The 288,358-nt window shown below is 38.1% G+C and overlaps 3 long non-coding RNA genes and 4 pseudogenes across 3 annotated transcripts; 4 read left to right on the top strand and 3 right to left on the bottom strand.

Moving 5' to 3' along the window:
• Positions 1–19,217: 19,217 nt before the first annotated feature.
• LOC117029940 (tRNA pseudouridine(38/39) synthase-like) lies at positions 19,218–19,961 on the top strand (annotated as a pseudogene).
• Positions 19,962–32,903: 12,942 nt separating this feature from the next.
• LOC117030515 (uncharacterized) lies at positions 32,904–33,041 on the top strand (annotated as a pseudogene).
• Positions 33,042–73,526: 40,485 nt separating this feature from the next.
• Positions 73,527–88,508, bottom strand: LOC117031324 (uncharacterized). Its single transcript, XR_004424508.1, has 4 exons — positions 88,387–88,508; positions 87,993–88,064; positions 87,694–87,892; positions 73,527–73,629 (listed from the first exon to the last, which is right to left on the bottom strand). It is a non-coding gene; the product is annotated as an uncharacterized LOC117031324 (long non-coding RNA).
• An 18,221-nt stretch (positions 88,509–106,729) lies between these two features.
• Positions 106,730–111,033, bottom strand: LOC117028310 (uncharacterized). The gene is made up of 3 exons (XR_004424109.1): positions 110,813–111,033; positions 109,343–109,391; positions 106,730–106,833 (listed from the first exon to the last, which is right to left on the bottom strand). It is a non-coding gene; the product is annotated as an uncharacterized LOC117028310 (long non-coding RNA).
• Positions 111,034–113,268: 2,235 nt separating this feature from the next.
• Positions 113,269–174,871, bottom strand: LOC117021305 (uncharacterized). Its single transcript, XR_004422867.1, has 3 exons — positions 174,819–174,871; positions 113,396–113,475; positions 113,269–113,308 (listed from the first exon to the last, which is right to left on the bottom strand). It is a non-coding gene; the product is annotated as an uncharacterized LOC117021305 (long non-coding RNA).
• On the top strand, positions 126,642–127,096 carry LOC117020599 (calmodulin-alpha-like; annotated as a pseudogene).
• A 49,240-nt stretch (positions 174,872–224,111) lies between the features above and the next one.
• LOC117030531 (uncharacterized) lies at positions 224,112–224,222 on the top strand (annotated as a pseudogene).
• The last annotated feature ends 64,136 nt before the right edge of the window (positions 224,223–288,358 follow it).

Below are 288,358 nucleotides of genomic sequence, written 5' to 3'. Positions count from 1 at the left end.
CACAATCCCCAAATATCCCACATGTTCCTCACTTGGAAGCTCTCCAAATCCTATCCCTTTGGGTTTTTATGGAGGTTTCATTGCATAGGCATGTTTGATTACATCATTGGCCATTGGGGTTTGATTTCAACCTCCAGTGCCTCTTTTCTCCCTGGAAATCTGGGGTTGGGACTGAAAATTCCACCCCTCTATTCAAAGTTGGTTCCCCTGGCAACCAGCCCCGATCCCTACGCGCTTTCCAAAAGTCACCTCATTAACATAAGCCCAGTTGTGCTGGAAAGGGGCTTCATAGGAACAGACACACATTTTACTTTTATGGCTCTGAAGCAATTTCGGGACCTGAGGACAAGAAACCAAATATTATAATAAAAGATCCTCCCACAGCTCTGACTGCTCAAGAATTCCAAGGGTTTTGGGAGCTGTGAGCCAGGGCCTGTGGACAAAGACCAAATATATATGAGAAATGTATTTTGATCATTGAATGACCAAATATATATTTCTTATACATCACAGTATTGCAAACACCAATTGATGTTCCAAAAAGCTAGAATTTTTGAGGGGTATACTTTTGGGTGTGCTCACTAATCTATGGAAATAAAACACAAAATTTAGTCTCAGATGATTGTTTAATAAAATATGCTGAGTCTGTTTAGTTCCTAAACTCTTCTAGAGTCAAGAATGTTTTTGCCAAGCCAACTGGAATCCTTTAGATAAGAATGCGAAAGGAACAAAGTCAGGCTGCATACAAGGAGGAGATGACACTTTACATAAACCCAAGTTTTGTGTGCACTGCTGTTTGCAAAACTTCAAGTGTATATGCAGAGAGACAAAAAAAAAATGCTTACCACATTATATGGTGAGAGTCAAGACACAATACTTAAGAACGTGCCCCTATATGAAAAGAGCTCATTTAGGGTTTTAATTTTCATTATTCTTTAAATTGAAAACCTGGTATATAGCTCTGCAAAGAACTAACCCACATTTTAGGCTGCACATACATGGGACAAATAATAGGATGCGTCAACTATCACTTAGAAGCATTCTGTTAATGAAGAGAGTGAACCTGTGAAAAGTTTGTAATTTGCAGACCTGTGGATTTCCTAACTACCTTTTAACTGAATATTGCTGCATGATGTCAGTGTCTAGGTTTAGTTTTGTAATTGGACTGACACCAAGTACGACTACTTAGCCTTGAAGTAGTGAGAAAAGACTAGGGTGCGGGCTTTACATCATAAGTGAGGCATTTGCACCGAGCAAAGACCAAAGCATGTCATGGAATGTCGTACAAATTAAGAGTTGAAAGGGGCTTGAAAATAGAGAAGTGGTGGGATGAATTGAAATAGCACACGATCCTTGGTATTTTGGATAATTACAAAGCCCCAAGATGTGGACCAAGGCAGTCATTATCATATGCATGTTTTGTGCAGTCTTCATGTTTCCATAGATATTATGATTTTGTTGTCATTTAAGAATAAATGTTATTTTGTTTTCTAGTACTATGAGAGCTGTGAGAACAAGTTTGTACCTAATTTCATGTTTGTACAGACATACCTCAGAGACAGTGCAGGTTCGGTTTCAGACCACCCCAGTACAGCAAATAATGCAGTAAGGCGAGTGACTTGAATTTTTTGGTTTCCCAGTGCATATAAAAGTTATGTTTACACTATACCGTAGTTTAAGTGTGCAGTAGAATTATATATGTACATACTTAAATATAAAAATACATTATTGCTAAAAAAAAAATGCTAACCATCATGTGAGCCTTCAGCGTGTTGTAATCTTTTTGCTGGAGGAGGGAGGTTCCTGCCTCAGTGTGGATGGCTGCTGACTGATCAGGGCGGTGACTGAAAGTTGGGGTGGTTGTAATTTCTTAAAATCAGGTAACAGTGAAGTTTGCCGTAGCAATCGTCCTCTCACAGACGATTTCCCCGTGCTAGGCAATACTGTGTGATAACATTTTCCCCACAGTAGAACTTTCAACATTGGAGTCAATTCTCTCAAACTCTGCTGCAGCTTTATTAACTACGTAAATGTAATATTCAAAATCCTTTGTCGTTATTTCAACAGTCTTCACAGCATCTTCACCAGGAGAAGATTCTATCTCAAGAAACCACTTTCTTTGCTCATCCACAAGAAGGAACTCGTCATCCATCAAAATTGTATCTTGAGATTGCAGCAATTCAGTCACATCTTCAGACTCCATTTCTCATACTAGTTTTCTTGCTATTTCCGCTCCATCTGCAGTTACTTCCTCTACTGAAGTCTTGACCCCTCAAAGTCATCCATGAGGGTTGGAATCACCTTCAAGTGTCTCTTAATATTTTGAACTTGTCCCATGAATCACAAATGTTCTTAATGGCATCTAGAATGGTGACTCCTTTCCAGAAGGTTTTCGATTTACTTTGCCCAGATCCATCAGAGGAGTCCCTGTCTATGGCAGCTACAGCCTTACAAAATCTATTTCTGAAATAGTAAGACTTGAAACTCGAAATTACTCCTTGATCTGCAGATGGATGCTGCGTTAGCCGGCATGAAAACAATATTAATCTCGTTGTCCATCTCCGTCAGAGCTCTTGGATGACCAGCTGCACTGTCAATCAGCAGTCATATTTTGAAAGGAATCTTTTTTTTCTGAGCAGTAGGTCTCAACCGTGGGCTTCAAATATTCAGTAAACCATGTTGTAAACAGATGTGCTGTCATCCGGGCTTTGTCGTTTCCATTTATAGAGCTGAGGCAGAGTAGATTTAGCAACATTCTTAAGGGCTCTGGGATTTTCAGAATGGTGAATGATCACTGACTGCAACTTAAAGTAACCAGCTCTATGAGCCCCTAACGAGAGCGTCAGATTGTCCTTTGAAGCTGTGAAGCCAGGCGTTGACTTCTCTAGCTATGAGGTTCCTAGATGGCGTCTTCTTCCAGAATAAGGCTGTCTCGTCCAAATGGAAAATCTGTTGTTTAGTACAGCCACGTTCATTAAATATCTTAGCTAGATCTTCCGGATAACTTGCTGCAGCTTGTACGTCAGCACTTGCTGTTTCACCTTGTAATTTTATGTTTTCAAGATGGCTTTTTTGGTTTCCGTAAACCTCTTGAACCAGCTTGTTGCTTCTAACTTTTCTTCTGCAGCTTCCTCACCTCTCAGCCTTCATAGAATTGAAGAGAGTTAGGGCCTTGCTCTGGATGAGGCTTTGGCTTAAGGGGATGTGGTAGCTGGTCTGATCCTCTCTCCAGAACCCTCCCTAAAACTTTCTTCTTATCAGCAATAAGGCTGCCTCAGTTTCTGATCCTCTCTGTGTTCACTGCAGTAGCACTTTTAATTTCCTTCAAGAACTTCTTCTTTGCATTCATAAGTAGACCGGCACAAGAGGCCTAGCTTTTGGCCTATCTCGGCTTTCAACATACCTTCCTCACTAAGCTTAATCATTTCTAGCTTTTTGATTTAACAGGCCACACTCTTCCTTTCACTTGAACCCTTAGAGGTCATTGTTGGATTAATTGGCATCATTTCAATATTGTTGTGTCTCAGGAAATAGGGAGGCCTGAGGAGAGGAAGGAAGATGGAGGAAGTGCTGTGCTGGTCAGTGGGGCAGTCAGAACACACATGACAGTTTATCGATTAAGTTCGCTGTCTTATATGGGTGCAGTTTGTGGCACCCCAGCACAATTACAATAGTAACATCAAAGATCGTTGATCATAGATCACCATAATAAACATCATAATGATGGAAACATTTGAAATATTGCAAAAATTCTGAACATGTCACACAGAAACACAATGTGAGCCTATGTTGTTGGAAAAATGGTGCCAATAGACTTGCTCGAGGCAGGGTTGCCACAGACTTTCAATTTGTGAGAAATACAACATCTACAATGTCTGTGAAGTGCAATAAAGTGAAGTACATTTCAGTGATATCCTCCTGTACACATTTAAGTAACATTATAATAAAAATAATTGAAGGCAGCACTGAGGATCTGACCTACTCTAAAGTAATTGATTACTGTTTTCTAAATAAAAGATGGTGAATGATATAAATCCTGTAACTCTATGGTCCTCAAGTGGGAGAATCTGGAAATGTGTGGAAACACGTTGTCCCAAGGACTGGGGGCTGCTACGATCAACTATTGTGATTTAGAGCACAGTGGCTGAATGTCCGGAAAGTGCTCAAAATAGAGTTGAAAACAAAGAATTTTCTTGGCAAAAATGTCAGTAGTGCTTCTGAGATTAACTCCCACCCCATTTTGGCGACTATATTGTTAGAGATACATTTTGGACCAGCTCTAGCAAGTGCACTTGGGCCGTGTGATCCGTACATGTTGATAAAGTTCATTTGTAATCGGGATCCCCAAAATGGAGGCCGCCCCAGTGGCCTGGCCCATGTCACAAATATAAACCTAAGTCAGCCTACACTTTCAGGAAACACCTGTCAAGGAATCCTAACATACGCCAATCACAGTCCTCCAACTCAGCTTTAGCTAGCTCACCTTACCCTGGAAAATGGGACCTGCTAGCCATAAAAAGAAATTCCCAACCTCCTAGCCCATCCTGCTCTGATCTCTCGGTGTCTCTTCTAACGCTCTATAAAACTCAATCTTGCCCCAAATCCCTCGGCAACGGTGTTTACAGCTTGTGAGGCACTTTCCTCCCCTAATCTGTTGATTGATTTTCCTTGACTAAAGGACATCAAATTTGTTACTAAATTGTATTATTTGTGCTGTTTGACAATATGGGTGCTAATCTATCTCCTCGCTTTAATATTCTCCCATACCCTTTTCCTCTTCACTCACAATCATTTATTTATACCCACCCTCATTACATAAAGGATCTGAGTATATTGGGGTGTGTGTGTGTGCACAGACCTGATTGACTAAGCAATTGTCTAAATTGGAATACAATTATTTGGTATATCTCTATAACTGTTATTTCATTCTCTTCTATAGATGTTAGGGTCTATATTTGTACATAAATGTTCTAATCTATTTTGTCTAAATATAGACAAATATAAAAATGTCTAGATTATGACTTTGCAATCCTTCATAGCACATACTTTTTGAGGGGGTTTATTCCCATGCAATCCAGATTTCTTAATCTTTCTTTGCCTCAATTTTGTCACCTATAAAATGGGGAAAGGGCACATAACTCATAGGTTTGTTGTGACGATTAAATGAGAAATAAGTGAGTATATAGTTTAGGTCAGTGACTACCACATAGTAAGTGGTTACTAAGATTTATTAAGTTGGTACAAAAGTAATTGCAGTTTAAAAGGTTAAAAATAATTGCAAAAACCGCAGTTACTTTTGCACCAACCTGATAGCTATATCTAGTTATATGTATTTTTCCCAAAGAATACATTCGGATTTCTGATAGTCCCATTAGAAAAATGACTGACATTTTAGAAACGAACAGGAACATAGAGCTGTTGCTACGGCAGAGCAAAGTGAAGCACAGAATGGAGCGTCACGGTGTCCAGTATTAGATAGAGTGAGTACTCTAGTGAATCTTTTCCTGTTCACTTGAGTGTTTTCCCACTTTCCCAGGCCTCCACCCTGAGGTTGGTGAAAGCTAAGGAATGGGTTGACAGTAGAGCTAATGACCTTGTCTTTAAGATTATCATTTAAGATTATTTAAAAATGTAAATGAATTGAGAAGAAGGGGATGATAAGAGACCATTTATTTCTAACAACATTTAGAAATAAAACCACATTTCACAAATATGGAAATAAACCACATTTTTTTCAAAATCAACATACAAATGTATTCTCTGTAATACTTAAATATCCACTATAATGTGAAGAGTAGCATATCAATTGCAAGAACATATTTTGATCATCTATCCTACTCGGGCAGTTTTGGCCAAGAAAATATGTTTTATTTAGATCTTGAAAGGGCATGCCTCCTTCTCCCCCAGAAATGTATTGAAAGGAGTTACCAATAATCTCTAAAGAAGAATAATTATGTTCTTGCTTTAATATGCTGCTTAGCTCATTAAGCCATACTTTAATTTACCTTTAGGTTTTTAAAAGGCTGCCATCGTCAAAGTAGACAAAATCTTTTTAGGTTTTATAAATTCCCTATGGAAAAGTGTTTTCCCTTGAAATTGCCTTTTATTTTTTTCATACACTAACCAGAGTAGCCAGGATACTTTCAGCTCTGTCACTGAATTTCTTTTGCGTCGGAGCTTCCCTAAGTCATGCTGCCTGGCTTATTATCTTTGTTTCGCCACTGTCATTAAGAAATGTCATCTTTTTAGGTTAATCAGTGCCCTTCAAAAAGATTTACTGTTACTCCTTCTACAGTGTTTCTCCTTTGATGGGGAGGAAGATAAGATAAAGGCAGGAAAAACAGTGAAGTTCCCTATACAAAGGAATACCTTAGCTTTTTTTCTCCTTTCATTTTCCTCTGCGATGTATTTACCGTTTGCATTTCTGGAAAACCTTTTTCATTGCATGATGCATAAACATGAAGAACTTGTAGTGATATCCACGCTGGTTGCGGTTGGTTTGCTCTTTATGCTTATATTTCCTTGCCCTTGGCAAGAAATAAGAGGGATTTTGCAGTTTTCTTCACTGCCTTTTTATGAGTGTAAAAAAAAGTATTTGCTCTTAATATTTTTCATAGATCTTTTAGTAATGCAGTTGTCAAAACCTTCTCTCTCTAGGTTGTTGATTTTATGGTCACAACCAGAGGTGGGCAATTTCACTCACTTGATAGCATATTAGGATTAAACCCAAAGGGATATTTGTATGTTTCCCAATGTGCATTGTACACCAAATAAAGCAGAATGGATGCAAGCCTTGATTGATTCCTGGTGTTTCCTTGTGGGGGAGGAAAGATTTTTGCTCTTTTATAGTTCTTGGTTGAGACACTTCCTGTAAGAAAGGACAAATTAATAGGAGAAAAACAAATTTAATTCATAAGTATGGAAACCCCAGATAGATGAGGTTCCCTGACAGTCTATTGAGGTGTATATGCCATGTTGAGCTAAGGAGAGGGGGTAAGGGTCAGGGAGAGGCTTCAAAGGGGAGGAAGGCAATTCACAAGGAGATGGGAAGAGCAAATGTTGGGTAACCAAATGCTTGTCTTGCCCTTCAGAGACAAAGGAACACAGAGAGGAATGTGACAGGCCTTGCTAAGTTTCCCCGGTTATGGTTATTACACCTAGATCATACTCTCTGTAGTTACCTCTGGTGATAGTTCACTTCCTGGAATAGGCCCCATAGCTAAATTCTTTTAGACTGTTAAGGGGGAGGTAAAGAAAAACTTTGAGTCTGCTATTTCTTACAAATAATCAGCCTAAAATAATCCTGGTGCCCTAGAGATATATTTTGGGGTGGCTCCCCTACACCACCAAAGCTTCTGTTGAAGCTGCTTGAGTTCAAAAAAGATCTAGGCACAGAGGCTGTCATCTGCTATTGCCCACAGTACAAGCAGCCCAAAGCAAATGCCAAAACATTTTATTGGATTCTTTTTCTCAATTTGTTATTGCATCTGGTCTCATTCACTGACGTCAGCTGGATATCAGCTGATACAGACAGATAGAGGGAGGTGATTGAAACATACAGATTCTGAATGGCAAAGTGGGAGGCTATCTGAAAGCATTTTAAGTGTTTCTATTTGTTTCCAGAAGTTTAATGAACACAAAAGGCAGCACGGATTGACATAAAGCATGCTCCAGTGTGGGCTGCCAAGGACTACTTACCTCTCTCTTTTATTAGTACCAAGTGGCAGAACCACCAGAGATACAATGTCCATCTTTCCAAGAAGGTGAACTATAAAGATCTGAGCACTTTCTGTGCTATGCCAAAAAAAAGTATACACATTTTAAGAAAGGAAGAAACTGTATTAAAATTGTAATCCTCAATATATACCGATAACAAAAGATGAATACAAGTCACGTTTGGCTTCTGCAATGACAAGAGGGGCTCAAAGTGGTTACCATCAGTGTCCAGACACTTCCAATTACGGTGAACTACTGCTTGAGCAATGTTGACCAAAGTATCCACCTGTATACATTTTTTTGGCAGCCCTCGTATTTCCTTTGCACTGTATTGAAATCTGTTGGGGTCCTCCTCTTTGTTTATGGAATCAGAATTCACTGGCACTCACTGTTCTTCAAACTCTGCAATTCACCCATCTCAGACTAGGGCATACCCAGGAGAGACAGATGTTGAGTAATCTCTAAAACATAAAGAGTCAAGAATATATCATGGTCACGCTATAGACGATATAATTATGAATGTATACTGGGGGAGTTAGAAGTGATATAAAAGAACTGAAGCCTTGGAGAAGATGGGAATAGTGATCCTTTAGCTGCAGGGATGAAGTGGCTATCCAGTGGTTATATTCTGGGTGACTCAAAGTGTTGTGGTCTGGACTCCATGTGGAAATTCTCCAGGGGCATTTAGCATGTTTTTGCATTCTTTCATTCTAATTTTATTCAGATACTTCTGTGGTTAGGAGGGGACTGTACTGAATAAATTCATATACTCTTGGAAAGCTTAGAGAAAGAGATTGAAGACTAGGCTAACCATATCCCATTCTTAAGGTTACTTATAAAATGCATTGAGTGAGCCCGAAAAACACAACAAACCATTGTATAAATAGTGATGGCAGAACAATAGCCACCACATTCTCAGCTCAATGAGAGAAAGGTTCAAATCTCTATGATGTTGTATATTAATGTTAAGTACAAGCGATATAGGAGATTTTTGAGTGAGTGCCAGGATAGTGTCTCGTGAGACCAAAGAATGGAAACACGGACCAAGGAGAAGCAAAGAGTTTTAAGAAAAGAGGATAGTTTATTGAAAGCAAAGCGTCAGAGCGTCCGAACGGGAGGGGGTCCTGAATGGGGGTGCCCAGTGACTGAGGCAAAAGTTCTTACTTTGATACCTTCCCTTGCCTGTTTGGGGAAGGGGACTGGCGCCTCCTAATGGAATTTGTCTACCAGGTTTGTTCTGTTAGCCCATCCTGAAGGGATTAACAAAACAATCCATTCCCATCTATGTCAGATCTGTTCCGTTTGTCAGGCCAAAAGGAATTTTATGATTAACTCCAAGATGCTGTTACATTTTGTCCTGGAGCGAAGGAGTGATTTCAAAACCTGAAGTTTCAGAATGTCTGTCTTTTGTTTATTCCACTAGGGACCTCCCTGTCTACCTAACAGCATACTAACTAACCTGTCTCACAAAGCTACGACTTCAACTCTGACATTTTACTGGCTTTTTAGAGTCACACAAAGTAAGAAAATAAAATGATCTGTCTCTAACAAGGACTAAGTTTCTAATCTATCTCAGAAATGTATAGTAGGAAGGTGCATGGTACTACTGTGTTTTCCCGAAAATAAGACCTAGCTGGACCATCAGCTCTAATGTGTCTTTTGGAGCAAAAATTAGTATAAGACCCAGTATTATATTATATTATATTATATTATATTATATTATATTATATTATATTATATTATATTATATTATATTATATTATATTATATTATATTATATTATATTATATTATATTATATTATATTTGACCCGGCCTTATATTATTATAGTAAAATAAGACCGGATCTTATATTAATTTTTGCTCCAAAAGACGCATTAGACCTGATGGTCCGGCTAGGTCTTATTTTCGGAGAAAAATGATAGCCGTGCCATGATTGCAACACATGTCTGCTTTAGGTCAAAGCTCATTAGTCAACACTGTCTTCTTCTCAAGCAAACTTTTAGAGAATATACACAGGGCACCCACTGCAGTGTTAGGTATTTGAGATGCTGCAGAGGTCTTGCAGTGAGCACCATGTAAACTTGGCAAGCTTCCCTAACAATATCTCCAGAGATAAGACATGGTCCTCAGCCTCTAAAGCAGAAAAGGAGAGGGTCATTCAAAACTAAAATCAAAAGATGTGAAGAGAATCACAATAGGTGACAATACCAACATTTCACCTTCATGAGAGAGGATCAGGAGTTTTTAATGAGAAGTTTGCAAGGTTGACAGTAGAAAAATGTAAGGAGTCCGTATCCCATATGTACATGGTAGGCAGAATTTTGGCCTCCCGTGACCTTCTTCCTCTTTTCTCTCCCGTGAATATATTCCATTGTATGCCAAAATGGACTTTGCAGATGTAATTAAGGTTCTTATCAGTGACTTTAAAATAGCCAGATTATCCTGGATTATCTGGCTAGGCCCAATATAATCATATGAGCTTACTTTTGGATTTCCATTGCGTTTACTGTATCTTCTTTTTCTCGTTGATTACATGAGCTGTATAGATGAGTCATGCATAAATAGTTATCTCATTTGTCTATTCAAAGAACCAGCTTTTGTTAACTTTCTCTTATTTTCTATCTCATTTATTTTGCCCCTAATTGTATTTTACTACTTCTTCTTTTCAGATTTACTTTGTTGACTTTTAAAGCTTAGTTGAATGATATTTTTTCCGCATAGTCTAATAAGCACATTGAAATCTATAAGCTTCTCTGTAAGTTGTGCTTTAGATGTATTCCATAATTTTGACAGATACTACTTCCATTATTCTTAAGCTCAAAGGATCTAATCATTTACATTAGAATTTATTATTTAACATTTGGTTTATGTAGTTTTTTCCTCAAGACATACACGATTTTTATCACTCCTTTATTATATTCTAAGATTTTTGTTGTTGTATTGCTACATAAAATAATGATTTTATGATGTTCAAGGATGTTGGGAGACATAAATTTAGACAGGGCACAGTAGGAATGGCTTATCTCTGCTTCACAATGTTTGGGGCTTCAGATTGGAAGAATTGCGTGACTGGCTGCTAGGCTGCAATGTATTGAAGGCTGGGCTTAGCTGAGACAGTAGAACCTCCACATGGACTCTTCATTTGACCTAGGCATCTCACAGGATGACAGCTGGGTCCCAGAAGGGAGCATCCAGAGAGCGAGTGTGTTCTACAAGAACCTAGATGGAATCTGTTTGACTTTTTTCTGACCTAGACTCAGAAGATATATGGAGGGACATCACATGTGACATCGTAGTCACTCTGTTGGTTGAAGCCATCCCAGCCGGCCCAGATTCAAGAAAAGGAGGAAAAGGTCACCTGTGGTCATGTTTGAAAACTGCCTCAATTGCACCATGTTCAAAGAACATGTTTCTGTGTGATGTTCTTACGGGGTATATGTACCTCGTAAATTTCCCCATATCTTTATTTTCATTTCATATTTTTGTTTTATCTTTTTTTTTTTATTAAGGATGTTGGGGAACAGTGTGTTTCTCCAAGTCCCATCAGCTCCAAGTCACTGTCCTTCAGTCTGGTTGTGGAGGGTGCAGCTCAGCTCCAAGTCCAGTTGCTGTTTTCAATCTTTAGTTGCAGGGGCACAGCCCACCGTCCCATGCGGGAATTGAACCGGCAACCTTGTTGTTGAGAGCTCGCGCTCTAACCACCTGAGCCATCAGGCTGCCCATCTCGCAGCTCAGTGGCAGCTCGTTGTCTTCAGTCTAGTTGTGGAGGGCGCAGCTCACTGGCCCATGTGGGAATCGAAGCAGCAACTCTGTTGTTCAGAGCTCGCGCTCTAACCAACTGAGCCTCCTCTGGCCGCTCCTGCTTTATCTTTTTAAAAGCAGGATACTGTTGGGATTTTTGTTCATTTGTTCAATATTAGAGACCCTTGTCTTGATTGTCCCACATTATTGCAGCCAGTACAGATCCATGTGTCCAGGCTTGAACACTCTGAGTTGTGCTTCTATCTGTTTCATTGCTTGTCCCGCATGTATGCTGTTTTGTAAAGGTTCTGCCTGCTGTGAGACTCGTGCTGGGATAGTAGTTATACATCTAGGTTTGTATGTGCAGTCGGGGAGTGCCTCCCAGTTCCATGCTGAATTTACGCCACCTTAGTCACATCTCTGCCGTGTGGCCTTGTGGCTCTCCAGGACAATGTGGAGGAAATTGATGGGTACAAATAGAATCTTCTACCCCAGCTTACCTTCCCCCCAACCCCCGCCTTGGTCATTTACCCTCTCTAATTTCAATTACTTTTTTCCCCTCCATGCTGGGATCCGAACACTTTCTATGTATGTCTCTGAAAGGGTTTCTCACACATTTATTTCAGCTGTGGAATGTAGGATTGTGTTCTGTCAATACCTTGACTTCTCCTGTGTTGCTTCTTTGGTCGGGTTTGGAGAGGAAGCCCATGCTGGTTTAACTTCTTGTCTCAAAATTCTTGGTTTCATAAAAGTAAAGACATCTGATGTTTTAAAAGCATATATGCTTTAAAAACATATGTATGTGTATATATGTATATATATATATATATATATATATATATATATATATACACATACATGCACACACACATATTTACGTGTGTGTGTGTGTGTGTGTGTGTGTGTGTGTGTGTTTTGAAAGCATATATACCAGGGGTGCCAAAAATGTGTGTACAAGTCAACACTTTGGTCAACGTTGCTCAAGCAGTAGTTCGCCATAATCAGAAGTGTCTGGACACTGATGGTAACCACTTTGAGCACCTCTTGTCATTGCAGAAGTCAAACATGACTTGTATTCTTCTTTTGCTATTGGCATATATTGAGCATTACAATTTTAATTGTTTTTCCCTTTCTTAAAATGTGTATACATTTTTTTGGCACCTCTGGTATATATAAAATGGTATATTATGCATTTTTCTTTAGCTTAGCAAATCTAGTCATTATAAATGAGGGCAAATCTCTCGTGCACAGCACTTTATGGATTTTCCAGCATATGCATTATGGCAATGCTCAGAACAACAGTATGATATAGTTATGAGTAAACTGAGAAGTTAAGTGACATGTCTATAAATGCAGCTGATAAGAAATGTAGATGGAGCTCAAGTTCAGATCTTCTAACGCCCCAAATTTCTTTCTACTATATCTTCTCAATGCTAAGTTTCAAAACACTTACCTGAATGGCAGAAACAGAGCCACAGATAGAGTGCATGCTGAGTGAAGAGTTTTACATTATTTAATGTAAATATAACTATTGTGAGTGATAGAAAAGAGCAGCCTTAAATGATGAATTGACTGTTAGGTTTAGAAAACCAATGACAAAATAAACATCCATCTGGTGTGCATGCTTGTTTTTTAAATTTAGATTTGTTGATAAATTTTATTTTGATTCAATTTCAAATTTATGGACAGTTGCAAGTATAATACGATGAAATTCCTTTATTCTTTAACATATTCACCAATACTTTGTCACATTGTTTTTCCCCCGGTCTCTCTCCCTCTTTTTCAATTCACTCACTCTGTCTATCTAGCTATCTGTCTATCTATCTATCTATCTATCTATCTATCTATCTATCTATCTATCTATCATCTATCTAGTGGTCTAGCTAGCTAGCTATACTTCCCCCCTAAAGCATTTAAGAGTAAGGTACACATATTATGAATCTTTACCCTAAATACCTCAGGAGGTTTATTCCTAGAACAATAAACCACAGAAAAGTTACCAAAATCAGGAAATTTAACATTGGTATAATATGATTCTCTAATTTGGGGATCAGAAAACCTTAGCCCTCAGGTCAAATATGGACCACTGTTTCTTGCTGTGAATAAAGTTTTACTGGAACAAAATCACATTTTATTTATGACTGTTTTTGAGCTATAGCAACACAGCTGAGTGTTTGCTAGCGAGACTATATGACATACCGGCCTACCATATTTATCATTTGATCCTTACAGGAAAAGTTTCCTGATTCTTCCTCTAAATCAAAACCTGTATTCAAATTTGACCGTGTCCAACTAATAACCTTTACAGTTATATTTCCTCATTCAGGACCCACTTGAAATCACTCATTGCATTTAGTTGTTACATTTATTTATTTATTAATCTACTTCAATCTGCAACAGTTCCTCATCCTTTCTTTGTATTTAATGACAATGAATTTTTTTGAAGAGTGAAGCCCACTTACAAGTATTTCATACAATGTCTCTTGATAGGAGTTTATCTGATATTTCCTCCATATATTCAGGTTATACATTTTTGACTGGAATAACACTGAAAAGATGCTGTGTTCTTCTCAGTACATCCTATCTGTAGGGGCACGATGTCAGTTTCTCCCTTTGTTACTGACCTTCATTTTAATCACTTAGTTAAGTTGGTGTTTGCTAACTTCTTCCAACGTGAAGTTACTATTTTGTCTTCGATATTAATAGATAACTTGTTGGTAGATAAACTGACTATATAAATATCTTGTTCAGAATAAAATGATCACTATGATGGTTTAAAAATAGTGATTTTCTAAAGTCAGGAGAAGTATTAAAGGCCAGGACCCACTGGAAGCCAGGATGCCTTTTTGAGTGTGAATAATGGATGCGGTACTGGAAACATTTGGCTGACAGCATATTTATGGACTAAAGTACTACATGAATGTTCAGAATAAGTTCTGGATAATAATTCTTTCAGAAAATGCAGTATAGAGATTGAAATGCAGTACTATCAGATGAATAAGAGACTTCCATCAATTGAAAATGTTTCAATATAAGGCACGACTGTCTACATGCCAGAAAGAAGTAGACTACAACATACAGGTTGGAGTAACAGTTGTTTTGCAGGAGCTGTCCACAGCCCAACATGTCAGTGATTATGCGGGACTGTGGAAAGCAAGTGTGCTGGGCTGAGCTGACAGTCTCCATGCCCTTGGTTAGGGGCAATCACTTAGACTGCTACTTTCAAAATGATTTTTTTCAAGTAGTGGGAGCTGACACACCAAATGTGTGAAACTTCTAATTCCACTCAAAATAAAGTCAAAATGAATGTCACATCGTGGTCCTCAAAGTCAGACTTTGTTCAGGAAGTAATTAGAAGACAGATGATTAGGGGAGCAAGAAACAGAACATTTTCTTCCAAGTGTTATTGACTTAGCATTGATTGATGTTTTAGTTCTGTCCGCTCCCTGATAATAAAAAAAAAAGAGGATGAGTTGAAGGACTAATTTTGAGTACACTCATTTTCAATTTCCATTCAATATTGGCTTGAAATAAAGCAAATAGTCAAAGGACAATGGTAAAGACAAAAAGGGTAGCAGATGTTTTCCTAGATGGTACCACAGGGATTTCCTCATAGAGCACGAAAGAAGTAGTAGGAAAGAAATCTCACAACGTCGTTTATGTGGTTGGAGCGTCAGTCTCCAGGTCTCCCCGTTTAGGTATTTAGATAAAACATTGCAAATAGTCTTGTGAATACTGGCTTTTAGGCAATAGTATGTGTAGTTTTATGATCATTTATTTCTAAAATATGTGGGGAAGGTATAATTTTGGAACAGTAATCATGGTCGAACAAGTTGACCTCTGTTATAGTATCCTAAAAGGCACTGAATAGTCACATTCTCCTTATAATGTACAAATACAAGCCCCCAAAGAGAACAAGGATTAAGTGAAAGGAACAAATTACACTAGTGTTGAACCTCACCATGTTTTGGCGTGCACATATGAAGGTAAGTGCTGATGTTTGCTGAGTTTTTCTGCGTATTCAACTGAATCCCATGTGAACTGATTTATAAATCTGTATATTCAACTGTAGGTTCTTTTCTACTTGCAGAAGAAAAATGTTTGGGATACCATTGGTCACAGAAATCTTCATGTAGCTTCTTTGGAAAGTTGTTGATTCTTGAAGGATATGGATCATTAGTTTCATAATTCTCCAAGGAATTTGATAGGAAGTTAATTTCAAGTGGCAAAATTTCCAAATTATTTTAAGACTGGAAATATTTTCCCCCTTTTGATCACTGACAGTTTCCTTTTGAAAATTCAATTATAAGTTCATTGAAAATAGTTATGAGAACTTACTATGGATCAGAAGTTTTTCTGGAACCTGGGTAAAGCCACCTAAAGACACACAAAATTCTGACAATTAAGTTTGCAAACTTGTTGCAACGGTTGTACTCTCCCTCTGATATCAAAAAAAAGGTTAGTACAATCTTTTTTTCATATCAGAGGGATTATTCATTATGAATTTGTACCAACTGGACTAACAGTTAACCGAGTTTACTATTTGGAAGTGTTGAAAAGGCTGCGTGAAAAAGTTAGACGACCTGAACTTTTCACCAACAATTTGTGGCTCTTGCATCACGACAATGCACCAGCTCACGTGGCACTGTCTGGGAGAGAGTTTTTAGCCAGTAAACAAATAACTGTATTGGAACACCCTCCGTATTTACCTGACCTGGCCCCCAGTGACTTCTTTCTTTACCCGAAGATAAAGGAAATATTGAAAGGAAGCCATGTTGATGACATTCAGGACATCAAGGGTAATACGACAACAGCTCTGATGGCCATTCCAGAAAAAGAGTTCCAAAATTGCTTTGAAGGGTGGACTAGGCACTGGCATTGGTGCATAGCTTCCCAAGGGGAGCACTTCAAAGGTGACCATAGTGATAATATTCAGCAATGAGGTATGTAGCACTTTTTCTAGCATGAGTTCACAAACTTAATTGTCAGACCTCGTAGTGTATGTACTGGGAGTATTCATTCGGGAGCAGTTTCAGGGTTACATAGTCTGAAGTGAGAAGTAAAGAAAAAATGAAGGTTTTAAAACTAATTCAGCAATTCATTATTCTCTATGCAACTTAAGATTTCCACTAAATAGTTACTTATGATCACAGTGTAAAAGAAATAATCTTGCTGTGGAAAAAAATAGTTAAGCATCCAAACCACAGATGTTAATACAGTGTAAACAGTTTATGAAGACTCAGGGTATTGTATATTGCAATTTATCTTGATTTGTAGCAGTATGATATAATTAGGAACTGTGTCCCAGCCAGAATTTTCCATGGTACAAAGGGAAACACAGGATGTGCTTTAGATAACTTAAAACTATGGTGGTTTGGAGGATAGAATCTGTAGACACATTGCCTGAATTCCAGTCCTGGCTCTGCCGTCTACTTTTTGTGTGATCTTGGGTAAATATGAGAAAATGTAACACTTCTGTGCAGTTTCTCCAATCAATAAGATTATTGGGAAGATTAAATAAATATATGTAAAAAATTTGGGGTGGCCAGTTAGCCCTAGTTGGTTAGAGCGTGGTGCTAATAACACCAAGGTTGCCGGTTCGATCCCCACATGGGCCACTGTGAGCTGTGCCCTCCTTAAAAATACAAAGAAAGAGAGAAAAAAAAATTATAAGAGTGGCATATAGTAAACACTTAATAAATATTAGTTAGTATTATTATTAAATGCAGGCAAACTGCATAATTAGAAAATCCATAGTCCAAAGACGTTTCACCACTGAAGAATGAATGAAAACAATCTGAAGATGCAATTCAAAAAGTTAAAAATGCAAACAAAAGGAACTGTGAGAAATGAAGTATTAAATTTAGCAACATAAATTATTGGATTGAAAATGTAGATTAAAATTAATCCAAGCATTCGTATGTTGAAAAGATCATTGAAATGGATAATTTAGTAAAATCTAATTAGGAATCAGAGATAACACAAGATATGCTATCAGAAATTTAAAAAGAAATGAAATTGTGCATAGTAATAGTGATTTTTTTTTCGTCAGTTATCACAGTCTTGTCATTTACCTCTGGACAAAATAGGTTCTTTGTCTGCCGTCCAAAACCAAGTGAAATATTCTAAGTCATGTAATTGAAACATGGCTTCCTCGTATTTCTCTGATGGAATGACAATGTGAGAAGCTGACTGATGCTCAGGAAGTAGTGAATGAGAAGGCAGAGATGATAGAGTAGGAAACAACGGTCAGATGCCTAGGAAGTGTTGCGGTCCTTAGTAATGTGACATTATTTGAAACACAAACTTGGACTTGGCAACCTTAGCGAATTTCTGCTTCCTAACTTATTCTTATGTACTTCCTGTGTGTCCTCCCTTAATTCTGAATACATATTACTTTTCAAAATGCCAGTCTGGCTCAGCTAGATTAAGAGAAAAAAATAGGGTCGGGCCAGCGACTTAAAGGAGTGATATCGCACTTCCGTGAACTAGTTATGATGGCAGCTTAAAGAACTCTGAGGGTTGAGGGGAAATCCATGGGACCTTGGAGAACTGTTTCCTTTTAGTTAGGAAAGTATTTGATAGTCATGTCTGTAGTATAATTGTTTCCAGCACCCAGAAAAGTGCTTATTGATTAGGAATTAGCACCTGGTGGGTGCTGATTACATGTTTGCTGAGTGACTGAGGCCATTTTTATATAGGCAGGCTAGGTGATTATTCTATCTTATCCTGATACGGTCCTGTGATGGACATGACCTTATGGCAGAAATGAGGCAAAGTTGTTTCCAAGTGTTTGTTGCTTTTTCGCAAGGTTTCCCTACTCAGTCATTAAATATGCCTGTGCTCAGCAAGAACTTGTCTTTTGCCCTTGGTGATATTCTCAAGGCACCTATGTGCAAACAGAATCATCAGTGATCGAATAGAACTTTATTTACCAAACACACTGCATCAGAGAAGACTGCAACTATAGCAACTAGTGACATGTTGTGTCTTCCTGGGATGTTTCAGGCAGCAATAATGACAACACTAATAGCTCTCAGTTACTAGTGTATCCACCAGGATCCAAAGTAGTAATTTCAAACCGAGTGTGACACTATAAGGACTTTGCAGGCCATACTGATATTTCCATTAATGGCGCACGATTCCATGTGCATTCAGGCCGGTAACATAGCCTATTCCTAAGACTACTGGGCATGATTTCCTGCCAAAAATTAAAATGTGCATTTGCAGGTGATACACATATGTGAGAAGCATCTACTGCTGGTCGATGGGATGGAATCTGTCCCCCACACAACACCTATAACAAGGATAGCTATCGTGGGGGTATAGGGTCAGGAACACTGAGGTACCCACCCCTGAAGACCAGGTTTACAGAGCCAACCTGAGACTGGGTTGGACTAGGAGAATAGAGAAGTCTCTCTCCATATTGCTAACCTATCAGTGAATAACAAGTAAGAGCATTCACCACTAGGTGACTGGCAAAATCATGGGGAGAGACTCCCAGTAGAGAGCAGACATATAGGGATAACCAAAAGCTAAGGACAGAGGACAAACATTGAGAAAACCTCTTCAGCAACCCTAAGCACTCAATGTCAGCACAAAGTAATGTGCACTGTTGGTGGGAATGTAAAATGGTGCAACCACTATGGAAAATGGTAGGCAGGTTCCTCAAAAAATTAAAAATAGAATTACTATGTGATCCAGCAACCCTACTTCTAGGTATATACACAAAAGAATTGTAAGCAGGAACTTGTTAAAATGAATGTAGCCAACGGAGTGATTAATTTGTATGGACTATTCTGTCTGCTTAAGTACAACTAGCAGGCCAGAGCCTGGTGGGGTGAGAAGGCAAGAACCTGCAGTGGTGTCAGTTTGAAGTGATTGGCTAGGGATTCCTTTATCATCAAGCCCACTGTATGATGGTTATCTCATTTCTGATTGGTCAAGGAATGGAGAAGCCAGAGATTATCGATAAGCTGCGGAACATAGAGAAAAATCCCCAGAAACCTCAATACAATACGGCTGTAGAATTTCCTGTAGTCTTGTATGACTTTAAGTTTGAAAATATCAAGTGGATCTATGGGAGGTTCAGGAGTGCAGTGTTATCCACCTACAACTATAGGCTGAAGATGCAAGCTCACATGCTGTATCCTATGCTACAAGGACTAAACTCTGTGGTACCCTGAGGGACAAGAGCAAAGATGGATGGAGTGATAGAATGTAGAAATATTAAGCCTTCTATCATAAAGCCAGTCAGTGCCTTTGTGGTAGGAGTGCAAATGCACATATATAAGTGTCTAATAGATCATCCTAAATGTCAAGGATAGGAATCCCGATCCAGCATTTTATAAGTAGGGTTGCACTGAGCACCCACAGTTATTCCATGAGGAGGGAACAAAAGCCAAAAGGACTGTAATGACACACTAGAGGAAGAAAATACACTTTTTGGAGTAACCAACAAAGAGCCTCTGTGTTGATACAGAGATTAAAAGCCTCATTTAACTATAGAAAGCTCATCAGGATCCAGGAGGCAACAACCAGCTAGTGGTAGGTAGGTAGAAAGGAAATACAGAAACAAAACAAAACAAAACAAAAACATTACTGCAAAAAATCCTAGAAATTCAGATAACCATCTCTTAAAAAAAAAAAAAGACCATAAAGTCATAGTAAGAAAGTTCTTGTTGCCTTTCCCTATCCAAAAAGATTAAGAGATAGAAGAAGCAAAAAAAAAAAAGTGGAGATGTATTTATGTACATGTGGAAACCTGTGCCTTGTGTTCCAATTCATTTTAATGCCTGATTCTGAGTTAAAAAAAAAAACAACACAAAAAACAACCGAGGGGGCTACAGACATGAATAGAAATTTTAATGAAGAGGCTATACAGATGGCAGATGAGCACATAAAAAGATATTCAACAATATTAACCATCAGGGAAATGCAAATGAAAACTTCAATCAGATGACACTACACATTCACCAGAATGACTTAAATAATTTTTTAAACGACAACACCAAATGCTGGTGAGAATGCAGAGTAACTGTATCACTCATAGATTGCTGGTGGGAATATAAAATTACACAGCTACTTGAGAAAGAAGTATGGTGGTTTCTTACAAAACTAAGCGTGCTGTTACCACGTGACTCAGCAATAGCACTCTTGGACACTTATCCCAGAGAAATGGAAACTTGAAGTTCACAGAAAAACCTATACAGGGATAATCATATCAGCCTTATTTGTAATAGTCCAAAAATCAAAACAACCGAAATGCCCTTCAATAAATGGTTAAACAAACTACGGTATATCCACACCATGGACTATTACGCAGCAATAAAGAAGAAAAAAATCTTGATACACACATCTTGAATGGATCTGAAGGGCTTTGTGCTGAACGTAAAATGCCAACAACAAAAGGTTATATATTGAATGATTCCATTTATGTAACATTTTTTTTAATGGCAAAATTATAGAGATGGAGAACAAATTACTGGATCCCAGGGATCGGTGAGGGAGGGAGGCAGCTGTGGTTATAAAAGAGTTGCATGAGGGGTTCCCTGTGATGGAACTTTTCTGTATCTTGACTGCAGTGGTAGTCATAGGAAACTACACAGGTGATAAATTTGCCTAAAACCAAACACACACAAATACACAAACTCGTGCATGTAAAACTGGAGAAATCCGAAAAACGTAAATTGAACATATTTCACTTTCCTGATTGTGCTACTGTACTATAAGAAATGCAAGATGTTACCACTGGGGGAAACTAGGTGAAGGGTATGAGGTATCTTTCTGTTTCTTACAACTGCAGGTACATTTACAATGATCTTAATGTTTTTTAAAATGAAATTGGAGCAACTTTGAGTTATTTAAATGCTACTAAACTCAACGCAATAACAATCATAATATTAAAAAATGTAATATTGATGTGTGCAAGAACATCGATGACCCAAGATAATCATGCTGAGTGAAAGAAGCTGGATAAAAATGAGTACATACTAATTCCATTTATATAAAATGCTAGAAAATGTAACCTAATCTATAGAGACAGCAATCAAATCAGGGATTATCTGAGGATGGAGGTGCAGAGAGGGGCAGGACGGAGCGATTGCCAAGGGGCAAGAGGAAACTTCGGGGGTGATGGGTATATTCACTCTTATAATTGTAGTGATGGTTTAGCAAGTGTATACATAAGACGACACTCATCAAAGTGTCACTTTCAGCATGTGCAATTTATATGAGTGTACTGTATCAATTACACTTCAGTAACACCACTTCAAATGATGTTGTCTTCAGAGGAAAGAGAACAACTTTGGAAAGAATGAAGATGAAAGGTATTTGGAGAGGACACTGTGCTGTTTTAGAATTCTCTGTAGGCAAATCTCTCCTTTATTGCCTGCACTAAAGGCAGACAGCTCCCACTGCTCCACCCTGAGTTTCTTAAATGGGCTAATCAGTGTTGGGTTTATGGCTTCTCATCACCATTATTTAAGTCCTTAGGGTACTTTCAGTAACTTTTAGGAGGGTGAGATTTGGGGGTCCTTCTGAGGACCTTTAGTTGGTGACATCATAGGATGAAGTGTAACAAATACCATAATGAGGTAAGTGGCCCGGAAGTGATTTGTCTTTTTTGTGATGGTACTGCCACCCGTACACCTCCCTTCATATAGGTTCTGGCAATCTACACCCCAAGCCACTGCCCCCTCCCCACCAGCCCAAACGCCAAGCCCTTTTCCATCTTGCTTGTGGCTTCTAGTGTTAAGGAGGAAGTTTGTTTTTGGTGTTTAGTCCCTCCCAGTTCTTATCCCCACTGTCTGATTAACTGTGATTCTGCTGGTGTAGCCCCCAACCCTGCAATAGCCCATGTCCCTCCCTTCTCACCCCCCTGCCTCTTCCCTTCCTTCCTTTTATCATGAAAGAACTCACAGAAACACCAATTTTCGTAACAGCTCGATTTTAATTACCATTAGGGTATGCTGTTGGAAAATTCAATGTTTACACAGTTGACCATTTCTCAGCCACCAGACCTTGAGGACTGCAGAGAGTTCTGAGGTCTGTGTCCTTGCTCTGAAGTTACTGGATGCCCTGGAGGTCCCTTGAAGTCAAGGACTTCTTCATCTTCTTTTTGTTCTGCACTGGCTTATTTCGATTCAGTGTCTCGTTCAGCCTGCGATCCTGAGTGAAGAGTGTTGTTCCTCTAGATTTCTTAGCCTTTCTTATAGGTTTGGTAGTTTTTTTGGAGCCTTTTTGAGTAGAACTCATTTGAAGGGATCCTTTTACATTTGGAGTTGTCATCTGTACCTGGAAGGACATCACAGTGAGGCCTAAGGGGCACAGGTTTAGGGGAAGATGACATATTGATGGAAAGGGGGGCTTCAGGAGAATGGATCAGGGCTGAGGAGGGATTTTGTGCCAGGTGAGGAAAGGGTAAGATTCTTGGTGGTGGTGGTGGGTATTAATGAAGAAAGGAGTGGTTTGGATAGAGTCATCTTACCTTGCAAACACTTCTGGTCCTGGGTTGATTGGGAGCCTTCATCTTCTTCCCTTTGGTACTTGAGGTTGGTTGTTCCATGTCTCTCTGAGGCTGTGGTTTTTTCTTGGTCACTTTAGCCATTCTAAGCTTTTCAGTAGACTGCCACAGATCTGCTGACTGACCTGTATATATACCCACCAATCCCCATGACCAGCCAATGGTGGCTAAGAGGGGCTTAGACATCACAAAGCACTACTTATGACACCTCTGTGAGTGGGAAGGGTTGCTGGGGAAGCCAAGATGTATCTTACACATTTGAAAGTACCATTCCTGATACCTCAGTGGGGGTGTGGGTGGGGCGGTGATGAATAGGCAAGAGATGGTTTGGTTAGAGAAAAGGGTTTTCTGTTTGTTTGTTTTAAACACCCTCAAAAGAATCTTCTCCAGCTGAACTTCCACCCCTTCTCATATCGCCGTGTTCAATTGTGGTGGTACACATGGTAGAGAATGAACCTTTCCTCCAAGCTATTCTTCAAGGCTACCCCTACTCAATGGTTTATTCTGATTTCTCCACCCTTAATTATTATCTAGTGTTTTGTATATCTTACCTAAAATCCCTCCAAAGGCAATACGGCTGAATTTAAATATCAGTGGAGATGAGAATCATCTTACAAACTAACAAAAAGACTGCTCCCATAAATAAACATCTCCCTACCTGTAGCATCTGGCATTAAAGACTACTGATTTGGATTAAATTATTTTCTGCCAGCTCTGCGACTTACAAGCAGGGATTAGAATTAACTGCCCACTCAGGAAGGTTGCTTCTGTCTATACTTTTATTCTATGCTTGGACTCGAGGCATATTATCGTCATTGAGTTCAGCAAGGTTCTTTCTCTTACACTTTATTTATTTTTCTTTCATTCTTCCTGGAGTCCAACACTCATTTCCTTCCCACCATTAGGCACCTACTCTGATGTTTTTGAATTCTGTCCTGGTATATGTTTATACTGTTGTGAAATATATAGCCTTTGTTAAATATGTGTGTTTGAATGTCTAACATTCTTCCATCATAAGATGCTCGGTGAAGAGGTTCACATCTCAAGGAACCGAATCCTACCAACAACCACACTGTGAAGTAGGAAGTGAATCTTTCCCAATTGAGACTAATGATGATGTCTTGTAAGAGACCCCGAGCACCAGCCAATGTACACACAGATTCTTGACCTATAGAAACTGAGATAATAGTGTTACCGAACTCAAGGGTTTTATTTTGCCTGCGCGCATCAAAGCCCAAGGAGACATGAACAGGAGTTTGCAGCAAAGAAAGTAGAGGTTTATTTAAAGAAATGGCACTGAGCCCAGAGACACAGCTCATAAGACCTGACTCCCCGATGGTGTGTAGGTTACAGATTCTATAGGGCAAAACCACAAGACACCATGGGTTAGTTGTCGGGGTATCGTGCTGGGAGCTAATTGGTTGGAGGTGAGGGAAGGGTAATGAATCATTTCTTCAGGTCTTGAAGACAGTTCTGAGGTCTTTTCTGGAGTCCTCTGTCTGGTCTCTTGGGAAAGTAGCCAGGGGGCTTTCCTGATGTAGGTGATGTTGGATCTGCCGGCAGTTTCTGGGTGCGGGCTGGGATTGTATCTCATGAAGCCAAAGAATGGAAACACCGACCAGGGAGAGGCAAAAAGTTTTAACAAGAGGATAGTTTATTAGAGGCAGGAGAAGAGGTTGCGGCTCCTGAGCGGGAGGGGGTCCCGAATGGGGGGTGCCCCATGACTGAGGCAAAAGCTCTTACTTTTATACCTTCCCTTGCCTGCTTGGGGAAGGGGAGCTCTTTGGAGAAGGGAACTGTTTGAAGAAGGGAACTGACACCTTCTAATGAAATTCGTCCACCAGGTTTGTTCTACTTGCCCATCCTAAAGGAATTAGCAAAGTAACCCACTCTTATCTATCTATCAGATCTGCTCTGTTTATCAGGCCAAAAGGAATTTTATGATTAACCTCAAGGCCTTGTTACATTATGTCCTGGAGCAAAGGAGTGATTTCAAAACCTGAAGTTTTAGGATATGACTGTCTTTATTTATTCCATCAGGGACCTACCTATCTACCTAGCAATCATACTCACTAACCTGTCTGAATCCCCCCTCTGAAGATGAAACCCTAACTGCTGTTAGGGAATAGGGGCGACGACCGCTCTGGCTACTTCAGGCTGAGGAGGGACATAGAGACCAGCAGCTAGGGCTCGTCCAGAGGTCTATCTAAGGGTCCCCGGTAGATGAGCAGATCCAGATGAGGAATTTGTTGCTTTGGAGGCCGTCGTAGCCAGCTAGTGAGTGGTCCACAAGCAGAGAGACACCGTAGGCAGCAGCAAGAGATGATTCCTGTAATAATGAATAACAGAAATATGAGAAAGGCTTCTTTAAGTCCTGTTAAGCTAGGAAGCCAGGAAGTAAGGAAGGATACATCTAAACCGAAGACTCCTGTTTTTAGTTTAATATTGGAAATCTTTAATTAACTGTGAACTATCAGAGAGACTGAAACAGCATAACCCTTCCAACTTTTTATATTCTTGATTGTGTTTGAGAAGTAAATAATCGATGGCAGCTTTGTTTGAGAACTGTTATTCTGTCCTGTCCTAACTTTTGTCTTATGGCATGGATAGCCTGTGAGGTGGCGTTTTAGGGTTTTTGTCATTGAGTAAGCTCTTTGATTATCTAGCCTTTTGTATGTCCTTTTCTATAAAAGAACTCTCATCAGTGAAGAGCGTCTAATCTGGGTTGTCTAGGGGTATTTTTTGTACATCTGTTTTAGCAGTATAGGCTTGTATTAAAACTTATTGGCAGTTAACTCTTCCTCTGTCTCTGGGAGGAAGGTGGTAAGATTAGGGTGGAGCAGGTCCCTACTTGAATGACAGGACCTTTTAAGAGGGCCTGATGCTGTAGGAGGCGACTATCAGTGAGCCTGTGACTCTTAGTAGCATTTAAAAAGCCCTTGAATGTGGTGTGGGGCAAAAAAATGAAAACAGTTAATTCTTGTCCCATTTGTGAGCTTGGTGGCTTTGGGAACTAAGATGGCAGCCGCAGCTATGGCCCGGAGGCAAGCTGGTCAGCCACGTGCTAAGATGTCTAGTGTCTTACGTAAATCGTTTTCGAGTCCTTTTTAAGTTTAATTTATTTTACATTTTCTTTAAGGTATAGACCAATGATAAGAAACAGGCTGAGTAAAATGAGCCCAAATCTGGGGGCTGTCTTTATCTTTACAACCAAAGCAGTTTTCAGAGGAAAAATGTCCAGAATGAGCAGTTGAGACAGAATACATGGCTTCTATATCAATTAGGAAATTAATAGACTTACCTGTCACGTCAGGGTCACCCACAGTTTTACCCCCTGTGATGAGAACAGCTTGGGAGCCACTGGGAACTTCAGGCCCAACAGTGACAACAGCCATTTTTGGGGAGGGAGCTGATCTTTGCTCCCTTCAGAACAAGGGGTACTCTCTCCTGTAGTGCCCTTTAGTGTGCATAGGGGCACGACTGTTTTAGAGGATTAGGAATCCAGTGATCTGGGCTTGTATATCCAGAGTAGGCTCTTTTATCTGGCGCTTTCTCTGTGGGGCGTTTGGGGTGTCCTGAGGTGGCTTCAGCCCTGGGTTGTCTATAACTGTGGCCAAAAGTCTGGCCTGTCTCTGGTCTTATGCTCTGGTCTCACTGTTCCTTTATTCCTCGTTCTTCTGTCTTGGCTGTCAAAGACATTTAAACAAATTCCTGGCCTTTTTTAGGATCTGAGCCTCTTAATCAGGGATGTAACAGTGGGTCAGAACCATTAGAATTCCCTGCCAGTTAGGGAAAAACATTAGACTAAGTTTCCTTATGTTGGCCTATAGCTGATACTGAGGAGAGCACATGAACTGTAGCAGTTTTACAATATAAAAGTTTACTTAACTATTAGCAAAACTTAGTTTTAGATTTAATTTCTGAGTAACCAAGGACCTGATTGAGAAAATACAAAACATAGAAAATTATTCTGGTGACATATATACTGACAACCAAAAGTAAGCAAGTAGCACTTCCACTGGCAAATCTAGGAATATATTTGGCAACCTTTAAAAGCATAGGCTTTACTAATAAAATATAAGATATATTTATTAACAGACCTGAATTTCTTTCTTAACATTTGTGTGACAAGAAGTTAGAAATAGATGAACTTATGATGTACCTAATGATTAACACCTCAGTATTTTGTTACTTTGAAATACCTAGATATTTAATCTAAGCTATATTTTTGACAAATTCAGTGACAGAGATATCTTCACTTTAGTATTCTGGGGCTCCAATCTAAAGGCTATTTCCCTTATAATGAATCTCACTGTGGGTGGTCGCTGTAGGACTTAGAACAGTGGAGTAAGGGGTCTGGCTTAAGAATTAGCTCTTTGGTTTTTAAAAGTGCCACTATTTTCTTCAGTTACCTCAGTCTCAGGCATTCCTGTTTATAGGTGGATTAGGAGATGGGTGTTTGTTGAAGTGTCCTCCTCAGGAGCGAAGGATCCTGCTGGATTTCTTTTGGAGGAGTCTCTTCAGGAGGGGTCTCCCTAGGGAGAGTCTCCTTAAAAGGGGTCTCCCTAGAAGGAGTCCCCTTAGGAGGAGTCCCCTTAAAAAGGGACTCATTAGGGTAAGGGAGGCAAGAGACCACAGCCAAAAGAGCCGGGTCAACTTTACACTTCTTGCAGAGATCTGGGTTGTCCCTCAGGGCAAAAACAGCCTGAACATATGGAACTTCTGACCGTGTGCCCTCCTTTCTGCAAAACAGGTCTTGTTGCGTGATAGTATTATAATTACTACTTCCCTCAGAAGGCCAAGTGTCCCCATCTTCCAACCTCTGAACAAAAGAAAATCAGGCACTGTTTTTCTTTTTAGGCCAAACCTCTGAACAAAAGAAAATCAGGCGCTGTTTCTTCCAAGTCTGAGGGTCAAATTTGTCCCAATATTTCAAGATGCCATTCAGGGGGTGTAGGCGCGTGAGGGCTGATTGCCCATCGGAAAGGGAGGAAGAAGAGAAAGGCGTCCCTTTGCAATTCATCCCCCACAATCTGCTCTGAGGCGTCCCCCAGACGCGTGGGCCATGGACACCACGCAACCGGTTCCGAGGCGGGTGGGGAGACACGGTGTGCCAGGATTATTGGCGCTTACCTGGGCGGCCTGGCCCGTGCCTCCGGGTGGGCGCCTACCCTGGCCCCGCCTGAATGTTTGGCGTTGGCCCACAGGCGGATAAAGGCTGTGGCCTATATTGAGATGCTTTAAAGGAGTGGGGTGTATACTGTGACTCTGGGCATCACAGACATTGATGTCACGATTAATATAATAGTGGCCTTCTAAATAAAGATATTTAAGGACAGAGTACATACTCAAGGCTTGTAGGGAAGCTTGGGCAGAAAGGCAAGGGGGGATGTTTTGATTGCCAACGGGTAAGAGAGTACCAAAAGAGAAAACGGAAGCCCCAAAAGGCTTCAGATAAAGTTTCCTCCTTAAGTTAAAGTGAGTCTGGAATATATTGGTCCTCCTTAAAAACTTTGCCTGGCGGTGGCTGAGGTGGCCTGGCGGGTGGTGCTCCGGAGGAGCTGTGCTTTTGCTGCCTTTCCCTTTCTGGGCTGTTGCTGCAGCCCTGCTGTGCTGGGGGCGGAGCCAGGCAGCAGAGATGCTGCTTGTGGTCCCCAGAGTACAGTGAGATCACGGAAGAACGACATGATTTGAGAGGGAATGTTAAATGCCAGTAAATCTTATCCTGGGTGACAAGAGATGTCCTATAGAGGCAGAGGTTCATGTTCTTACCTTAAGATGTCTTGTCTTGAGGTCGGCAGGGAGTGTTCAGAAGGTCCCACAGGGAAGAGACCCTAGACCAGCCTCTGAAAAGCTGAGGAGAGACAGCCACAGGATGAAAGAACAGCAAAGACAAAGGAATCATCTTGCTGGCACCCTTACGGGCAGTCGGACTGAGGGAAGACTCATGGAGCCTTTGGGACACACCGTAGAGTGTCAGAGTCCCGCAAATGCTGCCAAGGGCCATTCATCTCAACTGCACGACATCTTTGGGCTTCACTTCCCCCGAGAGAGAAAGCAAGAGAGAAGGCAGTTAGACTGTGGCTGACATTCCTTTGGCTCAGTGCTGGAGGGGATCGACCAGGGCCCTCCTGCAAGACCTGCCCTCACAGTCTTGAGAGTAGCAGCCACTCTTTTCGCATTTAAATGGCTGACTGAGGCCTGCTGTTTCCATGATAGAATAAAGAAGACAAAAAGATGAAAGCCCAGAGTGGGCAAGTAAAAAGGCACAGATAATATTTACCTCTCCTTCAATCTCGGACAAGCCCCCAAATGATGTAGGTGATGTTGGATCTGCCAGCAGTTTCTGAGTGTGAGCCGGGATAGTGTCTTGTGAAGGTGAAGCTGAAGAATGGAAACACGGACCAGGGAGAGGCAAAAAGTTTTAAAGAGAGGATAGTTTATTAGAGGCAGGAGAAGAGGTTGCAGCTCCCGAGAGGGAGGGGGTCCCGAATGGGGGGTGCCCCATGACTGAGGCAACAGCTCTTACTTTTATACCTTCCCTTGTCTGCTTGGGGAAGGGGAGCTCTTTGGAGAAGGAAACTTGTTTGAAGAAGGGAACTGGCGCCTTCTAATGAAATTCGTCCACCAGGTTGGTTCTGCTTGCCCATCCTACAGGAAGTAGCAAAGTAACCCACTCTTTATCTATCAGATCTGCTCCGTTTGTCAGGCCAAAATGAATTTTATGGTTAACCTCAAGGCCTTGTTACATTATGTCCTGGAGCAAAGGAGTGATTTCAAAACCTGAAGTTTTAGGATATGACTGTCTTTGTTTATTTCACCAGGGACCGACCTATCTACCTAGCAATTATACTAACTCACCTGTCTCAGTTCCACCTTAGGGCTCAGGAATTGAAACATAACTTAGGTCAAGGTGTTATCTTCAGCCTTCCAGAGGTCCGGACAGTATGACCATTAATCAGGTCTGGGCTACTGTCTTCTGTGGTTTCAGGGGTTGCTGCTTATCCAGGGGAAAAGGGTATATAGAGAAAGAAGGATACAATTTCTAGAACTGTTACCATCCCAAATAGGATCTGGCTGCTTGTATGCTAGTCCAAAAATCAGGAGACAAGGGTGGCGAAAAGAAAAGCAGGTTTATTCCAAAAAGCCAGCATTAAGGGGAGACAGCGGACTCCTTGTGACAAAGATTGCCTTCCCGTTCTTAATACCACCAAAAGGCTTTATAGGTAAGCAAGAAGAGGCAGAAGAAAGGAAAGGAGAAGTTGGTCAGGCAATTCCTGGAAATAGGCGCTTTCCAGAGGCTGGGTTGTTTCAGGGATAGAAGTGGTTCTTAAGCAGATGTAAAAACTTCTTTCCAGTCAGTATCCTGGAGGTTTCCTTGAAGAAACAGGCCATTGAGCCTGGTATGCGTAAGGTCTGCAGTAAACAGAACCATTGAGACTGGTCTGGAGCAAACAGAACCACTGAAACTGGTATGCATAGTAAACGTACGGTAAATAGAGTCACTAAGGTTTGGCAGGAGGGGAGGGAAGCGAAGAAAAAAGCTTTCAGAAAGTCCCAGGCTAAACTACACTGTTAAATGGAATTACTCTAGAGGTTTAATCTCAAAATGAAGATACAGTGTCACCATTACAACAATAAGTTGAAAGTAAGTAAAATAAAACATTTCCAATGAAGGCATCACTGCGGAACACTATTTTAATAACTATATCGTTCTCTCAGATAACATGTTAATTCAACCAACTACAATATCATCACTGTACTTTTCCTTCAGGTGTTATTCTGATTCCTCAAAGTAAGAACACTGTTAAAATGGACATGGGGACTTGGGGTAGAATTCCATCATTCTTGAGATTAGATTTCCTATCTCAGCAGTGACTCTGGCCCATGAAATTGATGGAGAAACTGACCTATAATGGTTCCCTGCCACGTAGAACTGACCTAAGATGGTGACCCGAGCAAAGAGAGAAGTCCCCAGCCTAAGCCCCAGCCCACTTCTGCATAACCCCCTCCAAGCCACACCCCGAGCCAATCACCAGAGGACACCTACCCCTTCCCCGACTCAAGGAAGTCCCCAACCCATAAAAACCTGCTCAAAACCTTGCCAGGGGCTCAGTCTTTTGGGAAGGATCCCGCTGACCCCGCTTTCGTAATAAAGCTGACTCTCCGCTTGGGTTCTTTCCGGTCCTGGTATCCGTAACAAAATCAGAAGCTTGTTTCAGGCTGTCTTTGAGCATTATATTTAGGAAGGTCATTGCTTATTTCCACAATGACTAAAACTTGTTAATCAGTGCCAATTCCATCTGTATTACAAAGCAATAAAACGGATTCTAAATGCAAATTCAAAGGAAGCCAAATAAAGCATAGAAAGGTTCTTGGACAGGAATTACCATCGCTCTTTCACAGATAAAATACAAATATCTTGCTATACTTCTGTGAGTTTTGCTTAAAATTTTTTTTTCTAACAGTTACTACCAATAATTTGTATGAATGAATGGTCTTTTGTTTTATAACGTTTGCAATCATGATTCACAACTGAGCACTTAGTAGGCACCCAAATAATTTGTTGTGTACAGAAAAGAATTACTTTGTGACATGAGTTACTTCCCAGAGATTTTATGATAAGGTAACCCAGTAAAATAATATGTTCTGAAAACCAGTGAACAATAAGATGGCTACATAGATGGAATATTTAGAAATGTTGATCTTTACCTAACTCAGTATTTATAATTAGGTCTTTCTGGAACCTGAACTAACCTTTCAGATCCCAGAAGAACTTCTAACAGTGAAATTTTAAATGCTTTTATATATATTTTTTTTGGGAGGGAGGGGAACAGGACTTTTATTGGGGAACAGTGTGTACTTCCAGGACTTTTTTCCAAGTCAACTTTTTGTCCTTTCAATCTTAGTTGTGGAGGGTGCCGTTCAGCTTCAAGTTGTTGTCCTTTCAGTCTTAGTTGTGGAGGGTGCAGCTCAGCTCCAGGTCCAGTTGCTGTTGCTAGTTGCAGGGGGCGCAGCCCACCATCCCTCGCGGGACTCGAGGAATTGAACGGACAACCTTGTGGTTGAGAGCCCACTGGCCCATGTGGGAATCGAACCGTCAGCCTTCAGAGTTAGGAGCATGGAGCTCTAACCGCCTGAGCCACAGGGCTGGCCCCTAACAGTGAAATTTTAATGAGTGAAATATCTTTTTTGCATACAGTGCCAAGAAATAGTCAAATAATGACATGATGAAATGATTAATATTTCTTATTACTGGGGGGAAAAATATGTACTCTCCCTGGTAAAGCAATTTTAGGATGTGACAAATTAGTGTTACTGACTATAAACCTAACTGGCAAAAATAATTTATTAGTTTCAGGTGTACAAAACAATGTAACAGTTAGACATTTACACCCCCACAAAGTGATAACGCCCCCAATCTACTACCCTTCTGACCCTCTGACATCGAATATAATTGTTACAATTCCATTGACTCTATTCCCTATGCTGCACTCCACATCCTGTGGAGTTATAGTTGACATACAATATTATTCAGCTTCAGGTGTACACTGCAGTGGTCAGGCATCTCCACCGTCCATGAAGTGGTCTCCCTAATAAGACAAGTGCCAATCTGACCCCCTAGAAAATCTTTACAACATTATTGATTATATTCCTCAAACTGTCTTTCATATCCGCGTGGCAACATTGTGGCTACCAATTGTGCTTTCTAATCCCCTTGTCTTTTCCCCCACCCCCACCTCACTCCCACCTAGCAATCCTCAGGTTTTTTTCTTCCCCCTACATCTCTGAGTCTATTTCTGTTTTGTTTGTTCATCTATTCTGTTATTTAGATTCCACATATAAGTGAGATCATATAGTATTTGTCTTTCTCCATCTGACTTATTTCACTTAGCGTAATATTCTCTAGGTCCATCCATATTGCTTCTCGGCCTTTTGGCTAAGATCAAGTGTAGCAAAAATAATTTTAAAAAATACTTTTTAAAAAAGTTAATGAAAATGTTTTTCTCTACAGTTAATAATACTGTACTTGCACATTTTACTTTTATTGATTGTATTTTACTTTTATTGGTTTTATTGATTGTATCAAAATTTAAAAATTTCCAGCTTGTGTTGATGGGGCCAGATTGTCAGAGCTTTGCTCCTGTATTATAAACAACCATTTATAGTGAACTCCCCTTTATTATGTTTTGTAATGAGGACCGAGTGAGATTTATAGAATACATTTAATAGTTTTATATCTCTTTGGTCAAGTAGTCTGGTTTTCTTTTTTGCAATTTAATATGTGAAAATTGCTATTTTATAATTGTGAAGAAATCCATTAGACTGTATTTTCCAAAATTATCTTAGAGTAGTGTATAGTAATCCTTTAATTTTAAAATTTCTTTTATATGTATTTTATATGTTGGGGTATTTTATACTCTTGCTTGAATTTTTCTCTCTTGATGACAGTTATTAAAGTGTGTGTGTATGTGTATGTTCCGTTCCCTCTGCCTCTCTCCCTCTTCCCCTGCATTTCTTTGAACATGACAAATATATTTGAATGAAATCCATGAGGTAGATACTGGGGGTTAAAATGGGACGTGAAGAGAAAGCTATGTAATAGAAGATTATTAAATGTTGCATTATAAACCACTACCACATTTCAGTGCTTAAGCAATGAAATGTTACTTTTATATAAAAACTTAAATAGAAAAAGATGTTTTTCTAAATCACTTTCCACATGTGGGATATTAGCAAGCCCGTCAGCCTGTACAAATCCTAAAATTCCCCACTATGGAACTGTGATAAGTAGAAACTAATCTTATCTCCCTGACTATAGTAACGCTAGAGTGTTTTGAAATTTTCTTTCCCCACTGTAGTCTCTGTTTCTTTCAGTATTTTTTTTTTTTTACTTTGTGTCTGTTATTCATTTTCCTGGCTTGAAGTTTTTCTCATATGTCTGGTAATCCTTGACCGTATGCTCATGATTAACGATACGGGAATAAAATGATGTTTAGAAGTTCTGAGTGTGTGCGTCTGACTGGTCAACTTTGAATTTTACTGTAAAATTATCAGGATCAGATGCTATTTTTTTTTTTTTTATTTATTAAGGGATACCACATTTTTGTGTCATTCATTTTTGTCTGATCAAATTTCACTGAGAAGAGTTTTCTAGTCTCCTGTCTGGATGGTAAAGATATGGCTGGCTGCCAGAGACTTGGGCGGAACACTCAATAAGAATTACAAGAGAGCCGGGAATTCTCAGCATTCGATGTTATTTAGTTAACTTCCCTGTTGTTCAGTACACATGCCCTCAACTGTGTCTTCTATTTCCAGAAAATAAACCTCCAGGTATGTGCTGGAGTGGGAGGTGTAGACTGCATCAGGGGATCTAGAAAGCTAAAAGTTCTCCAACAGCTTTTATACTACTTCTTATTTTAGCCTCTCCCTTTCACGCCCAAATCCATAAGTACCTGGGGCTAATACTTCCTGAATCTTTGAGAATTCTGTAAGGTAAATCTGGTTGACTCTCAGGTTTTCCTAAGGCCTGCTTGAGATTCCGTTTTCTTAGTTCTGCTAAGTCAATTATCACTGGTTCATTTGTTTTCCAACTTCCAAAATGTTGTTGCTGTTTTATTCTCTCCTTGTGGATCCTAGTGGAGTTTTCAGAGGAAGAGAAATTAGATGTATACCCTTGTATTCAATGTACCATCTTATTATCTTCTGCCTCTAGAGTAGGACACCAGGGATTTATACATTTAGGAAACCCAGAAAACTTCATGGCAGCGATTCAAATACATAAACATGATTTAATTTGGAAATGAGATCTATCTGAATTACTGAAGGAATTAAATCAAAATATATACACAAAAAAAGAAAGTAAACAGTTTTTTCTATTGCTCCCTGTTTGTCATTTAGCCTTTAATGAAATTGTGAAGCTCAAGAACATTTATTTTATATAGACTTTTTTTTTCTGATGTCAAGGAAAGTGTTTTGTCTCCTATTCATTAGATCTGTAAATTGATTAGAAACCTGTAGTCCCCCTCTGGCAATAGGTTTGTCACTTCAGAGGATTCCAAGTGAGGCAGGTATGATGATTACTTGGCATTAGTGGCCTACAGGATAAGGAGCCCATATGTACAGTATCAAAAGGAAATTGTGTTCTGTTGCAATGAAATGAGATGGAAAATGCATTCTGAACTGTAAAGGAGTAATGAGAAAGTTTTTGCCATTAGTGTGCTCGTTTTTTTTCCAGTACATCACTGCTGTTGGAAAGTTGGTAGTATTTAGGTATCAAAATGATATTTCAACCTGTCATATGCTCTGAATGAATTACATTTAACACAACATTAGAAATTAGTAACATGACTTGCCAGCATCCCTAAAGTCTATAACAGATGTGTTGTGGCTGTGTGCAGGGCAGAGTTTTAGAAGGAATTGAAGTTGTAAAAATAGGAGCTGAAATTACAGTTCCTAATCGGAAAGAGCTTAAAATATAAATCAGGTCCTGGAGGCATAGCCAAAGGATCTATATTCATATACCGGAGGTGCCAAAAAAATGTGTACAGGTGGACGCTTTGTCAACGTTGCTCAAGCAGTAGTTCGCCATGATCAGAAGTGTCTGGACGCTGATGGTAACCACTTTGAGCACCTCTTGTAATTGCAGAAGTCAAACGTGACTTGTATTCGTCTTTTGTTATCGGTATATATTGAGTATTACAATTTTAATACAGTTTTTTCCTTTCTTAAAAAGGGCATACATTTTTTGGCGCCCTCTGTATATATACAACTAACTACAACACAAGTGTCCAAATCTCTAGAAATTGCAAGACCAATGCCCTGTGATATCCCTGAAGAGGAAACTATGAGAATATGATTGAAGGCTGGAGAAATGAGGAAAGGTTTCATAGAAGTGACATGAAAACGGGAATAGGATAATCAGGAAGTATACTGAAGGCTAACTGAATCTGAAATTCTAGACACTGTATCAGGGAAATGTCACCTATCAGGGCATACCTAACCTATCTTTGTCATTGCAAATCTGGGACCAAAGTCTGATCTCCAAGAAATTGGTCTATAGGGCGACACAAATAGAAGAATTCTGAGAATTGACTGGATATTAGGCCTCATCTGAGGCAAAAGAAAATTCTAGTGAGGGCTTTTATTGTTTGTGGCAACATTTTCTCATCTTTAATTGAAAGCATTAATATGTTTTTCTTCTGGCAAAGACCATTTGTCTTCAAGATGAAGATTTTATTATTCAAAACACATTTTAGTGAACTTTGTGGAACTAAAATGAAATACTGGACATGCAAACCTCATTAAAGGCAGAGTATAATCTTTACCACCAAATGTCATCATTCATACAAAACCTCACTTTAATTGTTCCTCAGTACGCTCTTATAATTCAGCTAAAAGGTGAGATTTTAATATAGATATTAGCAGCATCATTACTTATGAATCAAGTAGAAAAGGAATTCTGCTTTGACTCACTTCTCAGACTTGCAAACTTTTTAGCATCTCTTAATTATGGCAGAGCAAATCTGAAAGCATATATGCACAATTCATGCTAAAAATTCTAACATCTATCACAGTGACTACTCTATTTATTTGCTGAGAATAGATTTTCCAATAATGAGAATATTTCCCTCCCATTCCCCTCCAATGATGGCAACAGTTGACAGTAGCAGAAACCAATCTGCAGTCTTGGTAATAGCATTTAAAGAAATATGGAAACTCACTGGAAGCATTTTTTAATAAAATCAAATTATTTTCCGTATACTATTTAGAGTTGGGCAGAATATTTTTTTTTATAGTGAGCGTAATTTTTTTTAGTTAAGGTTTATTGGGGTGACAATTACTAGTAAAGTTACATAGGTTTCAGGTGTACAATTCTGTAATACATCTTCTATGTATCACATTGTGTGTTCACCACCCAGAGTCAGTTCTCCTTCCATCACCACATATTTGAACCCCCTTACCCTCATCTCCCACCCCCCAACCCCCTTACCCTCTGGTAACCACTAAACTGTTGTCTGTGTCTATCAGTTTTTGTTTCTTCATTTGTTTGTCTTGTTCCTTTGTTGCTTTCAGTTTTATATACCACATATCAGTGAAATCATATGGTTCTCAACTTTTTCTGTCTGATTTATTTCGCTTAGCATAATAACCTCAACATCCATCCATGTTGTCGCAAATGGCATTATTTCATCTTTTCTTATGGCAGAATACTATTCCATTGTGTATATATACTACATATTTGTCCAATCATCTATTGAGGGACACGTTGGTTGTTTCCATGTCTTGGCCACCGTAAATAAAGCTGCAATGAACATTGAAGCACATAACATCTTTACGGGTAAATGTTTTCAGGTTTTCGGGGTAGATACCCAGGAGAGGGATTGCTGGGTCATATGGTAATTCTATTCTTAAATTTTTTTTTATTCTTAATTTTTTGAGGAACCTCCACACTGCCTTCCATAACGGCTGCACCAATCTGCATTCCCACCAACAGTGTATGAGGGTTCCTTTTTCTCCACAGCCTCTCCAACACTTGTTACTATTTGTCTTGTTGATGACAGCCATTCTGACTGGGGTGAGGTGATATCTCATTGTGGTTTGTATTTGCATTTCTCTGATGATTAGTGATGTTGAGCATTTTTTCATATGTCTATGGGCCATTCATATGTCCTCTTTGGAGAAATGTCTATTAAGGTCCTCGGAGAGTTGGGCAGAATGTTTAAGGTGATTCATTCAATACTTAGCCATTTTTTGTTGAATAAACAACCTCTGTGAAGGGAAGTGACTTTACCAAGGTCATCTTGTTTAGTTGCCTTTTATTTCCAAATTTTAATACAGTGATCTGTCTTGCCATCCAGATTTGAGTCCTCCTTCTCAAATCTACTCTGCCACCTCCATTCCAAAATATGTTGATTCCACATGAGAAATATACTTCAAATTCAGCGCCTCATAGCCTTTCCCTGTTAACTGCTCCATCAGCTCTTGTTATACACTCTTGATGGATCCCTTTCAGCTACCAGGAAGAGTCAACATTTAAAAAAATAAAATACAAAGATCTTATTAACTCCATCTCAACTATCTAATCTTGTCTTTAGCCATGCATCACCCAAGCCAACTACATATCCAACTCTCTAACAACATGTGGCTCTCTCTCTTCCTCAAACATGCAAGTCTTACTCTCAGAACTTACCGTTCTTTTTATCCAGAAGGCCTTTACTTTTGCTTTCCTTACTGAATGTCTGTTCCATATTTCCAGATGCTGCTCAAATGTCATTTCTTCTGCAAAATCTTCTCTACCACCCAGGATAACAAAGCCCGGCCTCCTCTGTGTTCTCACAGCATTGTGCACAAAGTTGTACCATAAGCCTTTGCTTTTGTCGCAATATTCTTGAAGGCGGGGGACATGTATTACTCAACTTTGTATTCCTCGTGTCTACTACCGTGTTTCCCCGAAAATAAGACCTAGCCAGACCATCAGCTCTAATGCGTTTTTTGGAGCAAAAATTAATATATTATACCCGGTATTATATTATATTATATTATATTATATTATATTATATTATATATTATATTATGTTATATTATATTATACCCGGTCTTATAGTAAAATAAGACCGGGTCTTATATTAATTTTTGCTCCAAAAGACACATTAGAGCTGATGGTCCGCCTAGGTCTTATTTTCGGGGAAACACGGTACCATGATGGGAACATAGAAGCTTTGATACTTGCAGAACGAGTTGTTTAATGAATTAATTACAATCAAGTCTGGTTGTAAAGGTCAATGTATATGGATATATTAATAAGTGGGAGGTACTTCCACAAAGAGATAGCTCTCTGTTGTCATTCCCATTGATGTTATAAAGTCTGACACAATTGGATTAACAGGGACCAGGAGAATTAGGTGTTCAGGATGCAGCTTTGGAGGGCATCCCTCCACTTAACACTGTCTTTCATAGAGAGTTGCCAATTGACATTAACTGGCCAATGGAGTAATAGAAGAAGTGTCTTTCCAGTAAAATGAGTTTTGGTGTACAAGGCATACCGGTGTCAACAAACGGCAAACCTACTGCGTTATTCCATACTTTACCTTTGGCTAATATAAGAAAGATTTGGGAGTCTTCTGGACTCACTTGGGGCCGCTTGTCTCAGTCTTTTACTCCAGGGCTATTAAGGGTGAAAACCCCATTCTCAAGGTGTGCTTTCTGATCTTTTAAACATTTCCCTGTCATATTGTGCAGGGAGTTGTGGGAGGGCAACATTTCAAACTCAGGATTATCTGTAGGTCTTGCCACCTGTCACTTTACTCAACATTCTTCTGGAAGCTATTAATGAGAGTGACATGTTTGAAATTTGAAACATTTCTGAATTATAGTGCAGGCCCATTTCAATCTCATAGCGTGTACCTGGAAAATCTCACTCTAAAGACAATAGCCAGATCCTTTTTTATATCCTTTTTTATTTGAGGAGCCCTCCTCTGTCAGTAAGTTTTTCCAGTTGATAGAGCCAAATCTGCAAACAGAAAATCCTTGGGGCTTATGTGTTTAACTAGAACTGCTGTGTTCACCCATTTGATGCAGCTCCCCTATTCTGGAAAACAGCATTTACCTCTCCCCAGTCTCCAAAATCTTTGCTCTGATTGGCTTTGGACCCAGAGGAGTCCTGGAAAGCTGGCTAGCCTTTTCCTGTTCTGTGGCTCCTGCAATGTGCTTGTTTCTCCTACAGTTCCCAGGCCCTTCATCGTGTGTCTCTGTAACCTTGAGCATGATGGATTCATGGGGAAAGGAAGAGGATCTCAAGATCTTCCAAATCATTTTTTGGTTGACTTTATGATATACCAAGTCCTAAATAGAAAGTCGTGATGTTGTCAATTTGACAAGGAAAAGTAAATTTTGCTTCAGTCTGGATGTCAGTGAATAAGGAATTACTTTCTTTTGCCTTTCAAATGCCTTATAGAAAACAAAAAGCAATTTGTTTTTGTAACATTTAGACTCTAAATAGGACACCAAAGTCTTCTTTAATGTGTAAATACCATGGTTTTGTTAAATTGCAGTGCTTTATGAAGGAAAGCCTCTTAATTCATCTATCAAACAGGTTATTTTTTTCACTTCTATTTCTATCATCATCTTGGGGTTAAGGATCCAGAAATAAAATTCCCTTACAGATTTTGTTAATTTCCTGAGCACATATCAAGATATGGCATTAGTCAGAATTTATAGATACATAGGCTATAAAACATTTTCAAAGAAGAGAAAGGTTTTTCTTAAAATAGAGCACTTTAATTGAGAGATTTGCATTGATTTTAATAACTGAAAAATGTTGATGCTCAATTGAAAATATTAGTAAAGAAATTTGTACTGTTTACCTGTTACATTAAGATTGATAGTAACAAAGTAAATCTTTGGAAGGAAGTGGTTTGTGTATTTTAATAAATGGTACACAGTTATACCCATACTGGAGAATACAAAATTTCTGTAATAAAATGTCACAGGTATAATTGTGGCAATATTGGACCATTCATTTTACCATTTGTTACATTTTACTTAATTTCTTTTTATTAATTTAAAATACAATGTATTTATTCATGAGTATATAGCTATCCAGAAACAATTTTTTATCAATTATGTATGACAGACCATTCAAATTTGTTCTCATCTCATATAACATTTAGTGATGCGAGAAACATTTCTTCTATTATAGAATAATGAAATCATATCTAGACCTTATAACATAAAGAAGAATGAGACTGAGGCATGCTGACTTCCTCACTAATATTATACTTGAAAGAAGATTGTGCACAACTTGACATGTGTAACAAATAAGCATTTTGGGGGGTGGCGGTTAGCTCAGTTGGTTAGAGCGTGGTGCTAATAACACCAAAGTTGCCAGTTCAATCCCCGCATGGGCCACTGTGAGCTGCGACCTCCTTAAAAAAATAAAATTAAGAAAAGAAATAAGCATTTTGGATCCAAAACATATTGATTAAAAAAAAATCAAAGAGAATGTGAGTTTTCTGAACGTTTGAAAATGATGCTCATAACTTTAAAAATAGAAGGCAGAATGACCCTGAAAATGTCAGATTTTCCCACTTTATTTGTGTTGCTGGAAATGTACCTGAGAAATTCTTAGTGTCCGTTAAATGCGCGAACTATTTAAATCTAAAAAAGACAATTCTAGGACTCCGATGGAAATATTTACATGTACATTAAAGGGTTGTGCACAAATATATATGTGTGTGTATCTGTGTTCATGCAAAAACATGTACGCGCATGTGGCTTAGGTCTACACACAGGAGAATTCAAATTTACATGGGTAATAACTATTCCTTTCATTTAGGTAATGCTTTATATATGGTCCCAAACACATTCTTATTTATTTTCTTATTGGGAACCCAGGAATTGGTAATATCTATGACTTTTTAAAGCAAAATAAGTTTATATTCTATTACATTCATGTGAAGTTATTTATTTAAAGAAAGGGAGCTGGTTCGGCAGACCCAAAGAAATAATGCACATGCAACTGGCTTTGTAACTCTCCACGTGGGTCGGTGTGAGGGAGGTTGGAAAAGGATGCAACATTGGGATAGGCCAAAAGCAGGACCTTGGGATCACCCTCTTCTTTACCAGACATTTTCCCTTATTTGTAAAGAAATTTCCCATCTGCTTGTTCAGTTTTACAAATTATTACCCCCCATGTACCCCTTTCAAAGACAGCATGACCTGTATTTGTTCTGAATGATTCTGTACATTAAATGTGAAATGGTGTCACTTAATTTAATTTTATTTCATTTGTTATCTATCTCCAACTGATTAAAGGAAAAAAAAAAACATCCAGGGCATGGGTTAAATTTGGACATTTATGCTTGATACAATATTCAATATGCCAGTAGCTGAAGTAGTTTTTTTTCCCCCTGATCTCAGAACACTGCTGTGCATCCTTCCATCTTTTCTAAATACCTTATTGAAAAGAAACTCTTGCCAAAACACACAACCACCAACTTCCCTCTAATTAGCCCTTAAGGAATTGTTTTTAACGTCTTAATTTCCAGGACACAGATGGAAGCTTAAGTTCTGTTTATGAAAGACTTGGGCTTCTTTTTTAAGTTTTTTTCTTTTTATTTTATTTGCTGACAAATGGAAGAACCCACTGTATTTTCTTCAAGGATAATTTTCCAAAGGCAGAGGAGAGGTAAGAAAGCAATTGAGCTCTTTCATGAATCGGGATTGTAAGATGCAAACACAAAACATTAAGTCCTGCCTCAGGAAATAAGGGCATGATTATGCATGAGCGCAGAGCAGTCAGAAATGCATGCATACATGCACATATGAGCACATATGTTAACACCAGTGGTGAATAGACGAGAGGAAGGAAAAAGAACAGTGCTAGAGAGAAGGAAGTGGCTCAGTAACATAGTGCTGATAAGGAACCGAGCACCAAGGGGGAGCTGCTGAATTGGAGGATTTGGGCAGAGCACTTGCTTTTTCCGAGGCAGAAAAAAAGAGTGAAACCAGTTATGAGATCTGGATGCCAACTTCAGGCCAGACCTCAGATATGACAAGTGATTGTGAATGGTCTATCCCATAAACAGTCTCTCTTTATTCCTTGCCATGCCACAATTTTATGTTGGATAGCAACAGAAGCAACTAAAAAATTATATTTACCATTCTCCTTTGCAAGTAGAGTTTGTCACGTGACCATTCTGGCCAATGAGACGTAAGTAAAAACCACCGCGTAGGGTTTTTGAACAAAACTGTCAAAGGGGCCTGAGTCTGCTGGCACACAGGTTTTTGCCCTTCCCCGCTCTCTTTCTTCCTTCTTTCTTCTTGAAAGAAAAACAAGATGGCTGGAGCTGCAGTGACTGTAAATGAGATCATGAGCTGACCTTCTGGATGGAAGACAGACTGTGGGAAGCAGAAAAGAAAAGACAGACGCAGCCTAGAACACTGATGAATTCACAGAGCGACTGCACAAGCCTCAGACTGCCTACTTGCAGACTCTGACAAAAGAAAGATAACATCTCATTGGTTTAATCCACTGTCTTTCAGTTTTCTGTTATTAGCAACTGAATGCAACGGCCCAACTCATTCAGAGGGGCTCTATAGAGAGGATGTTTGAGCCAGATAAGGCTTGCGTGGTGAGGGGCTCTTCGATTTCTGAAAATGTAGAGCTCTGAAATGGTCCCTCTGCTTCTAGTAAAAACCATTAAGTAACACCTATCAGTATTCAGGAAGGCAGGCGAATCTCTCACTGGACATATACCAGGAGAAAGTCAACAACTGCCATATCCAACAGCAAGACTTCCCAGATAAAATGACCATGTATACAGGCCAGCGACCTTTGCTGCTCATCATTTCCCAGGACAACACAATTTCCTTCAACCTATATTTACTAGACTAGTTTCCAAATGGATGAAATTGATGTGGAGTGAACTGTTGCAGGATTTCTCGGAACAGTAGCACAGAGAAATGATGGCAAAGCAGGAATCAAAATTAACTCAGAGCTGGTTAGTCCTCAGATGAACTTTCCCGCTGGCATTGGTTGGTTCTAGGCCCTAGTCATCTCTGCAGCCTAAATTTCATCCATTTGACCCCCTCCTTTCGGCCCTCCCCCACATACTTTTGTCTCTAGCCACTTATAACTACATGTAACTAATCAATACGTCATGCTAGTTGTCAGTCTAACTTTTCACACGTGCTTGTTTCTCTGCTTTCCTGCTCTTTCCCTCCTTGTCCCCTCTTCCATATAACTCATATTTGTCCTTCAGGACTCACCTTTTATTCTGCATCCTCCTAAAAGCCTTTTGATTCTCTCCTTCCCACCCTAACTTCACATGTAATGGACTATGTGTCTTCATTTTCTTCCTGGGATCGTGAACTACGTAGGATCCATTTTTGACTCCTAAGCCTTAATGCAATACGTCGTACTTAGTACTCATTAAATATTTGCTGAGTGAATGGATGTCATAAATTATTTAAAAATGTTTTCAATATTTTCCTACATCCACAATGCTTCTCTAGCATTGAAGTTAAGTATAATATGTCCTCAGGGTAATTTGCTGACATAAAGCCAGGAACTAACCAAGCTTCGCCATAATGCTAGATTAACTCTAAGTGATTTCAAGTTGAACACGCAGAGAGAAATAACTTAATGTGAAACTTTCTTCTACATTTTAATATTTATGGCAAATTATTCTGGTGGTTTATAAACTCCTCCTCTTATGTTTCATGCATGTTTCTGTATTTCAGACCAAGCAGGCTTTATGTGTGAACTAATTTAGGATTAGGGATTGAAGGATGATGCCATAGTTAAAAAGAGTTGGGCAGACATATATTTATTCATTTATCGTGCATTAAGGAGGCTGGCCGTCTTGTGGGAAACTGGCAAGTTCAGTGTAACACCCTGGGGGAATGAAGGAGGAGTACCTGACATTAACCCACAAGCATCTGTGGTGGATCTAACTAAGCGATCACAGCATTCTTTCATACATATCCTATGTGTTCCCCCAGAATCTTTCCTAACATAAATCTTCAATCAATCATTAACAATTAGAGTCAACCTGTAGAATAAAAGTTCCTTGTTATGTCTGAGGTAGATAAGGGATTAAGGGGTTTGGGCATCAAGAGAATTATTAACCTGTACATATGAATGATATATCTATATCTTGGCACATTGAAGAGTGTAAGAATGAACTGTAATGAGACAAGGTGGACCACAGATTGATCCTGAGAGATATAATAGATAGGCTTATCTGTGTCAGCTAGAGGTATCTATTTTCAGACTTGGGTATGCCTCAGAACCACTAGAAGGTCTTGTTAAACCACAGATTGCTGTTACATCCCCAGAGTTTTTGAGTCAGTTGGTCTGAGGTGAAACCTAAGAATTTGCTTGTCTAACAGATTCCCAGTCATTGATGATTCTGCTCCTACAGGGAACACACTTTGAGAATCACTACCCTAGGCATTTGAATGAAGGTGATTCTAGTCCATATCTGGAAAAGGTTTAGAAGACTGCAGAAAAAAATAAATATCCCCCGAGGATAAACTTTGTGCTAGGTCTAAGGACAATATAAAGAAAGAGATTGCCACGGGGATACGAAAGACAGTGTGGGGAATATAATCAATATTCAAAATCAATAAAGATTTTGTAGGGTGTCAGATGGGCACTTGTCTTATTAGGGAGACCACCCCACGTCATGGAGGGTGTAGATGCCTGACCACTGCAGTGTACACCTGAAGCTGAATAGTACTGAATGTGAACTATAATTTAATATATATATAGTCATGGGATATGGAGTACAGCATAGGGAATAGAGTCAGTGGAAATGTAACAGCCATATATGATGTCAGAGGGGTAGTAGATTGGGGGAGAGGGTTATCACTTTGTGAGGGGTGTAAGTGTCTAACTATTACATTGTTTTGTACACCTGAAACTAAAAAAAAAAGAAAAGAAAAAAAGAAAAACAAGAAAGGCACACCCCTTTTCTCAAAGAATGAACAGTGTCCTTAGACATCTAAACAGGCTCTACCTGGGTGATCTCATTCCCACTAGCCTACCGCTATTTCTGCACTGAATATTGACAAATATGTATTTCTACGTTTATTAACCCTCCTGAAAATCAGACTCATGTGTTGAAATGCTCACTGACTTTATCATCTTGATGTCCAATATATATCTTCCACACCAGAGGTGGCAAATAGATTTATCTCCAGTGACAACTAAAATTAATAGTAGCTGTGCTGAACTGAAAATGTTTCTGAAGACAGGACCAGGTTCAAGGTGGGGGAAAAAAAAAGAAAACATTGATTAATTTGTCAGAAGCATAAGAGCATTTGGTATTGCCATCTGAGTAGGAAACTGTAAATGTCTCTGGATCCAAACTATTTCCTCCTCTTCTTTTTCTTCTATTAGTGAATTAAGTGAAGAGGTTGGAAGGTGCCTTTTGTTCCCTTTAGAGATAAAACGACAGCAAGTATAACCCTGGGCAAACAAATCTGCTCTTATATAATTATTTAATATAAATTACCTTGCTTTAGAATTTGTTGTTCAAATATTTGAGTATTTTCTATATATAATTCTGTAATTTCTTTCTAGTTTAATTTTGTTCTAACCAGAGAAACTTTATATTATTCAGTTCTTCTAAATTTGTTAATGTTTGTTTTAGGTCCAATGAATGGCTTAAAGATTTTCTTTTTTTTTTTTCCAACAATTTGACGTGTCTTGATGATGTTGATTTTGGTAGTTATCTTTCTTGGACACATGGTTTGTTTGTTTTTCACTAATTTTGGAAAATTCTCAGCCATTTTCCCTTCATATATTCTGCCGCATACTATTTTTTTTTCTCTGTGATACCAGCTACGCATATCTCAGAACATTTGATATTGTCCCATAGTTTTGGGGTACGTTTTTGTGCCCCTCCCCCCATGCACACGTACTCTTTTTTTCTTCTGTGTGTTTACTCTTTGGTAATTTTTATTGACCTATCTTCAAGTTTATTAATTCTTTCCTTAGCTTCCAGTCTACTGATTAGCCTGACAAAAGAGTTTTTCATTTATCGTACTATGTTTTTTTTCATTTCCACTTGATCATTTCTCATGGTTTCCTTATTTCTATTGAAATTTTCCTTATGATCATGCATATAGCTCACCTTTTCAGCTAGTGACTTTAACAGGCTAATCAAAGTTTATGTTTAAACTTCCCAGTCTGATAGATCCAACAACTAAATTGTATCTGAGTCTGGTTCTGTTGATTGTTGGGTGGATTGATAGTGTTTTTGCTTCTTTGCGTGTCTCATAAATTTTGGTTAAATGCTGTGCATCATGTTCCGGACAGTAGGAACTAGGGTTTATGATATGTCTGCCCAGAAATTGAGGTGCCTCTCTTTTGCTGGGTCTTCAGTGTGGAGACGAGACTACCTGTTTACTAAGTAGTTGATCTGAGTTGGGCTGTATCATTTCTATCATTTCTTTCCGTGCACCATAGTCTTCAAATTCCTCTAGTGTTACTTTGTATTTAGGGTACAAGCTGGTTTTCCAGAAGGTTTTCCTCATGTCTGCTCCTCCTTCAGCTTACGTCTTTCCCTTTTGCCTGTGCCTCAAAGAAAATCTCATTTGCCCCTGTCTCAGGAGAAGGTTGTTACTTGTTACTCAAAGCTCACTACCCTGGTGATAAAGGGTTGAGGGTGGTTTTTTTGTTCTGACTCAGCTTTGCTTTCAGGGAGGCTCTGTGTCTCCATTGGTTCATTGTGGGGCCTTCTCATTGGTCCTGTTCCTTCTCCCACCAGTAGGGTGTCCTCATTGTTGTGGGACAAGAGTGTGTTCCTGTCCTCCTCTTAGATATGGAGAGATTTTTGATCCTTTCTTCCAGCTGTAATTGGTCTTCATCTGTGCCTGAGGGTAACAAGGTTTGTTGTCATTCCTTTAGTGAATTATGACTTTTGTTCCACAGGGGCAATAGAGGAGGATGATTCCTATGGAGCTTCATAACTGCTGTCTCCTTTTCCCTGGCCTGCTCCACAGGGATTTCTCATCCTCTGCCCTGTCTCCAGTCTTTCTCTCGAGAAATCTGAGAGAAGAATTTGCAAGTGGCTGTGAACCCCCGTTATGTGTGTGATTCCCATGGGTTCTATACTCTCACATTAGGTCTCTTAAGGTCAAAGTAAAAGTCATAGATATTACATTTTTTGCTAATGTACTCATTGTTTTAGCTGTATCCTAAAATGTGATAAGCTTTGTTTCATGACAGTTCACCTCATACTATTTTCTACTTTCTCTGTGACTCTTTTGACCTATGTTTGTTTAGAATTATGCTATTTAATTTCCAGATATTTGGGATTTTCTAGATATCGTATTGTAATTGATTTCTACTTCAACTCTATTGTGGTCAGAGAGCACACCGTATCATTTCAAACCTTCACATTTTTAAGACTCAATATCATTTTGGTCAGAGACTGTGTTCTACATATTGTTGATACTTTGACATTTATTAGTTTGCTTCATGTCCCAGGATATGCTCTGTCTTGGTGAATGATACATGACCACATGAGAAGAACATACATTCTGCTTTTGTTGAGTGTACTGTCCTATAATGTAAAATAGTTGTGTTGCTGATAGTTTTGTTATAATCTTATATATACTTGTTGATTTTGTTCTCTATTTTTTAATAAATTGCTAACTAAGCTAGGTTTTTTAAATCTCCAACTATGGGGTTTTTTTTAATGTCTTTATTTAGTTCTGTCATTTTTTGCTTCATGTATTTTGAAATTCTGTCCTTAGTTGCACAGTGATTTAGTATTATAATGTGTTCTTCATGAATAGATCTCTTTTATCTTTTTTTAATGTCCAAACCTGTAGAGAATTGTTCCCCCCACAAAGGATGCTTTTTCTTTTTCAAGGTTTTTATTGAGGAAGGGGAACTTGGGGAACAGTGTGTACTTCCAGGACTTCCCCCCCCCCAGTCATGTTGTTGTCCTTTTAGTCTTAGTTGTGGAGGGCGCAGCTCAGCTCCAGGTCCAGTTGCCAGTTGCTAGTTGCAGGGGGCGCAGCCCACCATCCCTTGCGGGAGTCGAATTGGCAACCTTGTGGTTGAGAGGATGCGCTCCAACCAACTAAGCCATCTGGGAGGCAGCTCAGCTCAAGGTGCCGTGTTGAATCTTAGTTACAGGGGGTGGAGCCCACCATCCCTTGCGGGACTCGAGGAGTTGAACTGGCAGCCTTGTGGTTGAGAGCCCACTGGCCCATGTGGGAATCGAACCGGCAGCCTTCGGAGTTAGGAGCATGGAGCTCCAACCACCTGAGCCACCAGGCCGGCCCATGAATGGATCTTTTTTATCACTGTGAAATGTTCCTCAATATCTAGAAATAATCTTTAACTTAAATTCTACTTTGTTATTAACATAGCCATAGCATCTTTCTTATATTTAGGATTTGCATGGTATAACTATACCCTCTTACTTTCAACTTGTCAGTGCATTTAAATATATTGAGTATTCTTGTAGTTTAATTGGCTAGATCTTTTTTTTAATCAAGTCTGAGAACTTCTGCAATTTTATTGGACTAAGTCCATTTATATTTACTAAAATTACTGAAGTGCTTTGATGTAAATTATGCCATTTATTGGTACTTTTTTCTATTTATACGTTTTTTTTTTGTTCCTTGCTTTCTGCCTTCTTTTGATGAACCAGTTATTCTTTAACATTGTGTTTTATCTACTCTGAGAACTTTTTAGGCATTCCTCTTTGTGTCGTTTTATTGGTTCTAAAAATTTCAGCATGTATTTTTAAGTTAGCATAGTTTATCTTCAAAAAATATATCACTTCTGGAACAACAAAACTAATTTAAGGTAATGTAATGCCATTTACCTCACTTCCTATCTTTTGTGCGTTTGTTTTATATTTAACTTCTACATGTACTATGAAATTCACAGTACATTGTTTACATTTTTGCTTTAAACAGTTAACATTGTATATATATGACATTTTAAGGTGTTTTATATTTACATACACGTGCGCAGTCGGACAATTACATTCGCGAACTTAATTGTCCAACCATGTATGTGTGTGTGTATACACAAAGAGACAGAGGGTACCAAAAATAGTACACACATTTTAAGAAAAGAAAACTTTATTAAAATTCTAATACTCAGTCAACCAGTTGTCTCAGTTGTTGGGTGGTAGTGCTCATAATACCAAGGTCGCCGATTGGATTCCCACATGGGACAGTGAGCTGCGCCCTCTACAACTGGTTTGAAAACAACGACTAGACCTGGAGCTGAGCTGTGCCCCCCCAACAATGAGATTGGGAAAAAAAAAAAAGGCTTGACATGTAACTGATGGGTCCTGGAAAAAAACACGGTTCCCCAACATTCCCCAAAAATGTTTTTAAAAATTGTAATAATATATATCGATAACAAAAGATGAATACAAGTTACATTTGACTTCTGCAATGACAAGAGGTGCTCAAAGTGGTTACCATCAGCATCCAGACACTTCTGATTATGGTGAACTACTGCTTGAGCAATGTTGACCAAAGTGTCCACATGTGTACATTTTTTGGGCAAAAAATGTACATATTTTAACAGATATTATCCATGTATTACTTTTTGAAGTTGAAATGAATTACGGTAGCGACGTGTAGTATGACGTTCACTCAAAAGTTGGCTTTAATCAAATGAATGCTAGCATCATTGACTGTGTTACAATTTTAATTCAGTTTTGTCCTTTCTTAAAATATGTATACATTTTTTGACACCGTGTGTGTGTGTGTGTGTTTATAATTTGGTATTGCTTCTTTGTCCTTCCTCAGAATCAAGTTCCACTTAACATCACTTTCCTTTAACCTGAAAATTATTTTTAATCATTTCTTGAGCTATTAGTCTGCTCAGAATGAACTATTTGAGATTTTTGTCCTTCTGAAGATGTATTTTCTTTGCCTTCACTTACGAAGCATATATTTGCTGGAGAGAGTGTAGGTTAAGTTTATTTTCTCTGTACTTTAAATATATATACCCACTGTCCTCTGTCCTCCATTGTTTCTGCTGAAAAGTCAACTGTCATTTTGTATCCCTGCTCCTATAGTGTATCCATTTTCTCTGGCTGCTCTTAAAGAGTTGCTGCTTGTTACTCATTGTCAGTAGTTTATCCTTTGGGGAAAATCTTGCCCATGTCAATAAGGATAGAAAAGAAAAGCTAGGATTGGAATGTAGCGATAAACTGTCATTCCCATACTCTGTGATGATAGTGGGGGCCTTTTACCTATGTGATGACAGGGTCTTCTAAGGATGACTAGTCTTTCCCTTCACACAAGGTCCACTTTCTCTGAGAGGATTCCATAGCTGAGAGCAGTATGCCTTCTCCCACATTGCCCAGTAGATTTCACTATCCCCAGCCCTTATACACACGCACATCTGCCCTCATTCTGGCCACGAAAGAGGCCCTTTCTTGCCCTTTTTAATCAGGGTCCTACAGTGAGAATTTGAAAGCTCAAACATCAATCTGCAACCTACACCATCATAGGGTTAATTCTATCAGAAGACCAACCACAGATCACACTCAGAAACCAGGACAGGAATACGTTTCTATGGTGCATTTTAAAAACTGATTGTTGGAAATAACCAATTTTGATGCACCTACTCTTTCCAACTTCACATTTATTTTGGAACAACACAGGCACAGACTTTACTCCCGCAGTAAACCCATGCTTACCTGAGTAGCACTAACTCCGTGACCTGGCACACCTCTGGAAGGCTCCAATTAGCCTTAAGCCCACAGCTGCATTTTAGCACTGCTGCCAGCATCTGCCTGCTGGTCTGAGGGGGAGCAGCCCACTCATGATTGCCTGGCACCCTGTGCTTGAGACTCTAGAACTAAACTCATTTTGTCTTTCATCTTCCTTTATGAAGGTTGCAGAGCGCAAGATGTTGACCTCTGATTTGAGGGAAGTCAAAAATAGAACGCTCTCATTGGAAAGCATCTGAGGACAAAATAAACAACAAAAATATGTACAACAGTAGACTCGTCTTTTGATTGCAAGGGCCAGAGGGCCTGTCACATTCTAATCGACATACTCTCAAATTAGATGTCTTTGCTGGATTATATAACTGCATTAATTCATCACTTCATCTTAAAATGAGTTTATTTTTGGGGAAAGATTCATGAAGGGATTAAATAGAAGTGACAACAAAACTAAGCAAAGTTCACAGTCTCTATTGCAATGCTCAAAACCAGGTCAAACGGTCAAATATCATGTGTTTCAATACAATGTACAGGCTGCCTTAATGGACCAGAGTGGGTTTTTTTTGTTGTTGTTTTTTTTGAAAAATTAACTTCCTGTGTTTGGCTAAATGTCCATATTTTCTTTTGTCTTCTTGAAGATTTAGGAGGAAGTAAACAAGAATTAGGGTCCTTAGCACATTTTATGTGTGACAGGAGCCATTCTCTACCTATGGCTCAGTCTGGAAAAGTCAGGAACGAAGAAATTAAAAAGGGTTTATGAGAAATTCTTTTATCATCCCTCTTGGACATTATCACCAAATGCATCTTCCTTAAATTCCTGTTAAGGCAAGGTGTTGTTTTTTCCCCACTCACCGGGCAAGGTGGGAATGACTGAAATTAAGAGCAAGGGACATACGTCCAGCTTCGAGTATACGGGAAGGAAACTGGTCAAGGATTTTGGTAAAGGCATGAAAGGATTATCATTCCGTTAGAGTTGTAATTTAAGCAGAACTTCAAATTGGCCCACGTTTGTGGTGGAGCTGGTAGAGACTGTTGAGGGGCGCTCTCCTACAGCCCTAGGAGCAGAAAAATTCTCATGAAAGTTTGGCAACAATAAGCTCTGCTGCCATAATCCTCTGTGTGCACTTAAGTCAATAACAAAAATGCAGTGAATAGTCAAGAGATTATACTTTTTGCTACTCTTATTTGAGGTACATCTGACTTAAGGTACCTGCATTTTTCATCAGTGCTTGTGGACATCATATGTTTTAATACTAACAGAATGCTATCAGAAACCTATTATGGAGCTGAGAATGGTTGCCCTCTTAGTTGCAGAATTCTAAAAGAGGTAACGCCACTTGTGATGTTTCACCATCTCAATTAAAAATGCTCCGGTCAGCAGTATATATTTCTCATTGGAAAAATGGCTTGGAAATAGATTTTCAGTAAATATTTCAGAGTTAGGAGCAAAGCTTACTGTAAATGTGTGAATTTAAAATTGGGACGATCAGCCAATTATTCTTTAGCTTTGTAATTACTAGTCCTTCCACTTAGAGTTAAGCATTAAAAGATTATAACCTCGCCTTCCACATAGAACTACAGATGGTTTTATGAACCTATCGAAATGGAAAATCATTAGTAGGGCAAAAATAAGTAAAACAAAGTTAAAATATTTTTGGAGCAATCATTTGAGTTTAGAATGTCCAATATAGACAAAAGGGACTTCAAAAGTTGAAGAAAATTGGTCTCATGAAATTTGCCTCAAATGTTTGGCTACCTTTCAGAAAAATAAAGCTGCTTTGAACTGGCCTTTAGCTTAATTAAACATGATCAGTTGCTATAAATAGGTGAACTTTTAACATTTTTCTTCAACATGGAAATTTATAAATTAATATTTAGTGTGGTTATTTTGAAATTTTAAACATTCAAATGAATACAAATTCTCTTAAAATTCTGTTATCCCTGAATGGGGGACAAAGAGCTTAACTCCAATTTCAGTGTAAAAGCAGGTTTAAAAAAATCAACATCTCATAGGAACACTTTCTAAATTAAAACCTGAAAGTCTCTTTGAAAATATAAAAACCTCACATTCTAAATATGACTCGGTCTCATTCTTATTCTGTGCCATGAATCAAGGCTTTATCTACAAATGCAAGTAGAAATGAGTTTGTGATTTTGAGATGGTTTAAAGATGAATGAAATCCAGGATAAGGTTAAAAAATAGGACGATATTTTAGGTTTTAAAATTTGAGGTCAAGTAGTCGTTTTTTGAGTTAAATCCAAATTCCATTCAGGGGTGCCTTCCAAGCTGCCTCCCACATTCCAGTTACAATCAATTCATTGCTTTCTGTTCTATGAAGCAATTCCTCCTGGTGTTTTCCTAGGACAAAACATCCTTTCAGTGTACGGAGGCCTTGTCAGGAAGCACTCCCAAATTAACCCGTTTCTCCCATTCATATCTTTCTCCTGGGATGACTCAATCTGCTTCAAAATGGTTTCCCGTAACAAAGATTTACTTGGTGCCAATTCTGTGCAAAGCTTTTATAACTAAATTGTGAGATCACAAAAATAATCCTGTCTCTCCATTATATCTTAATGCCACATCCTCCATAAAGCTTTCTCTGTTCATTTACGTGGAATTACGACCTGCATGTCTTTTTTCATTCTCATAGTTACTTTGCACCTCTTGCTCATGTATATTTAATTATTCTGTGTGTTGCGGTTATTGGTTTGCATGTGTGGCCCATGTGTTTCTGGGTTTATGTTTAAATGCAATCAAAATAACAACAGTAAGCTATATTTTGCTGGTTTGTTCTTTTTTTTTGTTTTAACCTACTAATTCCAAATCCAGACTTCTACAAAAATCTTGCCCTCAATTATATCTGACAGTAGCAGTGGAGTAGTTCATGGGTCCTTATAAATGAGACCTCTGCTCCTATATGATAGCTGTCATGTGACTTCCTCTTTCTCTCTGGCTTTTCTCCCATCAATCACCACTGTTGCTGATATGTTAGAAGCTGCTGCATGTTTTCCAGAGCCCTCAATATTTTTGTGTTCTTGTGTTAATAACTTCTTTAATTTCTTCTTGTAGCGTCCTCTAACTTAGAGCTCAGAAATCAATTTACTGAAATAGGGTAGAGAATCAGAATCGAGAAAAGCATTCTGCTACCTTCCATACCTAACACACAGACAACCTAACATCATTGTAGGACGTCTGACTATTAAGTTCACAAACTTGTTGCAACAATGTTGCTAATCTCTTTTGATATCAGAGGGATTATTCATTGAGAATTTGTACCAACTGGACAAACAGTAACCAAGTTTACTATGTGGAAGTGCTGAAAAGGTTGCGTGAAAAAGTTACATGACCTGAACTTTTCACGAACAATTTATGGCTCTTGCATCACGACAATGCACCAGCTCACACGGCACTGTCTGTGAGGGAGTTTTTAGCCAGTAAACACATAACTGTATTGGAACACCCTCCCTACTCACCTGATCTGGCCCCCAATGACTTCTTTCTCTACCGGAAGATAAAGGAAATATTGAAAGGAAGACATTTGGATGACATTCAGGACATCAAGGGTAATACAATGACAGCTCTGATGGCCATTCCAGAAAAAGAGTTCCAAAATTGCTTTGAAGGGTGGACTAGGCGCTGGCGTGGGTGCATAGCTTCCCAAGGGGTGTACTTTGAAGGTGACCATAGTGATATTCAGCAATGAGATACGTAGCACTTTCTCTAGGACGAGTTCCCAAACTTAATTGTCTGACCTCGTAGGTTTAAGAGTTCTCAGGGTCTTCATTCCAGAAAGAGTTGATCTAAGCAAAACCAGCAGGAGTGTATCCTCTAGAGCCATCTGGAATTAATTTTTCAGACATATCTAAAGGCTATTGACAGCCACTAAGTGTCAAAAGTTCTCTGGAGCAACCCAAGCTGTTGAAGAAGAAGCCCTAGAACTTGGACTCTCACTTTAGAACACAAAAGAAGGCTTTGCAGAAGGTTTAAAAGAAACTGTTAGCCAAAGGGGATCGGATTCTGTATTTCTCAAGAGGCATAGCACATTAATTAATGTCATCAAAATAGTGTTTTTCATATCTCAGTCGGGTTTGTGTCCATGGTAAGCAAAAATAGACAAAGCTGAAAACGCAAAGGCTCTCCAGTCTTCCTCTTAATGCAGTATTCAAAACCCTATATAGTCTGACTCCTTCCTGCCTCTCTGACTTGATCTCTAGAAACCCTCCTCACTCACGCCACTCCGTATACGGTGGCTTTCTTGTTAATCATTGAAAGCACCAAGGCCTTTCCCAATCTAAGAAAGTTGTTCTTGCTTTTCCTTCTGCCTGGAAAGTACTCCCCTTCTAACTCACACCACTTAGATTTTTGCATGGCTGACTCCTCCATAATTTAGGTCTCTGTTCAAACATTACCTCACTGGAAAGTGGTACCATTTAATCACTCAATGTTCAGTAGCTATCTAATAATTTTCTATTATATTGCCATCTTCTCTTTCTCTGTATAGTATGTTGCTATTCAATATTTTCCTTAGTTAGTTGCTTATTTACTTGTTTGTTGTCATCCTTCCCTATTAGAATGTGAGCTCTGTGAGAGAAGGGACTTTGTGTAGGGGAGCAAAACTTTCCCCTTCTTCCCTTCTAGGTTCTTTAGCTGGCCTAATAACTAAATTGACATAAGACAGATTAACAAGAGGAAAAAAACTAATTTTGCACATATAGCAGCTCATAAAAATATGAAACTCAATGAAGTGATCAAAGCAAACAGCTTTAATACTTTTTAGACAAAGAAACAATTATTTGTGAAGACTTGACAAAACAAAGGCGTTTGGGCTGAGATAGCAAATTAATGAAGAAGAAACAAAGTTTGTTTATGCAGCCTTCTAGGCCTTGAAATCCCTATTTCTCCAGATTGGGATACCTTCTACTCTCCAGGTATAGAGAGCATACATGGGAGATTTATTTCCTGCTTTCAGGGGGACAAAGGAAGGTCAGAGTGTCCTTCTTATACCAGCTGTTTCTCAAATAGCTTTAATTCAAAATAACCAATATGCCAAAGTGGCATATTCTGGAATGGCCTGCCCTGAATCCCATCATCTGTCTGCCAGGACTCCTTTCTGATGTATCCCTCGATATCTAAAATAAGGCTTGGTACACAGTAGTATCCCAATATATGTTTATTACGTGGAGAATGGAAAGACATTCTCCACACAAATAATAAAACCAATGAATACATCATGAAAAATAGGCTGAGAAATACTGGGGTCTGAGATAAGGAAATCGGTTGGTAAGATGGAGACTAGAAGGAAGCTACACTAGGTACAGGCGTCAGTCAAGTGAACTAAGGAATGAGAAGGAGCCAGCCAAGTGAAATGTGGTAGAAAGTTTTTGACATTTTTACATTTACTTTTTCTATATTTTTAACTTTTTGTTTTTTAATATAGAGTCACAAGAATTTGCTAAGATAGTACAGAGATATCCTGTGTACGCATCATCCAGTTTTCCCTAATGGTTACATGGGGAGCCTATAACTAAGTAGAAATCATCTGTTTCATCATCACAAAAGGTCTCTCTTTATGTTTGTTTCAGTCACTTTGATTTCCTACAGTTGTGTGTTGTGGTGATTTAGGGTAAAGTCAGTACAAAATTAATGCCCATAAAGGACTGTTTGTAGAGAATATATCTACACATCCCTTATTTAACTACTTCCAATAAGGCAGGATTTGCCAGGGGGTTTTGGAAGAAAGTTATCCCCTTGGGTCAGACAAATTGTGGCCTCAGTAATGTACAAAATGTTCAATATAGTTTGGGTGAAATAATTCTATGGTTCACATTCAATTCTTGCAGCTCTAAAATCAGCAGAGTCTTTTTCCACTCTGAGGTCAGATGCAAATTGTTTCTCCTCTGTGCAAAACGAGAAGATTTTCTAATACCTAAACTTGAAAGTGTGCTAAGACAATTCCATTTGGGGTACTAGCTTCTGCCTTCACATCTCCTGGGGTTTTTTTCCCCCATCGATTTTATTATTATTCTTTTTCTACAATAGTCTCATTTGGGGGGGTGAATTCAAAAAGACTGGCTAAACCTGATTTTTCTTTTTCGATCTACACTTATGCCTCATTACCATTGTTCTTCTCACTAAAGATGCTTGTAATTCTACTCCTAGGGACTAAAATTGGCAAAGGAGCAGTTTCCATAGACAGTTCCTTACCTGACAATTCTCACTGATCGTCACACCACACGGGCTTTGTCACGAGAGAAAATGTAAGCAAGTTCCTCCCACACAATGCTTCTGAAGCTCTGGGCAGCTGCTCTAGTTCAAAGACTCTAACAAACATCATGAAATTATGTCACCAAAAGCAATTCAATTGCCAGTGGACCAGCTGCCGTTTTGTGTAGACAGATTTATCAGAGGATTGAATGCTGAGAATAACCTCAAGTATGGGACACTGTAATTATGAATTCCAAATGGAAGAATTCACAACTAAAGATATCACCACAACAGAATGCATCTGAATGTGTGTCCTCTGCTCCCCTAGGAATAAATCTCACTATAACCCAAATAGGCAACTTATCTGCAGTGTCAGCATTTAAAACATTGCATTTGAGTAGACTAGATTTTCCCTAAATTCAAATTTAGGGGAACACACACAAACATTCACACATTCGCTTTTAGAATCTGAGGAGAGAAGCAAAACGCATATACGTAAAAAATTCTCATCATAAAGATTCAAAAGTCACTGCTCAGACCATTTTATATCCTATAGGACACATTATAAGCGTTGTCAAATTCTGTGTATCGGTGAGATTTCTAGCGGTCATTCGAAAGGCTGCATTAAATAGGGATCAGGACACAAAACATTAGCGGTGATATGTCATCGAAGTTCCACTGGAAAGCTCTAATGTTCTACTGCATTTTGGGGAGAATTAACAACCTTTCTATTTGACATTAAAAATTCATCAGATCTCACAGTTAAATAGGAATCATTTGATCACTTAAAGCTGTCTGCACCATATGACACTGCATTTTATAATCATCTAAGAACAGTAAGAGGCTCTCATTGAAACTCAAGCCATATATTTCAGCTGTGTTTTGTTCTCTTTATTTGTTGGTATATTCTCTTGCAGAGCTTTTTCTTTTCCAGTTCCTTTTTACACAAATATCCACCAATATTCCGTTATTAGCTATATCCTTTCTTCTGTTCTCATCTTTGGGCAATTTCATCCACTGTTGTGTTTTAAGTAGCATATATGAGGTTGGACAATTAAATTCGTAAACTTTCCACCGTGTGAGGGCACAGTGATGATTCCCAAATATTCATTTCTAGCCATGTTCATTCTGAATTTCTAGATCCAAACACTCAACTGTCAGCTTCACTTTTTATTCATAAATCTAGCAATCATCAAAATTTGTCTCCAAACTCTAATTTATCTCCCCAGCCACCTTAACTACTTCCAATTATAAAGCTCCTAGTGCCATAAATAATGTTATGATAAAAGTAGGTCATAAATGTCTCATCCTCCACTCTACATATACACGCAGTTAGTAAACAAATCCTTTTGGGTTCTTTGGATCTGCTCCTCTTTTTTTTTTTTTTTTCTTTCAGCCACTTCTGAAATTCAGAGTCTACTCCTTTCTGGCATATTGCAATAGCCACCTAAATTTCTACTTCTAGTCTCTGTCTATGCCATCATTCTTTACACTGCTTTTTGACTTATGTTTAATATTTTTATTTTACTTTTGATTACAGTTGATATTCAATATTTTATATTAGTTTCAGGTGTACAGCATAGTGGTTAGACATTTATATAATTTATGAAGTGATCTCCCTGATACGTGTAGTATCCACTTGGCATTACACGTAGTTATTACAATATTATTGACTATATTCCCTATTCTTTACTTCACATCCCCTTGACTGTTCAGTAACAGCCAATTTGTACTTCTTAATCCCTTCACCTTTTTTACCCAGTCCCCTAACGCCCCTCCCATCTGGCAACCATCAGTTTCCTCTCTGTATCTATGAGTCTGTTTCTGTTTTATTTGTTCATTATTTTGTTCTTTAGATTCCACATATAAATGAGATCACATGGTATTTGTCTCTCTCTGTCTGACTTATTTCACATAGTATAATACCATCCAGGTCCATCCATGAATTTGTGATTTATCTTCTTAAAACACAGATCGGATCAGGCTGTAGTTTTGTTCCTTTAAAAAAAAAAATGTCCCTTAGTTCACATACTCTAATGTTAAGCCTCATTCAATCAATCTAATCCCAACGTATCTTTTCAGTTTATTTTTCTTGTGGTCATATATTGACCTGTTTGCCGTGCGTGAGGGGGAAAGCCTCAATTCTTCCAATTTGGGACTTAGCTCCATGTCTTCCCACAGCCTGGAATTCTCCACTCACATACCCATGCTGTGACAGTTATAGTCCTATTTATCAGGCAGTCGGCAGTCACAATTTAAATGTTTCCTTCTCCAAAAAAATCTTCCCATATTCCCGAATAACAACCAATCTCTCACTTTTTAACATAATGCTTTCATAACTCCGTTAAAGAAACTTTGTATTTTTTTCTTAATTTCATTTACAGTAGTCTCCCTCCTTTCCACGAGGGATATATTCCAAGACCCTCAGTGGATGCCTGAAATCATGGATAGTACTGAACCATATCCATATGTGTACCGGGGCTGCCAAAAAAATGTATACAAGTGGACACTTTGGTCAACGTTACTCAAGCAGTAGTTCGCCATAATCAAAAGTGTCTGGGCGCTGATGGTAACCACTTTGAGCACCTCTTGTCATTGCAGAAGTCAAACGTGACTTGTGTTCATCTTCTGTTATCGGTATATATTGAGAATTACCATTTTAATACAGTTTTTTCCTTTCTTAAAATGTGTATACATTTTTGGGCACCCTAGTATATGTACTGTTTTTCCTATACATACATTCCTGTGATAAAGTTTAATTTATAAATCAGGCAGTAAGAGATTAACAATAACTAATGATGAAATTGAACAACTGTAACAATATACTGTAATAAAGTTATGTGAATGTAGTCTCACTCTTACTCTCTCCTGTACATTTTATATTTTTCATTCCAAACCTTATTCCTGACTCTGTATAACCAGCCCTTTCTGCAGTAAATGGGTTGGTGTCACTCATTTCAGGGGTTCCCTTGCTGAAGTCTTTGTATAGGCTCAGTGTTTTCTGGTCAACACGTTGCCATCAATTGGAATTCATTTTCTTGTCTTGCACCACATCTTTTTAACTTTCTAAAAAATTTATTTTAAGTGTGTTTTCCCAGGACCCATCAGCTCTAAGTCAAGTGGTTGTTTCAATCTAGTTGTGGAGGGCACAGCTCACAGTAGCCCATGCAGGGATGAACCGGCAACCTTGTTGTTAAGAGCACCGCACTCTAGTCAACTGAGCTAACCGGCCACCCCTTGCACCCACATCTTAACTAAGCAGTTATCCCCCACTGTGGCCATACCTCTTGCAATTTGAGGTGCAACAGCAAAACAAGCACACATTTCTTTTTCCTTTTTCATACTTTTACAGATAAATTCGTTTTTATCGTTGATCTTAGCAACTTCAGCATATGATTTTTTTCTTTCCTTATTAAATAGATCTTTCACCTTTTCACTTAAAGAAAGCACTTCAGGGCTTCCCTTTGTCATATGCAAATTGCCCGCATCACTACTCTTGTTCTTTGGGGCCATTATTAAGTAAAGTAAGGGTTACTTGAACACAAGTGCTGTGATACTGTGACAGTTGATCTGATACCCAAAATGGCTATTGAATGACCAACAGATGGAGATTATATACAGATGCTCCTTGACTTTATGTCCTGATAAATCCATTATTATAATTGAAAATGCATTTAATACACCTCACTTACCAAACATCATAGCTTAGCCTAGCCAATGTTAAATGTGCTCAGAACACAATATTGAAAAAAGCGCGGACCACACAGTACACTAGAGTATGGGTTGTTTACCTTCATGATCATGTGACATACTGGGAGCTGTGGCTCGCTACCACTGCTCAGCAGCACAAAAGAGTATGGTACCCTAGTGCCAGCCTGGGAAAAGGATCAATGTGTATGGCTTTTGCACCATTGTAAAGTCAAAAAATCATAAGTTGGAGGCTCATTGTCTGTCAGGAACCATCTATATAGCATGGAAATGCTGGACAAAGGGATGTTTCATGTCCCAGGTGGCACAATGTGAGATTTCATCACACTACTCAAAACAGCATACAATTTAAAACTTCTGAATTGTGTGTTTCTGTATTTTTCCATTTAATATTTTCGGACTGCAGTTGACCGTGGGTAACCAAAACCGTGGAAAGCAAAGCCATGGATAAGGGGGGAACCACTGTAATAAGTTTCTTGAGTTACTACTATGTGTGAAGCACAAGGGTTGCCCTAGTGAACAATACAGACCAGCTCCCTACTCTTTAGAGTGTGGCATTCTACCTTGTTTCCTCAAAAATAAGACCTAGCCGAACAATCAGCTCGAATGTGTCTTTTGGAGCAAAAATTAATATAAGACCCGGTCTTATTTTACCATAATATAAGACCGGGTCTTTAATATAATATATAATATAACATAACATAATATAATACTGAGTCTTATATTAATATTTGCTCCAAAAGATGCATTAGAGCTGATTGTCCGGCTAGGTCTTATTTTGGGAAAAACAGGGTATCAGTGAGATTAAAAAAGGAACCCAGTTCAGAAGTTCCTACCACATTGCAAAGTGCTATGATTGGGGTAAGAGCAGGGAGCAACTTCAGATCAGACCATCATGAAAAGCTTTCCTGAGGAAATGACATTAGAGCTGAGAGCTGAATGAGCAGAAGAAGCTGGCCATGTGAAAGTAGGAATGAAAAGCATTTCAGATAGAGCCAACAGCAAATAAAAATTCCTGAAGGTGAGAAAAAGTAACTGAGGGCCACAAAAGGACTACCTGCCTGAAGGGCAGTGAATTAATTGATAGTTGGATATTTACCTAACATTTACTACATGCCAGGTGCTAAACAAAACTAATGTTTCTTGCTAGAGATGTTCAGTATGATGGATCAGACTCATACTGACCCAAAATAACACAAATACATACTCAAACTGTGGTAAGTGCTATACAGGAAACGTAAAGTAGGGCACTCTGATGTGTCTGTGGTAGCAAAATGGAGATTTCCAGCAATTTATCACATCTGTGGAGGTCAGTAGAGGTCTGAGCTGAAGATATTAGTCAATCAGTACATAAGTGGTTGAAGTTTGGGTTAATAAAGTACTCAAGGCTAAGACCCGAAGAAACCCAACATTAATAACCAGTTAGAATATTAATCTAACATTAATATTAAACAATAATCAGATAAGCCCACCAAAGAGCCCTACAAGGAAAAGCTAAAAAGCTTGATGGAAAACCAGAGTATTAGAAGCTGAGAGAAGTAAGAGCTTCAAGAAGGACAGACTTAAGAACTTTGGCCAATGCTGTTGAGAGGTCAACTAACAGAGACCTGAAAAGTATTTACTGGATTGTGTATCAACAGGAAAGTCATTAGGAAAGCTTAGAGAAATGAGTGTTGGTGGAGTGGTGGGGACAGAAGAGAAACTAGCATGAGTTAAGGAGAAATGGGAGGCAATGAAGTGGAGACATGATTTATAGACGTTTCCTCCAGGCGCGTGGCTATAAGCAGTAGTAGAGAACTGGCAAATAGAATAGCCTTAATTGAAGTGATCCCAACATCATTTGGGTACTTATTGATTTAAACCTCTTTTTCCTTCTCTTAATTATATGTTGTTAGATTGCTGCCATTATTTTTATTTTTAACCACTATAAAACAAGTGGGTTAGACTAAATGAATTTTTAAAGGCCTTGAGTTCTATTCAAAGGTCTTCTGATTGCAAATTGAGTCTCCTCCGGTCAAAACTCGCATTCGAAATCTGTCCTTGAAATACAAAGAAGTAGGCTATCTTGGAAGGAACTGTTCACTAACCTCTCAATGAAGGTTAACTTTGGCTTTATGAGAAATTTCCCTAGTTTGCAGTGACTCGAAATGAGATTCAGCAGGCACCTGCTCTCAAGCTCAGATCCTCACCAATAGCCCTACACCTGGGGCTTTCATAACCATCAGAGACAGATACCCATAATGTATTTCAGGATGCAAATAATAATATTTCCCTCAGGAATTTGCTTTGTGACAACCACACATAAATTCACATACAAATATAGAATTTTAAAAAATTATAACAATAAGTTGTCCATAATCACATTTATAATTGTCTCTGATGATCTAAATCCACTATAGAAAAATACCTGTGTGTCCTCACTTTGCTTCCGGGAATGGACCTCAGAGATCTTGCTGCCCAATACTCTCTTAAAAAGATGCCAAAACATTTTGCCTGGATCCATGGTAGAGGACACATTACTTAAAATACTTTTAAAAGCCTCATTTACTGGAAGAAAAGACTACTGTGGATTGCTACTTTCCGTAATGAATGTCTGGAAGTTTTCCCTAAGTGTTTTTCCCAGTTCTTGGATGTTATATCAATATCATGGGATCTATATCATTGTGTGTAGCCCTACTATACATGCTAAAAAGTGGGAATCCTCCCAAAGAATTAATTTCATAATATTTATTTGGAAACATTCCCATTTCCAAGTATTTTTCAGGAGTTATGATGAAAAACATTTTAATCACAGTTACACTAAAACTTTAAACAGAAAATATGACTTAACACAGGTTAAACGTTAGATTGCTTCTATGTAGATACCAAGAAGTAAAATGGTGATCTTGGAGAAACCCATTTAACTTACTCTCCATCGTTACCATTTTATTCCTTATTCAAGTGTGCTAGGCAGCCACTTCCTGAGACTTCCAAACTACATTGATTGCCCTTTTGCTGAATGCCCTGCACTCTACTACATGTGCCAAGCCTTGGATATGGAAAGACAGGTTCCTTCTCAGCTCCACTTCAGTGAGTCCATCATCTACCTCCCTACTGACACTAGTATCACTAGCACAGTACTTGGTAATGGTTGGTGCAACACAAAGGTATTTGTCCCTCTGTTTTCTCTTCCTCCTTGCATGCATGTGGGCACACACAAAAATGAGTCATTTAAATGCACCAAGGTAGGACATGGGATAAATATATGGCTTCTTATACATTAACAGATGATAATAATATATTTTGAAGAAAGTTTTTAACCACACAGAATATGAAACCTTGGTTGTGGAGGAAATTGGTTGCATGAAATCTAAGTACATTTTAAAAAGGACCTCTAGCTTATTCCTAACGGGAGAACGTCTAACAGAGAGAGTTGTGGGCTTTGAACATTGTCTTTTTAAGATGGCAGGCCAACTACAATAAAAATAAATCTCTGATTAGGAATTATGGGCCAAAATAATACACAACAAGCTTATAACAAGCTTGTCTTTCCAGACCACAGTAGAGATGAATAATAAAAGGCCAAGTACGTAAACAATTAAATTACTGTCACTGAGGTAAAGAAAGTTTCATCATTACAAAATGCAACAAAGGCAAAAAATAATGTTGGGTTTGTGGCTTACAAAAAAGAAAACAATATATCTAAATGCAATTAGGTCCAGGCTCTGGGAAGACGAAAGTAGGGATAGCATCCCTTCATATCAATGAGTGAGTTAAGAGAATTTTTTTCAAGATCCACTCATGTTGTCGTCGTATTTCATCTTTTCTTATGGCAGAGTAGTATTCCATTGTGTATATGTACCGCATCTTCTTTATCCAATCATCCATCAAAGGAAACGTTGGTTGTTTCCATGTCTTGGCCACTGTGACTAATGTTGCAGTGAACATAGGGGTACATATATCTTTCCGGATAATTGTTTTTTTATACTAAGTGAAATAGTCAGAAACAGTTGAGAACAATATGACTTCACTGATATCTGGGATATAAAACCAAAAACAACAAAGCAACAAGACAAACAAATGAAGAAACAAAAACTCATAGACACAGACAATAGTTTAGTGGTTACCAGAGGGTAAGGGGGTGGGGGGTGGTAGATGAGGGTAAAGGGGATCAAATATATGGTGATGGAAGGAGAACTGACTCTGGGTGGTGAACACAATGCAATATACAGGTGACGTATTATAGAATGGTACACTTGAAACCTATATAATTTTACTAACCAATGTCACCCCAATAAATTTAAGAAAAAAAAATAAGGATTTTTTTAAGGCAAGGATTGAAGAAGCTCTTGTCCCATTTGCTGTGTATCAAAGAGAAACAACTCTCCAGTGCAGGATTGTCACTGAGTCTGCAGATACAAGCAAAGATAAGGGGCTTGTCCTTTGGTATCCACACTGCCCTGAAGTCAGTTATCCATCCTGACGTCTACTGGCCATGGAGATGCACTCAGATACCTTTTATTTTCTTATCTTTTCTCCTCGAGAAAGTGCTTGCAGTGATAGCCAATTGATGTGTTCAGTAAATTCTGCCCTTATTGCAGCCAACCAGGGAAAAATGTTATTTGTTGTAATTATTGAATACCTACTATGTGACCAAGACTATTTGGGAATAGACCTAAGGCATTATTTTATTATAATCCCCAACCTTTCTGGAAGATCTACACGTGGTGATTGTTTCCCTTTAAGGCAGTGGGCAGAGAAGTCTTGAATGAGACAGCTCACACGTGCATATTTTGCAACCTTTCTCAAAGCACATCCAAAATAAGTAATCATGGATATATCAAATTCTCCACGCTGTGGATATCCACCTTTGTCATTATTATGTTCTGAGTGAGGTGATGCAGGTACTGCAGGATTTTGAGATTTAGCCAAAAATGTCAACTCTTAAAATAACAACAGTAGCAAAATTAACGTGCAGTCATTATGTGTTATTTTACTTATATACTAAAGTAGTAAAAATGTGTATCTGCCAACAGCTAAAACTTAACTCTCTAGAAGTTTTTTAAAAAGACAAATAGAGACATCTGGAGGGAAATAAAATTCTGTTAACTTTAATTAATGACAGAATTAATTTACTTAGAACCCCTCATCCAGAGAATAGTATAGTTCAATGAAGTTCCATGACTTCTTGCCCATAAAGACAACAGCAGGAACTCCAGTAGTAGCATACACAAGACATACAATAATGATATAAACTTTGGTCAGCTCAGGAAAAGACAGAGACTATGGAAGATATTTTTGGAAGGCTCTATTTTGGAGCTATATGGATGAATCACACACACGTCAGATTGACCAAAAAAGCCAAGTTCCAGAACACATACAACTGGATACTGTTTTTAATGAAATTTGAAAAAGTATAGAACAATGTGATATATTGCTTAGGAATAAATACATATGTAGTAAAAGTATAAAGAGTAACAAGACAACAAGTAAGCACCCAAATCAGTATGGTGGTCATTTCTGTAGGAGGTGGAGGTAACTGGTGCAGGAAATTGCACTGAATTGGCTTTTGTTTTCTAAATTGAGTTTGGATACACGGGTATTGGTTGTATTCGTAGTTTATATCATCACATGTGCTATCATAAGTTATTTTCAAATGTGTTTTCAAATGTACACTAAAGTAGAGGTGCTAATAAATGAACCCCTCTATACTCATCTTGTGTATTCAACAATTATCAAAATGTTGCCATATTTGCTTCATGTTTGTTCTTTTTTTCTAAAATGTGTTTTAAAACAAATCCCAAACAACACATCATTTTATTTCTATATGCTGCAGTACGCATATTGAAAAAATAGGAGCTTTTAAAAAACATAGCAATACCCATCACTACTATTAACCAAAATAATAATTCCTTAGTATCATGTATACCAAAAGACTATAAAAACAATTTCCCCTAATTGTCTCAAAAATCCCCTTTTTACCATTAATTTGTTCATATCAAGAGCCATATAAGGTCCACACATGATACTGAGTTTTTAGATCTCTCGTCTCTTTTAATCCAGGGTGTTCCTCCCTGGCCATTTATCTTTTCATGCTCTTGACATGTTGCAGTAACTGGGGCAGTTCCTCCATGCTGTTTATTCTCCCTTCTTTTTTTGTATGTCTTGAATATTGCACACTTTTTAAAATATTTAAGAAGCTATTATGTGGAAAAGGTTAAGTATGACATTCACACAGTTGTTGGTCTTTTGAGGCATGGTGAGATGATAGAAATGGAGAAGAATTGATTGTCACTATGTACCTGGGTCGGCTTTGGCTAATGAACACATTGAGTGATGAGCTTCGACATTAATAGGTGAGAGAGGCCTTCTCTACAGTGTTTCCCCGAAAATAAGACCTAGCCGGACAATCAGCTCTAATGCGTCTTTTGGAGCCAAAATTAATATAAGACCTGGTCTTATTTTACTATAATATAAGATCGGGTCTTTATCATATCATATCATGTATGATATCATATCATATATCATATCATATCAGACCAGGTCATATATTAATTTTTGCTCCAAAAGGTGCATTAGAGCTGATTGTCTGGCTAAGTCTTATTTTCGAGGCAACACGATAGCAGCACCAAATAGTGAGAATTTGGCACAAATGACACTGTATGAACAGCAGGTCCTCTACCTGTCCTTTTTCTAATGATAAACAATCTTTTGATATTGACAAAAAGGAAAGATTTATTTAAAACCAGAAAATATTACTTAACACCTAACACATATAAGACATTGGTATATATTGGGGGTGGGATACCAAGAGAATGACTATTTATTAATAATTACTAGCAATAACTGATATTTATACAAAAGAATGAACTATATATCATTATTGAATCGAATTCTTCAAACAAGCCTATGAGGCACAATTGCATTTCCTATTACTCAGATGAGGCTCAGAGAGGTTAAGCAATCTGCCCAGGGTCTCACAGCTGGTAAGAGGTTGAAAAAGAATTACAGCTGAAATTTGTTTGGTTTGAAATCCTGTTTGGTTTGAATTTGGTCGATCTGATTCTAAAACAGAGACTTTTAAGCACTGTACTCCACTCTTCTGCCCTAATTATAAGGACAACTCCCATGTATGGCTAGCACCCCCACTTCACAGCAATCTGCTTAATTTGGCTCAAACTTCAATTTAATTCCCAGTGCTACTCCAATGCCCATTCCGCCCTTCCTGTGATTTTGTGTGGCTTATTTCCACATGCCTCCCTGACTTAGAGTCTCTGATATTCGCAGTTTTAATCAACTATGTTTGAATGGCTATATTATCTTTCAGCATTTCATGTACTCTATTTAGGTTTTTGTATATATATAGGTTTTTTTTGTTCTTATACCTATCAATCACTCTTAATTTGGGGACGGAATAAACATAGATAATATAGACATGGAGACAGACATAGATATAAATACAGAGGGTGCCAAAAAATGTATACACATTTTAAGAAAGGAAAACTGTATTAAAATTGTAATAGTCGACATATCCCGGTAACAAAAGATGAATACAAGTCACGTTTGACTTCTGCAATTACAAGAGGTGTTCAAAGTGGTTACCATCTGTGTCCAGACACTTCTGATTATGGCGAGCTGCTGCTTGAGTCTGGATAACATCTCTTAAAATATGTATACTTTTATTTTTTTTGGCACCCCCAATATATATGTGAGCATTTTCCAGTGAGTTCCTATCGTTGGGTTTCCTTTTTGTCAAAAATAAGTAACCTTGGCCAGGGCAAGGAGGTAGGGTTTACAGAGGAAAAGCTTTACTAACAATTGCCTCCCACCCCCATAAACGTTAATTTAAAAAAAAATTGAGTTGAGTTAATTTAAAAAAATTTGAATTGAGTTAATAAAATTTGAATTGAGAAGCCCAGGGCTTTACTCCTGGACCTGCACTTTATATGTGTGAGACTTTGGAAACTTCACCTGAGTGTTGGATTCCTTATGAATAAAGTAGGAAAATCAGGGTTCCTGTTAAGGCTGTGAGAAGACAAACTTCGAAGAATTCTAAGCTGTCAAGTGTTGCATGATTTTGAAGCGAGTGAAAAGAGGAAAGCTTAACCACTTTAATCAAACCTCCAGCAACTCTGCATTCACACATCTCAGTTGGATCCCTGGAGGCTCATCTCTGGTTCCTATCATTTGGGAGCAGTAAGTCAGTATTATTCCACACTCCTGTTGAATGGGAACAGTGAAATTTCTGCTTTAAGAGAGCTACCATGTTTCCCCGAAAAGAAGACCTAACTGGAAAATAAGCCCTAGCATGATTTTTCAACATGACATCCCCTGAACATAAAAAGCCCGAATGCATCTTTTGGAGCAAAACTTAATATAAGACCCGGTCTTATCTTCGGGGAAACGCAGTAGAAGTAGGGTTACTGTGTCAATAGTATTAGCTGATGGCATTTGATTAACCTCCAGGCTAGGATTGGTGTATATCTAGATTCTATATTAATTTCTCCATCTAATTCATTTATATTTTCTTGAAAACGTTAGTGCAAGCATGGACATTACACACACACACACACGCACACACACGCAGTGTGTGTGCGTGTGTGTGTGTGTGTAAAATCAGGTAAATTGAGAAAATGTCAAATTGGAAAATAGAATGCACAAGAAAAACTTTAATAATGACATTGACAAGGGCTTTTTTTCCTTATCAGACTCAGTACCTCAATCATAGGCAATAAAAAGTGCTATCATCATTTTTATTCTATGCTGCCTGTAAGCCAAGCAGTTTCAAATCTTAAGATTTAAATAAACAGTATTGTACCAATATGTTTTTTCTTTATCAACTTCCTTGAGGTGTAATTTATATAAAATACAGAACACCCATTTTATGAATAGGGGCACATTGTGATGAGATTTGTCAAATATACCTGCATAATCCCCAGCATAACCACGATACAGTCAGTAATGTTGCAACAACTGTGGATGGTGCCAGGTAATGGGGGGACCTCTGCATAAATTATGTACATGTCTAACCACTATGCTGTACACCTGAGGCTAATATAAAATAATATTGAATGTCAAAAAAAATTTTTTTAAAGATACAGGACATTTCCATCCACCTACAAAGTGCTCTTCTGACCCACTGTGGTCAATCCCAGGCAACCAGTGATCTGCTTTCTCTTAGTACCGATATGTTTTACCTTTTAGAATTTCATATAGAGTCATATCGTATGTCATATCAGTACTTTTCTAACTTAGAAACACTTATGATGGCTTTCTGCACTTAGCATAACATTTTTGAGATTCATTCATGTGGTTGGATCAGTAGTACATCTCTTTCTGCTACTCTATGCCATTGTTTGCGAACATCACACGTAGTGTCTCACTCACTTGTTGATGATCTTTGAGTTATTTCCCTGTATTAGCTGTTACGAATAAAGCTGACATGAACATTCGCTCACAAGGTTCTGTATGGACACAAGTTTCATGACTCTTGGATAAATACATAGGAGTAAAATTGCTGATTCACAGGGAAGTATGTGTAGTCTTTTAAGAAAATGCCAGACTTTTAAAAAGCGATTATGCCCTTTTATGCTCCCACCAACAATGGATGAGTGTTCTCGTTATTGTATATCTTCTTTAATAGTTAGCATTTTCAGTATTTTTAGTTTTCGCCATTCTAATACGTGTATAATGGTATCCCATCATGGTTTTGAACTCATTTCCCTAATGACAAATGAACATCATTTCATATACTTACTGGCCATTCTTGTATCTTCTTTTATGAATACCTGCTTAAATAATTATCTACTTTTATCTTGGTTACTTATTTGCTTATTATTGAATCATTAGTTATATGTTTTGTATATCAGTACATTGTTAGATATAGTTTGCTTTTGTTTCATATTAAGTATCTTCTGCAAGGTACAATTTATAGTTTTTGATTTTCTGCTTACGTATAGGATCCTTTTCAAGTAGAATTCTATGTATATTGTGAGGTAAGGGTCAAGGTATGGTTTTTTTACATATGGATCTCAAGTTGTTTGAGCACCATTTAATGAAAAGGCTAGCATTTGCTGTTGGCATTTTGGTTGAAAATCAATTGAACAAATATAGGTGGGTTTTTTCCTAAACGTTCTAGTCTGTTCATTTTAACTATTTAGCCATTCTTACACCAATCATATACCATCTTGATGACTGTAGCTTAATTCTTGAAATCAGGCAGAATAGTACTCCAGTTTGATCTTGTCTTTGAAATGCTGTTTAGGCTACTCTAGGTCCTTCAAATTTTCATGTTAATTTTAGAATTAGCTCGTACATTTCTAAATAAAATGGTGTTTTCTGGACATTGTAAAATCCATGCAAATTAATCAACAAGCATCCAGCCTCTTCACCTCAGGTAATATGAGGGCCAATGGCTGCTGCGTACTTTTCTAAGGAACACTTATGATGACTGTAATCTATACTAAGTATTTTGCAAAGTTTTTTTTGATGATAATTGGAAGATTGGGTGTGAAGGAGTTGTTTAAACAATCAAGTGTTTTGCATGTGTATGTATATATATGTATATGTATTGATGCATGTATATATATACACACACACACACACATATATATACATACATATATATATGGAGAGAGAGAGAGAGAAACTTTATTATTTCAAAGAGTACATTTGAATATATTGCTGAAAGACCAGTACTGCACAATTTGTACCAGTTAACAAAGGGCCCATAGAAAATCCACTGAAATGTTGGACATTCAAGATTAGTAACACTTGACAGTGAAGGAAACTGTTATGCCTTTGGGCCAAATCTGTATTTCTATCTGTGACACTGAGTTAAATTTTTCTGTGCTTCATCCATCAGGAAAAAAATCACCTTCACTTACTTATGAATTCTTCTTGAAGGAACACTAAAAGTAAAACAAATCCTATCATATTGATTTAATATTGTTTTACATGTTCTAATTTCATATATATATATAATCTTACTAGTATTTCTTAGAGTTCCGGTTTAAGTATCCACTGTTACATGTCTTTATTCTCTCTCCTACAGGACCCTCTCCACTGACAAATTAGCCAAGAAAATTCCAATTTGTATTTTTTATGGTTCAAGTTCTGTCAGGATATGCCATAATATCCTATTAGACTGCACAGATGTAGTGACAGGAAAGATAAAGAGGTTCTGCTCTGTGCTTTGAATGCTGGCCTTTTTTATTAAAAATGTGACAGTTCAATGGACTCCTGAAACCTGAAAAGCCACTTCTAAAATCCTTGGCTGACCCATTCTCTCTGATGGAAGATATGTGTACAGTATTTTGGACCTGAGCCCACAGACTTAGCACTGGGTCACAAAGGAAGGTGACATTTCCATAGCCATCACCCTTTTGAAATGCATCCATGTAAAATTTTAAGCAAAGCTTCCATGACCCTATCTAGACGGTTGATGTTAAGAAAAGTTTGTTCCTAAAGAGTAATGGTAAGTCCCACCCAGCAGATGGAGCTCATGAACAAAGCTACTTTTATAAGGCCCAAGGCGAGGTCAGTGAGTATTTTATTTTGTGAAATTGAAATGGGTCGTGGTCAAACTAGAGTGCACGCAGAGACCATCACAATGTCAGAGGCCGGTGCACTGTTCAGTGAGGGGCTGTAGACGTAACTGGGGACATTCAACATGGAGAACACTTGTAGATCACATGAGGATGGTCTTTACAAACTGTGTACTTCCACATGGAAGATACAACGAAGAGATTTTTTGGGGGTTAGAATGGTGGGAGGGGCTGTCTTATAAAGTGGTGAGTCACAATGTCATTATTAACGGACAGAATGAGGGATTTGAAGTCAGTTAAAGGACAGGTATTATATCTGGCCCCATCGTTTACTAAGTTTGTGACTTTAGACAAGTTACTTAAAAGGTCTGAGCCTCAGGTTCCTTCCTTGTCTGTAAAATGGCCTACCTGCTAGAGTTGTATTGTGCGAACTATATGAGACAGTGTCTGTCAAGCACCTAGCTCCGTGCTCAGCTGATGGAACCTTCCCTCTCTGTCACTGAAAGAGTTCCAGCTGAGTTGAATGAACATGTGAGAAACTGAGGCAGGAACTTTCCCAGGTCTGGTAGGAAACTGGAGGTCTTTTCCAACTCTACAATTCTTACTATTGTAATTTGTATTTGTATTTGATTCGTTTTGTTCTCAAATCAAACAGTGTGATCATAATGCAGTGTATATTTCTGTGCAAAAAGTCAACTACTCAAAATATTGAATACTCATTAAATGGGTAACTATAGCATATCATAAAAATCTCACACTCAGGTGATTAACAACACAAAAATCTGATCACATTTCCTCTGTGTATCTATTTGAATAATTTACGCTTGACATGTGAGTTTAGAATGAATGCCAGATTCCATCTGCATTCAGCATTTGCAGCCAATTTCCAGCTTCAGGAAGTCATCAAGTATAAGGCATGCAGTATTAGGTCTGCTCAACTCTCCATCTGACTATTCTGACAGCAGCAAAGAGATCTGATCTGTGAAGAGAGTGCAAGTTGCCCTCATGAGGTTAGGAACCGAGTCTAAGTCTCCTTATTCAGCTACTTTACATCTTATATCCGTGAATTGATCTAAACCTTTGCTTAACCTTTTTACGTCTTTAGTCTATAAAACATCTTCATGACCAATCCCTCCAGTGCAATGTAGTACGTTCCTTTTTATCTACAAAAGTGGACTGCTTTCTGAGTGTCCCTGGTCCTGATATTAGATTACTATGTGGATTTTAGTGGAAAAGACCTCCACTTTTTTTTTTCCCTGTCTAAACCAGTCATTGCTTTATAGACTTCTGTTTGACTTTTCAGATGAAGAGTCTAAACCATTTCCAGTCAGGCTTTGATTTCTGAATCTTCACACAATGTGTGCGGTGTGCATGGTACATGATTTTTCAAGATTAAGTTTCTCTGTTTTTAGCCTCCGAACTGGCACGGTTCAGTATTTTAGTGGTTTCTTTGGTTGCCTCTATTTCCAATCACGCATTGAACATTTCTGTGTCCTAAAGGTGACTCACGCATAACATTCAGCACTCCCAAACTGAATTCAACATCTCTCTGACCTGCCGAAGCTTTCTCCTTCCCCAGTATTCTCTATTTGTCCTCATGACAGAATCTTGGGAGTCATCTTGGACTACACACATTTACCTGCATACTTGTCATTTCTTTCTATGGATTCAAGTTACCATCCAGTGTCATTTCATATTTTGTGTAAGGCAGGTCTGGTAGCAGTGGACACGAACCTTTCTTTTGCCGTCTCAGGTCTGCTTTGCAACCATGCAGATTTTTCTTTTTCTATTATTGTATTCCTTTCAACGATGTCGCCTTTTTGACTTACGTTGCTCCTGGTTTTTTAAATTAAAATGACTGTTTGCTAATGGTTTTAAAAAAATAACTCCCTGTTTTTATTTTCTCTTTGTTGTTGGTTCTTGAGTTTTTGCTTTTTAAAAAAAAACATGGTTGTCTTCCTTCCTTTTTATCTCTTTAGACATTCTAACAATGCCCGAGATAATTTTGAGATTCTGCTATTATTTTTACCATATTGGCAATGAATTTATTGACTATTAAGCATGTTGGCAATCTTTCTTAGAGTGTTCTTTGGCATTTTTGTTTCCAGATGCATCTTCAGTTTTCCTTTTACTCCACCCCCTTCTACCTATGTGTTCAACCATCCCTACCTAGTAGCTTTGTGATTACCTCCATCTGGACTCTGACAAGCCAGATGTCATAGTTCCTCCATCTCAGAAAGACAATGGGGAACTGACAGATACTGTCACTAAAACAATGGGACATTTAACCCCTCTCTTAGACCTTGAAGAGTTCTTTGGTTCCTCTAACCACACGTGTAGAAGCTTTACATAAAATCAAAGACTTAAGCAGGGATTACAACCTTTTTCAGCCTCTTTTCAGAGGAAGCTCACTCTGCCAGGGACCCTGATTTCATTCAGGGAACTTGACTGAGATTTCCAGCACCATATTCAATATTTTCCTTTCTGGTACCCTGTAGGCACTTAACCCCCAGCTTAACAGGAGGACTAGGATTTCAGAACTACTCAGCACTATATGTGTTTGTAATGTTTCTGGTCCACAGATATTTTTAGTTTACCTTTGAGTGTGACATTTTAAAATTCCATTTATTTATTTATTTCCTAAAATTTTTATGGGGGAATATTGGGCCCCTCCAGGGTCCATCAGCTCCAAGTCGTTGTCCTTCAATCTAGCTGTGGAGAGTGCAGCTCAGCCCCAAGTCCAGTTGCCGTATTCAACCTTTAGTTGCAGGGGGCGCAACCCACCATCCCATGCAGGAATCGAACCGGCAACCTTGTTGAGAGCTCGCGCTCTAACCAACTGAGCCATCAGTTGCCCCTCCGGCAGCTCAACGACAGCTCGTTGTCTTCAATCTAGTTGTGGGGGGACCCTCACTCTCCCATGTGGGAATTGAACCGGCAACCCTGTTCAGAGCTCATGCTCCAACCAACTGAGCCATCCAGCCTCCCTCCACTTATTTATTTAGTTAGTATTAAATCTAACATGAGCTGGACTGAAATTATAAAGTGGTTGTTGATAAGGTAGGGGGATTGTAACGGTGGCACTGTACCTTCTGTTTTGAGATTTGGACCTCTGATATAATTCGATTTAACAAGTATAATTTAGCTCAGGACTTTTTGCAAGTTTTCTTTCCTTTGTCTCCCTTTCCTCCTGCCAAACCTCAATGATTCTGTTTACTATACATTTACTATGCAGATCAGTTTCAATGTTTCTATTTACTTCGGCCCAGTGCAGGCCCTGTGACTTGGGAGAGGTTTTGCATCTGTATGGGACCTACTCCTGACTCCAACTTAAATCTATGTAACATATGCAAAGGTTTCGATAACCAGTTTAACTCCATCTTCCCCCACCCCAACGGACAAACTCGATAGAAAATTCCAGGACAGGCCAAAGCAATTTACATCCTGGTTAGAAAAATATAAAACTTCAGAGGAAACAAAGACTCAGGGCAGTATTTTCCAGCAGACTGCCCAGCCGACCCTCCTCTTTCTTTAATAAATCTTCCCTCTGTATTTCTATCTGCCTCATGAATGCTTTCAGGACCCTCGAGCTGCCACACAACAGCTGTGCCAGAGAAGTGTCTTCCAAGTCTGATCCCTTCTCTCCATATTCACAGCTACACCATGTCTCAGTGGTGCCATCGTGGCAGCCTACTAACTGGTTTCCCTGTGTGTAAATTTCTCCTGTTCCCATCTAATCTCCAAGGACTACTTGGAGTCCTCTTTCTAAAACACAATATTTGGCTGCCTTAAATATACTTTAAGAAAAGCCCAAATGCATTAGCACGGACTACAAGTTCCTTCACTTTCTTGCCTCGGTTCTTCACTGTCTTATCTTAGTTTCACTTGCAGTGAAATCTTCCTCTACCTCCATGAAATGTTTATTGCCCCCGCTGAAATTTCTACTCTTCTGACAACTCTTATATAATTACATTACAACTGCGATGTTGTGTCTACCTGAAATGCCCCCTCCACACTCCCTAATATCTTCATGTGAATAAAAATGTCTCATCCTGGCTCAAAAGTAACTTATTTTGTAAAATCATATCTAACCTCCTGAAGCAAAGTTATGTATTTATTTCTGTCTATTCATAGTATCTTTTTTCATACATTTAATATGATATTTGGCACACTGCGTTCTAGTTATCTAGTCCCATATTTGCCTTCTGTAACATTTTTGCAAAGCAAACACATTTTTTTAAAAATGTGATGGAAATTTAAAAATTAAGAACAAAGTTCTTTCCTTATAAATTCAATAAGGAAATAGTTATTTTTACCTCTGTGTTTATCTCGAAACCATTATACATCAAAACGTGATGAGAAAGATCAATCTTTACCTTTGTAATGATGTTATAATTGAGGATTGCATGCATGACCATGAACTTGGCACTCATTAGTCAGAGCAACTACCATCATTATGTCCTAAATGTAAAAGTACAACTATAAGCCTCCATGTGTATTTGAAATAGTAAAATCAAACTCTAAGTTTTGTTAAACGCGTATTAGCGTACTGTTAAATTTGGCTGTACAAGGAGCCCCAGTATAACATACAGGTACGTCCAATACATAAAATTTACAACCCTACTTAGGTCATTTATTTGAGCAATATTTATAGGTAACCTATCATAAACCTAAGCATTTAATTAAGAATTACATTACTTTCTGCCTTAGAATTTAAAAGCTATCAGAAGATGATTTGCATTACTTAGCTCTCTTAAACCAACGCATTGAATTTTACAGAATGTCCTCGGTCTCCATGGTTAAATTTACCAGAAGCTCAAAAGCGTACATTCATTCCATTTTTTGGAGCAATATTTCAAGTAGTTGATAAGATCAGGTGATGATAATGGTTATTCATTGAGCAATTCATTTATTCAGCAAATATTTATTGAGTGTCTAGCGCATGCCAGGAAGTGCTGTATGTTCTAGAGTAGAACACTACACAGAAAAGATAAAAACAAATTCCTGCCATCATGGAGTTGATACTCTAGTGAGGCAGATATATAATAAATGAATAAATGGATATGTAAATACACAACCAAAAGAAAAAAGAGACGGTGAGTGCAACAGAAAAAAGTGTAGCAAAGTAGGTAAAGCAAGTCACAGAAGGTAGAGGGGAGGATTTGGAATTTTAAATAGAAATGCCAGGGAGACCCTCACTGAGAAGGTGACATTATAGCAAAGATGGAAGTCTTTGAGGGAACCACTCACATATGGACTTCTGGGGTAAGAACTTTCAACAGAGGGAAGAGCAGTGCAAAGACCTGCTCTATTTTAATTTTCTTCTAGCAATTACCATGACCTTGTATACTACAGTTAGCTTATTTATCTTGCTTATTCTCTCCTTCCACCACTAGAATGAAAATTGCATAAAAGCACAAAATTGAATCTGTTGTTTCTTTCTTCACTGCTGCATCCCTAGCATCTAAAAAAGTGCCTGGCACACCGTAGGCACATCGACACGTGATAAATATTTGTTGAATGAATAAATGTTTTTTGTCATTTTGCATAAAAAGTGCAATATGTTATTATAATATCTGATATATTGTCTATTTGAGAACTTAAATTTTTCTCATTTTCTTTTTGATGGATCATCTTCTCCCTCACATTGAATCCATGAAGGGCCTTGGGGACCAGTCCTTGAACCCCTTCTTTTGTTCTTGGTACTCTTTAAGTAATCTCATCCAGTCCCACTGTCTTTGATGTCATGTATATATTCTTGACTCCCAATATATATCTTGAGCTCCAACCACTCCCCGAAACTCCTAATTAATGTATTAATCTGCCATTTCTCTCATTTTCATTTGGATGTCAAGCAAACATCTCAAAATCAGGATGTCTATAAGTATACTCTTGATTCTTTGGAAACATGATTCTCTCCCAGTAAATAGGGTCTCCTTTTCTCAGCCCCCGCCCCCGCCAACTTAGCATCATGTTTGACTCCTCTTTCTTTCTTCCTCACATCCAATCCAACAGCATATAATGTTGCCTGTAGTTTCAAAAATATTCCAAATCTGATCACTTTCCAAGATGTCTACCTCTACCACCACAGTTCAAACCACCAACACGCTCCTAGATTACTGTAAAAAAATTGTCCTAGCTGGTGCCCTGAGAGCTCATCTCTTCACAGAAAGTGAAGTAAATACATGGTGATGGAAGGAGAACTGACTGGGTGGTGAACACACAATGTGAGATATAGATGATGCATTACAGAATTGTACACCTGAAATCTATGTAACTTTACTAACAATTGTCACCCCAATAAACTTTAATTAAAAAAAAAGTGAAGTAAAAATTTTAAAACATAAATAAGATCATGTCACTCCCATGCTGAAAATTCAGCAGTGGCTTCCCATCTCCCTTAAAATAAAATCTAAACTCTTTACCATAGCCTACAAGACCTTGCAGGATCTGGCCTTTGTTTCTCTTGACCCCTTTTTTCCTTGTTCCTCTGTTTCAGTTATGCTATCCTTCTTACTCCCAAAATAAAATATCTTACTACCTTAGGGGAACTTTCAGTTCCTTCGGCCTGGAATATGCCTCCATCACGAATTTTCACAATTTACTTTTTTTTTTTTTTTTAAATCAGTTACTCTAGTTATTTTTCCTTTCTTTCTTTTTTTTTAAATTTTATTGGGGAAGGGGAACAAGACTTTATTGGGTAACAGTGTGTACTTCCAGGACTTTTTTCCAAGTCAAGCTGTTGTCCTTTCACTCTTAGCTGTGGAGGGTGCCATTCAGCTTCAAGTTGTTGTCCTTTCAGTCTTAGTTGCGGAGGGCGCAGCTCAGCTCCAGGTCCAGTTGCCGTTGCTAGTTGCAGGGGGTGCAGCCCACCATCCCTTGCAGGAGTCGAACTGGTAACCTTGTGGTTGAGAGCCCACTGGCCCATGTGGGAATCGAACCGGCAGCCTTCGGAGTTGGGAGCGTGGAGCTCCATCCTCCTGAGCCACCGGGCCGGCCCCTTTTCTTTCTTTTTAAATTTATTGGGGTGACATTTGTTAGTAAAGTTACATAGGTTGCAGGTATACAATTGTGTATTATATCACCTATATCTCACAGTGTATGTTCACTACCCAGCGTCAGTTCTCCTTCCATCATCATGTATTTGATCCCTTTTTTTATTCAAGTCTCTTCTCAAATATCACCTCTGCAAAGAGGCGTCCCCTGACTACCACATATTATAGTCACCATTCCACTCCTATTCCCACTCCTCAGTCACTATCTCTTTGTCCTACTTATTTGATTTCACAATACCTATTAACATTTGGATTGCACAGTTTATTTATTTGCTTACTCGTTTATTATTTGTCTCCCTCTTTTAGAATGTCGGCTTTACAAGGACAGTTATTTAGTCTGTTTTGTTAATTTCTGTATCCCTAGCCCTGAGTCCTTGGTGTATATATTCAATAATATTTGCTGAAGAGCTGACTATCATACATCCCTCTCCTGAGAATAAGAAACCTAATATAACAGGTATCTTCGAGTCAGATTCATATTGGCAAAGCAACATTCTGGTGCCAGGTACTGAGGATGCAAAGATGAACCAAAGTAGTCCCTATCTTCCAATAGTTCACAGCCCAGTGAGAAGGCAAACACATAGGCACATTATGACTTGTGTATAGTCAGCTTTCAACAGGCAAGTCCTCTCTTGACTGTGCGCCTTAAGGCCAGGGATTGTGACTATTTTTCCTCTGCATGCTCAGGCCCTACCAGTCAGCATGCGCCAAGCATTCTAATCAAGGAAGACGCAATACCGTGGGAGGGCAAGGGAAGGGGTAATCCATTCAAAAGAAATCAGCGAAAAAGAAGGCACATGTGAGCTTTTGCTAGGATTAAAAGATTTCCAATGGAATTTCATACAGAAGACAAATACTAAGCAAAGGCTCGTGGAGGATGGCAGTGTAAAGTATGACTAATACGTAGTGCTGGAGCCCTGGCTCATGGACTTGTTGCTTGCTTACATTTGCTAGTCATCACATCCTTGCACTGAATCTGTACCTAAAACATGTCCAAAGTATTCAGTTTCTGGATCAGAACTCTACCCTGGGTCACGGTTCCACCATTTCTATGTTAAGTGTCCAAACCAAGACCTATTTCCTCTATGTCAATCTTTCCATCCACTATTGATCAGTCTGTCCATCCATCCTGTTTAGTTCATGTTTACCAGTGCAATCAGATACAGAGGAGTTCAGTGTGGTGAGGGCACAAGTCTATAGACAGCTATTTACTAGGTCTTAGGGATTCCAAGATGAATGAGGCAGAGAATTGGTAAATAAAATAAACATTTTTCTTACACTCAAGGCACCCACAGTCTAAACGAGAAAGCAGAATAATAAACAAGCAATTTCAGTTCAAGGTGTTAAGTGCTGATATGTAAACATAGGGTGTTATGAGAACACAAAGACAGATCACCTAACCCAGTCTGGAGTTACTGTAGAGGCTTTTCAGAAGTAGCATGGCTAGACGTTGGAGGTTAGCCAGGGTTGGGATAAATATTTCAAGAAGTAGAAGAAATTTATACAGACCTAGAGTTGAGACATAATCGCATATTCAGGAAATAAAAGTAGTCCACTGGAAAGAATGCTGACACTTCCTTTGTTACAGGTTTCTGGTTTGTCAAAAAATAAAAAACATGGGCAAAAGAGCAAGAATTAAAAAGTAACTAGACAGGTACTGTGAGTGGAACTCTATTGTCATGACTTGGAAGGCAACTGCTGTGTTCAATTATTCAACTTTGTTTCAATAGTTTTTTATAAGCTATTTCCAAATGAATTCATATTTTGGGCTTATTCAACATCTGAGGTCATGCTAACATTTTGTCCTTAGCTCAAAGCAACAATGTACTTAGAAAGGAACTTACCACTTAGGTTTGAACTGAGAAGCACGAAAATAAATTCAATTTGTGTTTCTCATGTTTACCCTTAGCCAAAATATTGTTTAATGAAAGCCATTTGATGTCTCCAGGAGATTTAGTAGGTGCCAGTAAGCTTTTTAGAGAAGACTCACTAATTTTGTGGGATCATACAAGATTGAGTCAGGGATTTGGAGCTTTATTCCTGATCCTACCACTGACTCACTTGAGGCCTATCTTTAAACCCTGTTCCTGTATGAGGTCAATCTTTTTGTTACAAAAATAACAAAATTGGGAACTTCTTGAAGCAACTGCTCTGTCAATATGGGTATAAATGATTTATTAGGAAAACTGGACATTCAAATTGTTCATAAATAGGAGAAATGACTTACAGAATAAGAGCTAAGTTCTAACCTGGAAAATGGAGCCAGTAATAAAGGAACTCTCCAAAAAAAACTCTACTAGCACTAGGAAATACACATATGAAAACCAGACAAGCTTAGATAAATATTTAGATAGTAGTTGGTACTGAAGTTTCCAATTGTTTGGGCAGTTTTGACATCCAAGGGATCAAACCATGGTCAAATTTCCCAAATACTGGGTTGGGCCACAGGCCAAGGCCCAGTCTTAGAATCACAACAAAGGACCAACCACCAGACAAAACTGCAATCTTAAAGAATGAGGCAAAATTGGTAATGAGGAAAGTTGGTGAGAAGAGTGATTTGGTAACAAGATGGATATTCTGTAAAAAACTAGATCCAAAGTCTATTTATCAGGGTGGAAGATTTGGAGAGCAAAATGAGAAATTACTTATTATCACTGGGTAACCAGTTCCCAAGTCTGCTAATTTGTGAGTCTGGGGCACTGAATTAGTGAGGGATCAGGGTTTTCCAGAGAAAGAGAAACAATGGGATATCTATCAATAGATACACGGGTATATAGAGATTGAGGTTGATTTTAACGAATTGGTTCATGTGATTGTGGAGGCTTAGAAAATCCAAACTCTGTAGGGTAAGCCAGCAGGCTGCAGACCCAGAGTTGCAGTTTGAGTCCAATGGTAGTCTGCTAGCAGAATTCCCTCTTCTTCCAGGGAGGTCAGTATTTTTCTCTCAAGGTCTTCAAATGATTGAGTGAGGGCCACCCGTATTATGGAGGGTAATCGGCTTTACTCAAAGTCTACTGATTTATATGTTAATCTCATTCGAAAACACCTTTTCAGAAACATCCAGAATAATGGTTAACTATCTGGGTACCATAGCCAAGCCAAGTTGACACATATATTAACCATCACAGGCAGTGACGTATTTTAAGGCCCTTCTAAATAAAGAGTTAACTAAACCAGGATAAAAAAACTTTAGAATCCTTAAGCACTGAAAAGATTATTATGCCTTCACCATATCTAATTTATTTAAGGAAGTACTTTACCCTTTTGCTTGATGTAGCTTTCTTCTCAATAGACATAATGGGAATCATCGTGAAAGACCCTTAAAGTGTACCACTCCCCAGCCCTACTCAATCACTGGTCTACTTTCTGTCTCTATAGATGTTTCTATTGTAGATTTCCCTATGAATTTAATCATATAGTATGTGGTCTTTTGGGACTGGCATCTTTCACTTGGCACTATATTTTCAAGGTCCATCAAAGTTGTAGCATGTATCATTATTTCATTTCTTTTTATGGCTAAATAATATTTCATGGTGTGAGTACATGACTTTTGTTTATCCCTTTGTCGATTGATGGACATTTGGGTTGTTTCCAACTTTGGCAATTATGATTAATGCTGCTATACACATTTGTGTACAAGTTTTTGCAAGGACATGTTTTCATTTTTCTCGGGTATACTCTTAGGAGTAGAATTGCTGGGTAGAATTGCTGGGTCGTCGTATGGTGGTAACTCTGTTTAATCATTTCAAAAATTGCCAGACTGCTTTCGAAAGTTCCTGCACCAGTTTACATTCCCACCTGCAGTGCACGAGGCCTGCAATTGCTTGACAGCCTCACCAACATAACATCACTATACTTATTACTATACTTACTTATTACTTCACCATCTGTCGTTATTTCCTTAGCCCATTATAACTTTATTCCCATCCACTTCCTCTGTAGTGTTTTTGGTAAACATATTACATATATATTGCATTTCTATATGTGATAGGCCTAACAGTATATTATATCGATATTATTTTATACAATTGCTTTTAAAATCCATTAAGAGAAGGAGAATAATATACATTTATATGGTCCTTGGTAATTACATTATTATCTTTATCAATGTGCTTTGTTTTTTCATGTGAATTTGAATTGCAGTCCGGGATCATTTGTTTTCAAACTAAAGAAATTTCTTTCGAATTCCTTGTAAGGCAAGTCTGATAGCAGCATATTCTCTGTTTTTTCTTTTGTTTTGCTTTCATTTTTGATCAATAGCTGTGTTGGATATAGAGTTCTTGGTTGGCAGATTCTTTAAGCAGTTTTAAGTATACTATCCCACTGCTTGTTTGCCTGCATTGTTTCTGCTGAGAATTCAGCTGTTAATCTAATTGTGATTCCCTTGCAAGTAACATCATTTATCACCTGTTGCTTTAAAATTTTTCTCGTTTTTGACTTTCAGCATTTTTACATTGACGTGCTGTTTGTGGTTCTCTTTGTGTTTATACTACCTAGAGTTTAAGCTTCCTATATGTGTACATTATTGTTTTTCAATAAATTTGGGACATGTTCAGCCATCAATTATTCTAATATTATTTCTTCTCCTTTCTCTTTTTCCTCTCCTCCTGATACTCCCATTATGTGTATGTTGGTATGTTTAATGATGTCACACATTTCTTTTAGGGTCTGTTCATTTTTATTCATCATTTTATTCTCCCTATTCTTTGGCTTGCATAATCTCTATTGATCTGTCTTCATACTTCATAATTCTTCCTTTTGCCAGTTCAAGTCCGCTGAGACTCTAGTGAATTTTTAATTCAGTTATTGTCCTTTCTAACTCCAAAATTTCCATTGGGTCTTTTTAAAACTTCTGTCTTTATTGATATTCACTATTTGACATCTCATCATACATTCCTTTACATTTTTAATCATATCTTTATCTTTAGGTTCTGTGAGCATGTTTATGATGGTTGCATTGAGCTGTTTTTTGGTTTGTTTAATCCGATATCTGGTTACTCTCACAGACAGCTTTTGTTGCCTTTTTTTTTCCAGCGTCTGGGTCATATTTCACTGTACCTTTGCATGCCTTGTAAATTTTGTTGAAAACTAGACATTTTAAATAATATATTGTTATAATTCTACATACAGGGCCCCCATTCTGGGGCTTATCATTTATTTACTTGTTTCGTGATGGGGTGTATTATGAGGTGTGACACTTAAGTTCACAAACTTGTTGCAACGATGTCGCGAACATTTTTTTTTCTATCAGAGGGATTATTCAGAATGAATTTGTACCAACTGGACAGTTCACCAAGTTTACTATTTGGAAGTGCTGAAAAGGCTGTGTGAAAAATTTAGATGAAAATGACCTGAACTTTTCGCCAGTGATTCATGGCTCTTGCATCACGACAATGCACCAGTTCACACGGAACTGTCTGTGAGGGAGTTTGTAGCCAGGAAACACATAACTGTATTGGAACACCCTCCCCTACTCACCTGATCTGGCTCCCAGTGACTTCTTTCTTTACCGGAAGATAAAGGAAATATTGAAAGGAAGACATCTGGATGACATTCCAGATGTCAAGGGTAATACGATGACAGCTCTGGTGGCCATTCCAGAAAAAGAGTTCCAAAATTGCATTGAAGGGTGGACTAGGTGCTGGCATTGGTGCATAGCTTCCCAAGGGGAGTACTTCAAAGGTGACCATCGTGATATTCAGCAAAGGGGTATGTAGCACTTTTTGTACGATGAGTTCGCAAACTTAATTGTCAGGTCTGTATTTTAGAGAGGTCTATTACTCCACCCTCCTTCCCCGCCACACACACACAGTGTTAAACCTGTGCTGTTGCTCCTTTGGGTGGCACAGCTTTGGTTATGCCCACAGTAACCATGTGATGACAGTCGTATAGGTAGGGCTCTCAATCTGTCTTTCCCAAAAAACACACTTAGCAGTTAAACTCCACTGATTAAAGGCGAAGATTGCTTCATTGTTCTTAACTATGCTCTGGAGCATAATTTTTTTAATTGTATACATTTAAAGTATACAACTTGACAATTTGCTATACACATACGTTGTGAAATAACTGCAATCAAGCTAATTCATAATCTTTACAATACTGAATCTATCAAAGGACAAGATAAAATTTACCTCTTTTTTGTAGTGCTTTTTAAACCCTCCAAACCCTGCATCTATCATACATTCAAATAGATCACAATGAAGATTGCCTGAATTTCTATACTTCCTACTGAAAGAAAAAGCACTGAAAAACCTATTGGCTATACAGTGAGTAACAATGTGCTGTTCTTCTCCCTCCAGGGTTTAACAATTACTCTTCTCCTTCTTTCACTGTGACTATTCTTCATGACCAATCAACACTGCCTCTCGTGACCTATGTGCTACATTCTGTTCCCTGACTCCCTTTCCTGGTAATTAGAATTAGAAACTGGGGAACATTGTATAAGTGATGCTTGCCCCAGAACACCACGGCTGTTTCATTACCTAGTGCATTATTAAGTGTGTAGCTTGAGGGAGGGAGAGGTATGGGAATCCACCTTCACATTCTGAATACTACCATGTTTCCCCAAAAATAAGACCTAGCCGGACAATGAGCTCTAATGAGTCTTTTGGAGCAAAAATTAATATAAGACCCGGTATTATATTATTTATTATATTATAACTGGTATGATATGATATGATATCGGGTCTTATAGTAAAGTAAGACTGGGTTTATATTAATTTTTGCTCCAAAAGACTCATTAAAACTGATTGTCCAGCTAGGTCTTATTTTGGGAGAAACATGGTAGCAGCCTCTGATAATAGTAGTAATTGTAACAAACATTTATTAAGCTCTTCTTAGATTATCGAACTTAATCCTGTTTCTCACATCATGGGGCAGATACCGTTTTTACCTCATTTTCACATAAGGAAAGGGAGGCATGTATAGGTTAAATCACTTTTCCATTGTCACAGGCCATCAAGCGACAAAGTAAGAATTTGAAAACAGGTCTATATAACCCTGAGAGCCTCATTCTCTTCACAACGGTTAACTCCTACTATAGACTCATTCCACCCTCCTACTTGCTCCTGCTCTTAGATCCTGAAGTTTCAGTCCAGGTTGCAATGCTGTGCCTTCCACCACCTTCCTCTCTCCACTTATTTATGACTGACATTCAGAAGACTACATTTCACACACCTTGAATATGAGTCAAAGAAAGGAAATATGCAGTGGCTGGAGGAAGAAGTAGAATTTAGAAGGATTTTCTCTAGTGGTATAGGTCTGAATATGTTTCCAAGGAAATGAAAGGCTGCCAGGATAGGAGAACACAGACTGAAGATACAGGTAAGAGGATAATTGATGGAGCAAGTTACTTTATGAAAATTATAATTCTGTGGTTCGGGGTATGACTACAGAGCTCGTTAAAGCCGTTCCAATAGGAAACCAGCTGCAGGCCCATTAACATGGCATTTTAATGAAACAAGTTTATAAGAAAAAATATATAAACTATTTTAAAAAGATGGTTTATTTGAAATTATGCCAACATTAACTTAATAGCATTAACTTAATAGCAATTTTAAATGGTAAAAAAGTGAAAGATTTTAAGGATTTTTTAGAACTATTGTGCTTACTATAATACATTGCCTTGCCAAAATTATTCTCGAAACTGAGCAATTTTAAGAAGCTATTTTGGAAACTAATTGCAAAGATTTTCCATTAAAACAGTTTCATTTTCTTTTTTTTTCATTAAAATCTCAAGTAAATACATAGCCATCCATAGAATATTATTTATCATAAGACACATCTCACAGTATAATAAAGCCTTAGATGAGACTTTGGCACACAAAATGAATTTAATTCTATGACTGAGGATTTTTCCATTTCTTTCTTTAAAGTTAAATCTTATTTTGTGAAGAATATTCAGCTTATAGCCACAAAGCTGTCCATTCATTGGACTAACAAATCAAATATTTTGCTTTGGCCATTCAAATCAGTCAAATACCTCATACCTTTTAGTCTCCTGTTTCTTTGTTGAATGAAGTAAATCCAACAGCCACTCATGTCACATAGAGTGTCAGGAGGAACTATCAGAAACTGTTTCCTTCTCCATATCTGTTGGTCCCTTCTTCTAATATTTAACCAGTCAGTAGTTCGCAATTGTGCTCTCTTACAAGCTGATGGTCCTGTCACCCTCAAGGACTAGATCCTCTGGGGACAAAAAAATAGAAAATAGCTTTAGAATCTCTCTGAAAAAATGGAGAATAAATACAGTATTTTGCATACAATTTCAAGGGGGATAAAAACCCACCTGTAGTTGATCCATGAATCTTCTAGGAGTCACTTAATTCTTATTGTAGAAGGTTCTTCTGACTCAATGCCCCTATTGATGTTGATAGTCAAGAATGAGAAATGTGGGGGCAGGAAGGAAGGCAATGATCAATAATACAATACAATAATTCAGGTGTATCTCTACACCTGAAAAATGTGAGTTTCTACGTTGAACAGGGCCACCCCATGTCCAGCAAAAGGAAGGAAAACGACTGAAACTGTGAGATATCATCAAGAAATTTCAGGATACTAGGGATAAAGAGAAAACCGTAAAAACTTCCTCTAGCAGTCAGAATGCGTTGGGCTGGAGGGGGATAAAAAAAGAAAATTCTCACTCTCACCTCCATAAATAAGAAGCAAATTAATTATCTTACTAAATAAAAGATAGAGTAGACGTAGGGTTGGTTTCAGTAAGGGTTGCATCAGACGCTCAGCTGACATCATCACTGATTCCAGTTCTATCTGCCTCTTCCTTCTTCCTCTGCTTCTCCCTCAATCTGGTTTCCTTCATGTTCACAAAATAGTTGAGAGTAGCAAAAAAAAGCCACAAATTTCGTAGTTCACATTCATAAGGGAAGTAAGAACCCTCTCCATCAATATGCTATAAGTCTTTTCCTGCAGGTTGATGGGGTAATTAATATCACATGCCCATTTCTGGGCCAATATTGGCAGATAAAAGAATACCATCTAGTGATTGTCTGAAACTACTCAAGACACTCTTATGAAACTGGTGATGGGGTAAATACCTGGACAAATTTGGGGTGAATGGATGTTGGACAGGCAACAACATCTACTGCAGTTTCAGGTGAAGAAAAACAGGGAACCTGAAAGGATGAGGAATCTGCTGTTGGATTTATCAACAGCAACAATGGAAAATCACACAGACTAAACACTTTCAACATGATTAAGGAAAAGAATTTCTCACGTAAAGTTCTATCCTCATTCTAGCCTACTTGAAAAACATGATACAATAAATGCATTTTCAATATTTGAAGTCTGAAAAAATTTGCCTCTTAGGTATTATTTTTAGGAAGTTATTTAAGAATGTACTCCACCAAAGTAAAGGATATACCAAGAATGAGGGAGAAATGTGATCCAAGAAACAGTGAATTCACACTGAAGAGACCCAAAAGAAAGTGCCAGGATGACAGCTACCCTGTTTCCCTGAAAATAAGACCTAGCCGAACCATCAGCTCTAATGCATCTTTTGGAGCAAAAATTAATATAAGACCTGGTCTTATATTATATTATATATGACCGGGTCTTATAGTAAAATAAGACCCAGTATTAATTTTTGCTCCAAAAGATGCATTAGAGCTGATAGTCCGGCTAGGTCTTATTTTCGGAGAAACACGGTATGCAATAGGCCTAGAGAGTAACCAGGAAAAAGAGACTATAAGGCCCCCAACAGAAGACTCTAGAAAAATAAAAGGGATGAAAACTTACTAGATGAAATTTATCTTGTGGAAGAGAAATCCAGATATTTGAAGCTCCATAAAGAGAGAAAATGCACATGAATAAGAAAAAAATGAAGACAGAAATTCTTACCCCCAGAAAAAATGGAAAATTGTATAAAAGAGGGAAATATAGTCCTACTAAACTGCTGGTTCTGCAGTGAAGAAATTTTATGGGGGGGATAATTAAAAATATATACATATTATTGGTGTCTCTAAGGAAGTCCAATAAATAGTTCCTTCTTTTTCCTACCTGGAATCTGAGCAAATTGAGAAGTGAAGAGCAGCAGATTGGAGGCCAGAATATCACTGTTATTACTTATAAAAGTGGAGGATAGCATGGCTCTGTGGCACAATGGATAGCACATTGGACTTCTAGACAAAAGTGGAGGATAGAGCGTAGCGTAAGAGAAAACAGGCCTCCTAACAAATCGCAGACAAATCCCCAGCTTGTCCCACCGACTCATAGCAACATTGGATAAGGAAACGTCTCTCCCCACTAGAAGGAGCAAAGTATACCCTGAAGGAGCATTTGGAAACAATGCTTCCTGCAGACAGCGCAATCTGAAGAGCGCGAAAGGCAGAGCCCAGTACAAGATGCTTTTTACTTTTCTGAATTGATCTGTCTAATAAGTCACCTCTCCTGCTGTGAAATGAATAAAATAGCAGGAAACAAAAGCCAAGAGTAACCCAAATGGGGCTGCATCCACTTAGAAGGAAACAACAGGAGTGGGAAATAAGCAAGTCGCAAGCCAACAATTACTTCATTAGAAATTTGGAATTCACTATCTTGGGCGAATGGCAAGGATATAGGTGATAAATAGGGGTGCGAGGCATTAAGGGAGCTAAATTTGGTCGTTCATAATAAGGCAGTAGAACATGTACAAGTATATTGTTTAGAACCGGAATGAGGTGACTATCAGATAAAATAGCAAAATGAGTCAATGAATGGTACTTGGGTCCGGTGTGTGGGATTATAGAGGGAGAAGTGGTGAGATAGAAAACGATTAAGTTTTTGTTTTACATATTCTAGTACTATTTGATCATTTAAAATATGTATATATTATTTGGGTACAACATTAAGGCCATTCTTTGAAAATAATGTTCATGTATAGGACCGTACTATATGAAAAATACTGCCTAAGTATACCTCAACTTTCTAACCTTGATAGAGAAAATTCAAGTATTTTTCTGAAAATTTAGAGGATGATCCATTCTGGACAAGAAAAGTCTAAGCTTACTTTAAACACGTGATTACTGTTAACTAGAATTGTAACCTGGTCTATATTTTGTTGGGATTTCACCTAAATTTAAAATTGTACTTAATACCTGTTTTCACTTCTTCATCAACATTTGTCTACCTTTGTATCCCACATGACCGTTCTGTTTTATTTTTAAATACTTTGTCATGAAAATGATCAAAGATGTATATACAAGAGTGAAACTAGTTTAATAAACCCCCATCAGCCATTCTTGCAGCTTCATGACCAATCTTGTTTCATGTATGCCCCCTTATTGGATTATTTTGAGACAACATATTTTTCATTCATCCATACATTAACATCAAAGTTTTGTGCTGTCCATTATGTTCAAAGAGAAGAGCTGATTCCTCAAGTATGATTATGTCTATATAGTTAGAATTGCTCCTTAGGAAATACCATCATAACTAAAATTTGTTTAATGAATTTACACTCTGACAAACTATAGTTAGTACTTCATTGATCTATTTGGTTCATGTATTAAACAAAGATGCCAACATCAGTGACAAAAACATTAATGAAGTGCTATATAACTACAATGCAAGATTTTGGGTTGTTTGGTTTGGTTTTTTGAGGTCTGCCAATTAGGAATAGTCATGTGTCTGATTCTGAATAGTGGAGAACTGGGGTCAGGACAGTGGTAGGTGAATACAGTACTGCCTAACTGTCCTGTGGGGGGCGTAGAACTGAATTTACAGGAGTGGGGAGGAACAAGAATGGGCCTCAAAGACAAAGAGAGGTGCAAATGCAGTATATCTAGAGCTGGATGCCATGTACCTGTTCTTCCTGACAGCTTTCACATCAGAGATTAAGACATGTTGTGTCTTTGTTGTATTGCTTTCATCTTGATGGTTGACATAGAGTCTTGACTGATTCAATTTTTACAACTGGTATTGATTGTCAGTGCCATAAAATCTCCCTGATTTTGATGGAACCAGTTTCTGTATTTACAGAACTAAAACTGTGGCTTTCGCCAGGAGAAGACAATGGACAGTGCATGATTATTAACAGATGTCAGGAGTGACCTATGAGTCACCACCCGTCAGTCTTGCTATTTGTGGCCATATCTGCATGCTGTGCAGAATCCCATCCCGCTCTGTAGGAGAGACAGAGAGAGGCTGGATGTGACTGAAACAACCTGTGAGCAGCTTTGGTGAGAACCAGATATAGTATCATGATAGAAAAAAAAACAAGTGAGGTCTGAAAAACAGTAAAAGTACTACTTACAGCATTTCAGGGTAGATTTACTAAAAAGGAAATACCAACAATTACTCCATATAATTTTACACTTGAAAATATTTACAGAGAAGCACCTTCAAAGAAATCTGTCCTTGATTAACCCTCTTTTTTTCTTTTCTGATGTGGCTTCCCCAAGTTTTACCAACTAATTGTGGTCTGTGGAGGCAGAATATGACAAGGCAAAACTGCTTTCCTATATTATATTTCTGCATTCATATATACATAATGTAAGCCGCATATGTTATACGTATTATTACATATGTATTACTTTTTTAGTCCCCCACAACATATTCATCTTTACCTTGAAGTAGTAAGATGATCCCAAACTCTGGAAACTCATGGGTTCTATTGCAGAGGCTGTTTCCATTCAACGGACCTGAAAAAATATTTGATGCTATTTGTCTTTTCCGTTAGAGAATATTCATTGAGCTCAATGCTAGACATTATTTAAAGGGTTTTAAGTACCCTAGTGTATTAATTCAATAACCATTTACTGCTCACCTGCTTTTATGCCAGTGAATACAGAGGTGAACAAAAGAAAGTTCTTACCTTCTGGAGTTTACATTCAACCAGAGAACCCAATGAGAAACAAGAGGGTTCAATAAACTTTCCCAATCTTTTGAGAGCGATGCAATTATTTTCTTCCTCTCTTTACGAAGCAAAAAAATAATCTGAGGAACAGAGAGGAGAAATGTTTTACCCAAGGCCAAGTAGGTACAGTCTGACCCACTGCCATGCGATCAGCAGTTCTGTGATAACCGCGCAAGACAGCCTTTTCTGGTATTACTTTCTCTAGCTTTGTAAATTTTCGACCAACACAGGTGCAGTTTAGTACTTATCCATAATCTCAAGCGGTCTCTTCTGAACTGTAGGGCTTTCTCTCTGTGCAGCTCATTTTTCTCCAATACTCTACCTATAATTCTAGCCACCTTGGACTCCTGAATCTCTGATCGCTGTCTCTTCAACTCAGTAAAGCCATAGGACTCTGCTTGTTTTTCCTCTTCTGCACTGTGACCTCGATTTGAACATGCCGTTAGGAAATAGGGCTCATCTTGTTTGATTTCCCTTTCTCAGAGATCACGGTCCTACACTACCTGTTGTGCAATGTCTTAAAACCACTGTTTCATATATATATATATATATATATATATATATATATATATATATATATATATATAATATGTCTTGTTTCCTAGTTGTTATGGCTGAAGGGCAATTCCTGTAGCAATTAGCACTTCATGGACAGAAGTGGAAATTCTGGCATCCTTTATTTTTTAAAAATTGTACTTCATGTTTTACAGAGCTTTCTTACATGAAAATGCTAATTTGGGTATATATTTTTATGTGATTTGTGTTAATAATGAATATTAGTTTTAAAATCAACGCGTGGTCATAGTAAAAATTGGAGAAATTTTATTGACTTGGAGAATAGTTACTTCTAGACATATGAGGTGTGACAATTAAGTTCACAAATTCACCGCAATGATGTTGCTAACCTTTTTTTTTATATCAGAGGGATTATTCATTATGAATTGGTTTGTACCAATTGGACAAACAGCTAACCAAGTTTCCTATTTAGAAGTGCTGAAAAGGCTGTGTGAAAAAGTTAGACAGCCTGAACTTTTCACCAACAATTCATGTCTTGCACACGACAATGCACCAGCTCACATGGCACTGTCTGTGAGGGAGTTTTTAGCCAGTAAACAAACGACTGTATCGGGACACCCTCCCCACTCACCTGATCTCCTCCCCCCATGACTTCTTTCTTTACCTGAAGATAATGGAAATATTAAAAGGAAGACATTTTGATGACATTCAGGACATCAAGGGTAATACAACGACAGCTCTGATGGTTATCCCAGAAAAAGAGTTCCAAAATTGCTTTGAAGGGTGGACTAAGCGCTGGCATCAATACATAGTTTCCCAAGGGGAGCACTTCGAAGGTGACCGTAGGGATATTCAGCAATGGGGTATAAAGCACTTTTTCTAGGATGAGTTTGCGAACATAATTGTAGCAATAGCTTCCTATAACAGAGTTCTTCCCTTTTATTTTAATCACTCAACATCATAAGCATTTTCACACAGCATAAATGTTTTCAACCATATTTTAAAGGTTGTATAATAATCACATTGCTATACCGTGATTTTCTGAATTATATGAATATTGAAGGCCATATTTAGTTTTCTGCTATTTAAAAAAGGAATATAAAATGGTGGTTGATACTTAAAGCTTTGAAATCAGACACAGATAAATTTAAAATCTAGCTTCCCTGCTTAGTAGTAGTGTGGATTTAGGCACGTTTTAAAATCTGTGTCCTAATAAATAATATTATCCTTTATAGGATTATTGTGTAGATCAAATGAGATAATGCATATAAGGTCTTACCATAGAACTAGCCATCCACAAAACTTAATTATTTATGTTCCTGATATATACTAAGCATTACATAGCTTTGGATAAATTGATTTTTTATTATACCATAATGAACATAACTGTGCCTGAGGAAGGGAGGTGAATTAAGTTAGATAGGACCAAATCTATAAGGACCTTGTTTATCAAACAGACGAATTACTGACTTGCTCTTGAGGTTGATTTTATTTTTCATATGTTCATGTACGTCACTCTGATATTGTTTAGAAGTATATTTATTGGAAACAATACAAACGTGAATCAACTTATTTAATGACATCTTTTCAGTCTAACAAATGATCATCTAGTAATAGAGAATGTTTTATGGTTTATCTTCATGTATTCATAGTTCTCAAAATATTTTATTTTCTCAACTTTCACATTTTCTCTTAATTTTATTCCTCAGTAGTTTGTATGTTCTGTCAATATTCTGAGTGGCTTATTTATTTTGTAATTGCATATTGTTTTATAGGGTAGCTATCAATTTTTATAGTCTTGGATTATAACTAACCACTTTATTGAATTCTTTTTAGTGTTAACAGCATGTCTGCTAATCCTATTTATAAGCAAACATTTATAAATACTGATAACTTATTTTCTACCCTTCTAATAATTCTGTTCTGCCTTCTAATTCGGTTGCATTTCTTGTGTATCTTTCAGAATGATATAATAGTAATGACATGCCTGTCATTCTCTTCCTAGATTTAATAAGAATGCCACTAGGATTTCACCAGTAAATATGATACTGACTATTGGGAAACTGAAAATCACTGATAATACCATCCCCAGAAAAAAACCAGTTTGGTACATATACAGTAGTCCCCCACTTACCCATGGAGAATAAGTTCCAAGACCCCCCAGTGGATGCCTGAAACCGTGGATAGTAACGAACCCTATATATATACAAACCCTACATATGTTCTACGTTTCTTTTTTCCTATACATACATATAATAAAGTTTAATTTATAAATTAGGCACAGTAAGTGATTAACAATAATAAAAATAGAACAATTATAACAATATATTATGATAAAAGTTATGTGAATGTGGTCTCTGATAATCCAGACAGCTACTAAACAATAATGGGCGGGGAGTGTGTACAGCAAGGAGACGCCGGACAAAGTGATGATTCAGGCGGGGTGGAGAGGGACCCCGAGATTTCATCACACTGTTCAGAATGGCATGCTATTTAAAACTTATGAATTGCTTATTTCTGGAATTTTCCATTTAGTATTTCCACACCTCGGCTGAGTACAGGTGACTGAAACCACAGAAAGCAAAACCATGGAAAAGGGAGGACTACTGTATACACATTTTATGGAAGTTGCTCTTAAATTAACACTCTTGGATATTTCTGCTCATGACTACTTACATATCTACTTCATTCTTTCTAAATACTGTATATTATTATTGCATTCTATGGATATGTTACTACTCACCAGTTTCTGGCTATTTTGGTTGATTCCAATATTTAGTTATCAAAATAAATGCTGCACTGACGTCCTTTTGCATGTATATATAGATGCTTTTGTGGGTATACTGACATGAGGCTATGAATAGATTTTTAAAGTTTAGTAATGCAACTTGGATGATATTTTTAAAAATATTACCTTTCAAGTATTGCATTTTCTGAAGGTCTTTTAAATTTGAGGTTCCTCAGCACTTCGGGTGGATATTAGACACTACCTGGGGAAAAAAAACCACATTGTTCAGGTAGTGGTAAAAATTTTGATTTTACTGGATGCAAATGGAGACTATACTGTTTTTTTATTTTTCAATTAAAGTTTATTGGGGTAACAATTGTTAGTAAAGTTACATAGATTACAATTCTGTATTAGATCATCTATAAATTACATTGTGTGTTCACCACCCAGAGTCAGTTCTCCTTCCATCACCATATATTTGATCCCCTTACCCTCATCTCCCACCTCCCCTCCCCGCTTACCCTCTGGTAACCACTAAATTATTGTCTGTGTCTATGAGTTTTTGTTTCTCATTTGTTTGTCTTGTTCTTTTGTTGTTTTTGGTTTATGTACCACATATCAGTGAAATCATATGGTTCTCGACTTTTTCTATCTGACTTATTTCGCTTAGCATCATACTCTCAAGATCCATCCATGTTGTCACAAATGGTACTATTTCATCTTTTCTTATGGCTGAATAGTATTCCACTGTGTATATATACCACAACTTCTTTATCCATTCATCTATCGAAGGACACTTTGGTTGTTTCCCTGTCTTGGCCACCGTAAACAAAGCTGCAATGAACATTGGAGCACATGTGTCTTTATGGATCAATGTTGATAATATTCTTTTAACCATGATGTTTTTGAGACAGAAAGAGATTTTCAAAATTTAAAAGCCTTCCTCTACATATGAAGAACCAAGCTTGGATCTGAGTATAGACATTGACTAGAATCTGCAGTGTGGAAAAGACAGAGTATCAATGAAGGTAAGTTCCTGATGGACAGGAATGAGGGGGAAAAAAACAACTTTCTAATGCTAGGAGGAACATGAAAAGAGCCAAAGGGGTTGAAACTATGTTAACGATAATGTCTGCATTATTGAAATACTGTTCTGCGCCCCCATCCCCTAAACCGTGGCCCTGTGTTCAAATGGAAGAGGGTGGGGTCAATAGAGGGGCACCGAATTAATAATAATTTTTAAAAGAGAGAGCGAAGCTAAAAACAGGGTGTCTTTGAACATTTCTCCCATGGAACTCTAGAAAAAAATAGCGTCCGAATACAAACCTGGGGTGGTTGTAACAGAGCAGAAATGGTGATTTCATGTATTTAATAAAAGAGAAGGGCCCCGCTATTTTCCCACAATTTTTACCAGACATGCAAGAGGTCCAGAGGATCCCATGAGACCCTGCAGAGAGTGTAGAAGGGATGTAAGAATAAGTGAGTATGGTTCTCTGGGGGTCAGGATGCCAAAGGGCATGAGTATGCATTCTAGAGGTTTCAGGGTGGGTATCCCAAAGCTGAAGTCTAGATGGAGTATTAGATGATTAGCCCAATAAATAAGAACCCAATAAATAAGAACAAAGATGGGAAGCCTAAGAAGTAGGAAGAATCGGCTGATGGTCCTAGAAATCCCTATACATTTCTGTACCACCAGAAAACTCTAAGTTATATTACCTGGAGACCCTTCAATAGCAGATGAAGGAAGAACAGTGGGTCCCCAAAGCAGAGGTCAGTAGGTGTTCAGAGAGAAAGATAACTCTTGATCCAGATAACCCTCCCCGGCTTCCATAATGCTATCTAAATTTTTCCTCTGTCCAGATGCCATCTGTAGAAATGGGAAGAGGAGGAAGGCAAAAGAACTTGGAAAGTTTGACCGTTTAACTACAAAGAACCTGAGTTCATCTGAAACCGTTTTTAAACCTTGGGATATGTTCAGTTCCTTTGAATGCGCAAGTTTAGTATAGGTACCCAGAGGCTGCCACTACTACGAGAGCTTAAGGGTTCAGAGTAAGTAGGAAAGTGTGGTCATATATACATTTTTTACCACGTTGCAGAAAGTATTTCCAAGTTGTCCTCCAATTTCCATTCCTGTAGGAAAGTGTGAGAATGCTTATCTCCCCTCCCGCTACCTCATGCTGGAGGAGAGGTGAAAATTGGAGGCTGCCAAATCCCCTATAGATAAAAAACAGTGAAAAGTGCAGCTCAAAGTGATTTACAAAGTAATGCAGTTCAAATTCTATGGCTCACTTAAAATTTACGAGTTCACTAAAATGAAATTGGTAACAACCTGGTTTGTCCCTTTCCCTACACACTGTATCATTTCAGTAAATGATGTCAGAGATATTTTTGAAAGTGTTTAATTTTGGTAAAAGATACCTCTACCTTTGTTTTCCCTTTTAAAACATTATTTTAATTAACAATACTCTGTTCCTGTACTGGCTCCATCCACTTAAATAGAAATGTGAGTATTAAAAATTCATTCAATATGTTTAAAGCATTTTCTTTTTAAACGTAGGGAAATATGTATTACAAGCCTCCACTCATTTCAATTTCAGAAAATTTTTGTCTATAAAAAGCCAAATGTATTTTATATTATGAAGGGTAAAAATGGATCATTCATGATGTAAGACATTGACATCTTAAAATGCAAGTAATAGATAAAAGTAAATGACATCAAAAATTTTTAACTGCTGAAAATCCCCAGTTTGGGTTTTTCTGCTTTAGGATTTTCATGCACTGAACTAAACTAGGCCCAAGATCAAGGGTGATGATAATTAAAATGTAATAGGAGAAAAGGAAATTTTGATAAGATGTTCTGTAAATGTTTGAAAACCTAGAGTATTTTCTTGTACTTGACTCTTAACTATATTAGGCAAAAGTTTGATTGCAATTTCCAATTAAACTTGTCAGATCTGTTGACATTGTTATATAAATTATTTCAATCAATAACTAAGGGGAAAAAAGCAAGGATATTACAAAAGTTGTTTGGCCATCTTTAGAAACTTCTGCTACTATCTTGAAAAAGTCTGGTATCTTGCTACTCAAGTAAACCCTCGTTTTCAAAGGTCCCTCGACTCAAAAGAAGGCTGATTTGTTTGAGTAAATGATTTTAACTTGCATTCTCATTATCGCAGATGTTCTGTTGTGGCAATTTTCTTTGTGACAACTAAAATGCTCCCATGTAAGTCTGCCTGCTTAAAGTCAGGAGGGGTGCATTTTGAATGCCGGTATAGTATTAGAAACATGTGTTATTAATCATGAAAGGCAAGAAAAAGGGCAGGATAAATGTGAACCTATTTGAAAACCAAGAAAGACTCAAATCACGTCTGTGGTGGGTGGGGCAGTGGTGTCTGATTAAAGAAGAGGTTATGTTCTTTGCTATATATAAAAGACCCCGGACCAAGTTCCACTTGTTTGCCTATGCTAAATGAATTTTTGGACGGAAGGAAGTATAGGGGCAGAAGGAGCTGGTATGATGGATGGAAAGCTTATAACCAAGCATCACCATACTTCTTCCTATGTGACCTTGGACAATTTAAGGCCTCTGAGACTCATTTTTGTCCTACAAAACAATACTTCCTTTACCTTCTAAATTTGACAGCATATTTATTATACAGTCGTCACAGATATTCGTTATATCTAACTATGATTCAAGGAGAAATTTAGAAAATATCTATGATTCAAGGAGAAATTTAGAAAACATTAACAGCTGGCCTAATAGGAATTCTTCAGTTCACTATAATTAAAAAGTAGTTGGCTCTGCTCACATATCTCAAAGCGTTTTCTTCATTTTAACTGACGAATGAGGTGGCATAAAATTTGACTAGTGTTACTGGGGATTTACTAATGCCAAGGCACTGTCTTAGGCTATTCTGAAATACTTAAAACCATGCCTCTCTCAGAAGAGTAGTGTTTGTTTTTGCTTTTCCCCAAATTTGAACAATATATGAACCTTCCTGTAAGGAACACATTGCCTCAAGACCCCAGGTTTGACATTGTATTGGCTAAATATACACAATCATAAAGCTAAGGATAAACTTCTTATCCTCACAACTCTTAAAAGCATATTCAAATAGCCAATACAATTCAAAGTTACAATATTAATTTCATCTGAAGGATGATGTTTTCCAACACATAGGTCGCTCCTCACAATGTAAATGTAGCAATGACTACTGGGAGGGGCCATCTAAGTAGTTACCAGGCCTATATCACTTTGTGTTTGTGGCAACTCAATTTTTTTACTACCTTTCTCCAATCAAACTACTGTGAAATTTTCATTTAGACGGTGACGTAATCATTGGCCTTATACTTGGTAAATACATTATTTGGATACTTAATCTACCTCCCCTTTTCCATTAGTCCACAATTAAAATATACAGTTAATAAAATTACATGACAGGGCTTAGCTCCAGAGGATTTCTTCCAGTTGATCTAGACTACGATTGCATTATTTCTGCAGATCACTCAAAAGGGGAAAAGCCACAATTAAGAAGGTCTTATGGAAAACTTACAGACCCACGAGAATATGGCTCTGGGAAACCATCAACAAAAGGAAAAGGGATCTTACTGAATGGGAGAAGATATTTGCCAATGCTACAGCTGAAAAGGGGTTAATATCCAAAATTGATAACTCATACAACTCAACACCAAAAAAACCAAACAGTCCAATTAAAAGATGAGCAGAGGACCTGAATAGACATTTCTCCAAATAGGACATACAGATGGCCAATAGACATATGAAAAAATGCTCAACATCACTACTCGTCAGAGAAATGTGAATAAAAACCACAATAAGATATCACCTCACACCTGTCAGAATGGCTACCATCAATAAATCAACAAGTGTTAGCGAGGATGTGGAGAAAAGGGAACTTTGTGCACTGTTGGTGGGATTGCAAATTGGTGCAGCCACTATGGAAAACAGTATGGAGGTTCCTCAAAAAATTAAAAGTAGAACTACCTTATGACCCAGCAATTCCACTCCTGGGTGTTTAGCCAAAGAAATCCAAAATACTAATTTGAAAAAAAATATATGCACCCCTATGTTCAGTGCAGCGCTATTTACAATAGCCAAGACGTGGAAACAACCAAAATGCCCGTCAATAGACGACTGGATAAAAAAAAATGTGGTACATTTATACAATGGACTATTACTCTGCCTTAAAAAGGAATGAAATCTTATCATTTGCAACAACATGGATGGACCTAGAGGGTATTTTGCTGAGTGAAATAAGTCAGACTGAGAAAGACAAATACCGTATGATCTCACTTATATGTGGAATCTAAAGAACAGAATAAACGAGCAAACAAAACAAAGAGACTCAGAGATACAGAGAACAAACTGATGTTTGATAGATGGGAGGGAGGTTGGGGGATGGGTGAGAACGGTGAAGGGATTAGGAAGTACCAATCGGTAGTCACAAAATAGTCACAGGGATGTGAAATACAGTATGGGGAATATAGTCAATAATGTTTTACAAACTATGTATGGTGTCAGATGGGTAGACTTATTGGGGGAACCACTGCATAAATTATATAAATGACTAACTACTGTGCTGTACACCTGAAACTAACACAAAATAATACTGAATGTCAACTATAATTAAAATTATATGTATATATTATATGTAATGTAATATGCATATATATATATATGGTATATAGTCACAGGATATAAAGTACAGCATAGAGAATATAATTAATGGTGTTAGAATAGCTAGGTAGGGTGTCAGATGGGTAGACTTGTTGGGGTTATCACTTTGTGAGGGGTGTAAATGTCTAAATAGTATGTTGTTCTGTACACCTGAAACTAATAATAATGAAAAAAAGAATTGCCTCTGGACTACCAGGAGTACACTGACCCTCGTTTGAAATACCATGACCGCGAGTAATAGTTTCATTGTATAAACTTAAACACAGATTAGATGTTGCAGAAGCTGCTGCAAACATTAGGGCATTATTTAGCTTTGTACAGTTCTGTAATTAGATCACAACATGTGACAATTCATTCTTGTTCCTTCCTCTATCTCATGGTTGGTAACCACCCTAGAGCTAATGTCTTTTCTCTCCATTTTGAGTCACAATATCCCACAGCACTTCGACCTTGCACCCTGCAACACGTCACAGAGATTTAAATTAGCCCCCTCTCTCACTAGGAGGTTGGCCATATAAAACATCTAAAGCTGGCTCGTGAGAAACAGACTAAACTATGCTCAGAAGCATCCCTCTCTCTGATGACTAAGGAATAATGAAGGAAAACCTTGGGGGCCTGCCGCCCTCTTCACTCTAAATGAGTTCCTTCCCCGTCTCCCTGTACATGACTCACTCTAGCCCACAAATAGACCCTGTATCCTTACCAGCCTGCTACCTGTTCCCAGGCCTATTTGAATCCCGGGAAGAACACAATGCTGATCAACTGGGTCCCCATCTTTCACCAGAGAAACAAAAGGTACTTAACTGTTGCTGCATTTTGGACACCCAATGTTGTGTTACACACTGACTCCCCGGGATGATTTGTGGTATCTCCTGGAGACTTGTCTAAACGGAAAAATGCAATGGGGACGCCTCTAAGATTTCCGGATGACACTGATATTCCAGGAGCATCTATGAGCTAGTTTACTGAGCACCAAAGTCTGTGTGACTTTGAGTCTGACAAGCAGCATCACATGTAATCAGTGTTTTCTAATCCGTCCGTGTGTGCTGCTGTGTCACTCCTGCTTTAGACCGCCAGCTCCATCTCCTTGTTATGCCTTACACAAACTAGATGCGTAGATTTTGTTGCTATTCCAACCATGCTATGGCTGGAATTTTTGTGTCCCCCCTGCCAAATTCCCATGTGGAAATTCTAACCCCACAGGTGATGGGACTTAGGTCAGTCTGTGACCCGAAAGAGGGCCCTCACTAGAACCTGACCAACCAGGCACTGTGACTTCAAACTTCCAGCCTCCAGAACCGTGAGAATAAATTTCTGCTATCTACAAGCCACCCAGTCTGTGGTATTTTGTTATAGGAGCCCGAATAGTAAACACTCCATGACTTTCTGATTTTCCACCTTTGCTCACTCTATTCTATCTGCAACACCCGTCATACCATATCAACCTTTGTGACTTCCTGTATTCCATGACATTATATAATTACTACTATCCCACTCTTACTATTCCTGTTCCCTTATTCCTTCCCTCCATCTCTACTGAACTCAACTACTTGAGAAAAAAATACAAATACTCATCTATCCCCTACAGTTCTAATTAATAGTTACTCAAATTCAGCAACAACTGTTCACGATAATCCTGTTGAAAAAATCTGTTTTAGAAATTTTTAACACTTCCTTAAAATAAAATGACCTATTCTTTGAGAACTCAAATTGAGGTACAATAAAAAGAGGGCAAATTGTTCTATAAGACACTTGGAAATGTGCTGTGGTGTTCTTGAAAGGAAGAAGGGTTGTGATCCTCAAACCAAATTCATCACGGTTGGGAAGGGGTCTCCCTATATACACGTATGTATAATATAAAGCCCGTTCCTGCCAGCAGTAGCCAGAGCTCAGTTGTTTTTCTTTTTTCTCCCCTCTGTGGGCCATCACAAGGAAACTGTTTCACTTGCTGCTTAATGACATTGCAAGTTTATAGATCTGTGGGCAATTGAAGTCTACGCAGTAGGATACAAACTTGCCAAAATCAAGCTGATAGATGGGAAAAACATTGAAAGCCAGAAAAATCAAGTAGGATCTATGACGGTGAACTGATAGGTCTCAGATAATATAATTATAAAGTGTTCTTTCTTTCTTTTCAAAAAAAGTGAATACGGTTTGACATTTATTCTAGACTTCAAAATATCAGTATTCTTTATTGTTTTGGGGTTTTTTTGCATATTAAAATTTTAACTTGATTTATGAACTGGAAAGAAGGAGCAGGAGTAGCCTTTTCACAACACCACACTTTGGTCCAAGTGCTTCTGTGCTGAAGCCAGATGTTTAACATAAAACATTGCTAGTATCTTTCTTAAAGGGTTGTCAAGCATATTATGGATTTCTCTGTTTTTAGCCTTGCCATGATGCTATTAAAGCCAGAATTTCAAAGCCCAAAAATTACATTCAGAAAATTTTTTTGAGAACACTGGGTCTCAGAAATGTGGATATACTAGAATTCCCTCCTAAAAGAACATTATTCCTATTAATCAAAAAAATGATTTAACTCATTGTAACATGAATAAAATGGGTTTTAAGTGACCATGGCTTAAAAACTGAGTCTATTGCCATTCAATTACAACATCTGACTTGGGTATACAAAAAAGCAATCAATGTTTGGAATTTGGAGGAACAATGAACACATATATGAAAAAATATTGCTATTATAAATTATTAATATTAAGTGAAACCCTGTGTCTTGGGTACAGGACCCTGTATAAAAAAGTAGAGATTTAGTTTGAGTCCCTGATAAGGAATAAAAATTAAAAAAAATTGTACCATTAAGGTATTTTTAGGTTGCAAATAGATACTTGACATTAAGCTAAAAGGGAGATTGAATATGAATATCTCAAGGTGCAGAAATTAAGCTGAGTTTCAAGAACTAAAACTAGAGACTGAAATGCCCGTTACACTTGCAAAATCTTCTTTCTACTCCTATCTCTATGCCTGGTTCATCTATATCTTTAGATATAGAACCAATAAGAGATGATTATATTAATAGATACAGATATATTTTATTCTGGCTATAGGCAGGTGATTTGTGCTTTTGAAGACACTAGACATAAAACATGGTCATAAGCTACTCCCAAATTTTCACATCACTAGTCCACCTACTCGAGAGAGACGAATTCAAAATTCACAATACGTTTGGCTAACTACCGTATTTCCCTGAAAATAAGACCGGGTCTTATACCATATTTCCCTGAAAATAAGAATGGGTCTTATATTAATTTTTGCTCCAAAAGACACATTAGGGCATAATTTCAGGGGATGTCTTATTTTTTCCTGTACAACAATCTACATTTATTCAAATACAGTCATGTCATTTTCTTCTGGAACATCGTCATAACATACTAAATGCGTCCATCTGGCTGACGATATTAACTGGGGCTTATTTTCGGGGAAACACGGTACTTATATTTAGTCTAATCAGTTGTGGTCAGGGGTATAACTCTCACATTGTATGGATTTACCTGTAACTCCCCCCTTGGAAAGATGACAAAGGAAGCTTTCAAACAAAGGGAAACCACTGAAAGTTGGAAAGAAATCTAATAAGCAGTGAATATGAGTACAGTATGCAACTTTGATGCAAAGTCTGCTTGCTGAGACGTGGAATGAGTACTGATCTAGGCACATGATGGCTGCACCAGCCAAGAGGAAGCGACCAAGCAGGCCACAGAACAGTGTCCATAAAACTGGATGGTGGCCTCGGGGAATTAACATTCACTTAGTTCAATAGCTACAACACTACAGTCAAGTAGGTATATTACACCGATTATACAAGCACAGAAAATGAGACTCAAATTTTGAGGTTCTTTACCACTGCTAGTCAGTGAAAGGAATGTCAGGGCCAGTGCCTGTTCTTTATACTTTGCTGCTTAGAAGGCGTCAAGGCCAGATGAGATTCAGTGAAGTGCTGGTCTCAGAATGTCCATATAGAAAGTCCTACGTGAAAATCTAAGAGTGATGGTTGAGGAGGCTGATGGAACTGAACTTTAGTTCTATATTTTCTCACAGACCATTTAGCTAGTGCTTATGAATAAAGAAAGCAGAATCCAGACTCAAGGGCTAAAGATTGTCAAGCATAATTATAATACTAATTAAAGGCAGAGATGCCATTTGATAAGGACCATTATTGGCTATAATGTATATACTAGGCACCTGTTATAAGTCACACCAAGGCCTGTAGAATGAGGCAGAGTAACTGTAGGGTCTTGATTCCTTAGTTTGATCTAGAAGGCTCTCCACAGTCTAGTCCCAATCTTTCTAGTCGCGTGTATCCGTACTCTTTTTATATAAATACACTTATATTTCAACCATACCAGACTTACCACCATTTGCTGAACATGCCATGTTCTTTTAATGGTTTTAACACAACCGTGTCTTTCATTACCTCTTCCCTCTTCTACAACTAGGACACTGCCCGCTCCATCTCTACCGTGTAAGTTTCTATTGTCTTTTGAGATCCCCTTCTCTTCCTCTGTCGAGACTTATCTGAAATCACTTCCCTACTAGTTAGAGGTGAGTGCCACTCACCACACAGTATTTGTAATGATCTGTATGAGTCTGTAAGCCCCATAAAACTATGAGTACCTTGAGGGCAGGAAGAAACATTGTTTTCTCTATCCATTGGCAAAATACAATTATTGCCAAATACCTGGTCAAACACCATCAGAAGCTTATCCCTTCACTCCCCCAAAGACTCGCTTCACACATCATGCTATTTCGACTTGGGTCATTTTGGAAATTTGTGTGGCCTACAACTGTTCCTCATAATTTCAGCCTTCCGATTGACACACAATCACAGGTACTTTGGCTTCCTCTGAACAATGTACCGTAAGTTCAGGAAAGCCTGCACTCACGATTTTGATGGGTGTTAGCAATTTGTCCTTTTTTTCTGTCACCTCCAAGACACTGCAGCAACTTCAGAAGGTGGTGATCTCTCTGTCTTGGTAAATCCCGTGTGTCCGTTTTGTGGATCTTACCCTCACCAAGCATTTTCAAGTGTGGGGCTATGTTGGATTAAATGGTACATCTTCAGTAGCACAAGGGCTGTAATGTAAGAAAATATTAGAACATTGATATACACGCATAGCATTAATTTTATCTAAAGAAAAGTAAGCATTATTTATGTTTAATATATTCATTAACACTAAACTGACATAGAGACACCTTCATTTTGTCTACTTACGGAAGGTAAGGTATCCCGAGGGAAGAGTGGGAGTTCCACAAACTTTACTTTTTGATTTGCTTTGAGCACAGTGTGACACATCACTTTTTACTCATGCCCTGTTAGATAAAATAATCTGAAAATATAATTAATAATTAAATTGTCACTAAGTGGACCGTGGCTTACAGATATTAATGGAAATAAAGCACAGATTACAGAGAGTAGTGATGACTCAAGCACAAGTAAAGACAACAAACTGCTAGAACTGACACTACTCCTTTCCTGGCCTATCTGACTCTCCAAAGTAAAGGTGACATATTAGCATTTTAATTATAAGTAAAAAGTGAAAGCCTTTTGACAGGAACTTATGCTAATGAAAGAACATTTCAAAGATGGATGTTTGGAATATTGACATCACCATGTGATTTTCTTTTTCTTTTGGTCAACACAATATAAATATGGTGCTTGTAAAACCTCTCTTATCTGTACACATTAAAAACACAATTTTATAAACTGCTTTATATTCCAAGAAAAGAGTATATGTCCAAACTCATCAAATTATACATATTCAATATGTGCAGGTTTTTTGTGTAACAATTATGCCTTAATACAGCTGTTTTAAAAAAGAATATGGAGGCAATTGATATAGAAGATAGAGTTCAAATTCATTAGTAAGGTGTTTAATCCCTCCACTCTTCAGCCACTGCGTATCTATTTCATTGTCTCTCCTCTTCCATCCCTTCAGTCACTCTGTACCCCTAGCATCATCTCATACTCTTGTGCCCAATTTTCTTTGCCTCCACATTTCTGCATGGAACAGTTTCATTTGATTTTTTTTTAATTTATTGGGGTGCCAATTGTTAGTAAAATTACATAGGTTTCAGGTGTACAATTCTGTAATATATCATCTATATATCACATTGTGTGTTCACCACCCGGAGTCAGTTCTCCTTCCATCCCCATATATTTCTCATTTGATTTGTACCGTTCTCTTAACCATGAATGCTCATTTCCACTATCATATCAAAATCCTACTAAACTTCAAAGGCTCGCTCATGACCCCTTGTCATATCTTGCTTCTTTATGCTTCCATATAACTCGTTTTATGCCTCCATTATAGCTCTGATCACAGTTATCCTTGTAAGAGCTTCCATAAATGGCTCTCTCCTCTTACGAGTTCCTCGAGGTCAAGGATCACGTCTTATCCATGTGTTTTCTCAGTCCCTAGCACAGTAAGTCACCTGGCATGGCCAGTGATAAATGGGTTGGAGTGTATTTCCTCACAGGAAAAGAGAAATTAAATAAATGGCTACACTGTGATTAGAACAATAGACTGCTTTGAGATGCCACAAATGCTGGCCTCTAACCACGACTGTAATGTTTTGCTTACCTATCACTTTTCATTCTAATCTTTAGATCGTGTTCTTAAAAGTCAGTTTTTACAAGGATTCTGGGAATTGATGACTACAATTGGAAATATTCCAAGGATTTTATTGAAATAAGAGGCAGCCCAAGAACTGACCAGGTGTTAAAGAACTACAAAGATGTACCTTGGGCATCTCATTTTAGTTCTGGTGAAATATGGACATGGGAGTAAGTTTTCAAAATTGTATGTGGGATTCACATGCACAAAGCCCATTATTTTCCCACATGTACCTGAAATAATGGGGGTACAAACAACTCTTGCTTCTATGTTCCCTACACACATCTAAATAAGATTGAGACCCCAGGGACGCATGAAAAGTGCTCAGTGGTTTTGCAGTGGTTCGTAAATCTTTCCTCAACAAATAATGTTATTCTCGGCATGAAAATTCTGGTAACATATACAGTGAGGATGGAAAAAAAGCAATGAGGTTCATATAGGAAACTGAAATATATCTATTTTCTTTTTATATATTTAATCTAATGTGGGATTTGAGAAAATATAGTGTAAGAAATATAATATCTATTATATTCTAGATATAATACAGGAGATACTGGCTTAATGACAGTTCATCCTGCTGTAAAAGACCATTTGCTCGCTGGACCACTTTTGGCAAACTACATAACCTTTTTCCACTCATGTCTTTTTTTCCCTGTTCTTAAACAGGGTTAGTAATAACTGTTGCAAAGGGTTATTGTGCTAATTGAAATAATGGATGCATTGCTTAGCACACAGATGTTTAAAATTATAAATGCCATATTAGTAATTATGGTTTGTAAGCTAAAATATCAAGATAATTTTATTTACTAAAAAGTGATTTTAATTATTCTGAAAATAATGTACTACTTAAACTTAAGTAAAGCTAGTCTACCAATCAAAGGGAATAAATCTATTTTCTAATATAATAGAGATAAGGCTCCTATGGCAGATTTTATTCATGACCCCCATGCTTCACCCCTTGCTGTATCCATTCCCTCTGTCATGTGTGAAATTTTGCAATGTACCTTTCATGCTGGGCAGGGCTCCTTCCCCATCCCTTGACTCTGACCTTGGCCATATGACTTTCTTTGGTAAACAGAATGAAGTAGAACTAAAAATGTGCCACTTCCAAACTTAGGGTGAATGCATATTTTCTTACGCCTCTCCAAGCACCATGAGAAAAGCATGTCCAGACACCTCTCGGTCTCAGAAGCACAATGAGATACACTTGGAGTAGACTGACCTTTAGCTGAGTCCAGCATATATCAAGTGACTTCCTGCCAAAACACCAACTGCAGAGATAATAAATGATAGTTATATAGACACTGACTTTGCATGGCTTAATTATGCAGCAAAGGCTAAATCGATACAGATACAATGGCTGAGAGTGAGGAACCTATATGGTATTCAAAGACGAGGGTGGTATGATACATATATGGTCCCAAAGCAATCTGGTCCAACCATATCACAGCCCCTAAAATCCTCAGAACTTCAGCTGATACTTAGTGGTTACATGTTCCTTCTGGAAGTTCCCTGTTAAATTCTAACTGTCACATAGATCAAGTGAATATATTAATTTAGCCTCATAACTTCTAATAAGTTAACATTTATCAGCATTGAGAGAAAGAAAAATACAAAGGCAAGACTCCAACTGAACAGGTTCAAGGAGCTCAAAGTAAGAAAATAATTATCAAAAACAAATTATATATTCTTCTAAATTATTCTTCCTTCAGAATTCTAAAGAAAACACATTTTCATTAACCTATCTTTTTTTCTGAGCATGAGGTTCATTTCTATTCATTGTAGAACAATTTTGAAAACACCTAAAAAGTATGAGGCACATAAATACCTGTAACATTACAATGCAGATATAATCTTTGTTAAAATTTAGCTGTGCATTATTCTATGCATTGAATTATTTCTATTAAGTTTATATTTTGGTGTCAAAATGTATATGCCATTTTGTTATAAAAATTTCCACATAAGTATTTTATAAAGATATTAAGTAGCCTTGTAAATACTTTTGAAATATGATTTGATTACAATGATTGATTCCAACATATCTTTGATTGATTTCTGAGAGATGTTTTGACTCTTGATCTGGCATATATTTTAAATATTTTCAAAGAGTTTTCTAAGCTATATAATAAACTTTAAATCAGATATACTGCAATTTTCAATTATACGTGGTCATTTCCAGCATCTTTTTTCCTTTAGGCTTTGTTCCATAGTGACAGTACAGTGAGTTGGTAAGGAACACATGTGTTATGTCATTTAATCAACTGAAAACCCTAAGAAGGTGGTATGTATCTTTTCCTTTTTTCAATTACAGTTGACATTCAGTATTGTTTTATATTAGTTTCAGCTGTATGGTTTAGTAGTCAGACATTTGTATAACTTACGAAGTGATCCCCCTGATTAGTCTAGTACCCACCCGGCACCATACACAGCTCTTACAATATTATTGACTACATTCCCTATGGTGTACTCTATTCCCATGACTATTTTGTCATGGGGACAATTTGTGATACTACGTGTCATTATCACACCTTTGCAGATGAAGAATAAAGCGTAGAGAAGTTAAATAAATCACTGAAAGCCATGAACCAAATAAGTAGTCTGATCTCATTAGGTTAACGGATACCAAGGCCGCCACTCAACTGTGGCTGCATGACAGGCCATCCCGAATCTCAGTGCCTAAAACTATACTCACGTGTTATTTCCCATGATTCCATAAGTTCATTGGGAACTGCTTTTACTGGGCTCGCCTGGGTCAGTCATGCGACTGCACTCAGCTGAGCTGGGGTGCTCTAAGATGCCCCCTCACGTGGAGCAGGTCCCAGCTGGAATGGCAGAAGAGTTAGGCTGGCTGAGCCTCTCCCTCCACGTGGTCGTTCATTCCCGATTCCTCGCCCTGAGAGGCTGAGCTCAGGGTTCCAGCAGGCAAAGGCAGCAACCACAAAGCATCTTCAGGCTTAGCCTAGGAAGGTGAGCAGTGTCACATCTGAAACACCCTGTTGATAGAAGCCAGGTACAACCCAGCCCAGGATCACCGCGTGGGGAAAAAAATGCAAACCCTCGAGGGAAGAGAAGAAAAGGTCCTGCTGCAAAGGGTGTGTTCACAGGGACACATGATTCACTGGGCGTCGTTACTTTAACTGTGCACCAAACCACTCTGCAGCATGTCAGTATCATTTCCCTTGTATGTTCCTTGGTGTGAAACTCACACCTCACAGGTGACAGTGTTAAAAGGTGCGGGCTCGCTGAACAGCATCAAAGATCATTAAGGTGTTGTTTTTGCCTGGATGGAGCACCTTTAATGCCTCCACAGTTACTGGCCTAAGTCGTATGTTTTGCTTCATTAATCAGACTCTTTCTTAGAGTTGGAAGGAGCCTGGGTAGTTAGGTGACTAAATATTGCTGGGTTCCCGACACTCTTTCCAGCTCACTGCTTGAAGCACTGAGTGGTGAGTTCATGTGTCCCCATTTGGGCCCAGGCAGGAAGTTTTGTTCTCTGAATCATCTCGTCCTACTCCTCCCCGTCTACAGTGACCATCAATGGGAGAGGGACATTGGGACAATGGGAGAGGGAGAGCAGCAGGGCTCACATAATTGACCGTGAGTGGCAGGTATCTCGGTGTTGACAAGATGTGCAGTGGGGTGGATCCGAGGACCTGAGCTGAGCTGGCTGACTTGAACCCCACAGCCACTGCTTGGCAGCTTGGGGAGATCTTCTCCCAGCAGCCTGCATCCGAGGGGTATGTTTGAGAGAAGAGACTTAAGGGAATGGAAGGGAGAAAATGAAAAGGCACAACTGAGCAATGAACATAAGCTGCTGTCGAACTCAGGAGAACACAGGACACCGGGGGTACCAGACCTGCCCTCGTCCCTCACCCGACCACATACAACTGCCATCCACACCCTGGCCCTGGCCCTCTCGGGGGGACACAAGAAGACAGAGGGTGGCAGGGAACCTGTGTTCAACTTCCTCCTACATCCTGTCCCACTCTCACCAGCAGCCAAAGCACATCGACTGCACGGGGGTGGGGACCAAGAATCACTGCCATCACCATGGAAATGTGCTGTCATTCCCCATGGAAGAGTGCAACATTGCTTTGGGAACCAGAAGACGAAATGGGCGTCAGAGGAAACCTGGCCAGTCAGAGCCCCTCACCAACCATCCCCGTCTTTTGGGAAAAGCCTTTTTCCTCCCAGCTCTTCTTCCATCTGTTCATACAGGGGCGCCCACCTGTCACCTGTGTTCATTCTTCCAGTGGTGCCCGTCCCATGTCTCAGTGGGATGGGGCATGTTTCCCTCTCCCAGCTGCCCCGGGATGTCCAATTCTCTCCACAACTCAAACTCCTGGTCTGCGACACACACCATCTTTACCACTGAGCAGGAGGGGGCTGGATCCTGATGACCTGCACCCTTGTCTACTGTGTCTCGGGAGGAAGAAGACAAAAACGTCCTGATTCTGGTGCCCAGGCGGAACTGGACGTGAGGACAGACAGGCAGTGGTTTCCCTTCACCTTGCTGAGGAACCAGAATCTGAAGCCCAGGGTCCTCATTCCCGTGTCCTCATGAATGGGGAGGGAGGGGACTCTTACCTCCATCTCTGTCACGACCTCCTTACCTCACCTGTTTGTGTAGCGGCCTCTTCCTCCCCTACCTGACTGCCAGTGCCTTGAAAGCAGGGCCCTGCTGTGCGTCAGCTTTCCATCCTGGCCACCATTCCTGCACGTTACAGGCATGGATCCAATTGCCGTGGATGAATAAGGGCACCCAAGGGACACGGATGTCCCTAGCATGTCGATCACAGCTGAACACCAGGCTCTGACGCTCCTTAGAAATGGGGTCAGCCTGGGTGGGGGTTTTAGAGTGTGTAAACATGCCGGCACAGGGGCCATCCGTCCCCCAAAGTAACACCTCCCAGATTCACACCCAAAGTATAAATAAAGCCCATCAGGTGTATCAGGACCTGCAAATATGCTACAGCCTCTGGGGAAAGTGATTCTTAAATGCACAAAAAGAAGGACTTCAAAAATGCCCAGAAGGTAGCTTCCCCCACAGTCTGAACAGTCACTAACTAACATCTCTTGTAGAGAAACGACACATTTCTCACAGCAGAAAATAACACATAAGAACGCAAACCCATGAGTTTGGTGGAGGAAAACTGTGTCCATGCTGCTTGCCGAGGCCATGAAGTATCTGTGGGTGTGGAAAGGGAAGCTGTGCATACAGATCTGATATGCTCACACCTCCACCCTTTCACCCTTAGGAGCAACTGCCCTTCACCTGCTGTCAGAGCCACGTCCTGCCAACATCTCTGCTTCCTGATTCTCAGATGCTGCTTCCGGTGAAAACTCTTTAAAGGACTAAAAGAAAAAATATGCTGTCATCCTAGAATTCAATGCACAGAAAAAATAAATTTCAAAAGTGAAGACAAAATAAATTATGTTTCAGACACACAAAGACTAACAGAATTCATCACCAGAACATCCAGTCTACAAGACATGCCAAAGGACGTCTGTCAGACTTAATGATAATTACGAGTGGGAAGTATAGATCTATGCAAAGAAAAAAGAGTGCACAAAATGATAACGACATGTCTCACTATAATATTTTTTCTTATGGAAATTTAAAAGATGATTGACTGTTTAAAGAAAAGTAATAATAACGTATGTGGGGTTTTAAAAATTAGTAAAATTAAAATGTATAATGACAATATCATGCAGGCTGAGAGGAAAGAAATAGAAGTGTTCTATTTTAAGTTTCTTTTACTGTATGTGAAATGATGTAATATCACTTGAAGGTGGACTGAAATGTTTGAGATGTACAGTATAAACTCCAAAACAACCTCAAATAACAAATAGAGAATTTGTAGCTAAAAAGCCATCAAAGGAGATAAAATTGAAACATAATAGATAATCCAAATGTTGTCTGAGAAAAGATGAAAAATAGAAATTCCATAGGAAACGTGGGACAGATAGAAAATAAATAAGAAACTGATAACTCTAACCATATCAATAATCATGTTAAATACCAATTGTAACCCCAATTAAAAGAAGATACTGTCAGATTAGCCTAATTATATGCTGCTGATAAACACATTTAAATATGAAGATACTGAGGTGGCCGGTTAACTCTGTTGGTAAGAGCGTGGTCCTAATAACACCAAAGTTGCGGTTTGATCCCTGCATGGGCTACTGTGAGCTACGCCCTCCACAACTAGATTGAAACAACTACTTGACTTGGAGCAGATGGTCCTGGAAAAACACAAATAAATAACCAGCAATAGAGTAAAAGTATAAAAAAAGACTTACGAAGCAAAAATAATACTAGACATAAAGGTCATTTCATGATAATGCTCAAGATGACATAGCAATTCCAAATGATTAAGCATCTATAAACAAATATCAAAACACATGAAGCATTTGCTTATATAAATTTTCATCTATGCACAGCTTTAGCTGCATTCCACAAATTTTGATATTTGGTACCAAATATCTAAAAACAAAAAACAAAATCCTAGCCCACAAACCCTCTCTTGTGAGGGCAGTGTGAGAAAAAAAAAAAAAACTTGTGGAGATGAAAGAGAGATGCTACAGACACAGCTAAGTTTTATCTAAAATCATAGCCAAAAAAAAAAAAAATAGGATCATTCTGGCAGAAAAATTCTAGAAGAATGTTTTGTTAGGTCAGAATACCAAATATATTGAAAGACATAAAAAATATACGTGGTATGTACAGTATTTTTAATTTTTTTCAATAATAGTTGGCATTCAATATTATTTTTCATTCGTTTCAGGCGTAAAGCGTACTGGTTAAACATTTATATAATTTACAAAGTAATCCCCTGATTAGTGTAGTACTTGCCTGGCACTATACACTATACATAGTTATTACAATATTATTGACTATATTCCCTATGCTTTACTTTACATCCCCGTGACTATTTCATAACTACCAATTTGTACTTCTCAATCCCTTCCCCTTTTTCACCCAGCCTCCCAACCTCCCTTCCATCTGGCAACCATCAGTTTGTTCTCTGTATTTATGAGTCTATTTCTGTTGTTTGTTCATTTATTTTGTTCTTTAGATTCCACATATAAGTGAAATCATATGGTATTTGCCTTTCTCTGTCTGACTTATTTCACTTAGCATAATACCCTCTAGGTCCATCCATGTTGTCACAAATGGTAAAATTTCATCTTTTTTAATGTCCAAGTAATATCCCATTGTATACGAGTACCACCTATTTTTATCTAGTCATCTATTGATGGGTACTTAGGTTGCTTCCATATTATGGCTATTGTAAATAATGCTTTGGTGAACATAAGGGTGCATAAATCTTTTCGAATTAATGTTGTTTATTTCTTTGAATAAATGCCCAGGAATGGAATTGATGGGTCATAAGGTAGTTTTATTTTTAATTTATTGAGGATACTCCATACTGTTTTCCATAGTGGCTGCACCAATCTGCAATCCCACCAACAGCGCACTGAGGACTCCCTTTTGTCCATATCCTCGCCAGCACTTGTTTTTTGTTGATTTATTGATGACAGCCATTCTGACAGGTGTGAGGTGGTATCTCATCGTGGTTTTTATTTGCATTTTTCTGATGATTAGTGATGTTGAGCATCTTTTTGTACATCTGTTGGCCATCTGTATGTCTTCTTTTGAGAAATGTCTATTCAGTTCCTCTGCCCATTTGTTAATTGGATTGTTTGTTTTTTGGTGTTGAGTTGTATGAGTTCTTTATAAATTTTGGCCTTTATTGTGTTGAGGTTTGTTCCCTCTATTCTCACCTTGCTGTGAGGTTTGTCATAAATGGATGCCAGATTTGTCAAATGCTTTTTCTGCATCTATTGATATGATCGTATGATTTTTGTCTTTCATTTTGTTTATGTGGTGTATGTTAATTGATTTGTGGATACTAAACCAACCTTGCATCCCAGGAATAAACCCTACTTGATCATGGTGTCTGATATTTTTAATGTATTACTGAATTTGGTTTGCTACTTTGTTGAGGATTTTTGCATCTATGTTCATCAGGGATATTGGTTTATAATTTTTTCTTTCTTCTTTTTTTGTAAAGTCTTTGTCTGGTTTTGGAATGACGGCAATGGTGGCCCCTTAAAATGAGCTTGGGACCCTTCCCTCCTCTTGAATTTTTTGGAATAGTTTGAGAAGGATAGGTGTTAATTCTTCTTCAAATGTTTGATAAAATTCACCTGTGAAGCCAACAGGTCCAGGACTTTTGTTTGTTGGCAGTTTTTTGATGACTGATTCAATTTGATAAGTAGTAATTGGTCTGTTCAGATTTTCTGTTTCTTCTTGATTCAGTCTTGGAAGAGAGTATGTTTCTAGCAATTTATCCATTTCTTCCAGATTGTCCAATTTATTTGCATATAATTGTTTGTAGCATTTTCTTATAATCCTTTGTATTTCTGTGATGTCAGTTGTCACTTCTCTTTCATTTCTGATTTTATTTATTTGCGTTCTCTCTCTCTTTTTTTCTTGATGACTCTGGTTAAAGGTTTATCAATTTTGTTTATCCTTTGAAGGAACCAGCTCTTGGTTTCATTGAGCTTTTGTATTTTTTTACCCTATTTCATTTATTTCTGCTGTGATCCTTATTTTTCCTCCATTCCACTCACTTTGGGCTTTGTTTACTGTTCTTTTTCTAGTTTCTTTAGGTGTAAGGTTAGACTGTTTGAAAAAAATATATGTGCTGTGAATTGTCAGTGTTTGTAAGGCTTACCTTTTGCAAGAGAAAATGGAAAACACACATACACACACACACACACACACGGAAAAACAAAATACAAATAACTGGAGAGGTGCCTTGTAGCAATTGAGTAGCAAAAATATATTGATAAAAAGGACAAATTTAGGATCCAGCTTCCAAATATAAGTAATGAATGAATGAAAGAATGAGTAAGTGTGGGGCGGCCAGTTAGCTCAGGTGGTTAGAGGTGCTCTTAACAACAAGGTTGCTGGTTCCATCCCCACATGGGCCACTGTGATCTGTGCCCTCCACAACTAGATTGAAACAACTACTTGACTTGGAGCTGATGGGTCCTGGAAAAACACACTTAAATAAAAGTTAAAAAAAAAACTATTGTAAACAGAATTTAAAAAAAAAAAAAAGAAGTGAAAAGAGCACAATCAACATCTTCCAAAAATGTAGAACAAAATTTGGAATTTGCTGCATTGACAGAGCAGGTTCTTTTGAAGTAAAAATACCACAAAATAAATATAAGAAAATTGAATAAATCAATATAAACTTATGCTTACAATTTTAAAAAGTGAGATCCAATTCAACACATTTCAACTAAGGAGAACCCTTTCTAAACAAAGCAGCTATAAAGCAGAGAAAAACTGTAAGATAACATTCCCCACCAAACTAAATATACTCAAGCAAGCATTTGAGTATAAAAACCTCATCGACTTTGAAATCAATACTTAAGAATAGAAATGTACAAAAAAAAACTGGGAAAAATGAAGAGATTTGCTTCAATGCAGTAAAAAATGACAAAGTTATCTCAGAATTGAAGACTGAATTATGTTAAAAGATAAACTGAGGCATAGTAAAAACTTTCTAAGACACATTTTTACCTTTTTATTTCTTTAAAATTTTTTTATTTATTTAAGAGACATTTTTAAAAGAAAGTCATAAGAAATTACTTTATAGACTTGTAAATAAATACATTCACGTAGATATAAAAACATGACATCATATACAAATGACAGAACAGAACTAACACTAAGTTTTCTCTTTGACTTTCAAATCATTGTTTATTTAGAATCTAATATTGAAACTCAGGGGTATATGTATTATATGTTGTATTATACCACAAGGATTTCAGGCTAGACGTGTGTGAGAAGTAAGCTTAAAAAATTCCAAACCATTAAGAACTTAACTTTATAAAGGCACGGGGACAGCTTAATCAGCCTGTGTCTTAGGCCAACTGCATAACAGGGACTCCCCCAAATTAACTTTCTTGTGGAATACAATATTTATTAAAGTATAAGTACTAAAATGTGGTCGTTTGAACCTTACATATCAAAACATAAATCACAACAATTTTTGAACCTAACGTCACCCTCCACCCCAAACACACTCAGAAACTCCAAAGTGATTTTTCTTCCTTCTTGCCAGGGGGATAGTGTTGAAGAAATCTGTCTCATCCAATGCGTATTGCCCAACGTCTGGCTAACTGTGGACCTGCTGGTCTGGCCTCCAGCCCTGGAGGACCCCACTTAGCTGCTTTTATACACACCTGCCTCTTCCTTTTCTTTTCTCCTTTCCTACCATTAGCGAACTTGCAGAGACACAAATATTTCCTTTTCATAACTTGTTCATTTAATTTATTTATTTATTTTATTTTAATCATCATCATCCATGTTCTCTGCTGCTGTTACATTCAATCTCTACATAGTTGACTATTTCTCAAGCTATACATTGCTCTATAGCTACTGGCTACACAGGTCATTACTTGAAGTGGTAGAGTTTTCCAGGGTACTTGGTCCTTCCTGGTAGGAATGATTTTTATTGTTTCTTATTCAGCCTGTGATAATGGCTCAATAGTGTTGGCCTTCCTGTTTTTAGATTTTCATGAAGGGATGGTTGTTGTGGGAGAGGCTTTTATTTTTTTCTTGAATTCCCTTGAAGGGCTCTTTTTAGCTTCATGTTGTCTTCACCTAGAAGGTCAACAGGGTAAACCCAGAAGTGCAGTGATTTAGGGAAAGAGGTTGGGGACTGGTGGAAAGGCAGGCTTCATGAGAACGATGCAAGATGAAAACAGTGTTTGAGCCAGGCAAGAGCAGGCAGGAACCTTGTGTGTTGGGGAACCAATTGGGAAGAAGAAGAGGAACATGGGTATGTCATTTGGCCTTGCCACCATTTCTAGCTATAGGTTGACAGGGGTAGTCATCTTCTTCCTCCCTTTGGTACTTGGAGTTGGTTGTTCTGTAACAATGGTCGGTGCTTGTGGTATCCTGTTCACCTTAATCATCTTACAACCTCTCAGTGGTTTACACCAGGGCTTCTGATGTACCTCTACATGCCCCTGTTTGGGTCAATGGGGACCTATATCTTAGGCTGTGTATGGTCAGCAAGGCTCTGTCCCAGCCAAGGGTAACACCATCCTTACTCCTCCATGGGTTGGGGATGGGGTGCATGCTGGACAGGTCAAAATCCTCTGAAGAAAAGAGGCATTTCTTCAGAATGCCCTAAAGAGTCTTCCCCAGATGATCTGGCAGCCTTCCTCATCTGTTTAGATTCAATTCTGGTGGGTCGCATAGTAGGCAGTGGTGTCTCCTTCAAGCCATTCTTCATGTCCCACCCCATTCGATGGTTCATTCTAATGTCTCTTGCTCTTAACCTTTACCGACCTAGTACTTTGGATATCTTATCTAAAATCCTTCCAAGCTAATGTGGCCTTATTTAAGGCTCCTGGAGATGTGAATAATCCTACTTCCCTCCTATGAGTCCCTTACGTGCCTTGAACCCTTTCACTTCTTGGCTACCATCAGGCAACTTTTCCATCTATCTCCTTTCCCAAAATGTCCATGGAGATGTCTTCAGTCTTATGATTTCCAGTCTGAAATCACTCCAGGCTGTCAAGACTCCAGTGAATACATTTTCTGCACCAAGTGTCCTAGTTTTGTTTTATAAATGGTGGGTTGTGTTAATCTCAAAACGGGTAGTAGACTGAATGGTGGTCTCGCAAAATATATGTCCATGTCCTAATCCTTAGAATCTGTGAATATTACCTTATGTTGTAAAAGATGTGAATAACTTAAGGATTTATACGCCAAAAGATGTGACTTACGTAAGATCTTGAGAGGAGACATATATCCTGGATTATCCAGGTAGGCTTTCAATACAATCATGTATGTTTTAATAAGATTGAGGAAGAAAGGTTTTGGCAGAGACACACAAAGGAGAAAGCAATGTAAAGATGGATCACATTGCACATTGCGAGAGAAATGTGGCCACAAGCCAAAAAATGCCAAGGCAGTGCCAGCAGCCACCATCATCTAGAAGAGGCAAGGAACAGATACTTCCACTAGAAATATCAGAGGGAGTGCATCCCTGTTGACACTTTGAATTCAGACCTCTGGCCTCCATAATTGTGAGAAAACATTTGTTATTTTACTCCATGAAGGTTGTGGTAATTTATTACCGCAGCCACAGGAAATTAACACAAAAAGTACAGGGGCCAGACTAGGGTTTTACCGGTGTAGGGGAGATAAGAAGATATACACGTTCTGCAAGTTGTGCTAGGTGATTGCATGCAGGACTCTATTAGGCTGGTGCAAAAGTAATTGCACTTTAAAAGGTTAAAAAATAAAAATTGCAAAAACCGCAATTACTTTTGCACCAAACTAATACTATTGAAGACTGACAAGTTATCCCAGAGACTAACCAGAGGTGTGTGAGTCTTATGTGCAAAAGTCTTCTCAACATGTGTTCTCACCCAGAAGACACCTTTCTCACTTTATTTTCCCTTTGACTTTATTAGCATCCTACCTCTCTGGAGCTTACTCACAGTGGGGACACCAGTAGAATTCATTTTTATGAATAGCTACCACAAGCTTCCAACCTGTTGGAGGAGACTTTGTATTCAGGGCCTATGTATATAGCTCCCTAGTTAGAGGGACTCCCATTCAGATTTTAGGCACTAAAAGAAACGGGTAGTGGGGCTCACCACAGGCCTATATTGCTAATCAACTAATAGTTTATGCCAGCCTGAAATGCGCACCTGAGCACACAATGTTGTAGCTCAGTGCGGGTTCTTGGGTTTCCTATGGAGCGTTCACGTCTTGGTGCACACTGGTTGCTTTCTCACCTAGTGTTCACACCAGCAGTAAAGAATCTCTCAATGGGCTTATCACTTGTGGATGTCAATGGAGTTTGTGATTTATCATCTCACATGGTACATTCATTCATAAAACATTAAATGTGGGCTTTGAATGAAGAACTGCACTGTAATCCTGAAATGACACATAGCCAAAGAAAGTATGGCCCCTAAACCCAAAGAATTTCTAACCTAGAAGAAGAGGAAAGTCTTGGAGGTACATTCTAGTCTTCTCCTCCAGATTTCTGTTCCTACGTTACCATTTTCTGGTCTTGGACTTAGCTCCCCCCCCCTTTTTTTTTTCTTAACCCTCACAACTGTCTCAGGCTGTCCCAAGCTCTGCTGAGGACTACATCTCCTTCAACCCAAATGCTTCTTCTGTTTCTTCCATCAGGCTCTCCCAGAGATGCCATACACATCCAATATTATACCACTGATAGCATAATCTTGTTTTCTAAGACTTTCCCCAAACATGGAGTAACCTACTTCAGTCTGGGACCTCGTCTTTTTCTTTGAATGTGTGGCTGCCAGAGGCCAAAGGCATCTTTATTCAATGAGCATTTGACATTACATCATTAGAACAGGGGTGGTGCGTGGGTTCAAAGAAAGAGTGGTGGAGTGATGTCAGCAGCATGGTAGCATGAGGCGACCTCCAAGTCTCTCCCCTTGAAAAGACAACATGTTGGTAAGCTATAATTCAACAAAGGATTCCCTGCTCAACACACAAACACATCTGAGGGATTCACACATCGAGATATCTGAAGGTGGGCATGTTGGAGCAAGCAGGGGAAGCAGGATGGGCGAAAGGACAGAGACAAAATAGATGGGAGCCATAGATGCAGTCTGTTGCTCACCATCGCTCCAGCAGACACAATAGCAGTGAAGGGTTGGGGTGCAACTGCCACTGGGTAGACCAGAGGGGAAGAGCAGCAATTGGGTCAGGGTGGCCAGTACACATTGAGGCTGAGCCCAGTGTTGGGGTAGAAAAGTGGCACAAAGGGTGGCAGCATTCCAAAAGCTGCCATCATTAGACAAAGAATGCCGCAGCTGCAAGGTCCTGCCCCACCCACCTTCCTGTGGCCCATCTGGCATTAAAACCCTCACTCAGCAGGTCACAAAATGGCAGAAACAACATTCCAGCCTACGTATTCTTTACTCATTATGGCTAAACCCACTGTAAAGAACAGAGCCACAGACACGTGAACATGCTCTCCTTTAACCATCCTTCCCCCACCCATCAAGGCAGAGCCTGACAGAAGCAGCTGAGACACTTCAGATAGAATGGTGCAGCTGGCCCCTTCTGGCTGCAGAGAAGCTGTGCTGGAACACATAGGACAGGAGACCCATAGCCTGCCACATCACACCATAGAGGAGGTGCCCTGAGATCAAGGCAACCAGGTCATAAAGCGGACACCTACCTACCTACTCAGGGAATACGGGGCATTTTCCAAGGCCAAGGCAACACCGCCCCACAGAGATCCCAGAAGTCCCAGTAGTGCAAGTGAGAGAAAGCAAAATCTTACACTACAGCACCACCTATTGGAAACAAAAGAAAGACCTCTACTTATCAACCTGATAAACTGTTAAGAGTCAAATACTTAAATAAAAATGATTTCATTCCCACAAATGCCCAGGCAGAGAAATAATCCTCCAGGCATAAGGAATAACCAACATAATAAGGTAGATCAGAAAGAAACTGAACAGTTTCCAGAGAACAAACTTAAAGATATAGAACACTGTGATGTAAGTGACAGACAATTCAAGATTGCAGAGCTGAGAAAACTCAATGAGATACAAAAAAATTAAGAAAAGCAATTCAATGCGCTCAAGAATAAATGAACAAAAGGTATACTTTACCAAAGAGACTGAAACTATAAAAAAGAATGAAACAAATTCCAGCACTAAAGAACTCAATAAATGAGATGAAGAATGAACTCGTGAGCTTAGGAAATAGAGCAGACCAGATGGAGGAAATAATTAGTGATACTGAAGATAGAAATCTAGAAACGACTCAGGTGGAAGAGAGAATTGAGAGTAAAAAAAAAAATGAAAGAACTCTATGAGAACTAGGTGGAAGAAGAGAGAGAATTGAGAGTAAAAAAATGGAAGGCCATTTTGAGAACTACCTGACTCCATTAGAAAGAGCAATATAAGAATAATGGGTATACCAGAAGGAAGAGAGAGGGAAAAGGGAAGAGAGAGCTTATTCAAACCATAATTGATGAGAATTTCAAATTCCAATGGAAAGGGCTGGAACCTCGAATCCAAGAAGCTAATAGAACACCTAATTATCTCAATGCAAAAAGGCCTCCTCCGAGGCACATTATATTAAAGCTGTCAAAAGTTAATGACAAAGAAAGAATTCACAAGGCCATCAGGAAAAAGATGATGATAACACCTTATAAAGGAAACCTCATTAGTTTATCATTGGATTTTTCAGCAGAAACACTACAAGCTAGGAGAGAGTGGAATCAAATATTCAAAATATTGACAGAGAAAAATCACCAGCAAAAATAATATATCTGACAAAGTTATCCTTTAGATATGAAGAAAAAAATAAAGGCTTTTCCAGACAAACAGAAGTTGAGGGAAGTTTCTACCACAAGGCCTGCATTACAAGAAATGCAAAAAGGTGTTTTTCTATTTGAAATAAAAACACAAAAGGATGCAAAACTGTGAGTAAGATGACAAACAGACAGAATCAGGAAATCACAACTCTTGTTGAGACTACTCTGTTAAGGGTAATAAATACTTAAATATAACATAAAGGTTAAGGGGGTAAAAGCATTTTTAAGAAAAGAAAACAATACCTACTGCAATTTGGAAATGAATGCACAGCATAAAAAGGGATAATTTGTGACAACAAAAATATAAAGGGGAGGGGGGAGAACTAAACTTGCACAGGTGAATGGAGATAAAATGAAATCAGAAGAAAAAGGACTATTATATGAAACTTTTTTGCATAAACCCAATGGTAACCACAAAACAAAAACCTAGAACTGAGACACATAATATAAAAAAAAGGAAGTGGGGCGTGGCGGGAGGGAACCACAGAATACTACCAAACTAAAATAACACAAACATGAGGGAAAAGAAATTATGGAGACACCGAGCTACCAGAAAACATAAGATAAAATGGCTATAGGAAGTAATCATATATAAAAAATCATCCTAAAAAAAAATCATCCTAAATATAAATGAGCTGAACTCACCAATTAAAATGCACAGAATAGTGGGATGGATAAGAAAATCAAAACCCTACTACATGCTACCTTCAGGAGTCCCATCTCAGCTACAAAGACAAACACAGACTCAAAGTGAAGGGGTGAAAGATGATACTCCAAGCAAATGGCATCCAGAGAAAAGTGGATATAGCCATACTTACATCATACAAAATAGATTTCAAGATTTTAAAAAAGGTAACAATAGACAAAGATAGACATTTTATAATGATAAAAGGGATAAAACATCAAGAAGACATAACACTTACCAATATATATGTACCCAACCTGTGAGCACCAAAATGTATAAAGCAATTGCTAACAGAACTAAAGGGACAAACTGACAAAAATACAATTATAGTAGGGGGCCTACATATTCCACTGACAGCAATGGCTAGATCATCCAAACAGAAAATCAATAAGGAAACATCGGTCTTAAACGACAATTAGACCAAATAGACATAACCAATATTTACAGAGCTTTTCATTCCAGAACACCAAAATATACATTCTTCTCTAGTACACAGGAACATTCTTAAGAATGTACCATATTTTGGGGCACAAAACTAGACTCAACAAATTTAAGAAGACTGAAATCATACCAAGTATATTCTCCAAACACAGCACTTTACAACTGGAAATCAACTTCAAAATGAAAGCTGGAAAAACCATGTGGAGACTGAAAAACATGCTACTGAACAATGACTGGGTCAAAGAAGGAACAAAAGAAGAGATCAAAAGATACATAGACATAAATGAGAATAACAATACAACATACCAAAATTTTGAGGATGCAGCAAAAGTGGTAATAGGAGAGAAGTAGGCCTACCACAAGAAATAAGAAAAATCTCAAATAAACAGCTTAACATTTCACCTTAAATAACTAGGAAAAGAATACATGAAGCCGAAAGTCAGTAGAAGGAGGCAAATAATAAAAAATTAGAGCAGAATTAAATGAAACAGAGAACAAAGAGACAATAGGAAAAAAATCAATGCAACAAATAGCTGGTTCTTTGAAAAGATAAATAAAAGTGATAAACTTCTGGCTAGACTCACTATGGAAACAGAAAGGACTCAAATAAACAAAATCAGAAATGAAAGAGGAGATGTTACAATGGACACCACAGAAATACAAAGGACTATACAAGAAAACTAGGAAAGGCTATGTGCCACCAACTTCGATAACCTAGAAGGGACAACTTCCTAGAAATACATAACCTTTCTAGACAAAATCAAGAAGAATTATAAAATCTAAACAGACCAATGAACAGTAAGGAAATTGAAAGTCTTAAGAAAAGTCCCCAAAAGTAAAAGTCCAAGACCAAATGGCCTCACTAATGAATTTAACCAAACATTCAAAGAAGATTTAATACCTATCCTTCGCAAACTCTTCCCAAAATCGAAGGCGAGGCAATATGCTTCCTAACTCATTTTATGAGGCCAACATTACCCTGATACCAAAACCTGGTAAGGACAACACAAAAAAAGAAAACTGCGCACCAGTATCTCTGATGAGTATAGATGCAAAAATCCTAAACAAAATACTAATACATTGAATACAATAATACATTAAAATGATAATACATCATCATCACGTGGGGTTCATTCCAGTGATGCAAGGTTGGTTCAACATATACAAATCAACGTCATATACCACATTAACAAAATAAAGGATAAAAATCATATGATCATATCAACAGATGCAGGAAAAGCATTTGACAAGATACGTCCATTCATGATTAAGACACTCAATAAAATGGGTATATAAGGAAAGTACCTCAACATAATAAATGACAAACTCTCAGCTAATATATCCAATAGTGAAAAAGTGAAAGTTTTTCATCTAAGATGAGGAACAAGGATGCCCACTCTCACCATTATTCAACACAGTACTAGAAATCCTAGCCAGAGCAATCAGACAAGAGAAAGAAATAAAAGTCATACAAATTGGGAATGAAGAAGTGAAATGGTCACTTTTTGTAGATGATATGATTCTTTATATAGAAAACCCTAAAGACTCCACCAAAAGACAATTAGAAACAATAAATACAGTAGAGTTGCCGGATACAAAAATCAAAGACAAAAATTCATTGCATTCCTGTATAGTAACAATGAAATATCAGAAAAAGAAATGAAGAAAACCATTCTATTTGCAATTTCAACAAAAATAGGAATAAACTTAAAGGCTGTGAAGAACTTGTACACTGAAAACTACAAGACATTGTTGAAAGAAATTGAAAAAGACACAAAGGAATGGAAGGATAGTTCATGTTTATGGAATGAACATATTTAAAATGGCCATGTTACCCAACGCAATCTAGAGATTTAATACAGGCATTTTTCAAAGAAATAGAACCAAAAAAAAATTATCAAATTTGGAGTTAGTCCGAGTGGAGCGGGCAAGCTGAGTGGTTGTGTGGTCACATCTTGGAGACTGGTTGTGCTTGCAGCATGGCTGACCAACTGACTGAAGAGCAGATTGCAGAATTCAAAGAAGTTTTTTTCACATTTGACAAGGATGGTGATGGAACTATAACAACCAGGAACTGTAATGAGGTCTCTTGAGCAGGATCCCACAGAAGGAGAGTTACAGCACATGATTCATGAAGTGGATGCTGATGGTAACGGCACAATTGACTTCCCAGAGTTTCTGACAATCATGGCAAGAAAAATGAAAGACGCAAACAGTGAAGAAGAAATCAGAGAAGCATTCCATGTGTTTGATAAGAATGGCAATGGCTCTATTAGTGTAGCAGAGCTTCGCTATGTGATGACAAACCTTGGAGAGAAGTTAACAGATGAAGAGGTTGATGAAATGATCAGGGAAGCAGACATTAATGGTGATGGGCAAGTAAACTATGAAGAGAGTTTGTACAAATGATGACAGCAAAGTGAAGACATTGTACAGAATGTGTTAAATTTCTTCAACAAAACTGGTTATTTGCCTTTTCTTTGTAACTTATCAGTCAAAGGTTTCCCCCTACTGTCAAAAAAAATTGCATGTGTAGTAATTAGGACTTCATTCCTCCATGTTTTCTTCCCTTATCTTATTGTCATTGTCCTGAAACTTTATCTTAGAAAATTGATCAAGTAACACTTTGCATGTGGCTTACTTTGGATATATCTAAGCCCTCCTGCACATCTAAACTTAGATGGAGTTGGTCAAATAAGGGAACATCTGGGTTATGCCTTTTTAAAAGTAGTTTTCTTTAGGAACTGTCCGCATGTTGTTGTTGAAGTGTGGAGTTGTAACTCTGCGTGGACAGTCAACAATTTGTATTTAAAAGTTGCACTATTGCAAAACAGGTGTGTTATCTAGGTACTCATACACAATTTTTTGTACTACTGTACCAGAAACATTTTCTTTCATTGTTACATGCTTTTAAACTTTTTTAGACACTTAAAGAAAATTTATTTATGGCACAATTTGCCGCAAATCCATTGCAAGTTGTATAGCTGTTTTCCAATAAATTAGTTTTTACTCAATTAAAAAAAAATCATTGAATTTGTATGGAACCACAAAAGATCCTGAATAGCCAAAGCAATCCTGAGAAAAAAGAACAAAGCTGGAGGTATCACACTCCTTGACTTAAAATTATACTACAAAGCTACAAAATCAAAACAGTGTGGTATTGGCTGAAAAGCAGCACACAAACCAATGGAACAGAATTGAGAGCCAAAATAAACCCACATGTATATGGGCAACTAATTTTTGGCAAAGGAGCCAAAAACATACAATGTAGAAAAGAAAGCCTCTTCAATAACTGGTGCTGGGAAAACTGGAAAGCCACATGCAAAACCATGAAACTAGACTGCTATTTGATGCCATACACAAAAATTAATTCAAAATAGATCATCTTTTCTTATGGCAGAATAGTATTCCACTGTGTATATATACCACATCTTCTTTATCCAATCATCTATCGAAGGACACTTTGGTTGTTTCCATGTCTTGGCCACCATAAATAAAGCTGCAATGAACATAAGAGCACATATGTCTTTACGGATAAATGCTTTCAGATTTTTTGGGTAGATACCCAGGAGAGGGATTGCTAGGTCATGTGGATCAAAGACCTGAAACAATAAAATACATAGACAAAAACATAGTTACTAAAGTTGTGAACCTTGGTCAGAGGATTTTATGAATTTGACCCCAAAAGCAAGGGAAGTAAAAACAAAAATAAAAGAATCTGACTTCATCAAACTAAAAAGCTTCTGCACAGCAAAAAAAAAGATCAACAAAACAAAGAGTCAACCAACTAAAAGAGAGAAGATATTTGCAAACAATATCTCGGTAAGGGTCTAATATCCAAAATGTGATATTAAGAACTCATACAATTCGACAACAACAACAGCAGAAAACAAAGAATCCTATTTGAAAATAGGTAGAAAATCTGAACAGACATATTTTCCCAAAGATACATACAAACGGCCAACAGATATGTGAAAAGATGTTCACCTTCACTAGCTGTTAGGGAAATGCAAATCAAAACCACAGTGAGATATCACCTCACACCTCACCTGTTAGAATGGCTATTATCAATAAGACAAGAAATAGCAAGTGCTGGAGAGGTTGTGGAGAAAAAGGAATCCCATACACAACTGGTGGTAATGCAGATTGGTGCAGCCACTATGGAAGGCAGTGTGGAGGTTCCTCAAAAAATTAAGTATAGAGTTATCCTATGACCCAGCAATCCTTCTTCTGGGTATCTACCAAAAAAATTTGAAAAATTTATTCATAAAGATACACGTACCCCTGTGTTCATTGCAGCATTGTTCACAGTGGACAAGACATCAAACAACCTAATTGTCCTTCAATAGATGATTGGATAAAGATGCGGTATATATACACAATGGAATACTACTCAGCCATAAAAAAAATGAAATACTGCCATTTGTGACAACATGTGTAGATCTTAAAAGTATCGTGATAAGCGAAATACGTCAGACAGAAAAGGACAAGAACCATATGATTTCACTTATATGTGGGATATGAAACAGAAAGTAACAAATGAAATAAAACAAGCAAACAAACTCATAGACACAGACAACAAGGTTACTAGAGGGGAAAAGGAGGATGAAGAGGGTAAAGGGGGTCGATATATGGTGATAGAAGGATATTAGACTTTGAGTGGTGAGCACACAATGCAATATACAAATGATGGATTATAGAATTGTACACTTGAAACCTATAAAACCAATAAAAATCTTTTTTAAACCAGTGTCACCCCATACATTTAATTGAGAGAGAGAGAGAGAGAAAGACAGAGAAAGAGAGAGAGAGAGAGAGAGAGAGAGGAGACATTGGTTTGGGGTCAGGGAAGCCTAATAAGGGGATGCAAGTCTTGGGCCAAGATATGATGGTTATATACAAATTCCTATGTCTGAGACTTAGTAGAGTGGTTTACAGGTGTGGGAAGTCCAGGTAGGCATAAAGGCTACATGCAAGGGCAGTGTCAGGACTCAGAAGCACACAGAATTAACTGGAATTGGGAATCAACAGCCAGTTTTGTGGAGTTGGACCACAGAGTAGTATCCTTCGGAATGTTCTCACTTCTCATACAATGACTTTGTCTGCTTCTCTAAAATCTGCTGAATCGTATCCTCATGCCCCTAATCCAACGGCAGCAGGTAGCTCAGGACGGCACTCTCCTCCCCTGTTGGTACCATGTTGTCAGGGACCAAGTGTTAGCAGAGGGTCGAGGGTACTTATTTCCTATCATGGCATCTACGCAGACTGAGTAGGGAATCTGGACCTTGACCCCCTAGTCAGTGCAATCAGTTAGCTTATGGAAACACTCTTCTCCATTGCCAGTGATAACAGCAAAAACTAAGCAAAGTGGTCTGCATCTTGTCATTCCCACCCCATATGAAGTCATGGCAGGCAGCATCCCTCACCTACCCAACTAAAGGGGGTGGGGAAGATCTCAAAGAAGAGAGAGCTGGAGAAAGGAATTCTTTAAAACTGTAAGAAAACACTAAGCAGATCCCTGACCAACTCAGACATAAAAGTTAGAATAAACATGTCAAAAAATTTCAGAACTGAAATAAAGTTTGGAATACCACTCAGGTTTTCACAGTGGCCTCTGTGTAGCATAAAAATGAAGCACCTGAATAGCACTGCAAGGCTCCAAAAATTAAATGTCATTTGAACCACAGCCCATAAATGTAGGCCAGGACCCATGTACCAAACCTAAACTGGGTGACTGCCTGCTAAAATAGAAGATTTAAATAGGATTCAGAGTTTCCTAACATTATATCCAAATTGTTCAGGATATGAAGGAAAATCTTTTATCATACCACAAAATCATAACTTGAATCATAACTTGAATGGGAAAATAAAATCACCAGATGCCAACACAAAGATGAATCAGATACTGGAATCATCTGACAAGAATTTTAACTCAACCATGATAAAAATGCTTAAGGAATCAATTACAAATTATTCTGTAACAAAGGAAAACAAAATTTTATCAAAGAATTGAAGTTATAAGAAAGAACCAAGTTAAAATTAGAAACGTGAACTATATAATAACCAAAATAATAAAAACTTACTGAGAGGGCTCAATAGTAGATTAGAAATGACTGAAAAAATAATCAGTGAACCAGAAGACAGATCGATGGAATTTACAAATCTGAATATCAAGGAGAAAATAAACTGAATATCAAGGAGAAAAAAATAATGAACAGAGGCTCAGATACCTGTGGGACAATAACAAAAGAGCTAGCATTTATGTCACTGGTGTCACAGAAGGAGAGGAGAAATAGGGGATAGCTGGCTAAAAGATGTTCTTCACAGAAAAAAAAAAATGAAACAGAAGGGATCTTGGATTACCAAGATGTAAGAAAGAACAATGGAAATATCAATAATATGAGTATATACTTTAATTCTCCTCCTGAGTTTTCTGAATTATGTGAGAGATTGAATAAAAACTTTAACACTCTGCCGCAGTTCTCAATATGTGTAGAGAAACACATTTAAGAAAATTATTCACGAAACGCAGAGGATTAAAAGAACTAAATGAAGATAAGTTGTCTATACTTTACTCAGAGTTGTAAAATGCTCATACCAGCAGACTATGATAAGTTACATGTCTTTAATACAACATCTACAGAAACCACTAAATATTCCGCGCAAAGAAATGAACTTTAAAAACCTCAATAGATAAGTCAAAATGGAATTCTAAAATATTTTCAAGTGACTCACAGGAAAGGGTGAAATGTGAAGCAGATGAAAATAAAACTGAGGAATCAAATACAAAATAAATAAAAATTGCAGGCTTAAGCCCTAATACACCAACGATAACAATAAGGCAAAGATTGTCTGAATGGATTTTTTAAATGACCCAACTACATTTTATTTAAAAGAAGCAAATTTTAAATATAATGGCATAAGTTGTTTGAAAGTAGAAGGATCGAGTATGGAGGGTCTTCAAAAAATTAAAAATAGAACTACCTTATAACCCAGCGATTCCACTTCTGGGTATTTATCCAAAGAAATCTAAAACACTAATTTGAAAAGACTTATGCATTCCTATCTTCACAGTAGCATTATTTACAATAGCCAAAATATGGAAGCAACCTAAGTGTTCATCAACAGATAACTAGATAAAGAAGAGGAGGCACATACCGTGTTTCCCGAAAATAAGACCGGGTCTTATATTAAGGTTTGCTCCAAAAGACGCATGAGGGCTTATGCTCAGGGGATGTCATCCTGAAAAATCATGCTAGGGTTTATTTTTGGGGAAACGTGGTATATGCAATGGAATATTACTTGGCCGTGAAAAAGAATGAAATCTTGCCATTTGTGACAACATGGATAGACCTAGAGGGTAATACACTAAGTGAAATAAGTCAGACTGAGAAAGACAAGTACCATATGATCTCGCTTATATGTGGAATCTCAATAACAAAATAAATAAGCAAACAGAAGAGAAACAAACTCAAAGATACAGAGAACAAACTGATAGTTGCCAGAAGGGGGTTGAGGGGCAGGGTGAAAATGGTGAAGGGCTTATGAAGTACACATTGGTAGTTTCAAAATAGTCATGCAGATGTAGAGCATAGGGAGTATAGTCAATGATATGGTAATAACTATGTGTAGTACCAGATGGGTACTGGACTAATTGAGAATCATCGAGAATCACAAAAAGGTTGAAGTGGTTCAGTAGGGGTCAAGGAGGTAGGAATGACAACTTTGGTTATGGAGCCAACTTCAGTGATCAAGGTCGCTTTGGTGACAGTCATGGTGGTAAGAATATGGTGGCAGTGGGGATAGCTATATAATGGGTTTTGTCATGATGGTGGTTATGGAAGACGTGACCCTGGTTACACTGGAGGAAGCAGAGTCTATGGAAGTGGTGGACAGGGTGATGGAAACCAAGGCAGTGGCTATGGCGGAACTGGCAGCTATGACAGCTATTAACAACAGAGAATGCAGAGGTGGCTTTGGTGGTAGTAGTGGAAGCAATTTTGGAGGTGGCAGAAACTACAATGATTTTGGCAATTGTAGCAATGAATCTTCAAATTTTGGAGCCATGAAAGGAGGAAACTTTGGAGGCAGAAGCTCTGGCCCCTATGGTGGTGGAGGCCAATACTTTGCCAAACCATGAAACCAAGGTGGCTATGGTGGTTTCAGCAGCAGTAGCTATGGCAGTGGCAGAAGGTTTTAATTACTGCCAGGAAACAAAGCTTAGCAGGAGATGAGAGCCAGAGACATGTCAAGGAAGCTACAGGTTATAATGGATTTGTGAACTCAGCCAAGCACAGTGGTGGCAGGGCCTAGCTGCTACAAAGAAGACATGTTTTAGACAATACACATGCATGTGGGCAAAAAACTTGAGAACTGTATATGTGACTAATTGTGTAACAGGTTATTATAGTTTCCATTCTGTGGAAAGTGTAAAGCATTCCAACAAAGGATTTTAATGTAGATTTTTTGTACCCACACTGTTTATTGCTAAATGTAATAATCTGATCATGATGCTGAACAAATGTTTTTTCAAAGGGCATAACAAAAGACAAAGAAGGACACAGTAATGCTACTTCTGGGTACTTATCCGAAGAAACTCAAAACACTACTTCAAAGGGTGCATCCATATGTTCATTACAGCATTATTTACAATAGCCATGATATGGCGGCAACCTGGGTGTCCGTCAATGGATGAATGATTAAAGAGGATGTGGTACATATAAATAGTGGAATATTACTCAGCCATAAAAAAGAATGAAATCTTTCCATCAGCAACAACATAGATGGACCTAAGGGTACTGTGTTGAGTGGAGTAAGTCAGACAGAAAAATTCAAATGCCATATTACTTCACTTATATGTGAAATCTAAAGAACAAAATTAAGGAGCAAACAAAAGCGAAACAAACACATAGATACAGAGAACATTTTGATGGTTGCCAGCTGGGAGGAGGGTTGAGGGGCTGAGTGAAAAAGGGGAAGAGATTGAGAAGTACAAATTGGTAGTTACAAAATAGTCATGGGGATATAAAGCATAAGAAATATAGTCAATAATATTGTAAGAACTATATATGGTGTCAGATAGGTATTAGATACTATACTGGGGCGATCACTTTGTAAGTTATGTAAATGTCTAATTGCTATGTTGTACACCTGAAACTAATATATTATTGTATGTCAAATGTAATTTTTAAAAAATTAGAAAACTACAAAAATAAAAATCCAATCTTTACAAAGATTCATAAGTTCAACATGAAATTTATCTAAAAGCTTAAAAAAATCATAAGAATACCTAAGTCTTAAAGAGGACACATATTAAATATTATCTATTGAAATGCAGATATCCCCGCTGAATTTCTATAACCTGTTCAACTATTTCATGCCCTATATAAAATCAAACCTATGCAAAGGGCTTGACTATATTTTGAGGACACATTCCCAAAAGACTAAGTTACAATTCCAAACTTATCAATTCTGACATGCTTCGGTGTTATTAAAATTAGTAAGTGTCCGTTTTATTCTGATGAATCATCTGTCAAGTTTAGCAAATACGTATTTTGGGTAACTCTCTCTTAGCCTTTACTAGCAAACACCAAGTACTTGAGGGAAGGCAAGATCTTCTGTGTGTCTGACAGATAAAATAGGAAGCATGTAAATTTAGAAAACTGTTTCCTAAATTTGAATCTTTCCTAAATAATGTACATGTTTATGGAAGTGATAATAGGGAAGAACCTGTGACTTTGAAAATAGTCCCAGAAATGTGTAGCGCAGCATGGGGAATCTAGTCAATAATGTTCCAATAAATATGGAGTGCTGAGTGGGTAGTAGACTTTGCTGAGGTTATCACTTTGTGAGTGATGTAAGTGTCTGATCACTATGTGGTTCTGTATGCTTGAGACTAATTTTAAAAATTTGAAAACAAACCTGTGGCTTTGGGAGTTCTCATTGATTATTAATGAGAAATTTCAGTCTTGAAGATTATTGTTAGTATCTTTGTAGCCAAATTCAAATATCCTGGCAATGTGTAAGTCCTTCTATTAAAATACAGATTACAATTAATTTAAGGGAAAGATTAATTACTCAGTGCTGAATTCTGAACGCGATGTCAGATTTTAAGAATGGCTTTCTTTCTGGAGTTTGGCTGGCATGCCATTTTTTGGCAGTTGTTTGGTGGCTTCTGGCCAGTTAAGTTGGTCCTTTTAGGTTCTAGTTACATCTGAAACACTTAAAATTGTACTTTATTGAAGAATGTAAACTTGGCCCCTTGGTCCTCTGTTCCACCAAGACAACTTGGTGTAAAGGTTACATCACATGATGTAAATGATTACATCACAATATTCTATAATAATGAGTTATTAAATACTCAATATGTGCAAATCACTATGTTTTCCATGCATTATATAATTTATCCTTTATAATTATCCTATAAATTTGGCAATATAATCCCTTGTAAAGATCACCATGAGAATATGGAATCACAAAAGTAAATCGATTAAATTCACAAAGCTAATAAGTAACAGAGACAAGTCTTAAAATCAGGTCTGTTTGTTTCCAAAAGCTATGCCTGTAAATACCACGCTATTTTCTTGGTCTTTTAACAACTAAATATGCTTTTTTAAAACTAGAGTTGATTTTTTTTTAGAACAGTTTTCAGGTCACAGCAATATTGAGAGGAAGGTACGGGGTTTCCCATATACCCCCTGCCCTCCCACAGGCACAGCTGCTTTCATTATCATCATCCCCACCAGAGGGGTACATTTGTTACAACTGACGAACCTGCACTGACACGTAAAAATCACCCAGTGTTCATAATGTACGTTAAGGTCACTCTGAATGTCATCCATTCTGTGGGTTGGGACAGCAGTAAAATGGTACGTATCCATCATTATGGCATCATCCAGCATATTTCCAATGCTTCCCAAATCCTCTGTGCTCCACCTATTTATTCAGTGTGTACCCTCTCCCCACCTTTGGAAATCACTGATCTCTTCACTGTCTCCATAGTTTTGCCTTTTCCAGAATGTCGTGTACCTGGAATCGCACAGCACATAGCCTTTTCAGATGGCCTTCTTTCAGTGAGTAATATACATTCCAGTTTCCTCCATGTCTTTTTATGCCTTGATAGCGCGTTTCTTTTCAGTGCTGAATAATAGTCCACTGTCTAGATGTATCACAGTGTATCTATCTACTCACCTACCGAAGGACATCTTGCTTGCTTCCAAGTTTTGGGCAGTTATGAATAAGGTTATTATGAATGTTCGTGTGCAGGCTTCTGTGTACACATAAGTTTTCAACACCTTTTGGTAAATATCAAGGAGTGTGATTGCTGTATTATGTGGTAAGAGTATTTTAGTTTTGTAAGAGATCTACAAACTATCTTCAAAAATGGCTGCACCAATTTGCATTCCCACCAGGAATGAATGAGAGTTCCTGTTGCTCCATATCCTCACCAGCATTGAGGTTGCCAGTGTTTCTGGGTTTTGGCCAGTCTAATAGCGGTGTAGTGGTATCTCATTGTTGTTTGAATTTTTCATTTCCCTGATGAAATATAGTATAGGACAGCTTTTCATGAGCTTATCTGTCATCTATTAATCTTCTTTGATGAGATGTCTATTGAGGTGTTTGGCCCACTTTTTTAAGTGAGTTTTTATTTGCTTATTGTTGAATATTAAGAGCTCTTTGTTTATTTTTTATAACAGTCCTTTATAAGATGTCACTTTGGCAAATATTTTCTTCCTATCTTATCTTTGGCTTATCTTTTTATTCTAACATTGTCTTTCACAGAGTGAAAGTTTTAAATTTTAATGAAGTCCAATCGATTTAATAAATGCTATATGGACCACTACTGATTGATTTTCCTATATTAATACAAACATGCATCCCTGCGATACACCATACTTGGTGATGACGTAATTTTAACTCTTGCTGCATTCCATTTGCTACTACTTTATTAATGAGTTGTTCCTCTGTATTAGAATATTTGTTTTTGATATATTATTTCCTGTAATATCTTTGGTTTTGATTTCAGGGTAACAATAGCTTCATAAAATGAGTGGGGAAGTGATCTTTTTTCTTTCTGTTTTTGAAAGATTTTGCAAGATTGATCCTGTTTCTTTCTTAAATGTTGGATAGAACTCAACAGTGAAGTAATTTTCAAATGGCTGTTTGGATATTCCAACTTTCTATTCCTTATGTCAGTTTTGATAATTTGTATGTTTCAATGTAATTTTTTTCCATTTAAAACTGTCATGAAGTCCACACTTCGTCTAAAAAATTTATTAAAATTCCTCTGTTTTCTTCCTATCCCAGTCAGTGCCATTATTCTAGCCCTCTTTCCACTGCTACACCAATTATTAAAGCATTTATAGATGCTTTTACTCCTAAGAGGGTCACATCATTTTCTGGATTTTAAATTATTAGATGTCTTTGAAACTTCAGCTCCCCGATTGGTTAAAAAAACGTTATTTTGTAGTTCATACTGCTTGCTGTCATTGTTATAATGCTAGTGTTGTTTTCCTGCCACTATTTATACCCTCCAGAATGAGAAATCCTAAATTCCATCTGTTTTTATTCCTGCTTACTCTTTCGTATCTGAAGTGCATATCTGATTTTCTTTATGCTATTGCTTATCAACTCCTTCACTTTCTAGGAAGCCTCAAGCATTACGAAGATCTGGTTGCTCCTAGGAGCCACTCATATTTCTCTTTAAAAATACAGTATGTTTTAAAAGAAATAATACACATTTTGAAAAGCATCTTGAATAAAGCAATAATACTTTTAGAGAGAGTATCTTCATTAATTAACTATCACCTGTAACTTGTATATTCACAGAACATTTCTGTGTGAGAGGACTTGATGACTTGGCTTAATGCCATTTACCAAAATCTCCTTCTTGTTTCTTTCTTGAAGCGTAACAAACTGAAATACTCAAAGGAAGACAGAATTTGAGTAGTTCCCAAGACCATTGTATGGATCACTATCCACCAAAATAGAAGTTCCTGATTTGATTAGTATGGTCAAAATCAACCTATGAGTCAAATAAGGAAAAATCAATTCTGCTTCCTAAGTTCCTACATACTCATACTGGCCTTATTCAGGAAAGAAGAGGCTTTGATTTAGTTTACATAATCAAAGTAAAATTGTGACCTACGGCCATCTTTAGGTAATATTTAAAAAGACAGATCAATAAACTTGAGATTTTAAAACTTATCTAGAAATGTATACAATATTTTACATAAACAAAAGAAGAGTGGTGTGAAAAGAAATGAACAGACTGACTCCTTTTAGAATTACTGTTTTTCTTTCTTCTTTTTTTCTCTCGTATATTCCAAGTTGGAAGATATGAGCGAGCTACTAGGAAAGGAATATGAGGAAAATATTCAGAAAACTTAAAGTAGAACACAGTCCTCTATCAATTCTACTACTTTCAACAATTAAACTTGACTAGAACTAAATCAATACAAACACAGCAATTGGGATTTTGAGAAATTTTCATGGTGGTGTGTGATTTAGATGCAGGACTGCATCCAATATATATTTTTTTTCTATTAAATAAAAGATGATTTCTCACACATTTCAAGCTTATAGCTAACACTTGGCTTTGGGAGATTTTTCAGCAGATTTTACTTGAAATGAAGACAGCCAAATATGCAAAGAAAAAAAAACTTGTCAGCATTTTCTTGTGCTTCTTCTAATTCTTACTAACAGTAGGATGAAGCAAATTTAGAGTGTCAACGAGGCACTTTTGATGGTCTATTTTGGGTTAGAGAGTTTCAGTGCAAGTAAAATCAATGTCGGCAACAAATATGACTTTGAATCAGATTCATACATTTAGGATTTGGTTATATTTTGATGCACCAGTATTTTGGGGGAAATCAAATTTTCAGATCCTTAAAAGGTACTGAAATATTTTGTATGCAGCTGCAGAGGTCCAGGAGGTTAATGAGTGAAACAAGTTTGAAAAATACCTTTATACATTGATCAATAGCATTTATTTCCCTGAATGAATATATATTTAACACTGCTGAGACAAAAGTGGAAGGAAATCTGTTTTAGGAAATATGTTTCCACGCAAAACACATGGAAACTGTTTTATAATTTATTTGTTTCAAACCCTCAGAACAAAAAGTGGCCAGTACTTTACCTCTAAAATGATTTATTACATCACACACACACACACACACACACACACACAATGTAACAGAAGAAAAAAATGTCCCTTCTTCCCTTCTAGGTTCTTTGGCTCGTCTAATAATTAAATCAACTTAAGACAAATTAACAGGAGGGAAAAGAAATGTACATACAGGAGCCCCCAAAGCAGCCAGGCACTTGAGGCTTATATATCACGCTGAGCTAAGAAGAAGTGGGTAGGGGTCTGAAGCAATTCACAGGGAGATGGGAAGTGCAAATATTTGGTAAACAAATGCTTGCCTGGTCATGCAGATATGTCTTTCTGACGTAAAAAGTTATTTTGGGTATTTGCTCTCTTCCTGGTACAAGCCCTCTATCTAAATTCTTTTAGGCAGTTAAGAGAGGGGGTGGGGGGGACGCTTTTCCCTGTGTCTTAATTGACTTCAACTGGAAACAATCCAAATGCCAAAGTGGCAGATTTTGGGATCAAGCATTCTTTTCCCACTCAAAATCAACAGATTTTTTTTTTTTATGACTTGCACCAAAATGTCAACTTCGTATGGATTAAGTTGACTTGCAAAGGACAAGACTCATATTTATTCTGTTCAAACAATGCACTGTAAATCCTTTCCATGCAATCTAAAAGAAGGATTATCATAAATGAGAAAACTTTGCAGAGAGACTCAGTGGAAATCTAAAGGCATTCTTTATCTCTAAAACATTCCAGCGTGCCAAAAGTTACAATAAACACAATTTTAGAATAAGTTCAGGACAACAAAATAAAAACAAAGTGTTTGATACCATAAAACGACTCTGGTACCTGAGAGGAGCAGAACTGTCAACTTAAATTTTGGAAAATGGGCTAAATATCAAAAACCAAGGAACCTCTTAAGCATCTTGTAAGAGATAAAAAGCAGAAAATAATGAGCCACTTAATATAAAATATCCAGTATTAAACAGGAGCAGAAAACAGTACACTGCATAGTACACATTAAGTGTACACAAATCTGGAAATAAAATATCACATTTGTGAATGTTATTTCTTTTTTATTTACTTCACACGAGAAAGAGAAGAAACTATTATTCACTGAGTATCTACTATGTGCCAGACTCTGTGCTGAGTAATTTAAATACATTATTTTACTTATCTCATGAACTTATTATTTTCAAATGAACTTGTTGGTAACATTGAACCTCACTACCTTATTCCTACAATTAGGAAAACTAGACATAAAAAATAATCTGTAAATATTTTCATAAAGGTTTATTCATGGAGTGCATGTTTAACCTTGCATGTCTATTAATTTTTCAAAGATAATTCCAAATTTTTTCCCATCAGTTTGCAATGTTTCAGAGAGAAAACCTTCACAAACTGCCTATATCACTTATTTTGCCTGGGCATCAGAAGCAAGTGTCAGTGAGGCAGCGTTTCTTGAACTTTTACTACCGTATTTCCCCGAAAATAAGACCTAACCCCTAGCATGATTTTTCAGGATGACACCCCCTGAAAATACGTCCTAATGCATCTTTTGGAGCAAAAATTAATATAAGACCTGGTCTTATTTTCAGGGAAACACGGTATTATTCAATGCCATGCTAGTGCTCAGGCAGATATAAAATACATATCAGATATAAACTGATCTTCTATACTGAGTGTAATAAGACTACCATGGGCTAACTGCAAAGTGATTAATATTTAAATGAGTAATAAGTTGGATATAGTGAAATATAAACAGTGTTTTAGAAAAAGTTTACGAGTTGATCAGGAGGGAAAATAAACTTCATAGAAATGTATGGAATCTGAAATGATAATCTTTGCAAAGATGGAAAGAGTATTTCCAATTAAAGAAATAGTAGGTGTCAAGAGGCAAAAGAGTAAACCTGTCAGGTATCAGGGAATTAGAAGATATGGAAGTATGTGAGTTAAATGACAGAGAATTCAAGATTGTAGTTCTGAAAAAACTCAACGAGATGCAACAAAATACAGAAAGGCAGTTTAATGAACTCAGAAACACAATCAAAGAACAACATGAGCATTTTACGAAAGAGATTGAAATTTTAAAAAAGAACCAAAAAGAATTTCTGGAGATTAAGAACTCAATAGAAGAAATTAAAAATGAAATAGCCAGCGTAGGAAGTAGAGTTGACCAGATGGAGGAAAGAATCAGTGACATCGAAGATAGAAACCTGGAAATGACACAGATGGAAGAAGAAAGAGACTTGAGAATTAAAAGAAATGAAAGAACTCTACAAGAACTTTCTGACTCCATCAGAAAGAGCAATATAAGAATAATGGGCATACCAGAAGGGGAAGAAAGAGAGAAGGGAACAGAGAATATATTCAAACAAATTGTCGATGAGAACTTCCCAAACTTGTGGAAAGAACTGGATCCTCCAAATCCAAGAAGCAAATAGAACACCTGATTACCTTAACCCCAACAGAACTTCTCCAAGGCACATTGTATTGAAGCTGTCTAAAATCAACGACAAAGAAAGAATCCTCAAGGCAGCCAGGGAAAAGAAGATTGCAACCTACAAAGGAAAGCCCATTAGATTATCATCAGATTTCTCAGCAGAAACTCTTCAAGCCAGGAGGGAGTGGAACCAAATATTCAAGAGAGAAATTATGAGCCAACAATAATATACCCAGCAAAGATACCCTTTAGATATGAAGGAGGAATAAAGACCTTTCCAGACATACAGAAGCTGAGGGAATTTTCGAATACACGACCTGCACTACAACAAATACTAAAGGAGGCTATTTGACCACCATCAACAGGGACAGTTTGTGGAAACCTAAACATAAAAAGGGGGAGAGTAAAGACCTGAACCGGAATATGGGCATGGAGAAAGTAGGCATGCTGAACAAAAGGGAATACTCTAAATATCAAACTTTCCTTTACATAAACTTAAGGGTATCCACTCAAAAAAAATCCAGAACTAAAATGTACTCTAATAAAAGAAGAAACAGAGGAAAACATCATAGAATACCAACACACAGAAATAATAGACAACAGCAAAAAGGCAAAGAAACCATAGAGACACAATCTTACCAGAAAACTAAAGATAGAATGATAGAAAATCCTCATATATCAATAATCACCCTAAGTGTAAATGGACTGAACTCACCAATAAAAAGGCACAGAGTAGCAGACTGGATCAAAAAACTAAACCCAACTGTATGCTGTCTCCAAGAGACACATCTCAGCTACAAGGACAAGCATAGACTCAAAGTGAAAGGGTGGAAATTGACACTCCAAGCAAATGGTACCCAGAGAAAATCAGGTATAGCTATAATGATATCAGATGAAACAGACTTCAGGGTGAAAAAGATAACAAGAGACAAAGATGGACATTTCAGAATGGTAAAGGGGACTATACAACAAGGAGACATAACACTCATCAATATTTATGCCCCCAATCAGGGAGCACTGAAATATACCAAGCAACTACTAACAGAACTAAAGGGAGAAACTGACCAAAACACAATTAAACTAGGGGACCTAAATACATCATTGACAGCTATGGATAGATCATGCAAACAGAAAATAAATAACGAAATAGCAGCCCTAAATGACACATTAGATGAAATGGACATAATTGACATTTATAGAGCACTTCATCCTAAAACATCAGACTATACCATTTTTTCTAGTGTACATGGAACATTCTCAAGGATAGACCATATATTGGGACATAAAACTAACCTCAGCAAATTTAAGAAGATTGAAATCATACCAAGTATATTCTCTGATCACAAGGCTTGGAAATTGGATATCAACTGCAAAAAGAAAGCAGGAAAAACAACAAATCATGGAGATTAAACAACATACTTTTAAAGAACGACTGGGTCAAAGAAGAAATTAGAGGAGAGATCAAAAGATACATAGAAACAAATGACAATGAAAATACATCCTACCAAAATTTTTGGGATGCAGCGAAAGCAGTTTTCAGAGGGAAATTTATGTCATTACAGGCCTATCTCAAGAAACAAGAAAAATCCCAAATAAATAACCTCATGTTACACGTTAAAAACTGGAAAAAGAAGAACAAGTGAAACCCAAGGTCAGCAGAAGAAAGCAAATAACAAAAATCACAGCAGAACTAAATGAAATAGAGAACAAAAAGACAATAGAAAAAATTAATGTGACAAAGAGCTGGTTCTTTGAAAAGATTAACAAAATTGACAAACCCTTGGCTAGACTCACTAAGATAAAAAGAGAGAAAACACTAATTAACAAAATCAGAAATGAAAAAGGGGAAGTTATCACGGACACCACACAAATACAAAGGATCATCCAAGAATACTATGAAGGACTATATGCCACCAAATTCAATAACCTAGAAGAAATGGACAAGTTCTTAGAAACATATAGCCTTCCAAGGCTGAACCATGAAGAACTGTTAAATCTAAACAGACCGATCACCAGTAACGAAATTGAATCAGTCATCCAAAACCTTCCCAAAAGCAAGAGTCTGGGACCAGATGGCTTCACTAGTGAATTCTATCAAACCTTCAAAGAAGATATAATAGCAATCCTGCTCAAACTCTTCCAAAAAATTGAAGAAGAGACAGTACTCCCTACCTCATTTTATGAGGCCAACATTACCCTGATACCAAAACCTGGTAAGGACAACACAAAAAAAGAAAACTACAGACCAATATCTCTGATGAATACAGATGCAAAAATCCTAAACAAAATTATGGCAAATCGAATGCAACAATGCATTAAAAAGATTATTCATCACGACCAAGTGGGGTTCATCCCCGGGGCACAAGGATGGTTCAACATACGCAAATCCATCAATGTGATACATCACATAAATAAAATAAAGGACAAAAATCATATGATTATATCAATTGATGCAGAAAAAGCATTTGACAAGATACAACATCCATTTATGATTAAAACACTTAATAAAATAGGTATAGAAGGAAAATATCTTAACATAATAAAGGCCATATATGACAAACCCTCAGCTAATCTCATAATCAACGGTGGAAAACTGAAGCCCTTTGCTCTACGTTCAGGAAGACGACAGGGCTATCCCCTATCTCCTCTGCTTTTCAACATAGTGTTAGAAGTCCTCGCCAGAGCAATCAGGCAAGAGAAAGAAATAAAAGGCATCCAAATTGGGAATGAAGAAGTTAAATTGTCACTCTTTGCAGATGACATGATGCTGTATATAGAAAACCCTAAAGACTCCACCAAAAAGCTATTAGAAACAATCAACAAATACAGTAATGTGGCCAGCTACAAAATCAACGTACAAAAGTCCATTGCATTCCTATACACTAACAATGAAATCTCAGAAAAAGAAATAGAAAAAACAATTGCTTTTGCAATTGCAGCAAAAAGAATAAAATACCTAGGAATAAACTTAACCAAGGACGTGAAAGACCTATATGCTGAAAACTACAAAACATTTTTAAAAGAAAGTGAAGAAGACACAAAGAAATGGAAAGACATTCCGTGCTCATGGATTGGAAGAATCAACATAGTTAAAATGGCCATATTACCCACAGCAATATACATATTTAATGCGATCCCCATCAAAATCTCAATGGCATTTTTTAAAGAAATAGAACAAAAAAATCATCAGATTTGTTTGGAACCACAAAGGACCCTGAATAGACAAAGCAATCTTAAGAAAAAAGAACAATGCTGGAGGTATCACACTCCCTGACTTTAGCTTGTACTACAGGGCAACAATAATCAAAACAGCATGGTATTGCCAGAAAAACAGACACATAGACCAATGGAATAGAACTGAGAACTCAGAAATAAAACCACATAAATATGGACAGATAACTTTTGACAAAAAAGCAAAAAACATACAATGGAGAAAAGAGAGCCTCTTCAATAAATGGTGCTGGGGGAATTGGAAAGCCACGTGCAAAAGAATGAAATTGGACTGCTATCTGTCACCATGTACCAAAATTAATTCAAAATGGATCAAAGACTTAAGCATAAAACCTGACACAATAAACTGCATAGAAGAAAACATAGGTACTAAACTTATGGACCTTGGGTTCAAAGAGCATTTTACGAATTTGACTCCAAAGGCAAGGGAAGAAAAAGCTAAAATAAATGAATGGGACTATGTCAAACTTAAAAGCTTCTGCACAGCAAAAGAAACCATCGATAAAATAAAGAGGCAACCAACTGAATGGGAGAAGATTTTTGCAAACAGTGCCTCCAATAAGGGCTAATATCCAAAACATACAAGGAACTCATGCAACTCAACAACAAAAAAACAAACAACCCAATTGAAAAATGGGCAGAGGGCCTGAAGAGACGTTTCTCCAAAGAGGACATATAAATGGCAAATAGACATATGAAAAAATGCTCAACATCACTAATCATCAGAGAAATGCAAATAAAAACCACAATGAGATATCACCTCACCCCAGTCAGAATGGCTATCATCAACAAGACAAATAGTAACGTGTTGGAGAGGCTGTGGAGAAAAAGGAACCCTCATACACTGTTGGTGGGAATGCAGACTGGTGCAGCCACTATGGAAGTCAGTGTGGATGTTCCTCAAAAAATTACGAATAGAATTACCATATGACCCAGCAATCCCTCTCCTGGGTATCTACCCAAAACATCTGAAAACATTTATCCATAAAGACACGTGTGCTCCAATGTTCATTGCAGCTTTGTTTACGGTGGCCAAGACATGGAAACAACCAAAATGTCCTTCGATAGATGAATGGATAAAGAAGTTGTGGTATATATACACAATGGAATACTATTCGGCAGTAAGAAAAGATGATATAGGACAATTTGTGACAACATGGATGGATCTTGAGAGTATGATGCTAAACAAAATAAGTCAGACAGAAAAAGCCGAGAACCATATGATTTCACTGATATGTGGTATGTAAATCAAAAACAACAATAGAACAAGACAAACAAATGAGAAACTAAAACTCATAAGCACAGACCATAGTTTAGTGGTTACCAGAGGGTAAGGGGGTGGGGGGTGGGAGATGAGGGTAAGGGGGATCAAATATATGGTGATGGAAGGAGAACTGACTGGGTGGTGAACACACAATGTGATATACAGATGATGTGTTCCAGAATTGTACACCTGAAACCTATGTAACTTTACTAACCATTGTGAACCCAATGTACTTTAATTAAAAAAAAGAAAACAATGATGATTCAAGAATTATTCTATTAATAATCAATACGATTTTATAATAGTTTATATCCGTGGGGATGAATGGAAGATTGAAGTCAAGGATTAATAAAGATATCTTAGACATAAAAATAGTATAGTGAGAAAAACACCAGTTAGTTTTTATCCGGATGCTTCACTAACTGGATGTGTGAAAATAAACAGGTCACATTAATTCTGAGTTTATTTCTCCTTCTGTAAAACAAAGGGATTGTATTGTTTTCCTTAAACATTCTCTAATTAGTGGAATTGGGAAGAAAGCTTAATTAATAAGGAATGACAAAGAGTTTTACAATTGATATGCTCTTTGAGGAGAAGATGGGATATCCAAGTTTGAAATATGAGAGGAAAAGATTTAACATTTATGGTAAGCTCTGTAGGGGAACAGAATTGGTCACCCCAAAATATGTCTCTTTGGCAATAAGGGTTACTTTAGTCTGGTTAATTTTAAGAAATAGCAGATACAGGTTAAGCTCTGAAAACTGACAAGTTACCTTTGTGGTAGAGATATATTTACATTTGTAAGGAAAAATCTCCATTTGTAAGGGTGTCTCCCTCTCTGTACCAGGAAGAAGAGGATGACTTTAAATCTCTAGAAACAATTATCAGTGCAGAAGGCAAGGACTGAAATCTGCATAACAACCTTACCATTGTTTATTGTGCTTTTCTTGGTAACCTCACAAACCTGACCCCTCCCCCAACCCCAGCGTATTCCTTTGTCTTGAGTTGAAGATTGTATTTAAGGAGAAGGCTTTAATCCTTTGGGAAAGTTGCTCAGTTTTCTTGTGTCTCTCGTATGTATAAAGGAGGTATCCATATTACTAAACTTTTTCCCCCTGTTAATCCATCTTTTATTACGGGGATGTCTAAGCCAGAACCCAGAAGGGTATTACAAAAATTATTTTTCCTTCCCCGTAATTCAAAAACAATGTGTACTCATGAATCATAATAATAAAGTGATCTAAATGATAGGTGACCACAGTAAACCACAAAATATAAACATCACAGATATACACGTGGTAAAGAAGTAAACCAAACTATCATTCTTTATGCCTCTATCACCCAGATGTATTCTCCTCTTGGGCCAATGATTCTTTTAAAACCAACTAAACACTGTGCCTAAGGAAATCTTAAGAGATTACCTATAATTGAAAAGGTAGCACATGGGACATAATTTTTATTCCCACAGTGTGATTTATGGATGATGTGATACAGAATTGCACACCTGAAATCTATGTAATTTTACTAACAATTGTCACCCCAATAAAATAAAATAAAATAAAATAAATGACCAGAGGGAAAAAAAATAAAAATAAAAATAAAATAAAGTTATTGAATTATGGACAATGTGGATGAAAAAAGGGGTATGAAAAGTGACCTCACAGGGTGATCTGATCATAAATTCCTAAGTGGGCAGCTCATGGAGAGTAGTCACGCCCCAGGCCCATAACTTCTTTACTGAAAGATTCATCTTTCCTTAAGCCAGCCCTGTGCATTGTTTCTGCGCATCTAGGTTAATGTACCTTTGAAATGCCCCCTTTCAGACCTTTCTTCCTAAAATGAACCATCCTCAAGAGAGCACATCATCTTAACTACCATGTAATCCGATCCCCACCTTGCTTTCTCCTTCCCTCATGTAATCTTCCTTAAATTCCCTTCTTAATTTCAAATGCATAAAAGAAACTGCAAAACTGTTATTCTTGAGCATTTTACATTTTGCTCCTTGGCATATGTCATCAGTCTGGCTTAAATGAACTGATACAAATTCTCTACAGGTTTGGATGTTTCTTATGTCAATGATTCCAATCCTATTCTAATCAGAGATCAGCACACTGTAATGGAAACACAGAGGAGGGAATGTCAAGCTTTACTTTGAAAGTAGGGACTACGGAAGGCCTTAATGAGAAACTGTTAAAAAATAACTTTTCTAAGAATATTGTAAATACAGCTTTTACAAATATAGCTTTTCTGTTTTTGTGTTTCATAATATAATGGAGGCCCGAGCTGAGGCATTAAACCAATAAAATAAATAGAAAATGAATGAATAAGAATAAACATAGCCTTTAATTGTAGATGATATGATTTTATGATTTTATATATATATATATATATATATATATATATAATCCATGATAATACAATTATTAACACTAGAAAGGTAATTTAGCACTTACTAGATAGAAACAGAAAAGTCAATATTTTTTCTATTCAAAACCAAAAACTATTAGGAAGAATAATAGAATAATTGCATTCCCAAGACAAAAAGCTATAATATACCTTTTTATAAATAACATATTCTTATCAAGATCTTTGTGGAGAATATTACAAAATGTTATTACAAAACATGAAGGAAGATCTCAGTTGATGAAAAATTCTATTTTATCAATAGACTCAACGTCATAAAACTCTAATTCTTCCCCCCATTAAACTATATATTTAATGAAATTCCCATCAAAATTCCCAAATCAGTATTCTTGTGGAACTTGGCAAATGAATATTAAAAGATAAGGGGTGGCCGGTTAGCTCAGTTGGTTAGAGCGCGGTGCTCTTAACAACAAGGTTGCCGGTTCGATCCCCACATGGGCCCCTGTGAGCTGTGCCCTCCACAACTAGATTGAGACAACTATTTGACTTGGAGCTGATGGATCCTGGAAAAACACACTTAAAATAAATTAAAAAGTTAAAAAAAAAGATTAATGAGCCAACAGGAGCAAAGACACTTGTAAAGAAAACTAAGATAGCAGGCTGACTTACCCTACCAATTTTTCAGATTTTTGGAGAACCATACTCTATGTAAGTCAATGTGGTACTGAATCATTTATAGACAAAATGACCAATGGAATAAAAAGGAGCGACCAGGAAAAGATTGATGCATACAGGAACATTCGATATATGGAAAAGTTGCCATTACAAATCAGTGCTGAGACACTTAGCTATCAAGATGTAAAAATAATTTCAACAAAATAACTACATAGCATCATATACAAAAATACATCACAGGCAGTTGCAGTCTCTAAAGATGAAGAGCAGAATTTTAAAACTATAGAAAACACACAGAAAAATAATTTCTGACTGCAGAATAGGGAAGCATTTTTAAGGAAGCCTTTGCTAAACAGAACTAAAAAAGTACAAATCATTAAGAAGACAATGGATATAATTGATTTAATTTCAAAAAGAAGTCTCCTGTTTAATAAAAGCCACCAAAAACTGAGTTAAAAAATAAACTGCAGACTGTGAAAGAAATTTATGAATGCAGTTAAATGGCATTGCGTTGATATTAAGACTATATAAGAAGTCCAGCAGAATAAGCAAATGAGCAAGACCACATTTAGAGCAATCATATGGAAAAAATCCAAGGAGTCAATGAAAATAATAATAATGAGTGATCATTTTCACCTTACAAGTAGGTGGTGATGCAGGAATATAGGTGATCACATTCACACTTGATGAGACATTAATTGAAGAAACATATCTTATGGGGAAATAAGAATACTCATATCCTTTGACTCATCAAGTTACCCACGGAGGATTTATACAAAGTAAATACTCATATATACCTAAAGATACATTTATCAGGTGTTGGGGCTCAAGACAGGCCACCCTAAAATATCCCAAAATGGCATATTGATTACTTGGAATTAAAGTTACTTGACAAGCAGCTGGTGCCAGAAGGACACCTTGACCTTCCCATGTCCCCTTGGATGCAGGAAATAAACCTACCGTGTGAAAGGCGTCCTCCCCATACATGGAAGACACCCGTTGCTAAACAACTCAGAGCTGAAAAGTCTAGATCAACAAATTTTGTTGTCTCTTTTCTAATTTACTACTCTAAGTTCCTTATTAATAAATACCCAAACCTTGATTAGATTCCTTTCCAATGAGCACTTTTTCCTCCTGTCAATTTCTCACAAATTTCTTTCTTTTTCTACAGCGTGTAAAAAGGTGCCTGGTTTGATTATTTCTTTGAACCTCATTTTATGACCTGAGCATCATATTATGACCTCCCGATGACAGGTCTTAAACTGGACTGTCTCCTGTTAATCTAGTCTTGTGTCAAGTTTATTATTTTATTAGTGGTCCAGCCATAAGAACTAAGAAGGGTAGGGGGGAATTCTCTTCCTCCCCAACACAGGATATTTCTGGTAGCACGGTTTTCACAGCAAAAGCTTATACATCGATTAGTGTTTGATGTTTGGACAATAAGAGGAACCTAAATATCTATTAATAGAGTATCGAATATATTAATGATGGTAAAACTATACAATGGACTACTATGGAGGTGGGAAAATAGTGAGACATATCCATATTTACAAACCGAGAGATGATTACATGATATATTAAGTGAAAAACTCAAGAGGCAGAACAATATAAAAGTATGATCCTGTTCTGGTAAGCTGAAATTACTCCATTTCTGAGTGCTTGAAAGTCTAGAAGTTGCATTCCAAACTGTTAACACTGGATATTTGCAGGAAGTAGACTGGTAAGACTGGAGGATGAGAGAGGGTAGTATGACGGGACGTTAACTTTTTTTTGATAAACTTATACATAATTTTAAATGTTTCAAATGGTCCCAACACTTCATTTTAAATATTTTAACCTAAGAAATGATTACAATTTCATATGAACACCTGCATACCCTTCATCTAGACTCCCCAATATACAGACAATTGTGTGAGACATTTAAACGAATATTAAGCACCTTGTGTGTGATAATGGTATTGCAGTTACTTTGGAGAATGTCTTTGTTCTTAGAAGATATGTGCCGAAATCACTATCTTGAAGAGATATGAGGTCTGACAATTACGTTAGCGAACTTGCCACCGAGAGCTTACATTGGCAGCACTGTACAAACAGCTCAGTAAGATTTCATAACGTTGGTATATCAGTGTCTCACAGCTGTGTTCGTGTCGACATGCAGTGGTGTCTTGATGAGTGGTGTTCATTATTGTTATTGCGTGTTTTTGTGTGCTGTCATGAGAATGTCTGAGCTTGAATGAGATCAATGAACAAACATTAAATTTCTTGTTAAACTTGGCAAGAGTGGAAGTGAAATCAGGAACATGTTAGTCCAAGTTTCTGGGGATAATGCCATGAAGAAAATGGCAGTGTCCAAACGGAATAAAGGTTTTTCTGAGGGGAGAGAATGTGTCACTGATGAAGAGAGGTCAGGGCATCCAGTAACAAGCAGAATTGATGAAAACATGGCAAAAATTCATCAAATTGTGCATCAAAATCATCGGCCGACTGTGAGAAACATAGCAGACCAAGTAAATATCGATAGAGAAACAGGAAAGTCTTAACTGAAAATCTTGGCATGAGAAAGGTGTGTGCAAAAATGAATTACAGAATTGTACACCTGAAATCTATCTAACTTTACTAACAATTGTCACCCCAATAAACTTTAATTAAAAAAGAAAAGGTCCCTAATTTGCTCACCAATAAATAAAAGCAAAGGAGAGTAGAAGTTTGCCAAGACCTTTTGGAGAGGCAAGACAAGGTTTTGGGCCGTGTTATCACTGGTGATGAAACATGGGTGTACAAATATGACCCTGACACAAAGTGCCAAAGTGCACAACATAAGTCAGCCAATTCCCCACAACCAAAAACTTCCATCAGTCCAGATCAAGAGTCAAAACGATATTGCTAACCTTTTTTGATATCAGAGGGATTACTCATTATGAATTTGTACCAACTGGACAGTTAACCAGGTTTACTATCTGGAAGTGCTGAAAAGGTTGCATGAAAAAGTTAGATGACCTGAAATTTTCACCAACAATGCACGGCTCTTGCATCACGACAATGCACGAGCTCACATGGCACTGTCTGTGAGGGAGTTGGTAGCCAGTAAACAAACAACTGTATTGGAACACCCTCCCTACTCACCTGATCTGGCCCCCAATGACTTCTTTCATTACCCGAAGATAAAGGAAATATTGAAAGGAAGACATTTGGATGACATTCAGGACATCAAGGGTAATACGACGACAGCTCTGATGACCATTCCAGAAAAGGAGTTCCAAAATTGCTTTGAAGGGTGGACTAGGCACTGACTTTAGTGCATAGCTTCCCAGGGGGAGTACTTCGAAGGTGACTATAGTGATATTCAGCAGTGAGGTATGTAGCACTTTTTCTACGGTGAGTTCATGAACTTAATTGTCAGAGCTTGTATGCACCGCTATGTTCAATGTAGCATTATTCACAATAGCCAATACATGGAAACAACCTAAATGTCCATGGACAGAATGTAACTTTTCATGTTGTATCCCCACATGGAATTACATTAGAAGTCATAAAAAAGACATCTGAAAAGATCACCAAATATTGAAAAATGAAGAACAATTATAAATAAACCATGATTCATAGAGGAAATCAAAACTGACATTAGAATGTATTTAGAAATTTTAAAAAATGAAAACACAACTGATTTGAATTTGTGGGATGCTGCTAAAGCAGTAATTAGGAAGAAATTTATAGCACTAAATTCTGATATTAGAAAAGTGGAAAGGCCTCAAATCAAGGACCAGAACATCCACCTTAAAAAATAAAAAAAGAGGAGGAAATTGAACCCAAAGTAAGCAGATGAAAGAAAACAGTAACAATCGAAACTAACATCAATGAAATATAAAACATAAAAGCAGTAAAGACACAACAAATTAAATCAAAAGCTGATTCTCAGAGAAGATCAATATAATTGATAAACCTTTAAGGAGAGTGAGAATGATTGGTAGAGATAGATCAATAATAGATAGATATCCTGATTTAATTTTACATACACCACACCACAATTGGGGTAAGTTTTCTGTGACTGACTTTGGGGAAAATGTATTGCTTACACACTGATTTAACAACCATCTAAACCATCAAACCATTAAAGGAAGATTTCTCAACATCAAATGCAATGCCACTTGTGAAAAATGGACAAAGACATGCAACATTTTATCAGCGGGCAGAAGTTAACTTGTCTAAATATGAATACAGGGTGACACTGTGATAAAATGACAGATATGTCTGCTTGGGAGATGATGAGGAATCTATCAGAGAAAAGGTTACCTGTAAGGTCTTCTCAGTATACATCATGAATCATATCCATCCATCAGAATGGATATTGGGAAATCAACAGGCTTTAGGGAATGGTACTAAAAGTAATTATCTTGACATTTTTATAAGATTTAACCAAAAGCTATAGAGCAAAGAGGGGAATTCATAACCTGAGCCCGGATTAATTTAAGGTTGACAAAAGGCACATTATTTATTTTTCTTTCCTAACAGTACAAGTCAAAAGGGAACAGCTGCACCAAAACCAGATGTGGGCTGTATTACCAATTCTCAGTCAGTCAGAATATTTTCTTTGTCAACACTGCTCATTGTATGAGCAGATGGTTTGAGAAGATACCATGTTTCCCCGCAAATAAGACCTACCCTGAAAATAAGCCCCAGTTAAGATCGTCAGCCAGATGGACGCATTTAGTACGTTATGACGATGTTCCAGATGACGATCTGACTGTAATTGAATAAATGTAGATTGGTGTACATGAAAAAATAAGACATCCCCTGAAAATACACCCTAAGGCGTCTTTTGGAGCAAAAATTAATATAAAACCTGGTCTTATTTTCGGGGAAACATAGTGTATGTAAATATATATATACACGTATAGTCACTAGTAGAGCTCAGTGCAAGGGAACACATTCGGGAAAAGAACTTAAGTTTTGTTAGGTAATAGTGTAGGAAACAACTTTTATTGGAAATGTCAAGGTCTAAAATTTTACCCATTGGCAAAGTTAGTGCCAATAATTTATAGAGTTACGTAGCTGTCCATCTATTTTATGCACATAAAGGTAATTACATTTTTGCATTATTTTGCTTGATTTGTGAAAGCTCAAAGATTCTGTGTTTGGTGATTTTCAGAATGCTATACCAGCTGCAACAATTTAAATTTACTCTTATTTTTTTCTCTTGGGTATTGCAATTTCTAACAAATATTCTTGGCTTTTAACAAATTTTTATTTTTTTTATATAACACTGACTTTAATCAAGTGGTCTGCGACACATTTACATGCCACTTCTTACTTTTATTTTCTAACAGTGATTCTAATTCATATGGTCCCTCAAAGTTCTCATTTGAGTTGTCTTAAAATCAACTCTTTATGTCTACATCAGTGTGTTCTCCCTCCTTTTCATGCTTTTTGTACTTGAAAATTTCAAATCTGTCTGTCTTTCCCCACCCAGATTGAGATATAATTAAAATATAACATTGTGTAAGCTTACGGTATACAATGTGATGATTTGATACGCTTATATACTGCAAAATGATTACCACCGTAGGGCTAGTTAACACTTCCATCACCTCACAGTTACCATTTTTATGTGTGTGGTGAGAACATTTAAGATTTACTCTCAGAGCACCTCTCAAGTATATAATATTGCTAGCTAGAGTCACCATGCCGTACATTACATCTCCAGAATTTACTCATCTTATATCTGAAAGTTCATGCCCTCTGACAAACATCTCCCCAACCCCCACCACCGCCAGTTCCAAGCAACCACTATTCCACTCTCTGTTTCCATGAGTTTCGCTTTTTCAGATTCCACATTTAAGTGATACCATACAGTATTTTCCTTTCTCTAACTTATTTCATTTAGCCTTCCAGGTTCATCTATGTTGTCACAAATGGCAGGATTTCCTTCTTTCTCATGGCCGAATAATATTTTATTGTCGACAGACACTTTGATTGTTTCCATACCTTGGCTATTTGTATAATATTGCAATGAACATAGGAAGGCACATATCTCTTTGAGACTCTGTTTTCATTTCCTTTGGATGGATATATACCCAGATGTGGGATTGCTGGATCATATGGTAGTTCTAATTTTGATTTTTTTGAGGAATCTCCATATTGTTTTCCGTACCACATAATGGGTGACTAGGTGTTAAGATGACAATTCTATGCAAGTCTATCTATTGATTCCATGAAAACTCAATCACAATAGCAGCAGAATATCTTGAAGAAATCGACAAGTTGATTTTAAAATTTAGATGTAAAGGGCCAGAAACAGCTAAACGATCTTGAAAAGAATGAAGTTGGTAAACTTTCACTCCCTGGTTTGTAGATTACTACAAAGATACGAGAACTAAGCTAGTGCGGTGTTGGGATGAGGATATAAATATGCATCAGTGGAACTGTACAGACAGCCCAGAAACTCACACACATATAGTCAATGTTCAACAAAGTTCCAGAGGCATTTGAATAGGGAATGAAGCATTTTACAACACACTGTGCAGGAATTTTACTGATGTATTTTTTTCCACATGGGGCCAGTTGATTGTAGTTAAATAGCTCTCTCTACATATATTTTTTTGTATATTCTCCATAAAGAAAATTCACGAGAGAGAGAGAGAGAGGGAGAGAGAGGAGAGGAGAGAAGGGAGACGAGGAAGGGAGGGAGGGAAGGGAGGGAGGGAAGGGAGGAGGGAGGGAGGGAGGGAGGGAGGGAGGAGGGAGGGAAGGGAAGCGAGGGAGGGAGGAGGGAGAGGAGGGAGGAAGGAAGGGAGGAAGGAGGGAAGAAGGAAGAGGAAGGGAAGGAGGACGGAAAGGAAGGAAGGAAGGAAGGAAGGAAAGAAAGAAAAAAAGGAAGAAAGAAAGAAAGAAAGAAGAGAAGAAAGAAAGAAAGAAAAGAAAAGAAAGAAAGAAAAAAGAAAAAGAAGAAAAGGAAAAGAAGAAAAGAAAGGAAAGAAAAAAAGAAGAAAAGAAAAAAGAAAAAGAAAGAAAGAAGAAAGAGAAAGAAAGAAGAAAGAAAGAAAAAGAAAGAAAAGAAAAAAGAAAGAAAGAAGAAAGAAAGAAAGAGAAAGAAAGAAGAAAGAGAAATAAGAAAAGAAAAAAGAAAAAAGAAGAAAGAAAAGAAAGAAAAAGAAAGAAAGAAAGAACGAAAGAAAGAAAGAAAGAAAAGAAAAAAGAAAGAAAAGAGAAAAAGAAGAGAAAGAAAGAAGGAAAAGAAAGAAGAAAGAAGAAAGAAGAAAGAAAGAAAAAAGAAAGAAAGAAAGAAGAAGAAAGAAGAAAGAAAAAGAAAAGAAAAGAAAGAAAGAAAGAAAAAGAAAAGAAAGAAGAAAGAAAGAAAAAGAAAAGAAAGAAAGAAAGAAAGAAAGAAAGAAAGAAGAAAGAAAGAAAAGAAAGAAAGAAAAAGAAGAAAGAAAGAAAGAAGAAAGAAAGAAAGAGGCACCACAACCTTCTCTCTCCACCATGTGAGGTTGCAGGGAGAAGGCAACCTTCTGCCAGCCAGTAAGAGAGCCTCCTCAGAAACGGAATCCTGCCCAAACCTTCATCTTGGATTTTTCCAGCCTTCAGAACTGTGAGAAAATAAATGTCTGGTGTTTAAGTGATACAATCCATGGTATATTGTTACAGCAGCCCAAGTAGACTAAGACAGACTGTATGGTCATTATTTTTGTTATACATGTATGCATGATGCGGGTATGTACATTTGTGTTTATGTGTGTGAACATGTACAGGCAACTCCAGTATGCTTTTTTGCATCTATATTTCTGAAGGCCTATGTGTATGTGCAAAACCAAAATATTTAGTTACCTTCATGTTAAAAGAATGACTATGCAGGTGTGTACCTTTCCACACATGATGTGTGTGTGTGTGTGTGTGTACGGGGGGTGCCCAAAAAATGTATACAAGTGGACATTTTGGTGAACGTTGCCTAAGCAGTAGTTTGCCTTCATCAGAAGTGTCTGGACTCTGATGGTAACCACTTTGAGTACCTCTTGTAATTGCAGAAGTCAAACGTGACTTGTATTCATCTTTTGTTTTCAGTATATAGTGAGTATTACAACTTTAATATTTTTTTCCTTTCTTAAAATGTGTATACCTTTTTTTAGCATCCTCTGTATATATATACATAGGTATACATATATCCTAAAAAAGGACATATGTCTCCTACTATATACTACAAATAGGATATAAATGTATATTTGAATACATTGGTTATATCTGATATGAGAAAATTTTTATAGAATATATTTCCTTATACTATCATGGTTATTCCATTCTCTTCAATGATATGGATATTTTGCCCATACTAACTAAACATTCAGATAGCAATGGTGATACAGGTTAGCTAGTATGTCCCTAGGTAGACAGGGAGGTCCCTGGTGGAATAAACAAAGACAGTCATATCCTAAAACTTCAGGTTTTGAAATCACTTCTTTGCTCCAGGACATAATGTAACAAGGCCTTGAGGTTAATCATAAAAGTCCCTTTGGCCTGACAAACGGAGCTGATCTGATAGATAAAGATTGGATTACTTTGCTAATTCCTTCAGGATGGGCAAGCAGAACAAACCTGGTGGACGAATTTCATTAGAAGGTGCCAGTTCCCTTCTTCAAACAGTTCCCTTCTCCAAACAGCTCCCTTTCCCCAAGCAGGCTAGGGAAGGTATAAAAGTAAGAGCTTTTGCCTCAGTCATGGGGCACCCCCCATTCGGGACCCCCTCCCACTCGGGAGCTGCAACCTCTTCTCCTGCCTCTAATAAACTATCCTCTTTTTAAAACTCTGCCTCTTCTGGGTCTTGGGCTTCACGAGACAGGATCCCGGCCCACACCCAGAAACTGCCGGCAGATCCAACATCACCTACCTCAATGGGAAGCAAGAAACTGAGCCCACCTAGTTGCTCAAGTGACCAAAAAAAACCCCAACTAATATCAACTGGATATTCGGTACCCATGTATTCAGTTTATAGATAATTTTTCTGCTTTATGGACATTAAAAAAGAATGAGAATGAGATTATTTTCTCCCTAAGGTAAAAAAGGGTAGGATATTATTTGTGTGAAAAATTCCTCTGCAAGTTTTTGAATTAAAGGATCAAAGCATTATTTGCAGGATTTAGCAAACGAATTAGAATGTGAATTACTTAAATGTATTTCTGTGATAAGGCACATATAATCATCTTTGCTTTCTGAGACTGGCTCATCTTGACTTTGACTTCCAAAAATCAACATAAGGAAGAAATTCCCAGAGCTAGCCTCATGGGTTCTCTGGAATCTGTGCTAGAGTAAACATCTCAGTTAATAGAGTTGAATTCCAATCAACACAGCAGACTGAGCTGAGACAGAAAATAACTCCCTCCATACCCCCAAAAGGACAGGCAAATGCAGAATTATTATATTAAATATTAGGTTGGTGCAAAAGTAATTGCGGTTTTTGCAATTTTTTTTTTTTTAAATCTTTTAAACCACAATTACTTTTGCGCCAACCTAATAAGCAGTAGGACCTGAAAGAGAAAGAAATATCTGGATGTGGGGAAGGGGAGGGGATTGAAGCCCAGGTGCTTATCTCAAAGTGGTCACTCCCAGCCCAACGTGGAAAAGGCTCCTTTAAGTACAGGGTTGAGATTTTGGCCTCCCCCGCCAGCCAAAGCTGAGACTGCAGTCCCTGAGGGCGTGGCAGTGGGTGTGGGGACCTGGAACTGAGCTCTCTATATAAAGCCAGCCCCCTTGCCCTTGGGTGAAGAAGGAAAGCTGCTGATTTTCGTAAACTGTAAGTGGGGAAAGGTAATTGATCAGCAGTCAGAATCACAGATCTTTCCCAGACACATACGAAGGGCTCCAAATGCTCACGATCCACAAGGCAGGAGTACCCCAAAAGTATAAATTAAGCATGAAAAGTAGTCCCCAACAAGTGGAATCGACTGAGGTGCAGAGATGCAAATGTGAAACTCCCTCCTAAGGTTGTCTCCACAGCGGGGGCGGGCAAGACTGTAACACAAAACAACTCCCATTGAAGAAGAACTCCGAATTTTTAAAAATGCAATGGCTGTGATTAAAAAAAAAAATTGCCATTAGATTCAGGGGAGACAAAGCCACAGGAGAATCCACACACCCGGAAACAGACATTTGTATTACCTGAAAGAGACTGAAACAAGTGTCTTTGAAATACTCAAAGAAATCAAGAAATGGAGTCATTTCAATTAAAGTGATTTTGAAAAATGAAACACCCTATTAATGATTATGTCTACATCAACCGTGCAAGTTTTTGTCTTTTTAAAATTATTTGAACCAGGGACACAGCCCCTGACAATAAGACACTTACAATTTAGTTGAGGGAAAATAATCCAATACTGGTGGTTGGGGTGCCAAAAAAAAATGTATACACATGACTTGTATTCATCTTTTGTTACTGGTATATATTATTACAATTTTAACACAGTTTTTTCGTTTCTTAAAATGTGTATACTTTTGTGGGGCACCCTCTATATGTGAAAGGCATAAAAACCTTTTTTACATTACCTTATCAAACTATCTACAATAAATGTACTAATACAGGTATGTATGAAAGCATGTGTGCATCGAGTAATTATATAAAGCTGTCTTTATCAGCCTCTATCTATCTGAAAGGGACCAAAACTTTTGCATTTTGGGATGCTGATTTTAAGCTGGTTATTAAGAAACAAAAGCTTCAGAAAGAACCTTTGACCTTCCCATTTCCTGCCTAAGAGATTCAGAGGGAAAGGCCTACTCCAGGAAGGAAAATCTTAGGATGTTCGCCTTAGCCTAATTTCATACGAGTATGGTAGCTAGGAAGGTGTTAAGCAGGGGCCTGTTTACTAGTCAGCTGTGTCTCATTATTTTCTGGGTTGCCTAGCAAAAATGTACCTGCCATGTGTGTTCCCCTCTCCCTCAATTACCTGCAAATTGCCGTTTCTCACTTTTGAAATCTAAGATCCCGCCCCCCACTTCTCCTTTGTCCAAAATAACATATATAGCCAATTTTACCTCACCATTTTTGGAATTTTCATGCTTATGTGAATTCCTCATGCACATATTTAAAATTGTGATTTTCGCCTGTTAACCTGTCTGTTAATTTGATTATTAGCCCAGCTAGAAGAATTTAGCAGGGGGGAAGAAAAATACATTTTTTAGCCTCCATACTCCCATCTTTTATATGGGAATAGGGGTTACGCAGCTTCTAGGAGAGTACCATAGGAGAGTATAAAATTAAGTACCACAACTCTTCCTTTTCCAAATATCTTTGTTCTTAATTCAAGAGGAAAGAGAAATTTTATAAGCAACACCATCCTCTCTCAGCCATTTTCTTAGAATGAGAAGCTCACAGAAGCTCGCAGCTTAATTTATTAAAGACCAGTGATGGGTCCAAAGGAATACAATAAGAACTGGCAACTTTAATTGAAGTCTAGCTGCCTATCTTCTAATTTAAAGCAATGTCTTAATTGTTTAAAATGAAAGTGTTTCATCACCATCTAGATGTGAGGCAAAAATGGAGTACTTATAAATGAAAGAATGCACCAACATGGATTTTACATTTAGGATCGTTTTTCAAGTCAGGATATGAAACCCTTTCTATAAAGTAAAGGCCAGTCAGCTACAAGATGCTCCAGGTTACTGGGTACGTATTTCAACAGAATTGGAAACATATGATGAAGAATGGGGAGCCATGTGGGCAACTGATCTGTACCCACAGTCCAGGATTGGGTAGAGAGAGGCAGCTGAATGGAGAAAACCCAGCCTGCCAAAGAGTAAATATCAAATAACTCTTCCCAACCCCGTCTTCATCAGGGGTGAGGCTGCATTTAATACAACCTTTCTATATTGTGCCTCTGCAGTTAAACTTTCTAAGGAAACAAAGGGAGGCTATATAGAAGGCAGTAGAGACATGCTCAAAAAATCACTTTGAGCTTCTTTCTCAAAAATGGAAAGTCGTACAAAAAATGTACACACATATAATATGCTTGTGACCTGCCACTTTAAGTAGAAAATACTATTCTTGATATTTGGCCACTGGCTTTTGCAGAAGATCTTTGCCTACTGTATGCCAAACACCATGATATGTATCACAACTCCATATCCTGGGAGAAGGAGAGATGGTACAGTTTGTCAAAACAAGATAGTAATAGAATTCAAGCTAGAATTCTTTGTGGTGGCAATGCCATTTTACAAGTGCAGAAACTGGGACCTGAAAGTGAATTAATTGATCTGCCCAAGGAAAGTGGAAAAGACTGCATCAGTTTACAAGTTTTATCTAGCTCAACTGTGTGTTCAAACCAGATTATTATTTTTAGAGTTTAACATTCAAGTAACTGGCAGCAAACGAAAGTTGCTTTCCAGATTAAATAGATTACCTAAGGGCAAGGGATTGTCTTCCAAAACTTTTACGGCCCACAAAACTCACATAGTTACCATACTTTCATATTCTTTATACTCCTCATGGTTTCTATTTGGAAACACTGAAGTACATATCTTTTCCCAATGTTATATATAATGTACAATGCCTTATTAAAAATTCTATTTTTTTAAAAAAGCTCTGTGTCATTATTTGGGATAACCCTAATAAAGTGTGAGAAAGACAAGGCCAGAAAACACAAAAATATTAGCAGTAGGATCAAGTATACGTATCGAAGTAAAAACAAAGGAGAAAGACAATCATTTGAGACAATGTAACTCTGCATTATGACAGTATTTCATAGTTTCTCTGCTCTTTCCTCCAATATTTCCGTACCTACCGCAGAGTACTTTGTTGGTGGGCATGGTAGTATCTGATTTCTGTCATCCAGTAATAAAGTAAATCAGAAAAACATTCAACTAATAGATTGAACATTTATTACATGTCAGCCCTCCCTGCAGCGTCTTTGGTTAGTTCTGTTTTACTAAGAATATGCAAAAAGACAAGCGAACACACAACAAAAACTCAAGGTGGCGGTTAAACACTAAGTTCATCCACTGCGGAATTTTTCATTGCCATGTGCAAAATATGGTGCTAGGCCAGGGGAATATCACCGTTTGTGGTTGTAAAGGGGAAACCCTGATAATTTAAGGCCATAGGTGCCTATGTGGGTGGTAAAGGAAGAATGAATATACTAGGAAAACTGGTTAGGAGGCAATCACAGTAGTACAAATAAGAGATAATCATGGCTTGCAGTAAACAGGGTTTCTAACCTAAGCTCTATTAATTTTTTTTCTAGAGGCCACTGGATGCCGGTAAATCCTCCTGCAGTTACGACAACAAAAAAATGGCTCCAGATACTGCCAAATGTCCCCTCCAGGGGGGCAAAATTGCCCCAAGTGACAATCACTGAATGAGAATGATGGCAGTGGGATGGGAGAAGTGAAAGAACCCTGAATGAGTTTTCGTGAGAGAACTGACAGAATTTGCTAATGAATTATATATACGGGAGTAAGGAAAATAGAGGAATTACATTTAGGATGACAGGTTTTTATCCTAGGCAACTGGCTGAGTGGACGTTCTATTTAATAAGAGGAGAGAGTATGGGGGGTGCTAGACTGTGGCTAGCACTTACTGAGTTATACTGAAATTACGTATCTGTACCTCTCAAGAGACTGCATTTCCTGAGAGTAGGGCCCAATTTTTATACATCTTTCTATTCCCAAACCCGTACCTAGTATCAGCATGACTTACAGATGTAAAGAAGTGGGAGAAATCAAGGAAGATTCTTAGATTTCTTGCTTGGGATATTCGATGGGTGTTGGTTACATTTCCATAGATGGACACAATTAGAATTCTTTCTTCTCCCATGTTCTTCACAAATGCTGTTCACCGGACTCTGGCACACTCTTTCCCCTCATTTTTGCTTGATTTGTATGAGGTCGGACAACTAAGTTCACGAACTCATCCTAGAAAAAGTACTGCATACCTCATTGCTAAATATCACTATGGTCACCTTTGAAGTACTCCCCTGGGGAAGCTATGCACCGATGCCAGCGCCTAGTCCACCCTTCAAAGCAATTTTGGAACTCTTTTTCTGGAATGGCCATCAGAGCTGTTGTCATATTACCCTTGATGTCCTGAGTGTCATCAAAACGTCTTCTTTTCAATATTTCCTTTATCTTCAGGTAAAGAAAGAAGTCATTGGGGGCCAGATCAGGTGAGTAGGGAGGGTGTTCCAATACAGTTATTTGTTTACTGCTAAAACTCCCTCACAGACAGTGCCGTGTGAACTGGTGCATTGTCGTGATGCAAGAGCCATGAATTGTTGGCGAAAATTTCAGGTCGTCTCACTTTTTCACGCAGCCTTTTCAGCACTTCCACATAGTAAACTTGGTAAACTGTTTGTCCAGTTGGTACAAATTCATAATGAATAATCCCTCTGATATCAAAAAGGGTTAGCAACATTGTTGCAACAAGTTCGCGAACTTAATTAGCAGACCTCATATTCATGTAAATCAGGTCCTCTACCATGCCATACTCATGCACTTTGCTTTTTCTTTTTGGCTATTAAAACAATTCTTATTTCTTCAGGCAATATGTACTTGAAAGTCTCTGTCACTAAACTGTAATCTTCATGAGTGTATGGTCTTGTCTACATGCAATGCTGGAACACATGCATAGTAAATCAATGACACACTCCCTTAAACTAACTTGAAACTTGTCTGTCAAGGGCAGCTCTGCTACAGGTGTTTATGTTTACCCAAGTTTACCAGTACTTTACATCACACTGGGCTGCTATGCCAGTGGGTTAAGTTATAACTGACATGATGCAATCCATTTAGTATTTCAGGTGGTCCATCTACGCAATGGGTGCGGTCACCAGGTAACCTCATCTATTGACCCCACATATTTTATGCCAATTATTAACATTTTCTGTGTGTCAAGATATGAAAAAGTTTGAGAAGCACTGCAATGATCATGAGCACTAAATCCACACTATGGATAAAGGTTTGTGCTTTTTTCCTACAAATACGCATTGAGCCTTTACAAAATAAAACGTTATCTTGCTATTCCCTTTATGGTGATTCTTCGGTGGTTTCCCTAGGTCTCTTAGGATACAATACAAATTGAATTCCAAACCTGCCTGTGCATCAGAAACACCTTATGTTTCTGAGACTTTAACAATACAGTTTCCTGGATATTGCAGTGATGCAGTCTTTCTTGGTATTACGGGGAAACACTTATTTCCTCCTCCTGATACTGCTTTCCATGCAGAGAGAGATATATATAGTAGTGTAACCCACTCAGCCTTTTTGCACCTCTCACTTATTTACTGAGTGACCCAGATGGGAAAACTGGGCACGGATAGCTCCGTCTTTTCCTCTCTGGTCTCTCTGGGGAGTGAGCTGTCTATAGGGAACATTTATTCTCACCTGCTATTCTTCTGTTGTAAATCTTATAGGGCCAATCCCTCCCCTCATGGAGAAATCTGTCTTGATCTACTGCTGTCAATAACTGGGTAGACAACTCTGCCTACTGCTGGAATTCACTATTATGGAGTCTGCCTGTATTTTCTCAGGCATAAGCGATATTATCTAATAATAGCTTTGTTAATAATAAAGGTGATATTTTGGTCTCTATCTGGGGATTCTTTGTTTTGTCTCTTAACTGGCTCAAAACTTGGGCAGGGTAGAGTAATATTGATTTATTACCTTGTAAAAACTCCCCAAAGTTGGGTACTTAGAAAAGTATTTCTAAGATTTTTTTTTCATATTATGATAGCAATCAGTCATATTTTGAAATCATGAGTATAATGGACACATGTTTGGGTTACTTGCCTATTTTCTCTTTTCTGGGAATTACAGGGCTGGATTTCTAGAAACCATATATTTGTTTTTGTCACTATGCTTATGACTATAATAAATTGTTGAGGAGGTGGTCAACTGACACAAGTTGAATTATTCAGTGTCTCCTTAGGCTTAGAAAAGATAGAGGGAGGGAGAGAGGGAGAGCAGGAAGGTAGATAGGGCATCGCAGGAATTAAAATTAATGTGTACAAAGTCATAAGATATAAAATTTATGACATTTTCATGGAATGATAAATAATGCTCCACTGATGGAATTTGAAATACATGAGAAGCATGGGGAGAGAGATGAGTGTAGAAGGAGAGTTTGAAGGCAGATCATGAAAGGGTTTTTAGTCCATGAATAGCTTGGAATTTTTCCCAAATCGTATAGGTTTCTTCTGAGGTATTTTTGTCACAAGAGTGGTACTATTACACAGATGTGTAGCAAGAAGTTTCAAGGACTGTGCAATTGAAGGCAGAGACACTATTTCAGCTACCACTGCAATTGTTCAAGTCTAACTTTAGGAATGGTAGTGGAAAAAGGAAGAGAAGGTAGACCTTCTCACTTATTCAACAAATATGCCTATTGTGTGTTAGGTTTTCACAAAATATGAGAACTCAAAGGGACATTAGATCGCTTAGTTCACTGTCTTCATTACCAAGCTGAGCAAATTGAGGCCAAGAAAAGAGAAGCAATTCCTAAGATGACCTAGTAATTATTGAAGTGAAGAACTGAGAGTAGAATAGCCTTCTCTTTATTTGTGAAAGGGTAGGGTTTTTCTTCCCTTTCTAAACAGATTAGAATTCGTAGCAAGAATATTTTACATCTTGAAATGGGGAAAACAGGATCTTCCAGCAGTTCACTCTACAGAATTCTGATAAAACATATTGCCTGCCTAAAACATGTAAATGTAAACTACATTCCCATGTTCTCTTATACTAATTAAAGTGAAAAAATCTTCCTACCTCATTAAACCTGTAAAGGACAGCAAGCATAGAAGATTTATGAAGGCATTTGGAAGGACATATGCTTGGAGAGTCTATCCAAAGCATCATATGAATAGAAATGTGAAAAAAAAATAAATGAAAGTCATATTAGTAAGTATAAAATGCATGCTTTTTAAATTCTCACATTTAGATGTCCTTGATCCCAAATTGGAAAGATAAAAATGTTGGCATTTCTCATAATTGTTGTGCAGATGAAATGAGAACATACATAAAGCGCAGATTCCACACCTGGCTCGCTTTAACAACTCAATAAAAGGAGGCTTTTGTTACTGTTGATGGTTTTATTATTATTTGCACATAATCAGGCAGACATTCACAATGGAAAATGATTTCTACGATTTCTGGATTTGCTAGCATCTGCGTATCCTTCACATTGATTTAGCTAAAGTTCAGCTCTCAATTCAGTAGTTATTGATTGCAAACTATGTGCTAACCACTCTTCTAGCCACTGGGACTGAAAGAAAAATGAGTTCTTGTTCCAAAGTAAGTCATAGTCAATTTGGAGAAAGTGAGTCATATGAACAGATTTTGATACAAGATATATGTGCAAGGATAGGTGTGCTATGGGAGCAGAGATGACTGCTGTGAAACTTGCCTAAATGTGTATAAAGAAGCTTCTTAGATGTGGTGATATACATGCTACATCTTCAGAGATGGAGAGACGTTATCCAGGTGGGATGAGATTCCAGGTAGGTGGAACAGCAAGAGCAAAAGCACAGGGGCACAATGCATATGGGACATCTTAGGAATTGTTTGTATAAAGGAAAACACTGGAATAAGTGTGGGATAGCATGGAGATAAACACACACATATATCCATATAGCCATACATATATCCACCCTATCCTACACTTATTCCGTCTTTTCCTTTACACTATAGTAAATTATATTTTGTACATATATATAAATTAAATAAATACTAAGACCACTTTTGCACGAATAGATAACGTAAATGACATGGACACATTTCTATAAAGATGTAAAATACCGAAACTGAGTAAATGTAATAGAAAATTTGAACAGGCTTTTAATCATACAAAGGGTGCCAAAAAATGTATACACATTTAAGAAAGAAAACTATATTAAGATTGTAATACTCAAAATATACCGATAACAAAAGATGAATACAAGTCACGTGTGACTTCTGCAATGACAACAGGTGCTCAAAGTGGTTACCATCAGCGTCCAGATACTACTGATGACGGCGAACTACTGCTTGAGCAACGTTGACCAAAGAGTCCACTTGTATATATTTTTTTTGGCACCCCCGGTACATATGTATGTGCACCGGGGCCCCAAAGCCACTCTGCCAGTATCGGTGCTTTGACAGTGGAGCCCCTGCCACAGTAAGTATTCCTATGCGCTGTATCCCAGAACGGTGGCAACACCTCATGTGCCTACTGTTCAGACTCCATCTCCAAGGTTGCTCCACAAGCACCTCAGCTTAGGTGTCTAAGGCATGGTCGTGGCAGTATCACCAGTACCCCAACCCTGGAGGCACTATTGCTCCATCAATGCCTGCACTCTGGACCCTGGCTCTGTGGCTACTCCAGAACGGCCTGTGCCTCACACACCCCTGGCAATGCTGCAGTGCCGGGACCTGAGCACTGCAGGTCCCGAATTCGGGACCCGAATTCTGCAGCCACAGTCCCTCCATGCACACCTGTGCTCTAGAGCCTGGTTCCATGACCCCTCCACGGCACCTGCACATCAGATACTGGTGCCACTGCCACCAAGAGTGTCCCCACGAGCTGGACCAGGTGCCAAGAGGGATCCCCTCAGCCACAACTTCCTCCATGGGGAAAAAAGAGAACAGGAGGACCTTAGAAGTCTCCACTACAGATAATCACAACAGTCCAGACAGCCTCTGCCGGCCCCCACAACCTTGGCTGCAGAGGACCTCCTCAGTCTTCACCATGCTGACTTGAGCCCATGTAGCTACACAGAGACACATTGCTGTACCCTCCCCAGAGCCAGAAATACCACATACCACCAAGCCGACCCCTCACACCCATCCATAGATGAAGATCTTTTCCCATCAAAACCAGTTTGTAAAATCTGTTAAAATGTCCATACTCTCCAAAGTAATCTAAAGATTCAATGCAATCTCTATCAAAATTCCAATGGCGTTTTTCAGAGAATAGAAAAATCAATTCTAAAATACCCATGACTGAGACAGGTTTGTTAGCATGACAGCCAGCAGTCAGGAATTCCCTGGTGGACTGAGCAAAAATGAAACACTGACCAAAACCAAAACACTGGCCTTTTTTTTTTTTTAAGTTTTTAAAATAACACACTCTTCACAAAACAGAAACATCAATCATGCCCCAAGGCAGCAAAGACATTTCGAAGGACATTTCGAAAAGCCTCCCCCCAGGCTAAACAACAGAACGAATTTAATAAACACTTTAACAGTAAGCACCAGCACTCCAACATTCCCCCTCCCAAGTAGAAATAAAGGTATAGACACACAAGCTTTTTGCTTTAGCTAGTGGGCTTCCCAGTTTCAGGTACCCCCTCCTGCTAGGGAGCTGTAACCTTTCTCCTGCTTTTAATAAACTATCTGCCTTCACAACTCTTTGCCTCTCCCTGGTCCATGTGTCAATTCTTCGGCTTCACGAGACATAACCCTGGCTCACACCCAGAAAGTGCCAGCAAATCCTACATCATGACTACAAAAGACCTTAAGTAGCCAGAGCAAACTTGAATAAGAACAAAACTGAAGACATCTCACTTCCTGATTTCCAACTATATTATAAAACTACGGCAATAAAAATAGTATATACTGGCATAGTAACAGACACATAGATCAGTAAAACAGAATAGAGAGCCCAGAATGAACCCCAGCATAATAGTCACTAATATTGGACAAAGGACCCAAGAAGAACAATGGGAAAAGAATAGTTTCTTCAAAAAAGAGAAAAGAAAAGGACTGGGGAACTTATATCCACATATGAAAGAATGAGATTGGACCCAGGTCTTACACCATACACAAAAAAATCAACTAAACATGAATCAAAGATTTAAATCTGGGGCTGGCCCAGTGGCTCAGGCGGTTAGAGCTCCATGCTCCTAACTCTGAAGGCTGCTGGATGGATTCCCACATGGGCCAGTGGGCTCTCAACCACAAGGTTGCCGGTTCAACTCCCACAAGGGATGGTGGGCTGCGCCCCCTGCAATTAGCAACAGCAACTGGACCTGGAGCTGAGCTGCGCCCTCCACAACTAAGATTAAAAGGACAACAACTTGACTTGGAAAAAAGTCCTAGAAGTACACACTGTTCCCCAATAAAGTCCTGTTCCCCTTCCCCAATAATAATAAAAAAAAATCTAAAGATTTAAATCTAATAACTGAAACCATATAATTCCTAGAAGAAAATGGGAAAACCTCAAAAACGGGAAAACCTCGTCATTGGTCTTAGCAGTGACATTTTAGATAGGACACCAAAAGCACAGGAATGAAAGTTACAATAAACAAGTGAGACTATGTTTATCTGTTATGTTTCTACAAAACCATGGAGGCCAGAAGGAAGTGGATTACATCTTTAATGTGCTTACAGAAAAACTGTACGTCACAAATTCTATAACTGGTAAAAACTGTTACGGGAGTCTTGGTTCTTCTTGCTGACGCAGTGAGAATCAAGGTTAGCAAGATGATTAATATACAAGCAGGGTTTATTAGTGATACGTCCTCAGGGAAGAGAATGGGCCCTAGCTGCAGTGAGGTGGTTGAGTGAGAGAGAGAGAGAGACAGAGAGGGATGGCAGGCCGAGAGGGAGAGAGAGAGAGGGAGGAGAGGGAGAGAGGCAGAGAGGGAGGCAGAGAGGGACGGCAGAGAGGGAGGCAGAGAGGGAGGGCAGAGAGGGAGAGAGGGAGAGGGAGAGAGGGAGAGAGGAGAGAGGGAGAGAGGAGGCAGAGAGGGAGGCAGAGAGGGAGGCAGAGAGGGAGAGAGGAGACAGAGAGGGAGAGAGAGAGGGAGGGAGGCAGAGAGGGAGAGAGAGAGAGAGAGAGGGAGAGAGGGAGAGAGGGAGGGAGGCACTATGGACCGCCCTCCCCACCCCTCCTCCTTTCCTACATTTTTCTTCTACCTAACACAACCTACCCTTTCAATAACGGAGAAATTAAAATGTTGCTAGGTTAAACAACAACAACAGTGAGTTTCTCATTACCAGACCTACCTACAGCAAATACTAAGGCAGTCAGTCCTTCAGCCTAAAATAAAATGATTCTACACAGTAACTCAATTCTACATAAAGGAAGAACACCAGGAAAGGTAACTACATAGGTAATATTCTTTAAACGATACATGCACTTTCTTTTGCAAATCAAATAGTTAAAAGGATGTATACACAACTTCATAAAGCAACAATTCTAAATCTAAGTTGAGTTTATACAATATATAAAGATGTACTCTGTGATAATGACAGCATAAAGCTGGGTAGGGAATGCAGACATATAGGAGCAGGTATTTGTGTACAACTTACTATGGAAGGTAAGTTGGTAGTAATGTGTTCTAGGTTGTTCTATATGTGAGATATTATTCGTAACCCCCCGGGCAACTGCTAAGTAAATAACTCAAAATATAATAAAAGAAGTAGTAACTTTAAAAAATACACAAGGAAATATCAATTTAATTTTGAAAATATACAGTAGGGAGGAATCAAGGGAGAAAAAGGACATAGACACATGGAAAACAAATAGGAAATGGCAGAAGTTCTTCCTTATCAGCAATTACTTTAAATGAAAATGGATTAAACTCACCAATTAAAAGGGAAAGAATGGCACAACAGATTAGAAAACATGATCCAACTATATGCTATCTATAAGAGAACTTTAGATACAAAGGTACAAGTATATTGAAAATGAAACAATGAAAAAGGATATTCCATGCAAATAATTACTTACAGAAGCTGGAGTGGCTATACTAGTATCAGATCAAATAGACTTTAAGTCAAAACTTGTTAAAAGAGATAAAGAAGGATATTATATGTTTATAAACATGCCAAACGTATAACAATGATTAACATATACACATCTAATAACAGAGCCTCACAATATATTCATATGTAGCAAAAACTGGCAGAACTGAAAGGAGAAATAGACGTGCTACAATAGTAAAAATTCTTACAATAACAGAAAATCTAGACAGATTATCAGTGACGGAATACAACATTGAACAACACTATATACCAAACAGACACCTACAGAACTTCCAGCAATAGCAATATATACAGTTTTTTCAAGTTTACATGTTGTGTTTCCGGGATAGACCATGTGTTAGGCCACTAATCAAGTCTAAATAATTATTTTAAAAGATTGAAATCATACAACGTATCTTCTCCAAGTAAAATGGAATGAAAATATGGAAACTGGAAAATTCACAAACATGGGGCATTTCAACAACACAGTCTTAAACATCCAATGGGTCAAAGAAGTGATTACAAGGGAATGTAGAAATACTTTGAAGAGAACAAAAACACTACAGCATCCCAAAATGTGTGGGATACAGTGAAAGTGTTATCATGCAAAAGGTTTAGCTACTCACTGCATGAAAGCCCAAACTCCAGAGGCCAGAATGGTGGAAAGAAAAGCAGGTTTATTCCACAATGCCAGCATTAAGGGAAGACAGTGGACTCCCTGTCACAAAGACTGCTTTCCCTCTCTTAACACCACCAACAGGTTTTATAGACAGCAAGGAGGGGCAGAACAAAGGAAAAGAAGTGGCCAGGCAACTTCAGAAAAGGCCCTTTCCAGAGGCTATTCTGCCCCAGGGTCAGGAGTGAGTCCCCCGTACAGATGCAAAAAAAACAAAAAAACACACAAAAATACAAAAACCCTCCCGAGTTACCCAGCCAGGAGTGCACACTGGTCCAAAGTACGTAAACAGAACCGTTGGGACTGGTATGCATAGTAAATGCATAGTAAAGAGAGTCATCAACTTTTGGGGGAAGGAGAGGGAAGCAAAGAAAGGGAAGAAAAAAAAAACTTTCAAAAAGTCCCAAGCCAAACCACTGTCAAATCGAATTATATTGGAGGTTTAAATTTCAAAAATAGAAGATATAAGGTCACTATTACAAAAGCACTGCTCAGAGTGAGACGGATAAACTGTGAAAGCCTATATTTAAATTAGCAAGATATAGGGGTGACTGAAAAGGGAAAGGGATTAAGAAATACAAATTGATTGTTATACAGTAGTCATGGGGATGTAGGGTACAGCATAAGGAATACGGTCAATAATATGGTAATAACTATGTATAGTGTCAGATGGGTACTAGTCAGTCTTAAATTATATGTCTAACTACTATGATGTACACCTGAAAGTAATATAATATTGACTGTCAATAAATAAATACAAAGAAACATTAAAAAAGAAAAAATTAAGCAAGATAACAAATCAATAAACCTAACATTACACTTTAAGGAACCACAAAAAGAGGAAAAAATTAAACACAAAACTAGCAGAAGGAATTAATAAAGGTTATAGCAGAGATAAATGAAATAGAGAATAGGAAAACAATAGAGAACTAATAAAAACAAAAGTTGGGTCTTTGGAAAAAATCAAAATAGACAAATCTTTAGCTAGAATGATTCAGAATAAAAGAAGACCAAAAAAAAAAAAAAATGACTCAAACTACTAACATCAGAAATCAAGTTAGTACTACTTGATCTTACTAAAATGGATTATAAAGCAATACTATGAACAATTATAAACCAACAAATTATTTAACCTAGATAAAATAGGGAAATTACTAAAAACACATAAATTACCAAAACTGCTATAAGAACAATGCTACACACTGATTGAATATATCACTGTTACACTGACTGGTTTGGTGTGTGTAAACAGCATATTTCTAAGTATTTGAACAAATGAAGAAAATCCAATAGATGTTTAGTTGTCATAGGAAACCAGCAGAGACACAGCTTTTTAATATGAAAGTCCAGGAATAGCTATTACCAGAAGACCTGCTAGAATAGGAGTCAGGCCTCCTAGTTTCTAGTCTAGGTCCTACTAAGAAGATAACCTGTGGCAAGTCCCTTTATTTGTTGGGACCATGTGTGACTACCTCCTATCATCTCATTATCTACCCCAAACAGCTCTTTGAGAATAGATATTATACCCATTTTACAGATTAGAAAACCGACGCTGAAAAAATTGAGTCAACTTGCTCAAGGTTGCAAAGAGCCAGGATTTAAACCTGAAAAGAGGAAGAATGGGGCTCTTTCCCCTAATAAGTTTCCCCCTGAAAGCCAACAAGCTCAAGCGTGCACACACACACACACACACACACACACACAGAGGTGCTGTTACCTCTTTCCAAAATAAGTAAATGGGTTACTGACAGGTTTCCTCCTTTCTGCACGGTGAGATGATTCTTCCTATGACCAAGAGAGAACAGATTTTGCAAACCCTCCTGTTTCACAGTTTCAAGAGACTCTTGGCGCTGAGGGTGTTTTCCCAGCCTGCTGAGACGCACCCCAGGTAGCTTACAGAGGTCTGGGTCAACATGATGGCAGGAGCTGTTCTGCGTAGCAATTTTGTATACGCATGTGTGCATTTCTTCATCCAGTATCCTCATCACACATATTGTCATGAGCCAGTGTTCTTGAACGTTGCAGAGGGAGAGAGTGCTCAGGTTCCTTCGAGTTATGTGCTTGTCTTGTCTTTCAATAGGTAGGTGTCTTTATGAGCTAAAATCGCCAAGAACAGCAAATGGACTTCAGAACCAAAGCCGTGCTGCCATCTTGGACACATGGTTGGGAATGAAAACAAACTGAACAGTTTTTAACATACCGTGAGAACATTTCCCACTCACCTTTCCTTCCCAACACTTTGCACACAGCTGTTGTCCTAGAAATGAGGACAAACATTCTAACTGCATTCACATCATGAGAGACAATGCAATTTCAGGTGCAGGTCAGGAGAGGATGGGGGTATAGAGCACAAGCCAAAAATATTAAATTAAGAAGGGGTGTTGTGGATAGTGATTTTAAATGGGGATGTAAAAAAAACTAGTATGAAAAAAATAATAAAACAGGGATGTAAAGTACAGCGTAGAGAATACAGTCAATAATGTCGTAGCAACTACACAGTGGCAGGTGGGTACTAGACTAATCAGGGGAATCACTGTATAAATTATGTAAATGTCTAACCGCTATGCTATACACCTGAGACTAATATAAAATAATACTGAATGTCAACAGTAACTGAAAAAAAAATTAAAAAATAAAATAAAAATCCCAGTGCAAGTTTATCTAGAGAAGAAAAAGAGGTCAGGCTTCCTCTACCCTGTGCCACAAGCCACAGCTGGGGTTGTCTAAAGAGAAATCCAGAAGAGTCAGACCATTTATTTGGGGACATGAAAACCAGATATAGTCATGCGTTATTTTATTGCATCTCACAGATGTTGTGCTTTTTATAAATGGAAGGCAAGACCTTCCACCAGCAAAGAGATTACAGCTTGCTTTACTGCTACCGTGTTTACCCGAAAATAAGACCTGGCTGGACCATCAGCTCTAATGAGTCTTTAGGAGCAAAAATTAATATAAGACTTGGTCTTATTTTACTATAATATAAGACCCGGTCTTATCTAACATAATATAAGACCGATTCTTATATTAGGTTTTGTTCCAAAAGACGCATTAGAGCTGATTGTCCGGGTTGGTCTTATTTTCGGGGAAACGGTATACTTGCTTTATTTCAGAGGTCTGGAACTGAACCCACAATATTTCCAAGATATGCCTGTAAATACCAATCCTTCTCAAACTCTTACAAAGAATATAAGATGAAGAAACGCATCCCAATTCATTCTATGAGGCTATCAGTATCCCGATACCAAAACTAGGAAAAGATACCACAAGAAAACTGCAAGCCAATAACCCTTATGAATATGGATTAAAAAAAAATGCTGAATATTAGCAAAGCAAATCTGGCAGCATATTAAAATGCAACATGACTAAGATTTAAATCCCAGGAATACAACGGTGGCTCAACATATGAAAATCAATCAAAGATTACTTTAACTACACACATTAACAGAATCAAGGGAAATATGACACGTGATAATTTCAAGTGACATAGAAAAAAGCACTTGACAAAACCCAGCAATTTTTCTGATAAAAAACAAAACAACACTCAACAGACTAGGAATAGACGTGAACTGCCTCAAACATGATAAAGGAAATATATGAAAAACCCACAGCTAACATCATACTCTATGAGTACAATCAGGTACTAAAATAAGCAACAGTATTACTGATTATGGAGCCAAACAAAGTTTCATAGTAAGTAAAATTTTTGTTTTACCTTACTTGGCGCCTTCTTCACCTTCATCTGAGGTAGATCTCCTCAGATTGACTGTGGCTGGGTATAAATACTGGCCCAATTCTGTGGAAGGAGTAACTCTTCTAGTAAATAATTAACTTGAACTCCCCATGAACCTGGCCAATCCTTTTCTAGAAATGCACCTTAGTACGAAACTCCTTCTACCCCATTCAGGCATATCTTGGAGATACTGAGGGTTGGGTTCCGGCCCACCGCAATAAAGCGGGTCCTCATCTTTTTGCTGATGGGGGTTCTTGCCTTCAATTTGTAAAAAGCACATCTGTGAAGCGCAATAAAGCGAAGCTCAATAAAACGAGGTTTGCCTGTTTTCCTTTCTTCCCCTTCACGTTCTCCTTCACATCAGTCACACCTGCTTTGTCATCTGAAGCTCCCTTGCCTCCTACACCTGATTATTTTCCCCATTAGATCTGTGTATCTACACATCCTTGGTGTCTGCTTCTCAGAGGACCTGCATTAAGATACTCTGCATGCTCCAATTACACACATCTCTGTTACGTGTACTGCTGTTATGGTCCTTATCATACTGTACTCTAAATGATGCTTTATTTTCATTCTTAGTAGGCTGCGACCTTGGTGAAGGGAGGTACTGCATTTCATTCATTTTTGTAATCCTCAGAATCCAGCATATTACCTAGAACTAGAGCCCAGTGTTTATCTTTTTCCATTTTCATATACCTGAAGGGTATATTACATTTAGATAACGGTGGTCTACTGGTTGTGGGTGAGCGTGGAATACAGGGCAGAGCCACCTGTTACAAATAGTTTACAGGTATATGAAAATGACAATCCAGTTAGCTAATTGGGATCTGAGGCTGCTGCACTACGTGGGCTCATCAAGTACCCTGAGCTGCTTTGTCTATTTATCCCAGGAGGGCTATACAATTATTATTTTTCTATTGGTGCCATGATATGAAATAGTCTGGGAAAGGCTACTATAGGAGATGCCAGCATGTTTCTTTGTGTCAGAGGGCATGTCTGCAATTTGGGAAAAATAAGTTATAGTGGATTTTGATGTGTCCATCCCTCCCTGCAATGGAAATCGCTGGCTTTGCCCATTGTAATAATAGTTCATTAATTGTTTAATAAATGAAATATGAGTTTGACTGTGCACAAATTAAAATTGCAATAAACAGATACAAGCACATAGTGGGCTTAATTAGCATTGGCTAAACTGAAAACTGAAATTGGAAAGTAGAAAATATGAGGATGAAAATCAGCTTCCCACTTTCGGATGAACTTTATAACTTCCTGTTATCAAATCATCATTAATTAATTGGCTCTGCCGTTAGGCAGATTTTCTGCTAAAGGGGGTTCTTTCCACAAAGATCAAAGTTCTGAAAAAAGTCTTAATGCAAACAAAAAAATATGCCTGAAGAAATTTATATGCATGAATCATCCATAATAATGAATTGGCAAATGGGATTCTTGGATGAAAACATGACTTTAGAAATGATGAGACTCCTTATTTATTTTCCAATGTGTTAAACCTGATTTCTAGATAGAATCGTGAAGCACTGGAGCTTGAAGGGGACTCAGAGATCATCTAGTTCTACTTTGTCATTTTATAGAGAAAGAAAGGGGGACTCTGAGAGAAGTGACGGGGCAAGGTCACAGAATAAAATGGCGACACAGTCAAAACTAGAATGTAAACTTTCTGGATCTTAGTCCAGTGTTTTGGTCTGTCCTCTCAGCATTACTGTGCTAGAATACATTAATATTTAAGATCACTGATAAAATTTCTCACACAGGAGATGTCTGAGTGTCAGGAAACCAAACTGGAGGGGGAAAGCAGAGATTAAACTAAATAGACGAGTAACTGTGGAGCAACCAGATTCTGAGGAAAGACGAAAAAGGTGCTTTTAGCTCCATCCCTCACATTTTGATCTAAGAGCTATATATATATTTTTAAGAACCCAGATTTATGGGTAGTTATAAATTATCTCATTTTTCAAAATTACGATGTCTTTCCCATACAATAAAATTCACACTTTTGGTGTATATTACTGTGAGTTTTCAAAAATGCACATTCACGGCCTAAAAAAATTGCATTACCTCAAAAACTTTCCCCATTCATTACCATTAATAATGAACGTCATCTCCCACCTTCATGTCCTGGAAGCCACTGATCTCTTTTCTGTCCCTGTAGATTTATCTCTTTGAAAGTGTTTCATTTGGGGTTTGGTTACTTTGATTTAGCTAATGCCATTCAGATTCATCCATGTCCTTTCAAGTCCCAGTAGTTGTCATTTCCATGGCTTAGTAGATTCCAATGTATGAATGCATCAAAATCTGTTTATCCACTCCCTAGATTAGGAACATGTAGACTATTTCCAGTCTTTGATTATTACAAATATACCTATAAACATCCATAAGCAAGTCTTTGGTTCACCTGTTTTCATTTTTCTTTGGTAAATACCCAGGAGTAGAATGCCTGGGACATATGGAAAGTGAAGTATATGTTTACTATACAAGCTACCAAAACAATGCCCTTCTGAGATCATTCTGTTTTCCTACCAGACGCAGAAGATAATCATGAAGGTAACAATAGCCCTTCTCTAACTACTACAACTCCTACATACATATTATTACATGTATACATAATTACATATGCATATATAATCAGCGCATACATACATATATAATGTTATATATAATTACACATACATAATTGCAGGCATATAATATATACACCCTACATATGTATATAATATATAATTAACATAGAATATGTGTAATTATTATATATTACATACATAAAATTGTATCTCTACTTAAAAATTTATGTGTGTGTGTAAGATTCAAATTAGCACTTGGTTTGTGAGACAGGTGAGTTAGCATGATTGCTAGGTAGACAGGGAGGTCCCTGGTAAAATAAGGAAAAGACAGCCATATCCTAAAACTTCAGGTTTTGAAATCACTCCTTTGCTCCAGGACATAATGTAACAAGGCCTTGAGGTTAATCATAAAAGTCCCTTTGGCCTGACAAACGGAGCAGATCTGATAGATAGAGTGGGTTATTATGCTAATTCCTCCAGGATGGGCAAGCAGAACCAACCTGGTAGACGAATTTCATTAGAAGGTGCCAGTTCTCTTCTTCAAACAGTTCCCTTCTCCAAACAGCTCCCCTTCCCCAAGCAGGCAAGGGAAGGTATAAAAGTAAGAGCTGTTGCCTCAGTCATGGGGCACCCCCCATTCGGGACCCCCTCCCACTCGGGAGCTGCAACCTCTTCTCCTGCCTCTAATAAACTATCCTCTCTCTAAAAAATTTTACCTCTCCCTGCTCCATGTTTCCATTCTTCAGCTTCACGAGACAGGATCCCGGCCCACACTCAGAAACTGCCAGCAGATCCAACATCACCTACATCATTTGTACTATCCTTAGTCATTGCACAAGGTAGTTTATGTGGAGAACTCTCTGTTAACACAGCCGGCCCTGGACACAAGCTGACTCAACTTCCCTGCTCCTTTCTGAAGTCTGGTCTTAATGATTTGGAATTGTTTGAGATTTCTACTAGCACACTTCCAGTCTATAATCCCTATAGTAATGCCCAAGTTGTTATACAGTAGCTTATAAATAAACAATGCAAGCACAGTGATTATAAAGACAAACCCCTTCTCAGTTTTTCTACAGCTCTGTCCTTTGATGCAACCACTTGTTTTTATTTATGTCGAAATCAGTGAAACAAAGCGTGAACTGCAAGGTGTGTATTTTTGGAAGGGGTGTGTAAAATTTTACTGTATTCGAACATAAAGTATTTCACCAAATTTGAACTATATGTTGAACAGTGAAATTTATTATTCTTCAATTGTTAATTATTTGTTTTTAAACTGCAGAACAAATCCAGAAATTAAAACATCGCATTTGTTTTATAGTTCAGCGGTTACCAAAATTATATTGTTCGCCGTCTTTGCTTTCCTTAAAATTCTTTGTTTTTACTATCATAATTATATGTTAAATATTCAATAAAAGAAAATTTACTTTATTTTTTCTTATTTTTTTTTTAAATTCATGACTATTATTGATTATTCTTTTCCTATTTCGAGGGGGTATTAAAAAATTTGCCTCTGTTGGGTGTCAAATACTCATTGTGCCACTGGAGGGGGCTATTTTATTGCCTAAAACCCTTGGTATTTTGGCCTTAGTGTCAGAGGGTTTTTTGTTTTGTTTTGTTTCTGTTGTTTGTTTCAATTTTAAACAGTTTGTTGAGGTATAATTGAGTTACAATAAACCACGTATCTTTAAATTATACAGTTTGATAAGGTATGACATGTATGTATCCATTAAACCATCACCACGAAAGAGTGAATATTTTCATCACTCCCAAGTTTCCTTTTGCCCCTTTGAAATCTCCCCGTTCCACCGCGGCAACCCTCTAATACCGGTTACCATTGATCTTTTTCTGTCACTACAGTTTACATTTTCTAGAGATGTATATAAATGGAATCACACAGTATGTACTATTTTTACGTCCGTACTCTTTTATGTCTAATCTATTTCTCTTGTTTTACATCACTTAATATTTATTAAACATTAAGTACTCAGAGGGGGTTAGTCACTAACAAAGATAGAAGCACAATTCCATGTCAAGTGAGAAATTTGAGCGTATTCATTGGAGCAAGCCTTCATTTTCTATGAATTGTACAATTTTAAATAAAGCAACATGGGAGGAAATTACCATTGAGCAAAGAAAAGAAGCAATTTTGGGGAATTATAATGTATGTCTAATATATTTCAATCAACATACTCATTGTGAGATGCATTCAGGTTGTTGCATGTTATCAATATTTCATTCCTTTTTCTTTTACTGAGTAGTAGCATTATTTGTATGGATATGCCAAAATGTGTTTATTCATTCACCTGTTGTTGGGCACTTATGTCCCTTTATTGTGGCTATTAACAAAGCTGCTTTGTACGTTTGCATACAAGTCTTTTAGTGGATATATGCTTTCATTTATCTTGGATAAATACCTAACAGTGGAATAGCTAGAATATTAAGATAGGTGCATGCTAACTTTATAAGAAACTGCAAAACACTTTTCCAAGGTGTTGGTACCATTTTGAATTTCTCCCACCAGTGTGTGAAAGTACCAGTTCCACCAAGTGCTCACACTTGCTATGGTCAGTCTTTCTGATTTTAGGCCTTCTAATAAATGTGTCAGTGATTCTCATTATAATTTTAATTTGCATTTCCATAATAACTAATGATATTCAGCCTCTTGTTATGCTCATATTGACTGTCTCTGTATCTATATTTCCTTATATGTTTTTCATAGACTTCTCCACTGACGTATCTAAGCCTGATTTAGCTTCAGTAATCAGGGCCTTCTCAGTGATGCTGAACCTTCCCCAGCTCCGAGAAGTCTTCCAATGGTTTCCAGCAGGATCGAATCCTGATCCTCCTCAGGAATAAAGGGGATTTTTTTCCTGTTTTTTTTCTCCAGCTGCAATGGGTCTTCACCTGTGCCCTCAGCACAACAGGGTTTTGTGCACTTCTGCCAGGGGTTTGGGACTTTGGTTTCACAGGAGACATACTGTGTTTCCCCGAAAATAAGACCTAACCGGAAAATAAGCCCTAGCATGATTTTTCAGATGACATCCCCTGAACATAAGACCTAATGCATCTTCTGGAGCAAAAATTAATATGAGACCCGGTTTTATTTTGGGGGAAACACGGTAGTGTAAGGTGACACTATTTTGAGATTTAAATGTCTGGTGTAATTTAACAGTGCAGTTTAGCTTGGGACTTTTGGAAAGTTTCTTTTCTTTGCTCTTCTTCCCTCAGGACAAACCTTAATGACTCTGTTTACTATACATTTACTATGCACAGCAGTTTCAATGGTTCTGATTACCCCAGGCCAAGACCACCTTCTTTCCCTCCCCCCTTTTTCCTTTGTTCTGCTTCTTCTTGCTTGCCCATAAAACCTTTTGGCCTTGCTGAGGGGGGTGGGGGCTGACCTTTGGACAGGACTCTGCCATCCTCCCAGAAGGCCGGCATTTTGAATAAACCTGCTTTTCTTTCCACCAACCTCATCTCTTGAGTTTTGGCTTTCACGTGGTGAGCAGCCGGACCTTCAGCATGGTAATGATGAGACAGGCTAGTTAGTACGATTGCTAGATAGACGGGGGTCCCTGGTGGAAAAAACAAAAAGCAGCATATCTTGAAAGTCCAGGTCCCGGAATGTCTCCTTTACTCCTGGACAGAAACAGGAGGACACACCTTGAGGTTAATAGATAATCTCACTTCCCTTCTGGCCAGACAAAGGAGCAGATCTGATAGATAGGAATGGCTTGGTTCTTTAACCCCTTCAGGATGAGCAAACAGGACAAACCTGATAGATGAATCCAATTGGAAGGCTCCAGTCCCCTTCCCCAAACAGGCAAAGAAGGTAAGAGCTTTTGCCTCAGTCACTGGGCACCCCCCATTCAGGACCCCCTCCCCCTGGGGAGCTGCAACCTTTTCTCCTGCCTCTAATAAACTATCCTCTTTTTAAAACTTTTTGTCTCTCCCTGGTCCGTGTTTCCATTCTTCGGCTTCACGAGACAGGATCCCGGCCCACACCCAGAAACTGCCGGCAAATCCAACATCATTTACATCATTTGGGGACTCACAGAAGAATATTCCCACATCAATGATAGGGGAAAAGTCCAGTCAGGGCTCTGTACCTTTCCCAAAGCAGCTGCTACTCCCCACCCTTGGGCCTGCACCAAGGAGGCTTTCTCTGGTCACTACTCCTTCTCTAATTCAACCTCATAATCACCCAGAGGGCTTCATGGAGAGGACTCTGCAATTGGGTTTGCATTTTCCTTATGTCTCGATCCCAGGAGTTCTATATTTTCATGCTAGCCTGCACTCTGCCTTTAGTAATTCTTTACAAATGTTAGCTGTACTTTCCTTGCAGTTTATGCAACTAGCATCTACTCCAGGTAAATAGTGCTCACAGCCCATCTCTCCTTGGAGAAGCCCGTCCCATCATCGATTGCAGCTTAGTTGTTTGCCCTGCATCTTCAGCTCTTTGATAAGTTCAAGAGAAGTTGTGATTTTTCAAATTATCGAGCATTTTAAGGTGGGAGTAGCACTCTTTCTTCCTTTCTGCACTCTAAGCATAAGATGGAACTTGATCCTTTGCTTTTCATATCTAATAAAATTGCATTCTGATCAGTTAGCTTATTCTGAAAGAAGTTGTTGATTATTTGAAATTCATTTGGGCCTAGTATATCTTTGATTGTTCCATTTACACTTAAAATGAGTATGTATACTGTTATTGATGGGTATAAAGACATATGTCTAGAATAAAATATTCTATATTAAAATATGTAATTTAGTAGATTTTTATTAATATTGCTGTAGTTTCTATATATTTACTTAATTTTGTTTCTTTGATCTATCAGTTTCTAGTAGGCTTTGTTAAACTCTGCAAAAGCAACTACTAACTTATTTATTCCTTCCCATAATTCTGTCAGATGTGCTATATATATTGTGTCTGTATTTTAGTTTCATGATAGGTGTATCTGTTTGATCTATTGTTTCTTTACCAGTACAAACTTTCTTTCTTTGTCCTTTATAATGTTTTGCCTTCATATCTTATTTATCAGATAATAAAATGTTTACCTTTGCTTCCTTTTTGAAATACTATGGTGTATTTTTTCTCCCTATATTTTCTTCTTCCTTTTTCTTATATTAATATTTGATCTTAGTTTTGACATCTTATTTTATTCTTTCTGATTTTGATGTTTTTCCTTTTTGCTATTTTAATCTTTCACCTTATTGATGTAGAATATTTTCTTTGTGCTGGGATCGTGTCTTGTGAAACCGAAGAATGGAAGCATGGACCAAGGAGAGGTGAGGAGTTGTAAAAAGAGGATAGTTTATTGAAAGCAAAGCGTCAGCGCTCCCGAGCGGGAGGGGGTCCCGAATGGGGGTGCCAAGTGACTGAGGCAAAAGTTTTTACTTTTATACCTTCCCTTGCCTGCTTGGGGAAGGGGGCTGGCACATTCTAATGGAATTCGTCTGTCAAGTTTGTCCTGTTTGCCCACCCTAAAGGGATTAATGAACCCATCTTTGTCTATCAGATGCTAAAGGGATTGACAAACCCATCCCTCAGATCTGCTCCTTTGTCCGGCCAAAAGGGATTTATGAGATAATTTATTAACCTCAAGGCGCGTTCTCATATCTTTGTCCCGGGATGAAGGAAACATTCCAGAACCTGGAGTTTCAGGATATGGCTGCCTTTTGCTTATTTCACCAGGGATCTTTCCTGTCTGCCTAACAGCATGTTAACTAACCTGTCTCATTATGTCATCCTTGTATTTTCAATTTCTGTATCATTTTTACCTTAAATTTATCTCTTAGATACTTTCTTTCTAGATGATGTTCCTTCTTTCTTTCGCTCTTATCTTTCATCCTATAGAGTCTGTTTTCTTGTGCTTGTTTAATGATATATGTTCTACTTTTATTTTTGTATTGGTTACCCTTATTCTATTAAGACCTAGATTTATGTCTATTTTTCATTATCAGTGTCTCCAGCTTATAAAATACCTATGTCTTGCTCCAAAGAAGACAAAACTTCAGCACTTCAAGTGATATTTTTCCCTTCCCCTGTTCCATTTCTATTTAACTCACCATACTGAAAGCTTTTCCCCCAGTGATAGCAATGTACTTTGTTATGTCTTCAGTTTTACGTATATTTTTCCTTCAACTCCTTCTTTTTCTTCTCTCCCTCATCATCCTCCTCTTCATCCTTTTTCTTTATTTACTCTAATCTGGCACTGCTGGTGTCCAGGGACATGTGTACCATAGAAACGATTATAAAAGTTCAACCACCCATTTGTCCTTCCCCCCGCCTTCCCTAATGTACAAATTCTCTAGGCTATCTATATCAGCCATTATTCTTATTGGCATGTGAGATAGGGACCCAGTACTTACTCTGAGCTTAGCCATAGACTTGTGAAATCCAATAACTCAGATGTCACTTTGTTTGGGAAGCTTCCCATATCTTCAAGAAACAATTGCTCCCTCTTGTTTGACTGCTTATATTTAATTGTTCTTTAAAACTGAATTTAGTGCTAATTCTGACCTTTCGGATCATCCAGATTAGTACCGTGTTTTCCCGAAAATAAGCCCTAGCCGGACAATCAGCTCTAATGCATCTTTTGGAGCGAAAATTAATATGAGACCTGGTATCCTATCCTATCCTATCCTATCCTATCCTATCCTATCATATCATATCATATTATATTATACCGGGTCTTATAGTAAAATAAGACTGGGTCTTATAATAATTTTTGCTCCAAAAACTGCATTAGAGCTGATTGTCCGGCTAGGTCTTATTTTCGGGGAAACGCGGTCGTACCCTTCAACTCTCACAAAAGTCCTTGTACTTATCTCTATTATAATTTGTGTATAACAATGGTGCAGTCTCACATTTTTTTCTCTTCCACTACATGCTCAGAATCTCCACGATAAAGACCATGTCTCTATATCCCAATGCAGTTCTTGGTCCTGATAAGGTGCTGAGTAATTGTTTAGCAACACTGACATAAAACCACATTAACTTTTTGGGATGCTATTGTCACTTTGTGCCTAAGCTATGGAGTACTGGAGGGGCCTAAAGGTCGACTGTGCTAGAACACAGGGGCTCCATGAGCCACCTACTGAGTAACCCATCTCTGAATCATCGATGAACTCGTTTGTGCTTTTGTTTACATCCCAATGCACTGACAGATTTCCTATCCTTTGTAACTCTTCTCCACAATGTCTGTGATATTAGGTATGAGATTTGTATCATCACAATTGAAGTTAATAAGAGATATATTTCTCTAGAACATGGAGTACCCTTCAGACCAATTAACTGTAATCCAAAGGAATAAATTCATTTATAATATTCCTGTAGATAGCACTGTAAGAACAACAATCTATTTCCAAATTACATCGTAAAATTCTTTTAAAATAGAAATAAATGAAATTACTTAAGAAGAAAATCTAATAATGCTTCAGAAGATAACCAATATTAATGATCATGCAAGTTGAATAATAGCAGTATTGAGGACAATGAAATTAGTATTTTTATATTTGAAAGCAATAGAGATAGATGTTTTCAAGTACTCATAAATCTTTATTGTTACAATTGAGTTGAATGGATGAAACAGATTAATTTTTACTGAAGACAATAGAACAATAGAAGGAAGAAGAGATTATAAGTGTGATCCATTCAGAATAAAAATTACTTGTTATTTGAGGAGTATAATGAAGGTAACGTGAAATACATTTCTTCAGGGGTGGTTATGAGAAATTGAAACAATGAATATTACACAAATCCTCGTTTTTGTCTTCAAGATATGATAAAAAAGGAATGTTCTTTATACTAAATCTTGAAAACACAAGAACTTATCTATAAGTTCAAATGAAAATAGCTCATCTCTTTATTACATTAGCAATCGATAATTTCTGGGGATGATTTTTACTGAGTTTTAAATAATACTATTCAGTGTGCTTAGTTTGTTGGCAGTTAAACCTAGTAGTTGGAAATCTTGACCATTAAGCTTTGTTTCATTTCATAGTGAGAATGTGTGCTTCCTCAACTGAATTCAAATATTTTCCAGAATAATACTTTTGCCATGAACACAGTGTATGCTTATTGAACTATCCTTAGTGATTATATCTTTGTGAAAATCATAAAGGTAATGATAATCGGTACACCTTATTTTGTGCCTTCCAAATGCAAGGCACTAAGCTAGGTGAACCATTTTTATACATCCTGTCTAGTAGTAATGGAATGATTTTATGCCTTTTTGGAATTATGACTCTCTTATTTAATATTACAACTACACATGTCAAACACAGGTCTTACTGGACCCTTCCAGAGGACTGACTTTGGGGTCCAAACTGTGGGATCCCTTCCTTATTTTGTTTGAGAAAACCTCCCAATAGGACATGCCCACACACATCTCACATAGTAGGTGGTGTGACCCTAAAGTCCATGTGCTGAACACTCATGCTGATTTCCAAGATCTGATCTGGGATAATCTTGGATTATAGGAAACTATACCTCATACCATATACAAAATATAACTCTAAATGGGTAAAATATCTAAATGTAGAACTAATACTATAAAACTCTTAGAAGAAAACACAAATGTAAATCTTTGAGGCTTTGGATTGCGTAACAGTTTCTCAGCTCTGACACAAAATGCACAAAGATCCAAGGGAAAAAAGAGATTACACATCATCAAAATTAAAAACTTTTGTGCATCAAAGGGCACTATCAAGAAAGTAAAAAGACAATTTACAGAATGGAAACAGTATTGCAAATCATACATGTGTTAAGGTTCTAGCACCTAGAATTTATTTTTTAAAACACTTCAACAAGAAAAAGGCAAATAATCCAATTCAAAAATGAGCAAAAGGTATGAATAGATATTTCTTGAAAGAAGATATACAAACGGCTAACAAGCACATGAAATATTCAACATCATCAGTTATTAGGGAAATGAAAGTCAAAATCACAAGATATCATTCCATGCTCACTAGGGTGGCTGTAATTTTTTTTAAGTATTGGAAAACAATAAACATTGGTAAAGATACGGAGAAATAGAGCACTCATACATTGATGGTGGGAAAGTAAAATGGAGCATACATTGTGGAAAACAGTTTGGCAGCTCCTTAAAATATGAAACATAGAGTTACCATAATACCCAGTAATTCTACTTCTACATACTCATGTATAATACCCAACAGAAATGAAATCATATGTCCACACAAAAACTGTTATCACAAATGTCTATAGAAGCATTATTAATAATATCCAAAGATTGAAAATGACCCAAATTTCTACCAGATGATGAATGGATAAACAACATGTGATATATGGATACAATGGAATATTATTCAGCCATAAAAATGAATAAAGTACTGAAGTACCAATATATGCTACAGTGCAGATTAACCTTGAAAATATAATACTAGATAAAAGAATCCAGACCAAAAAGTCCACATACTGTGTGATTCCATTTATATGAAGTGGTCAGAATAAGAAAATCTACAAAAAGAGAAAGTAGATTAGCTGTTACCTAGTTGATAGACCAATGGATAAAGAAGAGGTGATACATATATATATACAATGGATTATTACTCGGCCATAAAAAAAGAATGAAATCTTGCCATTTGCGACAACATGAATGGACCTAGAGGATATTATGCTAAGTGAAATAAGTCAGAGAAAGACAAGTACCACAGGATTTCAATTACATATGGAATCTGAAAAAATTAAATGAACAAACAAAACAGAAACAAACTCATAGACACAGAGAACATTTTGATGGTTGCCAGACGGGAGGGGGGTTGAGGGGCTGGGTGAAAAAGGTGAAGGGATTAAGAAGTACAAATTGGTTGTTACACAGTAGTCATGGGGATGTAAAGTACAGTATAGGGAATATAGTCAATAATATGGTAATAACTATGTGTGGTGTCAGATGGGTACTAGACTTACTGGTTTAAGTTATATAAATGTTATAAGTTATATAAGTGTGTAATCACTATATTGTACCCCTGAAACTAATATAATATTGTATGTCAACTGTAATTGAAAAATAAAAAGTTATTTTAAAAAAGACATTGAACTGTACACTTTACAATAGTGAACTCAGGGTATGTCAATTATATCTCAGTAAAAAAATGAAGGTGAAATTAAGGCATTTCCCGTTTTTTTTTTAAACTGAGAAAGTGTGTTTCTAGAAGATCTACCTACAAGGAATATTAAGGGGATTTCATTAGGCTGAAAGCAAGTGACTCATTTGAAAGCAAGATGGTCGTTTGAATCCAGAGGAAATAACAGACACTACTGTTTAAGTTGATAACATAGTTACTCCTATATCCCTCTGTTCGCATTTCCCCTTTTCTGTGACACTAGCGTTATACATATTATTTGATACATTCTGAAACTCAAAATTATTTTTATTTATAAAATATATGCTATTTCAATCATTTCATGGATTCAGCGTAACATGGGGTGTCATTTCCTTACTCTAAAAAAAACTCCTGTCTGCAACTCTGTTCTGCTATTGTCAAATGTATTACATTTGTATATGTTATAGGCTCAATCATATACACACATATATGTCATTTTATAAATTGCTTTTTAAGGTCAGTTAAGAGATGAAAAAGGAAGAAAGATGCAATTAGCCTATCTTTTATATTTACGTACACAATTAGCTTTAACAGTGCTCTCTGTTATTTCCTCTGGATTCAAATGGTCATCTTGCTTTCATAGGGTAACACGGCCACTATTAAATAGACTCCAAAAAATTAGAGAAGCTGAAGGTGAGAAACTCAGATCTACATAAAGACAGAAATTGGACCAGAGAAAGAAAAAAATGAACGTAAAGTGCAACCTTTCATTTTTTATTCTTAATGAACCTAAAAACAACCACTTAAAGTAAAAATCGTAACAATGTATATACCGTGTTTCCCTGAAAGTAAGAGCTAGCTGGACAATCAACTCTAATGTGTCTTTTGGAGCAAAAATTTATGTAAGACCCGGTATTATATTATATTATGTTATGTTATGTTATATAGACCCAGTCTTATAGGAAACAAGGTAGTGAGATTATAGCTTATAGATAAGTGAAATGAATAATCGCAATACTATAAGACACTGTAGGATAGAATTAGGAATACTCTGTTATAAGGTAACTAATAAACATAAAGTGACATCATATTATTTCAAGGTAGACATCATACATTGGTTATAAATGTAGACTGCAGTCTAAACCATTTAAAAAGGAACACAAATAGCGTATCTTACAGTTCTAGAGGTCAGAAGTCTGAAAACATTCCCGACAGAGCTAATATTAAGGTTACGGTAGAGCTGCGTTCCTTCTGGAGGCTCCAGGGGAGAATTTAATTCCTTGCGTTTTCCTGCTTCTAGCGAACAACTGCATTCCCGGCTTGTGGCCTCTTCCTTCGTCTTCAAAGACAGCAGTGTAGCATCTTCACATCTCTCCCACGCTGATCTTGGCTTCCATAGTGGCATCTCCTTCTCTGACACCGTTATTTCCCTTCTATGAGGGCCCTTGTAATCACATTGGGCCTGTCAAAGGTGACACTGTATCTTCTATTTGGAGATTTAAACGTTTAATGTAATTCGATGTGACAGTGTAGTTTCACTTGGGACTTTTGGAAAGTTTTTTTTTGCTTTGCTTCTCTTTCCTCCCACCAGACCTTACGCATACCAGGCTCAATGACCCTGTTTCCTCAAGGAAACCTCCAGGACACTGACTGGAAAGAAGTTTTGACATCTGCATCAGATCCACTGCTATCCCTGAAACACACTAGCCTCTGGGAAGCGCCTTTCTCCCCTTTCCTTTCTTCTGCCCCTCCTTCTGAACCTATAAAACCTTTTGGCCTTGGTGGGGTGGGGGGTCGATGGCCTTTGGACAGGAGTCTGCCATCTTCCCAGAATGCCGGCATTTTGAATAAACCTGCTTTTCTTTCCACCAACCTTGCCTCTGTCTCTCAAGTTCTGGCTTTCATGCGGCCAGAAGCTGGACCTTTAGTAGGGTAACAGGCCCACCCAAATAATCCAGGATATATCCTCAGGCTAAGATATTCAAGTGAATCACATCTGCAACATCCCTTTTGGCACGTAAGGTTCTGGGGATTAAGGAACTGACACACTGGGGGGGCCATTATTCACATCATAATCATAATTAAGAAACATAGCATTACCAGTACTCCAGTATCCTCCTTACATACTTCTCCTCCCCACACAGATAATCACTACCCTGATTTTTGAAATCATAATAATTATCTTGCTTTTCTCTATATTCCTGCCACTTGAGTATGTACTCATAGATAATAAGCACAAACCTAGCTGTGTTAGGAAAAGGTAACATCACACTATTAATTAAAGACTTCCAGAATTAGGTAAGCTGAAGGGTCCATACTCAGTCCCCCTGAAAGTTTATAAGAGCCCCTTCTGGCAAAGTCAGAGCAGGAAGTTGCTGCGAGCCACGCCGAGGTCCAAGCATCTGCCAGACCTGTGGTGTGAACCAGGTACTGAATGTCTGGCAGAGATACAGTCACGTTGGAAATGCATTTTCTTCATAATTTAGAACTCCCTGCTCCATGATCTTGATCCCACTGTTGCTTTATGAGATCTTTGTTTTGTAAATGTCTGTGCCTACTCAGGATTAAAGTTTGTGGAGTCTTTTGTACTTTAAAGTACAAATGTTTTCCTAACTACAGACTAATTTATATTGTCTATCGACACTCATTTACAATTCCATCTTACATTTCTGCATTTATTCTAGGTGAAACTTGGGAAACAGTATTCTAATCAGACACCGATTCTTTCCTGTTTTAATTTTGCATATAATTGTTTTACTTTTCAATGACAGTTGACATACAATATTATATTAATTTCAGGTGTACAGCATAGTGGTTAGACATTTATATAATTTATGAAGCAATCCCCCTGACTAGTCTAGTATCCACCTGGCACTATACATAGTTATATATGTATATATATACATACCATATATTAATATGGTATCAAATATAGTTATTACCATATTATTGATTATATTCCTTATGCTGTACCCTACATCCCATGACTACTGTGTAAGAACCCATTTGTACCTCTTAATCCCTTCCACTTTTTTACCCACCCCTCCATCCCTCTCCCATCTGGCAACCATCACAATGTTCGCTGTATCTCACTGATTCTCTTCTAAACCTAGAGAGTTTAAGTGGATTCAAGCATAAGAACTGGTTAGGTTTCATTGCTCTCTGGCTTCATAAGATCACTTCTCCTCCACCTTGAAATAAATACTATTCTTCTCCCACCCCAAACTCATGTATATGTCCATACGTACACACACAACCAGCCCAGGCATAACCAATGCGTATCCTGGGCAACTGCATCCAGCACAAATGGTTAATTTGCTTTCCACGTATGCTGGTGTTGTCTGTGGTCACTAGAGGGTAGCAGAAAACCAGGTGGAGATTAGCCTACTGACTGAGAAAGTTAGGCGAATTTCTTGTGGAACAATCTAAATTAGATTTTATTATAAGTCAAGTCAGTTGCCTAGAATAGGTTTTTAACGAAGGCATCAATAAGAATGGTGCAATGAAATCGGAGACGATTGCCAAGGGCTGACTTTTTGAGTTTTATATCTCCATGAAACATTATATTGAGAAAATAAAGCCTTTATGAGTCTCCACGGACTTTTAAACAAGAACATACATGCAAGAAAAAGTGATATGACAGACCATTATGAAAGTTTCCAGTATCACTAAATGAATGAGGCTGAAGTAGCGGGGAAAATGTGGCTATTTACACATAACTACAATACTTTATTAGCACTGATGGGGAGAGGAAAGCATACAAAAGTACATATCATGCATAGAAAGCACCTGATTTTTATGACTATTACTGATGCACACACTTCTATTACCGCCTCAAGTTTCTTTAAATGGAATCAGAGAGGAAAGCTTGTTAGTGGAGTTCTGCCACTTAAGTATATAAAATAAAAATGTTTTTAGAAATGAGCCAGATCTTTGAAGTTTCTTAAGTCTAGACCAGTAATACCAAGGCAAAGAAATGAAGTTGACCTCAAAATGCCGTTTTAAAAAATGCATGCCTGATTTTTTTAGCATGGAACAACCCTCACCCACAGAGAAAAAGGCAAGGAGACTAAAAAATATTTTCTGATACTTTCTTTTCCCCACATTATAGCTTCAGTCAAAATAAATCCTGGCCTTCTTGGTGGTTGGAGAACTGAATTGGAATTGACGAATCTACTTGGGACCCTTGCGACCACAGGCTTCCTTCTTTTTTTTCCTTTTTTTTTTTTTATTAGTTTCAGGTGTACAAAACAGCATAATGATTGGACATTTACACCCCTCACAAAGTGATAACCCCCCAGTCTACTACCCCTCTGACATTGTGTATAGCTGTTACAATACCATTGACTATATTCCCTATACTGTACTTTACATCCCGTGACTATGTGTGTCTGTGTGTGTGTGTGTGTGTGTGTGTCTGTGTATAAATGTATATTTATGTATATGTTAATTATAGTTGACATTCTACATTATTTTATATTAGTTTCAGGTCACAGGCTTCCTTCTCAATGTGGCTTCCTTCTTAATGCCTCTTCAGTACAATTATCTTTAGTTGATCTCTTACTATGTCACAAGCATTATGCTAAACATTATACTAAACAGACATATACTAGCTCCCTTAATCATCACACTTTCCTTATGACAAACTCTTATCGATTTTATCCCCATTTAACAGATGAACATAGTTGTCTCATACAAGGTGAGTGACTCACACCACAAATCCAGAGGAACAGCCAATCCTGTTGGTTCTACTTTCAAAATGTATCCAGAGTTCCACCATTTTTCGCATCAATACTGCTGCCAACATCAGCTAACACTCAGTAACTTTAACAGTGTTTTATCTAGTCTCACAACAACCTTATCCTTTTCCAGTCAGATTACTCAAAGCAGAGGCCTGAATGACTTCCGCAAGATAATTTAGCTGCTTACTTACTACCTGAATCAGAACAATAATACACGTATTTCTATTCATTTCCAACAGTCTGAAAGTTGTCTTCAACTTCATGATGCTTGGTATTCTAAACTCAATTTCAATGTTGGAATGACAAAAAAATATCTATGAGGTTGCTGCTAGAGAGATGATCTTTGCTTTGAGTATTTCCTTTCTTTTTTGGGAGGAGGAGGACACTTATCTCCACAGTGGTGCACAATCATACTTTTTAAAAAGAATTGTTTATAGACAGATATGCTATCAAAGATTCCGAATGACTTTGTAGGAGGTATGTGCCTGAACGCCATTATCATCAAAATAGGGATAATTCAAAATTAGGCTATTGTGCAGTCAAAAAGATATTGGAAGCAATTATATTCTGTATATATTCAAAAGTACCCAAAAGAATGTTTTTAACACTCAGTTATTATTAATGTCTATGGAAAAATTAGTTACCAGGGGTAAGGGGGGTGGGGGGTGGGAGATGAGGGTAAAGGGGGATCAAATATATGGTGATGGAAGGAGAACTGACTCCGGGTGGTGAACACACAGTGGGATTTATAGATGATGTGATACAGAATTGTACACCTGAAATCTATGTAACTTTACTAACAATTGTCACCCCAATAAACTTTTATTAAAAAAAAGAAAAAGAAAAATTAAATGCATGTACATTACAGTTGAAAGTCAAAGTATTAAAATCCATACTGTATGCATCTTTTTAATAAAAATGTTAATATTGATATGGACACATCTTTTTTTTTTTTAAAGATTTTATTGGGGAAGGGGAACAGGACTTTATTGGGGAACAGTGTGTACTTCCACGACTTTTTCCAGGTCAAGTTGTTGTCCTTTCAATCTCGGTTGTGGAGGGTACAGCTCAGCTCTAGGTCCAGTTGCCATTGTTAGTTGCAGGGGGCGCAGCCCACCATCCCTTGTGGGGGTCAAGGAATCCAACCGGCAACCTTGTGGTTGAGAGCCCACTGGCCCATCTGGGAATCAAACTGGCAGTCTTTGGCGTTAGGAGCACGGAGCTCCAACCACCTGAGCCACCGGGCTGGCCCTGATATGGACACATCTTAAGGGCTGGCACTGATTCATTGATTTCCTAAATTTCTTAGGCCTCTGGCCAGGCTAGGACCAGTGCCCAAGCCTGCAGTCTCTTGGCCCTGGCCTGCTCACCCTCAACCCACCCACCTGCTATGGTTTCCCCATTCCTGATGCCACCAGCTCTGCCCCCACCACTCCCCACTGGGCCCTAGCACCACCAGTCGGGAGGCTGTTAGCAAGGCCTCTCCTTGAAGCCTCCCAGGCAGTTGTCCCAGACAGTAGCACCACTCAAAGCTGGGCATTTATAGTCCATTGAGGAATACAGGAAATGAGTCCCAAACCTAAAATACAGAATTAAGCATTCAACCATAGCAAACACAAAATTTTAATGCAGAGACCCATTTTCAAGACAGAAAGTTGTACTGCTGGAGTATAAAGCTAACTCTTCTGTTTTGTTTTTATTCTTCATAATTCCTTGAATTTCCTTCACTCTGCTGCAGTTTATAATACTTTATTGTCCGAATTTTCCAAATGTCTAACCCTGATTATGCTACACTGGATGACCACTCTTGTCTGCCAGAGAATGCTTTGTTATCAAATCCTATGTGGACATCAAATTCGATTTTAACCAGTTTCTAGTATATTACCCAAATACAACAAAAATTGGTAAACCATTAGTTTGCTAATGCAGGTGGGTGAAAACATAAATACCAATCAACTTCCACAGCTGCTATCCACTTGGGAAACATGATTTTAGAGAGAGAGGAAGATTTATGATTTGGTTATATATGCTAATTAGCTGGAGTTTCATCGAACTCTTCTGTTAGCAGATAGAAGCTAATCTTTGCGTAAGAGTGTGGATGTTAGAATATAATTTCATACAATTTCCCAACTACCCAAAGAATTTTCTCTAAGGACAACTGGCATCTGTTCAGCCATTTTATTCTTCTCTTCAAACTGGTTGAGAGAATTGTTTGAGAAAGAAATTGAATAGTGAAATCTAGTTCAGGCAAAAGCACTGAACTAGAAGGGAGGATACCTGGATTCTAATCTCAGCTTTGCTCACTAATATCTACATCAACTTAGGTGAATTACTTACTTTTTCTAAGGCATAACTTCCACACCTTCAACATGGGTATGCCAGTACACCTTATTATAAATAGTATTAAGATAAAGAGATAATATTTCCAAAAACTTCCTTGTGAGGTGGTAACCACAGGAAAGGCAACTAGCCGATAAAAGACAAAACAAAAGAGGGGGGAACCTACATCCGAGTTGGAAATTAAAGACTAACATATATTTTCCAAAATATGAAGGGATGTTTGAGAGGGAGTGAATATGGTACCTCAATGAAGAAAATCACAAACCACTCTCAGCATATCCTTACTGAAAGAGAAAGGATTGGAAGTGAGAATGGGTTAGAAATATTGAGGGACCTAACTATTATGAATGAGTTCAATGGCTACAAAGTGACCCTTGAAGGCACCTAACTACATCAATTACAAAACAAGCAGGGCACAAGAGTTCTCCTAGACACTGGTGACAGGACTCCAACACAGTTACCTGCTGTATATTGAATAAAGTATGGCAAATGAACATGAAAAACATTTTACTGATATAACTGATCGTATAAAGACTTGTCCTCTATCATAAGAGAGTAGAATAATAATAATATCTGGGAAAAAAGTCAAGAGATCAAAGACTCTATTCATGTTAATTTGGGTCGATCACAGAACTAGACACCTCTCTTATTTTTTCTAAGATAAGGAAACATAAACCTAACAACCAAAATGGTGTCTCGGCATAGGTCCTGTCACATACAAATGAGTTGACCATAACATTCAAGGTAGAGGAAAAGTGTACTGGTTATTGTAGGGAAAACAATGTATACTTCTGTGTACATCTCCTCGTTAAACTCAATATCATTCAAGAGACCACGGGCACTATTAAGCAAAGTGAGAAGATGAAGTAATAAACAACGAGATAAAATGGAAGAATAAATGAGAGGTACAAAAATTTTAAATGCGGTAGAATGAATAATACATGAATTTCTGGAGATTAAAAATTTTAAATTGCATACAAGAACTCCTACACAGAACGTGGCAGAAGACAAAAGCAGTGTTCTGGAAGACAGATTCAAGGAGCTTTCTGAGCATGCAGATGAAGCGTGCCAACAGGTGATAACTGTATGTTTTTAATTTCTTGCTGTGTTACCACTTAAAACACAGGAGATGTCAAAATAGATACATTCATTATCTGACAGAATCTGCATCCAGAAAGGGTCAGTTTAGCTGGATCCTCTGATTCTGATTCTCAGGCTTCAATTCAGTTAGGCTTTGGTCTCATCTAAAAGCTCAACTCAGGAAGGTTTTGCCTCCTAGCTCATTTATATGGTTGTTGGAAGGATTCATTTCCTCACAGGCTGTTGAACTGAGGCCCAACGCCCTCAACCAGCTATTGGCCAGAAATCTCCTTTGATTCCTTGCCATTGGGCCTCTCCATTGAGCATTTGACAATGTGGCAGTTGACTTCATCAGAATGAGAAAGTCTTAGCAAGACAGAAGTCCCAGTCTTTTGTCACCTAAACATAGGAGTAATATCCCATCAGTTTTACTGTAATCTCTTTATTAGAAATAAGCCAGTAGGTAGAGCCCGGATTCAAGGGGAGGAGATTACACAGGGGTGTCAATGTGTTAGGAACCATGCCAAAAAGTGGCTTCCACAGTAATAATTCTACTAAAGATGATATCAATTACACATAATTGGGAACAAAATAAACATACTATCATAAATAACGAAACATCGTTTTCAGAAATTCGTAATTCAACAGCTGGATATATGACTATAGCTTTCATATGTTCAGGCACCACAAAGACAAATGCTCATAATTTTAACCAAATTATAACCAAGTGCTCATAAGTTATAACCAACCATTTAAGACCCTTATAGGTTAAAAGATGAGAAGGAGTAATCTAATCAACCTAGAGGCAAATTAAAATTAAAAGCTTACAAATGGGAAAGGAGTGGTAAAAATATCTTGGCAGTGAATATAGAAACTATTTCACCTGGAATTAAGTTAAAATCTGAATAGATGAGTATGGTTGCAATACAAAATGTAAAATTATTCTTGGAAGAGGAGTGAAATAATGTAAAATAATAATTTCACATAACCTAATAGTACAAAAACTCTGAATTATATAAGAAAATAATTAGGAAATAAAAGAAGCAAGAGAAGAAATTAAAAATTCTAAATTATTTCGTTCCATTAGAAGCAGATAATGCATACTTGTTACATTTGACCTTGTAATACAAATACGTAAGTTCGAGGCTGTTTTGAAAAAAGTGAGCATAATTAAAATTTAATGAGATATATAAACTTAAAAGCATTTGATAATAGAAAAGATAATGAGACCATACATTCAGAATAGAAAGAATGAAACAGAGTTGACTCCTTTAAAAAAAAAAAGTGAGTAATAAGGAGGCATAAAAATGGAACTCGTAAAATAGAATTACAGAATTTTGATCAAAAATAGCAACAATAATACTGAATATAAATGGGTTAAATTATGCTACTAAACACTAAAGTCTCTCAGACTGGGAAGGGACTAAATACTCATATAAGTCCATATTGTGCAATCCAATTTACAAAAAAAAGTTTAAAGTCAAACGTTGGGCGCCATGTATCTACAGCTGGCAGGTTGTTGCCCAAACCAAAACTTTCTATCAACAAAAATGAAAGAATATAAATGAATGAATCCCTGGCTCATAAAACAAGATAAAGAACAAACAAGTAAATCAAAAGAAAGGGCAAAAAAGAAATAATAAAGACAAAAGAAAAAGCCCATGAGTGGAAAAAAGACTATATCTAAATAATACATGAAATTATTGTGCTTTAAATATATATATATATATATATATATATATATATATATATATATATATATCACTAAATAACATCATCAATAAAACATGGAGAAAGCACAAATTTGCAAAATAAGAGATGACAAAAAAGAACAATTGAAGCAGACAAAAATTTTATAAAATCAAAAGAGATTAATTTGCAAATACATTTAAAAACCTAGATGAAATGGATAATTTCTTAGGGAAATATCAATTTCCAGAAGTTATCCTATTTGTTTAGAAAGCTCAAACAGACCAATTTCTATTGAAGAAATAGAAGAATTTATTAACTGACTACCCCCCAAAAAAAAGCACCAGGCCAAGAAAAGTTCATAGATGAATTCCAGCAAATCTTCAAAGACCAGATAATCTAATACTCTAGAAATTATCCTGGAGCAGTGAAAAGAAAAAAATAATGTTCCTAAATTCTTTTTTGTACTAAGTATAACACGATCTAAAGCAGATGGAGTAAGAGAATAATAATAATAATAATAATGTAGTGATTTCCTTCATATATTAATTTTAAAAAAAGTGCAAAAAAAGTGCCTCCAGCAGGCTACTCTCCATGTAAGAAAGAAAATATGCATGCATCTGCTTGTTTGTGCAAAACAAATACGAAAAGTTGGATCAGAAACTAACGAAATTGTTTAAGTATTGGAAATAAGGGTGAAAAAGGGGGGGAATGGGAATTAGTCAGCAGAGATGAGGAACAAATAACATTTATCTGAACATTTCTCCTAGTATACGTTTTTGTACAGTTGTTGTCATGCAGGGTGTCTGGTCCTGCTCCCCGTATAAGCACGCAGGACATGGTGAGGCCAAAAAGGAACACCCACAGAGCCATAGATAGGGGAGTCATACCACTATAGTGTCGCTGGCGGCTGGGTTGGAGACACAGGAAGCAGGCTCCACACGATGCACAACCTGCCGTCTGCTTCTCTGCCAACCAACCAACCCCACTTGCTAGCTGCAATCCACGCTTCTCTGCCAACCAACAACCAACCAACACCCTAGCGTAGCCATGGCAGTTATATATCAGTGGCTAATGGCTAATTGGTAACAGCTGATGGCCAACTAGCCACAGCTGATGGCCATCTAGTACCCGAACCAGAACCTTTCCACAAGAGGTCAAGCATGGAAACTTCTCTCTGGGACTCTGTCCCTACAGTTGTGTCTCTTAAAGCCATAGTTATGTTTCACACGCCTCCAAAATAAATAAAGAACGAAAACAAATCAGAAAGTGGGGAGAAATAAAATGTAACACAAACTGCAACAAATAAATATAGCAATATTAGAAACAAGCAGACAGAAGGGAATGAGGAGGAAAAGAACCGAAATTACTTTCGAAAACGTTATATTGACTAGATACTATGAGGCTAAAGACAAAAAAGAACTGTAGATACTGTAGTACTAAATTTATTTGCACAGAAGTCTGTTTTGCAATTCTAAAACAGATTGAACAAATATGAGAATATATTGTGGCTAATGAGAGCCGGGGAGATCGCGGAAGGTATTCTGAAGGAAGAGCGTGTCATCATCAATTTGTCTTTCACCCCATGAAATATAGTGCTTGCCAATTATCAGTGATCTCTATGTCAAGTGTGGAGAGCAGACTTAACCAAATAAACATCAGTCCATTGCTCATTGCCACAGAGGGCTGAACCACCTCTAAAGTAATTGCTAAAGGGACTGTTTTGTCACTATCAGTGCAAGCGCTGGCATTGCCTGGCTCAGGAATGTCAAAAACAATTTCCTTTCTCCTCTTCCATCTCCTACTCGCTCTCCTCCTCCTTTCTCTCTTCCCCTCCTCCACTCCTCCTCTTCCTTCAAGAAATTCTGTAACCCCTAGTGACATCTTACAGAACATTAGAATTTTGCACAACCCTGGATGAGAAATTCTGCTCCAGGGTCACCAGTAACATTGTCAAATAACACATAATAGTGTAATGGGTCTTCTGATAGCAGGTGCTGAAATAAAGTTTGGACAAAGTCTTTGGATACGCAGCAGAATTGTGGAGTGAGGGACCCATTACAGGGATTAGCTGGGTTTTCAGACTCCAGCTTTGCTCAGTCACTAGACATGGCTTGTCCAGAGAGGGCACTGCCTTATGTGTGGCAGCATCTGTAGCTGAGGCAGACCCTGAAGGCGCTGACAGTTTGAGACTCTTCGCTAATCACACTCCTCATAGCTGGTAACCGGTCCTTTCTTGAAGCGGATTTTGAGTGATGCGTCGCCATGTCTAACGCAGCCCATCTCATGTCCCTCCTGGATTCACTCTTCCACCTATCTCGAGGATAGGCTCCTCCTAATATGACTCTGGTGGGCCTTTCTTACCAAGAAGAAACTTCGGAGAGGATGGGTAATGGGGCAAACTACAGCCTCATTCACTGCAGTTGGTTTTGAGATCCACAATTGATACTCATTGTCTCTCCCAAAATCTATTCTAGATTCTCCGTATTCTCAGCTACCACTTATGCTGGCCTCAGTGGCTTTACCGGTGTCTGATCCAGACCCCCATTTGTGAGGGACCTGGGCCCTTGGTAACCATCTCCTAGTCAGATCAAGGACACTTTACTTGTCCTTTCACAATCATATCTGGGCAGGGAAACACGAAGAAGAATCCAAGTGGATCACCAAAGTTTCATACCTTTTTCTCTCTGGAGATAATGGGTAACAGCAGCTCTATTTCATTTGGCTGATCAGTCTCAAATACCCCTGATTAGATGGCAACCGGCTAGTATTTGGAAACAAGGAGTCTAAAGTACCCAGACAGCAGCCATATCTTGTAGTTCAATGAGATGCTTGTGTCCTCAGATGAAATTATGTTCCTGTTGGGAGCAGAGCCTCTCACCTTGTAGAGCCTAGAATTGTGAGGACAAGAAGCAAAACATCCCCTGATGGATCCACTCCGGCTTCTATCTGTGGGAAAGCAGCCATCCCCCAACCTGCTGCCCGTGTCCTGAACTACCCTGGAGAGCAGTGCCCTGGGCCTGGAACATTCCCCTACAGGGAAGCCGGGGCTGAGCTGTCACCTGGCCCCAGATTTTTCTTCCTTATTAGGAGAAACCTTGTCCTGTTCTGGGAACTCCGTGAACTTCCTTGTATTGCAGAAGCACGCACTTCGTGAGGCCCCTGGCCGGCCCCAGCTGTATACCTGGCCCTCCTGGGAAGACCGCCTGGTCCTGGCCTGCACCATGAAGGGGGCGCATGTAGCCCGTCGTCCTGCATCGGCTGTCGGGAGGGACCCTCTGGCCTTAGGGGACCAGCGCACAGTACTGACGCTGACCTTGCAGCATCTCTTTGGTGTGTGAGGAAAGCCTTGTTCCAACCAGTGCCTTGTGTCGGCGACTCTGAACCTAGAAGGGGCAGGGGCAGAGGTCTGTGGGCTCCTCCTCCCCGTGGTGGGCACGGTGCTGTCCTCCCCCATGGGCATCCTCATGTGGCACTGGCAGCGGGGACCTTCCTGCTTGACATTATCCCTTGGTTCTCAAACCCACATATTCTTTCTATGTGGGGCACAGTGCTACATAAAGGCTTTTGATGAAATGCATATAATGTGTTTAAGAAAAAAACACCCCACACTTGCAGAGTATTTACTCCAACCTGGTGCTTAGGCTGGGCATTCAGCTGGCCATTCTAACACTCTTTCTGGCCAGCAGCTTCTGGGTGGTGTGTATGGTGTGTGTTATGACCAATGAAATCTACTGTCATGGGCTCACGATAACATCTTTGCTCTAAAGTGGACCCTCTTTACTGGCCAGTGGATCAAACACTGAGTCAGCCAGGCCCAGCTGTGCTGATTGAGGCCCCGTGAGCAGGAAAGGCAAACCCATATCTAGAATGTGTCTTTCCAGTAAAAATGAAACTCTAGCACTGACAGGATGAAAGGGCCCCAGAAACGAAACAAGGGACTGTGTCTATTCATTGCGATGACTTTACTCAGTTTTATGGCCGACGCGCTTTGATTGCTTCTACTGGGACAAGCTGAGTAGTACCCATGGAGAGCTACCCTTCTATTTCATCCCTTGGTTCACTGTGCTCTGTTAATCAGCTGTTTACTACTCTGCAGATCAAGATCACTTTGTCTGCCACTCCAACCTTGCTGGTTATTGTGTTAACTCCATGCTCTGGCTTCGGGAAGGTATGCAACACCGTCACCACCTGGCCTGTTATTTCAGAGTCCTACATGGCTGCTCCATCAGCAATTTGTGATACCAGCAATCATAAACTGGAATGGCACTTTAACATTTTTAACTACAGTAAAAAGCACATAACATAAAACTTACCATCTTGATCATTTTTAAGTGTAGAGTTCAGTAGTGTTAAATATATTCACACCGTTTTGCAGGACATCTCCAGACCTTTTTCATCTTGCACAACCGCAACTCTATACCCATTGAACGACTCCCCATTTTCTCTTTCCCTCATCCTCTGGCAACCACCATTATACTTTCTGTCTGTTTTTTAATGAGTTTGACTATTTTAGAGGTCTCCTAAAAGTGGAACCATACAATACCCCAGGGATGCCAAAAAAATGTATACAAGTGGACACTTTGGTCAACGTTGCTCAAGCAGTAATTTACTGTAATCAGAAGTGTCTGGATGCTGATGGTAACCACTTGGAGCACCTCTTGTAATTGAAGAAGTCAAACGTGACATGTATTTGTTGTCGCTATATATTGAGTATTACAATTTTAATAGTTTTTTCCTTTCTTAAAATATGTATATATATTTATATATATATATATATATATATATATATATATATATATTTTTTTTTTTTTTTTGGCACCCTCTGTAGTTTTCTTTTTGTGACTGGCTTATTTCACTTAGCATGATGTCCTTAAGGTTCATTCATGTTGTAGCATGAAGCAGGATTTCTTGCTTTTAAAAGATATTGTACTGTGTGTACATACCACATTTTCTTTATCCATGCATCTGTCAATGGACATTTGGATTGCTTTCAGCTCTTGGCTGCTGTGAATAATGCTACAATGAACATGGGTGTTCAAATTTCTCTTTCAGATCCTGCTTTCTATTCCTTTGGATATGTATTCAGAAGTGGGATTCTTAGCTCATATGGTAATTTTCTTGTTAATTTTCTGAGGAACCTCCATACTATTTTCCATAATGGCTGCATCATTTTGCATTCCCACTAACCGTGCACAACCATTTCAATTTCTCCACATTCTTGCCAATACTTGTTATTTTCTGGTGTTTCTGTTTTTGTTTTTGATAGTGGCCATCCTAATGAGTATGAGGTGATATCTCGTTGTAGTTTTGATTTGCATTTTTCTAATAGTGATGCTGAACCTCTTTTCATATACTTGTTGACCATTTATATATCATATTTGAAGAGATGTCTATTCAAGTCTTTTGTCTGTTTTTAATCAATTTATTTGTTTTTTTTGTTGTTGAGCTGTAGGATTTCTAAAGAAATATATTATAGATATTAAACCCTTATCAGATATATAATTTGTAAATATTTTCTCCCATTTCATAGGTTGCTTTTTCACTCTATTGTTTACTTTGAGGTGTGGAAAATTTTAAGTTTGATGCAGTCCTATTTGTCTATTCTTGCTTTTGTTGCCTGGGCTTTTGGTGTCATATCCAAAGTCAGGAAGCTTTTCCTCCATGTTTTCTTCTAGAAGTTTTATAGTTTTAGGCCTTACATTTAGGTCTTTAATCCACTTAGAGTTAATTTTTGTATATGGTGTAAGGTAAGGATCCAACTTCTTTCTTTTGCATGTAGAATTTCAGTTTTCCCAACACCATTTCTAAAGAGACTCTCTTTTCCCTATTGGGTGGACTTGGCACTCTTGTTGAAGATCATTTGACCACATATGCAGGGTTTATATCTGGGCTCTCTATTTTGTTCCATTGGTCTATATGTCTTTCTTTTGCCAATACCACACTGTTTTTATTAGAGTAGCTTTGTAATATATTTTCAAATCAAGTAGTGTGATGCCTCCAACTTTGTTCCTTTTCAAGATTTTTTTGGCTATTCCTTCATATTCCATATGAAATTTAGGGTGATGGTATGGCATTTTGATAGGGTGAAAGAAAATAAAGAACTACTCAATCCAGAATTCTCTACCCCGCAAAAACATTTTGTAAAAATGAAGAAGAAATAAAGACTATTTCCGATGATCAAAGTGGGAAAGTATGAGACATACCTCTCGATAGCTGATAGAACAAATTGAAGGAAAATCAGTAAGCCATACAAAATCTGAGAGAAATACAAACAAATATGACCTACTTGATATGTGTATATGGCATGCATGTGCCCACAAACACATATACAAACACATATACAAACACACACTCATCTCTTCACCATTTCATTCAATGGTAACAGAATTCATAAATTTTTCCAGTGCATGTGGAATATTTACCAAAACTCAACAAAACTATGCCATATGGAAAACCTCAACAAAGTTGTAATGATTGAAATAATTTAGAGTATATTCTTTGATCACAGTGCAATTAATATATTTTCTCCGCACAGCATAGCCTTTGGAATTAAATGTACATGTGTTGAAATGTCTGTTCTGCTACATTATTCATTCATTCCCTCATTCATATATTTATTTGGCAACATTTATTGTGTCTGGCATGCCTTATGTTATGCATGGCTCTGGGAATAAAAAGACAAATACTTTGCAGTCTTTATCATCAAGTTACTTAAAAAATGTATTAAGGTACATTTGGCATTAAGGTGAACTTGGTATTAAGGTGGAATGTATTAAGGTAAACTTGGCATTGCCTCACTGAGCCTGAACTCTTTCCTTGGTAATACAGGAATATTAATGTCTAACTGTAATAGACATTGTGAGGATTAAATAAATATAAAGCACCTGAACAGAACCTGGCATAATGTATATGTTTCATTAGTGATAGCTCTTCCTTTCCTTTCACTTTCCACATATTCTTTTTACTAAATTACATAATTGGTATTGTACAATTGGTGAATAAAACCCTTGTTCCTCGGGGAAAAAAAACTCTCCTTATTAAGCAGGAATATGGCTTCTCCCAAGATGCATTTCCACGATCAGCTCTTACTCATTCTCCCCCTATTTTCCACTAATGAAATATTAACCAGGATCCTGTTAACATGAGGCATCCCTGGTCTGTTTCTTAAGCAGAATGAGAAAATGTGGAGCCACCTGGAGTGTGTATCCTTGTTATAGTTTCATGAATTCAACCCAATGTGTTTTACAACTGAGCTGCAGACCAAGTGTGTTAAGTGTCAGAATACTGTAGCTGCTAGTCTTGTACTTTTCTAGGCTAAGCATTTCATTGGTAAAAGACTAAATTGGATTCCCTTCTGGAAGTGCCAACACGTAAAGCCAATTTACAAGCTATCAATAGTTGTTTCTGCAACTTCTGGGAGAAAACTTTACATTATTACTGGGAGTCATGAATTTATCTTTCCTATATTTTTACAGTAATGAATGTGTGAGCCATGTAAGAAATGAAGTGATTCATACATCTAAGGTTTAATGTTATCACAAATAACTGAATAACAGAATCTGTATTTCTCATGCTTAGACATATCATAAATTATAACTGTATACTGCCTCCTAGACAAAGAATATATGGCTTGACTCATTTGTTAATCATGTACACTGTCAATGTATCATCAAAAATAATTTCCTTAATCTTCTTCCTGCTCAAATACCAACACGACATCTATGTGAACCAGCTGGCCTAACCCAATTTTATTTTTCTGTCTGTGCCATATATTACAAAATCAGTATTTGCTTTCTTATTTTCCACAAAATGGCCTCCTGGTATGGATATGTATTTCTAAAGAAAGAAAATATAAATGGGAGTAATGATTTTCAGAATGCTAATATTTTAAATTGGATATTTAAAGGAGGTTACGACTGTTTATTATAGGGATACTTCAAACTTCAAGGTTGTTGAGATATGGTAACTCTAATAATGAAATAAAATATCAGTAAGATGATATTAACTACAATTACTGACCATGCCAATTTTCCACAGTAGCTCAAAACCCAACTGTACTCTTCATTATATGTTGATGTATTAGAGATTTATACAAACATTATATTGATAAACAGACACAAAAAAAACCTGTGTAACAAGAACACGTTTCTTTCTCTGCTTAGTATTTAGTTGGAGATATTTTCTCTATCAAATATGTTCCTAAAGTCATTTACATCTCATGAGTTCACAAGAATTCTAAGGAAGTCCAGGAAAAGTTGATAGAATTTTTTTCAGAAAATATATTTAATTTATAGTAACTATATTAAACCAATAGCTAACATGGTACATCTGGATATCGGGGTCATGTCATAGCTGAATTCATGCCTAATTAATATTTAATATATATTGACTGCATACTAAATGCCAAACACTCTGCTAAGCACATTATATATTAACACAATTCATGTTCACAGTAGCCTATTAGGTAAGTACTATTATTATTATTCATATTTTACAGATGAGAAAACTGAGGCAGAGATAGTTTGATTTGTCCCAACTAATAGGAGAAAATAAAAATCACTTGCTAGATACAACTGTTTACAAGTCAACAGTACCCTAAAGAACACCCCAATAATGATTTTCTCTTAAATAGCTTATACTATGACGCTCCTGTAATTTTATTATCCCTTAATTAACTCTCTTTTGAAGCCCTGAGCAAATAACAGCAAATTCTAAATAAATTTATAGTGAAATATTTCCATTTTCTATAGTTCACTTTTGAACACAGTATCTCAATAAATATTGGTGAATTAGACTAGGGACCAGGAACTTACTTGATTAGATATGATCATTGTGATGTCTAATTTTATGCATCAAGTTTACTGGGCTAAGGGATACCCAGACAGCTGGTAAAACATTATTTCTGTGTGTGTCTATGAGGGTGTTTCCAGAAGAAATTAGCATATGTATATACATACTGAATATATATACACACACACACACACATATATATATATATATATATATATAGAGAGAGAGAGAGAGAGAGAGAGAGAGAGAGAGAGAGAGAGTTGTTATGAAGGATTTGCTCATGCAATCATGGAAGCTGAAAAGTCCCACAATCTGCCATCTGTAAGCTGTTAGTCCATGAAATGTATGTATATATATATGTATGTATGTATGTATGTATGTATATGTATATATATGTATATGTGTGTGTGTATATATATATATATATATATATGCATGCCATTAGTTCTGTTTTTCTAGAGAACCCTGACTAATAAAATTATATGCCATTTATATCCCATATATGTTATAGTGGACCAAACTGGACTTGCATTAAGACAGATGAATGATTTCTAGCTCTGTCCTTCAAAATTTTGTGACCTTTTGGGAGTGACTTAAAATCTCTGAGCCTGAGTTCTACAGGGGAAGAAAACATTCCTTTCTTCCCTTCTAGGTTCTTTGGGTGGTCTAATGATTAAATTGACGTAGGACAGATTAACAGGAAAAAAAAAAGAAACAAATTTAATGTCAGATGTATGGGAACCTCAAAGATATGAGGTTCAGAAAAGTGTCCAAAGCAGGCAGACTTTTATTCCATTTTAGACAGAGACAATACATTTGCGAAGAACTGACAAAACAAATAAGTTTGGATTTGGGATAGTAAATTAGTGGAGAAGTAACAAGGTTTGTTTATATAGCTTTCTCTACCTTAAATTTCCTATCTCTGGTGAGAAGGATGTCCTCTAGTGTCCTGGTAAAGGGAGGCTACCTTTCACATGGAAGATGTACTTCCTGATTTCAAGGGTACAAAAGAGGTCAGAATGACTTTTTTGCACTGGCTGATTCTTAAGTAACTGCAACTTAAAATAATGTGCTAAAGTGTCATATTTTGGGGTAGCATATTCTGTTCCCCTTTAGTTCTATTAAAAATAAAGATAGTATTTATAAAGTATACATGATGGTGCTTGATATTATATATGTTCAATTAATCTAAATAATATAAATTCCTATTTAATCTCAAGACTTGATTTCTGCATATCTTCCCAAGGCTTTAACTCAAGTTTTCCATCCCATTTTCCCCCATCAATACATAATCAACAAGTATTTAATTTTCTCTAGGACCCATTTAATTATTATGAACAAAACTCTGAGTATTTATACAAGATTTATGATCAAATATTTTTGTTTTGTTTGTTTTGTTTTTAGTTGGCCAAAAGACTTGCTGAATGGTTCTCATTACTTGATACTATTCTGGGACATATCCTGTAACTCTAACAGGAATTTCTCTTGACCACCCTTTTTATCTCTGTTTAGATTTAGTGATTTTATTAGAGGACAACCTTCAACATTTTTTCTGAGGTAAAGATATATTGGTTGGTATCCCCTCTGAATGCACATGTGTAAATTTATTATTTTTTTAATTTTACTCTCCAGAGGACTGCTGTTTTGGATGGGTATAGCATTTTAGGTTCACAGTCTTAAACTTCTAATGGCTTGTAAAGAATGTTCTACTTCCTTCCTGCTTCCTGCATAACAGTTGAGAAAACCACTACTCCGAATCCTTTGTAAACCACCCTGGAAGTTTTTAACGTATTGTTTTATTACTGGAATTCATAAATTTCCCTAGAGTATCTCTATGTGTATACCTTTTCTCCCATCAATCCTCCCTAGGAGCTCTTCTAATTACTGGTTCAATTAAGTGTTTTCACTGACAAGCCCCTTCAGTTTGTTGAGTCAAGTCTTTGGGTGAAGCTAAATTTCTTCTCTCATTTGTATTACTCATCTTTCTTCCACATGATCCATTTTCTTCTCCCAGAATTTTTCATTTCTTTGGACCTATCTTTAAAGTTTCTTAATTGCCTTTTCATGATTTTTGTGTGTTTTTGCTCTATTTTACATTTTTTCAACGTGGTTTTTTAGTCTACTAATTTAGTTTTGTTTTCAGCATTAATTGTCTTCTTCTCCATTTTGACTATTGCAATTTTAAATTCAAAATCATGTTACAAAAAATGTTTGCTATGTTCTAATTGTATCTCTTTAAGAACTCACTTCTGTCTTTTTCATTGATTCTATTTAGATGGGGATCACCTGTATTAAAAATTATATTGAATTTCTTCCCACACGTTTCTGAGACCCTATAAATGAGTTACATTTCTCATTACTTAATCACAGTTTTCTGTTCACCTAGCACCCATAGAAGTCAGTCAGAGGGTCTTTTTGAGAATGGCAAACCATCCAGTCGTAGAAGGCAGTGTTTTACAGGTCACCAATGAATGAACAAGAAACCATTAGACACTCTACTGAGATGTTGGGATGAAACATTTAAGCTCTCAGGTTTTGGGGAGATACAAACCCAAATCTAGGAGTTAAAAGAAAGAGAAATTGCTTCAATTTAGTACATTGTTTAAAAGAACGGCCTTTTCAATATGTATAAGGGACAATAAGTTGAAACAATGTTTAACGTAACTTTAAAGAAAGACTGTTAAATAAAACACTATGAAGGCAGAACAGAATTCAAAGAAGAGATGGTTAAAGAGGCTTTTTATGGGCTTTCTTCTTCACTAATCAACCATGGGCAGAGGCACTGTCCTTGAACCACCCTTCCATTCATGTGCCCTGGATTTCCTCTTTCTGATATTGACAGCAGCTGGCTCCCTCTTTGCGTAGCTCCAGACCCCTGTCAACCTCATGTACTGGGAGCAATTCAGCCAGTGCAGAAACTTCCCTTCCTAATCAGTTTCACTGGGTTCATCAGGGATTGGGAAGGACAATTCAGTACTATATGCAGCAAATTAGTAAGCATACAAGTGTAGTCCTTCTTTGAAGGATTCATAGACTGAGGTTCCTTAGGAAACCCTGAAACACTGGTCTTTCCCTCCACACTCTGAAGAGAGCAAACCCTCTCTTCTGCTACTCCTCCCTCAATTCTCATCTGGCCTCAAGCTAGTTTCTTGCATTGTCTCAGTCTCATAGATCTCAGAGAACCAGCTACGTTACATGATTTTACTCGCTTTTTCACTCCAAACACACATTCCAGAGGAAAAAGTAGTCAGTACTAGAAGATCCACCTTCCCATGCCATCCAAAGGGGTAGGAGATAAAGAGAGAAAGGCAACAGAGAATATTTTTTTATCAGTGAAATGGCCAAATCCAGATGCTTACTCAACTCAGTGTGAATCCACCATATTCATTTTTAAAAGATGAAAATGGTGTTGGTGGAAAATGTCGTTGTTTCTGACTGAATGCAGGTGTGTAAGTAGCCAATATCACTCTACCTAAATTAACCATGAGACTCAGAGTATATTTTAAAGATGTTAATGATAGCAGCCTGTTGGATTCAATCTATTAATTTATACTAAAATGAGATATTGTTCTACTAACCAATTACCACATAAGAGCATTTTTACTGAAATGATAATTACCTACTACTGAATTTATTTGTAAATTATACTAATAGAAGAGCCCTTGATAAAGAATAGAAGCATAGGGGTGGCCAGTTAGCTCAGTTGGTTAGAGCATGAGCTCTTAACAACAAGGTTGCCGGTTCGATCCCCACATGGGATGGTGGGCTGCGCTCCCTGCAACTAAAGATTGAAAATGGCGACTGGACTTGAGGCTGAGCTGCACCCTCTACAACTAGATTGAAGGACAATGACTTGACTTGGAGCTGATGGGCCCTGGAGAAACACACTGTTCCCCAATAAAAAAAAAAAAGAATAGAAGCATCAAAAGGGAAAAACACAAACAGATTTTGTAATAGCAATGCTAATCCTATTGGTATAATGTTCTAAATGTGTTAAGGAATTCCAGCTGTAAGTTTTGTACTAAGTAGTAAACAGTAAGATAAAATGAACCTAGAAAATGACAGAAATAGAATAACAAGCCCTTTTTATTTTCCAGCTAAAATTTGGTTTAGCTTTCTAGGGTATAGCTGGTCAAAAATTATTTAACACTTGAGTCTGCTGATTGATTTTAATTTTCCAACCACTCCTATGGCAGGAAAACAACTTGTTGCTCAACATTTCTTTTAATGCAAGGAAAATAATCTACTCAATATTAGTTGTAATTCACTGATATTATTGTCTTTTGTTAGGAAAGTTCCAGCAAAACACAGACCACAGCCACGAATGAGTCTTGTGCATGCCAGTCAGGGTCTCTGGTTTTAACCTCCTTAGGAATGAGCTTTAGAAGGATGATACTAAGACCCCAGAGAAGTCATGCTCGTGTGGGGAAGGGAAAAATTTTTCACTCCTAGTTCTTCTGACTGGTCTAATAATCAAATTGACATGAGACAGATTAACAGGAGAAAATAACCAAATTTAATTACGTATATACACACGGGGACTCATAAGAATATGTGACCCCAAGGCTACATTGCGCAGTTAAGGCTTATATGCCATTCTGGAATAAGGAGAGGGAGGCAGGGGTCGGGAATTTCAAAGGGAAAGGAGGCAATTCACAGGTGGAGGAGAAAAAGCACACGTGTGGCTTTTTCTTGCCAGGCCACCCAGAAACAATGGGACACTGAAGGGAGTCCCTAACAGACTTTGCTAGGTTCCTCCCTGTCTGCCACACTTAGTTCATATTATGCTAAGGTGATGGCTCCCTTCTTGGAACAGGTTTTTTCCTATTAGGTTGGTGCAAAAATAATTGCGGTTTTTAATTATTTTTAACCTTTTAAACCACAATTACTTTTGCACCAACCTAATGTTTGAATTCCTCTGGGCAGGTAAAGGGGAGGTAAAAGGCTCTTTTGTAAAAGGCTCCCCTTGAGTCTTTAGTAAATCACAGCCTAAAATAATCAATATCCCCCCAAAAGGCATATTTTGTGGTGGCAAAACTCTCCTCTCCATCAGTCACTGTCAAAATGCTTTGTTTTTGGAATCGCTGAAATCCTACTGAACAAAGTACCAAAGGTAACTCAATGGAGAGATGAAAGTCTTTTAAACAAATGGTTCTGAAACAACTGGATGTCCATATACCAAAATAAATAAATAAATAGACAAACAAAACAAAACAAAACAAACAAAAACAACCTATACACACATTTTACAATTTTACAAAGATTTACTCAAACTAGACCAGAGACCTAAATGTGAAATGTAAAACTATAATACTTCTAGCAGAAAACAGAGGAGTTTTTTAACACACAACACTGAAAGCACAACCAATGAAAGAAAAATTGATAGTTGAGTTTTGTTAAAATTAAAAAAAAAAAATCTGCTCTAAGAGAATAAAAAATTAAACCACAAACTGGAAGAAAATATTTACAAAACACGTATTTAATAAAGGACTTGTATCTAAAATAAAGACATATTAAAAATAAAAAATAAGAAAACAAATTAAGGGGAAAAAATCTGAACAGACACCTTACCAAAGAAAATATACAGCCTGCAAAGAATCACATAAAAACAGGCTCAAATCAGGTGTCATTATGAAAGTGCAAAGTAACGAACAATGATATGCCACTAAATATTATTAGGATGGCTAAACATTTTTTAATTGTCAATAACAATTTCTGATGAGGATGTGGAACAACAGAAACTCTCATTCATTGCTGGTGGGAATCTAAAATAATACAACCATTTTGGAAAACATTTTTGCATTGTTCTTACAAAGGTAACCATAGTTTACCATGCAATCCAGCATGTGTTCCTAGGTATTACCAAACTCATGGAAAACTTATATCTACACAAACACCTGCATGTGACTATTTATAGCAACTTTATTTATAATTGAAAATATTGGAAGCAAAGAAGATTTCCTTGAATAGGTGAATGGATAAACAAATTGTGGTACATCCATACAATGGAATCTTATTTAATGATACAAAGAAACGAGGTGTCAAGCAAGGAAGACATGGATCTTAACGGCATATTGATAAGTGGCAGAAGTCAGTCTGAAAAGGCTACCTACTTTACTATTCCAATTTGATCACATTTCAGAAAAGGCAAAATATAGCTGAGTAGGTGAAGCATAGGAGACGTTACTATTGTGGAAAATCAGGTAAAGGGTATATGGGATCTCTCGGTATTATTTCTTACTGCTGCACCTCAATCTACAATGATTTCAAAATAAAAAGTTTAATTTAAAAAACAAACAAGGTGAAACCAATTTTAGTAATACATTTCATTTAACCCAATGTATCTAAAATTGCATAATTTCAACATGTAATCAAAATAAAATAGTAATAAAATGTTTTGCATTTCTCACACTAAGCCTTTGAAGTCTGGTTTATATGCTACACCGACAGTATATTGCAAATCAGATGTTCATTTTCCTCAGGAATGCTGATCTATATATTTACATTTCATAAAACTTAATGCTGAAATTTTAGATTCACATGTTCAAATTATCCCAAACACACTTAAATATTTCCAATTATTGAAGCAGTAACCAAAAAAGCATTTTCCTTGAAGAGCTCTATCCATGTGGCCAAAACTCGCTCATCTTTTTTAGAAAAATTGATTGGATTTTGAAGCAAAACCACATCAGTTTCAAATTACATTTGTCCTTGTGAATTAAATTTACTAACTCTTGTGTCAATTCAGTATTATTAATATCGAAAGGGGGTATTTCATAAGTGAAAGTATTAATAACTCTAAATGTATCACTATATATGAAGTGTTCTTCACATTTGTCTTGTAGTTTTTTTCAGTCAATGTCTTTAACGCTGTCAATTACAAGTAATACTTTCCACAAGTTGATTCATGATAAGAAAATGTGTGATGTCATTATTGATATATATTATGAAAAGTTTCCATTTTGTATAAATTTTTGTACTCTCTAGCTCGTCACAATCTTTTCCTTCCCTTGGAGCTTCAGCTCCATCTCATTGAAATGCAATGTAGTATTGGTGAGAAAGTAAATCACAGCATCAATTTTGTCTTTGAGTATTGAATATTTGGCAAGTATTCTCCTTTTTTAAAGAAAATCTTGAATTGGAGTTAATGGTACAGTAAATCTTTGTAAAATTCTTCCGTGACTCAGCCAACGAGTCCTGGCAAAGACCATAAGATCACTAAATTCACTGCCTTCCATTACTTTTAACAATTCCATTAGCTGGTGATGACTCATAACACTGCAGGTATATACTAAATGATTTCACCACTGTACTCCTGATATAGATTTTGCTTCAGAAAATTGAGCAAAAATATTTCAATGTGTATCACGCAGAGAATGCAGTAATAAGGGAAACATCGTCCTATCAATTCAGATGTTTTACCTAATGTAACTGGAACACGATGTTTTGTGATATAATCTGTTTTTCTTATCTAGCTGAAATTCTTCTTTCACTTTTGACAGATGTAAAAGATTTAAAATGATCCCATGAATTTGATTTCTAGGCTGAAAACTGATATTTCTTCATAAATGGAAGCACTTTGCCACAAAATATATTCTAAGTGTTAATTGGGCAGTGTCTCTAATATCACGTGGACTGGTGACCTCTGAGTTGAGACTTGTCCCAGTAGGTTTTTTTGAGTACCATGTGGGCTCCACAACTATAAATGTCGTGTAAAAAACAAGGGAGTCCATGGTCATAATGCACTGTACCCTATACTGACTGCAAATTTAATCTAAGAGCTCTCTGGTTACAGTTACCTGAAAAATCGAATACGTTGCTTGGATAGATTGTGAAGTTTTCCATATTTGAAGTATTCAAGTGCAGTCAGAGTTTTTACTTGATAGGGATCCCACCTGTTCTTTTTGATTGGTACAGAATTTTCAGCAGCAGGCATAAAAACAGTAATATAACAAAAATGGGTCTTGGGGCCGGCCCGGTGGCTCAGGCGGTTAGAGCTCCGTGCTCCTAACTCCGAAGGCTGCCGGTTTGATTCCCACATGGGCCAGTGGGCTCTCAACCACAAGGTTGCCAGTTTGACTCCCGCAAGGGATGGTGGGCAGCGCCCCCTGCAAATAAGATTGAACACGGCACCTAGAGCTGAGCTGCTGCTGAGCTCCCGGATGGCTCAGTTGGTTGGAGTGCATCCTCTCAACCACAAGGTTGCCGGTTCAACTCCCGCGAGGGATGGTGGGCTGTGCCCCCTGCAACTAGCAACGGCAACTGGACCTGGAGCTGAGCTGTGCCCTCCACAACTAAGATTGAAAGGACAACAACTTGACTTGGAAAAAAGGCCTGGAAGTACACACTGTTCCCCAATAAAGTCCTGTTCCCCTTCCCCAATAAAATCTTTAAAAAAAAAAATGGGTCTCTTCACCCCTGTCTACTTTATCTCAATGCTAGTTAGAGACTGTCAATCCAGAGCACCAGGAAAAATATCTTCTCAAAGCATCCTTTTCCTGGTGGTTGTCAGAGTACCTAATTCTAAACATCAACCGCAATGATAGGATCTGGACAGAGTATTGTTTCTTATTATGTTGAAAGTAACGTGTCTTTAATTCTTTACCAGTATTTATAACAATTGGAGCAACAATTGAATGCAGAATTTTCTCAAATTTCAGCCTTCTACATCCTCAGGAAAATACTTGAGTAGAAAAAGAAAAACCAGGTCTCACACCACATCCCATCAACTCACAGTACCTACGTTCAATATACAAAAAAAGTGGCCACTCGGGGCCGGCCTGGTGGCTCAGGCAGTTGGAGCTCCGTGCTCCTAACTCCGAAGGCTGCCGGTTCGATTCCCACATGGGCCAGTGGGCTCTCAACCACAAGGTTGCCAGTTGGGATTCCGCAAGCCCCGCAAGGAATGGTGGGCAGTACCCTCTGCAACTAAGATTGAACACGGCACCTTGAGCTGAGCTGCCTCCCGGATGGCTCAGTTGGTTGGAGCACATCCTCTTAACCACAAGGTTGCCGGTTGGACTCCCGCGAGGGATGGTGGGCTGCGCCCCCTGCAACTAGCAACGGCAACTGGACCTGGAGCTGAGCTACGCCCTCCACAACTAAGACTGAAAGGACAACAACTTGAAGCTGAACGGCACCCTCCACAACGAAGATTGAAAGGACAACAACTTGACTTGGAAAAAAGTCCTGGAAGTACACACTGTTCCCCAATAAAGTCCTGTTCCCCTTCCCCAATAAAATTAAAAAAAAAAAAGTGGCCACTCAAGTCAGTGGACACAATTTGTCTCGAGAGACAGGGACATCAATCAAATTATTTTGCTTCCTCTCCCATAATGAATCATATTGGGACCAGGCCATTGGTCTTCAAAAAACAAAACAAAACAAAAACAACTCTGCTTTGCTGCCAAACCAGTGGAAACATCAGAGCCTACCTGTGTCTGTTGTTGCCTGTGCAGCAACCTTTGATGCTCAGCTATTCTACCAAACTGTTATCTGTGAGAGACAAGTACCATATGTATACATACAAGAAGGTAGTATATTGCCTGGAAACTAAGAGCCACTAAATAATAGGAAATGTTATTAGTAAACCCTATTTCACTGGGGACAGCACACATTTCAGAGCAAGAAGTATGAGGTGTGATCAAGAAATACGGTGAATGTTTAAATTAAAAAAATTACAGTAAAAAATACATTGCCATGAATCCCCCTCAAAATACTCCCTCTCACTTCGAACACACGTAATCCCATCATTCTTGCCACTTACTGAAGCAGTTCTGGAAGTCCTCTTTCATGAGTGTCTTTAGCTGTGCTGTCATGGCTGCCTCGATGTCCTGAATCATTTTGACTTTGGGGAAGAGCCAGAAGTCGCATGGTGCCAGATTCCATGAATGAAGTGGATGAGGACACACCATAATGTTTTTATTTGACAGAAATTGCCATATACCAGAAGTGATGTGTGTCATGATGGAGGATGAAGTAAAGCCACTCACAAAAGAGGACTTCCAGGAATGCTTCAGAAAGTGGCAAGAATGACAGGATGTTTTCAAAGCGAGGGGGAGTATATTGAGGAGGATTCATGACAATGTGTCTTTTATGTAATAATTTTTTTAAATTTAAGCATTCACCATATTTTTCAAGCACACCTCGTATCTCCTTGTCATGAGCGCTGAAATGGATACTTGTTTCCATGTTACTAAGATTTTATCACCTGAGAAGTCAATCCCCTCCAGGCATGTTGACACCATAGTAAACATCAAAGACTAATCTAATGTAAGAGATTTGGGGATTCTCTGCATTGCTTTGGATAGTATGCATTAATATTGCTTGCTTTTGTGTATAGGTTCATATTATCAGTGAGTCTCCAAATATTTGATTGGGATCCATCAGCATCCCTAGGCTTTGATCACAAAGCCTTCCAAGGAGACAAAGGGAAAAAGGACTGCATACAGCCTTGGCATCTTTAGGGAATAAAGATAGAGAACCTGGCACATTTTGTGGGTCCCTTAAGTTCATTAAGGATAAAAATAAGTATTGATCACAAGCAGTTACATCATAAGCAATTGAGTAGAGTCAGTATCCAAAGCGGCACCAATTCTCCTGGCCCAATTATTGTTGGGTATGTATAGGCTACTCTTTTCCTTTTGAGTTTCCATCCTTCTGTGCACCAAATCTCACAGACATACCATCTTTGTCCTAGAGTGCTCTCGTAATATTTCTGTGCTTGCCTAAATCATGTTTGGTCAGTTTCATTTGCTATAGATATGCCTGGAGAGGCTTCCTTGATGGCCCAGGCTTCAAAGCTCAGAGAGTCTATAGCAAGTTTTGTGTGTAAATCCTTAGGTATGTATCATGTGCTGGGGCCCAAGCTCTTTATCCTTTTGTGGACCCAAGACCTACCACAGGGCTGTACAAATAGGAAATGTGCAGTATACATGTGCTGCGGCACTTAGCCCATCACTGTTCCAGAGTGAAACACTCCTTTTATGGGATAAAAGAATTAAGGGGTCGAATAGCATTGTGGAAGAGAAAACTCTGTCAGATTTTATAATTTTGAATATATGAAATACTGCCTTATCCACAGCTCACACCCAGACTGAGATAGTGAGGTATCGTCATCCACATTGCCCAAACAAATGGAAAACAAACAAAACCCCCATACAACGTGATCTTGGTATTGAATTTTGGAACCTGACAGCGAGCTGTTTTCCACCAAGCTGAGCACTGAGTCTGCCTTAATTTTCCTCCCTTGGAGTGTAAAGTCTGAGCTCGGTGAGAGTGGAGACCACAGCTTAGAAGGCAATTTAACGTCTCCCAACCCAGTGTTTCACCTACAGTTTTAGACACAGCAATGCTTAGTGAATGCTAAATCAGTGGGTTTTAATGTGAGGTACATGACCTTGGGGTACATGGAGAACGTCCAAGTGTCCACAGGGATGGCTACATCTAAGGGCATCAATTTTCAGATCCTCTCCCTCCTTATGTACAGTTCTAAAACTAACCTGCCTGAATGATTCTCTGGTCCAGACCTCATGCAGGTTCTGCTCTCACATGTCAACTTCAAAATTGTCCTTCTCTCACTTTACAAAAGAAAGGTATCCACCTCATCCGTCTGAAATCTTACTGTAGTGTCTGAAGTTGTACTGATAGCCTCCCAGGTGCTAAGCAAAGGGGGGATTGGGAATATCAGTGAAACTTCCTTTAAATAAAGAATGGTGTTAGATGTGGGATTTGGACTTACTTTGGGAAGTTCTGAATCCATATATATTGTGGAATGGGGTAGTGATGAGAAGAAATTTTGTTTAGTGAACTCTCTTTCTCCACATTTTCAAATAATTCATTGATCAGTAGAGTTCTGTGAGAACAAAACAAAGAGAGCATTGTTAAGAAATATGGACAGCAATGGTGCTTTATTTCAGATAGGCGACAAACTCAAGGTAATGCTTTGTGCCTTATCCATCTTAGATTCAGAATTCAAAAGGGAGATGCAATCATGGAGGCTGTATTAACACACTTATTTGAATTGGAAAAAATGAACTGAGATTTTTTTCTAACAGAGCCTGATTGCTTTGACAATGAAGACTGCCTTTGGTAATTAATTTATTTGACAATTTGAATTCCAAATTTTCAATAGACTAAATCTGCAGCCCCCTAATTTTGAAAAAACAATACATTCAAAGTTTGTGATAACTTGAACCATTTTATATAAAAACCTCTTATTTTCCAAGGTGAGTTGAAATGAACAATATTTTGATTCTCAAAACTTTCTAAGTATAGGGTGGCCAGTTGGCTCAGCGGTTAGAGCTCAGTGCTTATAACACCAACGTCGCCAGTTCGATTCCCAGATGGACCAGTGAGAAACAACAGCTTGAGCTTGGAGCTGAGCTGCTGATAGGCGGCCGGTTCGCTCAGTGGTTAGAGCGCAGTATTCATAACACTCAGGTCGCCAGTTCGATTCCCACATGGGCCAGTGAGCTGCGCCCTCCACAACTAGATTGAAAACAACAACTTGACTTGGAGCTGAGCTGCGCCCCCCACAACTAGATTGAAAAATGACTTGACATAGAGCTGATGGGTCCTGGAAAAACACACTGTTCCCCAATATTCCCCAATAAAAATTTTAAAAACAAGTTTCTAAGTATATAAAGATGCCTTTAAGTAAAGGAGAAATACATATAAATAGGACACATTCAAAATTTTCCAAACAGTTATGGGCACATATATCCCATGAGGGCAGGAGTTTTTATTTTCTTTGGTTTACTGCTTTATAACTTTAGTTAGCAACAGTGTGTGACACACAGTAAGTACTCAATAAATACTTGCTCATAAATGAATAAAGTCTTTGGTATTTCCCTGGTACTCCTTCTCAGCATGTTGGAGAAGGAGCATGACATCAAATTTTGGAATCTTCTTTTACTCTTTGACAATATTCCACTTTGCAATGTTGACAAAGTTGAACCCCTCACTTGAATTTTGTGCTGTTTAGTTGTCTTTTTCTCCTGGATTTCACTCACAATTTGTTCATTATTAATTCTTTAGGTTTAAGAGAAGGAAAGTTTGGTGATATGCCTTCATTCAATTAAGTTACCTAACCAATCCAAGTTTTGGTAAGACTTTTATATTTTTCATATTTATTAGAAAAATGAAAAGCAAGGGAAATTCAATGACTTGAACACACTGCTATTTTCAGTCAGAGTATGCTACCTTGGTTGTGATCATAATATGCTCTCTAGTGAACCAATTAGCCTGACAACAATTGGACCCAAAAATAAATTACCTAGGAATAAATTTAACCAAGGGGGTGAAAGATCTGTATACTGAAAACTAAAAGATATTAATGAAAGAAACTGAAGAAAACACAAATAAATGGAAAGATATTCCATGCTCATGGATTGGAAGCATTAATACTATTAAAATGTTGGAAAGCCACATGCAAAAGAATGAAACTAGACTGCTATCTGTCACTGTACCAAAATTAATTCAAAATGGATCAAAGACTTAAACATAAGACCTGAACCAATAAACTGCATAGAAGAAAGCATAGGTACTAAACTTATGGACCTTGGGTTCAAAGAGGATTTTATGAATTTGACTTCAAAGGCAAGGGATGTAAAAGCTAAAATAAATAAATGGGACTATATCAACCTAAAAAGCTTCTGCACAGCAAAAGAAACCATCAATAAAACAAAGAGGCAACCAACCAAATGGGAGAAGATATTTGCAAACAACACCTCCGATAAGGGGTTAATATCCAAAATATATGAGGAATTCATAAAACTCAACAACAGCAAAAACAAGCCAATTTAAAAAATGGGCAGAGGACCTGAACAGACATTTCTCCAAAAAGGACATACAGATGGCCAATAGACATATGAAAAAATGCTCAACATCACTAATCATCAGAGAAATGCAAATAAAAACCACAATGAGATATCACCTCACTCCAGTTAGAATGGCTATCATCAATAAAAGATATAATAACAAGTGTTGGAGAAGCTGTGGAGAAAAAGGAACCCTCATACACTGTTGGTGGGAACGTAAATTTGTACAGCCACGATGGAAAACAGTATGAAGGTTCCTCAAAAAATTAAGAATACAATTACCATACCCAGCAATCCCTCTCCTGGGCACCTACCCAAAAAATCTGAAAACATTTATCCGTGAAGATATATGTACCCTGTTGTTCATTGCAGCATTATTCACGGTGGCCAAGACATGGAAACAAACAAAGTGCTCTTCAATAGATGATTGGATAAAGAAGATGTGGTATATATACACAATGGAATATTACTCAGCCATAAGAAAAGATGAAATACTGCCATTTGTGACAACATGGATGGACCTTGTGATTGTCACACTAAGTGAAATAAGTCAGATGGAAAAAGTCAAGAACCATATGATTTCACTCATATGTGGGATATAAAACTGAAAGCAACAAAGGAATAAGCCAAACAAACAAAGAAAAACTCATAGACACAGACAATAGTTTAGTGGTTACCAGAAGGTAAGGGGGGAGGGGAGTGGTAGATGAGGGTAAGGGGGATCAAATATATGGTGATGGGAAGAGAACTGACTCTGGGTGGTGAGCACACAATGTGATATATAGATGATGTATTATAGAACTGTACACTTGAAGCATATGTAAATATAGAGAAAAGGGAACCCTTCACACTGTGGTTAGGGATGTAAATTGGTGCAGCCACTATGGAAAACAGTATAGAAGTTCCTAAAAACAATAATAAATAAAACTACTACCGTGTTTCCCGGAAAATACCGTGTTTTCCGGAAAATACTGTGTTTCCCAGACAATCAGCTCTAATGTGTCTTTTGGAGCAAAAATTAAAATAAGACCCAGTCTTATTCTACTATAATATAAGACCAGGTCTTTAATATAATATAATATAATATAATATAATATAATATAATATAATATAATATAATATAATATAATACAATATAATATAATATAACATAATCCTGGGTCGTATATTAATTTTTGCTCCAAAAGACGCATTAGAGCTGATTGTCTGGCTAGGTCTTATTTTCAGGGAAACGGGGTATATGATCCAGCAAGCCTACTTCTGAGTATATATGCAAAGGAAAGGAAAGTAGGATTTAGAAGGCATATTTCACTCCTGTGTTCATTACATTCTTCACAATAGCCGACATATGGAAACACCCATCGACAGACAAATGGATAAAGAAGATGTGGTATCTATATATAATGGAATATTATTCAGCCACGAGAAAGAAGGAAATTCTGCCATTTGCGACAGCATGGATGGACCTAGAGGGTATTATGGTAAGTGAAATAAGTCAGTCAGAGTAAGATAAATACTGTACAGTATTACTTCTATGTGTAATTAAAAAAAAACGCCGAACTTTCAGAAACAGAGAGTAGAAAAGTGGTTTCCAGGGATGAGAGTGAGAGAAACAGGAGAGAAGTTGATATGAAACATGGAACTATAGTTGATATAACACTACTGTATAATTAAAATTTGCTAAGAGAATAAAATTAAATGTTCTCACTAAAAAAAGATAAATATGTGAGGTGATAGATGTATTAATTAACTGGATTGTGGGAATCCTTTCACAATTAAAAGAAATGGCCAAACAGAAACACTCCAGCTCACTACTCTGATTTGGGTTTGATTCATATGGATTATTCAAGGGTTAAACAAGAATTATATTACATTAAAATTTTTTGGTTTAAAAACCCACAGCAAATCTTAAATCATGGTTTCTGACACCCAGGGAGTCATCTATAGAATTTCGTAAGTGATACAGGTTATATGCTTTGTTGCTTTTGAAACCAAAGGTTTGTGCCCAGATATGAACTGTTTGCTTCCTTGTTTTGTAAAATTTGCTTTGATTGTTTGCTTCTAGAATGATCTACTCCATTAAGTCCAAGTCCATGTCTATTTCATATTCTTTCCAAGTTCCAAACATAGGTTCTGACGTACAGAAGATGCTCAGAAGCATTTATCAAATAAATGTATGTATGTATGTGTCGTGCGGGGCGGCCTGCGGGGTCTCAGCTCCCACTACCCACATAAGAGCGCAGGACATGGTGAGGCCAAAAATGAACACCCATGGAGCCATAGGTAGAGGAGTCATACCACTATATTCTCTCTGGCAGCTGAGTTGGAGACACAGGAAGCAGGAGCAACACAATTCTCAACCCTCACTGTGCCGCTTGCTAGCTCAGCCACCGTCTTCTTGCTAGCCCCCCTTTCTGCTAGCGTAGCCACAGCAGTTATATTCGTGGCCAATGGCTCACTGGTTACAGCTGATGGCCAACTAGCCACAGCTGATGGCCATCCAATCACAGTTGATGGCCATTTACTACCTGAGCCAGCACCTTTCCACGTGAGGTGAGAGCCTGGAATCTGCACTCCTGGCTCTGTCCCCACAGTATGTATGTATGTATGTGTGTATGTATGTTGGGACATTGGATTTTCTCAACAGTGGAAGCCAGAACAGTAAAGATCTTAAAATCATGCAATATAAAGAAAAGTTGAAAGTTGGTAATTATTACCTTGGAAAATAGGAAATTCATGGTTGAGTGACAGCTATCATTTTCTATGTGAAAGACAGTCATTGTTATGCCACAACAAGATTCGGACAAGTGCTTAAAAATGATAAGAATTGTAAACCAAAAGGAAGACATTCCTAATAATTCAGGCATATAACTAGAACTATCCAATTCGCTATAACTAGAAAAATTCAAATATCATTTTCAAGGATGTTGTAAGGCCATATTCACTTTGAAGGACAATATTAGATATCCTTTTTTTTCCTAATTTTTATTGGGGAATATTGGGGAACAGTGTGTTTTTTCCAGGACCCATCAGCTCCTAGTCAAGTAGGACTTCAATCTTTAGTTGCGGGGGGCACAGCCCACCACCCCATGAGGGAATTGAACCAGTAACCTTGTTGTTAAGAGCTTGTGCTCTAACCAGCTGAGCCATCTGGCCACCCAATATTAGATATCTTTAATACCAATTATTGAACTAAAATTCCATAATTCTATGAATCCTATAATTCTACAGCTAACTTCTGTTGAACATACATGTTTTACCTATTTTTTTCTAGACCCATGTGATAAATCTTATTATTATCACTCTTTGACATACTAGCAAACTAAGGTATTTTAAGTAACTTACCCATGCTACCACAGGTAGCTCGTTGGGTGAGTTAGGACTTGAAACCTTTGCAATCTGGCTCCAAGTTTAGATGGACTAAAATAACTCTCAATCCTATTGTCTTCTTTTATTGTAACCACTAGGTACTTGGTGGTTGGGTACAGTAAATCACCCTATTAGAACAGGAAATGTTCAAATCCACAAAATCTATGCTCAACTTGTCTATTTATTGGCATCCAAACTGGATCTTGCACTCAAAATCTCTGACTTCCACCATAGATTTTTACCATAAAAAAAAAAAAAATGTGTCAGCAAGTAAAGCCAAACTCTCTAAACTTTTTTTGTAAATGCCATGAGTTCAACAACTCGATGACAGTTGATGTAGGAGAATTCTTTAGTATTAGCAATTATAATATCCTCACAGGATTTAAGCCTTTGAAATCCCTGCCTTTCGCCATGATACATGAACTGAGACACGAAGAAGGAATAACTGCAGCGCTTTGGTAAGACGTATATGGTCAGCACCTGTCCCATGGATTCTCAAGGTCACTGAGTGTTACATTATGTGAAATTTGAAATCCCACTGCTGAAGTTTACAGACATTTTTGTCTTTTGTTTTTGGCAGAAATTGGGTATACTCGTAAGTCATCGAAAACTTGTATGATGATCCTTACCCTGCAAACCTTTCACAGCTTTAGTAAAGTCCAAATTAGCAAAACAAGGTGCTTTGGAAACGTCTTTACCTATGGATGGAAGTCCGTCATCATGTTCGTATTCTGAGAAAGCAGTGAAAGACCTTGGAGTTTTCCTTTGGGAGCCAGCAATTTATTAGATCACTTTCTTATCACTGCTCAGCCTTTTGGATAAGATCAAGTGTAGTGTATGTTCTTATCAGTTTAATATTTTATCAATTCTCTCTTATTTCAATTATACTTTGGTTGAATAGTACCTTCGTTTTGTTTGCTCAGAAATAAAAAGAAACTGACTGCTTGGAACTTTGAAGATAACTTGGTGGAAAGTGGTGCTGATTGAGTCAGAGCTTTCTCTTGCTACCTACGAGGTCTAACAATTTAGTTCGCGAACTCATCCTAGAAGAAGTGCTACACACCTCATTGCTGAATATCACTATGGTCACCTTCGAAGTACTCCCCTTGGGAAGCTATGCACCGACGTCAGTGCCTAGTCCACCCTTCAAAGCAATTTTGGAACTCTTTTTTCTGGAATGGCCATCAGAGCTGTCGTCGTATTACCCTTGATGTCCTGAATGTCATCCAAATGTCTTCCTTTCCATATTTCCTTTACCTTCGGGTAAAGAAAGAAGTCATTGGGGGCCAGATCAGGTGAGTAGGGAGGGTGTTCCAATAGAGTTCTTTGTTTACTGGCTAAAAACTCCCTCACAGACAGTGCCGTGTGAGCTGGTGCATTGTCGTGATGCAAGAGCCATGAATTGTTGGCGAAAAGTTCAGGTTGTCTCACTTTTTCATGCAGCCCTTTCAGCACTTCCACATAGTAAACTTGGTTAACTGCTTGTCCAGTTGATACAAATTTATAACGAATAATCCCTTTGATATCAAAAAAGATTAGCAACATTGTGGCAACAAGTTCGCGAACTTAATTGTCAGACACGTATGTGTGTCTGTGTGGCTAAGACAAGCCCTGCTTCTCAGGTAATTGCGTCACACCAGCAATCTCTGAGCTCTCATCACATTCTCGAGATTAGCTCTGAAATGAGAGTCTTGTAGAAGTTTACAGTTGGCAGCAAGATGTGCTCCTCATGGGAAAGAATGCGTATGAATCAATCTTCACAAAAACTCAGTCAGAGGTCATATTTTTCAAGACTCTTTGAAGCCATTTCCCTCAGCTATTGCTCGGCTTCCTGAATTGTGTTTGGGGCACCAAAAGAAAAGTTTATCAGCACAATCAATTACATTGATTTCGAACACTTATCATGCTGGAAAAAGAAAGGACGGCTGTCAGCTGAGAGATAATATTACTTTTTAGCCCATTATATAGCCAAAGGGAAAGCTGGTTTTAAGGGGAAATCCGTGTTTTAAATCTATCCTAACTTTTGATAAGTTTTAAGCTTTAAAACTGATACCGGGTGTCAAAAAACATTGATAAACCCAATGGTGTAGTCATCAAAATAAATTTGCTGAAAGCACAGTGTAGCCACAACACCGTAAGAGTGGTTAACCCATCACTCTAGTGACACTTACGGAAAGGGCACAAGTGACAATCCAGCATGTCCTTTAAGAACAAGGTATTAAGTCCTCTCTCTGGCTATAGAACTTTTTCCCTTTCTTCAGTTCGTTCACTGTAAGAATATGATGACAACTATTCTCATCTTTGAAAACTAGCCAATTTTGCCTGAGCTTATTTCTTCCTGAAAACGCCTTATTAAAATGTTTAAAACGCCTTATTAAAATGTTTAAGGTCTAATACAGTACAAGTGTAACCAACACCTGCTAAACTCTGACTGTCTTCAACTAATTTCACCGGAGCTACGTGAATAGTGGTCGTATATTTTGCCTTCTAAGGTATGACAGGTCAGAGTTTTATTAACTATTTCCAATGGCTTACTGTGTTCTACAAATTCTAGTCTGTTATATGTTTTCTCACAGCCTACTGCCCGAGATCTAAAATCTATAATCTATGTCACATATTTTGGTTGTTTGTTATGTCAGTGCTCCATTTTTGGTGTCACTTCCTATGTTACGCCGAAAAGTAATGCTAGCTGCTCTAAAGAAAAAAGTAAAAATCTCAGTGCTCTATCATAGCAAAATATATATTCTGACTCATGCCACAGTCCAATAAGGTGATTCAAAGCTGGCAACTTCCACTTGGTTTTTCAGAAAGCCAGGTACTTTCTATCTTACCATTTTCCCTCTTCTAGGTCCCTGATGTCATCTTAATACAGAGAGCAAATAAAGAAAGGGAGAGAATATAAGATTACTTGTGTCATTTATACAGGCCAAGACTAGAAGTGTTGTGCATCATTTCTGTCTACATTCTATTGGCTAAAATTCAGTACAAAAAAATGGCTTACAGTAGAAAAAATGTACAGTAGAAAAGGGCTACATTTTGTTCTCAAGAAGATTAAAGGTGGATATCATCACACAAAATACCAGCATACGAGGCATGACAATTAAGTTCATGAACTTGTTGCAATGATGTTGCTAACCTTTTTTGATGTCAGAGGAATTATTCATTATGAATTTGTACCAACTGGACAGTTAACCAAGTTTACTATTTGGAAGTGCTGAAAAGGCTGTGTGAAAAGTTAGATGCCTGAACTTTTCGCCAACAATTCATGGCTCTTGTGTCACGACAATGCACCAGCTCACACGGCACTGTGTGTGAGGGAGTTTTTAGCCAGTAAACAAATAAATGGTTTGGAACAGCCTCCCTACTCACCTGATCTGGCCCCCAAGGACTTCTTTATTTACCAGAAGATAAAGGAACTATCGAAAGGAAGACATTTTGATGACATTCAGGACATCAAGGTTAATAGGACAACAGTTCTGATGGTCATTCCAGAAAAAGAGTTCCAAAATTGCTTTGAAGGGTGGACTAGGCACTGGCGTCGGTGCATAGCTTCCCAAGGGGAGTACTTGGAAGGTGACCGTAGTGATATTCAGCAATGAGGGATGTAGCACATTCGCTAGGATAAATTTGTGAACTTAATTGTCTGACCTCATATCATCTTGTGGGATGATAAAATCTGTGGTCTTCTTTAACTGATGCATATGCAGAGTGTGCAACTCTTATTCATAATATTCATAACAGTAGGGCACACCAACAGGAGAGGGAGTTTTCCATGGCAAAATTTACTAGTGAGACCATTAGCAGAGAGGAAATTACAGCAATAGGGTAACCTTATGAACTTTAGGCTTTCATGATTTATTAAAAAGTAAAGTAGCCCTGTCAAACTCAATTAGTGGGTAATTTTTTGAGGCATTTTGATCAGGCTCCAAAGGTAACTCAAACAAGGTTAAAATCGCTACAGAGTAACTCCAGAATAATAAAGGCAGATATTTTTTTTTTCCAAAAAATAGTCTGGGGAAAATGAAACAGAAAAAGAAAACATCCCCCAAAAACCCCACAACTTCCTCCCCAAACTGAGGTGAAATCCTGTATTAAGATTATACGTATAGTTATTACCAATCCTGGCTTCCAATTCCTTTGAACACATAGGCCAACCTTTGTCTAAATTTACTTGTTGACCATCACCCTCCTCCTTGAAACTCATCTTTTTTGACTTCAGAAATCTGGTGAGTCCTCTTAGTTCTAACCTATAACTGTCCTCAATCTGTTTCAACTAATTCCATTAAAAATATATTTAGTACCTAATATGTGGAATTTGCTGTACTAGTCACTGTTAGAAGAATCTTGTGTAAAATATGGTCTTGATCCTTCCCCAAGGAATTTACATGTAATTGAAGAAATACGCATGCTCAAAAACAAATAATGACAATTATAATAAGTACTTTTCCCGGTGCTTATTATCTTCCAGGAGCTCTTATAATTCCTTTACAGGTGTTCTCTCACATAACCTTCTAAAGTAAGTACTATTTATACAAGATGTATCACACTAACCTCATGAAGGAAGTGTTATTATTATCCCCAGTTTATAATAGATCAAAATGAGGTAAAGAGAGGTTAAACAACTTCTCCACGGTCACACGTCAAATAAGTAAATATCTTTTTCAAAAGACAGAAAGTGGTAAGAAAATATCATTCCATACAAAGTACTACTTTAGCGCAGAAGAGAGAGATTTGTTTTGATTAAGGAATATAGGGAGGACGTCCTAGAGGAGGTGTCTTTGGTCCTGGATATTGCATTCTTTTTAAATTTAATTTAATATTTATTTATTTATATTGGTTTCAGATGCACGAAACAATGCAATAGCCACACATTTCACCCACCCCACAAAGTGACAACCTCCCTCCCCCAATATATTGCCCCTTTGACATTGTATATATTTATTACAATTCCATTGACTCAATTCCCTATGCTGTACTCCACATCCCGTGACTACATACGTATATATGTAATCATACTTGACATACAATATTATTCAGCTCCAGCTTCAGGTGCACAGTGCAGTGATCAGGCATCTACACCGTCCCTGAAGTGGTCTCCCTAATAAAACAAGTGACCATCTGACCCCCTACAAAATCTTTACAACGTTATTGATTACATGCCCCAAACTGTCTTTCACATCCCCGTGGCAATCTTGTGGTTCCCAATTTGTGCTTTCTAGTCCCCTCACCTTCTCCCTCATTCCTACCCACCTCCGATCTAGCAACCCTCAGTTTGTTCTCTATATTTCTGAGACTATTTCTGTTGACTTTGTTCATTTATTCTGTTCTTTAGATTCCACATATAAGTGAGATCATACGGTATTTGTCTTTCTCCGTCTGACTTATTTCACTTAGCATCATGTTCTCTAGGTCCATCCACGGATACTGGATTCTAATAGTTCTGTTTCTCTGACAGCTTCTTCTCACAGCACTGCGCTAGCTCCTTTTCTATAGCTCACCACTTAAATGTTGGCACCAAAGTAGAGCCAGTACTTTCTCTTTTTCTCTCTTCCCTTCCTTTTCCCTCTACCTGGGATGATCTGAAGTATTCCTGGAATTTATTTCATTCATTCTTTAACCCTCTACATTCTTAAAATTATGGAAGACTTCAAAGAGCTTTTATTGATGTTGGTTTTATCTACCAATATTTTCCATATTGGAAATTCAATGCTAACTTATTAATTAACTTTAAAACAATAATAATAAAACAATTGCATTTCAACATAAATGGCATATTTTATGAAAAATGATTACATTTTCCAAAACCACAATAAATGTAGTGAGAAGAATAGTATTATTTCACATTTTTTCAAAATATCCTAATATTTGGCTTAATAGAAGACTTAATAGAAGACTTAATAGAACCTAATATTCGGCTTAATATCCTGGCTTAATAGAAGAATGATGGATTTTCCTGTATGTTTCTCCATTCAGTCTGCTGTCCTAAGTTGTTTTGGTTGAAATATGTAAAAAAAAAAAAAAAAACTAACTTCATGAGCATAACCTAGTTCAAAAACGAAACAGCATTTTAGTAGTCTTTTCAGATAACTGGATATTTTCCTTTGATACTACATAGAAACTCAACAAACAATTATTTTGTAAAGGTTAGGTGCATTCTGGGCTCCAAAGCCATATGGATGACATTTTCATTCTAGGTTACATTAAAATTCATTGGCCTATCTTGCTCTTTGAGTGATTTCTAATATCACGCATGGCTCATTTGGAAAATGTTTGTAGAGTTATGCAGATCTTCTAAATATTAAATATTTCATCACACAATATCAAAAATCACATTCATTAAGATAACCGCCAGTCTCATCAGAAAAGACTTCACGTACTGGAAGCTGTCAAACTTTACCATTGGGAGGAAATGCTATCAGTTATTTTCCTTGAAACTATAAGCTCGCGTATATCATTTTTGATAAAATGTCTGCCAAATACCGGAGCCTGAATAACCATAGTTTGCCAGTCAGTTGCTCTTTAAAGAAAAAATGGGATTCCAGAAAAGAAAGCAGCTAGTTTGACTCTCAACTCGGTCACGCAAAGCCCTTTCTGTTAAGAGACAACCATGATTCTGCTGCATGTGGCAGAAGCAGTTTATCCAAACGGCATGACTGTCAGTCTCCACCCTAAGAGACCAGCCCATAGAGGGTAGTTGCTCCTTCCAGTGAGAGCCCTCGATGGCAGAAGGCCTCAAAATTGTTGCCCAGGTGGGGGCCAATGAACACTGAGTGAGCCCCATGAGAGAGCTCTATTTTCTCCTTTTAAACTCCAGTCTCAACCTTGTGAAAACACCAGCAGCTGGAACCTGCACAGAGGTAGACGTGAAGAACCTGGTCAACTTCCTGTTTCCCGCTATTGGGTTTTTACCTTCTGTGGGGACAGAGCCCCAAAAAGCAGTTTCCAGGCTCTCGGCCTCACATGGAAAGGTGCTGGCTCAGGTAGGAAATGGCCATCGACTGTGATCAAATGGCCATCAGCTGTGGCTAGTTGGCCGTCAGCTGTAACCAGTGAGCCATTGGCCATGAATATAACTGCCGAGGCTAGGCTAGCAAAAAAAAGGGGAGCTAGCAAGGAGATGGTGGCTGAGCCTGCAAGCGGTGCAGTGAGGGTTGAGAATTGTGTTGCTCCTGGTTCCTGTGTCTCCAACCCAGCCGCCAGCGAGAGTATAGTGGTGTGACTCCCCTACCTATGGCTCCGTGGGTGTTCCTTTTTGGCCTCACCATGTCCTGCGTTCTTATGTGGGGAGCGGGAGCAGAGACCCCACAGGCCGCCCTGCATGACACATGGCGCAGCAAGCAGGGTCCCCCGCACGACACCTTCCTTGTCAATATGACTGACAGGAGAACTTGAGACCCTCTGAAGCTTCCTGATTTTGGAGGAAGGGGGTATTAATGATAATGTATATCCTATGTTTCACCCCACAGTCCATCAGTGTGTTCAGTTTTTATGGAAATGCCATGTGCTCCCCTCCCCCCAATTAGGCCTTTAGAAAGTTCAATCAAAGACATATGTTACAGCATTTGAATGCTAGACATTGCATTGTCTTTAGCAAAGCTTTCTGAATTTACACTGGTGCAATCGTTACATCGCCCACTTCCTCGTCTCTACATCGGCCATTGCAGGACGTGCCACAGAGTAAATTCATGCCAGTATTGTTCTAAATGCAGCTTGGAACACATTCCTTCCTTGTTCGAAAGGTTCTCTGAGCTCAACTTGCTAGCAATTCCCTCGATCATCTTCCCTGTCCCATGAAATGAAAGTTCATTCTTCAAGGCCAAATATTTTCATTGCCTGAAACACTGCACTGCTTATCAAGGGCAACTATCCTGAAATACTAAAGTTCAAGTAGCATTTTATTCCTGAAACCCTCCACGATGACCCAGTCTATAAGTTATTTAAAAATATCGAATGCCTAATCTATAAAACACACTGCTCTAGAAACTCATAGAGCAATGAACATACGTAATGATCCTGCCCTCAGGAAACTTACAGTCGACTGTGGAGACACTTCATAAAAAAAATAGACACATAACCTAAAGTTGGGTAGTGATAAGACCCATGAAGAAAAATAAATAAGTGACTGAGGGTTAGACCGGTGAGCTCATTTCGATGGGGATGATGGGAGTGGGCGGGCTTCTGTGAGGAGATAATACGTCAGCACAGAGACCACCAAGAAGCGGCTGGCCATGCAGAAATCCAGGTATGTAATTATGGTAGCTTAAACTGAGGATAGAGAGGGAGTATGTAGATTTATTTAAAATAATTTATCATTTTCATCAGAACGATAGCACTTTTGTTTTATGACTATCACCACCATAACTCTCGGCATATTATATACAAGTGTGGATTGCAAGTTACTGGAAAGCAAAGATTGTCTCTTGTCTCTCTCTGTATTCCCAGTGCCAAGAATGGTGCCTGGCATAGAGTAGGCACTTGGTACCTGTTTCCTGACTGACTCTTTACCTTCCTAAACCTTCCTGCCTATCTGCACAGATCTGCATGACATCTGCATGATACCTTCTATGTACGTCAAATCTACTGCGAGCCTCTTGCATTCCTCCCCTTGATGTTCTAGGCAGGCTTACAAGACACCTTTATAATAAATGAGCTTTCATAGCCATTTTATTAATCACATACAACGGTCAGTTCCAAATGAACTGCATGTAGAAAAATTCGATCCTCAAATAATTGTTATATGTAATCAGCTGCTTGAACTCACTAACCAAGGTTTAAGTGGTCAGTTGATCCATAAACTAACCCAAAAAGACAACAGTTGGCTAATTGCATGTGTAATGAACTGTGTCTATTATTTCACCACCTGTAGCTAGTTGTCTATAGATAATTATGCCTTAAGAATGGAAAACTGCCTTTGGAAGGTGAGCCGAAGTGGGTGTCCAATATACTATATCGAACAGGCTTCTTATTTATTTATTTATTTATTGACTTATTTACTTATTTTAATTAAAGATCACTAGGGTGACAATTGTTAGTAAAGTCACATAGATTTTAGGTGTACAATTCTGTATTACATCATCTATAAATCCCATTGTGTCTTCACCACCCAGAGTCGGTTCTCCTTCCATCACCATATATTGGACCCCCTTTACCCTCGTCTCCCACCCCCTCCCTCCTTAAGGCTTCTTATTTTAAGCAAGAAAAAAGAATCAGGTCAGAAACAATTATGGAGAAATGAAGATTATCTCTTAGAATGTTTTTAATAACATCAGTTTTCCACCAAGTTGATTTGCATATCTGCATATTTAGTGTTGACCTAAGGTTTCTGTTTGAAAAGCAGCAGGCACAGGTCATCGTTCAGCATTTCTACCACCATCCCTCATTCTGAAGATGTATGCAGCTGATTATGTAGAGTACAGGACTCCATAAAATATAACCAACCTATTCCTTAGGCTAGCTCTCATTAAATCACTACTGAAACCAACTAGTTGGGATTAAACATCCTCACGGTAAAATAAAGATGTCCTTTAGCAGATGTTTGAGGAGCAAAGTGAAGAGGGGTGTTAGACTCAAGCCTTTGACTTAAATAATAGTGTTTGATAAGCTATGCCTAGTAGAAATTACAGGAGACACATACACGCACACAAACACACCTTAAAACGGTCAAACAACAAGCTAACTGTTAAATATTCCTAAAGGGACTCTATGTTAATTACACACTCCATCATTGAGTCTCTGACTTTCACATGACATCCCACTGCCAACTTGAAGTTCAATGCCAAATGAAGGTCATTTAAAAATGAACGGGTTCCAATATGTCATCTTTCAAGGAGGATGCCTCATTTCATTTCTCGTACAATGGGAGGGAAAAAAAATTCCACAATCCTAAAAGTTGTTCAAATTAACATCTTAGAAGCTGTTTTATTCATTTTATTCACTTTAAACCAATACATATTGCTAATCAACTAATTTACAGAGTATGGTTAAGTAGAGAAAAACACACAGATGGTGTGAGAAATCTGAGCTGCGTCAGTAGCTACTCGCTAACTTTGTTATTTTAGGCAACGTACTTAACCTCTCTGAGCCACATCTGTAAAATGAGAACAATATTGACAATTTATCAGAGCATTTGTGATAATTAAGTGAGATAATAGTGGATATTTAAGTGCTTTAGGAAATGTGATATCCTATTGAACTGTGAGATATGACATAATGGTATAATAGAAATAACATGAACACAGAACAAGAAGATATGTGTTGGGTCCTAACACTGCCACTTACTAGATATGTTCTCTTGATGAATGTGTAGACGAATGAATGTATAAATGAATAAATGGATTGCAGCAACCATTGTTTAGTGTCACATGGTACTAGGCATTTTAAGAGGCACTGTTGATATAGAGGTGAGTCAGGAATATTGTCTTTCACAGAGGGAGTTGACACTTTAGGAAGGAAGACTAACAATAAGAGAAAAACCCAGATGGTTTGCTATGCAGAAATAGATAACTGGAACATTATAGAACTCATTTGTGGGCGTCAAATGTTGAATCCAGCTTCACCTGACATTTTGATGTTAAGCATATCACTTGATATTAAGTGTATACTAATCATCTAGACAGCAGGCAATTTAAAAATTACACAATTCCCACATGCCACGTAAGCAAGGGTAAAGGCAAAGCATTTTTAAAAAGAGGATCTACAGGTTATTATCGGGTTTCTCAGGGCTAAATTCATAAATCTATACAGGATCGTAGAGGCATAAAAACCACTCATACTGCAGAACCAAAGGAAAAAATAACCAAAGCATATCTCACTATAGATTCATGAGCAAGTTCAGCATGGCTCCTCCAATTAAATCTAAAGTCCTTTCAACATAAGCCTCCAATAAAATTTGTTTTTATAATCATTGAATTTCTTTCTTTTCGGACTCACTAATATGAATTACTTTTAGTCCATTTAAGTTATCAATCCAGACAATATATTACTTCACCTACCCACTGATAATTTCCTGCTTTAACACTTACTCCTGTTTCTCTAGAATAAGAAATAATTTTGTGGAAAGTTACTTATAGTCTTTGAAAATTAGAATTAATTTCGAAAAAAGAGAAGCCTGCTTTGCTCTAAATCCCAGATGATTTTTCCAGGTAATGAAAATTCAAGAGAACAGAATTTGAATGCACTCAAAATTCTGGTGGTGGGGCAGGGAAGGGAGTGTGATTGTTAAACCTATGAATGGCAAGCTTGGATATATCATTTCCTTGGATTCTCATAGCATTGTTATAAAAAGGGAGAGAACAGACATCCATCTGCTACTTTAACTAAAGGCTAATGTCTGTATGACAGGGAATTGATAAAAAGCAGTGAGGATTACTCTGAAAAAAGATCAAACATTCCCATGAAGAATTCAACATTAAGTGGGATCTGACAAACTCAAACTGAGAGCAGCCGAATGGGGCTGGGGAGCTCCAAAGCACTGCAGATGGAAAGTTCTCTAATTGCAGTGGGCAAGTCTTGCAACCTCAGAAATTAGTTTCTCTCAATTTGATATCCAAAGTTTGAATCAAAAGACTGCAATGCAAGCTTTGGTAAGAAACAATGGCCACTCAACTATGAGGTATTTTCCCAACTCCTATATGACCTGAAAGTAAGCAAATGACGACAGCTTTGAATTTCATATGCCTCGGGTTTACCATTTCTAATCATTTCTGCTCACCAGTCTGAAGTAAACATTCTGCCATCCATCCTAGTCCTAACTCGTAAATCATTGCCCTGTATTGAAGGCCTCTAAGAAGATGTCAGGAAATGTACCTGCGTTAAAACTATGCTTGTACATAGTCCACATGTTTGGTCTGAAGCTTTCTTTAAGGAGTGCTGCCGGTATGATAGAAGCATACACCGTGTTAGGGCTCCACGTTCTTCTACTGCTCCCATCAAACCAGATGACTTTTCTCCCTGGTTTGGCTCCAAGTCCCAGGGGCACCCAGAGTCACTGCCTTTTCTCTCCTTCACTGTAGCTGAACTAATCTGTGCTTCCATTTTTGAATTTTTAATGTGGTGTGAAAACAGAGCAGTGTGATCTAACTCTGTAGAAGACTTAAACATTATTATAGTATTCCCCCCTTCCTGTATCTGCGGTTTGGCTTCCCACGGTTTGAGGTATCCGCGGTTTCAGTTACCTGTTGTCAACCATGGTCCAAAAATATTAAACGGAAAATTCCAGAAATAAACAGTTCATAAATTTTAAATTGAATGACATTCTGAGTAGCATGATGAAATTTCAATGCTGTCCCGCCTGGAACATGAATTATCCCTTTGTCCAGAGTCTGAGAGAGAGAGAGAGAGAGAGAGAGAGAGAGAGGCACCCATTCACGTAACTTTTATTACAGTACATTGTTATAATTGTTCTATTTTATTATTAGTTATTACTGTTAATCTCTTACTTGCCCAATTTATCAATAACTTTAGCATAGGTATGTATACATAAGAAAATACATAGTATATATAGGGTTCAGTATTATTCATGGTTTCAGGAATCCATTGGGGGTCTTAGAACGTATCCCCCACGGATAAGATGGAACTACTGTATTATTCATAAAGTGAGCAATGTGCCTCCCCAAACATCTTTGACTCTTGTTCCTTTATTTCTGTTTTAAAATTTTCCTTTGTTTCATATATCACACATTTACATAGCACCTGCCATGTGTTTTACAAGTATTAACTCATTGAAACCCAATAAGGGTTCTGAGGAAGTACCCCTATCTTATAACAGGGAAACTGAGGCACAAAGCAGTTAGGCACTCTGCCCAAGGTCACTGAGCTAATAAGTGGGTTCAAACTCCATCAGTCTGGCTCCGCAGACTGTATTTTAACCAACATGCATCCCATCTGAGAGCCAAATATTAAGCTAGAAAAGAGAGATATAAGGGTTGTTTATTGTGCTGGTCTCACGTGGATGTGGTTATAAACTGATACTAGCTTAACTGTGACTTTCTGAGATGAGTGATAAATATTTTAGTCATCTCTGGAATTATAAGTGATTAGTTTAAGAAAATGTGAAGTGTTAGGGGAGTACAAGTTGATTAAAGACTTCTAGCAATCTTTCCCTACGTATCAACTGCTAATCAGAATAAGACTCTTAGTTAAATACAGAGTTTATTTCTTCAATTCACTAATTATATGGCAATATTTTGAAGCTGACAAAAATCCTATTCAGAAGCACATTGTGCATCCCATAAGAAAAGCAATTAGAATTTTATAAATCCAATTAAACAGAAATATCTTCATTTTTGCGTAGTACCCTAAGACAAATTTTATCTCAATTTTAGAAAAACCCCAAAATATTGTCTTCCATCCTTCTCTGAATATTCTTTATTATAAGAAGCGGTACCTGTAAATACCCATGGCTAATTTTTCCCCCCAGGTTTAAATACCATTTAAAGTTAATTTTATCATTTGTTTATTCCATCAAATTATACAGTGCATTTTCCACAGTGTCACTGAAGATAAGCAGCTCTGATTTTGAAGAGTATTAATCCATAAGTACGATTGACTTTTCCCCATCTTTTTTGCTCTTGTCTTTGTAACAATGAAAATCCTAGCATCTCACTTTGGAACTGAGACAACTAGAATTTAGAAGACAGAGTTTATCCCTGGACAATAGTTAGAGAGAAACAATATTGAGAAGTATCACCTAATGTATGCTAATACATTTTCTATAAAAAACAAAACAAAACTTTTTTCATGCCCCCAATTTTGGCCAGAATACACATTCTGGCACATTCTATGTCTACACATCCTATGTCCTTTTTGGATATTTACTCTGCGTATCGGCATAGTCAAAGTTCTAAGAAATCCTACAATGAAGGCGAAGCTAATGGGATGTACCTATTATTCCATAAGAAGCAATCAACTGAAATTGCTTACACCTATCACGTGTACTGGGACGTCTACCAAGTGCTGGAAAGACGGTGCTATAAAAAAGAGGCAGGTTTCCTGGAGATGAGAACTGGGTGCCCAGGAGAATGGATGTGAAGTCTCGTAGGGGCAACATGTGCCTCTAGCACTCAGAAGTGTGCTCTACACGACCACTGCTCGCTGAGGACATCGGATGGTTCTCTGCATTAGAAAGCCATGGCAGTTGTCCTGGCAAAACGGCGTCTGACCTCAATGAGTACTGGTAATGTAGGAAGATTAGAAAGGAGGGGCAAATATGAGTGGTAGTGTTTAAGTAGAACCTATAGAAATAACAGATACTCACTGTGAGAAGGGGCAGAGGATTTCACCCAGTTTAGAATCTGCCAAACTACTACATTCCTGGAAATACCAGTTTCTCTGGAAACATTTCTCTGGTCAAGCCATTTGGAGAAATTTCAAAGTCTGTTCTTCTGTTGGAGACTGATAATGTACGTTAATATTTACATGGAAGCTCTCCTCTAAAAAACCATGCTTACATGTCTTTGAACTTTATTTCCCAGATATATGTGTCCACATAATCTTTTCCTCTATTTCAGTAAACACAACTGAATGGGGGACAATGCGCAATTGACTTTGTTGTTCAAACAGCCTAGAATTATAGCAGCTTAAAACTAGAAGAGACATAATCATCACCAAGGAAATAATACCTTTTGACTTCCAGGCAGCATTTATTTTATTTTTTTATTTTAATTTTTTTGGCAACCAACATAATACTACTTTTCTGCCTGAAAGATAGGGCTTAGTGAAATTCCTCAAATATCCTTATTCTATGACAGAATGGGGAAAAAAAAATGAGTTTGTTGCAACAGTTGATTCTTAATTTGATGTATCATGGAGTGTATCTTATACAGTGGTATCAGGTTTTGAGCTCAGGCTCTCTCAGCATGAGTGTTTTCAATGCACAATAATAGGCAACAGAGCAATTAGAATGCAGAGAGTGAGTAACCAAGGGAACTACAAAATAAATGGACCTAATTTGCCCTAGAGAGTGACAGCATTGCAGGTGTCTGCATAGCAATCTCTGTTCTATTATTACGTTTCATCTCTGTATAAACTTTAAATATGTCTAAATGTGTATCAACACTGAATTGAAAAATATATCCATTGCATAGACACACATGCGCGCGCACACACGGCCAAATCACAACTTGAATGATATTTCTGATAGAATGGATGAGATTTTAAATATTGAGCCAGAGCAACTCAGAAAAATTATCTTTTGTAAGGTGAGTGATGGATTTGATATAAAATTTCCAGGAAGTTACACCACTTATAATTAGAGGTCGATGGCTTGAAGTTTACACTTTATGATGAACACTATTCTATGGAATAATATATCAGCACCTTTATTCAATTTATGTATGTATTACAGCTGTCTCAAAAGTAATTTTGTGTATTCCATCATGGCCCTGCTGATAAACACTTTCTTCAGCTACTTCCACAGAAAAGTAGCATCAATGATATGTGTGTCTTGGAAACTCATTTTAAGAGAATGTAGAGCCTAACTTACTCAAGTTATTTTTTTATATACCAAGTTTTTGTTTTTTCCTTCCCATATAAATATAATATACATACATAAAAGCACTCCTGTCACAAGTGTACAGCTCAAATTATTTTCAAAACTGAACAAACTTAAACAACTAGTCCCCAGATCAAGAAATAGAACATCACCAACCTCCCAGGAGAATCTATTGTAATCTCTTAGACATAATACTTTCCCCAGAAGTAACCACTCTCATAATTTCTAACACCATAGAAAAGGTTTGCCAGTTTTCGATCTTGATATAAATGGAGTCATAAAGTATATGTTGTTTTGTGTCTGGCATTTCACTACACATTATGCCGGTGAGACTTATTCACGTTGTTGCATTTCATTGCAGACTGTTCATTCTAATTGTTGTATAGTATACTACTGTGTGACTATACCATATAATTATTATCCATTCTACTATTTGTAAACTTTTATGAAATACGTATTTTGTGAAAATATTTCACATTCATATTGGGCATATATCTAGGAATGGAATTCAACGTCAAGAAGTGTGCCTGTGTTCAACTTTCCTCATTGCAAATCAGTGTTCCTTTACTCACAAATAAAGTAAACATCTAAGGGTGGATTTGCTTCGGAATATTCTCTTCCATTTGTCAATTTGTCTAGCCTTTCGCTAATATCACACAGTCTTAATTCCTATGACTTACAAGTCTTTATATCTATAGTAAATCTTCTAACTTGGTTCTTCCACTTCAAAATCTCCTTGCTTGTATTTGGCCCTTTGAAATGCCATAAAAATTTGAGTCAGCTTGTCAGTTTCCACAAAAATAAACCTATTGGGCTTTTGACTGGGATTGTGTTGAATCTATAAATTGATTATCAATGAAATGATATTTTATGATATTAAGACTTTCAGTCTATGAATATGGAATGTTCTTTATTTTATTTAGGTGATCTGTAATTTTTCTCAATGATGTTTAATAGTTTAATTTTAGAGGCCTTTTACATCTTTTGTTAGAGCTACTCCAAGTTGTTCTAAGTCTTCCAAATTTTTTGTTCTTTTTCAAGACTATTTAGGCTCTTCCAGGTCCCTCACAATTCAATTTAAATTTTAGAATCTATTTGTCAATGTTTCTAATAGCATGCTGGGAATTTTGATCGAAATTGCTATATATCTATAGATTAATATGGAAAGAAGTGAGATCTTTGAAATACTGAGCCTTCCTACCAATAAGCATGACATATCTGTTTAACTTCATTTAACTTCTTTCAAAATGTTATGCACATAGATATAAAATTCCTCAACAATTTATTAGCAAATCCAATTGAACTATATTTAAAAAGAATTCTGCACCACTAGTAAATAGTATTTATTTCAGGTAGGCAACAAGGCTGGTTCAACACTAGGACACCAAGCAATGTAACTGACCGCATTAACAGACTAAATAATAAACATTATAATATAGGCATAGATGCGGCTTTCTAAATTCCCCCATAAATAAAGGTGTTTTTCAAAGTCCTTATTCACCTAAGTAACTCTCTCCAGCTTTTCATCCCAGGTTTTTAGCATGTCTGTAGTTTGTCCCAACTGTAATCTTTGCCCCAAGGTGGAGGCTAGAAGTCTAAGGTCAAGTGTTGGCAGGGTTGGTTCCTTCTGAGGCCTGAACAGACAAACAGTCTTCAAATAAAAGAACAAAATTGGCAGGACTCACACTTCCCAATTCCAAAAGTTGGTACAAGCCTCCAGTAATGAAAACAGTGTGTTAACGGCATAAAGAGAGACATATAAATGAATGGATTAGAATCCAGATTTTAGATATAAACCCACGTGTATATGGTCAAGTGATTTTTGACCAGGCTGCCAAGATCATTCAATGGGAAAAGAACAGTCTCTTCAGTAAACGTGATTGGGATGAGTAGATAATCCACATGCAAAAGTATGAAAGTGGACTTCATTTCACACTATTTACAAAGTTTTACTTAAAATAAACCAAAGATGTAGCTATAAGAACTGAAATCATAAAATTTAGAAGTAAGCATATGGTTAGTAATAGGCTGGGGAGAATGCTAGAAGCCTGGAGAAGTGTAAGGGACACCTTAAAAAAAGACCTTGGCTTTGTCAATGCTTTCTTAAATATGACAACAAATGCACAAGCAACATAAGGAAAAAAAGGGATAATTTGAGCTTCATCACAATTTAAAAAATTTGGGATATCAAATGACACTAGCAAAAGAATAAAAGATAACACAGCTATCTGATAAGGCTCTAGTATCCAAGATATATAAAAATCTCTTACAACTCATCAACAAGAAGACAAATGACCCAATAAAAATGGGCTAAGGGCTTGAACAAATATTTATCCAAGGAAGATATACAAATGGCCAATAAGCAAATAAAAGGATGCTCGACATCATTAATTAGTACAGAAATGCAAGTCAAAACCATATTGAAATATTACTTCACACCTAGTAGGTGGGCTATAATTTATAAAAATGAAAATAACAAGTGATGGAGAGGATATGGAGAAATTAGAGCCCTCATATGCTGCTGGTAGAGAATGTAAAATGGTGTAGCTGCTATGGGATACAGTTTGGTGGTTTCTCAAAAGTTAAATAGAATATAACCCAGCAATTCCACTCCTCGGTGTAGATCTCAAAGCACTGAAAACAGCTGTTCAAATAATGTTCACACTAGCACTACTCACAACACCCCCAAAGTAGAAACAATCCAAATGTCCATTAACTGATTAAAGGATAAAATGTGGCATACCCATACAATGGAATAGTATTTGGCTACAAAATAAATAAAGTACTGATATCTGCTACAACATAAATTGACCCTTGAAAATATTATGCTAAGTGAAAGAAGCCACATACAATATGTCACATGTTGCATGATTCCATTTATACAGAAAATCCAGACTAGGTAAAACCATAGAGACAGAAAGCAGATAAGTGAGTGTCAGGGGCTAGTGGGAGGGATAAGTGTCCTTTAGTTTTACAGGTAAGAGCCATTTAGTGGACAATTGTACCTATAAGGAAATAATCGAAAAGTCCAGCATATTCCCCACTTTACTTGAGTCACAGACCTAGGTAGACGTGTGTATGAGACTGTGGCTTAGTTGCCCATCTGGAAGCTCACCATTCAAACAGAAAGCAGAGAACCATATGATTTCACTGATATGTGGTATATAAACAAAAACAACAAAAGAACAAGACAAACAAATGAAGAAATAAAAACTCATAGACACAGACAATAGTTTAGTGGTTACCAGAGGGTAAGGGGGGAGGGGGTGGGAGATGAGGGTAAGGGGGATCCAATATATGGTGATGCAAGGAGAACTGACTCTGGGTGGTGAACACACAATGGAATTTATAGATGACGTAATACAGAATTGTACACCTGAAATCTATGTAACTTTACTAACCATTGTCACCCCAATAAACTTTAATTAAAAAAAAAACAGTGAGATAGATTTGCAAGAAGAGACTAGTATTTCAGCAGAGTATGGAAATACTTTCATAAGTATCCAGGAGGAATTTGATTCACTCTGTAGAAGTGGATGATGGTAGGCTTGAATTAGTATTAGAGAGTCTTGATAGCGTAATTAAAGTGTATGCATTTCCTCACAGGTGTAATAAAGATCGACAAGCCTGAATATTTGATGGGGGAAAGACATTAACTTGTCAGTATTCACTCTCTTCCCCCAAGCAAATTTTGCTTCTGCGAGGTCAGCTCTTTCCCTCCCCAACTCCGTAAGTATGGGTCTGTATTTGCCAAACTGACTCATGAGATTTTAATGAAGCAGTATCATGAGTAGAAAAAAAATTAGAAAAGAACCCAGATGACCTAAATTAATCTACTTCTTTAAGACCCGAAAAGGAGGAGTGAGTATGAACAAGAAAGCTGATTGGTTATCAGAGAGAGTCTGTGTTTGGTGAACAAGAAATGATGAAGCAGTTTCTAAGAGAGAGATGGGATGGAGGAAAGAAAATTCTGAGAAATGTCTCTATAGTGTCTGGAGCAAATACTCTATAATGTTTGTCAAGGAGATGAATGCCAACATGGAGTTCTTTTAAAATTTCTTTTGGCAACTATACTGTTTCTGACAAGCAACTCCTAGAGTCTTGGTTAGACAGACCCTAGCTTATGTTAAGAATTCTATATTGATTTTCTCTAGGTGATGAGATTTCAGGTGGTTGTTTTTCTTCTCCTATTTCTCACTTATTTTTAAAAAATAGAGTGATAATACATTATTTTATATTCATAACTAATTTTTTTAGACCAACATAACTGTTCACTAGTTGAAATAATAAACAAAATCTATGAAAACGTGAGAGTGGGGGCGTAGAAAGACTGCAAGTTAGTCAAGTAGTACAAGAAACTTTCAAGTTTCCTTTAAATATAAAAAATGTTAAAGTATAATATTGAAAATGCTGTAAAAATTTTCACTCTCACTGACTTCCTAAAAGTGTCTGCATCATTGCAGAGTAACCTAATGCATGCGTAGGGGTTAAGAACGAGTCACCCTAAGATGCGCCTCTGTGGTATGCAGACTGTTTTGAGCTAAAAGCAACTTTAGCCATAGGCTTAAGAAAAACTTCTGTCCCTCCCATAACTACCTGGAAGAACTTGCCCATAATAAGCGATTATCAGAGATAACCTGTTCTGGCCTATCTATAGGGCAGGACAAACTTCTATTTACTAAGCATCTGCTCTTCGTATCATCTTGCAATGACCCGTTGAGACCCTCAAGGCACCTTATGTCATTCCTTGCTCAGGATGTCTTATATCCCCATGTTCCCTTTCTGTCTCTGAACCTCTCTTGTTTGTGGGGGTCTGTGACTGTCGTGCACACGGGGTTCCCGTATGTATGTATGTATTCGATTTGGTTATTTTCTCTTACTAATCTGTCTCATGTCTACTTGAGTATTAGACCAGCCAGAAAAACCTTGAGGGTAGAGGAAAGTTTATTCCGCCCTCACACAAGCATTATTTTTGTAAATAAATGTGTAATAGAATACACATTAATTATATGTTAAGTTATATATACATATGTATTTATGTATGTATATTTAATAACAAAAGTTATTTGAGTTACTTGAAGAAAACATTGATTTAAAAAAAGCATAGAGGGATTTTTTTGAAGTCACAATTCCCCTTTGAGCCATTTCAATCTGGTTTATGATTCTACACTAAAAAAGCTACTGTCAAAGTTACCAATGGCATCCATATTGCTAAATCTATGAAAATGTTTCTATCTTCCTTTTACAAAAACCCTCAATAGTATTCTACAAAGTTAAAACAACAGTCCTTCCTGAGGCAATTTTCGTCTTTTAGAAGTCCTTTCCCCCCATTTAATCCACAAATAGATTTTTTTTTCTTTCTAAATCACAAATAATTTACAAATGTTCTCATATAGGTAGATTATACAAGTTTAAATCTTGTTATTATTTCTATGAATAGGGCCCATTTTTCTGACTGGCTTTTCTTATTCCTTCTTTTTTACTGTGGTAAAATACACATAACATAAATGTTACCCTTTTTACATCTAAAGTGTTACAGCTCAGTGGTATTTAGAACAGTCTACAGTTGATCACTGGGTTTATTCTACCTAGCTGGCTTCAGATAAATACACGGGAATGAGTAGGCGAATAATTGCCCTGGTGCCTTGATTCTATTTGTGACTCTGTCACAATGGAAAGAAAATAATGGCCACAAGTTCAAACCTGAGCACCAGGTTCACTCTTTGAAGAGTTCACCTAATAAGAAATATAAAATCTGTTTATACGTGTCTAACAAGCTTCTTTTTGTGGGGAAATGCGATCTCAAGATGCAGAACTATATCTGCATCTTATCAGGAAAATTTGTGAAAGACTTTGAAATGGACAAAAAAGGCATATTCAGGGAAAGTAAGCATTATCTAATTCTGATTCTATGAGGTTTGCCTCTCCATCATCTTTTGAGCTATTTACAACTCTGTGTGTTGTAGATAACTGATAGAAGTGCAAAGAACTGTCTAAAGACCTCATTACTACTGGGGGAACAATCAATTTACTTCTTTCCCCATCCAGAAGCTAAAACCAGTCTTGTATCTACTGTGTTTCCCCTAAAATAAGACCTAGCCGGACAATCAGCTCTAATGCGCCTTTTGGAGCAAAAATTAATGTAAGACCGGGTATTATAGTACATAAGACCTTATATTACATAAGACCGGGTCTTACAGTAAAATAAGACCTGGTATTATATTATTACATTATATTATACTATATTATATTATATTATATTATTATATTTTATATTAAAGACCCGGTCTTATATTATAGTAAAATAAGACCGGGTCTTATATTAATTTTTGCTCCAAAAGATGCATTAGAACTGATGGTCCGGCTAGGTCTTATTTTCGGGGAAACACGGTACTTGTAAATTCCATCTCAGCACTCCTGATTGATCTGTGTAAGCATGGTACTTAGAATTCTCCCTTGAGCCAGCTGTAACATATTACTGGTTCCTTTGCTAATTAATTAATTAGTTAAATGAAAAATCTGAAACATTTTTTTTTAATTAAAGTTTATCGGGGAGACAATTGTTAGTAAAATTACATAGACTTTAGGTGTACATTTCTGTAATACATCATCTATATCTCACATTGTGTGTTCACCACCCAGAGTCAGTTCTCCTTCCATCACCATATATTTGACCCCAACATTTTCTCTTTATATTCATGTGAGAGTCATGATTTCAACTTTTATGTTTCAATATCTTTTACCAGTTTTGAAGGCCCTCCATCGATATTCCAAACGGATTGTGTTGCTGAACAAGTATACCTTATTGATAGCTTAAACTTTGTTATGCATTTTCTTGGCTCCCAGAGGTGGAGTTCTTTTAAAGTGTCCATGTAACTTTGTTGACTCCCTGTTTCTTTAGTCTCCCCGGCCCCCCCCCCGCGCCCCCCCCGCCCCCCTCGCATGATTTAACATTTTGCTTTTGTTTCTTTCATGGCTGATTTGTTATTCCTCTTTGGTGGCAGCAATGACTGGGAATTTGGTTTTATAGTCCGACCATTTGGTGATCTCTGTACATGGATTAATGGATTTTAAAGTTCTTGTCTCTGGTGGGTGAAAGACAACCAAGAATATGGCCTGTTAGCTTTTGTTTGTCTATTGTCTACTTTGAGACCAAATCAATTAGGTATTTTGTACCCACTAGGAAGGAATAGGCCTCTTTGGCATCTGGACTGGCGAGTTTACTGTGTTTCTAAATCTCTTATGTTTCTTGATGTTGAGCTAAGGTTGGTAAATTTTAACAGCAAGCTCTTTCTGTCTCTGTATGATTATGTGCCTTTCATTCAGAAAGGCTATTACTTCTCATTGTGTTGAGTGTGAAATGTTCTTATCTCCAGAGAGAACTAAAAAATTAGACTACAAAGTCTCTTCTTAGATTAAAAGAGATCTGTTCTCATTGGTTTATATAGGTAAATAAGCACATAGAAAATCAAATATACATAAAATCCCCAGAAAATATGTAAATTGAACTTCTAATGCATTAAATATGCTATCCTTAAAAAGAATTATGCTTAGAAACTAACTTATTCTTAGGAACTCACTTAGAAACCTTTTGGGAATCCAATTTCATATCATGAAAGCAAAAGTTTGGTAAACAAGAGTAGTTTAATAATTTGAAATAAAACATCCATGTCTTCTCTGACTTATCAGCATTAAGTATATTACACAAGCATACTATATTCCACTCAGATTTGTTTTTTGATCAAGTAAGGTAATATCACTTCTCAACAATTAAGATTATGAAAACTGCAACCTGTGTTCCCAATAATATTGAATCATTATTTTGATAGACTTTATTTCAACAGTAATTATGTTTTGTAGTACTCATATATCAGTATGTCAGCTTGAGGATAACTATCAAGGTGGTTAGGTAAGTGAAAACCTTGAACTATTGTCAAATTGAGTAAAAATATGAGTACTGTTGAATACCTACATTAATTTCTAAGTAATGGGAATACTGAAACTGTTACCGCAGACTCAAGGGGTCTGCTTGCCTGCATGCGTCCAAACCAAAAGAAAACAGGAGCAGGAGTTTGCAGCAATGAAAGTGAAGGTTTATTTAAGGAGTTGGCGCCAAGCCCGGAGACACAGGTGAGCTAATGCTCTCAAAAACCTGGCTCCCCGATGGCCTCTAAGGCTACATTATATAAGGAGAAAATCATTAATCATGGTTACTATGGGAGCTGGGGTGGTGGGCTCTTCTGATTGGTCAGGGCTAAGGCAGGGAGCGATTGATCGTGGCTCCAGTACCTGGTGTCAGTCATGGCTTTGTTTGGTCCGGTTCCCAGGGGATGTGGTCGGTGGGGCTGTTCTTTCCATGAGTCCGGAGCACAAACATAACTTAGGCCAAGGTGTTTCACTAAAACCTTATTCTAGAGGCTTGGTTATTGTATCTTGGTCACCATAGACCTGAAGCTTTATTCTTAAATGAATTTGGTGTTGACCGGAATCCAATGTCTTAAAGGTTTAATGATGAAAAGGAGTGGACAGACAGTATATGTACAGGCAGGAAGATCTGGGGAAAGAATGCAAGTGAGTCATAGTTCTATCAGGCTAAACAAAGCTAGTTTGGATTAAAGCAATATGCATGCTAAAGAAATGAAATTCACGTGGTTACAAAACACTGATCACTAAGCATAATTTTAAGCTTATATGCTTTTGCCTTTTATATTTATATGCTATAGAGTTTAAAATGTGGATCCTGTTAATGTGTTGATTTTTGCAACTTAAGAAGTATGGAGGTATTTGTGGCTATAAAAAATAAGAGGTATAAAAGGTATGTGTGGTTATAAAAAAATAGTGCTGTGTGTGCTCATGAGCTTTGGTGATTGGCTAAAATGTTTCTATAACACAGTTCTCCATTATTACCCCCTAGGTTTCTCTGTGAAATAGCATTTTGGTACATTAGTGAAAGAATATCTTTCATGTGAATAGTTGAGACTGTATTTTGAAGCAAAGGTAATAGAAAAATACAGTTTTGCGTATGGGAAAGAATTTGAACTTGCCCAGAGACACTGTCTGGCCTTTACCCTTGGCATTTGGGAGATAATCTCTAGGCCGTTGGAATGTCTTAGAAACATCTCATTTTGTTTGCCTGGGGGCCTTGTGTCATCCTGGACAGTCTAACAATGTAATTTTGCCTAGGAGTTAGCTATATCCTTATAATCTTAGGGCGGAGGCTAGCCAGCCATACCAGGCATTGCCTGAAGTGACATATACGTAAGAGAACAATGCTCTTTAATTCAAGTAGGACAAAGTGCTTTTCATGAACATAGGCTGGCTTTACATTTGAAGCCAATGTTGAGAAAACCCTCCTAGAAAAACTGGCCTGTTACCTGGCTTTCAGGGTGCCAGATTGAATAGGTTTGAAGGGAAGAGTCCTTTCTGTCAGGCCAGGAATCTTAAGAGATGTTGAAGGCCTTGAAAAACGAGAAATTCACTCAAATCCATTCAAAGTATAGGTACAAGCTGGTGAAGAATGTTTCTTTTTCCCTAGACTTGGGATAGCAAAAGATAGAGACTTAGAAACCCCAGATCTGTTTTAAAGTCCAATCTGAACTTAATTAGGAAAATGTCCAGACAGAAGTTAATTTTGTGGCCTTAATTATTTTTCAATACCCATATGCTCCAGATTTGCAAAGACAACTCACGGAAGACTATGTGTTAAGTTAGCACTACTGCTGTACTTAAGTTAATAATCAGGACAAACATACAGAAAGCTGCCTAATTTTTGGACTAAGAATAACCTCTTTCTTTTTAATTAAGATCAAATAGGTGGCACTGTTAAGAAAGATTGTGAAAAACTTTGGAATGAACCAAAAAATGTTCTGTGTCTACAATGGAAATCTAGATGTTTCCTAAATCTGGATTTTCTGATTTTATGGGATTTGCCTTTAAGCTTTTTACAATTCTGTGTCTTGTAGATAACTTGATAGCCAGGCAAATAGCTCCTGTCCATAGACACGCAAATGAATTCTAGCAGTGGGTGAACAATCAATTTCCCTTTGTAGGGACAAAAAAAAAAAAAGGATTTTTTTATAAGTTGATTTAAGCGTTCCTGATTGACTTACATAGGGGTGGCACTTTGAATTTTTTGAATTGGTCATTATGAAGCCCAAGAATTGATATCCTCACAAAGTATCTTTGATACAAAAGAGGTTTGTGAGCTAGTTTAGAGTAACAGCCACAGGAAGGAAGTTGTGTTAGCCACTATAGAAATTGCTCAGGCCACGACCTGTTCGACTGCTGGAAAAAACAAGTAACCAAGACAGCAGAAATAATAATAGCATATAATAAATAAGGATCACAAGATGTATCGCTTCCACTCCTGCACACAGAGAACCTATTTACACGCACTGTTAACAAAATTTTTAGCTCACAAAGCGGAACGACCACCCCACAACAATCTCATGCAAACCAAACAAAGCAATGCCAAGAGGGAAGCGAAGCAGATGACTAGAAGATGAAAATTAACTGCTTACCTAATCAAGGACCAATCAGCCAGGCTCAGGACTTCAAGCCCCTTACTCATGATTACTCATGGTTTTCACGCTTGTCTGTAAGCCATCCAGGAATTTGGGCTTTTGAGCAATAGCTTTCCTGTTCTCCTGGGTGGCACTATTTTCAATAAAAGTCAATCTTTCTTCACTACAAAGCCAGGTGTCAATTCTCATTGACTTGCTGAGCACGGAAGGGCACAAACTCCCATTTGGCTGGTTGATTACAATGCATCTTACTGGTGCCTTAATTAATTAATTGCTGAAAATCACTGAACTGTGTTCCTTTTTATATTTGCGTGAGAGTCATGATTTTACCTCAACAACAACAACAAGCCATGTTTTAACAATCTTTTCAAGTTCATTAAGTCTGTCCCTGCATCTAGGATCTGAGCTCTCCATTCATCCATTACTTAAACTGTCAAACACCAGACAAAAAAGTTTCCATTCTTTTCGTTTGATATTTGTAATCACTGAATATATAAACTGTTTATATTTTTAGACACGATAGAATAATAATGAGACATCTTATGAGATTATAAAACATTCCTTAAAACTAATTTTCAGTTTCCCCCAAAAGAAAAAAAAATTGAAATCTCACCATTATGTAATTAGGAAATTATAGATGAAAAGCGTCTGTATAGTTTTCTAGTCCACATTTCTCAAATGGATCACTGTTGGCATATTTGTGGTTTACAGCTTTTCCGACCATACTGTTAAATACCAGTTGATCATTCTCACACATTTTGAAAACCAAAAAGAACCTCCACACATTTTCGAAAGCCCCCAGCTTAGAACCAACTAGCTCCTGTTTATTTCAATTCAAGTAGACAGTTAAACAGATATTTCAGTAAAAGTTGTCAACTGGCCAAGTAATTCTCCAGATAATCCACCAAAAGAAAACGGTTTATTTTGGGGCGGGGGGAGGCAAAGAGTGCATGTAGACTCCTTGGCCAATCTTGCACCCCCCCACCCCACCCCCGCCGCCAGCCACGTGGAAAGAAGAAGACCTGAGCCCAAACATGGCTTCTCCCTTTATTCGCATCCCTCCTCCTGGTGGTTACCATAGAGTTCAACAGGAAGTCAAGACTAGAGAGTTAACAAGGAACCCAGCAAGGAACCCAGCTCCACCCATAGTCCTCCCAGCTCTATGGCTAAGGGTCTTAAGATGTCAGTTTACTTTCAACAAAGTGATTTAAGTTTGATAATTTACAATGATCCCATGAAGCAGATAATTTGTCTCAGGCCATGTAGACCTAGTGTTATCTGTTAGCAAGCAAGTTTTGTACCTTTAAAAATAGGCATCATTGATAAAACAAGGGCTGGGGGTTGTAACGGTGGCACTGTATCTTCTATTTGGAGATTTGGAACTCTGGTATAATTTGATTTAACAAGTGTAATTTATTATAGTTTGGGACTTTTTGAAAGCTTTTTTTCTCTCTCTCCTCTCCTGCCAAACCTTAATGACTCTGTTTACTATACATTTACTGTGCAGACCAGTTTCAATGATTCTGTTTACTTCCGCCCAGTGCTGGCCCTGTGACTGAAAGAGGTTTTGCATCTGTATGGGATCCACTCCTGGCTCCAACTTAAATCTACATACCATATGCAAAGGTTGCTTTAACAAGTTTAACCACAGCTTCCTCCACTCCAAAAGACAAAGCTGAACACAATAGAAGATTCCACTACAGGCCAAAGCAATTTACATCCTGGTTAGAAAATCTGAAACTTCAGAGGAAACAAAGACTCCAGGCAGTAGTCTCCAGCAGACTCTGCCCAGCTGACCCTCCTCTTACTTTAATAAATCTTCCTTCTGTATTTCTACCTGCCTCATGAATGCTTTTACAACCTGCCAGCGAGCAGCCACGACAATAATTACAAATAGTAAATGGTAACTTGCCCATAAATTTTAGTAACTGAACAAATAGGTGAACCAAACCAAACATGTATGTCTTGTGCAAAATAAAATCAACGCAGCCACTTCAAAATGGAGTTGGAGCTGTCATCCCAGAGGAATTGCCTTGTTCCTGTTACTCCTCAAACCTCTGGAATGCATAAACTGGTCAAAATAACCTATGGACTGGGCCTAAAACAGCATTGTATTTCAAACAACTGTTTGCAAAGCTAACAGGAAAACAGACATTATAACTACCAGACTGAAAATTAAAGACATTCTTTACAATTAGCATCACTATGTTATCTCACTATGTTAGAAATTCCTTCCTTAGCTTATTAACAGCCATAGAAATTCCTTCCTTCTATTCATACAGTTATTCCCTTTCTCATAAATACCCCTTGCCTTTACTTCCTAAAAGGAACACTTTGGGTTTCTGCCTGAATCAGTGTTTCCTGAATAGCTATTCTTTTGGATCTCAAATAAAGGCTTGTTTTCTCTCACTTTGGCCTTTTTATTTTTAGGTTCACAGTATCTGAACAGGCCACACGACCTCTGGAATGGTCATGTAATTACCTCACGACCAGCTCCACTGAACAGATAGGTAGGACTTTTGTTTGTCTCTTTAGATCAAAATAAAGACTAGACTAACCTCTGTATCCATATCGTCAAAGAAAAATACTTAGAAGTAGCACTAACTTGTCTCATGAACTAACTTTTGAGTATCTTATTTAGGAAGACTGAATCAAATAATTTAAGAAAGCTTCAAAAGTCCAGAAGGTATTATACTACTGAGTCATGTTTTGTTTTGTTTTGGGGAAGCCCCAAAAGTTATGCTCAGAGACCAATTCTGTCTTTGCTGGCCATTTATTTACCATGTTTCCCCGAAAATAAGACCTAGCAGGACCATCAGCTCTAATGCGTCTTTTGGAGCAAAAGTTAATATAAGACCCGGTCTTATTTTACTATAAGATCCAGTCTTATAATAAATGTAATATAATACCGGGTTTTATATTAATTTTTGCTCCAAAGCATGCATGAGAGCTAATGGTCCAGCTAGGTCTTATTTTCGGGGAAACACGGTAGCACAGGTTCACTGTCGGAATTATATTACTTTCACAACCCAATTGCAAATAGGATCATATCTCTTAAGAAGCCAAATAAATAATATACTCCAAACAAATGACAGATTAATCACACTAGTGATTCAGGCAAGAGGAGATGAAGGAAGAAAGTCCAAATTTAATATGAGGCATGCCTTTTTATCCGAGGAGGCACTCCGGAGAGATGGCGACTAACCAGAGCTGATTTTCAGTTGCCAGCGCAAAGTAAAAGTCCCCTGTTACTAGAGAACGTTGCTAGGGAACAAAGACGCTGGCGTTTGCAGGCAAGCTGACTTCCTTCTTGAGGCCTGCTGCTAAGCGTTTTGCTGCTGCTGCTGCTAAGAGACTGGCCCCTAGCAGGGCAGGAGTTAGGAGCTAATGTCCCCAAGGGCCTTTCAAGTTTATAGGTTAGCCTTTCTCAATCCAGAACTCTCTGATAGTCCTCACAAACTCAGTATCAACCATCTAAATGTCCCCTTGCCATAACTGCTTCCCCACATGTTCTTACTCAGCAGCTTAGCAAGGACAAGAGCAGTAGGACGATGACATCTGGACACAACTTATTTCATACTTAGATCAATGCAACTTCTTTTTTTCTTGTCTTTGCCATAAACAAGTGGATGAAAACAACTTCACTTTAGTCCTAAACAAGTGGATTTTCAAGCATATTAAACCTATACACAAGTCGTAAGGTTGCTGTCTATGGCAACCCTGGTGAGTGACTGAAGATTAGGGAAGAAAGCTTTACGAGAGGCTGCTTTCACTTACATTCTATGTTTATTTGAGCGTGTCTGAGAGTACTGATGGAGATTGGGACGGGTTGGCTAAGGTGAAAAAGGTGACTTTATGGCAAACGTCATTTTAGTCAAATTTCCTACTCAGTGTCTCCCACCTTCCAACAGATTGTCTCTGTTAAAGACTCTCCTATAAAAAATTAAAAAAAATAAAACCAAATAACAACAACAACAAGCTTTCCACTGGTTATTGTGAAGATCCAAAGAGATGAATTTACAAGTGCCACAGGAGTCTTGGTTCTTCTTGTAACACGGTGAAGAATCAAAGGTCAGCAAGCTGATTAACATGCAAGCAGGGTTTATTAGTGATACGTCCTCAGGGAAGAGAACAGGCTTAGCTGAGTTGGGGTAGAGGGAGAGAGAGGGAGAGAGAGAGGGAGAGAGAGAAGGAGAGAGAGAGAGAGAGAGAGAGAGAGAGAGAGAGAGAGAGAGAGAGCGCGCGCGCGCAGGAGCTCGAGGGCCATAGAGCAAGAGAGCCTTTGTCTTGAGGACAGATAGTTTGCTGGGTGGGGTGAGGGAGTTACATATTGATATTGGGGAAAAAGTAGTGCGTGCTCTTCCACGGGAGGGTGTGGCCTCTTAAGATGGGTGGAGGTCTGTTGACTCAGATCGTTATCTTGCTCCAGACCACCTCTCATCATCTGTTGTTGTAAAAACAGACTCATGGCTGGAGGCTGTTAATCAAAGCTAGTTCTGAGCTTTTTCTGTGGGAACTATGGACCCCTACCCATCCCTCCTCCTTCTACATTTTCTAACTTCTACCTAACAAAAGTACCTTGGAAATACATGTAAGATGTTGGTATGTGGACAGAGTACCTTTAAGAACTCTTTCAAAGCCTTTTCGAATCTTGGATTATGTGATTCTATGTGAAGGCTAATGACTGAGTCCTGCATATTATACAAAGAAAACCAGTTCAATTGGATCGCAGTAGATTTTTGTGGGAAAAAATAATTCTGAGATCAAATAAGCATGGAGGATCCTGGGTTAGAGCTAAACAGATATCTTTACTGAGTAACTTCTTAAAGCCTTTGTTGTATCTAGAAACTACTCTCTAGAGGAAAAAAGAGCGGGCAGTACTTTGTAAATAACTGATAGCCGTGCAAATGGCTCTTGTGCACAGACATGCAAATGAATTCTGCCCAGTGGAGAAACAATTGATTTCCCTTTGTGGGGACAATAATGGATTTGGGTCTATTTCCCAAAAGTATTTGGCCATTGGATCCTTTCCTGTGTACTGTGAAATACATTTTGTAACTGTTTGGCTTAGTCTGAAAAGGATGAGCCTCTGCCAGACTTAATTATGATTCCAACAGCCTTCTCAACGAGACCTCTGTGATCTTCTTTCATAGGTAATTACAAGGTAAGTTCTGAGGTTATATAAAGCAAGAAATTCAAATAGCTGCCAGATTTTGAGTATAGTTTAGACTTGGTTGTGATTTTTGATGGGACTGACCTCTTGGAGATATGATTTTTGTCAAAGTATGTTCTAGTACCTCCTACATGTGGATACCCAGGGAGGTTGTGAAAAATAAAAATTTTCTGGGGTAGTAGAAGGCCACGGACTCTGCATTTTACCAAAATCTTCAAGTCATTCTTAGGGACATGAAATAGGGATAGAATTAAAACAGGAGGCCAATGGAATCCGGGTCTCGTGTTGCCTGCACTGCTCAGCCAACAGACCAATGCAGGAGTTGGGGCCTAGAATAAGCGTTTATTATCAGAGCACCAGTGGTCTGAGAAGGCAGCGGGTTAACACCTCCCAAAACTTCCTTAACATTCTCAGACCAGCTTGGGGTTTTTAAGGGAAAATCTGGACTTTCCTCTAACGGCTACTTGATGGTTAGTTCTGGGGTTCTGCATGGAGCCTTCCCTCTGGCAACATGGCTCCCCGGTGACATCACCAACCCAGGGACAATGATGGGAGTAGCCTGGAAAGAATGCTAGACCATAGAGATGGTGATCAATAAGCCTAAGGGTATTAATCATAAGTTTCAGGGTGATTTTCTAAAACAGAGAATGGGTGGGACAGGGGACACTCCAAGTTCAAGCCACAGGGGGATGATCTATCCTTAGCTAGAGGTAGATCAAGGAAAGGTGAGACCGGGGACGTTTGCGTCCCAACCGGGCCCTGTTTCAGAATCACTCTGTGGTGTTTCACAAAGGGGGACAACTCTGAAATTACTATGGCTTCGGTTGCATTTCAGAAAGCTTTACGGAACTTTGGTGCATTTTGGTCAAAAATGTCTGTTTTTGATGATATTGCCAACATCACAGCACCAGAGGAAGCTTCTATTTGTAGCTATATTTCTTCAAAAAGATACAGTATAGGGCGGCTGGTTGGCTCAGTTGATTAGAGCACAGTGCTCATAACACCAATATCACCGGTTCGATTCCCACATGGGCCAGTGAGCTGCGCCCTCCGCAACTAGATTGAAAATGACTTGACCTGGAGCTGATGGGCCCTGGAAAAACACACTGTTCCCCAGTATTCCCCAATTAAAAAAAATTTTTTTTAAAAGACACTGTATAATTAACCAGCTAAATCTTAAGTGCAGTCATATCTGTTTTCATGCTGACCACTATATGCACTTTGCAGGTACGGATATAACTTTTTTTAGAGGTAACAGCATTGGACTGGCATGTCCAAAAGTACCCACGTCAGTACCAGGCAATCTGTTAAGTGAAGATATTATTCTTTTGGTAAGGTTTCTGGATGTGACAACACATTCAAATACCTGGAAAATGGGGGAATTTTAATTGAGAGTGGTTTTTAGAATATATCTTTTCTTGAGGTAGAGCTGTTTATTAAATATAATTTATGATTTTGCGGTAGACTAGTGACACTTGAGAAATAATGGGAAAGGGTCAAATTTAAGTAGGCATGGAGAACAGATGGGGAAGTAGGAATAGATCACATAGGACCTTTAGAATATATTGATCATGACTGCGGTAATTCTGTGCTATGCACATTGATATCAGTCTTTCTGTTTTAAGAGCTGAACCATCTAGTATCTTATGTGGACTGTATTGTGTTGGGGTGCTCATACTTTATCTAATAGATTAACCTCTAGGCCAAGTGATAGGATATAAATGATCTATTGGTGTTTATTCATGCTCAAGATAACTTTTACAGGTAGTGAATTACTTCTTCAACTCCTAATAAGTAAAAATTTAGCGGTCCTTTGAATCTCTAGTTAAGTCAGGATATAGCATTGAGAAAATGGTACATTTTTCCATATTAGTAGCATGAAGAGTAGTCTACACATACTTATGCAAACCACACTGAGCCTAGCACAAGAGAGCTGAACCCTAGCAGAAAACGGATGCAAATTTCTCTTGAAGAAAAGCATTTTACATTTTGCAGAAAACTATTTTGAAAGGGATGTAGATGGAAGATTTTAATTTCACAATTATACACAAATGGAAAGATGCCAATCTATTAACCACACACATTTGCACAGTGGGACCACATTTCAGTGATCCTAAAGTATCTTGTCTCCTATGATTTTATCATCAAAATGCGGCAATCCCACAAAAAAGACAATTCAAACCGTTCTGATGGTTCCACTGTGAGCTGTTCTTGCTTGTCACATTGGACACGATTTTATAAAGCTTAATGGAATGTAAACACTGTTATGTCACCCATTTTCAGAAGAGAGACAACTCCATTTATGTTACATCTATTTTGTAACAACGAGATGTAATTGAAATAGAGCAAACACAATTATCTCCTCCCAGCCAGCCAGTGAAATGTTTCTCCCATACAGAGAACATGAAGGCAGACACTACAAAGGGCGTATGGAAGAGATAAGAAGCAGGTTCTTCTTCCTGACCCTGAAAGCACATACAGCTCTTTCAACAAATATCTATTAAGTACCTACTGTGTGTCAAGCCAGTGAAAGAGAGAGAAGATGAAGGTACAAATACCAATCAGGCAAACATCCTGCTTTCAGTGAGCTCATTATCTGGTATGGGGGACAGACAAAGGGAGAAAAAAACTACAATAGAGGAATGTATAAAAGACTAGAGAGCAGAGGATAAAAATCAGCTCAGCTAAGGCAACTCAAAGAAGGCTCTGTGGAATAAAAAATATTTGCACTGGGTATCTGAAATGAGTAAGACTTCATTGTGGAAAATGAACAGAATCAAATTTTCTACATTTGACATTCAAACTGTAGTTTTTATTTAAAATGCATTCTTGTCAAGTACAGTTTCTTGTCTAGTCTGACAATCTGTGCCTGTAACATAGCTTAGTTGTTTTTACATTTACTATAATTATTGGTATATTTGCTCTTGTCTGTCAGATTTTATTCTGTTCATTGCACAGTCATTTTTTTTCTTATTTATATAGCTTATTCAGTTAAAATGTGTTCCTGTACCCAATGGGAGGAATAAAAGTATAATTTTATTATTTTTTCCGAATGGCTAGCAATCCTTTCAACATCAATTTGTTTACATGTATTTTTGACAAAGTGATTAAAGATACTGTCTTTACTGTATACTAAATTTCTATATGTAGTTGGGTCTATTTCTGGACTTTCCATTCTATTCCTTTTTGTGTTTGTCTACTCATATGCTGGTACCACACTCTTTTAACTATACAGGCTTCGTATTAGGTTTTAATATCTGGTAGGGCTATGCCCCGTCACACCCCTTTATTTAGTGTTTTATAGTTATGTGTGCACATTTATTTTTCACATAAACTTCAACATCAATTTCTCTAGCTCCTTAAAGAAGTTTATTAATGTTTTCATTAGGATTGGATTATATTTTAAAAGTAATTTAGGTAGAACTGACATTGTGACGATAGTGAGACATCCTCACCAAGAAATGTGATGTTTTTAGATCTGTTCAAACCTAATTTTGTTTCTTTCAAGAGTGTTTTATAGCCTTCATTATGTATGGTTTCAAATTTTCTTACCGTGTTTCCCCAAAAATAAGACCTAGCCGGACTGTCAGTTCTAATGCGTCTTTTGGAGCAAAAATTAATATAAGACCAGGTCTTATTTTACTATAATATAAGACCGGGTCTATGATATGATATGATATGATATGATATGATATAAAATATAAAATGTAATATAAGATATAATACCACGTCTTATATTAATTTTTGCTCCAAAAGACACATTAGAGCTGATTGCCCGGCTAGGTCTTATTTTCGGGAAAACACGGTATTAATTTTAATCTTAGGTATTTTATTGTTGCTACTATAAATGGAATTTTCTGTTCATTATCTTCTAATTGGTTATAAGTTGTGAACATTATGGTTATTGATTTTTGCATGTTAATTTTGTAGACTCCTACCACAAAAAACTATTTTATAATTCAGTTATTTTGTCATTAGTTTTCTAGATATACCATTTTGTCATCTCATAATAAATACATTTCTTCTTTCCAATTCTTATGCTTCTGTTTTTCTCTTGTCTAATTGCATTGGCTAACACTTCCAGAACAATGTTAAATCACAGTAAATGTGATGGGCATCACTGCCTTACGGGAAAGCCTACCTAGAGGTTCCCTATTAAATAAGGGGTGTGTGTTTGTGTGTGAGTGTGTGTGTGTGTGTGTGTACATATATATAATTACAATTTTAAGGAAACAGGAAATATACATCCATTTCTAATTTCTGAAGCGGTTTTAAGGAATGGAGATTGACTTTTGTCACAGACATTTCATTATTATTAGCATGAATATAAACAAATAGACCAATGAAACAGAATAAGTACTCTGTATATAGACCCAAACTAAGGTAGTTATTTGGTTGTGAGATAAGTGCCAGTGAAATTAAATGTGGAGTGGAAAGCCTTTCAACAGATCATACTGGGACAAGTGGACATCTGAATGGTAAAATGAACCACCGCCTTTAATTCGCAGACTGGCTCCATTTTTTGATTTGGATCATGGACATAAACATAAAATCTAGAATTCATACAGCTTTTGAAGAAAACCGAAAAATAACTTTGTAACTGGAGGGAGGCAAAATTTTCCTTATAAAGGATAACAAAAGGACTGTGAAAGAAATCTGATGAATTGGATTTCATCAAAATTAAAAAATTCTTCCCATCAAAAACACTGTTAAAAAAAATAATGTGTAGCCAGAGACTGAGGGAAAATATTTAACATTCAGTCAAATTTTATAAAGTGGAGCAGTTATGTTCTATAAAGTCAATGTGAACCCTGAATTAGCAAATAAAAACCACAATGAGATATCACCTCACCCCAGTCAGAATGGCTATCATCAACAAGACAAATAGTAACAAGTGTTGGAGAGGCTGTGGAGAAAAAGGAACCTTCATATACTGCTGATGGGAATGAAAGTTGGTACAGCTATTATAGAAAAGGGTATGGAAGCTCCTCCAAATATTAAAATAGAATTACCATATGACCCAGCAATCCCTCTCCTGGGTATCTACCCCAAAAATCTGAAAACATTTATCTGTAAAGATGTATGTGCTCCGATGTTCATTGCAGCGTTATTTACGGTGGCCAAGGCATGGAACCAACCAAAGTGTCCTTCGATAGATGAATGGATAAAGAAGTTGTGGTATATATACACAACGGAATACTATTCGGCGGTAAGAAAAGATGAAATGGGACCATTTGTGACAACATGGATGGATCTTGAGATTATCATGCTAAGTGAAATAAATCAGACAGAAAAAGTTGAGAACCATAAGATGTCACTCATATGTAGGATATAAAACTGAAAGCAACAAAAAAACAAGACAAACAAACAAAAACTCACAGACACAGACAACAGTGTAATAGTTACCAGAGGATAAAGGGGGAGGGGGATGGTAGATGAGGGTAAAAAGAATCAAATATATGGTGATGGAAGGAGAACTGACTCTGGGTGGTGAACACACAGTGCAATATATTGATGATATTAATATATTATAGAATTGAACAATTGAAACCTATATAATTTTGTTAACCAATGTCTCCCCAATAAATTTAAGAAAAAGTTAAAAAAAGTATCAAATTGCACATTTATATATTGGTAAATAGTATCTCAGTAAAAAGAAAATATTGAAGATAAAGATGTTTTCCACCGTATTTCTTCCAACCTACTTGTATCATCCTATTTAAAGTAACTGCCTTATGTTCCGTATATAGTTGACTGTTCTTATTTTAATCAGCCTAAAATCTTTTTCTTTTAATTGGAATGTTTACGTAGTTTCCTTTAATGTGATTCTAGGATAATTAGGTTTAAGCCTATCTACTTGGTATGTTTCTTATTTGTCCCACCTGACATTTGTCAATTGATTCCTTCTATTTTGCCCGCTTGAGGAATAAGAAACTTTTTTTTTTCATTGTTCCATTTTTTCTCTATGTGCTTTAAATTTTCATGATCTTATGTTAATCTTTTATGGTTTCCCTAGTGGGTAAAATATGGAACAGTGACTTATTACAGTCTAACATGTGCTAATACGTTTACCACTTGTGGAAAGGGCCTTAAAAAAGTTTATGGTCATTTATTCCTTCCCGTTCTTTGTTCCATTTTTGACCTATAATTTACTTCTGTATGTAACATAAATTTTTCATGACTTTACAGTCATAGGCATTTTAAACAATTTGCATTCATATTTACCCACACATTTTCCCTTTCCATTCTTCTTCAAAGAAAACATCTTTATAATCTCCAAGTCCTTTCAGCAAGCATCCATTCCCAGCCAGTCACTCATTTCATACTAACCAATTATGTTTTCCACAATATTTGGGACCCTAACGAATATTCTTGTTCTTCCTTGCTTATGTTCACTACCCCTAAGAGCAATGAAGAATTCAGAGTGAATTTGTGCATTTATAGACCCAGCACCGAGCACCAACTTTGCCTTTTGAGCCTTTCAGCTTCCCATCCCCCACCAACATTCCATCAGCTCTCTGTCTTTTGTGATGCAACCTCCAAGGAAGGTAGAAAAGCTTGAGGTTCAAGAGGGAGAGCCAAAAGGGAGGACATGGTCAGAGGTGAGCAGTGACTCTCCACGTTGGAGGACACAGAGGTAGGGGAAGAAAATAATTGGCATGTGGGGGAAATGGGGGTACCTCAACATGCCCTCTCAGGGCTGACGTGGCAGTGGCTGTTTGTGGACCTTGCTGTCCCTCTCAGAACAGCCCCTTGGGGGGACACAGGCTGCATTGCAGAGGCTCCTACAGCAAGCCTCCTGTACGTCAAGCCTCCTGTACGTCGTGGGAACCATGTCCTCAGCACTTCCCCTCCTTCTTTTACATATTAACCAGTTGTCTTGTTTTGTAATCTAGGAAAGGAGATGGGTACTTTGGAATAAAAATGTCTGTAAAGGTAATCTTAATAAATGGACCCCCAAAGAACAGGCCCTCTGGAAAATTTGGCATACGAGGGAAGGGAAGGAAGGGGTTCCTTGGCTTCAGGACACCCTGAGAGCTGTGCTACATAAGGGAACACTCCAGTTTCTTCTGGATATTAAGAGGTTTGGTATATGATTGCCCCTGGGCACACTATCCAGTGTAGACACATCTCTCTTATTGGCCATTTATGATTAACAAGATGGGCTGTTTTCTGTGTCTATGAGATGATCTAACACCTGAATCTCCCCTTCTGTCTCCTAGTTCCTGCGTATTCACAGATTATTCTTTGGATCCGGAAGTGGCTGTCTCTTGGAGAGGGGCTGGGCGTTGTGGGGCACAGAGGGCTGTGGTGCGGGAGTCTGAGGGTCCACATTCCCTCTCAGGCCTGAACAGCTGTGTATAAACCTGCAGCAGAGACAGGGTGCTCACACAGGCAGGGATGGAGGGAAGGAGGGTAGTGGGGAGGGTAAAACCCAGGGCCACCCCAGGCTGCTCACTCCAGGGTGGGGGGAAAGGGCTCTTTTCCCTCCAGGGGCTGAGTAGAAGCAGGATTCTGACCTCTCCCTCCCAGCAAACTCGGAACCTTCTGCCTTCCCTGCCTCCTGGTTCCCTAGCGGGAGCTTGCATTGCTATTCTGTGGTGTGCAGTGAAGGTAAGTGATTCTGCAACAGGACACTGCATGGAGTGTCTTTTCTCTCTCTTTTTTTAAATTAAAGTATATTAGGGTGACAATGTTTTACGTTACATAGGTTTCCGGTGTATAATTCTGTATTACATCATCTATAAATCCCATTGTGTGTTCACCACCCGGAGTCAGTTCTCCTTCCATCACCATATATTCGATCCCCTTTACCCTAATCTACCACTGCCATCTCCGTGTCTTTTCTCTTTTGAGCGGACTTAATTCCAATGGGATGAAGACATAGGGAAACCACATTTCAGTGGGCATATAATCCTATTGTGAAAATCATCAGGCAAGCTATACCTGTCCTGGGGATGGGAAAGGAAATAGTCTTATTCTTTCTTTCCAGTTGTACTCAGGGGAGGCGAAGGGACAACCTTCTGGGTAGAGTGGAAGAGGGAGGGTGGCGGGGTTTGCTTGACCAGGTTTTTGAACAAATTCTGATGGCCACTGACATAGTGAAAGCAGCCCATAGAGCTCAGTTGTCTCCATGGGAGCGGGATTGAACCTAGTGCCCAGGACACAGCTGGTGAGTAGTTATCACTGTGTGTGTTTTAATTGTCTTTTCTTTACATACTGTGTGAAGAAATGAAGGGAAGGGAGGCAGGGCCGTGTGTGTGTGTGTGTGTGTGTGTGTGTGTGTGTGTGTGTGTGTGTGTGTGTAGTGTTGGTAGAGGAGGGAGGGAAGGGAAAAGAGAGGAAGGAGGGAGGGTGAGAGAGAGAGACACTGACAGAGGAAAAGAGAAGATGACAGCACAGGACCCCAGACAGCGTCTGTGGGACAGCAGCCGTTTGTGTCTGGGAAGCAGGTACTACATTTGACATCCGTGTCGGGAATTGGGGATAATATCCTGTTCCCCACCCCAGGTAAGTTTCCAATCACCACACGCACGGAATTTCGCAGCACTGGTGTTTGTGCAGCTTTGCCGCTCATCTCTAAACAGCTACCTCCACACCTGACTCTACGCCACAAAAGGGATGGGCTCCACGTTGCCTGCTCTCATCACTAGCCATCCCCACCTCCCTGCTCCCATCCTTCCAGAGCACTAAGCCTTTCCCAGGGTTAAACCATCTGCTCAGGTCACCCAGCTGGAAAGGCGCAGCACAGCCACTCTGACCGCCGACAACTGTCTCCAGGGTCCCAGCTCTTATCCACTGTGCTTCCTGGCTCCGGAGAAATTAGCCTCAGCAGGAAGAGGGACATGCAAAGGCTGGATGGGGGCTTTCCTGCTGCTGAGTCTTCTTGGGACATCCGTCAGGACACGGAGGCACTTTTAAACTTCAGATTTCCAAAACGATGTAGGTGGACAGTCTCGTGGCCGGGGAGACTCGGAGGGGTCTGTGCAGCCCTAACGGATACACCTTGAAATCTCCAAAGGCCTGTGCAGATAATCAGGTTTCCTAAAATATTTGTCGGTCGTAGCCACAAGGGTTTTGAAAAACTCGTCTGACGGCTGTATACCTCTGCTGGGTTAATAGGGATGTGGCCCGTCTCTGAGATTTGCAGGTTCTGGTTTCCCTGCTCCCTGCAGGCAGTTTTCACCGGAAGCAGCATCTGAGAATCAGGAAGCAGAGATGTTGGCAGGACGTGGCTCTGACAGCAGGTGAAGGGCAGTTGCTCCTAAGGGTGAAAGGGTGGAGGTGTGAGCATATCAGATCTGTATGCACAGCTTCCCTTTCCACACCCACAGATACTTCATGGCCTCGGCAAGCAGCATGGAAACAGTTTTCCTCCACCAAACTCATGGGTTTGCGTTCTTTTGTGTTAGTTTCTGCTGTGAGAAATGTGTCGTTTCTCTACAAGTGATGTTAGTTAGTGACTCTCCGGACTGTGGGGGAAGCTACCTTCTGGGCATTTTTGAAGTCCTTCCCTTTGTGCATTTAAGAATCACTTTCCCCAGAGGCTGTAGCATATTTGCAGGTCCTGATACACATGATGGGCTTTATTTATACTTTGGGTGTGAATCTGGGAGGTGTTACTTTGGGGGACGGATGGCCCCTGTGCCGGCATGTTTTCACACTCTAAAACCCCCACCCAAGCTGACCCCATTTCTAAGGAGCATCAGAGCCTAGTGTTCAGCTGTGATCGACATGCTAGGGACATCCGTGTCCCTTGGGTGCCCTTATTCATCCACGGCAATTGGATCCATGCCTGTAACGTGCAGGAATAGTGGCCAGGATGGAAAGCTGACGCACAGCAGGGCCCTGCTTTCAAGGCACTGGCAGTCAGGTAGGGGAGGAAGAGGCCGCTACACAAACAGGTGAGGTAAGGAGGTCGTGACAGAGATGGAGGTAAGAGTCCCCTCCCTCCCCATTCATGAGGACACAGGGGAATGAGGACCCTGGGCTTCAGATTCTGGTTCCTCAGCAAGGTGAAGGGAAACCACTGCCTGTCTGTCCTCACGTCCAGTTCCGCCTGGGCACCAGAATCAGGACGTTTTTGTCTTCTTCCTCCCGAGACACAGTAGACAAGGGTGCAGGTCATCAGGATCCAGCCCCCTCCTGCTCAGTGGTAAAGATGGTGTGTGTCGCAGACCAGGAGTTTGAGTTGTGGAGAGAATTGGACATCCTGGGGCAGCTGGGAGAGGGAAACATGCCCCATCCCACTGAGACATGGGAAGGGCACCACTGGAAGAATGAACACAGGTGACAGGTGGGCGCCCCTGTATGAACAGATGGAAGAAGAGCTGGGAGGAAAAAGGCTTTTCCCAAAAGACGGGGATGGTTGGTGAGGGGCTCTGACTGGCCAGGTTTCCTCTGACGCCCATTTCGTCTTCTGGTTCCCAAAGCAATCTTGCACTCTTCCATGGGGAATGACAGCACATTTCCATGGTGATGCCAGTGATTCTTGGTCCCCACCCCCGTGCAGTCGATGTGCTTTGGCTGCTGAGAGTGGGACAGGAGGTAGGAGGAAGTTGAACACAGGTTCCCTGCCACCCTCTATCTTCTTGTGTCCCCCCGAGAGGGCCAGGGCCAGGGTGTGGATGGCAGTTGTATGTGGTCAGGTGGGGGACGAGGGCAGGTCTGGTACCCCCGGTGTCCTGTGTTCTCCTGATTTCCCTGACCAGTTCAACAGCAGCTTATGTTCATTGCTCAGTTGTGCCTTTTCATTTTCTCCCTTCCATTCCCTTAAGTCTCTTCTCTCAAACATACCCCTCGGATGCAGGCTGCTGGGAGAAGATCTCCCCAAGCTGCCAAGCAGTGGCTGTGGGGTTCAAGTCAGCCAGCTCAGCTCCAGTCCTCGGATCCACCCCACTGCACATCTTGTCAACACCGAGATACCTGCCACTCACGGTCAATTATGTGAGCCCTGCTGCTTTGTCCCTCTCCCATTGATGGTCACTGTAGACGGGGAGGAGTAGGACGAGATGATTCAGAGAACAAAACTTCCTGCCTGGGCCCAAATGGGGACACATGAACTCACCACTCAGTGCTTCAAGCAGTGAGCTGGAAAGAGTGTCGGGAATCCAGCAATATTTAGTCACCTAACTACCCAGGCTCCTTCCAACTCTAAGAAAGAGTCTGATTAATGAAGCAAAACATACGACTTAGGCCAGTAACTGTGGAGGCATTAAAGGTGCTCCATCCAGGCAAAACCAACACCTTAATGATCTTTGATGCCGTTCAGCAAGCCCGCACCTTTTAACACTGTCACCCGTGAGGTGTGAGTTTCACACCAAGGAACATACAAGGGAAATGATATTGACATGCTGCAGAGTGGTTGGGTGGACAGTTAAAGTAACGACGCCCAGTGAATCATGTGTCCCTGTGAACACACCCCTTGCAGCAGGACCTTTTCTTCTCTTCCCTCGAGGGTTTGCATTTTTTTCCCCACGCGGTGATCCTGGGCTGGGTTGTACCTGGCTTCTATCAACAGGGTGTTTCAGATGTGACACTGCTCACCTTCCTAGGCTAAGCCTGAAGATGCTTTGTGGTTGCTGCCTTTGCCTGCTGGAACCCTGAGCTCAGCCTCTCAGGGCGAGGAATCGGGAATGAACGACCACGTGGAGGGAGAGGCTCAGCCAGCCTAACTCTTCTGCCATTCCAGCTGGGACCTGCTCCACGTGAGGGGGCATCTTAGAGCACCCCAGCTCAGCTGAGTGCAGTCGCATGACTGACCCAGGCGAGCCCAGTAAAAGCAGTTCCCAATGAACTTATGGAATCATGGGAAATAACACGTGAGTATAGTTTTAGGCACTGAGATTCGGGATGGCCTGTCATGCAGCCACAGTTGAGTGGCGGCCTTGGTATCCATTAACCTAATGAGATCAGACTACTTATTTGGTTCATGGCTTTCAGTGATTTATTTAACTTCTCTACGCTTTATTCTTCATCTACAAAGGTGTGATAATGATACGTACTATCACAAATTGTCCCCATGACAAAATAGTCATGGGAATAGAGTACACCATAGGGAATATAGTCAATAATATTGTAAGAGCTGTGTATGGTGCCGGGTGGGTACTAGACTAATCAGGTGGATCACTTTGTAAGTTATACAAATGTCTGACTACTAAACCATACACCTGAAACTAATATAAAATAATACTGAATGTCAACTGTAATTGAAAAAAGGAAAAGATACATACCACCTTCTTAGGGTTTTTAGTTGATTAAATGACATAACACATGTGTTCCTTACCAACTCACTGTACTGTCACTATGGAACAAAGCCTAAAGGAAAAGAGATGCTGGAAATGACCACGTAGAATTGAAAATTTCAGGATGTCTGATTTAAATTTTATTATAAAGCTTAGGAAACACTTTGAAAATATTTAAAATGGATGACAGACCAAGAGTCAAAAGCATGAATACATAAAAACATCTCAAAATCAACTAGAAAAATATGTCATAATATCAAACATTGGAAATAAAATCGTTTCAAAAATATTTACTAGGCTACTTAATGTCTTTGGGAGTTTAACCTGAAGAAATCTGTACTCCTTTATCAGTTATTTACTAATAATATGATACACGTCAGGCTGTTTCCTGTGCTAGGAATACAACAGAGAACTAAATGAACTCAAAACGTGTTCACAGAACTTTTTTTTTTTTAAAGATTTTATTGGGGAAGGGGAACAGGACTTTATTGGGGAACAGTGTGTACTTCCAGGCCTTTTTTCCAAGTCAAGTTGTTGTCCTTTCAATCTTAGTTGTGGAGGGCGCAGCTCAGCTCCAGGTCCAGTTGCCGTTGCTAGTTGCAGGGAGCGCAGCCCACCATCCCTTGCAGGAGTCGAACGGGCAACCTTGTGGTTGAGAGGATGTGATCCAACCAACTGAGCCATCCGGGAGCTCAGGGGCAGCTCAGCTCAAGGTGCCGTGTTCAATCGTAGTTGCAGGGGGTACTGCCCACCATCCCTTGTGGGACGTGAGGAGTTGAACCAGCAAACTTGTGGTTGAGAGCCCACTGGCCCATGTGGGAATCGAACCGGCTGCCTTTGGAGTTAGGAGCATGGAGCTCTAACCGCCTGAGCCACCGGGCTGGCCCGAAACTGACATTTTTATTGAAAGACATAAGAGAAATTAATTAGCAAACTATTTTGCATGCACAGAAATGAGAAATGTTATCGGGAAAATACAAAGTGGAAATTGAGTGCTGTAAGGACAGGTGTTAAGATTTAGATGCCTCTAATTAGGCTGAGGAGTTTCACTTTTATTCCTAAGTTGATGAAGTTTAATTTTTATCATGGAAGAGTTATTTTTTATCAGCTACTTTAACTACATCCTTTGAAATGTTCATGTTTTTCTCTTTCATTTTCTTGTACTGCAATACATTTTTTGATTTTTGGATGTTATTCCATCCTTGCATTTCTGGGGTAAACTCCAAAATGTCATAAAATATGAAAACCTTTATAAATTGCTGTACATGATATTTTCTTAAAGATTTTTGAACCTGTATTTAAGAGAAATACCAGTCTGTGGTTTTGTTTTGTCATGATATCTTTGCCTAATTTTGGAATTAGAGCAATACGAGATTTATATAATTATTTCAGATGCATTTTCTTCTGATGATTATTTTAATTGAATTTCTTTAATTGCTGTGAAGTTCATGTTTTACATTGTTTCTTGGTCAATTTTGGTTGCCTGTGTCTTTCAAGAATTGTGTTGATTTCATTGAGTATGACAAAGTGATTAGCATAAAATTTTTTTAAAGCATTATTTTAAATTTTATTGGGGAATACTGGGGAACAGTGTGTTTCTCCAGGGCCCATCAGCTCCAAGTCGTTGTCCTTCAATCTAGTTGTGGAGGGCGCAGCTCAGGTCCAAGTCCAGTTGTCGTTTTCAAACTTTAATCGCAGGGGGCACAGCCCACCATCCCATGCGGGAATTGAACCAGCAACCTTATTGTTGAGAGCTCGTGTTCTAACCAACTGAGCCATCAGGCTGCCTCTCCAGAAGCTCAGCGGCAGCTCGTTGTCTTCAATCTAGTTTGGAGGGCGCAGCTCACTGGCCCACGTGGGGATCGAACCGGCAACCCTGATGTTCAGAGCTCACGTTCTAACCAACTGAGCCATCTGGCTGCCCCAGCATAAAATTTCTAATAATATCCTCTAATTATGCTTTTGACATCTCTGTATTTCTGATATTGGTAGTTTGTATATTCTCTTTCTTCCTCTCTCTACATTCTTGTTAATACTTGGTATTGTCAATGTACTTATTAGTCACCCCTATATCTTCTCTACTGAAGTGTCTGTTTATTCTTTTGTCCATATGTATTATTGTTGTTTTGTTTGTTGTTGTTGGTTTCTTAGTATCAATTATTGAGAGTTCTTTTTTATTTTATTATTCTTCCAGCTTTATTGAGATATAATTAAGAGGTAACTTTGTGTATATTTAAGGTGTACAACATAATGATTTGATATATACGTATGTACATATATACATATACATATATCAGGGGTGTCCAAACTGTGGCCCGTGGGCCAACTGTGGGCCGCGATCCATTGTTAATTGGCCCGCAGCAAATTCCAAAAATATATTTAGTTTACTTAAATAAACCAGGTGAGGCAATACGTACTTCACCTCGAGTGAGTGGCCCGGCTGTGTGTGTATTTTACCGCATACGGCCCTTGGTAAAAAACGGTGAAAAAAGTTTGGACACCCCTGACATACATCTATCTATCTATCTATCATCTATCTATCGATCTATCTATCTATCATCTATCTATCGATCTATCTATCGATCTATCTATCATCTATCTATCATCTATCTATCATCTATCTATCTATCTATCATCTATCTATCTATCATCTATCTATCTATCTATCTATCTATCTATCTATCTATCTATCATCTATCTATCGATCTATCGATCTATCTATCATCTATCTATCATCTATCTATCATCTATCTATCTATCTATCATCTATCTATCTATCTATCATCTATCTATCGATCTATCTATCTATCTATCATCTATCTATCTATCTATCTATCATCTATCTATCTATCTATCGATCTATCTATCATCTATCTATCATCTATCTATCATCTATCTATCTATCTATCATCTATCTATCTATCATCTATCTATCTATCTATCATCTATCTATCGATCTATCTATCTATCTATCATCTATCTATCTATCTATCTATCATCTATCTATCTATCGATCTATCATCTATCTATCTATCTATCTATCATCTATCTATCGATCTATCTATCTATCATCTATCTATCGATCTATCTATCTATCATCTATCTATCTTTAAAATGATTACAAGTTATGGTGAATGAACACCTCCATCACCTTACAGTGACATTTTTGTGTGTGAGAGTGAACATTTAACATCTATTCTCTTAGCAAATTTCAAGAATATAATATAGTTGATAACTATAGTCATCATGCTGTACATTAGACCCCTAGAACTTTCTCATCTTAAAACTGAACATTTGGGGACGGCCGGATGGCTCAGTTGGTTAGAGCAGCAGCTCTTAACAGCAAGGCTGCTGGTTCAATTCCGGCACAGGATGGTGGGCTGTGCCCCCTGCAACTAAGATTGAAAACGGCGACTGGAGTTGGAGCTGAGCTATGCCCTGGAGAAACACACTGTTCCCCAATATTCCCCAATAAAAAAATTAAAAAAACAAAAACAACAAAAAAACCTGAATGTTTGTACCCTTTGATCAACATCTGCCTATTTCTCCCCACCCCCGACCCCTTGGTAACCACCAATCTACTCTCTGTATGGATAAGTTCAACTTTTTTAGATTCCACATATAAGTGAGATCATACAGTGTTTGTCTCCGTCTGGCTGGCTTATTTCACTTAGCAGAATACCCTCCATGTTTATCCATATTGTGAAAATGGCAGGATTTCCTTCTTTCTTATGGCTGAATAATATTCTGTGTGTGTGTGTGTGTGTGTGTGTGTGTGTGTGTGTATCTCACATTTCCTTGATCCATTCATCCATTGTCAGACATTTAGTTTCCATGTCTTAACTATTGGGAATAATGCTGCAATTAACAAGGGGGTACAGTTATCTCTGCACAATTCTGACTTCATTTCTTTTCGATATATATCCAGAAGTGGGATGGCTGGGTCATGAGGTAGTTCTATTTTTAATTTTTGGAGGAAACTCCATAGATTTCCAAAGTTTCTGTACCAATTTACATCCTACCAACAGTACATGAGGGTTCCCTTTTCTCCACATCCTGGCCACCACTTGTTCTTTCTCTCTTGTGTTCTTGATGATAGCTATTTTAATAGGTGTGATGTGATATCTCAGTGTGGTTTTGATTTGCATTTCCCCAACAATTAGTGGTGTTGAGCAGCTTTTCATGTACCTGTTGGCCATTTGTATGTCTTCTTTGGAAAAGTTATCTGTCAAGACCTTTGTCCATTTTTAGTCAGATTTTTTTTTTTGCTATTGAGTTGTAAGACTTCCTCATATATTATAGGGTATTAAGCACTTATCAGATATATGGTTTGCAAATATTTTCTCCCATTCCATAGGTTGCCTTTTCATTCTGTTGTTGCCTTTGCTGTTCAGAAGCTTTTTAGAAAAAATATGACCTAAATAAATCAACTACAACACCAAAAATTACATAAAAAACAATTCTTACACAAGGTGGACCAATGTCACACAAGCATACTTGTAAACATACACCGTAAACCTCACACAGACAAATATACAGGCATTCACAAATATAGGCAAATGCAATAAATAATCCCTAATGAAGTCTCTCCCATACAAAAACCAAACTTCAAATTAAGTACAAGAATCATGGCATCACTAAGATGCATAAGAAACATACAGAAACACCCCAAAATGAAGAAAGAGCGATACTCAACAAAGAAATTTAAAACATCCTATTGCACACATGCACAAAAGATAAAGAGAAAAAGCAACTGAGCTTGACAAAATAATGTCACAAAGAAATGTTACCAAAAACAAATATCCACAATTTAATGTAAAATTTTAGAAAGCATAGTGCAGAAAATAAAACACAGAAATGCACTGCTATGGAGGAAAGAGTGTCCCTCCAAATTCCTATTTAAACGCTAACACCCAATGTGATTGTATTTGGGGATGGGGCCTGCGGAAGATAATTAGGTTCAGAGGAGCTCATTCGGATCAGGCCTTCATACTGGGATTATGTGTCTCCTTGTAAGAAGTGACACCAGGGAGCTTGCTCACTCAGTCTCTTCCCACGTGCACACACCAAGGAAAGGCCATGGGACCATACAGTGAGGGGCTACAAGCCAGAAAGAGTGCTTTCTCCAGAGACTAATTACACTGCCAACTTGATCTTGAAGGTCTGGCCTCCAAAACTGTGGAAAAATAAATTTCTGTAGTTTAAGCCGCCCAGTCTATAGTATTTGGTTATGGCAGCCTGAGCTGATGAAGACGTGCATAAACAGAAATGAAATCAAGCCAAATAACGAACGAGAACACACAATGGAAGGGGCAAAAATGATACTTGAATTAATAAGATAAAAAGGAATACAAAAACAAACTCAAATCAAGCAAATTGCCTCGAAACAAACTAAATTCTCCCACAACAGCACAAACAAAATGATCAGGACAAACTCCAAAGGCATCCGACTCCAATGTAGTATATACTATAGGTTGTTTAGATCCAGTGCCCCAGAAAACTCTCAGAGGGCAGGAAGGAGGGAAGTGTGAGCAAGAGATTCAAGTTGTACACTGTCAAACATATTAGGCAGGAGAAACAAAGTATTACTACCCTCTTGTTTAAAAACCTAAATTCCTCCAAGTGTTGGGGCACAGTGAGAGATCAGCCCCAAAACTGCATGTGCTATCCATGGAATACCCTGATATGAATAAAGGGAGATCACCTATGAGGGAGCAAAAGATGTCTCCCATTTCCCAACACAGGGATGTGATATTTATAACCGACTTCCCTAACACACAGAAGCGTCCAATTAGTGAAAGAAGTCCGACAGAGAAAGAAAACGATGATTTAACTTATAATGTGGAATCTAAAATATTGAACTCATACAAAGTAGAATGGCAGTTGCTGGGACCGGAAGTGGGAAAATGGGGAGATGTCAGTCAAAGGGTGTACCTTCCACTTACAAGAGTAAGTTCTCGGGATGTAAGGTACAGCATGGTAATTGCTAAGAGATCTGAAGTGTTCTCATCACAAAAAAGCTAACTATGTGAGTTGATGGATGTGTCCATTGGGTTTGTGGTAATCATTTCACAATGTCTATGTATATTAAATCACTGCGTTTTACACCTTAAAAATCACATTGACCCCAAAAATATACAATTTTTTTCAATCATACCTCAATAAAGCTGGAAAAAGGAAGAAAATGTTTCAGTCTCTGGGAGGAAAATGGACTTTGGGGTTAAGCCGTGGAGGAATCTGAGAGCGGGACAGTATTTTGGGAGCTCTGAAAGACCTTGCAAATGATGAGAAGCTGATAGGTGCCAAAAGGTTAAGGAATTTGGGAACATAGAGGAAAAAGTCTCAGCTGACCAAGGAGGGCTGTGTTCTCAATCAAATGTTTCCCCCACTGTAGTCAAAACTCATTTGGCAAAACCAGAAAATTCTTGAAGAGCCTAAGTGGAAGTGTTTGGCCAGGAGCCCCACGTTCCTGTGTAGAGTGGTACCTCGGTTTTCGCACGTAATCCGTTCTGGAAGACCGTTGGCGTTCCGAAACGTTGGAAAACAGCCGACAGCTAGGCCTCAGGATCTCACACTCAGTGGAAGCTGCGTGACATGTTCGACTTCCGAAGGGTGTTCGAAAACCGAAGCATTTACCTCCGGGTTTACAGCGTTCATAAACCGAAATGTTGGTTGATGGAGACGTTCGAAAACCGAGGTAGTCCTGTATATTCTCTCAGAAGGCACGGAATGTTCCTTGCAGTAGGTGGCCCAGCACTGAAGAGTGGCTGCCCGGGCTCCAGAAAAGGTATCTCTGTGCTTGCAGCCCTAACCCCACCCCCAGGCCACCACTTACGCCCTATATGTTGTACATTACTCTTCACTAAAAGGTGCCATTCATATTTTAGTCCACATGAATGACACCTTCTTGCGAAAGGCACTGCACACTGAGTGGCTCCAAGTGGCAGCCCTACCCAGTCACTCCCTGTCCATGCAGCTCTCTTGCAAGTCTTCACACGTTCTGCCTTTGCACGCTACTGAGATTGTTATGGGTCCACCCGAGGAAAGCTCTATCTTTCAAAGCAGTTTGTTGTTTTTGTCCGTATTTGTAGCATTTCCATTGAACTCTTTTGTAGTTTTTATCTCTGTGCCCCCAATTCCCCATCTGCTCACGAAAGATGTCTAATTTTTCCACTAGATACTAAATATGCTAGTCATACTTATGGTAAAGCCCATGTCTGAGAGTTCTAATATCTGAGTCATCGCTGAATCTGGTTTTATTGATTTCTTTGTCTCTTGGTACTAAGGTTTCCTTGTCTTTCTTTTGTGTGTGTGTTTTAAAATTTTTATTTGAAGCTGAACATTATGTATAGAACAGTAGGACAAGAGGTAAATGGTATCTGTACCTGGAAAGGAACACGCCGCTTCTTCTGTCATGCTTGGCTTATGTGATAGGGGCAGTTGAGTCCATCTTGTCAGTTATTAACCTGGGGTGGGGTTTTGTTATTGTGGTGATTAGCTTAAATGCAATCCAGCTTTAAATTCCTCTAGCATGGTTTGTTCTTAGGGTGATGTCCTGGTTCCAGAGGATTTTTCTCAAGTGTTCCTTCTTTACTCCTTGATCTCTGACAGCTATCATACCTAAGCCACATAGAGATCTCTCTCCAGGTCCCTGCTCCTTTCTCAGTGGGACATTGTTTTTGCTTGTTCCTTGGATAATTGCTAGGCCAGTAAAATTACTTCGCTTTATGTCATTGGTAAGCTAATCTCTACATCTCATTTCTTCTTGGAGGGGGCTACCTTTCCTTAAAGTCAACCTACTTAATAGATGGGTAACCTTAGATCTCTGTGGTGTCCCAAGAAAAATTGAGTTTAGGGTTTATCTGACTTTCTCGTGTTGTCAGTTTGAAATCCACACATTGTTCAATATACCGTGTTTCCCCGAAAATAAGGCCTAGCCAGACCATCAGTTCTAATGTGTCTTTTGGAGTAAAAATTAATATAAGCCCCAGTCTTATATTATATTATATAAGACCCAGTCTTACATTATAGTAAAATAAGACTGGGTATTTTATATTATATTATATTATATTATATTATATTATATTATATTATATTATAAAGACCTGGTCTTATAGTAAAATAAGACCGGTTCTTATATTAATTTTTGCTCCAAAAGACGCATTAAAGCTCATGGTCCGGCTAGGTCTTATTTTCAGGGAAACGGTACCAAGCAGAAACAGAATTGGATGTACACTTTTTAGTTATTGTTTCTTTGTTTTTGTTACATTTAGTTACATTGGAGTAATTTTAGACTTGTGTGAAAGTTGTAATTTTAGTACACAGAGTTCCCATACATCCATCACCCAGTTTCCCAGAAGGCTGCCATCTAAAATAACCATGGTATATTAGTAAAACCTCAGAAGGTACCAGTGGCACAATAACATTAACAAAACTATAGACATTATTTGGATTTTATCACTTTTTCCACAAATTTTCTTTTTCTGTTCCTCTGATCATAAAATTCCCCAGTCCTTTTTTGATTTTCATGCCCTTTAACTGTTTTTGAAGAGTACTGGTCAGGCATTTTCTAGAATGTCCCTTAAATTGAGTTTTTCTGTTTTTTAAAAATCAGATTAGGGTTCTGAGTTTGGGGAAGAATACCACAGAGATGCAGCACCCTTCTCGTTGCATCGTATCAGGAGGTATATCCATGTAAGTTATCACTGGTATGATTAACCTTTAAATTCTCGGTTAACCTCGTATCTGTGTGCCAGATTTCTGTACTGTGAAGTCACTACTTTCACTTTCCAAGTAGTACATTCTGGAAATGAGTTACTAAGCCTCGCTCACAGTCAAGTGGAGAGGTATAAAGCACCTTTGGAAGAGGCGGGTATCTACATACACTGTTTAGAACTCTTGTGAGGAATTGTGTACCTTCTCCCACATATATTTACTTATTCAGTAATTTATTTATATTAGTATGGACTCATGAATATTAACTTTATTATTTGAGTTTTAATCAAATACTATTGTTATTGATTTTGCTGATCAAATTGCTCAGCTTTGGCAACTGGACATTCTTTCAGGTTGGGTCACTTGTCACGCCCCATCTTTTTGGGGGGATACTTCCTTAATTTCTGATTCTCCAAATTATTCAAGGGTCATCTTGTATTTAACCTTCCTTAGCCCTAAAATCAACCATTTTTCTAAGGACTCCAGGTTCCTGTTATTAGAGAATGAGATATAAAAAGCAAAATCTGGAGTGTGATTTTTTAAAAAATTTTATTGGGGAATATTGGCGGACAGTGTGTTTCTCCAGGGCCCATCAGCTCCAAGTTGTTGTACTTTCAATCTAGTTGTGGAGGGTGCAGCTCACTGGCCCCTGTGGGAATTGAACCGACAACCCTGTTGTTCAGAGCTTGCGCTCTAACCAACTGAGCCATCTGGCCGCCCTGGAGTATGATGTTTGAGATAATGTTTTCCCATTGTTTCATTCTGAAAAATATATGTTCCAGGGGTTATTTAGCTTAACAAACTAAGACTGGGACATGGTGTGAGAACATGCTCAATGGAGATCTTCAGACATCAAAGATGTTTTTAAAAGTAATGTACTAACACCCTGCCTCTCAAACCATCAATGGCTTTTTGTCCAAGAAAGGCTCAAGGACAATCAATCCAATGGCCTCATCAGGAGGCTCGGCACCAACTAAAAAGTAACAAGAATAACACCCTGTCCAGAAAGATATGGGTTGGTCTAGTATCAGGTTGCGAAGGGGACAGCAATGCATAGAAAGATGTCATAAAGTAGGAGAGGCCATAATGGTCCATAGGAGAGCTAAAGGCATAGTCCGCGAGAAACCAGAACCTAACAGGTGGAGAAGCTCTACGGAAAGGTGGATTAAGTACCCATTTGGTGGAGTTCTCTTTATTGCTTGCCTTTATGTTCTAAGGACGATACATTTAATATTTTTAGGAGTAAATAGATAGATAAAGTCAATCAATAAAGTTTCCCTGGTGAATTACTATGCACTATAATTATAGGAGAATTGAGAAAGCACACACATGCAAAAACCTGAGACTAAGAAAAAAATGTACTAAGGTCACCTATGGACTTTCGGTGCCAATTATGTGTCAGTGTAGGGTCATCAGCTGTAAGAAATGCACCCCTCTGGTGAGTGATGCTGACAGCGGGGGAGGCTGTGCCCGGGTGGGGGCAGGGGGTATATGGGAAATATCTCTACCTTCCTCTCATTTTTGCTGTGAACCTAAAACTGCTCTAAAAAAATTTTTAAAAATTGCATATAGTAAGAGCGTATAAATGAAAAAATCATGTTCAGTAAAACTGAAATTTTGTGTATATGATGGTTCCTATGATTTTAACACACAGATAGATTTCGGTACACATCACAACTGTCAAGATAAGAAATAGTTGCATCATTTTAGATACTTTCCTTGTGTTATTATTTTATAGCTAGACCTTCTTCCAACCCTAAGCCCCGGAATGATTAACCTACTCTTCATTAATATGAGCTTATTTTTTCAACAATATCATACAAATGGAGCCATGCAATATGGAACCTTTTGAGACTGACTTTTTTAAATCAGCAAAATGCCTTTCAGATTCAACCTAACTGCTGTATCTATCAGTGACACATTTCTTATTGTTGCTGAATAGTACTCCAATGAATGGATATACCACACCTATTGAAGGAAATTTGGGTGGTTTTCAGTTTTTTACCCTTACAAATCAAGTTCTCTAGAAAACAGACAAATGGCAAGAGAGCACATAAAATGCTCAGCATCGTTAGTTATTAGGGAAAGAGAAAATTAAAGCATTTTACTCCCACAAGGATGGCTAAAATGAAAAAGATTAAATATACCAAGTGTTGTCAAGGATACGGAGGAACTGAAATGTTGGAAATGAAGAACAGTACAACCACTTTGGAAAGCAGATTATCAGTTTCTTAAAAAGTTAAACATAATCTTACCATATGATCTTGCTATTCTAAAACAAATGTTTGCACAAAAAAATTATACATCAGTATTCACTGCAGTATTATTTGTAACAGCCAAAAACTTGAAACAACCCAAATGTCTCTCAACAGGTATATAGACAAACATGGCGCGCGCACACACACACACACACACACACACACATATATCACTCAGCCATAAAAGTATTTGAATTATTGATACACACAACTTGGATTAATCTCAAAATAATTATGCTGATGAAAGAAGCTAGAAAAAGAGCGACACAAGTTTTTCTGAAAACTAAAGTGTAACGGGGGGAGTGAGCAACAGGATATACTACTACATTTCTTAACGTAGGTATATAAAGCATATAACCTTTTTAAAAATCAATTTCTGCCTTTTGGGACCCTGATATGAGTAGAAACACCTACTCATAAAAATAAAAGAGTAAATCAAGTCGATATAAAATCTCATTCTCAAGAGTTCTAATCTAATACTCAACAAAATACCAGCAAACCAAATCCAATAGCATATCAAAACCAAACTTAAACATATAAAAATAATAGAAGAAAACGTAAAGAATAAAAATCCATAAACTAAATATCAAAACCAATCCAATGAAAATGTCCACACAATATAAGCACACCCACATAAAATTACAACCCCAAAGCAAATGTACCTAAATGTTACTCTTACCACTATCATATAAACATACACAAATGAGGAAGGACTCAGAGCAGCCACCGTCACAAACACTCGGGACATGGTGAGAGTTCAGGGAGGAGCGCGTAAGATAATGACAGCATTAGGCCTGTGAGGTGCCCTTCCTACAATGTCAGGTGACAAAGAACAATTTCTCTGATTTTATATTACAACCTAAACTTTCCCGCAAAGCTTGGAGTGGGGTAAGCTATATGGCTATTCGATTTGGGCCCAAATATTCACAAACACAGTTGTCAGCTCCACCCCAAAATGGGCTCAATATCACAGGTGCCACCAATTCCCAACAGAACAATGTAACATTTACAACTTACTTCCAGGGATTCTTTCCATCCTGTGATCATGTCCAAAGGTGTGGCTCTTGCCATCCTCTCTCTCTTCACCCTCTCTCTCTCTCACTTCGTCCGGTGTTAAGAAAGAACAATCTCAGACAAATCCGTGGGGAAAAAAGCTAATGCAGTGTTTATTCATACTCAAGTGATTCCTTTATGACTTCATACCTTCACACGTAATATTTTAAAAAGTTAACATTAAAAATATAAGGAGACTGACTGAACGAAAAGTTCTGGGTCCCATCTTCATCTGTACGTGGTGACATCAGAGAAGAGTTTCTAAGCACTGGTAAAGTTCTAGGATCTCAGAGAGAAGGTGGAACAAATCAGTGGGAGGGTAAAGGGATTTGGTGTTCAGATGGAAAAGTATCTGAGCAAGGGCAGAATTTGAGTAATTCTACAGAAGGAGGTTTGAATAATGTGAGTAAAATGTATGGCTGAGAACAAGGCAGGTTGCTTACCTGGTACAACTGCTTGTACAATGAGAAAAGATACTGCCTGTGAACTCTATGTAGCTTCCAGAACATTAACCACAAAGTGAGTCTGGGGAAAGCACTGACCATTTCTTTGTGTTCACTGCCCACCTGTGACTAACCTGCCTTGTGGGGGAAAGAACGACCCTAAGACCATGCCTAATTAACAGGAATAGGTATGAAGTCTGCCATAAGAAAAGATGAAATAGTGCCATTTGCGACAACATGGATGGATCTTGAGATTATTATGCTAAGTGAAATAAGTCAGACAGAAAAAGTCAAGAACCGTATGATTTCACTGATACATGGAATATAAAACTGAAAACAACAAAGAAACAATGCAGACAAAGAAACAAAAACTCTTAGACACAGACAATAGTCTAGTGGTTACCAGAGGGTAAGGGGGTGGGGGGTGGGAGATGAGGGTAAGGGGGATCAAATATACGGTGATGGAAGGAGAACTGACTCTGGGTGGTGAACACACAGTGGGATTTATAGATGATGTAATACAGAATTGTACACCTGAAACCTGTGTAACTTTACTAACCATTGTCACCCCAATAAGCTTTAATTAAAAAAAAAAAAAAACTACAACCAGGTGACCGGTAACAGAAATGTGCAATTGTTGTATTTTCTCCTGATTTTGGTATGAATATATTAGTGTATATTATATAGCCAATATATTTCTTTTCTTCCCTCCCTTATCCCTTTATCATGTAAAGTGAACATCTCTCTCTCTATATATATATATACACACACACATATACATATAAATATATTCACTTTAAATCATAGTTATTAAATATTTTAAAGTTTGCATCCTAGTATTTCAGTTATAAAGTAAACATCAAGGACTTCACCTCCTCTTCTGGGAAAAAGGTTAGTGTATATTTAGTTGTACACGGGATAGGTATAGTATGTTAGGCAGAAATATGACCTTGTTCTTGTCTTCATTGAAACATTAAGTTTACTTTACAGAGACGCATATGGGTTCCAAGCTCAAAAGGGGTGTACCTGTGATGGTTAGTATTATGTGTCAACTTGACTGGGTCACAGTGTACTATGGTATTCGGTCAAACATATTCTGCATGTTTCTGTGAGGGCATTTTCGATGAAATGAACATTTACTATTGGTAGACTGAGTAAAGCAGATTGCCCTCCCTAATGTGGGTGGGCCACACCAAACCAGTTGAAGGCTTGGACAGAACCAAAAGGGTCACCCTTCACTAAGTCAGAGAGAATTCCTCCTTCCTGACTGCCTTCAAGCTAAGACATCAGTTTTTTTCCTGCCTTTGGACTTGAACTGAAACACTGACTCTGCCTGGGTCTCAAGGCTGCTGGCATTTAGACTAGAACTACACTGCTGGTTCTTTTGCGTCTCCAGCTTGCTGGCTCACCCTGCAGAGCTTGGGATTGTACAGTCTCTGTAATAATTCTTTATAATAAACCAATGTCAATCATGATAGATAGATAGATAGGTATAGCAGTGGGTGTGTACAAGTATATATATATATATATATACTTGTACATATATATGTATATATGTATATATGTGTATATATATATATATATCTGTACTGATATGATGGCATCATCAAGGGTACACAAGAATATTCAAAGGAATTGGGGAGCCTCTAAGCCTTGAGGAGGGAGGCAGTGTCACTCCATAAAGGAGTCTGGGGTTCAGCAGGCTCGGGCAGGAGGGTGCTTGGGCTACCAAAAATGAAGGCTTGAATACTGTCAGGTAAACTAACAGATGTAAACTTCTCAGGAATTTTGAAGGCAGAACAGTGTATTTGGATTGTGCACAGAGGAAAGACTAAAGCACAAGAGAAGGAGGCTCATGTTTCTACCTAAAATATTGTTCCAAGTGTGGTCAGTCCTTTCGTGGACAAGGAGCTATAAATATCCAAAGAACCTACATGGGCCCCCTTTCCCAGGGGACCTCCAATTCTGGGTCAGATATCTGAAGCGGTGCTTCAGGGAATACTGGGGGTTGGCCCATCCCTGAAGGGTGAGTCCCAGGGCTGAAAGGACTGCAGCTGTGTGACGAAAGCTCCAGCCACCATTTCCGATGCCACCACCAATGTTGTCCACACGGCACATTACTCTACTCAGAAAGGTGCCATTCATATATCAGTCTATATGAATGGTGCCTTCCTGAGTAGGGCACTGCACCCAGCGTGGCTGACGGTGGCAGCCCTGACAGGGTCTAAAGCCCTGAACACCCTACACGTGAGGCTCTTCCCGGGACCTTCCTTCCCTAGGGTTTCAAAGGCTCTTTACAATGTCCCGTGAGCGGAACCAGCACTGAGTGGCTGGTTCCCAGATCCAAGAAGTGACCTGTGTGTGCAGGTAGCCATGTATCCTGTCCTAAGGCCAGAGCCAAGGTTGTGCCTGTTGTGCATTACTTCACTCTAAGAAGTGCCAATCATAATTTTAGCCACATGGATGGCACGTCCTGAAGTGGAGCACTGCACACAGCATAGCTGATGGGTTGATACTGTCCAGAGCCCAACAGCCCTCCGTCACTGTGCCAGTTCAGTCAACACCCCAACACTCTCGGTCAGTGCGGGATCAGCAGAATATACCCAAAAGACCTAGATAGCAACCGCTGTGCTCCCCTCTCTCTTCCTTTCCCTGAGTGCTGCACATTTAATGGGACAGATTTCAGGACTGAGAGAAAATATGCCTTTTTCCTCTTCCTTCCCTCTTCCTTCCTTCCTTCGCTTTTCCTCCCTCCCTCCCTCTCTCTCTCCCTCCTTCCCTTTTCTTCTTCCTTTCCTTCCTTTTTCCTCTCCTTTTCCTTCCTTCCCCTTTCCGTCCCCTTTCCCTCTTCCTCTTGGACTTAGAATCCTTGCCTACATTATTCTGCTTGCTTTCAATTTAATATAGTTGGCACACGAAAAACTACTTTGTATTTCCCAAAAGTTGGTTGTTAAATAGGAAGGACCACACAACTCAGTCATCTTATCTAGATATTGCAGACCTGATAGAGTTCGGTTGGCAAGGTGCTGGACAGAGTAATCTTCACCCCTGGATTCTCCTTTACCCCCATGTGGGCTTTACCTTGGCATCCTCTGGGCAGAGATGGAGGTCTGCAGCAGCAAAAGCAGCAACGCTATGTACCTGAAAATCAACATGAAGACAAAGCAATGCATGTCACACAAGAAAACACAGCTAACATGTGCAAACACATGCAACACACACAAACACCCGTAAGCACACACAAGCACATCTAATACATGCAACACACACAAGCATTTGTGACACATGTAAACACATGTAACATACAAACACACCTAATACATCAACACATGCAAACACATGTAGCACACACAAGCACATATAATACACACAACACATGCAACACATACAAACACATGTAGCACACACAAGCATGTCTAATAATCCTACATATGCAAACACATGTAACACGTACCAATACGTGCACACACTTGTATATAAAAATGCAAGTAATGAAACCAATCAAAAGATAAGCCACACACACAGTACAGTGCAAACAATAAAAAATACTACTGAAATTTCTAAATAACACACATTAAAAACACACCAACCAACAGAGCAGTAAATAGGATGCACCAAATACAATAAATTCAAATCCACAAAACTTCACAGGAAACAAACCCCTAAAAGCAAACAAGCAAAGAAACAATAAAAAATAACGCAGAAACCAAATTTCAATGAAATGATAAATGAAAACAACACAAGAATTCTATAAATAAAAAACAAAAAATAAACAAAAAATCCATAACATATTCCTTCACACAAATAAAAAACCCCAAAACATACACACTAAAAATGACTTTTCTCCTCAATAAGTGCAAACCAAAGATGAGAACAAACTTCAAGGGAATACCTGTTGCAGCCCAGTGCATATTAGGGACAAATGACACTGCTCGTGCTGCCATCCAGGGCTTGGTGCTTGCTCACTCTCTGCTGGGAGAGTCCTGGGTTACAGGTGACACCTCAAAATGAGCAAGAAGACTGGCATAGGGGTGGCCGGTTAGCTCAGTTGGTTAGAGCGTGGTGCTAATAGCACCAAGGTTGCTGGTTCGATCCATGCATGGGCCACTGTGAGTTGTGTCCTCCTTAAACAAAAAAATGGACATTAAAAAAAAAGAGAGAGAGAACTGGCATCAAAACAGGCACAAAGACCAAAGGAACGGAAGAGAGAGCCGAGAAATAAACCCATGCCTATACAGTCAACTAATCTTTGACAAGAGTGCCAAGAACACACAATGGGGAAAGGACAGTCTCTTCAATAAATGGTGCTGGGAAAATGGATATCCACATACAGAAGAACGAAAGTGGACCCATACCTGTAAGACCTGAAACCATAAAACTGCTAGTGGGGAAAAGGTCCTTGACATTGGTTTTAGCAATGATTTTTTGGTTAAGTACTAAAAGCATAGGCAACAAAAAGTCAATTAAACAAGTGGGACTACATCAAACTAAAAAGCTTCTACACAGCATAGGAAAACAACAAATGGAAAAGGCAGCCTACAGAATGGAAGAAAATATCTTCAAAACATATCTGATAAGGCATTAATATCACAAACATATAAGGAACTCAAACAACCCAATAGCAAAAAAAAAAAAAAAAAAAAAAGCAAATAGTCTAATTTAAAAATGGGCAAAGGACTCGAATAGACATCTTTCCAAAGAAGATATACAAACGGCCAATAGGTCCATAAAAAGGTACTCAACATCACTAATCATCGAGGAAATGCAAATTAAAACCACAATGAGATACCACCTCACCCCAGTCAGAATGGGTATCATTAATAAATCAACAAACAAATGTTGGCGAGGATGTGGAGAAAACGGAACCCTGGTGCACTGCTGGTGGGATTGCAAACTGGTGCAGCCACTATGGAAAACAGTATGGAGTTTCCTGAAAAAATTAAAAGTAGAACTACCTTATGACCCAGCAGTCCCACTTCTGGGTATGTATCCATAGGAAACGAAAACACTAACTCAAAAAGATGGCTGCACCCTATGTTCACCGCAGCACTATTCACAATAGCCAAGACACAGAAACAAAGTATCCATCGATGGATGAACGGATGCAGAAAATGTGGTGTATATATACAACAGAAAATTATTCAGCCATAAAAAGAAGGAAATCTTGCCACTTGTGACAACATGAATGAAACTTGAGAGCATCATGCTAAGTGAATTAAGTCAGACAGAGAAAGGCAAATACTGTATGATCTCACTTATATGTGGAATCGAAAACCAACCAACAAATAAACATAAAATCCCCAAGCCAAACTCATAGAGACAGAGAGAAGATTGGTGGTTGCCAGAGGTGGGGGTGCAGTGTGGATGAACTGGGTGAAGGTTGATCAAAAGGTACAAACTTCCAGTTATAAAGTAAATAAATCCTGGGGATGTAATGTACAACATGGTGACTATAATTAACAATACTCTGTAGTATATCTGAAAATTGCTAAGACAGATTAAAAGTTATCATCACAAGAAAAAATACTTTGTAACTATGTGTGATGGATGTTAATTAGATCTATTGTGATAATCATTTGGCAATATATACAAAAATCGAATCATGATGTATAAATTGGGTCTCACCCAAATTAAGTTCTGCTCTTTGAAAGATACTGTTGAAGAGAATGAAAAGAAACCCCACATGGTAGAGAATGGCAGAATATATGTGCAAATCACATATCTGAGCAAGGACTTTTATAAGGAATTCTCAGCACTCATTCATAACAAATCAAATACAATTAAAAATGGACAAGATTTGAATAGGCACTTCACCAAAACAGATATAGGGATGGGGATTGCTCACGTGAAAAGATGCTCTACATCATTAGTAAATAGGGGAATGCATATTAAAACCATAACGAAACACCAGGAAACATCTATTTGAATGGCTAAAATTAAAATGGTAGGCAATAAAAAGTACCACCAAAGGTGCAGAGCAAACGGAACTCTCATAAACTGGTAAGTGGAATGTAAAACAGTATAACCACTTTAGAAATCAGTTAGTTTCTTAAAAAAGGTAGACATATGCCTACTATATTATCTTACCCAGTCTTTCAAAGAGAATTAAGGCATATTTTCATAACGATATTTTACACCGAGGCTCACAGCTATTTTATTTCTAATAGTCAAAGGCAAAATCACTCCAAAGTAAAGAGAAATGCCTATTTAATGAATGCATTAAAAAAAAGTGGGATATCCACACAATGGAATGCATAAAAATAAATGAACTATTGATTCATGTAACAGTATGGATGAATTTCAAAATAATGATGCTGAGGGAAATAAACTAGACAAAAGGTATATACTTACTCTGTGATCGTTTTGATAAAAATCTGGAAAATGAAATGTAATGTCTAGTGACTCAAAGCAGACCAATGGTTGCCTGGGTAAGGGGAGGGGAAAGAATGAGGGATCACCACGGGGCAGGAAGAATCTTTGGAAATAACGGATAACGTTTCCTATTTTGATTGTGGTGATGATTTCATGGGTATAGAAATATGCTAGAATGTAACAAATTGTAGACTTTAAATGATACCTTGATAATGCTTTTTAAATGGAAATGGAAAGACCTGGAACAGCCAAAAATAAAGTCATTCCCCAAAATAAAGCCATCCCTTAATACAAAAATCTCCAAACCACACACAAATAAAAAAAAACAAATACCATCTAAGCTAAAAAAAAAAAAATCAACAAATAATCCATGCCTAACAAAACAATTTATACCCCTGTATACCAAAACTTTTATAAACTAAAAAAATCCGTCAGAAAAACAAGGCACATATAAATCAATAATGAAACAAAACCAATAAGATTTTTTAAAAAACAGCACTATCAATTATCCTCCACAGAAGCCAAGCTCAATAAACAGGACTAAAAATAAATATAGCTACAAGGAAGTCCAAACAAAAACAATAAATGAATATATCAAAAAGAAAGTATACTGCAAATACCAAAGCATACAAGCATACACAGATACTGAGGCAAAACATACAAAACCCAAACAAACTCTCACAACTTGCACAAATCAAACCCCCAGTACAATAAACACATATGAATACCCACAAAACAAAACTTGAAGAGCCCACACAAATATTAAAGAGGAAAAACCAGCATAACCCACCAAACAAAAATCATACAAATTAAAAAAAAAATCGTAAAACACAAGGAAAATAAACACACACAGACACAGACCCACAAAGAAAACTCCAGAGTACCTCTCAGAACAAATCAAACAAAACATACATCAAAACCAAATCAGAAACAAGCAAAAACACCCAGATATGAACCAAAAACAAATAATTAAAAAATAATAGACCTCCAAAACCAAAAACAAGATATTCACTAAACAAACCAAAATTCTAATGAAAAAACCCCTCAAGCATACAAGCAAACAATAACAACCCCAAATGCCATGGACTGAAACAGAAATAAAAAACAGTAATTAACAAAGCAAAGGCCAGATTTTAAAAACAAATACACTCAGATTCTGCAAATGAATGCACAATTTTAAGCAAAATAATCACAAAAAAGCAAAGAAACGAGCACATAATAAAACCAGGTACCAAAGTCCAAATCAATATTACTAACCAAAAACAATCTGAAAGCTCAAACCAAATTCAAACAATTCACTATGTACGGGAGCAATTCAACTAACTTATGCACACACACACACACACACACACACACACTCACACACAAACTCTCACATCTTTTCAAAAATAAGCACACAATGAAATCTAAGGACAATTTGCAATGGCATCATTGTCACTGCCTGGCACAAATTTGAGGATGTGATAGAGAAAAATTCTCTTCTTCTTAGTCATAATCTAAATTTCCCCCAAGATTTGGAGCGGGGGTACAACATGCAACAGATTTGAGATGACCGGAAAATTCCACCAACTTCCCCTTGTCCCTTCAATGCACTGATATGATGTGGGTTGTGGGAACTCACCTGGGAGGGGACATCAGAATGAACGCTCCCCAGCCCCATTTGCCTGCACTGTATAGAATCTGCTTCCCAGTTTCCGCTCCCATCCTGCAGATGGTCTCCAAGGGTCTCGTGTCATCCATCTTCCCTCTGTGACTTGTTTTGCTTTGTGAAGACCTTGGGTTAAGAAGGAACAACTCAAGAAATGTGGGAGGAGAAAGACAAAGCGACATGTCCTCATTCTCAAGAGGTCTGAGATTAGCGCCTTCCCCTCCGTGTATCCGTTCATGGAATTTGAAAACTAAAATGTTAAATAGAGTAAAAGGAACTAACCAAATGAAAAGTTCTAGGCGTCTTCTTAACTCCTATGATTAAGGGGAATTCAGAAAGAATCCATAAAGATACACATAAACATATATTTTTAAAACATACTTAAAAACACACACACACACGAGACTTTGTAGGAAAAGGTGTATCTTTTTCCAAGGAAGAAGGTGCATCCAAACCTCTGAGGTAAGACTTGTCCTCAATCCTGAAAGAGAAAAAGAGCTTTTGGGTATTAAAAGAAGCTTCTCAGGTAGGAGGGTATTTGAAAAGCCCCCAAGGAAAAGGGAAAAGCTTGGGAACTGCAAACAATAGAAGCTCTGAATGAATGCACAAAGAGGGAAAGCCACACCCTCGCTACAAAGTGTACGTCTGTGCGGGCAACCTTCTTTGGAGAAGGGTATACAAACCCCTGGAAAACCTCCCTGGCTGACTTTCCCCAGGAGCCCTCCGTCCCTAGGTCTTGCTTCGCCCCCCAGCTCTGCTTAAGGGACAACTGAGGCAGCCCAGCGACGGGAGGAGAGTGTGTGGACCCAAGGGAGGGCAGCTCTGTGTATGTAGCTTGTATATACATTCACCCCTACAGCCACATACATCTCTTGCATGATATGCATCACTCTACCAAAAAATGACAATCGTGTTTTTGTTTATGGGAATGACAACTTTTGGAGTGGGGCGTTCCAAACTCAGCTGAAGGTGGTGGTCCCGCCCACATACATACGTGTCGTTGCCATCCAACTGTGAATTTCCAGCACGTGAATCACCACCCCACTGTTCTTCTCTTACCCTCCCTGACTCAGTCTCCCCTTACTTGCTGCCTATTTAATGTTCTGGTTTTCAGGCCTGAACGAT

This window comes from Rhinolophus ferrumequinum, chromosome X (genome assembly GCF_004115265.2).
Source record: "Rhinolophus ferrumequinum isolate MPI-CBG mRhiFer1 chromosome X, mRhiFer1_v1.p, whole genome shotgun sequence".
Taxonomy (NCBI): Eukaryota; Metazoa; Chordata; class Mammalia; order Chiroptera; family Rhinolophidae; genus Rhinolophus; species Rhinolophus ferrumequinum.
Note: the sequence above shows the minus strand (reverse complement) of the source record. Positions and strands in the feature narration are given on the sequence as shown.